The sequence below is a fragment of the Caretta caretta genome, chromosome 4, assembly GCF_965140235.1.
Source record: "Caretta caretta isolate rCarCar2 chromosome 4, rCarCar1.hap1, whole genome shotgun sequence".
NCBI lineage: Eukaryota > Metazoa > Chordata > Testudines > Cheloniidae > Caretta > Caretta caretta.
In genome coordinates this window covers 48,741,454-49,003,472 of record NC_134209.1, presented here as the reverse complement: position 1 = coordinate 49,003,472, position 262,019 = coordinate 48,741,454, and the positions used below count along the sequence as shown (strand labels likewise).

Below are 262,019 nucleotides of genomic sequence, written 5' to 3'. Positions count from 1 at the left end.
GGTCCCTGCAGGCGAAGAGGAAGTCCCTTCCCTCTGCAGCCTGTCCAGACTAGCATCTGGAGACCAGCACATGGTAAGAGCCCCCAGCTCTGTCCCTCCCCTACACCAGCCAGATTTCACAGGGGATATCAGATTTCATGGTCTGTGATGCATTTTTCACAGCCATTAATTTGGTAGGACCCTAGCAATGATATGTCTTACAGTCTCACAAATCAGCACTAATCCCAAGATGCAACAACACAAAAATGCCACAATACGATATCACCACATTGCAATAAAATTTCATATCAAAACACAACTCCTTCACTTCAGAGTGCAACTCAAATGTGGAACAATGCAATATTCTCATATTGCAACACAACATCCACATTAAAAATGCAACATTCTATTGCCAAAATTACTGGAAAATAAATGGACTACCGTGTTCTGCTTTTAGCAACAAAGCCATGAACCAGAATCCAATTGTACATGAATCCAGATAATATGCTAGATGTATATTTCCATAAAAGTTAGTATTTTTTAAAATTAGATTTAAGGATACATGATATGATTACCACCATATGGCTTTCACCATTTGAAATGTGGTACAGTTCCTAACTGTGCTAAGCCTGCCTTCTGCTATCCTCTTTATCAGTTGCTCTATTTTCTCACATCCTAACCTTAACCCCATCCTATCACACGTAATAGCTGAGATTTTTATTCCATATCTGTCTACAAATCTAGGTTCTTATATGGCCCCTATGGCCATAGATTTTAAATGGCTGTAACTGAGCAGCATCTGTTGGAGAGTAAATCACATCAGTATTTAAATATTGTTAGATACTATTAGATACTATTTGTTCGATAGCGAATCACACCAGTATTTTTCAGCCTATTGGGCAAGACTCCAACTAGGTCACAGCCTATGATTTGAAGGGGAAAAAATCAAAATCAAAATCCTGAAGATACTAGGGCCTACCAGAAGCAAATAAAGGGGAAGCAAGAAATACTTACTGCTGTCAGCACCTTTGTACTCCTCGTCTTAACTCTGTTCCAGTGAATCCTTCCCTCCTCTAATCTCAACACAGCTCTATGCTCCCAGGGAAAGTAGCGCTTCAAAATGCTGCAAAGTCAGTTTTATTCGGTTATTCCACATTTTCCAATCCCTGGTTGATCAGAAAAGTGGATTTGGAGAGACAAAAGTTGGGGGCAGGAGGAGAAAACAAACAGGTATCTATACTCAAGCATCTGTGGAAGCTTTGTAGCCTAAGAAATCTTGAGATGAAAGCCATCACCAATAATAGATGGAGCTATTTAAGCATATTTTAGATAAAGAAAACAAAATTGATCAGAGAAAATCATTCATGGAAGGTAAAGGAGACCAGACTGTTGACTAGGCTGTTTTGTAGTTAGACAAAGGAGAAACAATAGGAGAGTAGTGTATGAACTGGATCCTAGTTACCAAACGTTTGATTGGCTGAAACTGCTTAATGACCCTTAAGTATATCATTTTGGGATCGAATTAATGCCATAAAATGAGTGCTTTTCAAGACAACCATGTAAATCTTTGTGAAGAAAAAGGCCACTCATCCATCATCTTTTACTGTATGTGTCCCTGGAGTATTTAAACATATGGCTTTTTCTTGGGTTCATTCCTGATATTAAATTTAAAAGAGAGAGAGAGAGAGAAAGAGAGAGAAATTTAGGTGAAATCCCTTTTAAAACACTCAGTTGTAATCTCCCATTCACAGCTGCTGCCAATACTGACCTTTCAACTGTGTCATTTATATGAAGTGTTTTGTGTAAGGGATAAACATCAGTTCTACAGAAATGCCCAGTTAGCAAGAATTAGGATGATATTTAATGAGGATTTGATTACCATGAAACTGTGAAGTACGTGTGTGCATGTGTATGCAAGGAACAGTTTTCCCATGAATAAGTGCAATTTGCAGTATTTTGCTGGAGAGATAATATGTAGGCTAAAATGTCAATAAAATATTGGGAAATTCTAAATAATAAACTTAACTTAAAATGTGTAAGCATCATTATATCATGGAGTAATTACACATATTACTTTGCAGGTCTATGGTGGCTTTTCTTCAAAAGGATGCTGTGACAGATATGGCAAGTTCCTGCAACATCCTGGCAAACCTTATTAAATTAAGTTTAAGTATTTTACGAGTTCATTGCATTAAAAATCCAAATATTACTGTGGACTGTATGTAACTTCTCTAAGAGCCATGACAAATGTAAATCTTAGGAAATGTTACGAGCTTCAAAGGAGTCTTTGAAACAATGTGCTAGCTAGATAAACAAAGGTAAGTGGGATTCCCAGGAAATACTTGGGAGGAGGAGAACGCCACTTCTCACTTCCAGACCCATCCTTTTGATGCTGCTGCCTGAGGAGAAACTCATTGTCTGCTGATACCCGTTTCTTTAGGACCAGACCAGAGACCCAAAGTGGATAAAAGAGTGACTCATAAATTCATGGGTGTGTTTGTTCTGAGCTAATGGTTGTTATGAACTTTGCAAAAAGAAAAGGTGTACTTGTGGCACCTTAGAGACTAACCAATTTATTTGAGCATGAGCTTTCGTGAGCTACAGCTCACTTCATGGGATGCATACCGTGGAAACTGCAGTAGACATTATATACACACAGAGACCATGAAATAATATCCCCTCCAACCCCACTGTCCTGCTGGTAATAGCTTATCTAAAGTGATCATCAAGTTGGGCCATTTCCAGAACAAATCCAGGTTTTCTCACCCTCCACCCCCCCCCCCCCCACAAACTCACTCTCCTGCTGGTAATAGCCCATCCAAAGTGACCACTCTCTTCACAATGTGTATGATAATCAAGGTGGGCCATTTCCTGCACAAATCCAGGTTCTCTCACCCCCTCACCCCCCTCCAAAAACCACACACACAAACTCAATCTCCTGCTGGTAATAGCTTATCCAAAGTGACCACTCTCCCTACAATGTGTATGATAATCAAGGTGGGCCATTTCCTGCACAAATCCAGGTTCTCTCACCCCCTCACCCCCCTCCAAAAACCACACACACAAACTCAATCTCCTGCTGGTAATAGCTTATCCAAAGTGACCACTCTCCCTACAATGTGCATGATAATCAAGGTGGGCCATTTCCAGCATAAATCCAGGTTTTCTCACCCCATCACCCCCATACACACACAAACTCACTCTCCTGCTGGTAATAGCTCCTCCAAAGTGACCACTCTCCCTACAATGTGCATGGTAATCAAGGTGGGTCATTTCCAGCACAGATCTAGGCTTTCTCCCCCCCCCGGGGGAACACACACACACACACATAAACTCACTCTCCCGCTGGCAATAGCTCATCCAAACTGACCACTCTCCAAGTTTAAATCCAAGTTTAACCAGAACGTCTGGGGGAGGGGGGGTAGGAAAAAGCAAGGGGAAATAGGCTACCTTGCATAATGACGTAGCCACTCCCAGTCTCTATTTAAGCCTAAATTAATAGTATCCAATTTGCAAATGAATTCCAATTCAGCAGTTTCTCGCTGGAGTCTGGATTTGAAGTTTTTTTGTTGTAAGATAGCGACCTTCATGTCGGTGATTGCGTGACCAGAGAGATTGAAGTGTTCTCCGACTGGTTTATGAATGTTATAATTCTTGACATCTGATTTGTGTCCATTTATTCTTTTACGTAGAGACTGTCCAGTTTGACCAATGTAAATGGCAGAGGGGCATTGCTGGCACATGATGGAATATATCACATTGGTGGATGTGCAGAGGCTTCACCTGCTGAATTGGAATTCATTTGCAAATTGGATACTATTAATTTAGGCTTAAATAGAGACTGGGAGTGGCTAAGTCATTATGCAAGGTAGCCTATTTCCCCTTGCTTTTTCCTACCCCCCCTCCCCCGACGTTCTGGTTAAACTTGGATTTAAACTTGGAGAGTGGTCAGTTTGGATGAGCTATTGCCAGCAGGAGAGTGAGTTTATGTGTGTGTGTGTGTGTGCACGCGCGCCCCCCGGGGGGCGGGGGAGAAAGCCTAGATCTGTGCTGGAAATGACCCACCTTGATTACCATGCACATTGTAGGGAGAGTGGTCACTTTGGATGGGCTATTACCAGCAGGAGAGTGAGTTTGTGTGTGTATGAGGGTGACGGGGTGAGAAAACCTGGATTTGTGCTGGAAATGGCCCACCTTGATTATCATGCACATTGTAGGGAGAGGTTTCAGAGGAACAGCCGTGTTAGTCTGTATTCGCAAAAAGAAAAGGAGTTCTTGTGGCACCTTAGAGACTAACCAATTTATTTGAGCATGAGCTTTCGTGAGCTACAGCTCACTTCATCAGATGTATACCGTGGAAACTGCAGCAGACTTTATATACACACAGAGAATATGAAACAATACCTCCTCCCACCCCACTGTCCTGCTGGTAATAGCTTATCTAAAGTGATCAACAGGTGGGCCATTTCCAGCACAAATCCAGGTTTTCTCACCCTCCACCCCCCCACACAAATTCACTCTCCTGCTGGTGCTAGCCCATCCAAAGTGACAACTCTTTACATGATAAGAGTTGTCACTTTGGATGGGCTAGCACCAGCAGGAGAGTGAATTTGTGTGGGGGGGGTGGAGGGTGAGAAAACCTGGATTTGTGCTGGAAATGGCCCACCTGTTGATCACTTTAGATAAGCTATTACCAGCAGGACAGTGGGGTGGGAGGAGGTATTGTTTCATATTCTCTGTGTGTATATAAAGTCTGCTGCAGTTTCCACGGTATACATCTGATGAAGTGAGCTGTAGCTCACGAAAGCTCATGCTCAAATAAATTGGTTAGTCTCTAAGGTGCCACAAGAACTCCTTTTCTTATTGTAGGGAGAGTGGTCACTTTGGATAAGCTATTACCAGCAGGAGATTGAGTTTGTGTGTGCGGTTTTTGGAGGGGGGTGAGGGGGAGAGAGAACCTGGATTTTGCAGGAAATGGCCCACCTTGATTATCATACACATTGTGAAGAGAGTGGTCACTTTGGATGGGCTATTACCAGCAGGAGAGTGAGTTTGTGTGTGTGTGGGGGCGGAGGGTGAGAAAACCTGGATTTGTGCTGGAAATGGCCCAACTTGATGATCACTTTAGATAAGCTATTACCAGCAGGACAGTGGGGTGGGAGGGGGTATTGTTTCATGGTCTCTGTGTGTATATAATGTCTACTGCAGTTTCCACAATATGCAGCCGATGAAGTGAGCTGTAGCTCACGAAAGCTCATGCTCAAATAAATTGGTTAGTCTCTAAGGTGCCACAAGTACTCCTTTTCTTTTTGCAAAGACAGACTAACACGGCTGTTACTCTGAAACCTTTTCTGAACTTGTGACTACAGAAAAATCCCTTTGTGATGGATTTTAATGTTCACTGGCCAGAGCCCTGTTGGAGTCAGTGGGTGAGCTCTAGGAAGCTTATTCATATGCATGTTGATTCTTTCATTGCTTTTAATATTTTTCTGTAATGATTTTGCCTTGAGAATAAATATGCTTGCTTTGAAAGAGCTGTGTGGTAACTTAACTGTATCAATTACACTGTTCATTGCCTCTGAGAAGACAAAGCAGGCGTGCTTAAGCAATCTGTATTGCTGGGGGATTCACAATGTAGTCAGGTTTCAGAGTAGCAGCAGTGTTAGTCTGTATTCAGAATAAGAAAAGGAGTACTTATGGCACCTTAGAGACTAACAAATTTATTTGAGCATAAGCTTTCGTGAGCTACAGCTCACTTCATCGGATGCATTCCTATTTGCAAAAAGAAAAGGAGTACTTGTGGCACCTTAGAGACTAACCAATTTATTTGAGCATAAGCTTTTGTGAGCTACAAATAAATGTACGCTCAAATAAATTGGTTAGTCTCTAAGGTGCCACAAGTACTCCTTTTCTTTTTCCGAATAACCTGTCACAATGTAGTCAGGGAACTGTGCAGCCTGGAAATTCCCTGTCAGAAGGAAGAGAGACACACGTGTTTTTCTTTGCCCTAAGAGAGAAGACAGCAACAGGAAGCCTGAGATTGGATGTCTTTCCTGGATCACAAGGGTGATACACAAGTAGCAGAGGATAGCCACGTTAGTCTGTATCCACAAAAACAACAAGGAGTCCGGTGGCACCTTAAAGACTAACAGATTTATTTGAGCATAAGCTTTTGTGGGTAAAAACCTCACTTCTTCAGATGCATGGAGTGAAAATTACATATGCAGACATAAATATACTGACACATGAAGAGAAGGGAGTTACCTCACAAGTGGAGAACCAGTACTGACAGGGCCAATTCAATCAGGGTGGATGTAGTCCACTCCCAATAACAGATGAAGGGGTGTCAATTCCAGGAGAGGCAAAACTGCTTTTGTAATGAGCCAGCCACTCCCAGTCCCTATTCAAGCCCAAATTAATGATGTTAAATTTGCAAATGAATTTTAGTTCTGATGTTTCTCTTTGAAGTCTATTTCTGAAGTTTTTTTGTTCAAGGATAGCTACTTTCAAATCTGTTATAGAATGTCCAGGAAGATTGAAGTGTTCTACTGGCTTTTGTATGTTACCATTCCTGATGTCTGATTTGAATCCATTTATTCTTTTACATAGGGACTGTCAAGGTTCCTCCCCCACTCTGAACTCTAGGGTACAGATGTGGGGACCTGCATGAAAAACCTCCTAAGCTTATCTTTACCAGCTTAGGTCAAAACTTCCCCAAGGTACAAAATATTCCACCCGTCGTCCTTGGATTGGCCGCTACCACCACCAAACTAATACTGGTTACTGGGGAAGAGCTGTTTGGACGCGTCTTTCCCCCCAAAATACTTCCCAAAACCTTGCACCCCACTTCCTGGACAAGGTTTGGTAAAAAGCCTCACCAATTTGCCTAGGTGACTACAGACCCAGACCCTTGGATCTTAAGAACAATGAACAATCCTCCCAACACTTGCACCCCCCCTTTCCTGGGAAATGTTGGATAAAAAGCCTCACCAATTTGCATAGGTGACCACAGACCCAAACCCTTGGATCTGAGAACAATGAAAAAGCATTCAGTTTCTTACAAGAAGACTTTTAATAAAAATAGAAGTAAATAGAAATAAAGAAATCCCCCCTGTAAAATCAGGATGGTAGATATCTTACAGGGTAATTAGATTCAAAAACATAGAGAACCCCTCTAGGCAAAACCTTAAGTTACAAAAAAGATACACAGACAGAAATAGTTATTCTATTCAGCACAATTCTTTTCTCAGCCATTTAAAGAAATCATAATCTAACACATACCTAGCTAGATTACTTACTAAAAGTTCTAAGACTCCATTCCTGGTCTATCCCTGGCCAAGACCAGCATAAGACAGACACACAGACCTTTTGTTTCTCTCCCTCCTCCCAGCTTTTGAAAGTATCTTGTCTCCTCATTGGTCATTTTGGTCAGGTGCCAGCGAGGTTACCTTTAGCTTCTTAACCCTTTACAGGTGAGAGGAGCTTTCCCCTGGCCAGGAGGGATTTCAAAGGGGTTTACCCTTCCCTTTATATTTATGACAGGGACTGTCCGGTTTGGCCAATGTACATGGCAGAGGGGCATTGCTGGCACATGATGGCATATATAACATTAGTAGACGTGCAGGTGAATGGGCCTCTGATGGTCTGGCAGATGTGGTTGGGTCCTCTGACGGTGTCACTAGAGTAGATATGGGGACAGAGTAGGCAACGAGGTTCGCTACAGGGATTGGTTCCTGGGTTAACGTTTCTGTGGTGTGGTGTGTTGTGTAGTTGCTGGTGAGTATTTGCTTCAGGTTGGGGGGCTGTCTGTAAACGAGGATTGGCCTGCCTCCTAACGTCTGGGAGAGTGAGGGATCGTTTTCCAGGATAGGTTGTAGATCGTTGATAATGTGCTGTAGAGGTTTTAGCTGGGGGCTGTACGTGATGGCCAGTGGTGTTCTGTTATTTCCTTGTTGGGCCTGTCCTGAAGTCAGTGATTTCTGGGTACCTGTCTCGCTCCGTCAATCTGTTTCCTCACTTCCCCAGGTGGGTATTGTAGTTTTAAGAATGCTTGATAAAGATCTTGTAGGTGTTTGTCTCTGCCTGAGGGATTGGAGCAAATTCGGTTGTATCTTAGGGCTTGGCTGTAGACAATGGATCGTGTGATATGTCCTGGATGGAAGCTGGAGGCATGTATAGCGGTCAGTAGGTTTCCGGTATAGGATGGTGTTTATGTGACCATCACTTATTTGCACTGTAGTGTCCAGGAAGTGGATCTCTTGTGTGGACTGGTCCAGGCTGAGGTTGATGGTGGGGTGGAAATTGTTGAAATCCAGGTGAAATTCTTCAAGAGCCACCTTCCCGTGGGTCCATATGATGAAGATGTCATCAATGTAGCACAAGTAGAGGAGGGGCAATAGGGAATGAGAGCTGAGGAAGCGTTGTTCTAAGTCAGTCATAAAAATGTTGGCATATTGTGGGGCCATGCGGATACCCTTAGCAGTGCCTCTGACTTGAAGGGATAAGTTGTCTCCAAATCTGAAATGGTTGTGGGTGAAGACAAAGTCACAAAGCTCAGCCACCAGGTGAGCCGTGGCCTCATCAGGGATACTGTTCTTGACAGCTTGTAGTCCATCCATCCTCATGTGGAATATTGGTATAAAGAGCTTCTACATCCATAGTGGCTAGGATGGTGTTTTCAGGAAGATCACCAATGCATTGTAGTTTCCTCAGAAAGTCGGTGGTGTCTCAAAGATAGCTAGGAGTGCTGGTAGCGTAGGGTCTGAGGAGAGAGTCCAAGTAGCCAGATAATCCTGCTGTAAGAGTGCCGATGCCTGAGATGATGGAGCTTCCAGGGTTTCCAGGTTTATGGATCTTGGGTAGCAGATAGAATACCCCTGGTCGGAGCTCTGGGGGTATGTCCGTGTAGATTTGTTCCCGTGCTGTAGCAGGGAGTTTCTTGAGCAGACGGTGTAGTTTCTTTTGGTACTCAGAGGATAGTGGTCTGTAAAATGTAGTGTTGGAGAGTTGCCTGGCAACCTCCTGCTCATAATCCGACCTGTTTATTATGACTACAGCACATCCTTTGTCAGCCCCTTTGATTATAATGTCAGAGTTGTTTCTGAGGCTGTGGATGGCATTGTGTTCTGTACGGCTGAGGTTATGGGGCAAGTGATGCTGTTTGTTCACAATTTCAGCCTGTGCACATCTGTGGAAGCACTCTGTGTAGAAGTCCAGTCTATCATTTTGACCGTCACGCAGAATTCTTCTTCTTGTAGTGTTGGTAGGAGGGTTCCTGTGGGTCAGTGCACTGTTCAGTGGTGTGTTGAAAATATTCCTTAAGTTGGAGACGACGAAAGTAGGCTTCCAGATCACCACAGAACTGTGTCATGTTCGTGGGGGTGGTGGGGCAAAAAGAGAGTCCCTGAGATAGGACAGACTCTTCCGCCAGGCTAAGTGTGTGGTTGGACAGATTAACAATATTATTAGGTGAGTTGAGGGTACCACTGTTGTAGCCCCCTGTGGCATGTAGGAGTTTAGATAGTTTACTGTCCTTTTTCCTCTGTAGAGAAGTGAAGTGTGCATTGTAAATGGCTTGTCTTGTTTTTGTAAAGTCCAGCTACATGGAAGTTTGTGTGGAAAGTTGGTTTTGTGTGAGAGTCTCCAGTTTTGAGAGCTTATTCTTGATCTTCTCCTGTCTGCTGTACAGGATGCTGAACAGGTGGTTCCTCAGTTTCTTTGAGAGTGTGTGGCACAGTCTCTCACCATAGTCAGTGTAGTATGTCAACTGCAATGGATTTTTTACCTTCAGTCCATTTGGTATGATGCATGATATACAGGTACAATTGCCTTGTGGTATGATAGGTGTGTTACTTGATCCTTGTAAAAGTCCCATGCTCAGAAAGTTCCCACTGTGTGACTGTTAATTTCCCCCTAGATTTTACCTGTTTCAGTGCTGCCTAATTTTATAACCTTTTTTACATATGTATGGCATACTATTGATTGTTAGAAAAAGGATGGGACAAAATACTTTTCCAGTGGTACGTCAGATACCAGATACAGTACATTAAGTTCCAATAAAGCACTTGTTCTCTCAGTGGAATGTCAACAATTCAAACAACATTACCATGCTATACTACCACATGGAGCTTGCAAGTGAGTACAGCCGCAAAAATATTTTAGAAAAAAAGAAATGCAAACACTTCGATTTTTTAAAAATATTTTATGTTACAGTTTGAGAGTAGGACGGTGACTTAGGCAAATCTCCAGACTGTGACACAGATGTGGCAGTAATCCTCCTGCAGAGTCCCAGTACTCTTCACTTTGTGAGAAAACAAACAAGAAGCTTTTTGATGCATTACATATGAATTAAACCCAAATCACTTTTAAACATGAGTGGCCCAATGGGCTTCAGGCCTGCATATCTAAAGGGAAATTTGATTCCTGGTTATTTCGGAAATAATACGTCTTATTCTCAGTTATTTCGTTCTCGCACTTGTGGTAAGGAGGGAGGAGTGTAGGGGGGAAGATGGCTTTAAATCACGTTTATGCTTCCTGCATTCTGGGCTATGCAGGAGCCTGCCTTGCTTGCTATGTAAAGTAGGGCAACTCTAAATTATGCTCTGTCTCCTATGGCCTCCAGTGAACCCTAGGTGCATCTTTGCAACATTCCAAGATACATCTGAGCTGAAGACTGGGAGCTCTCTCTCTCTCTCTCTCAATGCTGGTGTTAAAATTACTTTTATGGCTACTTAGTTTCCTGACTTTTCCTTATCTAGTTTCATTGATTCTAAAGCATTGATCTTTTACACTTTGCTTGCATTTTTGTGATGGTTCAAAGGGTGTTTCTTGCTGAATTTTTATAGTGTTTTTCCTCTGATTTTGGGGATTTTAACCTTTTATTCATCCTTATTGAATTTATTCCAAATGGTTATACCACAAAAACCTATTTTTGGCCAATTAGCAATTGAAACAAATGGAAGAATGAAACAAGGATCACCAGGCTTGATTCAAATGCCTCTGAATAGGCTTCGGTTCCAGGTGCCTTCCTGAGAGAAACTGATGAAACAGTAAGGAAATATCAAAAATTGTCACAGTATTCTAACACATTTTAATCTTTGTTCTCCCCAAATAGATAAATTGTTCCTACACTTGTCAGACCAGAAAATGTGAACAGCAAGAGCTGGAAAATAGGAGTATTTAGTTTTATATTATAACCAAAGACAGTGTTCTTTCACCATGGAGTAGTCTAATGTGGTGCCAAATGTTACTCCGTGTTTCTGTTGTACCAGCTGGGTATTGGATGTCAACAATTTGATGCAGAGCAAATCTAAAACTGAGACAAGGAAATTACAGTAGTATGGATTAATGCAGAAAAATAATATTTTCACTCATTAACTTTTCTCAAGGAGATGGAAATTTCATACTACTATACCTCTGAATTCTATAAGAAGATTTAATACCTCCCTTAGTGACTAGTTACTACTTATACCATCCCATCTATAGAAACTCCATGGAAAAATAAATGCTATTTCAAACTACTGTACACTTTGCTAATACTGTTGGCTGTAATGAATACAGGAGAAGTCCCTGCACAGTAACAAAATCACTTCCTCTTGGATATATGGACTTCCACAAATATATATAGCTATGATGAAGGAGAAGTTTGTATGAGTATGCATGCTATTTTTAGAGCTAGTTGGTAAGACAAGCTAGTTTTAATTCTATTCTAAAGGCTGTGGAAAATAGAAGGTCATGTTATATATCTGTACTGCTTTAAAATAAAAAGCTAATATTATTGCAAAATGCTGTTTGCCCTTTCCTCTTCTTTTGTAGGTGGTGCCATTTGGCTTTCTGAGGTGTCTACATTATATGCACGTTGTAGTCAGTTATTTTCTATTAATAAATATTGGGCCAAAATAGGCCAGTCTGAAGCCAAAGGGAGCTGCATTTATGCAAACCTCACATCACAATTTAGCCTATGGCTTTGGTTTTGACAGCTGACCTTGGAGAATATTGTTTATAGTGTCAGATGCAGAGAATAAGGGCATGACTCTCTGTTTCTCTGCACCTTTTACTACTGAAGGCATTCTGTGCCAAAACATTAAAAATTATGACCCCCAAAAATAAAAATTCTGCACACAATTCTTTAAAATTCTACACAGTTCTGAAAATTTTATTTGTCAAATAAATGTGGAGGCTCCAGAATGGCATGGAGAGGACAGGCCACTGCTGCACAGAGGTGGGAGATCACTGTGCAGTTCCCCTGGGACACGGATTCAGCGGTGAGGCGGCACCCAACCCTGACACGGCACAAGGACCGGGCCTGCCCCAAAAACACCCTAGGGCTTTGCCCCTCTGATCCAGGTGCACCAGGTGTGAGCAGGCGGGCTCAGCAAGGCAGGATCCAAGTGTGGAGGGGCTTAATCAGGGGGTGAGGGGAGGATCCAGGTGTGGGTTGAGAGGGTCCTGTGTGGGGCAGTCTAGGTGTGGGTGGCTCAGTGGGGGATCCGGTGAGGGGGGGAATCTGGATACACTGGGGCTTGTTGGAGGGTTCTGGGTGCAACGGTTATGGGACTCTGCGGGGGGGTTCCATGTGAAGCATCAAGTAAATAGTTGGGACTCAGATGGGGGGGTCTGGGTGTGGGGGAGATAGAGCTCAACAGGCAGATACAGGTGTGGGGGGCTCAGTGGGGGGTCCAGATGCAGCTGATTGGGGCTTGGTGGGGTGGGGATCCCAGTGTGGCTGGCTCATCAGAGTGGTCCAGGTGCAGGGGAAGTGAGGCTCATCAGGTTCTGAGTGTGTGGGAGGGTGAGGTTCGGTGGGAGGGTCTCGGTATGAGGGTGTCTGGATGCACAGGGGCTGGGCGGATGGGGGAGCAGCTCCCTGTTCAGGGATCCCTCCCCCTGCAGCTGAGGAACAATGGGTGCAGGAAGCGGGGGTGGGGGTGGAGTTTGCAGAGCTTCTTTCAGCTGGCAGAGAAATCTGGGGGTGGGTCTGACCCAGCCCCGGATGCTGTGCAAAGGAAGAGGAAGTACCTCCTCCCAGCCCAACTGGGACTAGCAGCTGAGCCTGCCAGAGGGTAGGCGCCACCTGCCGGGTCTTTCCCAGTCCTGCCTCCTGCCCCACAATGATTTACCTCTCTGCCTGATGCCCTGAGCCCCTGAAACATACTGCTGAAGAGGGTCAAATGACCACTCTTGTGGCGTACCTTTGGTTCCTTGTTAGAAAGTCATTTTTCTGCAGGGAAGCAAATAAATCTGCGGCGGGGGACATAATTCTGCACATGCACAGTGGCGCAGAATTGCCCTAGGAGTAATCTTTTGTAATTTACACTGGTACAAAGTGAGTGCCCAGTGGATATAAAACACTACTAAACAATAATGGTACATTTTACACCCAGTTGGCATTCACGTTGCACTGATGTAAATGACTATGCAAGGTGCAGGGCAACACAGAACCAGTTCCAATATATTGGATTAATAAACCACTGCTATTTCACTCTGCACTGTTGTAAATTACTAAACGAGGTGCAGAAAATCGTGCACAAGCTCTTGTCTTAATAAAACACTATCTCAGTTCAATCCTCCTTCCTTTTGCAAAGCTGAAGCCAAATTATGTCCAATTAAATGCTCAATTAAATTGCTAAATTAAGACCACTGAATGATCAAATAGATGCAATGGATGGAATGCCATCTTTCATCTCAAATCAAAGAAAGAGAAAATGGTCTAGTACGATTTGAGCACAAGACTAGCACTCAAAAAGTCTGGGTTTTATTCCTGGCTGTCTCACCTACTTCACATGTGACTTTAGACAATCCACTTAGGCCTATTTATTGAAAAACGCCTACTAATTTTGGTAGCCTCAATTCTTGAACCCACTTGGAGCACCTACAATTCCCATTGATTTCAGTTGTGTGTGCTCTCCAACTCTTTATAGATATGCCCCTTAAATTACATATCACACCCTCTTGTAAATGTGGTACCTATGCTGGTGTACTAATTGGTTGCACTTGCTATGGAGAAATCCTGTTTCTTGTTTGGGAGCAAGGCTCCTTTAAGCCCAAGTTTTCCCGATTTGCACACCACAAATAGGATTTAGCCCTTTGTAACAAAATATTCTATATTTTCTGTTGCTACCTCCTGAAGTAGTAAACCAGTTCAACAGAAAAAGTAAGTATTTTCCTATGTACTACATATGGCCTGAACCATTTAAAGCAGTAGTGTAAGAGTAGAATTTGCTCTCTAGTTCCAGGCAATTTAGGCATTCCAATTTTGGTTAGACCACTACTAGATTGTAATACCCTGACTCACATAAAAGATCTTACTCCATGTGAAGACAATGGGACTATTCACAGAGATACTAACAAATGTGAGTAAGGGTATTACAATCTGACACTGGCCTTATCATCACTGTAGTATATTGCATACACATTATACAACAGTTACATCCAGCTAGCTTGTAAAAAGTCCATCAATGATATGTTGCAAATATTTTAATAAGCAGTTCCCACAAAAATGTTCCCTTATCTGATAAACCCAAAGTATCATGTGAATTAAGTCACAATCCTCCCTCCAAAATAATTGTCAAATTTTAACCAAAAATGTCCTACAAGTCCTCAAGAGTCCACTTCAGCGCATCACTTGGGACATGAACGTTAATGGCTCCATGCTATGCACTGTGAGGATGAGTTCAAAAATGCATCTAGTTTTCTAACTGAAATGGCTGCACGTTTCAACAACTAGCATGCTGGAGTGCTTTGTGTTGAAGCCAGATGGATGTTGTATTGAATCTAGCCCTGCATTTATTTCTTTCACACTTTAAATACATTGGGTCAAATTCAGCTCTCAGTAATGCAGATGCAAATCTGGACTAACTGCAATGATTTTAATGGAGTTACTCCACAGTTTGATGTAACTGAAAGCAGAATTTGGTCCATTTATTTTGGTCCAGAATTTTGGTCCATAATAGAAACTGAAACCATTGTAACTGAAAGCAGAATTTGGTCCATTTTCCTCAAAGGCAGTATAAACATAATTGCATAACATCTGCTGGCTTTATTATTTTAATTTGAGAAGCTCCAAAAAAGTGTAAATTCATTCTGCTCCAAATACCAAAGAGGCATATTTTCATTTGCCTCAGTGTGCACTGACTTACAGATATAAATCCATGAGCAGTGAGATGAGAAAACATTTCATGTATAATTTTTTTCTCTAGCTCTGTTTCACACAAAATATATTTATTTTATACTGCCAATTATATCGAACAGAAATGGTGTCCTGTCATGCTTATGATTTGATGTGATAACATTTTTATTCTTTAACATACTTTACTTGTGCCATTTCATGGGACCATACTAGCACTGCTTTACTTCTCCTTATTGCTTTTATTAAATAATAATAAAGTTAGATATACAAAGCTGCACTACCTACTTTAATATTCTAAAGCCTTTATATACCAGAAAACTCAACTTTTTAGAGGACCCTCATATACTCAATATGTTTCCTTTGTTTAAATTTGCAATCAATATTATTCCAATATTTTCCAGCACACTTCACCAATAGCGATTACATGTTTTTCATTATTTATTATTATTGTTGTTATCATTCTTATTGTTAATAATTATGACCATAGCATCTGGGAGCCCCAGTCATGCACCAGGACCCCATTGTGCCAGGTATTCTACAAACACAGAACAAAAAGACGGTCCCTGTCCCAGACCAATTACACTCGCTGCTCGGCAGCTCTCCAACACGAGTTTCTACAAGCCATTACCCTCTGATCCCACTGAGAGTTACCAAAAGCAACTACAGCATTTGCTCAAGAAACTTCCTGAAAAAGCACAAGATCAAATCCGCACAGACACACCCCTGGAACCCCGACCTGGGATATTCTATCTACTACCCAAGATCCATAAACCTGGAAATCCTGGGTGCCCCATCATCTCAGGCATTGGCACCCTGACAGCAGGATTGTCTGGCTATGTAGACTCCCTCCTCAGGCCCTACGCTACCAGCACTCCCAGCTACCTTCGAGACACCACTGACTTCCTGAGGAAACTTCAATCCATCGGTGATCTTCCTGATAACACCATCCTGGCTACTATGGATGTAGAAGCCCTCTACACCAACATTCCACACAAAGATGGACTACAAGCCGTCAAGAATACTATCCCCGATAATGTCACGGCTAACCTGGTGGCTGAACTTTGCGACTTTGTCCTTACCCATAACTATTTCACATTTGGGGACAATGTATACCTTCAGATCAGCGGCACTGCTATGGGTACCCGCATGGCCCCACAGTATGCCAACATTTTTATGGCTGATATAGAACAACGCTTCCTCAGCTCTCGTCCCCTAAAGCCCCTACTCTACTTGCGCTATATTGATGACATCTTCATCATCTGGACCCATGGAAAAGAAGCCCTTGAGGAATTCCACCATGATTTCAACAACTTCCATCCCACCATCAACCTCAGCCTGGTCCAGTCCACACAAGAGATCCACTTCCTGGACACTACGGTGCTAATAAACAATGGTCACATAAACACCACCCTATACCGGAAACCTACTGACCGCTATTCCTACCTACATGTCTCCAGCTTTCACCCTGACCACACCACACGATCCATCGTCTACAGCCAAGCTCTGCGATACAACCGCATTTGCTCCAACCCCTCAGACAGAGACAAACACCTACAAGATCTCTGTCAAGCTTTCTTACAACTACAATACCCACCTGCGGAAGTGAAGAAACAGATTGATAGAGCCAGAAGAGTTCCCAGAAGTCACCTACTACAGGACAGGCCTAACAAAGAAAATAACAGAACGCCACTAGCCGTCACCTTCAGCCCCCAACTAAAACCCCTCCAACGCATTATTAAGGATCTACAACCTATCCTGAAGGATGACCCAACACTCTCACAAATCTTGGGAGACAGGCCAGTCCTTGCCTACAGACAGCCCCGCAACCTGAAGCAAATACTCACCAACAACCACATACCACACAACAGAACCACTAACCCAGGAACTTATCCTTGCAACAAAGCCCGTTGCCAATTGTGCCCACATATCTATTCAGGGGACACCATCACAGGGCCTAATAACATCAGCCACACTATCAGAGGCTCGTTCACCTGCACATCCACCAATGTGATATATGCCATCATGTGCCAGCAATGCCCCTCTGCCATGTACATTGGTCAAACTGGACAGTCTCTACGTAAAAGAATAAATGGACACAAATCAGATGTCAAGAATTATAACATTCATAAACCAGTCGGAGAACACTTCAATCTCTCTGGTCACGCAATCACAGACATGAAGGTCGCTATCTTAAAACAAAAAAACTTCAAATCCAGACTCCAGCGATAAACTGCTGAATTGGAATTCATTTGCAAATTGGATACTATTAATTTAGGCTTAAATAGAGACTGGGAGTGGCTAAGTCATTATGCAAGGTAGCCTGTTTCCTCTTGTTTTTTCCTAACCCCCCCCCCCCCCCCCCAGATGTTCTGGTTTAACTTGGATTTAAACTTGGAGAGTGGTCAGTTTAGATGAGCTATTACCAGCAGGAGAGTGAGTTTGTGTGTGTATGGGGGTGGGGGGGGATGTGAGAAAACCTGGATTTATGCAGGAAATAGCCCGACTTGATTATGTAAAGAATTGTCACTTTGGATGGGCTAGCACCAGCAGGAGAGTGAATTTGGGGGGGGGGGTGGAGGGTGAGAAAACCTGGATTTGTGCTGGAAATGGCCCACCTGTTGATCACTTTAGATAAGCTATTACCAGCAGGACAGTGGGGTGGGAGGAGGTATTGTTTCATATTCTCTGTGTATATATAAAGTCTGCTGCAGTTTCCACGGTATGCATCTGATGAAGTGAGCTGTAGCTCACGAAAGCTCATGCTCAAATAAATTGGTTAGTCTCTAAGGTGCCACAAGTACTCCTTTTCTTTTTGCGAATACAGACTAACACGGCTGTTCCTCTGAAACTCTGTCACTTGTTCACATTTTAAAATTTGTCATGGAATTTATGGTTTACCTTCTGTCCCTAATGTTTTGTTGTTAACATGTTTCCCAGTAATGTCAACTAACTTCACTTTACTTCTTGACTCTTTCCCCAGTTTACATGGGGTTAGAGGTACTCACAATTGTCCGCCTCTCCTTCCAGCCCATGGCACTGGCTTGTAGGTCTTGAGGTTCCATTTCTTTTCTTTTCAAACTTCACAAGACAAAGTCTTTCCATCATATCCTTGATCTTTCACATTATTTTTTTGATGTCCTCTTCCTCCCATGATTTCTTTGCTGGTTGTTCTTCTCTCACTCTTATTACATACCCAGCCCAACTCAAATGTTCATTCTCCAGCCTGTCTATCACTGATAATCCTAAATTCATCTTCCCCCTAATTTCTTCCATGCACACTCTTTCTACCCTTCATGTGCCTGCCATTCTCCTCAGTATATTATTTTCTATTACCTGTATCTTCTTTTCTTCTATCTTTGAAAAACACATCAGTTCCAAACCATAGAGCAGGCAGAGACAAAATACAAGCAGCATACACTTATCCTTTCAGATGGTTACTTAACGGCCAATCCCACAGTACTCCTGCCACCAACTAGTAACACTGCTAGTAACTAATAATGTTATCCATGAAATGTGGCTTTTTAAACTACTATCATTTTGTAATATCTAAGTCCTAATGTTTTCTAATTTTTATTATTCCATAAAGTGCTTTTTAGACATTCACACAGTTCTTTCATTTTAACATTCATAGAATCTCAGGGTTGGAAGGGACCTCAGGAGGTCATCTAGTCCAACCCCCTGCTCAAAGCAGGACCAATCCCTGATTTTTGCCCCAGATCCCTAAATGGCCCCCTCAAGGATTGAACTCACAACCCTGGGTTTAGTAGGCCAATGCTCAAACCACTGAGCTATCCCTCCCTCCCCCCTATTAATGGGGGATGTGAATTAAAATTTTGACTCGGCACTCATGAGGAAAAATTCCTATTGAAGTCAACAGGAATGTGTAAGTGGTGTATTTTTGGGTCCCATATTAGGTAGGTTTCAATTATATATAAGTATATAATTAGCATATGCTCATGACAGAATGAGGGCCATGTATGCTGATAAACATATAATAAAGGGAGCTTGTGTTGTTGTGGTTATGCTCGGGGTTGGGGAAAATCATATTGAAGCTGAGGTGTGTAATAGGTGCCCTTCATTCAAGATAAATTTAAAAAAAAATTAAGCACCTGTATGGAATAGCTGACATGACAGGAACCACTGCCTAGAACACAGGCCACATGCAAGGCTGGAGTAGGAGCTGAGCCATGAGGGGTTTCTCCTGGAGTGTGAATGCAAACACACAGGGCTGTGTGTTGTTTGAGGGAACTCTGTAGGAGAAGAAGGATCATGAACACCACAGAAACACACAGAGAAGGCAGCAAAGCCCCAGAGATTACCAGAGAAGCACTTGTAGCATGACCCTGAGAAAAGAGCGTGAGCTTTTAGGTAGAGTGCTGGCAGGAAGGGGGCTTGGAACTGTGAACAAAGAAACCATCTCCTTCTGTATACTTCCCATTGTATTCAGGGAAACAGGATTTTGTATATATTCTTTGTAAATAAAGATGATTGCATCAAAGAAATACCTGATTCCATCATCAATTTCTCCTAACAGAAACAACCTCTTACCCTGAATATTGGGTAACCACTTGGGCCAAAAGGGATACCATTATTACAAATATTTTGTCTTTCTGAAGCGTTTATAGTAAGATTGTTCCCAGTCCAGCTTTTTATAATATACTATTTCTGTAGGAGATTGATTCAAGATTTTAAAATGTAGTCCAAAAATGTTTCAGGTTCAGCCCAAAAATCAGTCTAGTTTTGTCAAAATGTTTGCTGAGGATCACTAACCTTCAGGTGAAATTTGGTTAGTGTGAGAAAGCAGTGATGGAATCCTTAACCAGATACAATGTGATTGTTTCAGCTGAGTTTCACTTTGAATTTGGGGGTTATACTTCTGAATCTGAAATTGAAAGCAAAACTCCAGGAGGAAGAACCCATGTAAACTTAAAAAAAGTGCAAACATGAAACCCCTGCAAACAGAAACACCAGTCTCACACAGCTCCAGAAGTCAGAGATAAGAGACACAAATTTAACTGTTATTCTTTATAATCTTCATTTAGGTCCAAGTCCTAGTCCAATATGGCAAAACTCACAAAACTTTCCCCAAAGTGAAGGAAAATCAAAAACAGAGAGGTTTTGTGATGTTTAGGGCCATTAAATTTAACAGTACATTTTAGCTGACATAATATTTGGCCTTATCTACCTTAGGATTTAATGGTATATTGTTAGAACATGTCAACTGACTTGTTCTAATTAATATGGTTTAAAAGTCTAATAAAGACAAAGTAGTATATCCTCTATCATAACATTTTATTTTATTTAAATATAAATAACCTGCTAAGTTGATCAAGTTAAAGCTAAGGCTCCCCACCAGATATTAACTCAATTAGTTTTCCATATGTTGTAGGCAGCGTGACTTGTCTACATTAACCTTTTGAAGCACGTTAGCTGACAAGTTCTAACAGCACAAGTTTTATCCTCATCTATTCAAAGGGTAAAATTTTCAAAAGTGCCAAGTGACTTACAAGCCTAAGACCCATTGACTTTCAATTAAATGTAGGCTCCTAAGTAACTATTGAGATTTTTAGTTAAGGCTTGTGTGCCAAGGTATTGGTAATACTCATCCCCTTTCTTTATCTCTGAATGACAGACTATCATCTCAGCCAAGATGAATAGAAACGTAAAGATGAATTAAACTGGAATGGCAAAGGATTTAGCTTTCTACATTGCCATTAGGTTATTGACACTGTTATCAGAAATATATGGTTTACAAAGAGGAATTAGAGAATAGATAAGGAAAGGCAGTCAGTCAGGAGTCAGGAGAGATTTAGGAACAATTAAGTCAATAGTGAAGATTACAAGTAAGCAATGTGTCATGGTAGTGAGTCTTCCCCCCTTCTGCACCCTCCATTTCCCTGCATATCTCATAGTTTCTGATTAACATTCTCAACATTCTATGACAATGAGGGGGTTCTAAGCGCAAACATCCACTATAGGGCTGCAACAATGACAGAATTGTTCCAGCTACAAGGGGCTGGTTCAATAGTGCAAGGTCACTTCAGATCCCACCCTGTATATACCTTCTTCCCTCTACCCCAGACAATAATCTAGCCTCATTTATTTTAATGCTTATCGAATTGCATTTGAGAATTTCAACCAAAATATAAAAAGGAGGCACCAGCATAGAGGACTGTAACAAAGTGCTTTGTGCTTGTGTGGTTCTAATACTTTAGTCAACATGAAATGTTTTAACAATTTGTTCAACTCTGTGCATTTGTAGAATCAAATTAAGGGAAGCACCAGGGTTATTTATATTTAATGTCAAGTTTTAAAAATACATTATTTTGTGCAGTTTGTGTTAGTTTTTCACACAAAAGATTCAAATAATAAGACAATCAAAAGTAATACATATGGACAAATGGGGTAATTCCCCTTTTTACGGTGGCCAATATACACACATGAGAAGCCCCTCTGATTTTAATGAGAGTACTTATAAGTAAGGCAACGATGATTTGGCTCAGCAACACAGCCAACAATACACTCCATTTTTAAACAGTAACACTTTTTGGCTAACTAAAACCACAAATAAAACAACACAAAGCATAATCCTAACATTTTTTCCCAATAACAGAGACTTGTATATAGCATCATTTATATTGAGCCTGTCCTCAGTTCTTGGGGGAAAGGAGTATTTGAAAATGCAGCAGCCTTGGAAGAAAGGACTAAAAAAAATATATTACTTTTTTTTTTTTAAAAAGATTGAACAGCATTGAATAGTTTCCCAGTGCCTCCTGGGATGAGAATTACCATTGTTAATACTTTTTGGTAACACAGTGTTTAAATCCTTCAACTAGTGATGAAAACAAAGTCAGACACCCTGAAGGCAAGTAGAATCAAACTGTTTGTGTCTCCCCCCACACTTTAAGTCAAAGAAATTGTGTTCCTTAAAAACAATAATAAATTCTGGAAGGGGTGGGTATGCTATTCTTATCCAGTACCACACTAATGATTATAGAATGCAGCTGCTATGACTTTTTGCTCAAACCTATAAATATGCTTTCCATTTACTATATATTTTGATTGCATTCCCTTTCAAATTCAAATTGTCACATGTTTTTAAAAATATAATTGTCTATGAGGGATTTGTGGTGTGAATATTTAGGATTTAATCTCGAGAAGTGATGAGCACCCATCAATTTCAATGGGAGTTGAGAGTGCAGATGCAGAGCACCTTGCAAAAATGGGCCGTTACGCATTAAGAACAATCCATAGTAGTTCAATTTTCTTCTTTTAGCCTTGGCTAGAAAATGAATGATGGTGGAAAGAAGAACTGGCAACAGACTGATTTACTTTCAGTTCTAGCGTGGTCAGACTTTTTATTTTCACAGATTCATATATTACAAGGCCAGAAGGGAAAATCTTATGTATAACACAGGCCTCAGGTATAACATGGGACATAGAACTTCCCTGAAACAATTCTGAGAGCATTTCTTTTACAAAAACATGCAATCTTGATTTAAAAATTGCCAGTAATGGAAAATCCACCATGACCTTTGGCAAACTGTTCCAAGGGTTAATTGCCCTCACTGTTAAAAATGTATGCCTTATTTCCAGTTTGAATTTGTCTAGCTTCAATTTCCAGCCATACTCTCATGTTATACCCATCTCTGCTAGATTTAAGAGACCACTGTCAAGTATTTGTTCCCCATATAGTTTCTTACAGATTGTAATCAAATCACCCCTTAAACTTCTCTTTGTTAAGCTAAATAGATAGATCTCCTTGAGTCTATCACTATAAGGAATGTATTCTAATCCTTAAATCATTTATCAACATCCTTCTTGACTTGTGGACACCAGAACTGGACAGAGTATTCCAGCAGCAGCTGCACCAGTGCCAAATACAGTGGTAAAATGACCTCTCTACTCCTACTTGAGATTCCCCCCATTTATGCGTCTGTAGTAGAGTAGTTGGAGGGCTAGGTGGCCTAGGGTTAGCATACCTGGTTTTCAGTTTCTCACCTCCCAGCAGGAAGGACCTTCCTTCTAGTTCCTAACACTTATATGTGGCTTATCCTCACCTCAGCATTTTCAGTGTTCTTACCCTCTCCTTACTAGAGGGGGCGGTGGAGCGAAAATGAGGTTTTATGCCCCTCTTGCAACAAGGACAGTAGTAGGGGAGCCTGGGCCATCCCACTCCACCGGGCTCTGAACTAGGGCCCTCCGAGGGTCAATAATATTAGGCACTCTAGAGTGCTTCAGAGCTGCCTCTGTGGATCAGTTCTTACCATCTGTCTCCCGCAAAGTCTTTAAGTCCAATATAAGATAGCATAAGAAAAGAGAAGACAACTAAACCTTCAGCCCCAACTATGATCAGCAGTCTTCTTCCTCACAGTGAGGCTTCTTTGGCATCCTTGTTCAAGGGTCCTCAGGATAGGTTTGCCTTTCTGCCCAGCCTTGCCCCTTATGAGCCCTTTTGGCCACAGCATCACACCGATAGCTCTTGTTCAGCTGATTATCCTAAAAAAAAATTCAAAGTTACTTCTACCCAGGATAAAGTCCCCCATCCTGTAAGTGGGACCTACATTCTTTATTCCTAGATATATACATTGACATTTATCTGTATTAAACCACATATTGTTTGCTTGCACCCAGATTATCCGGATGATCCAGATCGCTCTGTATCGGTGACCTGTCCTCTTCATTATTTACCATTCCCCCAATTTTGTGTCATCTGCAAACTTTATCAGTAATGATTTTATGTGTCATTGATAAAAATGTTAAATAGCATAGGGACAAGAATTGTTCCCTGCAGCACCCCACTAGAAACATATCCATTTGATGATGATTCCCCGTTTACAATTAAATTTTGAGACCTATCAGTTAGCTAGCTTTTAATCCATTTAATGTGTGCCATGCTGATTTTATATTTTTCTACTTTTGTAATAAAAAATATCATGTGGTAACAAGTCAAACATTTTACAGAAGTTTATTACATCCACTACAACATTACCTTTCTTCCAGTTTTCTGGAACTTCCCCAGTCTTCTAAAACTTATTGAAAATCAACATTAATGGTACATCAAATCCTCAGGCAGCTCTTTTAAAACTCTTGGATGCAAGTTATCTGGACCTGCTGATTTAAAAAAGTCTAACTTTAGCAGCTGCTGTTTAACATCTTTCTGAGACATGAGTGGAATGGAAAGAGTTTTATCATAAGACTACATCATCAGTTTTTCCCCCCCAAATATAGAACAGAAACATTTATTGAACACTTCTACCTTTTCTGCATTATCACTGATAATTCTACCAGTTCCATCCAGTAATTAATCAATACCATTATTAGGATTCTTTTGTTCATAATATACTTAAAAACTCCTTCTTATTGTCCTTAACTGTGCTGGTCAGAAAAATTCTTCTTGTGTCCCTTTGCTACCCTTATCAATTTTCTACAGTTCTTAGCTTCTGATTTATATTCATACTATCAACTTCCCCTTTCTTCCATTTGTTAAATGTATAAATATTTTTATATAGCTGTCTTCACTTCCCCACTGAACCAAGTCATTTTTTTTTTAGCCAATATGGCCTTCTTCCTTGATTGTGATATTGTAGCTTTTGGGCATCTAGCAAAGTGTTCTTAAACAATTCCCAATTATCATGTACATTTTCCTCATTACATTCTTGCTCCCAGCTGATTTGTCTCATCATTGTTTTCAGCTGTGGGAAATCAGCCCTTTTAAAGGACCAAGTGTGTCTATATATTACTGGTCTGAACTTTGTTCTGTTTGCACATTATAAATGTAATCAATTCATGATCACTTGTACCTGAGCTACCATTAATTTTTAGTTCTGTGATCTGTTCCTAGTCTGTCAAGATGAGGTCTAATATAGAATTCCCCAGTGTTTGATGTAACGTTTTTTGTTAGGAAACCATCATCTATAATATTTAGATGATAACATTCCAAGGATGGTTTAGTACTGGCAGCATGAGACCTCCAGCATATATCACTCAAATTGGAGTCACCCATGATCGTGTAGGTTTTCTTCCTACACATTATAGATAGGTGAATAAGAAGTCCGTCATCCCGCTCCCCTAGTGTGATGTGGTGGTCTGTAGCAGTCACCAACTAATACCCCATCTTGTTCTTTATAGGTTAAAGCCATGGGCAGCACGTGAACCGCCGGCTGTGGGAGGATAGCCCTAGCCCTGCCCCTTCCGCCTAAGGCCCCGCCCCTTCCATGCCCCCCCATCCCTGCTGGAGCCCAGAACTACCCCCTCATAGCCGCCAGCCCCCACCCCAGGCTAGTGACCCCAGCCTTCCTTCCCCCAGCTCCGGAGCGGGCAGCACGGCCACAGCCCTGGAGCACTGGGAGGGCAGGCAGTGCAGCCCCAGTTCCACCCCCAGCCCCGGAACGATGGGAGAGCAGGCGATGCGACCCCAGCCTCCCCAGCCCTGGGAGGGCGGGTGGCGCAGCCCGAGACAGGGCCAACCCACAGGGAGATTGGAGCAGCTGTGCCGAGCAAAAACGGGGTGGCAGGGGGGGCTGGGGGTGGAGCGTTAGCAGGGCCACACCTGGCTGTTTGGGGGAGCACAGCCTCCCCAGCCTATGGTACCCGCTGTCCATGATTAAGGCACTGATCCATAAGCATTCAAGATAATTTTCTTCAGAGTTATCAGTGACTTGGAAACAGGCACCATTTTTTACATAGAGTGCAATATCCCTCGGCTTTTCCCCACTCAATCATTCCTAATAGGTTATAACCATTGATTTAAACACCTCAATTTTCTGATTTATGTACAGTGGTGCCGTTTCCTCAAATCTTTTAAAAAGATTTTCAGCGGTCTGATTAAAAAAAATAGAAGTAAAACTGACTTTTGGCAGGACATGGAAGTTTTTACACTGTCAGTGTCTCCAGCACTTAGAGACAGACAGAATACTAAATTTAAATATCAAAAAGCACCGGGAGAACTAGATATGATTCTTTCCTGCCCCTAAAGTGAGTGATGCATTGAGAAGTGCTTTGGAAAATAAGGCAACATTTTCCACATTAATCAGGACATTTTACATGGTCTCAATAAATTAAATCTACTTTAATATACTTTAAACAGAGAAGTGCAGAGGGATGTGCCCATAGCTATTGGAAAATTGCAGAAACATAAGCCCACTTTGTGGGGATTTCAACAGATATTTCACAGAAAAGACCTGGGATTTTGATTCTTTGTTTTGTTCAATAAATAAAACATATAGGGCATAACAATGCATAAGAATGCAGAAAGGGCAAAAGGAGCCTTCCTTCTTTTGCATTCCTACATGTGGGCCAGCTATAGTCACAGGAAGGTGTTCAAGCACTGTGCTAATCTAGAACTGCTGTCAATTCTTAAGGCTAACAAAATTATCCCAGTTCCAACTAGTATTCAACCTTTTTACATATTCGTGTATGGGTCTATTCTGCATGTTTCAAATATTTTTAATTTTATTGTACATCATGTTGATACTTTTTTCATATATAAATATACATGATTTCTCATAGAGACAGATTCAAATGCATATATGAGTCAGGGTATACTTGCTCATGTTCCATTAATATAGTAACTTGATGAAATGAAGATGAATAGAATACTTGAGAAGTTATTGCATTTATTTAGCTGCAAGTTAGTGCTAAAGTAATTCCTCTATCCATCAGAGATTTTGTAGTTCCTTGGGGAATTTCTCTTATTTACATTTTATATATAAATTGGGTTCAGGTTTCCTAGAGGACATCTGAGAAAGTCCCTGCCGGAAATAGAAATATTAGTAGCCCTAGTATCACTGTTGCTAATCAGAGGCTGACACTTGGACTGGGTGGAAGAAGGAACAAAGAGTGCTCTACTCATCTGTCTGTGCCATGATGTCATTACTGCATATTAATTTACATCTCACAAGAATGAGGTGCCATATTCTGAGTTAGACACTGTTAAGGTACATAGGAAAGATTCATATCCAAAGGCAGACTGAGTGGGGACACTCACCTCCTAGAGGTTCAGAAAGAAAGAGATCAGTGTGGTGTGACTACCTGGACTACTAATAGGTGACTAACTTGTCAAAGCAACTATATTTATAACCCACTGTTTAACTGATAGGGCCTTCTACAGCATTAATGTCAGAAAAATTGTGAAAAATCATCTGTCTTACCTCTATGAACCAGCTGTCCATATCCAGGCACAGTCAGGAGTGCTGGAATTAGAGGCGCTGGGGGAGGCTGCATTGGTTCCCATCATATAAAGGGGTTACAGTTTTGTTCAATGGCTTTCAGCACCCCCACTATAAAAGTTGTTCCAATGCCACTGTGCACAGCTCCCACTGATTTTAGTGGAAGGTTTGAATGAATAAGGACTCTGGCCCTGTAGCAGGCTATGCTAAGCAGGAGAAATGTTGCTGGCTTCTGGAAGCCATTTTCTACATGAAAGAGCATAGACACTTCACACAAAGGAGCTTCTCTCACACTGCTGATCTTTGTGTCTGAATCAACAAATGATTTAACAGAATATCTATGGCCAGTGCACTGATTTTTTTTTTAGTCTGGACAGGGTTGTCTCTCCAATATAAGATTCAAATAAATCACTTGTGGAACCTCTTATGAGGGGTGGGCTCAATATATAGCTACCCCCAAAAATCCACATATTCCAGTCATCCCTGTTGAGAAAGAAAAGTCCATGTTTTTTAACCAAACTATTTAATAGATATTATTTGCCATTCTGCCTCTCCAAAATATCCTCCTTGCCTTGTGTATTTCAATTGAATTAAAAGGTGTTTGTGTCTTTAAATGTCCTTTTCTATACAGTAATCACCACTTTTAAGTTTCACCTTTTACCAACAGCTAACACACACCACCGTATATGTAACAGTATACCTATTTTGTAGTATAAGGAAATAATACATAACTTAGAAACCATCATGTGGTAATTATTGCTACCAGTATAGTCAGTTGTATGTCCAGTTACCATGAGTGTATGTGCAACTGTGGCAATTGCATGTACAAATTACAGCTCCAATCCTCCAAGACAGGTTTCAGACTTATTCATGTACATTTATGCACATACTTTATGCACTGAGAGTCATCCCACTGAAGTCAAAGGGCTATTCAATGTACATAAAGTTAAGCATATGCGTATGTATCTGCAGAATTGGGAACTTAAAGAGTATGTATTTTTGATTGTGAAAATGCTTGCACACACTTCTGGAAATTTGGCTTTATTTTCCAGTAATGTGCAAAATACAGCCAATGAAAGAAAAACTTGTATTTGAAACTGAGGTTTTAACATGCTGTTACAGATATAAAATGGTCTTACTTTTGTGAAAATTTTCTAACTGAAAGTTTTTCTCTGTAGGGCCATTTATCAAGCAGAAATTGCTCCACGTTTCCTATAATAATTCAAATGTTTACTTTTTTTTTCTATGCAAAAATTATAGTTCCTTTGAAATTCATATACAAATACTTTTGAGGGGTCAAAATGATCTGAATCAAAATGGCAAAAGTTTTCACTCACCATTTCACACAACAAGCATTCACTGATTTCACATAGCTCAATATTCTATTTAATTTTCAACGAAATTATTTCACATATGCATATATAAGCCAGCTTTTATTACACCCATGTCACTAAAGAGTTACAGTAAATCAAGTCTTTTATGTTTAAATACAAATCTTGCTTGCCTTGTACAAGATAGTATTTAATAGTTTAAAAAAGTTTCTCCTATGATCTCATTATGACATAGACTGTGTCATGCAGTAATGGAAATCCCATCAATTACCGCCTGCTCAACTATAGCCTGTGTAATGCAGGGTCACCCTGTTGAGTTTATTTATTATCACAGACAAAAGGCCTATTCTCTTCCATACAAGTATAAAACTAAATACATCTATAACTCAGACTTGGCAGGACTCCAAATTTCTACTGTCTATGATAGTTTGGTAGAGATAATGGAATTAAAGAGGATAATTTATTTTGCAGAAGCACTGACTTACAGCCTAAACGTTTTGAATCATATATGGGAGTGGTTCTCAAACTGTTTCATATTGTGGACCATTTCTTAAGGTAGAGATCGTCTTGTACACGATCCCTCCACCGATCCTCCCAATCCTGATTCCTAACCTTCCCTACCGCTATTATAAGGCCTGTGCCAATGCCCATTAAAGTCAATGGGAGTTTTTGCATTGACTTAGTTAGGTGTTCAGTTGGGCCCACCATGCTTGATTACATTAAAAAGCAATAATGCAGGGAAGTATTAGGAAGTTATAAACTCACTTCAATGTGATGTATGTGCCTATTTTGGTTGCATTCTCCCTCCCCATCACATTACTTCCCTGGAAATTTTACATATGATAGAATCATAGAAATTGCAGGGCTGGACATGTTAGTATCAAACTTTCCCATGCAGCCTGATCTAATCTAATTTGCATGACCCCTTGTTCTAATCTTTCATATTTAGGCTGCTTGTTTGAATCTAGACCTGGTCAGTAGGGACCAAAAATTATTTGGCTAACATTAAATGAGTTAGAAGTCTCAATATGGTTCCTAGTAAACGAACTGTCCAGATCACAAAATTCACCCACCACTCCAGCTTCTTATCCCTAGAGCTGGTCAGGTCACAGTCAGGGTTGAAACTCAAAGATGGCGGTTGCTACATTCCTGATTCCAGTGCTATACTTGTTCAGTTGATAAATAGAGGACTTCAGTCTTCATATCTGCCAATCTGACTTTTTCATAACCATTTGCTAAAATAAATAAATAAATAAGATGTGTTATATGTGCTGACTCCCATTTAAGAAGACTGAAAATCTGAAGAACAAATGACGATGAAGTAACCCTGTACATATGAAATGGGTGTGGTACAACCATTTTCCATATCCAGCCTAAGAGGAGTAAATTTGTCTGAGCTCTGTCACCCCCTCTCAACTGCCCAGAGGGCCCTTTTTCTGCTTTGAGCAGGGTGGAAAAGGAGTAAGAAGGTCTTGTAGAACTGAGTAACATGAGGAGTAACTATAGTTACACTGTATAGTTTGAACGCAGGTGGCCAGTTATGTAACATGCACAAGCAGCAATCCTGTCGCTTGCCTTAGAGATTTGAACACCTAAAGTTTTTTTTTTTTTTTAATCATTTTTTGGGCAGGATTTGGGCAAATCCTACTCTTCAGTCCACAGTGTGGAGTTCTTCTGTGTTCTTCTGGATCTGTGTTGCATATTCTGCCCTTGTTCCACTTGCAATCCTCCCATAGGCAACACTGGACATTCTACACACAGAACAAATACAGGATATGCAAGAGAGAAAGCTATAGTGCAGATATAAGACCACTGGAGTGGAGACCAGAAAGAATAATGTTGTCCTTTGATTGTTTTAATAAACACTGGGTGTGGAACAAATGGTTTAATACACAACACTTGTATTTATTTAGCAAACTATGTTGGTCACTTTGTGTTTGGATTTTACTTTTCAGTGTGGGGTGAGAAGAGATTTGAGATGTATATATTTTAAAGGTTATGATTTTATTAACATACATTTGGTCTGATAAACGATTTTAAAAAAATCAAAACTATAAAAGCTGCTATTTTAAGTAAGCTCCGCTGTATGACTCATTAAACAAAACCAAAATAATCACTTCTTGTGACATCATTCAGGGATCTATTAAATAAAATTCACACTTTTTTTGCTTTGGAGTAGGCCAAATGAATCCAAGGAATAAATCAGTAGATGTTTTCCATTTTTCTAATTTTGACAATAAATAAGATTCCTGCTTTTTAACATTCACAATTCATGATTCTATTGACTGCCAGTAACATCAGTGAGAGCAGGATTGGGCTACAAAATGTTTTATTTACCTACGGCCCAAGCCTGCTCCCTTTTGTGTCAGGGCAAATAAATCAGAACAGGATCCGGTCCCTACTTCTGAACATTAACTCTTGAATGTTGACATCAATGGGAGCTGCTGGTGCTCAGCACATTTGACAGTCATGCACAAGATATCTCAGTAATGGAGGCAGTCAAATTTAGTGACTAATGAAAATTTTGACCTGGGAATTGTGCTATTGATTTCAATGGGAGAAGCACAGGGCCCTTACTCCCCAGTCAAATTTTAAATTCTTGCTACTGAACACTCTTTAAATGAATGTGGGCAAACTGATTCTTTCGAGCTGGTCAGATCACACAAGCTAATCATTCTCTTGGTTTTTTGCCTTGTAAATAATTTGATGTTTGGACCATGAAATGCTTAGGCATGGACAAAGCCCAGCCAATCCTGTTGGCATTTCATACATACTAAGGCCCTAGTCCTGCAACTGACTCCATGTAGGTAGACCTGTGCCCCACATAGAGCCCCACGGGCTGTATGCAGGTAATTATATCTATCGTTACAATCATTTGCAGGATCAGGGCTTAAGAGCAAAACCTGCCTTACTCATGCAAGTAGCTCCACTGACTTCAATGGGACTGCTAGTAATAGCACTGCTCCTGTAATAGGACCACTTGCTCACAGTGAGCAAGATTTGGTCCTTAAGTTTATGTTAATTTATCTGGTGATATATGTTTTGCAGAAGAAAGAATGGCTTTTGACTTCAGTGGGAGCTGAATCATTTATTTCAATGTCACTTTAACGGAAATTTTTGATAGTTAAAATTGCTTTGTCTCCCAATTTAAAAAGACAAAGAAAGTCCATTGTCTACGTACATAATTACAGCCCTTGTTAAACACAGATTTATTTATTTTAAAAGGTTATTATTTTCTCACCATTCTGTGATAGCACACACCTTTTCAGAAAGGGTTATCATTCAGGGATTAGAAATGTATTTTAACACACAAATGTATGATACCATGGAAGTTTACGAAGTTATCTGATTTGCTTTTCTTATTTTCATAATTTGGTGATGTTATTGAACAAAACTTTTTCTTTCATCTGTGTACAAGATTGAACCAATTTTCACATAAAACAGCAAAATCATTTTAGGGGAAACCAGATTCACTCAGAACTTTTAATATTTGGTACCTTCATTCAGGAATCCTTGCCAAACAAGTCTAATATGGGAAGCCTGAAAGAATAGTTGATTTCTTGTTTACAATTATGATTTTTTTAAAAAGAATCCTTTAGAGTTCTTGAAGCATATAATATAATTTCATTTTAAACACAATATAACTGTCATAATTATTTTTCATTTTCATTTTTTAGAATGCTCCTGGTAGGGCCATCCAAGCTGCTAGAGAAAAAGCAGTTTAAGTTGGGGGTTGAGCAGTAGGCCAACAACCTATGTAAATGAGCCAAGTTTTAGAAATAAGGTAGCCATTCCACAAACAGTATGGTAGACATGAATGGCAGAATCTTTTTCATGCCCCAAGTGACATTTGATAGCACAGATTCAGATTCAAAAATATTCAACAGATAGGGCCTTCTCCTACTTATTCTGAAATCAATGTAATTGTCTTAAATGGGAGCAAGATTGGGCCCCTAGTTGGTAAATCTCAATATATGGAACATCAAGAGATCTTTCATCTTACTGCGAGCTAATTTATAACCATTGTTTTAAAACTGAAGCCTTTTTTACTAGTAGGATTACAAAGATTATAGCCAACCATGGTAAACATAATAAAAATAGTTTAGGACCAAACCTACACATGTGAGTAATCCCAAACTGAGCCACCTTGTGTTCTGAGGAGGGGATCATTGAGGAGGCAGGGAAAGGAGATGCATTTACTTTTCTGAGGCTTGCCTTCTTGTTTCTTTGGGGAGAAGGGAAGTATTATGTGGGATGCACCAGTGCTGAAGCCCCAATTACATCCCAAACCCACCCCCTGTGGAGATATTTCCACTAGGAGCCACAGGGTAATACCAGGGAGGGGGCTTGGATGCCTCAGATGGAACACTCTTTATTGTACACAGGAAGATCATATAATGCAAGATACCCTGCAGGCTCACACATCTTGGAGAGACAAACTGAACTACAATGCTAAAGTAACCAGGAGACTAAAAGCATTGCCTCAAGTCTGGCAGCATAGGTCCTGCTGGCAAGCTTCACCACACAATTCTACCAATTCCCTTCAGTCTTGACCTGCAGAACCCCTGCTTTCTGGTCATGGGCAAAGAAAAAAAGCCTTCAGGTTAGGAAAACTGTACATTGGTTTTATTATTATGTCCAAAAATGTTCTCTAGGAAATAGGATGACACTGCCCAAGTTGGGTGAGTATGATTTGAAGTATAGGGTAAAATCAAGCATATTAATGCACTAGGCTAACTAGCCATCATTTGAAAGTGGTATACTTACACACAATTTACAAGTGATCATAGTGATTTTGCTCCTAGGCTGAAGTCTTGTATGTCAGATTTCAGTATAGAATTTTTTAAAGTCATCTTATAACCCTTTTCAGTTCTGATAGACTCATAACTACACCAATGCAAATATATATGCTCTAAAAGAGAGAACAATATATGCATTCAAATTCACATTATAGTTCAATGATTACGTGCAAGGGGGTAAAAATAAGGTTGCTGTGGAAAACTTAAATCGGAATTTCTTGATCTTCAATATACCAAACACAGAGCTGCAAAAATGATTTAATCAGAAAGGAGCAAAACTAAAACCCTGGATCCAGATACCACAAGCATTGTCATTCATGTCTGACACCAGGATCCTGATCCAGACTGAAATTTTGTGCCTTGAGCCCCTCTCTATTTATGAATAAAAGCTTAAACCCATAACTGTTTTGCCCCTTTCACTCAGTCAGGGACAACTGTCACAGACGTACTGCTGTGGGATGTGATGATATGTGTTGGGGACTTTGTGGAAAACTGGAAAGTGCAATTGAAGAAGAAAACTAAGTGAGCTGTGGCTCACGAAAGCTCATGCTCAAATAAATTGGTTAGTCTCTAAGGTGCCACAAGTACTCCTTTTCTTTTTGCGAATACAGACTAACACGGCTGTTCCTCTGAAACCTATTCTCTCTCTCTCACTCTCTGTGGACATCTAATACAAGAGCAACCTGAGTGTGGACAGGTTCAACCCAGAATGACACTGCCTACCAGCAACAAACATTGGGGAGTGAGGGAGGAGGAAAACTACAGAGAGGAGAATCCAGAGATTCATACTACAGACAGAGCTGCCAAGTAAAGCACACTTCTTTAACCAAAGAGCCTCAGACTTTGTAAAATATGAATAGTATAGATTTAAAAAAACAATGGCAATGGGTTTGTGTGTGCCTGTTTTAAAAGAACAGTCTGTGACAAAAAGGCAAACTGATGGCCAACCTGATAAAAGGAGCAAATCAAGGATTACTAGATCATGTGGAACCCCAATGCCTGAGGATGGGAGGATTACTATTATGCAAAACACATGGTTCTGGGGGAGGCAGGAAGCACTTGAAGACATTTTCCCCTTCTGCATTTGTTTTCAGTCTCTTTGTGTTTTCCAGACCTGTTTGGGAATCTCTGGCCTCTCTCTCTCCCAGATCCTGGTGCTGGGTGTATTTCTCTGTCTTTCAACCTAGACACTCCCCATCCCCGAAGTTTCATTGTGAATTGGTGTCCAGGCTCCTCCTGCATCTCTTTGTGAAGGTGTCAAAGAGACTGTAAGATTCCCCGGGGAGGTTGGGGTAGGGGGTCCCGTGTGACAGTGAAGATGTGATGAAGGGAGAGAAAGAAAGGTTGAGAGAGGAGGACCAAAGTGAGCGAATTTGCTGGGTGCAGACAAGGTGGGGGAAGAGCAGAGGGGGCTCCAAGGAGGAAGGGTAGTGGGGAGAAAGCAAAGGGGGATTTCGGGGGAAGGGGGCAGCAGAGACTCCAGGAAGAGAGGCAGGAGAGGGTGTGGAAGAGGGAGAGTTGGGGGGGGGCCAAGGCAGGGAGGGTTTGGGGTCGCAGCAGAGACGGGATGAGAGGGAGATGGGGTGGGGATGAGGACCGCATCAGTGGCTTGAGGAGGGAGTGGTGGGGGAGGCAGGAGTCAGGGATGATGGAACAATTTTTATAGTGTGGTACTGAGAGCCATTTAACCAAACTGCAAAACCTGTATTTAATGGAAACCACTTCGATCCAAGGAGTGTCCCAGCACCAGTGCAGGGTCGGGACCCCGGAGAGGCTCCCTGGGATGTTCACACCTACTCTCCGGGCTGCTGTTTATTGTCGTCTATGCCCCCAAAGGGGGGCGCCCAGCGGAGCGGGCGGGAGGAAGCGGAACTGGCCCTCCGTGGGTGCCTGGTGTGGGCTGCCCAGCTGCTGGGGTGGCAGGGGAGTGAGGCCACCCCATGTTCTGCAAGGGAGCGTGCATGTGTGTGTGTGTGTGGGGGGCTAAGGGCCCGCACCCTGGGCTGGCGAGGCGCTGCCAAGGCAGGTAGCAGCAATTCTCGCCCCCCCCGGGGAGCCGAGCGGCTCCGCTCCGGGGGCAAGTACCGCCGCACCGCTGCTCCGGAGCTTGAGCCGGCCAGGGGGGAGGGTGTGTGCGCGCCGGGGGAGGTGGGGGCAGGATTAGAGGGAAGCGGCGGCCCCGCCCTCCCCCTTCACACTGGGATAGAGCCGAGGGGGAGATGGCCCGGGAGAGGCGGCATTGGCACCATGACATTACCCAGCCTGCTGGTGGCTCTGATTTTAGGGACGACCCCCGCAGCGGGCAGCTTTGTCGCGGCCTCTCTTAACCCTCCCCTTGCCCCTGCTCGCGGCCCGCAGCATCCCCGCTCGCGCCACGCCGCGCCGGCCCCCCAGCACCGGCCCGGCTGCCCGGGGGGCGAAGGGCCAGGGGGGCGCTTTGTCAACGTGACCGAGTTCGGCGCCGAGTGCCTGCCCTGGGCGGAGGTGCCCGCTTTCCTGCAGAAGACCCCGCAGGGGAAGGGGCTGCGGGGCCAGCACAACTTCTGCAGGAACCCCGACGGCAGGAGCAGACCCTGGTGCTTCTACCGGAACAGCCGGGGCAGGGTGGACTGGGGCTACTGTGACTGCAAACAAGGTGAGCGAGCGAGCGTGCGCGCGTGAGGGGAGGAGGGGGGGGGGAGAAGCGCTGCACGGGCAGCAGCGGGCACGCGGGCTCCAGCCTGTCCTCAGCCGGATACCTGTGGAGGCGGCTGCATCCATTGCGTGGGTGGTGGGTGTGCGCTGCTTGCAGCTGGGTGTATTGCGTGCCTGTCGAGATGGCTGTGCGCGTGGGTTGATTGCGCGCCGAGGGGTGGGGGTGCGTGTAGCGGCTGCTTGTGTGCTGGCTCCGCCGTGTCCTGTGTGTGTGTCCCTTTTGGTTGATATGCGTGAGTGTGTTGGCTGCTGTGTGTTTTGTCTGGGTTGGTGTGTGGGGTTAATATGGGTATGTTGTGTGCTGAGCTGTTCATGTGCCCGCGCTGGGGTGTGCCGGTGTATTGAACACGTTTCCCTAGGGGAAGGCTGTAACGAGTTGGCTGTGCTGTTACAGAATGTACACATCTTAAGTGTGTGCAAGTGATCATTTCTGTAAAGGGGATTTTGGCAGAGCCATATTTCACTAGCAGGGAATTTTGTACAGATAGATAATGACTTTCCTTCGGTGAGTCTTAGCTGAGCTGAACTTCATTTTCACTTCACTGTAGAAGTGGGTGAGGTTAACACCAATTTCCCTGCTAACAGACCTTTCAGGGAACAGGACATTGAAAAACATATATCTCTTAAAAAAAAAAAACAACAGCATGTTTTTAACCTTTTAAGGTAATAGTACATTTGTTTTGCAGCATAAGGGTCCCCTTTTCTGGTAATATATTTCTTACACTGTTTGAACTGAAAAGTTGTATCAAGTATACCACTAATTCAATTTACAATAATCTCCTTTTTGCACTTTGGTGCACTTCTCTGGAAATTTGCTAAGCAAAATAGGAAGCGATTGTTTTAATCAGGCAGCTTGCAGCTATTCTCTTTCAATTTGTTTTTTAAGTCTTGGGAAAGTTGGGTGTACAAGTTAATGCTTCTGCTTGACAACTTGTATGTGTGTAACCAGCCCAGAGGGCCAGATATTGCATGCACTTATTTACTCACAAAACTCCCATTGGTTTTAATGGGAGTTTTGCCTGAGTGAGGACTGAGGCGGGATTTCAGCAGTAGATCAGCCATAAATGTCACCGCCCTTAGGAGCATTCCAGGGGGTCAAATTTGTACATGGATAATCTGATCTTTAATTATTTCCCTAGCTGTAAACATTTCCTTCTAGATCAGGCAAGTCTGCCTTCTGTTTACATCTATTTTCCCCAAAAATAAGTTTAAACTTTTGTAAAGAAATAAAATAAAAAAGTTAGGAGACCTGTTGTACAAGTTCCCTTTCATGTCTTTTGTAACATCATAGTGTAGGTACAGGAGTATATTTTTTTATTTGATTTTGTTTACTTGGGTTTTCTTATACTTTTCTTTCTTTTTTAAGGATTGATTTCCTTTTCAGATCCTACAACAATAGTAGTTGGGAGTGCTTTTCTCTCTTTTTCAACAATAATTGCAGTGTGTGTGAGAGGTTGGGAATGAGAAAGAGAAGGTGATGTGAATTATGAGATAATTATACCTTTTGCTATGATGCATAATGTGAAATGTATGTGGAGAATAACAGCTACATTGTTTGTTTATACATAAATAAAAGTGATGGACTCCCTTCATTCACCTATTTGAAATTTATGTTCAAAATCAAACACTGTTTTCTGTACCCTTACTAGAAGATAGAAAGTGGTTATGTATTACAGGTGTTTCCTTGGGGAGAGTACCAGGCAGCTCATAAGGGAGTTGGGAGAGAATAAATAACTACTACACCCCTTATAATACAGTCCTAATTTTGATGAAGGGTTTGCATGTTGGCCTTTGTATTTATTTTTTCATTTTAATAGTTCTTTTCCCAATATTTCAGTCTGGTTCCCAATGGTCTTTGTGAGCATCTTAGACCAACAGAGTCAGGAGTTTTTAATGTGTCAGATTCTACAAAAATAACCAATCTGCTTCCATTTAGATCAATGGCAAAACTCCCTTTAAATTCAATGGGAGTTTTATTTCAGCAGAATGCTCTTAAAAGGACTGCAAGATTTGGTCTAAACTTGGCTTCTTCTCTGTTGATTTAAGCTACCACTTTACAAAAAGGAAATTTACGTCTAGTACCAGTCAAGATAGAAGACATAGCTATTCGTTAGTAGCTAACTCTTTTCTGATTCTTTTGAAATTAATAGCAAACTCCCATTAATTCTAATAGGACAAGTGTCTAAAGCCTTCTCAAAGAAATACCAAAAATTCTAGGCAGTGTGTTCAGAATGTGTCTGATGAAACATGGCAACAAGTCAGCCCCACTTTCTATAAAGACTAATATAACACTGACTCAAAATAAATAGTTTTCCCTAAAAAGAAAAAGAAAGCTATCTCAAAGATGTGATTTACATGAATAAAAGGCAGAATGTTCAGAGTTAATCTCACTCAGTCTATCACTCACAGTGCAGATGTGGTATGGAAGCTCATGCGTAGTTTTTTTTTAAATTATTTTTTACAGGACTCAACGTTTATTTAAAAAACCCAAAGTCACAAACAAAACCATGGTGTAATAGTGAGGCTCTTCAACAGCCAGGCAACACCCCAGGTACAGCAAGGACTAAGACTCTGCAGGACTGACTGAGCTAAGGGCCAGGAGTGCAGACAAGCACTTGCAAGTGACCAGTAAGATCTTGCTTTGCTTCTCTAAGTTATACCAGCAACAATGCTTTAGAGGAGCAGACAAGATTGTAAATTACATATTTTAAACTCCTGTCCCTACTCTAGAGCTGCACAAGCAGCCAGGAGGCCTTTGATGGCTGTTGTATTTCTCAGACGTCTGTGCTCTAGAGCAACCTCAGCTGTAATGACAACTGGAGGCAGAAGTCTGAGCTTGACATGCTGCACTTAATCTTAGTGAGAAATCCTGCAGAGTTGGCCACTATTTTCTTGCTGCCCTGTATCAGGACAGAATAGCCATTCCAGCCCAGAAGATATAAGGAATGAACAATTGTTAAACAGCCGATCTCAGGGGGATTGCCTTTTGCTGAAACTTGGCTTCCACTCCACATCCCCATCCAAAGGGCCAGGACAGGACTAACTGCAGAGGGACACAGCCCCTCTGTGTGCTAGGACAGATTAGGCAATTAGTAGATTATAGTCTGGTGATTGGTTTTCTGCATCTGAATGATCTTGCCAAAGCCACCTCTTCCCACATCATAGTCTGTCCGGTACTCGTCTCGCACCTGTCCTCCAGTCTTTCCTCTCCCAAATTGTCATCCCTCCTTAAACCCTGCATCCCAGTCAGTCCTGATGATCCGGTGTCCAGTTGGGTGCCACTGATAAACCTCATTGCATGCTCAGCATCTGCTCTTGTGTAATATTCCACAAAGCAGAAGCCACAAGGTACCTGCAATAGCTAGACACTATGGGATATGTAAAGCCTTACTCTGAGTTTCTGGCTTTAAGTTTGTCTTATCCTTAATGTTAATAGGACAGACCTTTTGTGCATGTGTGTGTGCACTTAACTGCTTTATGTTTTAACATTAGTCAAACAAAAAAAATCTCATTTAAATTGTGCTTTGTCTGATCAGTGTAATCCCAGTTTTTATAATTTAAAATATTTATTTAATTTCCTTCCTTCTGAATTGATAAACATTTGGATGTTACTTACTTTTTTAAAGCAACCTAACAAAAAAAGTGTTCATGATTAGCCAAAGAAACCATAAATTAAAATAAATGACTACAATACTACCCTGTCAAAATACTTAATAAGAAAATGTTAATATAAACAATGTTATGGTTGTACAACATAAAACTGCTCTAATGTCTTTCGTTTGAGAATCTCAGAGAGAGGTGTTCTTTCGCCTCCATTTTTCAAATGGGGAAAACAGGTCAGAGAGGTTAAGTGACTTACTCAAGATTGCATAAATTAGTGGCAGAGTTGGAAATAAATTCCAGGTCTACAGAATTTCAGGGCCTGATTTTCTTCTCATTTATACCAGTTGTGTCAGAGTAACTACATTAAAGCCCGTTGAGTTACCACCACTTTATACATTTGTGAGAGCACGATTAAGCCTCTGGCTGATCAGTGTATACTTCCTCCCTGTAATTTTATAGTCTATAAATTTGAGGAATTTAAATAAAAAAAGCATGGGTTAAAAATTATACCTGAAAGTTACATTTCTCTCTCAGACAGAAGCAACTCCTTTGGAGCCATTCTGATTACAGTTCTACACTATCCCCTGATTATCCAATTAGCTAGATAACTGCAGCTCCATTACATGCCTATCATTTCAATTTATTTTTAAAGGAGTCTTCAGCCATTAATCGTTGACATGATGAACTGTAGTGCTACAAAGAACTATTTCAACTAATACATTCAGTATTTAGAAATCTTCCATCTTAAAGATCCCTGAATGTGCAGTAAGACTGTATACTAAAATCCCTTGCTAGTTCTTGAAAAAGTAGTTCTCATAGATGCACAATATCCATTTTTTCCCCAAGGGTAAACTACTTGGATTAGATCATCATTTTAGACTGAGTTTAATGCTCATGAAAATGGGGTATTAATAGCATTGGCTACAGGGAGACATAGTCTGATCCAGTACCCACTGACATCAATGAGAGTCTTTCCATTGACTTCAGCAGACATTGGATCAGGTCCTCAGCACACCTTGAAGTCAATGAAAAGATTCCCATTGACTCCAGTGGATGTTTGATTGGGCCCATAACATAAGCAGTTCTTGCACTAACATCCCCATACAGACCAGTCAATGCAGTTCAGTCCTTAATTAGGACAGGCCCAGTTTTGCAAGTCCTGGATCATTCTCTAATTTTGCTGAATTACTGAAGGGGGTTAAATGGTGTGGAAAAATGACCATTACGTACAAGGATAAGACCACTAAACTAATTTTCAGTTTGGATCTAACTAGCAATTGATCCCAGGCCTTCAGGGATGAAAGACTAGTGCAATGACTTTCCAGGGCACTACCCGCTCCAACATTTGACTTTAAAACATATGTTTTTAACAGTTCATTAAGTACTAGCCCACAGTGTGTTGTATAGTATATCCCAAAATGTAAATGAAAATACAGATGTTACATGTTTGCATATGATTGCAAACTTAAGATATTTCTTGTGCTTTGCTCTACCATTGTAACTTCAGAACAGCTAGCACCAGAACTAAGGGTATCCAGTATCAGCCTCCATCCTGCTTCTCAAAAATAGATTTACATCCAAGTTACAAACCTTTGAACATAGTAGCAGTCTAGAAAGGAAATGCTGGCACACCTTTAGCTAACACCATAAACACGTCTGCTGTAAAATTTGCACATAAGCAGTTGGAAGTGATCCACATCTCATTTGATTCAAATAGAATCTATCCTGACACTTGTTCTTGGTGAGATGTAGAATACAGACAGCTAGAATCTTTGGATTTAGGAGCAAACTAACAAGAGGGGCAAGTGGGACAATCATACTGTTTATACAAGCTGCAAGAAACATGAAGCCCATCTGTTTTTTAGAGTTAATTAAAAGTTGGTTGAGAGTTTTTTCCCTGTGTCTCATCCTGAGCCTATGTGGCAGGTGTTGCAGAGCAAGTCTCAGCAATAACTGAACAGATACCCTTACTTGCATTTAGAAGCAAACCCAACCTGGTTTAAACGGTAACACCAGCTATGAAACCCATCTGACTTGGGGCAGATCCCAGAGCAACTAAAATTACCAAACTGTATATAAACACAATTGACTGTCAGTAACATTGGATGAAACTGATTGAGAAACACAATACAAATTTCAGAGTAACAGCCATGTTAGTCTGTATTCGCAAAAAGAAAAGGAGTATTTGTGGCACCTTACAGACTAACCAATTTATTTGAGCATAAGCTTTCGTGAGCTACAGCTCACTTCATCGGATGTTTTTCCTCGGTAATATAAAACATGTAGAAGTGAAAGGGAGTTTCTGTTGAGAGTGTAGGTTTATAGTCCTGTATATGTGATTTTTCTGATCCTCTTTCTCCATTCTGAACTAGATTAAGGCAGTCTGAGGTCCTAGAGATACACGAGGACATGCACCCCGACCCCTCTCCTACGCAGTAGCCCTGGCCTTGTGCCTCATCCCCATGCCATGGGGCTTTCTCCCTTCCCAGACAGGCAGAGCCCCATTTCTTCCTCCCAAGATTGGCAACAAAGTCTCCCTTCCCTTGAGAGCATAGGGGGTGGCAGCACAGGTCCACTCTCCCACACACAGAGGCTGGGCGTTAAACTACTTAGGGAAAGAGCAGACTCGCAGTACTCTTCTCCTACCATGCACAGAGTCCTCTACCGGGGTAGTGTTGATGGGGCTCCTTAGAACAGTGTCTTGGTGATAACACTCAATCGAGATGCACCTCTTAGAGCACTGTCTCAGGCAACCTGCAGACTCAGGGAGATTATCACTGTATCAGTTATGTTCAGGCAACATTATCAAGCTTTTCTTTACCAGCAGGAGAGTGAGTTTGTGTGTGTATGGGGGTGGGGGGGATGTGAGAAAACCTGGATCTATGCAGGAAATAGCCCGACTTGATTATGTAAAGAGTTGTCACTTTGGATGGGCTAGCACCAGCAGGAGAGTGAATTTGTGTGGGGGGGGTGGAGGGTGAGAAAACCTGGGTTTGTGCTGGAAATGGCCCACCTGTTGATCACTTTAGATAAGCTATTACCAGCAGGACAGTGGGGTGGGAGGAGGTATTGTTTCATATTCTGTGTGTGTATATAAAGTCTGCTGCAGTTTCCACGGTATACATCTGATGAAGTGAGCTGTAGCTCACGAAAGCTCATGCTCAAATAAATTGGTTAGTCTCTAAGGTGCCACAGGTACTCCTTTTCTTTAAGCTTTTCTTTGCAACCAACAGAGCTAGAAACTTACTTTTAAGTAAATGAAACAGATTCTGATTAGATTACTTCACTCCAGAAGCATGGAGCATTTACATCTTCATCCAGCCCCGTTTCCACTGTTACTTTTGACTTGGTTATTTTTGCATCTGCAGTTGTTAATCCACATAGTTTTGTATGAAGAAAGCTTGTTAAAGATGTGGTAGAGGTGGATTTGAGTCTGCTTCAATGTCTTTCACTTAACACCTTTAGTCAGAAAGGATTATCTGTATCCTTTGAAACTACTGGTTGGAGATGGGGCACGGATAATAGACCGGGAGAAGCAGAAGTTCCAGTGGGTGTTCCTGACTTCTGAGAAGCCACTCTAGGCAATGGTCAGGACTCAGTGGGTTCTGAGAGGGTGTGTATGATGGATACGATGGTAGAAGAAACAAGCAATAGTTCTTTGTGGCATGTTGCTTCCTTTAGTGCTGGTCAACTTTTTTTGTTTTACTTTGTTGAAATTTTCCTGAAAAAATTAAAAAAACAACACCACCATTTTAAAATTGAGTCTACTCTCCCGCTAACCCAGCAGGTTGGGCAGAAATCCACACATGAGTTAATGCTACTTTACCAGAGGTAACTCTAGTCCAGAGCCCGAATCCCCTCCAGAGAGGGGATAGTCACAGCTGCCAGGGATGCAGCCAATGGGCTTGGCTTCTATGGCGGCTTTGCTCTAGAGTCTTGGGGAACCTTGCTGTAGCTCACAAAAGCTTATGCTCAAATAAATTGGTTAGTCTTTAAGGTGCCACAAGTACTCCTTTTCTTTTTGCGAATACAGACTAACACGGTTGCTACTCTGAAACTTTCTTTATAGTGTAGACTAGGGAAGAGGAAGGTTAGACCTGGGCACGTGAACCCTTAGTTAGTGAGCTGTGTCTCTCTCTTTCACTTCTATAAGGTCACAAACTTTCTTCCTTGTGGAAAGAATGAGTAGAAGAATGAGTAGTTTGTGCAGGGTGGGGAATAGTTTCTTCCTATTGGTTCTCCACTTCTGTGCATGCTGAAGAAGCAGGAAAGTTGTAACCCCTTCATACATATCTTGACTAGCACCTCATGACATTCTCATTTCTTCCCATATGTTTTCAGGAGGTAAGGGATGTGACCAGACATGGGAGCTCATGCAGGATTTATGAAATTTATTTCTAAAAAGGCCCAATCCTGCCATTTATTCTCAGGAAAAAAAACAGTGATTTTCACTTGAATTTATGATAGCAAGACTGGATCATAACATTATCTCTTTAACTATTTCCACAAATTTGGGCGAAAGTTTACATTTTGTAAAAACCAAGCTTTTATAAAACCTAAAACCAATGGAAGTGTTTCCACAATTGTTCAAGGTTCCAGTGGAATCTTAGGGCTTTAAGCAAACAAACGTACATTCCCCTGTTGCTTTCAGACCCAAGCACAGCAACACTGTGCAGACAGTGAAACTGTCTGTAAAAGTGAAATTGACTTATTTTCATTTTCAAGATGAAAATTGAAAAAACAGAATAGAGAAAGGTAAATGGGACTTTTAAATTTAAATTTTTCTTTTAAGGTACTATTAGTAACAGTTTTTGGGGGTTTAGGTTTACAATATATGACTCTTAAGGTGATGGTCTTTTAAATTGTTTTCTTGTAACTAAGAGTCTGATCCTGCTCTCATTAAAGTAAACAGATGTTTTCCTGTTGACTTAATAGAACCTGACTATGGCCCTAAATGCATGCACAGAATCACGTACACTCAGGAAAATATATCATGGACCATTTATTCTCTATAAGGGTATAGTAATGAATAGCTAATTAGCAATACGTTATGAACATATACTAGTGTTGATAAATGTAATTCCTTGTTCCACAGTGGTACATCATATATCTCATATTCAGAGACTAGGCCTATTACAAAATCAAGAGTTTTATGTATAGAAAAAAGAGCTGGACCAAAAAAATGTTTAAAAGATTGATGTGTTTATTTAAAGTTAGTTCTATTCCTTCATATAGAAATTACATATCACATTTTGTCATTTGTGTATTTTAAAACTATATGAATCCAGTGAGTCAAATTCAGAGTAGCAGTTGCCAGTGTTCCAGAATACTGCAACATGTTAAGTAAACTTTGGGGGAAGGTGTTTTAGTTCATTTGCAAACTGGTTTTATCCACTACATAATTATGACATGAGTCACATGATATATACTCACACATACTTTAGAGTTCATGAATAACATATGAAGTAAATACGGTACTGTATCACTTTACTTTTGTCAGATATTGTGCAAACAGACATCCTGTAAATAAAACTTTTGTAGAGGACTTGTAAAATGTGGAGAATTTATGAAATAAAATGGTGAATAAAGTGAGGGACCAATCCTCGCTCTTGTTTTATGCAGTGTTAGACAAGCAAAGGACTTCAGGTGTTAGGGCAAAATTCTCCAGAGTGCAGAGTTAATTTTGACTACTTTAGTCTACGCTCTGTTTATGAGTAGTCTCAGTGTTGCCAGTGGGAATTCTGTAGATGCAGAAAGAGCAGAATTGAAGTCAAGATCTGTCTTGTGGCTCTGAAAGGAGAATTTTACTCTTCAAGTGTTTACTTATCCAGATAACAGAAAGGTCTTGCAATATTTATGCACGAAGCACTCTTACTGCTTACCATGGGAGTCCCACAGGATTGTGAAAGGAAAAAGATCATTGTACAAAAATAACCCTTTTATTTTTTAAGAGACAGACAACTATTAAAGCCCCCTTTTTGGTATGTCAGGAATCACTTTGTTCTAAATATTGCTGTCTTGTGATTAAAATAATAGTCTATCCAGAAGGGTTTTGGAAAGAACAGATATAGGAGATAAAATTCCAGTGTGTGTATCTGGCTATGTCTGTGTGTGAAGGGGAAGGCTATAAATGGAGTAAAATATTGATTCATCCAGATATATAGTAGAATCTTCCAAATTCTGTTCTTTCAGTGATTTTATATAGTATTGTTATAATTAAACTTTTACAAAATCATGTATTTTGTATAAAAGGATCACCTTATAAAATTTGATTTAATAAGCGGTACTTGTATATTACTGTATAACATTCTGTGAAAATAAGTCATGGGCAAAAAAATACACACATCGAGTCTGAGGTTAATGGACTTGAATTACTTGGGAATGGTTCACCTTCAGGGTTTTATAACCCTGGAGAACTGAATTAAAAACAGAACAGACTAGCAGTGAAATTTGTGGGGAAGGAACAAAAATTTAACCTAGCCATTATAATAAATAGAATGTCGTTTTTTAAGCAAGGGGAAAAAAAATCTGAGTTGAAGAGGGCCTATGCTTTGCTATTAAATATAACAGAGCATAGGCATGTGGATCACTTGATATTTCATGCAATACCCATCCACGTTTTTTGATAACAACTGCAATATATTACCCTCTTGTCAAATTAGTAACATTTCTATGGACCATTCATTGTTTGCTCACCCTTTGTAGCATAACAAATATGACTGTGACTGTTTCACACTTCTGCTGTTGGTGCTTGAATTGCATGTTGCTATAGGGACTTTTTACGCTGCTGGAAAGAGAATTCTGTGGTATCTCATATAATACTATTCAATTTCTTGATTTTGTGTTCTGCGCTCTCAACCTGTATTTTGATGATATACACACAAGGACTGGAAAAGAATGTGTGTTATGATGATGTTTTTAGGTTGTTTTATTTGGAAATTTGATAGAGGCCTATAATGAATTTGTAAGAACTATATCAAGCGTTTGATGGCAAGTAAGAACAAATGCATTCTTTGGCCTGAAATAAACTGCTGGCATCCATGAAATGTATAATATTATGTGGGTCAGTACAGAAGCTATGCAATCCATGTGATTGTTTTATAATTCCTTTAAATCAGATGGAAGATAAAAATATACCACTTATGTACAATATTTTGTTTCCTTTTTTATAACATTGCCAATTATGTTGACAAAATTCATGTATAGACTATCATATTTATATTGATATGTACATATACTCTCTCTCTCTCTCCCCACATCTTTGATATTTTGGCTGCAATGTTAGAATCAAGATGTTTCCTCATTAAATTGTTGTATGGAATGGGTTACCTCCTTTTGAGTCAACAGAAAGAAATTATTAGTGCTAATTAGAAGCAACCTCTTTAATGAACTTGAAGCAAATACATGAAAATATTTATAGCAAAGTGGAACTGAGACTGCATGTCCTTCAAATGGCACAAGTTAACTCAGTCATGGACAACAAACATCTTATTTAAATAATTTAAAATTCTCTTATCTAGGGTCAGTGCGACTTCGAGGTGGCAAGAATGAGTTTGAAGGCACAGTTGAAGTTTATTTGAATGGAATTTGGGGAACAATCTGCAGCAGTCATTGGGACAATAATGATGCATCAGTCATATGTCGGCAGCTTGAGCTTGGGTAAGTTTTAGTCCCAGATCAAATTTACTAGCTTATTTGAATGTCATCTTTAAGAGCTCTGTGTTTGGTAGATATTTTTAAAATCCATTATGAATGGGATATTATTCTGGGAAAAAAAGTGTTGCTCTTAGGTGATAGCTTCATTCTCAATTGATAGTCTCTAAATGACAGAGAAAGTGGTACTTCCACTTAGCAAAGGTATTAGTAAGAGAGTTGGGAATGTGTACATAAAACCTTTATATGACTTCTTCAAAGAAATGGGTATTGTGTTACAGACTTTGCAGCTGAATCCATAACTATGTGTCCAATGCTATTAACATATTTGTGAAGCAATGCCACAAAATAACATTAGGCCTAAGTCTTAATATCTTTTCTCCCATGACCCAACTTTCAAACACTCACAACTGTTACTCCTCCGATGCGCCAAGCATTTGCTGCCTGAGGCAAGTTTAAAAAGTGCCCTCTACCCAGCAGTCCACAGTTACACAATAACTAGGTAGCAAGCATGTTGCAACGACTAATATTTGCTGCCTGAGGTGTTTACCAGTTCTGTCTTATATATTAAAGCTGGTTCTCCCCAGAATCCTTACCCCCAATTCTTGTACTTATTCAAAGGAGTTGCTATGAGAATCAACACATGGTTTTTAGGCTGCTTCTGGCATCTGAAGAGAATAAGAGGCAAAGATGGTAACCAGGTTTTCACACTGAAAACTGGGAAACTGATCATGAAAGGTTAGGACATGCAAGGACTGTTTCCATGGGAACTGGGGAGCAGTGCATGGGATAGCGAGTGAAGAGTGTCAAGCAACCCCCTTCTCTTCTTCCCTACCATGCTGTAGAGCTGATTCTCACATGCAAAGAAGGGATGTCTTGAGGACTTGTCTGAAGGAGGAAGCTCATTGGAAAGTCTGAGGGATGTTGTTAAGATGTGGGGAGACCCTTGATGCATACATACTAACAACAACCCTGCGAATTTAACATGCTCATCTGGTCAGTAGGTACTTCAGGTCTCTAGGCTCAGGGGAATAAATACGGGGCCTGATTTTGACCTCATTGTACATGAGGTAAATCAGGAGAAGTGCCACTGAAGTCAGTGGAGCTATACCAATGTAAGTGAAGCCAGCATTGGGCAGAGCAATTTTTTGTAAAACCGGCAAGGTTTCCTAAACAGGCTCTAAATCTGGGATATTGCCAGTTTCCAGGGAAACGTGGTCTGTCACCTTAACAGTAATCCCCGACACCCATTCCAACAAAAGCTTTACAGAGAGTCATAATTAGTTTTTGGTGAAACTTGGTATTATTGCTACATAGGGCTTCACGTGACTAGCTGTTCTGTGTGTGTCTGCATCCCCTATCCTAAGGTTAATTTAAATGTTGACACAGCAAATCTTTTGAGAGACTTTCTCTGAACATCAGATTTGTAATGAAAGCTGTAAGCAAGCAAGTTTTGCATGGTTTCAAGTTTTCATGGAGAAAGTTTACAGAATTCTAGTCATGTTGCACAGGTTGAGAAGCCCTGAATTAGGCTAATACTTCAGCACTCCTGTTGTCCCCAGGACTTTCTGGGCCTGGAAAGCAGCAGTTAATTTCTGAATAGACAAATACAGAAATATCTATTCTACCAGATGCCTGCAGGAAATAGAAATAGAAAACAAAATGTTTTGTCAACACTCCAAATTTATTTGCGGGGGAGGGCATGTGTATATTTAACTTTCACTACCTGTAAAGTTATCTCTGACAGAGACAGGAGAATGACTGTCTAAATTACGGGATCTGACAGGCAGGTGTAACTATCAGATCAGACTCAGTAGATTGCCATAAATATTCCCTAGTGGTTTGATTAATTAAATAATAACTTTCAGGATATTTTCTGGGGATAAATTACACAGCTAGGAAGAATTGAACTGAGCGCCACTAACCGTAGCCAGTCATTTATCTCTAGGAAGTGCCTATATAGATGATGTAATTATTATAAGATGAAAATGGAGGAGGGGTGTGGTGGTGAGAAATGCTTATAAGTGTATGGATTTTTTGTCAAGGATAATGCAATTTAAGCTGCTAGAGAATCAATGCCCTGGCATTAGCCAGTCAAATTACTTGAATCATCTCAGCATCCCATTCAGTTTACAGTTTCATAGTAACTCACAAAATATGGTGGCTTTTTGCCTTTCTGACATTGTTTCAGCTATACATCAAATGTCCTTTTGTTTGCTACAGGCTCTAGGTGTTAGTGTGAAATATTTGCACTCTGACGTTTCTGGTGATTATTCCACTCTTAAGAGTGCCAGTCAGAACTGAATCTAAGCTGTTTTGGAATGTCTTAATGTTAATCTGCGTACACCAAGCCAATTTATAAAAATATGCAGATTAGAGGAGATAAAAGTTCAGCCCATCTGGAGGCTGTGATTTTGCTTATGGTTTTAGCTGCCTACGTGCAATATTTCTTTATCCTGTTTTCATTTTAACTTATTCCTACCTTCAGCACTTCAAGTATTTTGGTTGTATAGGATCCTTATCAGCAAGGAAAGTTTAGTGATGGTGTAAATGACAGAACCATTTAAACAAGGATAACTAAAAAGAAGAATCCGTGCAAACAGGAGTGGAAAACAATGTATGCTTATGTTGTCATGGCACAAACTTTGGGCCAAATGCTAAGAGGTAAAATTGTGGGTATTCCTCAAGTGCCCAGCACCTCTACACATTTGGTCCTCTGACCTTACACGGTCTGCTTTTTTCTTGTTTGCAAAGTTCATTTAATTATGGGACAAATCCGGGGCACCCTGTGTAGGCACATAAAGGACAAAAGTGGCTTTGGGTATGTCTACACTGCAGCTGGGAGCGAGCCTGAGCTCAGGAGGCTACCCCAAGCCTCAGTGTCCACCCTGCTAGTTTTAGAATATTAACTCAAGCTGAGCTAGTGCAAGTCTGTCTATCCAGGCTGGAAGGGTTGTTCCCAGCTGCCGTGTAGACATACCCTTAAAAACTGTGTTAGCTGTATAGTGGAACAAGAGCACTGGAGGTCTCATGTAGGGAAGTTGCCCTTTTGTGGCCTGTGGAAGAGATCTCTGTGGTTGGTCTCTGCCACTCAGCATACAGAAGAGGGGAATGTGATTGAGTCCGAGGTTATGCAGACCCAATTGGTCCATGTGCAGGTTTGGCTCCACTATACCAATTCATCTTATACTGGAGTGGGGAAAAAACAGGCTACATTTGGTGTTCCTTTTCAGATCCTGTATTAGTGGTGAGGGCGCAAATGCATGAACATCCTGACTGACTGCAGACAAGGATTCTGCCCTGCAACTTTTTCTTGCTGAGCAAAACCCTTTTCCTGAACCCCAGGATTTGGCCCCCCATGTATTTTTGAGCAGGCATCTCAAATATTTTGCAACTCTTTTCCCTAATATCCAATACTGATCTTTTCTTCTACAGCAAAAGAGGTACAGCAAAGCATACGCCATTTTCTGGACTGGGCCTTATCCCTGTTTATTGGAGTGATGTACGTTGCCATGGTGATGAAGAAAATATACTGCTGTGTGAAAAAGACATCTGGCAGGGTGGAACATGTCCTCAAAAAATGGCAGCTGCTGTCATGTGTAGCTTTTCCCATGGTAAAAGTATATAATTTTTGATTAACTTTTTGCCTTATTTGAAGTGTCATAATGTACACGATTACATTAATAAACAATCCTAGTTTAATTTCCTCTTCCAAGAAAAGATCTAAAATAAAATGTAACATAATATCATTCACTTTTTAAAAGTCCTTCCGCATTGTGAGAGCAGCAAATAGCTAATTTTTGCTTTAAAACACAGGCTGTGAGGAAGGGTCAGTTGTGCAGCAATGAGGATCCCAGAGGGAATTCTGTTTGAACTAGCCAGAATTCCTCCAAAGCAGAGGGGCAGGGGGTCTAGGGCAGCTGCAGATGCTGGAGTGAGTTTGTCACTCTTGGAAAGGGTGCAGTGTGCTCTCTGCTTCCACATGCAGCAGCTCCCCTGGGCTCTTTGATGGGTGTTGGGGGGGCCATGATTCCATCCTCACCTTACTCTCTTTGAGGAATTAACACCACTGGCACTAGATTAGAGCTGTGATTGTAGATGGCTCCTGCACAGGTTTACAAGGAAATGTAAGGCTTTGTACCCTCTCTTCCCCATTTCTACTTTATGGCCCATGCAGGGAAGGACACATTTTTGCCCAAGTTCCTATGGAGGCTATTTTGATATTTTAAAATGTTCAAAGAGTAAGTGATCAAGTTGTTTTGGTCATACTTACCTTCACAGTTGTACAGGAAATGGAGGCAGTATTCCAGTTAATTTAGGAAACAAACTGGACCACTGAAGTAAGGGAAACGATGTTATACTGAAGGCCAAATGGGAATTTTGCCATTGGGTTCAATAGGATCAAGATTTAACTCCTCGTGTACATTCTACATAAACAGAGTTCTTCACTTTTGCTATCAGAGTGTATATGTTTGGGATCTGTAGGTAGTATGTGCCTCTTATTTTAAAAAAAATATTTTAAAATAGATGTATTACTTAAACAATTTAAATTTTTTCGCTTAATCTTAACTCCACCAAGTTAAGTGAACAGTTATATATTTGAGGAGAAATAATTTCCATAAGAGGTAGGTTATATCTGGCATTTAAGCAATTGTCTTCAGCCACACTTAAGGTCAAATTTTCAGCCTTGCTTTCATTAGGCCTTCTTTTTTTTTACCTGTATAACTGTGGCCTCAAATAACTGTAGATATAATTTAGGACTCTTGAATATTTAAGTACTTGACTGTGCCTGCAAGTCAGGTACATGAGTGTCCATGTGACATGAATGCATTAGCAAGAGTTGCTAGCACAAATAGGTCAGCCACAATTCAAACATTTGACCCTTATTATTTGCACAAAACAGAAAAGAAAGACTATACAAGTAGCTACAGTTTAAGTTTTGTAGATTCTTCAGTCTCCCCCCCCACACACACACTATGGAGGTGCATTAAACTACTGATGTTTTATGTATGCATTTAGATTTAGAAAAGTCATTAGAGTGTATTGACAATCCCACTGTTTTTGGCAAATATTCACACTTTGGCCGTCATTCAGCATTCCTGATGCAGATATAATTCCATTGATGTCAGTGTTGCATTGAATCATTTGTTGTGAAGTTTAAAGCTAGTGCAACTGAGAGTGAAGTTTCTTACATATTATTTCTAGGGCAGGTAAGCTTTCAATTTTCTGAGTTCGATAATAAATGAAGAAATTAAAAATACGCATTTTGAAAGTCACACTACCTAGTTCACCAAGTTTCCCCTTCCATTGAAAGGAAGTTGACATTTCAACAGAAAGCCTCTTTGTTTTGCTTAGAGGGCTCATTTAGGCATAGTGGAATAAAATAGCTTTGTCTGTTTTAAGAATGCTAGAAGATTGATTTATCATTCATAGTTTAGGGTAGTGGAAGTTACTTAGGTAAAGTTATTTGAAGTTGCTTGTGTTTTTTTCAGATTCTTGCCACCACTAGCCTTTCTACGTAAGCTTCATCAGAAAAATCATCAGCTTTCATGGCCGGTGAAATGTTCAGAGGCATCTTCAGAAATTCCAAAATGCTCACTTTCAGCAATCAAATAAATGAAAGATAACAGGGTAAAATTAATTTGCTGGAGAGTGTAAACTGAACTGAGTCACACTTTAGTCATCCAGACATTGGATACTGATATAATCTTCTAAAAAGTTACATCAAAATAGTTTAAGTGCATTATATAACTTTGTGTCATTTCCATCACCTTAGTTTCATGCTCAGATATTTAGCTGTTGAAAGGAAAACTGTACAGGAGTCACAGCAGGAGGGAACCTTGTGTCCCCAATTTGAGCAACAAGGAAGACTCACTGCAGAGAATGTTTAGGGGGAAAAACCCTCCTCAGTTAAAGTAATCCAGATAGAGTAACTTTTGATAGACTGACTATGGTAAAGACTGGGATCAGTGCCAGAAGACATTCTGGGTGAAATCCTGGCTTCACTACATATCAGTGGGCATTTTACCATTGACTTTAGGGGAGCGAGGATTTCACCCTATGTGATCAAGACTCTGTGGAGTAAATGCTGCCTTACATACACGCAGTTCCACCGCCCCACCCGCTTCACTGAGGGCAGTATTTGTCGCTATAGCCCTAAAATTCAGCAAGCACTTAGGCACTTGCATAACTTTGTGTGGGTGAGTTCTATGGGGCTACTCATCAGCGTAATATTATTCACCTGCCTAAGCGTATGCAGATGGTGATCTTAAAAGCTTTTCTAACTCGTTCAATTTCAGGATTTTCATCTAGTTAAGAAGTTGCATAATACTTGACCAAAGCCAGGTGAAGCTGAGTGCTCTCCATTTGTGTATAGCTTTGAGTAACATTTTGGGAAATAAATGACCTTTTCCTCTGTTTTGTGTTTAACTGTAGCCTTTATTCCAATCCGTCTGGCTGGCGGGAGCAATGCTCATGAAGGAAGAGTGGAAGTCTACCACACTGGCCAATGGGGAACTGTCTGTGATGACCAGTGGGATGATGCAGATGCTGAAGTTGTCTGTAGGCAGCTTGGCCTTGGGTTAGTTTTTCTAAATACATTTTACTTCTAACAAAGAAGGAAAGCTAACAAACAGTACACAATGCTTTCAAAAGGAGAACATTTTAAAATTGCAATTACACTTTGAAACCACTAAAATTACAGATGGCACATTTATCAATGTCTGTAGTTAAAGAGGCCTGACGCTTTCCATCATAATACCCTGTTTTCAGTTGCTTATAACTTAACCAAACTTTTGCAGTTTGAGCTGAAGTTTTCCACAATGGGGGGCTGTTTCGGGGTGAAGATTTTTTTTCAGAAAATTTCATCAAAAACCCTTCAGTCATTTCCAGTCATGAGGTTAAGAAAAAATGTTTTGCTCATGTTAAAAAAATAAAATAATATTGTACAACCATTTAATTAAAGGCCTAGCACCTCTTTACTTTGGAGCAGGAACTTGAATTTTGGCATGGGTGCTGCCCTGCCTTTTGCTATCCCTGTGAAAATCTGTCCAAATTTGGCCAAGTTATGAGCCTCTGGAATGTGTCCATTTGCACGTTTGCTAGAGATTTGTTAACGTTTGGCAACTAAATTCTCTGAATATGCTGTCTTCATTGAGAATGATCCATCCCATGGATGCAGAGGGTGAGCAGTACTTTTTCTGCAGTTGTTCCTTCTGGCAGTCAGGAATGACTGTGGCTCTGGGCACATGAACTGAGAGCAGTGAGACGGTCTTCTGCCTGCTGATCCAAGCAGTGAGGAAGAGAGGGAGAAAGCTACCTGATTAGAATGCAAAGGGATGAGGAGCTCAACCTGGGGGAAAACAGGGTGGAGGGATTGAGATAAGAAACTGGAGGGATGGTGGTGGTGGACTGGGACAAAACAGAAGGGTGGGGAAAGACTGGGATGTGGAACCATGGGGGAATGGTGATTAGACAGGCTAGAATGAGGAGCTGAGGAGAGCAGTGCTGGAGGGAAGCTGGGACTGGAACACAGATTGCAGGGGCCAGAGGCATAGGTCAGTGGTCACTAGAACACAGTGGCTCCAGAAACCTGGAATAGAACCCAGGATTTCTAAGTCTCCTGTCAGCAAATACCTAAGAAACCTGTAAGTAAAATATGTGTGTCATCTCCCTCTAGTGGCTGGCCCACATAGAGAATGACAACCTACTACTGCTATCAGTTACTTAGCTCAAGAGGCAGAAGTCTGGGTGGTGGATCTAAGAGGTCTAACCCTGCTGATCAGTCATATGAGAATCAATAAGTTCCACATTTTTAAAAAAAAACTGATTTTTTTTAAACTTGGGAAATTACATACTAAAGCTACATTAAAGAAAATTAAGGTGGCAAAGTGAAGCACTGAAAAATTAGGAAATATCAAAATTTAGGTTGCCTGTGTAACTTTGATTTAACCAAATTGTGCATGTGGATTAGGATACAGTCTTCAATTACTCGATCACACTATTTTTTCCCACAGGACCCCTATCTGATTCAATGGACAGAATGGATAGTGCTCATTGAATGGGTATCCTGCTCATTCAGTTTGTGGCCCCAGGCCTTACTTAGAGCATACCATTCAAGTTGTGCTCTGAATAGAGAATTATTCATTTCCTCATGAGCTTTTCTACGATGCTCAAATGTTACTGGGCTATTATCAGTAAGTTGGAAAAGCTAGTGAATTGCATTTAATATAGAGTGTCATTGGAAAGGGCTACTTGCAGTATCATTATTGTGTCTGGCAGGATTACATTAGGATTACAAAACCCAAGCTTTTGGTTAATTTCTATAGATTTTATTTCTGAGATGGACCTGATTTCCTTTTGTTTTCTGAGTAAAAGTGGATTAATAGGCTCACATGTGTTTGGATGGTGCTTAGACTTTTTGAAAAAAAGTCTACAGTTATATGATCTCAAAGGCTACATCTAAGGGAGTGTTCCCCGAGCTTGGGGAGACAGACTGATGCTAGCTCTGCTCAAGCTACTGCACTAAAAATATCAGGATAAGCCAAGGAGAGCATGGGCAGCAGCTCAGACTAGCTGCCTGAGACCAAACCTGCCTGGATCCCCAAGTATGTATTCAGGCAGCTAGCCTGAGCTGCACTGCTATTTTGAGAAGAGCTAACATGTTGACTGTTTACCCAAGCTGGGAAGCACACTCCCAGAGATAGCATAGATATACCCAAAGAAGCAAGATGTCTTGACAGGTGTGCTCATTATCCCTGGACTGAAATTTTACCAACAGGGGCAGGCACAACAGTTACAAAACAGGGCAAACCATCCACATTTGCCTACAGTTAATCCAAATGGAAATGTGCTACAAAGTGTAAAATAACCCTCTCCACAATAGTGTCCTATGCTCTTTCAGTTTTGCTTTAGCATTATTAGAATATAAAACCTCAGAATATTAATCTTCTGGTGATAAGCAGAAACTACTGCTCTTTTATTTCATGATTTGGTTTCCCCATATACTTTTTGATAAACACCAATTTGTTATGTCACTGGGATTTGTGGTCTCTACCACATTGGAAATCTAGAGTCTCATTAGAGTATAATAGACTTTGTTGTCACAGTCAGGAGTTGAAACATTATCTCCCTGATTTCTGAAGGCCTCTTAGCAGATAATAAATTTCTCTCTCTTGCATGCCGTAGTCTCCATCTGCAGTGTAATGAGACCTACAAGAACCAGGAGATACTGGAAAAGGCTTTTTTATTACATGTGTGATTAGCATGCTATGGAAATGTTACCCCATAAACTGAAGTCAGATAATTTATCACAGTTATCCCAGTCCAGCAGTTAGGACCTGTGAGAGTCTGGGGCTGCTCTCCTTCTGGCCTCTATATCTTGCCTACCTTTTACAATTGCAAAGCAAGGACAGTTCATTAAAATTGAAATATCATCTAAAATTTAACTCCTAATTTAATTTTTTAAAAGAAAGGTTGAAGACGTTTTAATATTGGTGAAGTTGACTGGGAGATGAAAGCAAGATGTTAACAAGGCTTCTCGGAAAGTCAAGAGATGAGATTTTATATCATGTTAAAATTGTAAAGGTGGCAGGAGGAGAATTCAAGCACAAATCTAATTTTCTTACCCTGTCATTTTGTGAAGTCTTCTGGATGAGTGTATTTTCAAAGTAAGGAAACTATTTTTTGATTCTTGATAATGGAATTGCAGAGTTTCCTATCTTATTAAATATATGTAATTGTCTATATGGAGTGGTTCCCATGCATACAATCTTATTACATGATTTTGTAATGTATCACACCACTGTCCCCACCCTGCCATGTTAACATTATTCTTGGAAGTACTGTCTCTGGAAGATGCTCTCTAATACTAATAAGAGTTGTACCAAAGATTCACACCTTTCTGGATATACACTAAATAGTGGAATAGGGATAGTTAGCTCAGAGATCGATGTTTACAAATATCTGAGTTTTCAAGGGGGACCCATCATAGCTCTACTACTAGTAAAACATTGTATTTGGATCCTGGAAGAAGATCTGCTTATGCTGTAGTGAGCTTTCAGTTGTGTTAAAATAATGCCCTCTAAAAGTCTACCAGTAGGCCAGTCTTACTGTTATACAAAATAGTGCATTCACACCAGCAGTAAGGATTGTCTGCCAATATGCAGGGAGCACAAGTAATATACCTCATGAAAAAGTACTATATAGAGGCCAAAATTTTCAAAAACGAATGCCCTAAAAGTAGGTTCTTAAGTCCATATTTAGCTATGTATATAAATGTAGCCTGATATCAAGAAGTGCTGAGCACCCACAAAGCCCCTCAAAATCAATGGGAAGTAAAGGCACTCAGCATCTTTGAGATTGGGCAACTATTATTTAATGGTTTAAATATGGATTAGCCACCTAGGCTTGAAAAATTGGTCTTCGTATATTTTTGCACTTTACAGCACACAATAGAACATACTACAGATTCATAATAATATAGTACCTAACCCAAATTTGTATCACTTACTAAAACAGCACTTTATGAAGTCTAACAAACAGAACAGGTCTGGTTACAAGGGATACTTTGGTTGAACTGGCTACTTCTCTACCTAATACAAGTATTGCCAACCCCAAGCATTGAAAAGTCAAGAGTCAGGTCCTACAATCATGAGATTTTTAAGAATAATAGATGTGGTTGTCTTTATTTGGCTTCCAATTTTGAAGACTGTTATAAAAATAAAGGGAGGGGTAACCACCTTTCTGTATACAGTGCTATAAAATCCCTCCTGGGCAGAGGCAGAACCCTTTCACCCGTAAAGGGTTAAGAAGCTAAGATAACCTCGCTGGCACCTGACCCAAAATGACCAATGAGGGTACAAGATACTTTCAAATCTGGAGGGGGCGGGGGGGGGGAACAAAGGGTCTGTCTGTCTGTGTGATGCTTTTGCCGGGAACAGATCAGGAATGCAGTCTCAGAAACTCTGTTAAGTTAGTAAGTAATCTAGCTAGAAATGTGTTAGATTTCCTTTTGTTTAATGACTGGTAAAATAAGCTGTGCTGATGGGATGTATATTCCTGTTTTTGTGTCTTTTTGTAACTTAAGGTTTTGCCTAGAGGGATTCTCTATGTTTGGAATCTGATTACCCTGTAAGGTATTTTCCATCCTGATTTTACAAAGGTGATTCTCTTACCTTTTCTTTAATTAGAAGTCTTCTTTTAAGAACCTGATTGATTTTCCATTTTTCTTAAAATCCAAGGGTTTGGGTCTGTGTTCACCTGTACAAATTGGTGAGGATTTTTATCAAGCCTTCTCCAGGAAAGGGGGTGTAGGGCTTGGGGGGATATTTTGGGGGAAGACGTCTCCAAGTGGGCTCTTTCCCTGTTCTTTGTTTAACATGCTTGGTGGTGGTAGCATAGGGTTCAAGGACAAGGCAAAGTTTGTACCTTGAGGAAGTTTTTAACCTAAGCTGGTAAGAATAAGCTTAGGGGGTCTTTCATGCAGAGTGGGGTTCAGAGTGGGGAAGGAATCTTAACAAAGACTAAAGGCTTAATATTTTCAAGTTACAACCACAACCTATAGGGCTAGAGAATTTCTTAAAAAAAGAAAAAGGAAAAAAGCAGAGAGTCTCATTATTTACATTATTCCGTGAGCTGGAGCTTTAAGAAAAAAACAGAAGATACCATGAGACTTGCAGTAGAGTCATGAGAGTTGGCAATTGTGCTACACTTCATAACATTTCAGTGACATCTTTTTGTGATAACACACAGCACAGGTTCAAATGAGTGCCTTTCCCAAGAAATGTGTGAGAGAAAGAAGTACTAGCTTAGGGAAGCGTGGTCAAGAGCTCTGAGTTGTTGCTTAGGAGCCAGAAATTCCTGAGTTCTTTAATCTGGACTATGATACTGACTCTTTCTGTGACTTTGGGTAGGCCATTGAGCTCTCTGCCCCTTCTGTGGCAAGGGGACATTACTTTAATCCTCACCTCACCCCTCTGAGGTAGGTTATTACTATTTGCAAAGGTCTGGGAAAATGAAACGTGTTAGGTACATGTTTAATTAGTATTTCCCCAACTTGGTTTGAGTACCACTTCCCAGGGGGCAAGATATTAGAGCAAGATAGTGGGTTACAGTTGCCTCTGTGAGCACCCCCCAGTATCCAAGCATGGTGCTGCCACTCTCTTCAGCACCCAGTAAGCCCTGCAGCCTACCTCAGCAGATCTACTGTGGCTGAGCCCTCTAGCTAGGTTACACTATCCAAACCCCTACCAGGGTACAACAACTCAATCAGAAGAAGTTCCTTGCCCTTCCAAGCCAATTATAAATAAATGGTTTGTTACTCTTCTGGGGCTTAATCCCTTCTCTAGAATTGAATCAGCATTGTCACTACTGAACTCCTGCCACCCATTGTGGCAGCAAAGGACCATAGCCCAGCCTGGTTCCTTTGGCTATAGCCGAAAGAACACTCACTCCACCAATTACCGCCAGGAACTGCTTTGCTTGCAGCAAGTAGCTCCTTTTATTTTGGCCTGTTGGACCTTGATTGTCTGTGGCTTATCCTCAGCCCTTCTAGCTGCTGGAGGACCAGATCTCAATGGTTCCTAAAATGCCCTGGGATGCTTCTCTAGGGAGGCCTAATACTCACTTCTCCATTCAAATTAACAGAAATAGTATCTAGAAGGAATTCCATCCAACTTTCAGTCAGAGGGAGGATCATTATGATGCATGGGCTTTAGGATGGGATATTCAAAGGTTTACAGAATGAGGAAAGATAAGGGAGATCCCTCAACACCGAGGGTGGGGGAAAAGAAAATGAAGGTGGAGAAATGTTGAAACGAGGGATGCTGAAAAAAATGGGACAAATGCAAGATGTTGCAGCACTTGCAAGAAACTAGGTGGGGAAGGCCTAGATTTAAAGAGTGGGTACCTAAAAATAGGCTCCTAAATCCTTACTAAGATGCCTAAATAAGTATCCCAATTTTCAAAAGTTCTGAGCACCCCTCAGAGGATGTTGTTGGGAGGAAGAGGCATAAAGCTGTACAATAATTTAGTATGGATAAAAGTTTTGCTACAGTATGGACTGCAAGATTGGTATAAATAAATGTTTATTTATTATTTTTATTTTACAAATTATATGCAGTGTCATGTAATACTTGGCTACAAGAACATTTTTAACAAAGTATTTAGCATCAGATTATTAAAATAAAGTGGACTTCTTAGATCCCCCCATCCATCCTTACTCTAAGCCATCCTTACACATGCAGGTGAAAGGGATTTTTATCCTTACTCTATGTAGAGATCAGGACTACCTGAGTTTTGGCTATTGAAGGCCTGGCCCACACACTGTTTTTGTATCAGCACAACTATTTCAGTTAGGTGTATGATTTTTTTTTTAAATCAGAATAGTTATATCAGTACAACCCCAGATGTGGATACAGTGATAATTGCATAAAGGTGCCTTATTGTTTAGTTTATTTCCCTTCCCATATGGGAATAACTATAATGGTATAAACACTTTTATAACAGTATCTATACTGCTGGGTTGTGTCACTTTAACTCTACCAGTACAACTTTTGCACAGACAAACTCTTAGGGTTGTAAGATACCAAAAATGACGCACGGGGTAGCTGAATCAGTGGAGGTATTCATCGAGGGGAGAGGACAAGAAGATCAACTCCCAGAAGCCTTGGCCCCTCAGCTAACGAGCTGACCACAAACAAATGTTTTCATGTTTTGAAACATTATCTATCCTCTATAAAAGGTGCGAAGTTATGTTTAAAATGGTGCTGGTTATTTACTAACATATTTTAAAGCATGACCATTTTTCCTAGTATAGATATGCCCATTGTCTTTGCTTGCAGTGCCCTCAGTGACATATATGACAGGGTGGATGAGCAAAGCATTAAATGGATTGGAACGCATGCGCACGCCTACAACCACACACACGCCCCTGTCTCTCTTACCTCAATGTGCGGAGGGGGAGAGAAAGGGAGGATAAGGGAGTATGTGACCTCTCAAGGGTCTTTCCAGCTCTCTACTTCTGTGATTCCATAATTAATTAAAATTGATAAATCAAGGAAAAGGAAACCTCTTACCCTGTCAGACTGTCTGAATTTTAAGTGCATAAAGATTGAAAAATCACAGTAAAGCATCTGAGTATTTGTTTTAAAGATATTTAGGGGTTGTAATAATTAAATCTAAGATCAAAATCTTCAAGGCCTGTCCAAGTTAAGAACACACAGAACCTTCCCTGCTTCTAAAAAGATGTTGCTTGTTAGCAAAGTTTTTTTTTACTAACAATGGCTTACTCCCTCAAAGCAAATTAGTTAAGTAGCACACTTCCCCATGCACAAATAAATAAATAGTAAAAATTGTTAAACAACTATTTATTTTAATTTAAACTAATCCTTTAGGTACTTAAACCCAAAAGCCAGCAGTTTCTCTGAAGTATCCACTGGTCCACCCACTCCCCTAATAATAGAATATCGGAAAAGCACTGCTCATTAAAACTAGAAAGGAAGTGTGGACAGAGGTACCATTGTATAGAGAGAAACCAAACTATTAAGATAATTAAAATTAATATATGGATGTATAGGATACTGGCAAGTAGAGATGGAAAAGTGCTAATAGGTCACTGAGTGTTAAAGTACAGAATGTCTTTTATGATACTTAATATAAGAGCACATTTTGAATTCCTGTAGTTTTTTTTTGCATTGAAGAAGCATTATGTAGAAAAAGGAGTTAAATTCTGGTAGTACAGGACTAGAGGTAGGAAAACTGCATTCTCAGTTCTGTCACTGATTTGCTGTGTAAGCTTGTCAAGTCACTTAACCACTCAGTGCCACAGTTTCCTCATCTGTAATATGTGGATAATTAAGCTTACGTACTTCATGTCAGGATTGTTTTTATGGAGGGTGTGGGTTAGGTTTAATTAATGTGCTTTGAGATCAGGTGAAAGTCACTATAGAAGTACATAGCATTATTGTTATATGTGTGCAATAGGGCTGTCAAGCGATTAAAAAAATTAATCGCGATTAATTGTGCGATTAAAAAAACTAATCATGATTAATTGTGCGGTTAAACAATAATAGAATACCATTTTTGGATGTTTTCTATGTTTTCAAATGTATTGATTTCAATTAGAACACAGAATACAAAATGTACAGTGCTCACTTTATATTTATATTTTTTACAAATATTTGCACTGTAAAAAAACAATAGTATTTTCAATCCCTATTACAAGTGCTGTAGTGCAATCTCTTTATCATGACCGTTGAACTTACAAATGTAGAATTATGTACAAAAAAACCTGCATTCAAAAATAAAACAATATAAAACTTTAGAGCCTACAAGTCCACGCAGTCTTACTTCTTGTTCAGCCAATTGCTCAGACAGACAAGTTTGGTTACAATTTGCAGGAGATAATGCTGCCCGCATCTTATTTACAATGTCACCTGAAAGTGAGAACAGGCGCTAAAGATTCGTATGTCCCTTCATACTTCAACCACCATTCCAGAGGACATGTGTCCAATGCATGTTCATTTTCATCATCTGAGTCAGATGCTGCCAGCAGAAGGTTGATTTTCTTTTTTTTGGTGATTTGGGTTCTGTAGTTTCCGCATCAGAGTGTTGCTCTTTTAAGACATCTGGAAGCATGCTCCACACCTCATCCCTCTCAGATTTTGGAAGGCACTTAAGATTCATAAACCTTGGATCGAGTACTGTATCTATCCTTAGAAATCTCACATTGGTACCGTCTTGCGTTTTGTCAGATCTGCAGTGAAAGTGTTCTTAAAATGAACGTGTGCTGAGTCATCATCCAAGACTGCTATAACATGAAATATATGGCAGAATGCGGGTAAAACAGCAGGGGACATACAATTCTCCCCCAATGAGTTCAATCACAAATTTAATTAACGCATTATCAGCATGGAAGCATGTCCTCTGGCATGGTGGCCGAAGCAGAAAGGGGCATACAAATATTGAACATATCTGGCACGTAAATACTTTGCAATGCTGGTTACAAAAGTGCAATGTGAACGCTCATTCTCACTTTCAGGTGACATTGTAAATAAGAAGCAGGCAGCATTATCTCCCGTAAACAAACTTTTTTTTCTTGGCGGTTGGCTGAACAAGAAGTAGGACTGAGTGGACTTGTAGGCTCTGAAGTTTTACATTGTTTTGTTTTTGAGTGCAGTTATGTAACCAAAAAAAATCTACATTTGTAAATTGCACTTTCACGATAAAGAGATTGCATTATGGTACTTGTATGAGGTGAACTGAAAAATACTATTTCTTTTGGTTATCATTTTTACAGTGCAAATATTTGTAATAAAAATAATATCAAGTGAGCACTGTATACTTTGTATTCTGTGTTGTAATTGAAGTCAATATATTTGAAAATGTAGATATACATCCAAAAATATTTAATAAATTTCAATTGGGATTCTATTGTTTAACGGTGCGATTAAAACGGCGATGAATCATGATTAATTTTTTGAGTTAATCACGTGGGTTAACTGCGATTGATTGACAGCCCTAGTGTGTAATAAATGAATATTTGGACAGCATGGCTGATATAAATGGATAGAGATGATATTTCCTAGGAATGTCACTAAGATTCAAAAGGATAGGGAAGAAAAATGTCATGCATAAAACATGATAGAATATAGTGATGATACCTAATATCACAACCTTATACAAAACATTGTGAGGCATGAAAGTAATTGGGGAAGGGAGGGGGGGAGACAATCAACATGCTCTCAGTTGGCTCAGAATCCAGGATTTAGTAATCCCATCTGGCATAATGTGGGATGGATTTTCAGGGACCAGCCAGATAACTATTTTTGTGAATCCCAACTTGCTACTTGAAAATTTGCTGCTGTTAATTATGCTGATCAGAGGGTATTCAACATTTCAGCCACTACCACCAAGTTAAAGACTCTTTTTAATGGCTTGTGATTCTTGAGTCTTTCCTTATTATGTTTGGACAGGGGAGTAGCCAAGGCATGGAGCCAGGCTTACTTTGGAGAAGGCTCAGGACCAGTGCTGCTGGATGAAGTACGTTGTACAGGGAATGAGCTGTCCATAGAACAGTGTCCAAAGAGCTCCTGGCGAGACCACAACTGTGGCCACAAAGAAGATGCAGGAGTTTCCTGCACACCTCTTACAGGTAGTCTACTGAGCAATTAGCATATTGATGATTAATTACAAACCCAGGATTGAGAGATTTGGAAGAGTGATATTTTTAGAATGTTGGTTGCACTGAAGTCAAGCAACAGGCAGAAGTAAAATCTGTCAGCTCTGTCCTGCAGGACCAGCTGTAAGCATGTGCGAAACTTTCAACTACAGAAGGTCTTGCTGTTCAGAAAGATGCCTTTACATCTCAGTAACAAGTTGAGTAACCAATCTCCCTTCTGTGCAGAAGGGGAAAGATCCATGTACAGTGGGTTATCCATACATGCACATCAGGAGCATAATCTGGCTCATATAAATTTACAACCATATGCTGCTCTCATTTTGTAACACTTCTCCCACCAACAACAATAGATATCTCAATATGGAGTGAGGGCTGTTGTTTGGTCACCATCAAAAGGTCTCAGAGGAACAGCCGTGTTAGTCTGTATTCGCAAAAAGAAAAGGAGTACTTGTGGCACCTTAGAGACTAACCAATTTATTTGAGCATGAGCTTTCGTGAGCTACAGCTCACTTCATCAGATGTTTACCGTGGAAACTGCAGCAGACTTTATATACACACAGAAATCATGAAACAATACCTCCTCCCACCCCACTGTCCTGCTGGTAATAGCTTATCTAAAGTGATCAACAGGTGGGCCATTTCCAGCACAAATCCAGGTTTTGGTGGAGGGTGGAGGGTCCAGGTGGAGGGTGAGAAAACCTGGATTTGTGCTGGAAATGGCCCACCTGTTGATCACTTTAGATAAGCTATTACCAGCAGGACAGTGGGGTGGGAGGAGGTATTGTTTCATGATTTCTGTGTGTATATAAAGTCTGCTGCAGTTTCCACGGTAAACATCTGATGAAGTGAGCTGTAGCTCACGAAAGCTCATGCTCAAATAAATTGGTTAGTCTCTAAGGTGCCACAAGTACTCCTTTTCTTTCATCAAAAGGTCAGCATTTATCAACAGTCATTCTCCTGTGGTATATGAGATACTATAGTATTTTTCTATAAGTGACATCTCAGCTCCCACTGTGTGGTGGAAGTAAGTGAATGTTGACTTTTTAATGGCAGTCATTTGGAAATAAATAGAATATACAAAGGAACGTGTAGAGCTACAGGTAAACTGTATGTGTTGACATTGCACAGTTAAAGCCCAGTCCTGCAAACTATTCATGTGAGTAAAGTTGGGAGGATCAATGATTTAAACAATTTTCCATTGCACTTGAACAATTGCTACATATAAAGCATTGCACAGCTGACAGGTACATTATGGGGTTGGTTTTTTTCCACCTTCTGTTCAAACATTATTGCCAGACATGGTAGCCGTGTGGTCTGAACCAATACTGTAAATTTTGTTTTTACTTTTCTTGGGGAATGACAAGATAACTGCATCTTAAGCAGAACTGATTCTTGCTTTTTCTTACTTGCTAATGCCACAGATGGTGCAATAAGACTAGCAGGTGGGAAAGGCAGTCATGAAGGACGTCTGGAGGTACATTACAGCGGGCAGTGGGGCACAGTCTGTGATGACGGGTGGACTGAGATGAATACACAGGTGGTTTGTCGGCAGCTTGGATTTAAGTAAGATCCTTTTATATGAGACAACTAAACACTTGGTTTAGCAGTAGTGATAAACCTTTGCAAAATACTGTCTGTACTCTGCAAACTATTAGATGTGCTGTGTTGCCTTTTTTCCCTAATAATCTCACGAGCATCAGTTTTGTATTGTGAAAAGCTTTGTATACCACACTGCAATAAGAAACAGAACACTGAACAAAAACCACAAAGTAATTTCCTAAATGATTTACGATGCTGGTTGTTCTCAGATTTGGAAGAACATTAACACAGTGCTGCTCTGAGTCAGTTTGATCTGTTTATGCTGTCAAATGAGTAGAGGAAGAAATCAAGGGGAGGACTCTCATTGCCTTCACTGGGCTTTGGTCAGGCCTTTTGGGAGAATTCTTACTGGTCATTTTCAGGATGGGATGTGAGGAAAATTCATCCTTGAGATTAAAAGAACTTCATAGTTCAGCCATAACTTGATATTACTGAAGTTATAAACCTCCACCTACAACTGATGTGTTTCATGGAGACACATTGCACTCATGGACCCCGATTCTTCTCTGCAGGATACCAGTAACTCCCATTCTCAATGTCAGTGAGAATCACTTTTACCTTGGAAGAGGAGAATTGGGCCTCTGAATTTTTGAAATATGTGCTATGTGCAAAAGAACTGAGCTGAAATCCATCAAACTCCATCCTCTCTTCCTCCAGTCTCTTTTAGACATTTGTGGCCTCTTAACAGAAAGATCAGAAACTTTTTGTCTCAGTCTGAGATTTCAGTCTGAGATGGAGAAGTCCCTAGACATGCACCAAGTTCCTTTCTATCATCCTACTTGCTGGCTGAGGCCAAACATGCACATTCTGGAAAGAGAAGCTGCTTCACCATGCTAAACCAAAAGTCTGATTCTGCCAGTCTTTTGCCCATGGAACTCCCATTAAAGTCACTTAGGCTTACCCATGGTATAGGTATTTCTGTATCTAGCTCAAAAAAATTAACAGCCATGCTCTGGAACGCAATTTTTTAAAATACATCTTTTACAAAACTCTCATTCCAATGTCATATATTTCCTCTGCATCACATTTCCTATTGTGTCAGGTTACAAATGGAATTTCTTTTACTATGTACATTGCCTTTCTCTTGTTTCATTTATTCACTGTCTGAAGTCATAATCCATTATTCATGATACAACAGAAAGGAATTCTGCTATCGAACTTCCAGGATTGTGGCATCTCCAAATAAATGTCCAAATGGCAGCTGAACTTTCTTTTGCCAGAGCTAAATTTGCCTATTTATTCTCTTTGTGCTTGAGAGCAGTTGGTTTTATCCACTCACAAAGAATAATTTCCTCTTTGGTGCTGAAGTATCATATCCCCTGTGCAGTATTGCTCATAAATTATGCATACATATTTGTTACACAGGTATGGAAAAAGTGCATCAGAAAGCTACTTAGAAGAGAGGACTAGGCCTATCTGGTTGGATGATGTCAGCTGCTCAGGAAAAGAATCAACCATTCTTCAGTGCTCAAAGAGAGAGTGGGGAAAGCATGATTGCAACCATCAGGAGGATGTCAGAATAACCTGTCACACAGATAATGACAGCCATAGATTCTCACTGGGTAAGGCATTCTTTGTAACTAATAAATGTCAGCATTCCTCTGCCTAAAGATTCAAGCAGAATGCAGCCTCTTTAAAGATGCTACAAATTTGAATCTCCACTTATTCTGCTGCCTGTACGTAGTTAAGCTGTTAATCAGTCAGAGGTAGGCATATGTGTATGTGAAGGGGGAGAGAAAGCTTTCCCTTTGAAGAGCACATGGAGCTGTTAAGGTTGCACATGGGAACATAAATATTCAGGGCATAAAGAAACAACGTTAATCTGTAATGCAGTGAATCCAGAGCCAATGAAACCTAAATCTGTGTCTGGATGGGTTTTTAGTCCTAGTGAGCCCCTCCTGATGGTATACTGAGTTGCACTTAGTACTCTGCAAGTTGTAATGAACTGAAAGAATGATAAATCATTAGTAAACCTCCCTGTGGACTTAGGTTCTTGCACCCCATCTGAAAAACAGAGATTGGAGAAATAGAGGGCATTCAGAGATAGACAGTGAAACTTATTAGAAACATGGAATTACGTCTGTATTATTAATTATCATTATCAGTCACTTGTATTACAGAAGAGCCTAGGAGACACAGTCATGGACCAGGACCCTTTTGTGCAAGGCACTGTACAAACACAGAAGTTGTTTTCTGATGTGAAATATAGTTAAGTTGCATTAAAGAGAAGAAACGTAAAATATTATGGTCAAGATTTTTAAAAATGTATGCCTAAATATAAGTGCCGAAATCCATAAGTAATCTGGCTATCAAAAATGTCACACATTGACTGTCTTGGGAACTACAGTATCATTGCTCAATACTTTTGAAAACGAGGTTACTTATTTAGTTGGCTACATATGGATGTAGGAGCTTATATTTAGATACATATTTTGTAAAATTGTTGCCCATATTTTTAAAAGTTTACCCAAGTATATTGTAGTAGTTGTCGAATCTTGGATTTTCAAAGGACCCTAAGGAAGTTAGGTCTCCAGCTCCCAGTGAATTCTAAAGGGATTTGGGTGCCTAACTCCCTGAGGTTCCTTTGAAAATCCCAGCCTGAAAGTTTGCCTTGTGAAACTAAAACATGGATTTACTGCTTTAAAGTGCTATCTCAGCTTGCAATAATACAGTATTTTACTACACTTTTCCACATCTTCAGTCTTTTTCTTCTCTCTTCCTTCCTCTCTTCCCTTCAAAACCTCCTGCTCCCCAAACTCCACAAATAATTATTATTCTTGTGGTATCATACAACCAATGATTACGTATGGGTGAGACTGCTACAGTGTGTTTGCTAGAAATAAACCCTCTCATCCCCCAGATAACAGGCATTCAAATCACGGCGGCTGTCTGCACAGATACAAACTATTTACGCTGCTGCATTTGAGACACTATACAACATAATCCTAGCTGAACAAGATTCAGTTCAGTTAAATATATCCATAGGGTAACATTCTCGTATCCCCCTCAGTTCACCTGAAAGTCATATTAATTCCACACATCTAGACTCATTTGCATTACCAAGATGAGGTAACAATAAAATACATATATTTTATTGCTAAAATCTTCTATCCCTATCTGGATAATATGAGTATAATTTACACTAAAATCATGTTCTGCCAGAATAGCACACTTTATTACAACAGAAGAATAAAGAGGAGACTGAGATTTGCTGTAATGTTTCTGGTTTGACTGAAGACAAAGGCTATATTGCTACTATTTGTTTCTTAACATTTGAGAAAGTATTAAATATTTCCTCTAAAAAGGAATTCAGTGGAGGAAGAGTATAAGAAAGAGTATTTTTAAATATAAACATTAAAGGGAGACAGACAATTGGTTTAAGACACAAACCAGATTTTTGTTAAAAAAAGAATGCTCTGCAGATATTAATTTGTAATTCATTTTTTATTACACTTAACAAATTTGAGTTATGAATTTAAATGTTTCCCATAGAGTGGTGAGGAACCAATAACAACAACAAAAAGGTTTTAGTATAGAAGACCCAAAAAATGTAACTGACTAGAAATTAAGAGAAACTGAGCAATAAATGTAATTGTGCAGCCTAAGTTAATTGCAAAAAGGAAATATATGGTAAACTGTGTAAATAATAAAAAAAAATTGAAGTGAAAAACATTTTTATGCTAAAAATAATTCAGTTTTAAAGCTTTTTCACTTTTAATAAGATAACTCTGGGTGAATTTAGCCCAATGACTAATGCCAAATTAACACTAGTTTTACTAAGAGCAAAATCTGGCCCATTATTTGCTCTCCCTCTTGGGTAGGCAGTAATTTTCACTGGCTTTCTAGCTAAGTTGTCTTCAATTTGTGGGAGAGTGAGGAGGAACAATAACTTGTCCAATTATTGGAAAGAACTCCAATGGAAAATATTAGGGATATATCAAGTACTACATACAAAAAGATTTAGGAGATGATTCTCATTTACACAGAGTAAAGGGGCCTCAAATTGAATTTATGCCTACTTTAAGGCCCTTGCACTACCCAAGAGTTGAAAAAGAGCATTTGTGTAAATGAGAATTATACCCTTAGGGCTTTTTATGACACAGTTTTTTTGAAACTTGCAGTCTAAATACTCAGCTAGTATAATAATATATACAATTGGCCTTTGGGTAAGAGAACATAATTAGTAAAAATCTCAGTAATTCATATCAATAACTGGGAGACTGATTGATTTTGTATTATCAAATTTTCTGAATGAGAGTAAATGAACAAACATAATTTAAAAAAGGCCAAGGAAAATCTATAACTGAATATACTTTATTCAGTTGGACAAATGTATTAGTTTTCATGATGATAATACTTCAGAGTATACTAGTCAACATGCTGGAGAGTACTTTGTATAAGTAATGCATGTGTAGTAACATGGGCTAGTACATTTGTTGCTGGGCTGTAGGGTGAGCTTGGTGGGGGTGGTTTGTATGAGTGATTGTATTTATCGGTGAGGTTTAGCTAAATCCTCCTGTAAAAGTCCTCTATGAAGAATATGGTCTGCTCAAATGGGTATCATGTGGGTGTAGTCTCGTAACACAAGAATCAATCAGATTGTTCTCTACGGTTGGGGAAAGAACTGGGCTGTGTAAGTTCCAGTCAAGTTATAAGCTGTGTTACATATTTATATGTAATGGAAGAAACCGATGAACCCTACAGTTTAAAGCATAAGGAGTACAGTGGTGCTTCATGATTTGTTGTAATGTGTATAAAATGCTTCATGCTGCCTGCCATGACAAAATACATGAATACTTTAACAGATGATATCATTAAAGTAGAAATCTTGTTGAACATAAGTGTCAGTTGACCCTATCCTTGGAATGTGATGAAATGACCTAAAATAATAGTTTTTGTTTCTACTGTTGTGTAACTTATTCCTAGGTCCTCCCATCAGGCTGATGGATGGTGAGAATAAGAAAGAAGGACGTGTGGAGATTTTTATCAATGGCCAGTGGGGCACAATTTGTGATGATGGATGGTCTGATAAGGATGCAGCTGTGGTCTGTCGACAGCTTGGCTACAAGTAAGAAAAATCCTTCAACTATTCTTCAAGTTATCTGATTACCATATCTGACTGCATAAAGTTTGTGCAACTGAGTATTACCTGACTAGGTAATACTTGTCTGCTTAGTATACTTTTACTCTTCTATCCTTGAAATATACAAAAGTAAAGCCTGCTACAATTTTACTACTTCTTCATAAGGAAGCTAATATGCCTCAGAAAAAGGGCAGTAATGCCAAAGCATAATTGTCTTTACTAAGCTCAGCTAACAACTGAAGTGTAGGTTAAAACCAGTTATTGAAAAATCTGTTTAATGAAACCAAATATTTTAAAATGACTAAGCTGCTGTTTAAATACGATATTTAACTTGTTATTTATGTGGCTATTCATATTATCTACGCACAATAGGCCAAATTCTCATTTACACTCAACTTCTGTGAGTTGCACCGATGTAACTGAGAAGAGAATTAGGCTCAACATATCTGCTCAATATTCTTTCCTGCTCTGAACTATTTTAACCTTACTTCTTTGATTGTAACTGAGCTTGGTTTCCAGTCTTCCTAAAGCACTAACGAAGTTCAAGGAAATGATTTGCCACATCCTTCAGGAATGGAAAGATAATGGAAACAAGAAGAAAATTAATATTTAAAAGAATGCACTGGGGTGTAGCCTAGAGTTGAGTAGTAGAGTTAATGACCATTCATGTTAACAGAAATGATTTTCTGTATCTGTGAACCTTCGAGATTCTTTGGCTTTTTTATTTTATTTTTATTTTAATTATTGTTTCTGGGTTTTGGTGATAAATGACAATTATCTTAATTTATATAACACCTTTAATCTCGAAAGATTTTAAACTGATGCACATGGACATAATTTATCTGTCACCTGAAATGTAGCCATGTTTGGGGTGAAACAAAGGGTAATATTTAACAGATCAGTGTAACGTTACATGTTAGAAAAGGAAAGGCAGTACAGAATGTGTTTCCCAGTGAAACTACAGAAAAGAATTACTTATGGTCAAGACAATAAAACCAGCTTTGAATTTGGCCAGACTATTCGGGATAGGGTGACCAGATGTCCCGATTTTATAGGGACAGTCCCGATTTTGGGGGCTTTTTCTTATATAGGCACCTATTACCCTCCACCCCCTATCCTTATTTTTACACTTGCTATCTGGTCACCCTAATTAGGGACAATGATCTTACTCATGCAAAGAGCTCAATGTAATTGTTTATTGATCACAAGTAGTTTTTATAAACTGTGGTTTTATTAATATCTATGTGTTGTGATCTTGAATGACCTCAAATAGTTGTGAAGTCTTAAGTGGTTTTAATGACTAACTTGGTTATCTATCTAGTTCAAAAGATAGCAACTTCAGCAGCACACTGCCCAGTGCCACCAGACATGGGCATTGCTTTAGTACTGACTCAGAGGTAAGAGTGGTAGCCACTGAATCAACAGCACTGAGAGGTTTTTTGTTCATTTACTGACCTGGCCTGACCCTGCTTAGTTTGTGAGATTTGAAGGGATCATAAAAGGAGCTGGCTGCAGGGTACATGATAATAACTTGAATAAGCCTGCTGAAATAAAATAACAGAGCTAACAGGAAAAATATTTAATTAAAAAAATTGCAACTTTTCTATGCCAGTGGTGAACAAAGCCACTCAAATCAGCCTTCCACTGCTCATTAGACATTTCTTGTTGGGGCACTAGGAATCAAGGTAGGTGTGATGGCCAAGGACAGACTTATAAATAGTAGTGCTAATAAGATCTGAAAATAGTCCAGAAAAGGCTGTTTTGCTTTAAGTGGTTTTTTTTCAAATAACTTCCAAGCTAAAGAACCTTATAGATTTGTATTATTTCCTACTGAGTCATTTAGTCTGCTTCTTCCTCAGCCTCCTCAGACACACAGACTTTTCATATTTCTGTCACAGACGCACCAAACCCACTCACTCATCCCCACATTCCATTTTTAAGCCATTTCAAAGACAGATAGTTGGATTCTCAATTTATATCCTGTCATTACAGGGGTTCAGAATAAAGGAGGATAATATAGTAGGGTACATACCAAGTGAAGGACTTGGGGCAGAGTACAAATCTTGGATATATGGGGATTCTGATAATTGGGGGAGTCAGCCAGCATACTTGGAAGTCTGCGCTGAGGGCTGTTTCCTTATTCCTTGCTTGTTCAGTAAATGGTGACAGGTACACTCCAGGAGCTTGACTTTGCTCTTATGTGCAGCCATGTATGTGAGAACAATCAGGTCTGAGGATTTTACTGCATGTATTTGTTTGCTCTGATTCAGACTTCAGTCTGAGTGCTGATTTGAGTGTCTCATTACAAGGTTAGGATCTTCTATTTACACACCTACGTTTGAAAATTGGGCTCTCTGAGTGCTGCTTTTTAGAGACAAAAACTAGTCTTTTTCTGGAAAATGTTGGCAAAGAGCTAAATACTGAAGCTGACATCAGTTTTCATTAAGAATGACCATGGAACTAAAAGTTCATACTGAGGTATTATTTTCCACTTACATAACTGTGATTTACACTTACAGCACTGCTACTGGGAAACTTAGGGTGTCTGACTTTACTTTTTTTTTTCTGGAAAATGTGAAGCCTGTAAATCATACGTACATATTTTTGACTCAGGCCAGCAGGGGAGTGGAGATTTCCTTAAAATGCAGACTTGTACAACAGAGAGTAAAACAAATGAATTAATAGTTGTACTGTATATATTGCTCCCAGGGTTAACAAGGAACTGTGAACTGTGTATTTTACAAAATACTGCTTTGTAACATTAATAACCTTTTAATTAAGATTTGTTTCTGAAGTTGAATCTGGAAACCCAAGTTGGCAAGATGTCTAGACCCCAATTAATAGTACTCTTAAAGATCTGTTATTAAGCCAGCTTGCATACTTGTAGATTAATGTTAGTAGCAGAAAAACAATCTGAAGAACATTAGAAAGCCATCCTCCTAACAGGAAAAGCAGTTGTGAAATAAAAAAAAAAATTAATGGTGGCTAATCAAAACACACTTAAAACTGAAAGAACATGCACCTTTCGTGAAGCATTACTTAATGTCTGACAAAGACTAGCAAGTAGAGTAATTTTATGGATGGGGGGAAAAGGATAGAAGAGAGATGTTTTAGAAACTCTTATGCTTGTTGAGCAAGTTAATTGGCATGATGAAAATTCTAAGATATTTGGAGCCCTTTTCTGGAAGAACTGGGTTATGAATATACAAACATATACGAAATGAAGATAAGGGTATTTTTTCATTTTTCATTTAATTTTTTATTTTTTTCATTTATGTACTGAAAAACAGTTTTGGTAATGTAGCAGAAACTTCCATTCAACCTTTTCCATGTAGATTTTCTATGTGGGAGGACAGGTTTTTGTCCTTGTAAGGTATTCATTAACTGGAACATCAGTATATACCACTGTGCGCCTATGCGCTTGGTGGGTCTAGTCTACCATATTGGAGTACAGATCCCTGCTTTTTATCTGTTTTTCTTTTACATACCAGCTTGATAATGAATGAGAAACAGTTTAAAATATTTAATTTTAATGTTTATTTCTAATGGTTAAGCCTACCATATATTTGATTAATGTATTGGGATCTTAATAGCAAAATGTATTTTAGCAAAAGCTTTGTAATTCACTTTCAATGCATGGTTATACTCCCAGTCTACACTATGGAACAAATTTTGGTTTCAGTTTCTCTGGATTTACACTAGTGTAATAGAGATCAGATTTTTTTTCCTTTTATATTTCTGTACTGAACCATTTTAGGTTTCTTGGGGGATGGGTGGGCTTGTACTCCTGCTGCTAGCCTGAGCCACTGCCTATACCCCACTATTTTTAGCGCACTAGCTCAAGCGGAACTATCGTGTGTCCATCTACCCATGCCACAAAGCACCTTCCCAGACGCAGTGTAGACATACCCTAAGTGCAACAGCAATCCCGGTGTGGTGTTTTGTTGCTTTTTGTTTTAAATATAAAAGCATTAATTTTTTATCATATTTTGTTTTTTCAGCCTTCAGCTATTGCTCTCTGACTGAAGACAGAGGCTGGAGGTCACTCTACTAATGCTGTCTGGAGCACAGCAGTATGGACAATTGATAGAAAGGACAGTTTTTTAAACACTATATTCAGGTGCAAAAATGTGCGCACACACACACACACATATATATATATATTTAGTATTTACATGTGCATTTTCCACAGGGGTGGGGGTGTGTGTGTAAATAAGGAAAATATATATGCAAATGGCAACTTGTATTTCAGTGTAATTTGGGTGCCTAACCCCCTTAGGCTCCTTTGAAAATCCCTGACTCACTGTCTCCAAAAGAAATCCTTAAGAGGGAGATTGAGGGGGGACAGTGTTTATTAGCTGATTCAGTATCCAAACATGGCTGTTCCTTCCCCTTCTGCTCTGCACCAGACACTATTAACTAGGTGACCTACACACCCTGCTTAAATCTGCGTAAATGATAGCAGGTTTCAGAGTAGCAGCTCTGTTAGTCTGTATCCACAAAAAGAAAAGGAGTACTTGTGGCACCTTAGAGACTAACAAATTTACTTGAGCATAAGCTTTCATGACCTACAGCTCACTTCATCGGATGCATGCAGTGGAAAATACAGTGGGGAGATTTATATACACAGAGAACATGAAACAATGGGTGTTACCATACACCCTGTAACAGGAGTGACCAGGTAAGGTGAGCTATTACCAGCAGGAGAGCGGGGAGGGGTGGGGGTGGAACCTTTTGTAGTGATAATCAAGGTGGGCCATTTCCAGCAGTTGACAAGAACGTGTGAGGAACAGTGGAGGTGGTAGGGGGAATAAACGTGGGGAAATAGTTTTACTTTGTGGAATGACACATCCACTCCCAGTCTTTATTCAAGCCTAAGTTAATTGTATCCAGTTTGCAAATTAATTCCAATTCAGCAGTCTCTCGTTGGAGTCTGTTTCTGAAGATGTTTTGTTGAAGAATTGCCACTTTTAGGTCTGTAATCCAGTGACCAAAGAGATCACTCATGCTTCTCACTGGACATGCAGTTATCCCTTTGGACACATACTAATGTCCTACTTTTCAAAATGTAGCCTTAGGTTATGTCTACACTGCAGTAAAAGACCAGCAGCACTGCCATGGCTGGCCCAGGTCAGCTGACTCGGGCTCACAGGGCTCAGGCTGTGGGGTTAAAAATTGCAGTGTAGACGTTTGGGCTCCAGCAGGAGCCCAGGCTCTGAAATCCCGTGAATGGGGGTAGGCCTCAGGGAAGGGTATGTCTATACTGCAATTGAAAACCTGCAGCTGGCCCATGCCAGCTGATGTGGGCTCCTGGGCTCAGGCTGGGGGGCTGTTTAATTCTGGTGTAGATGTTCTGGCTTAGGCTGTAGCCTGAGCTCTGGGACATTCCCACCTTGCAAGGCCCTAGAGCCAGGGTACCAGCCCAAGCGTCTTGAACTGCAATTAAACAGCCCATTAGCCCAAGCCTGAGTCAGCTGACCCGGGCTCTGAGACTCCGTGCCAAGGATTTTGTATTGCCGTGTAGATTAGTTGAAAATATATGCACATGGTATAATATAACAACACCCTACAGCTCTGTAGCACTCAGTACATTGTTTCAGAGTAACAGCCGTGTTAGTCTGTATTCGCAAAAAGAAAAGGAGTACTTGTGGCACCTTAGAGACTAACCAATTTATTTGAGCATAAGCTTTCGTGAGCTACGAAGTGAGCTGTAGCTCACGAAAGCTTATGCTCAAATAAATTGGTTAGTCTCTAAGGTGCCACAAGTACTCCTTTTCTTTCAGTACATTGTATTTCAACAAAACAACACTAACTTGCATTTTACTAATCTGCAAACCTGTAATTCTCTCACTCACACAGAGTGTTCTTGTGTGCTCACCCACTTCTCAGCAAAGCCAGCAGGGATGTCTTAGATCACTAATACTTCATAGACTTGTACACAATACACTACAGAACATTTACTAATACTGTGAAGCTTTATCATAAGTAATTAAAAATAAACTATATCTGTCACTTAAATGAACAAAGTGGATGCTGAGATGAATTATTCTTGCTTTTTTATTGTTCACTCACTGGCTAATTTGCAAAATTCAGTCATTTACAATGGGCCTTCCATAGTTATTAGTGAAATGCTACTGTATTGCACATAATCTGTAAGGATCAGACTTTCAAACCCTAATAAGATGTCTTAAATCCCACAAATGGATACTTGGCCTGACACCTATCCATATAAATGTCTGTCTCACATACCTAAATGATGTTTTCATCATCCCAAGTTCAGGATTTGGACATCCTATGAAAGAACTCATATTTCAAAATGGGCTTCACACAAGTTTTTTAGTGGTGATTACAGATTTAGGGCCCAATACTTCAAGATTTTGCATGCCCTCAACTGCTACTGAAGCACTTTGTAGAAATGGGCCCTTTATGAAGCTAAATTAATCTTTGGTGTAACTCCATTGATTTCAATGGAGTTACACCCGGGATAAAGTTGACGAACTCCATCTAATCTAAGGATATCTGTAATGCCCATCACTGTAGTCTCTAATATTTTGATTAAAGCTTGGCTAAATTGATAGATAGATAGATAAACTACCTACCTCTGGTGGCACAAAGACAGCATAGCAGCTCCTTACTAGTTATTAGTATGGGACATGGCCTGGTCTGGAAAAGATCCAACTCTGAATTTTACTCTTTGCAAAAGTATTATTACAACAATGAAATTTATCTCTTTCTCTAATTGTATTATTATTTTACATCTAAAACAAAAGTACAAGGGGCTTCAGTTTGAAGGTTATATTCTGTATATACTATTAGTGATTTTCTGTGCCATGCTGCCATGATTTATATTCATAGTTGCCATTAATGTATCGTATACTTGAAGACATAGTTCCCAGTAAACTGTAGGTCTCCTTCCTTATTTAACCGGTTTAGTTTTCGGAAAGGATCGTAACACAAATAAATTATTTTTAGTGTACACAGATGCTGAGTTTAGACAAGGATTAAACAGATTATGGAAAAAAAAATTAGCGTGGGTTTTTGTTTCATGCTATTACAATATAAAAATCCTTTTCCTTTTCATAGAGCTTTTTAGCTAAGGATACAAAAGCATTTTACAAACAAATGAATCCTCCAAAGTTAGTCAGTTATTATTCTAGTGTATAGATAAGTTAATCGAGGCAATGAGAAAGTAAGTGACTTGTTCAAAGTTCTGCAGTGAACTAGAAACAGAACTTGGAATAAAACCTTAAAGTCTTCATCCTTAGTACCCTACTCACATCCTCTTCTATATATTTCAGTTTAGGCAAATGTAGGACAATGCTTACAACATTTTAATTAAACAACGGTGTTCTGCTTGCAGAGGCTCAGCTAGAGCAAGGACTATGGCATATTTTGGGGAAGGGAAAGGACCAATCCATGTGGATAATGTGAAATGTACAGGAAGTGAGAGATCCCTGACAGACTGCATAAAACAGGATATTGGAACACACAACTGCCGTCACAGTGAAGATGCTGGCGTGATTTGCGACTACCTTGGCAAGAAAGCATCCGGGAACAGTAATAAAGGTGAAGTACCTTTGGGAGGTTTATGGCAATAGATTCAAAACTAGGTATATTATGATGATTGCTAGAAAAAGAAAAGAAAGTGAAAAATCTGATCTCACAGGAGAAAAACATACATATTTATATTAAAAAAAAAAAAAAGGCAAGAAATGCACTGTACCTTAAAATCTATGGGTCAGGTGCTTCCTCTTTATGTCATTCTGGCAGTGGAAAGGAACCACAAAGCCAATTTAAATGGCACAGAGGAATCCTCTAGCTTAACCACATGGGGCCCATTGCAGTTAGGTGCAGCCAGGGCTTTAAGTTATGCTGGATGTTAAACCAGGTCCAGGGAAGCATAAAGTTGAGAGAAAACCACCTTTGTTCCCTCCCACCACCTGTGCCAAGCATAGATTGGCTGCAGCTGAGGACTAAGCTCTACACAAATTCTTCTCTCACATCAGTGTAAATTAGGAATTACTTCCTTGTATACAGTTTCAGAGTAGCAGCCAAGTTAGTCTGTATTCGCAAAAAGAAAAGGAGTATTTGTGGCACCTTAGAAACTTACAAATTTATTTGAGCATAAGGTTTCGTGAGCTACAGCTAAGGATGAAGTGAGCTGTAGCTCACAAAAGCTTATGCTCAAATACATTTTTTAGTCTCTAAGGTGCCACAGGTACTCCTTTTCTTCTTGTATACAGTGTGACTGTAGCCATGTCAGTCCCAGGGTACTAGAGAGACAAGGTGGGTGAGGTAATACTGTGTATTGGACATATTTCTGTTGGTGGGTGTGACAAGCTTTTGAGCTTACAGTTTTTGAGCTTGCAAGATGCTGAGTGCCATCACCATCCAGTGAGACCTGGAGAGCTCTGTATAAACAAAAACTTCTCTGACCAAGAGAAGTTGGTCTAATAAAAGAGATTACCTCACCCACCCTGTCTCTCAAATTACTTTGTAGAAGTCAAAGGAGTGACTCCAGATTTACACTGATGTAACTGAGAGCAGAATATTGGTCTTCCATTTAAATCACTTCAGACATGAAAAATAAGGAAAGATTTCCAGCTCTTTGTGTGTATTATTCATATTATAACCTTCATATTTATTAAAAGATTCTTTTTTAGTGGATCACATGCAGAAGGGTAACTCGTTCTTACACTGTGAACTGAAAAAAACTGCAGTTAATGGTTTGAACACCTGTTTAGCTTTCTATTAGGCATGGGGGATAGTGCTCATTGCCTAGTGATCACAATTCAGAAAATATTCTCAGCCAGACAGAACCTGTAAAAGGTGTGGGTCAAAAATCTTTGTGTGGGAGTCCTGTGTATGGAGAGAGAACAGTGTGGGAGTCAAAATCCACCGTGAAGATACCAGAATGAAATTTTGCTGTAGGAATATGTGATTATTGTTTAATTGGATTTCACTGACAAACTTTGAGAATAATATAAGGTGTGATCCTGCAAGGCAGGTCCTGAGCACACAACGCCCCCTGAGTTCATTGGATGGTGATGGTACTCAGCACAGAATCATGTCCTTACCGACTAAACAAACAAAATAAAATACACTTTTTTTTTTAATCTACCAAACCCTATATATTGTTGCTGTGTGGGAGTTTAAGGCCTAAACCTTATTTTCTGTTTAGATTCCCTTGCTTCTGTTTGTGGATTGAGGTTACTGCATCGTCGACAGAAGCGGATAATTGGTGGGAAAAATTCTTTAAGGTAAATGATATTCAGTACAGTGAAAGTCATTTTCAGTGTAAAATTGTGGGATGTGCAGTTGCCATAAGCCCTCAGCCTTGTTTAGCTACTGATTAAATTTTTTGCTTCTCATGAAATAAATGCAGATTAATAATGTGAATTTTGCCATATTGGGCTTAGTTTGGCACAAAGAACATAATTTTGTTCAACAAGTATAGTTTTTTCCAGGCCAGTTAGAACTGGATGAATTATTCACCCATTAATTCAGAGTGAGTGAAGCTTTGTGCAGCCCCATCTAAAGGTTGCTGTTCCAGCCTACATCTCTTCCTCTGTCTCCTCATCTTCAGTCTCTTTGGGACATCATGGTGCATCATGACCTTTCTCTGACTACTTCTACACTACATGCCACTGGCAATACGTGTAGCTATACATCCACATTGTGGTATATAGCAGATGAACCTTTCCCTGCTGCCTCCCCTCTGTCAGAGCCTTTCCCAGCGAGCAGAATCTTTCCTGCAATGGATGAAGAGCTCCAGCAGTGGGGAGCTGCTGGAGTGTTTCTCTGTGGCAGGGAAGAACTCCAGTAGAGGGAACTGCCAGAGCCTCTCTTTCCTGCCAGAGCCTTTCCCGGTAGCCACAGTCTTTTCTTGCCGTGGCAAAAGGTTCGAGCAGCGGGGAAGCACAGCTTGGGACAGCAGAGAGCTATGGAGGGTATGTACTCGGGTACATACCCACATCCAATTATGCAGACATTCCCATGAAGCCACTCTGCCTATAGTCCTTCCTGTATAGCCCACATGTGGGGCATAGGGGATGGTTTTTTATTTCTAGTGTGTTTGTGAGATATTTGATGTGAATATGCAATATTCAAAATTTGAGTAATTGGTTGGACACATAAATCACATTTCATGTTTCAATTTCTTGATCGACTGTGCGGAACTCTTACAGACAGATTTCCAGTGGGAAATCTTAGGATTATGAATTTAAAATTTGCTTTATGTGAATACTTTGTAATATGCACGTCAATTTTGTTTTCTGAGTTAACATTCCTGCTGGTGAATTTGTTCACTAGAATATTCCCAGAAAGCACACACAAAGAGAGCAGGAACACATTCAAAGCAAATCTGAAGACCAGATCAAAAAATAATCATTGATAAATTTTTGCAGTATTTACCAAACTCAGTGTCAGATATTGCATTTCAGTTTTGGGTACATTGGAATTTTATTCTTTAATCAGTTTAAATTACTTTCCTTAGACAAACAGCCATTTCAGTTTCTCCTGAGAAGCAAATCCTGAATAGCTGTGAACCATATAGATGGATCTGTGGGTCTGCTATGCATTTAACAGAACTGTAAAAGGCTAAATAGCATGAAAGGAGGTTGGGTATTATTAACGCTTTAAAAACATCATTTTTCTCAAGTAAATGTACTTCTTTGATGATGAAACAGCTGTAAAATAAGACTTTGCATTAACTGGTAGTTGGTTCTTGGCCATATTGGTATATAACATGCTCCCATATGTTCACCCACCCACACTTGTATAACTGCAAATACAGATAGACTTGTTTTCTTAATATTTGTGAATTATGACAACCACAAAGACTATTCATAATATCTTATGGATACAGGAATAAGGAACAAAGTATATGGAATGTGATGGTGAATGATATAAAGAATATTATAAAGCCTTCATAAAAAAAATGGTGTGTCCTGTTTAGAATACTGTGCACAGTATTGGTCACCCCAACTCCAAAAGGCTATTGCAGATTAGGAGAGGGTTTCAGAAAAGAGCAACAAAAATGATCCAGGGAAAAACTGACATATGCAGAAAGATTGAAAAGCCTGGGATTGTTTACCTTACAAAGGAGACAAATAAGAGGGGATAAGCATATAAAAAATAAAGAATAGTATAGAGAAAGTAGATCAGGAGATTCTGTTCTGCCAGGTTTCAGAGTAACAGCCGTGTTAATCTGTATTCGCAAAAAGAAAAGGAGTACTTGTGGCACCTTAGAGATTAACCAATTTATTTGAGCATGAGCTTTCGTGAGCTACAGCTCACTTCATCGGATGCATACTGTGGAAACTGCAGAAGATCTTTTTATACACAGAGACCATGAAACAATACCTCCTCCCACCCCACTCTCCTGCTGGTAATAGCTTATCTAAAGTGATCATCAAGCAGGAGAGTGAGTTTGTGGGGGGGGGGGGGTGAGAAAACCTGGATTTGTGCTGGAAATGGCCCACCTTGATTATCATGCACATTGTGAGGAGAGTGGTCACTTTGGATGAGCTATTACCAGCAGGAGAGTGAGTTTGTGTGTGTGGTTTTTGGAGGGGGGTGGGGGGGTGAGAAAACCTGGATTTGTGCTGGAAATGGCCCACCTTGATTATATACACATTTTAAAGAGAGTGGTCACTTTGGATGGGCTATTACCAGCAGGAGAGTGAGTTGGGGGGGGGGGTGGAGGGTGAGAAAACCTGGATTTATGCTGGAAATGGCCCAACTTGATGATCACTTTAGATAAGCTATTACCAGCAGGAGAGTGGGGTGGGAGGAGGTATTGTTTCATGGTCTCTGTGTATATAACGTCTTCTGCAGTTTCCACAGTATGCATCCGATGAAGTGAGCTGTAGCTCACGAAAGCTCATGCTCAAATAAATTGGTTAGTCTCTAAGGTGCCACAAGTACTCCTTTTCTTTTTCTTCTGCCAGTATCATACCACAAGAACAAGGGGCTAGATTATGAAAATAAAAGGTGGGAAATTCAAACCAATAAAAGGGAAAATACTTTTTCACACAATGCATTATTAGACTGCGGTACTTAGTGCCACAGGACAATCATTGAGGCAAAGTATTTAACAGATTCAAAAAGGGATTGGGTATTATATGGATCTCAAGAATATCCAGAATTATCATAACTAAGGCTGTGAGTCTTTCATGGAGGTCACAGATTCTGTGACTTTCCAGGACCTTGGTGACAGCTGCAGCAGCTGTTGAGGCTGACTCGGCGGGGCCCCAGGCAACTGGTCCCGGACACTGTCCCGGAGCAGTGGCAGTGGTGGTGGGACCCTGGGCCGCCCCACAGCCCGGAGGAGCAGTGGTGGGGCCACGGGCCATCCCCTGGCCCAGAGGAGCAGCAGTGATGGTGGGGCGGCCCAGAGGCAGGTGGTGGGGCCCAGGCTGCCCCCAGGAGCAGTGGCGGTGGGGCCTGGGCCACCCCCCAGCCTGGAGCGGTGGCAGCAGGGCCCCAGGCCGCCCCCACCTCCAGAGCAGTAGCAGCGACAGGGCCTTGGAACACCCCCACATTCCCCAGGAGCAACAGCATCTCCCCTCAGCAGGTAAGATTTAGTTAGGGGTATTTTTAATAAAAGTCATGGACAGGTCACTGGCCTTGACGTTTTGGTTATTGCCTGTCCGTGATTTTTACTAAAAATACCCATGACTAAATCATAGCCTTAATCATAACTAATAACAAAAATTTTGAAAGGGATATCAAACCTCATGCTTCAGGTTTTAAGTCAATTTTTAACTATTAGAGACCAGGGCAGATTACCCTACTTTCCTCTGAAGCATCTGGTACTTGCTAGTGTCAGACACAGGACGCTGGACTAGATGGAACACTGCTCTGATCCTGTTTGTCAATTCCTGTGTTCCTGTATTCCTATTCAAATGGATAGTTTTCAAAATTAAACTAGCTGCTACTTATATTCTGGCTGCTGTTCTCTCTCTTCCCTTTTTGCTAGTTCCATCTATCTATGGGAAGATGTAAGAACTGAATCTTTTGATCCTACTGTCAATTCCATCTTTATAGGGTTGGGAATATGTATCTTTGATCTGCTAAATTGTTTGGATTTATCTTGAATAGATGAACACATGTGAAGAGATGAGATGGAGCTAATCCGTGTATTTCTTGTTGTTTCTGCTTTTCTCTTAATCCCGTTGATTTTGAAGATTTGCTTTACATCCAGTCAAGGGCAGATGGAGAAGTTAGCATTAATGGGAACAGAAAAGCAGATTGGGAGTTTTTCATGGAACTCTCCCCATCCTCCACTCCCAGATTTTTGGCCTGGTAGCCTTCTCCTCACAGTTGCATATTTTTATATGGTAACTATTAGAACTGCTAATCTCTTCTCTCACTTGGATAATATTTGGTGGAGGACACAGATCGTATGTTTTTGGCACGAAGGATGTATTCTGAGAAGGGATGATTAAACTGATTCATAGTGGGATGAAGTGCTGAGAGAGTTCGATGTCCCAGTAGTCTGTAAACTAACCTTGAGGGTTGTTGAATGGAATTCTGAATGCTATACTAACATGATTAAATGGTCTCCCAATTGTTACTCAGTAAATAATGTGTCTTAAGTTATTTAAACCAATGTAGCAATAGTGGCTCTACACTCAAGACAGCTTGCCAGTTACCTTTACTCTTCCATTTTGCTTAGTACACTAAAAGACATGACTGATTTATTCTCTCTTTAGGGGCGGTTGGCCCTGGCAGGTTGCCCTCCGACTGAAATCATCTCATGGTGATGGAAGACTCTTATGTGGTGCCACACTCATCAGCAGCTGTTGGGTGATCACTGCAGCACACTGTTTTAAGAGGTAGTACTACATGATTAACAATGGGATACATTTCCAGTACCACTGCATTGCTACCATTTTGAGGCCAGTGGGAATGATACAGAGGCAAAACCCCACTCTTGCCCACCAGTATATTGAAAATTGTTCCCAAAGAGACTGACTTCTGTTAAAAAAAAGTTCAGTATTTAACTCGTATGTTAAAACTATTCTTACTCCCACATTCTAGCACAACACAAATTGCATTCATCACTCAACAGATTTATGTTCAGAATTTCACCATTTCCAGAGAAAACCTTTATAGAGAAAACTTCAGACTTCCCTAGCATAATCACCTAAGGGGCCTGGCCCCTCAAAACACCACAGTGTACAGGTATCTGTTAACTTGGCAAGTTGAGGTGAGAACAAACAAGCACTTGGACCCTGTGTTGTATTTTGATGTTCTGTTTGGTAAGGCACAGTCAGCTATGAAATTTAAGTGACAGTTTTCCTGTAATGTTTTACAGACTACCTGAGCTGACCTCTAAGACCCTCTCTTTGATCAAAACATTCTTCTTATTTTGTGGAATCTAAGGGAAAAGTAAATTTGCATCTTGCCCTTGTCTGGATCTAATTAGTTTTTCTTATTCCTTCAGCCAGGCTGACAACAACTGCCTTACTCTCTGGTTTCTTAGTGTACAAAAATTAAGTATTTTGTAGCCATCTTAAGGATTCCGCCAGCACACTCAGGGAAGCTTTAAAACACCTTCAGCCAAATACAGGGGTGAGTCTACGAGGCTCTAAGCTGCTGTAACTTACACCTTCTTCCAGCTATTCAGCCTACTGTACAGTAAGTTACACCACCTTCAGCTCCCTTCCACCCACTTACCACTTGATATGTAACTAAAGCTCCCTTACAAATCATCTCTGAATTGGTCTGTTCTATTTCACCACCTACATTAAACTGTCATCTAACTTTTCTATATTTATTCTCCCATTTTTGCTTTTTGTATACACTTTTTCTTTTTTACGATCTTCCTGCTCAGTTTCTTTTGTGACAGCCCAATCCAATTATTTGTAACATCACAGTTCACTGCCACTGAAGTTACTGCAATGTCACAAATACTGATTTAAATAGCAAGGAGGTGGATATAATAAACAGCTGTGGAGAAAGCTTCATTTTGAGACCAACATCTTGCAGCAATGACTGGGAAAGAAATGTAGAATAACTTCATAATAATTATAAGGAAGTTGGCTAAAATTTGCCTAAGTGTGCTGGGAGCAATTTAATTTCAACCTTTGGCCCCTTCTTTTTCCTCACTTCCCACTACAAAAGAGGCAGGAGATTGCTTTCATTACAATGAATGGAAATTGGTACCTTTTTTTAGAGGCAGCTGCTCAACATCTTTTCATTTTCATGTTTCCAGCAGTCATGTGGGACTCTTCTTGGTAACTGTTCAAGCCTTAATGGCCAGACTTCGTTCATTAAATCGCAGACTCTTTCCACTGAGATTCAAGCTGTTTTTGTTGTAGAAAATGAAAGTGCAAAGTCTTGGGTTTCTGTCATTAAAATGACTATAAACTGACCTCTTCATGCCTGTTCATGAGTCCCATGGTAATAACTAAGGATGAAGTTAGCAGAGCATTTTAGAAAGACTTTTGATAGAGCATTTTATTCAAGGCTTGAAAACAAAGCTCTTTCTCTCTCTTTCTCTCCTGTTATTGAAATCTTGTCTAATAGTAATTTGTGTATTTCACATTTTGGACACATGGGGGCAGATTCTTTACCCCATCAGCACTCCACTAAGGCATAGCAGAGAAAGGGGAAGACAGGAGCAAGCCAATTGTGGCTCCCTGATCCTCAGCCACCGGCCAGGAAGCAGCTCTAGCTTACATCTGTGGAGACCTAGGTGATGCTCTGCCCCCTCCTTTAACTTTCCAGTTTGCACATGTCTTGTCCCTGGAATGCCCAAGGCACACTACCCCATTCCCATTTTGCTGGGGTTGTGGCGGGGACAGAGTGGCAGAGCTGCCACCATGATTTTTCTGACAGCAGAGAGTTCCTGTACCCAGGGCAAATTCTCCAATGACTATCTCTGGCTAAAGATAAAAAAAATTCTAGCCTCATGGTGTCCCCCACAGTCTCTTTACCATTCCTTGCATCACAAGAATAGGCATCCACGAGGTGCATTTTTCAGCTTTTCTAATCTGTTGTAAATAGAAAAATTGATATTTTCCCTATAATATCCTTCTGTCCCCATGTAGCAACTGAATTGGAGCATCTCATCTTGGGTTGAATCTGAGCAAACGCCTCCATCGTGAACTGCTCATTAATATGCAGCTGAGCAAGGAAGCACATAAACCTACACACAGATCTTCAGTGAGGACTGAAACAACTCTATGGCCCAAATTAATCTCTGGTATAATTCCATTGATTTGAATGGTTGCACTAGGGATTGATTTGGCCTTCTGTGTCCGAAATTTCCATTTATACAGTGCTTACTCTCGCTAAAGCCTATCTGGGAAAGCAAGAATGCAGAGCCTTACAGTGAGAATGATAGATGAAGGCACATGTAGCAGTTAGCAGTAGATTTAGTGTGGAGAATGTATTAGCCTCATATTGAGTAGCCAGGTAAGGAAGAATTTTTAAACTAGTAGTGCTGTTTTAGGACTATCTTTTTGAAGTCTCAAGGACCAGACTGGGGCCAGATGCTTCTTGTGCATGTAAGAGGTGGAATATCCAGCTGGTGGGCACAGTTACAGCCTCTGGCTTCTTTGTATCTCAGGTGCTCCCTCATGCACCCCTGTGGCACAAACCACTACAGCAGAAGCAGGGGAGGAGACAGGACCATATACCATCCCCAATGCTCCCCAGTACACATGTTCACAAGTTGGAGGATCTGACCAGCCCTCAAAGGGAATACATCAAATCCCTTTTAAGAATTACAGCAATGGGTTCACTCCCCATGTGCCAGGATGTTCCAACACACAGCAGTGCTTAACTAGCCTAAAGGAATCCAATGCTGTTCGTGAAAATAAATTAACAAAGTTGTAGGCTTGCTTTACTCCACACTTTTCTCCAGTAGTGTTTCCACTTCCATCTTTAATTTTTCTCTAATTCCAAACAGATGCAACTTGATTTTGATTCAGAATTACATCACTGTTTGATATTATTTTTCTTGATATCCTGCCCATTCTATTACAAAGTTTTGCCACAAGCTGTCATAGCAGCTGAGAACTCAGGACAATTTGCAGTTCCGGAAGTAACACATTGCTAGATCCAGGTAATTAAAAAGATGAGTCATTCAGTAAAAATGAAATGATAATGACCACGATGTCACTTTAGGAGTACATTAGGTTACTTGAACACTGTACTTCCTTCATACTAGACCTAAGCCCTTCTCTAGCACATTCTAGCTGAGGATCTCCAAGTGCTTTTTAAACATTAATGAAGTAAATTTCCCCATATCCCTGGGAAGTTAATATTAATCTCATTTTACAAATGGGGATACTGAGGCACTGAGCAGCTCAATGCCCGGTGTCACACTGAAAGTTAATGACAAAGTTGAGAATAGAACCCAGGTCTTCCAGTCCCAGTCCCTTCCACTAGACAACTCCGCCTCTTTTTTGTATTGGCCCATGTGCAATGTTTAAATTTGACAAAATGTGTAATTACGTTCAGAGTTATTGGAAAGAACAAAAGATCATTGTCTACAGATCAAAGTCAATTCTGAGCAGTCTATACAGGACTTGTGTGAATGCCTGTACACTGGAGTAGGGTAAATCAGTATTCAGACAGCTCATTCAGCCCCAGTCTAGAAGCACTGTAGCTAATTCACACTTCTGTGCATTTGTATGAGAAGATGCCTTTCTCACCGTGTTACATTTTATTGGAAATTACAGTTTGTTATTCAATCAGCCTTCTTGAATCTCCTGTTTTTCACCATATTGCTAAAAATTAACAACATCCATAACACAAGCAGCAAGCAGTGCTCAAACTAAGGAGAATGCAGTTCCTCTTGTTATGTGAGGAAGATGAGCTTCAATAGGCAGGGGAAAGAGGACAAAGAGATAAGCAAGTTTCTCTAGCTAAATGTGTACCAGCTGAGCCCCAACTGGCAGTATAGAGTCCAATATCAGAGATCATAAACCACTTTCCTTCTTGCTGTAGTGCTGGTTTAGCAATTAGAAGAAACATCTTTTAAAATAATGAGGTTCTTATTGTTAAACCTATACTGAAGGAAGAAAGAAAGCAGTTTGATGTCTGACTTGACAAAGCCCTGGCTGGGATGATTTAATTAGGGTTTGGTTCTGCTTTCAACAGGGGGTTGGACTAGATGACCTCCTCAGGTCCCTTCCAACCCTGATATTTTATGATTCTATGACATTAAGTCATATCGCTGGTGTCAGATATTTAACACTATTCTGACCTCCAGCAGATTTCAAAATAGTGAATGCAGTGACAAACATTAGGGCACATACTCAAATTTGTGCACTATAATGTTGTGGGAAAATCCATATCTACAAAATGCAACTGTAACCTTTTAATTTAAAAAAATATTCTGATTCTACAACATAAGAGGTGCCTCTCTCCATTTGAATTTAGAAGGTTAAATTTCCATTAGGTCACTGAAAATACACCTGAAGAGTATATGGTTGCATTCATTTGTATGCACAAAACCCTTATTTGAATGTACAAAATGGGTGCATGGGTGGACAAACACCCGTTTCTGGGACAAACACCCGTAATAAATGATTATTTTCCCAAACAATTACCAGTATTACATGGGCAACTATTCAAGGGTTTCATTCAAGCAGACAAAAGTATAGCTATAATTTGTATGCCTCTGACTGATACACCAGGCAAATTGCAGATATTTACTTTTAATGCTCTTGACTCTGCATCTTTCTATCCTAATACAGTAGGGACATTCAGACATATATTAATAAAATCACTAATACAATGTTTTCTAACTTTTATCAAGGATTATCTGTAGCAGTATGTTTCCGTGTATAGGCTTCCATTGGGAATAGAGAGCTATTAATGGCAATGAGATCAGCATTTAAAAATACAGGCCCTGAGGCAAAAATCATTGGACTATCTAGCGTTGTGTAAGTGCCAAAGGAAAGAGCATCTTTTGCTAAACTGAATAGGCTCACATATTGCGTTATTTGGTTTCCCGAGTGAGATTCAACCAAATGTTTATATATAGTCCCAGAGTTATGAAATTTGAGCAGAGAAAACAAGTGAGATGTCAATAAAAAACAATGTATATTCCATTTTTGTAGGTTGTGGTTGCATTTAAGTGAACATATAATCTCTTATATTAGATCACACTTAAAGAGCCACTTACTGTTACAAAGGAGAAATTCTGTATCAGTTTCCTTTGTAGATTCTTAGTTTCTTCAGTGAAAATTAAAAAAGTTGGCTAGTATGTTGGTAACATCAGCCAAACTCTTATCCTGTGAGTATGTAAACTCACTCACTGGGAGATGTGACACTGGAGGAAAAGTATTTGGCTGCCAACTTAATCCATTCCAGTGTCAGGATACCCTTTACATTCCAAGCATTACATTTGTTCTGTAAATAATCTCTGTAAGAGTGAAGGGAGACTGTGCTCAAACTGTGCAGCCTTAACCATTCAGCTACCTTGATCTTGTCCAGCTTGGTGAGCTACACAGGGATAACTGTGGAGTTATTTCTTTGGCAGGGTGTAAAAATGTTTCTGAAGAGGTATGTTTATTCTTCTGTTATGATAATTTCACAGATGAGAAGTAAGAAAGATGAAATGGAGTTTGACTTTGATAGTGTTCCAGATGCAATGTACATCACTGTGGAGTGTGTTCCATCAACTTCAAGTGGGAATAAAATCAAAGCCTTATAAACAGAGTGTGAAAAGCCTCCCAAGCAGTCTCATTACTAGGGGTGTCATATACTAGCACTCAGCCTCAGGCATTTTCATCAAAAATGAACATGGCTCTGATTGACTTAAAGAGCCCTTGATTTGGTAATGTCACAACTCATAGCCTTTTACTGAGTTTACCCTGCAACTGATACAGAAATCCTTAAGTCACTTTCCAGAACGTACCAACATTACTTCTGCAGCTTACTATCCTATGCTCCTTATAGTGATCAGGCAGCAAAGACTGCTCATGTGCTTAATGAATTACTTCTGCACCTTCATGCAGAGATGGGCATACCATGATTGAACAAGGAAACCGATTCATTACGTTGCTAAAATTTTCCATATTTTCAGGCTTACTAGTATTTTTCACTAATAAAGCACATGTCTATACATGAATATGTAGGAGCACTTTGAGCTCTATAGTTTTCAAGAAATATTGCTGAAAAATGTGCATACAACCCATGCTTAGTCCATCTTTGGAGCTCATTTAACATACTTGTATGTAAACTACAGTTTCTAACAAGTTCCCAGGCAGCATTAGCAAACAAAACCCATAACGACTCTCAGGTTCTAGAGCCACAGCCAAGATGTACCAAAAGATGTACCAGAAAGATGTTTAAGTTTCTCATATAAGTCAAGAATTGTGAAATATCAGAAAACAGACAGAATATGAAGCTATGTAAGGCAGGGACTCTGCTATTTAACACAATTAACCTATTGTAGCAGTATATATGTAAAAATTCAAACTATACTGTGATCTCAAAGTGCTTTATGAAAGAGAGTATAACAGATGGGGAAAATAAGGCACAGAAATAGACTTGCCCAGGCTCACACAGGAGGGCCAACAGTGAGAACTCAGGTCTCCTGATTCTCAACCTAGTACCTTATCGCATTGGTAATGGTTGTAGTAAAAAGGAAACATAGGAAAAGACATCTGAGACCAGTGTAGAACTACACATCAGTGATACAATAAAATTAGAATATAGAGGTTTTTAAAAGACCAAATTAGGCCTACTGCTTTAAAACACAACAATTATCACTCTATCTGCTTTTACTTAGTGTGTAATGCATTGAAGTAAAGACCATAATAACCCAGACATCCAAGAACACTGGCTAAATCAGCACACCTGAGACTGACCATTAACTTACATGCTGGATGTAGTGACTCAATGCAGTCAATAGATTTGCCCTGTTTAAAATAAGGTATGTGCTGATCCAGAAATGGAAGAGTGGGATTCTTCGTGGGATTCTCAGAGCAGGAAATGGTTAGCATTACTGACAGGCTGCAGATGTCAGGGATTTTGACAGCTCTGCTTTGATGCAGAATTTTGGACTTTACTGCTGATGTCATAGTTCAGATGATGTATCATGCTCCAGAAACCAGTTGTGGTCTAATGGACTTTGTTATTGTGGAAAATCTCCTTCAAAGCAATACCAGAGTAAATACCATATCTTAGGGCCCAATCCTGTTCCCACTGAAGTCAGTGGGAATTTTGTCATTTATTTGATCAGGCACAGAACAGAACCTTAACGTCAAATAGACACTTTTATTACTGGAGAAACCATGAGGTGTTTAACAGTGAAGATTTAGAAACTTATTAAAATTTTCATTCGCTGGTGAGAGGTGCCTTAGAAATAAGATCAGCAAACACTCAAATATGCTGGCAGGGACCAAAAGCTTCTGAATATACTGAAATAAGACATCAATAAAGGGAGCACTATTTTTTCATCCCTTTATTTGAAGGGACACATTCCTGTTGTTCCTGATGATCTTTGGCATTAGCATTAATGCTCAGAATTCTCCAAGGACACTCCCTAATGAAAATGGATCTACTGCTAAGATATCAACAGATTGATGTTTTGTTGTCTAAACAGTAAATTGGGTATTGCTAAAAAGATACCTGCAAATGTGGAGTTTTGTTTTGTTAAAGACCTTTCAAATAAACCTAATAAATCCAAGCTGAAAAAAAAAAGAGGAAATTTCTTCATTAGTTTATTTTTCAGGGATGAGATTATTAAAACTTCATCAATAGTATGTTCTGATCATACAGACTCACAGGTTAGTTTTTCTGAGAGTATTTTAAGAAAGATCCACGTAAATACAAGATCAGTTTTTACAACTCTGTAATCTTCAGCTATTATGGGCCAGCTGCAATTTTTTGGATTGTAATTTCCAGCCACAAAGGAAGTACAGTGTAGTGGATAAGAGTATTACGACGAAAGAACAATATTAGTATTGTTAAGGAGGCTTTCTGTTAAAGACTTTCTCCAGTACCATAAAGCAACCTTCACATAAAATGTAGAAAATACATCAAATGATGATGTTGCAATTTTAAATAATTCTTCCTGCTTAGAGCAAAACGTAATAAATATATTGGGCCATATCCTGCTGGACTTTCTAAGTTTTTACCCAGGTTAAACTCCCACTGAATTCCACAAGCAATACAAGTTTTTCTTGAGTAAGAACTGAATGAGGCCTGTAGAATTTGACCCTATAACATGTCATTTTATAGGGGAAGGCCAGGAAAGCAGCCTGAATTTAGAATTAGAGCTGGTCAGGAAATTTTTGATTATTTCATCAGAAAATGCTGATCCGTTGCAACTTTTCCTGGGAATGTATCAGTTTTGACTAATTTATCAGGTCCAGGATGGAATTTCTGCTCAAAACCAGAGAAAGAGATCCCAGAATAGCTGACGACCTGGTAATTAGGGCTACACATCTGGGATGTGGAAGTCCTAAATTCAAGTCCCTGCTCTGCCTGACTTGACCCTAGGTTTCTCACATTCTAGCTGAGTCCCTTAACCACCAGCTATCTTGGGTAGATGTTTCTATCAATCAAAACATTTTGAAAAGTCTGATATATCCCACTGAAGAACAGGAAAACATTTGAAATCTCAAAATTTTTTGCAGAACAAGAAAACCTTTTCCTGCCCAGCTCTAATGATAACAGATACTCAGTTCTATGACTATATGCTGCTCAGGACCAGCCTGAGGGACTCAGCCTTTTCCTGCCTACTCTTGAGGAAAGCTAAGTACAACCAGGAAACAGTGAGACCCTGGAGGGCATGAAAATTTCCAAGTGGAATAGAGGGTATGTGGAGAGAGTTTTGAGAAATCTCTGCCTGATATTTTTACACATTTATGTTGAACTATTACATGTCCTAGTTATCTATTTACTATAAAAGGGACTTCTCAGGAAAATAGTCAAAAGGCCGTGTGATTTTAGATTAGGGTTAAAAAAATAATAAAAAAACCCAACACTTCCCCAGCCTAACTAGTTTTCTTTTTCTGGAAATAGCCCTGTGAGCCCTGTAAATCCTAACCCTCAACAGTACTAAACAGATATCAACAATTATGATCAGGTGTGGGATATCCCACACAAGCAGCTGCCTGTGCTTGAACAGCCTTCAGGTATCTGGGGACATGGGTCCTTTCTGCCTTCTATAATTTTTCCTCTGCTCTTTCATTAGTATAACTTTAGTTAAGATGCGTAGAGGCCTTCATGCTCAGGTGTCCCCCAAAAAAGTGTTTAGTATTAATCAACATTTTCTTCATTCAAGGCTGAATTTTACAGTTGTTTTCCTTTCATGAGTTTATTTGGGAGTATTGCAGTACTGTTTAGTCTTTACTGGTGGTTTTATATTGGATGTCATAATTATTTTAGGTTTTATTGGTCCCTGCTTGTTCTTTTAAAATAATTATCTACTCTAAAAATGAATACAGGAAACTTTCATTATCTGTATGGCTCAAAGCAAGGAGAATGCACCCTTTGGAATTTCAAGACACTTCTGAATTTCACATAACCATTGTTGAGATAATTGGGTTTACCACTAATAAAACTATTTTAGCATTGTCATCTATATGATTAGTAAAGAGACACTTTGGTCAGTTGGTTGTCTATTTAGGTTGCAAATTTGTGTGATGTGAGCCCTGGTCTCATCCTCAGGTATGGCAACAATACTCGGAACTATGCCGTGCGAGTTGGGGATTATCACACGCTGGTTCCTGAGGAGTATGAGGAGGAAATTGGAGTCCAACAGATCGTGCTGCACAAAGAATACAGGCCTGACAGCAACGACTATGACATTGCGCTAGTGAGGTTGCGGGGACCAGAAGAACAGTGTGCCAGATTCAGCACCCATGTCTTACCTGCATGTTTGCCACTGAGGCGAGAGCGGCCACAGAAAACTGCCCCCAGCTGTTACATCACTGGGTGGGGTGACACAGGTGAGAGTGATTTATATATTAATATACCCAAATTTTCCTCTGCCTCACCCACAACAAAGATTGACTATTTCTTAACCAGTTGTTCAATTTGCTATTTCTAATATGCAAGGTGGAATGACTGTACCAGGTTCCCTCATTTTAAAATAGGAGAAAAGCTTTTGTTTGCTTGTTCTCTCCCTCAGCCCCTCCATCATTATAGAGGAATAAAAGCACTAGTTTCTTTTAATTTAGTTTGTGCTTAAAAAAATAAAGAAGAGTGGAGCTGTCACTAACCTTGTCTCTTCACTCTCCCAGACTGTACAATGAATGACATTAAATGGTACTGTTAAATCATCCACTCACTCCTACAGCCTCCTATCAAATGGGAGCCCACATATTCACACCCCTTTAAAAACACAATACCAGCTCTGCCATATTTAGTCTTATTAATGAGGACCAGAAATGCTTTTACTGATTTATTTAAATGACACCAGGATGTCAAATGAAAAATGGCCACAGCACGTATGTAATGGAGAATCAAGCGCACTTTCTTTCTCCTCTATTGCTGCCACTGCCATTTTCCAAATCCCAAATTTCAGCAGCTAGATTTGAGTGAAAAAGATCCTACTGAAGATGCAGGGGAGGCAAAGCACATTTACAATCAAACTTGGATAACTAGCAGGTCCTGTTACTTCACTGAGTGCGGATAGGAGTTTCTTCTCCAGAAGGCTCTGTTCCTTTGTAAATTAATAACCATGTTTTACTTTTATGTTTTTATTGGGTTCATGACAGTGCAAAAAGAAGCCAACTTTTTAATCCTTTAATCTTCTGACTCATTAAAATTGGCAAGAAAATGTGGTTAAATATCAGTTCTCTCTTTTTACATTAATTAATCTGTGTGCATGTATGCACACATATCTATGAGAGCATACTGAAAATACGGAGAACTAAAAACTGGGAAGAAAGGTTTTCAGTACTGTGTATGTTTTACAAAAAAACCACACCTCTTAGTGTTTTATGTAATTCACTGTATAAGAGCTCTGAAATAGTACCACTAAGTTTAGAACTTCTATTTAAATGGAAATACTAGCTACTTCAAAACTTACTTTAAATGCAATAAATTACATCATTGCAACATTTACTGAGATTTTAAATGTTCTCTGCAATCAAGTTTGTTGTGCAAGGGTAATTAAGGATTTTTTTAAAAACAAAAAATGCTGCTGTTGTCACTTTTTTCAACTGAGAGAGAATCATGAGGCATGAGATGAGTTTTTATGATGTGTTACAGAAAAAATATTCAAATAACTTAAAATATGGAATCTTACTTGGACCTCTACTTCTAAAGTGAAATAACCATTTGGGCTATTCCAAAAATTCAAACACATATATATTTACATAAAAAAAATCTTTTGAAATTATTGAATTTGAAGATTTGCCGCTACTTACTGCACCAAACATTCAAAAATGTTCAGCCTACACAACAATCTAGTTCCTTCTGAATGAACTTTATTAGAGACCAGTATTTTATTTTGACAAAAGGAGACTGAAAATATGTTGAAACAACACTGAGATTTGAGACAGAACTTTTGTTTAATTAAGTGTGATGTTTATGAAAGGTGCTAGACTGAAGTCTGTTCATGCAGTGGCAGTGCTAACTTCTCTACCTTGTCTCTCAATTGTAACCTTGAGGAATCATTTCTTGGGAGAACAGGGTAGAATGGTCTCATTGACTTTAGTTTCTCAAGGAGACTTATCGCATAGTGATGGTAATTTTTTGTAAGAGCAGATTTATAGTTGGCTAACTGTTTACTAGGAACTAGACTGAAAGCATGAACTCCATTTGATATATTAACACCGAGTAGCTTGCTAGATGATAAAGACTTCTGATCATTACCAAATAAGGTGGCTTTGAACAGTGACCTAGAGATGAAAATCCCTTCTGCCAATAGCCGCATAGCCATTCAAACCATCTAAGAATAGCTTTCCCACTACATTTAAGTATTACATCATATATTTTTGTAGAATCAATTACCTAAAATGTAACAAAAAAATCCTGTCTTGTGAAGTACCTGTGATACAAGTGCTGCTAAACCAAATGTCTTTCTTATAATTTGCAGTCTTTTGAGGGAGTTGAGGTCTGCATCCTTTTCACCTTTTTTAATTAATGCTGTAACACTGTATAGTAATATTTAAGTCACATTAATAAATGCAGTTAAATCATACCTGATTTGGTGATCATAAGTTTCTCAATACCAGTTATTTGGCCTTTCTTTACAGGAAGGGCCTATTCAAGAACATTGCAACAAGCTGCCATCCCCCTACTTCCTAAGAGACTCTGTGAAGAGCGTTATAAGCGAAGGTTCACAGGGAGGATGCTCTGTGCTGGAAACCTCCAAGAACAGAAACATGTGGACAGTTGTCAGGGAGACAGTGGTGGACCACTCATGTGTGAACGTCCAGGGGAAAGCTGGGTTGTGTATGGGGTTACTTCCTGGGGTTATGGCTGTGCAATCAAAGACTCTCCAGGTGTCTATACCAAAGTCTCATCCTTTGTACCCTGGATAAAAAGTGTGACCAAATTGTGATCATCCCGACTCAGAAACAGTAAGCATTAATAAAAGGAAGTTTCTGAGTCAGACGGGGCAGCTTGAATAGCACAGCCAATGCACAGCTGGGGCCCACACTGGGTGGGAAATGGACACATTCTTCTGTTTTGCATGTTTTTATTTTTGTTGAATCAAGGATGCATATTCACACTACTTGTACAGTTACAGATTAATGTGAAATTTCCTTCATGTTGAGCAAAAGTTTATATTTGTATGGAAAAATGCAATATACATAAAGTTGGAGGGGAAAAGGGGCCAACATTTTACTCCAATATTGGATTGGGACAATTTGAGAGTTCAGTAGACTAGTTACTCCCCACGAGAAGACTGCACTGGCATTTATGCTTCAGGTTCCTCCCAGAATTACTTATAATCCTCACTTCCAGAGTAACCTATTTAGGTCGATGGTTGCCCCACTTAGAACTCCTCTAATTTTAAAAAAAGGCATTGTCCTTCTATTCTGTCTCATCTGTGTTTCAGGTATCAGCACAGCACAGGCTTTGCATGCACAGGTCACATTTGTCACTGGATCATTCTTAGTAACTCAGTAGGTCTACACCCTTCACTAGAGCAGTTTGATTGCAAGACCTGCCATTAATTATAACCCAATTCTTCAGAACAAATGTCCACACAAGTTAGTGTCCCCCACTCCCTGAATAATGCACCATGTCCAAGTACAACTGGTCAGTGCAGCAGGGTAGAATAAAATTCCTGCAAATAAAGTGCCCTGTACACCTTCGTGTGCCAGATTAAAAAATAAAAGGGGGTGGGGGAGGTAGGGGCATATTTGAATTTCTGAAACACAGAGTATCTTCATTTAAAGAAATGCCAAAAAACAGGGCACATGCTATTTTTGGTGAGAATTACATTGTCCTATCCTGACATCCACTACTAACTATGGATGCACCAAAAGCACTGGCCTAAAGGATACAGAATAAGCCAAAAATTTTCCTTGAATAAAAATGAAGGTTACTTACCTATAATAGGAGTTCTTTGAGATGGGTCTGCATATTCACACTTATAGGTACTCACTGCCTTGTGGTGCCTTACAGCAAACACCTCTTCCAACAGTGTCAGCTAGAGCAGTAGCACCTTAGAGACTAACCAATTTATTTGAGCATAAGCTTTCGTGAGCTACAGCTCACTGCATCGGATGCATACTGTGGAAACTGCAGAAGACATTATATACACAGAGATCATGAAACAATACCTCCTCCCACCCCACTGTCCTGCTGGTAATAGCTTATCTAAAGTGATCATTCTCCTTACAATGTGTATGATAATCAAGTTGGGCCATTTCCAGCACAAATCCAGGTTTTCTCACACTCCGCCCCCCCCCCCCCCCCCCCACTCACTCTCCTGCTGGTAATAGCCCATCCAAAGTGACCACTCTCCCTACAATATGCATGATAATCAAGGTGGGCCATTTCCAGCACAAATCCTGGTTTTCTCACCCCCCCCCCACACCCCCAAAACACAACACACAAACTCACTCTCCAGCTGGCAATAGCTCATCCAAACTGACCACTCTCCTTACAATGTGTATGATAATCAAGGTGGGCCATTTCCAGCATAAATCCAAGTTTAACCAGAACATCAAGGGGGGGGGGGGAGGGGGAGGAAAAAACAAGGGGAAATAGGCTACCTTGCATAATGACTTAGCCACTCCCAGTCTCTATTTAAGCCTAAATTAATAGTATCCAATTTGCAAATGAATTCCAATTCAGCAGTTTATCGCTGGAGTTTGGATTTGAAGTTTTTTTGTTTTAAGATAGCGACCTTCATGTCTGTAATTGCGTGACCAGAGAGATTGAAGTGTTCTCCGACTGGTTTATGAATGTTATAATTCTTGACATCTGATTTGTGTCCATTTATTCTTTTACGTAGAGACTGTCCAGTTTGACCAATGTACATGGCAGAGGGGCATTGCTGGCACATGATGGCATATATCACATTGGTGGATGTGCAGGTGAACGAGCCTCTGATAGTGTGGCTGATGTTATTAGGCCCTGTGATGGTGTCCCCTGAATAGATATGTGGGCACAGTTGGCAACGGGCTTTGTTGCAAGGATAGGTTCCTGGGTTAGTGGTTCTATTGTGTGGTAAGTGGTTGTTGGTGAGTATTTGCTTCAGGTTGGAGGCAAGGCCTGGCCTGTAGGCAAGGACTGGCCTGTCTCCCAAGATTTGTGAGAGTGTTGGGTCATCCTTCAGGATAGGTTGTAGATCCTTAATAATGCGTTGGAGGGGTTTTAGTTGGGGGCTGAAGGTGACGGCTAGTGGCGTTCTGTTATTTTCTTTGTTAGGCCTGTCCTGTAGTAGGTGATTTCTGGGAACTCTTCTGGCTCTATCAATCTGTTTCTTCACTTCCGCAGGTGGGTATTGTAGTTGTAAGAATGCTTGATAGAGATCTTGTCGGTGTTTGTCTCTGTCTGAGGGGTTGGAGCAGATGCGGTTTTATCGCAGAGCTTGGCTGTAGACGATGGATCGTGTGGTGTGGTCAGGGTGAAAGCTGGAGGCATGTAGGTAGGAATAGCGGTCAGTAGGTTTCCGGTATACAGTGGTGTTTGTGGAAGGTTGTTTTTTTATGAGAGTATACAGTTCTGAGAGCTCATTCTTAATCTTTCCCTGTTTGCTGTAGAGGATGTTGATCAGGTGATTCCGCAGTTTCTTTGAGAGCATGTGGCACAAGCTGTCAGCATAGTCTGACACAAACTTCCTCGTGGCTGGAATTTACTAAAACTAGACAAGCCATTTACAACACACACTTTGCTTCTCTACCAAAGAAAAAGGACACTAAACTTTCTAAACTACTACATGCTACAAGGGGCCACAGCAATGGTTCCCTCAACCCACCCAGCAATATTGTTAACCTATCCAACTATACTCTCAGTCCAGCAGAAGAAGCTGTCCTATCTCGGGGCCTCTCCTTCTGCCCCTCCACCCCCACGAACATGATACAGTTCTGTGGTGACCTAGAATCCTATTTTCGACGTCTCCGACTCAAGGAATATTTCCAAAATACCTCTGAACAACATACTAATCCACGGAGGCCTCCCTACCAACATTACAAAAAGAAGGATTCTAGGTGGACTTCTCTTGAAGGTCGAAACAGCAGACTGGACTTCTACATAGAGTGCTTCCGCCGACGTGCAGGGGATGAAATTGTGGAAAAGCAGCATCACTTGCCCCATAACCTCAGCCGTGCAGAACACAATGCCATCCGCAGCCTCAGAAACAACTCTGACATCATAATCAAAAAGGCTGACAAAGGAGGTGCTGTTGTCATCATGAATAGGTCGGAATATGAACAAGAGGCTGCTCGGCAGCTCTCCAACAACACTTTCTACAAGCTAGCTGTAGCTCACGAAAGCTCATGCTCAAATAAATTGGTTAGTCTCTAAGGTGCCACAAGTACTCCTTTTCTTTTTGCAAAAGCAACTACAGCATTTGCTCAAGAAACTTCCCGAAAAAGCATGAGATCAAATCCGCACAGACACACCCCTAGAACCCCGACCTGGGATATTCTATCTACTACCTAAGATCCATAAACCTGGAAATCCTGGGCGCCCCATCATCTCAGGCATTGGCACCCTGACAGCAGGATTGTCTGGCTATGTAGACTCCCTCCTCAGGCCCTACGCTACCAGCACTCCCAGCTACCTTCGAGACACCACTGACTTCCTGAGGAAACTTCAATCCATCGGTGATCTTCCTGATAAACCATCCTGGCCACTATGAATGTAGAAGCCCTCTACACCAACATTCCACACAAAGATGGACTACAAGCCATCAAGAACACTATCCCCGATAATGTCACGGCTAACCTGGTGGCTGAACTTTGTGACTTTGTCCTTACCCATAACTATTTTACATTTGGGGACAATGTATACCTTCAGATCAGCGGCACTGCTATGGGTACCCGCATGGCTCCACAGTATGCCAACATTTTTATGGCTGATTTAGAACAACGCTTCCTCAGCTCTCGTCCCCTAACGCCCCTACTCTACTTGCACTATATTGATGACATCTTCATCATCTGGACCCATGGAAAAGAAGCCCTTGAGGAATTCCACCATGATTTCAACAATTTCCATCCCACCATCAACCTCAGCCTGGACCAGTCCACACAAGAGATCCACTTCCTGGACACTACAGTGCTAATAAACAATGGTCACATAAACACCACCCTATACCGGAAACCTACTGACCGCTATTCCTACCTACATGCCTCCAGCTTTCACCCTGACCACACCACACGATCCATCGTCTACAGCCAAGCTCTGCGATAAAACCGCATCTGCTCCAACCCCTCAGACAGAGACAAACACCGACAAGATCTCTATCAAGCATTCTTACAACTACAATACCCACCTGCGGAAGTGAAGAAACAGATTGATAGAGCCAGAAGAGTTCCCAGAAATCACCTACTACAGGACAGGCCTAACAAAGAAAATAACAGAACGCCACTAGCCGTCACCTTCAGCCCCCAACTAAAACCCCTCCAACGCATTATTAAGGATCTACAACCTATCCTGAAGGATGACCCAACACTCTCACAAATCTTGGGAGACAGGCCAGTCCTTGCCTACAGGCCAGGCCTTGCCTCCAACCTGAAGCAAATACTCACCAACAACCACTTACCACACAATAGAACCACTAACCCAGGAACCTATCCTTGCAACAAAGCCCGTTGCCAACTGTGCCCACATATCTATTCAGGGGACACCATCACAGGGCCTAATAACATCAGCCACACTATCAGAGGCTCGTTCACCTGCACATCCACCAATGTGATATATGCCATCATGTGCCAGCAATGCCCCTCTGCCATGTACATTGGTCAAACTGGACAGTCTCTACGTAAAAGAATAAATGGACACAAATCAGATGTCAAGAATTATAACATTCATAAACCAGTCGGAGAACACTTCAATCTCTCTGGTCACGCAATTACAGACATGAAGGTCGCTATCTTAAAACAAAAAAACTTCAAATCCAGACTCCAGCGATAAACTGCTGAATTGGAATTCATTTGCAAATTGGATACTATTAATTTAGGCTTAAATAGAGACTGGGAGTGGCTAAGTCATTATGCAAGGTAGCCTATTTTCCCCTTGTTTTTTCCTACCCCTCCTCCTCCCCTTGATGTTCTGGTTAAACTTGGATTTATGCTGGAAATGGCCCACCTTGATTATCATACACATTGTAAGGAGAGTGGTCAGTTTGGATGAGCTATTGCCAGCTGGAGAGTGAGTTTGTGTGTGTGTGTTTTGGGGGGGGGGGGTGAGAAAACCTGGATTTGTGCTGGAAATGGCCCACCTTGATTATCATGCATATTGTAGGGAGAGTGGTCACTTTGGAGGGGCTATTACCAGCAGGAGAGTGAGTTTTTTTTGGGGGGGGGGCGGAGTGTGAGAAAACCTGGATTTGTGCTGGAAATGGCCCAACTTGATTATCATACACATTGTAAGGAGAATGATCACTTTAGATAAGCTATTACCAGCAGGACAGTGGGGTGGGAGGAGGTATTGTTTCATGATCTCTGTGTATATAATGTCTTCTGCAGTTTCCACAGTATGCATCCGATGCAGTGAGCTGTAGCTCACGAAAGCTTATGCTCAAATAAATTGGTTAGTCTCTAAGGTGCCACAAGTACTCCTTTTCTTTTTGTGAATATAGACTAACACGGCTGTTACTCTGAAGCTAGAGCAGTGTTTCCCAACCTGTGAGCCAGAACACACTGATATGCCATCATGCTCAAACAGGTGTGCTGTAGAATTTTTTGAAAAAGTACATGTGAGGACATGGGGGAAAGCCAGCTTCTAGTTGGCTGTCTCCCTCACTGCCCTGCCTCCTCCAGGGACGGAGCAACCAATCAGAGCTCAATCTCCTGCTCCTGTGTGAGCAAGGGGTTCGCTTCTCTGTCCCTCCCCTTCCCTGCTGTAGCCACCAGGTGGGGGGAAGAGCCCGTAGAGCTCGAGGTGTGTCATGGCAAAGAAAATATTGGGAACCACTGAGCCAGAGTGCTCCTGTATCCCCCACCCCTCCCCTCAGCATCACAACACACTGAGAGCGAGGCTATAAGGGGTGGAGTGTCCTCACCACCTCAGTTCCTTCCACTGCAAAGCAAGAGACACGGAATAAAAAGGACTCTGTCAGAGAAGGGAAAGTAGGAAGCATGAATACACAGACCCATCTTGAACTCCAGATACACTTAAGTAACCTTCATTTCTTCTTTGAGTGGTTCTGCATATTCCCACTTACGGGATAGACTGATAAGCAGTGCTGAAACTAACCTGGAGGCAGAAACAAATTGCTAGTTGAATAGATTGAGGCACCCCCTTGCCAAATCTGGCATCCAGGCTAGAAGCCAAGTCCAGACCACAGTGCCAGGTGAAAGTATACACCTAAGTCCAGGTTGCAGCTTTGCAAATTTCAGCATCTGCCACCTGCCTAAGGCAAAGGAAGTAGCCAGAGCCGTAATGAAATGCTGTTGGATTGCAGCAGGTACAGGGACTTTTGCCAATGTGTAGAACTCAGCAGTACATTGTTTAATCCACTGAGAACTACCTTGTCCTTATGAAAAGAAGTTAAAAATGTGAGTCAGCCACAAAAGCATTCAATTCACTTACTCTCCTGGCTGATGCAATGGCAATAATGAAAACCGCACAGGCAAACATGGCTGCTCAAGAGCAGACAGATTCAAAGTCCATTCATGCACACCCATTGTAGGTCCAGTCTGGCAGCTACATAATACCAATACCTGCAACATATTTTCTTGCAGATAGTTCATCCAATTCCTAATCAGCTTGTTCATATTACATTTATGACATGAGAAAAAAAAATTAGAGCCCAAAGCCAAATGACTACAGGTTAGTCCTTTCAAATTCTAAGATTTTTCTTTTCACAATGCATGACTAAAAAATAATATAATAGCCAGTTTTCTTAGACCTCTACCCCCCAAAAAATTCATTCACACCTGTGTTTCCTCAGCTGATTTTCTAATAAATACTACCCTCAAGACTAAAGAAACCTATGATTAAACACTATAAAAAGTATTTCACAGTGAAAAAAGCAACCCTTATTGTTGTGGCAATACAAGTATTAATGATGCAAAATTATAAATTAGTCCATAAGGAATAGTCACTACATTATTACATTGGTATACTAACCTTTCTTTGTTAATGGTCTCAAAATTATTCAAGATAAACAAACACGAAACTTGTGCTATTTCTAGGATGCATGGGATGCCCATTAGGGCATTCTAAATTGTTATACACAAATATTTTCTTTGCTCATGACATCTTTGACAAACTATCACTTTTTAAAAGATGTAATGAAACCTCTGTAGGCCAAGGAACATTCAAGTGTGAAATGTGACCATTCAGTGTCATCAAATTGCCAATGTGTGATTGTACAATATTGTGACAAGTAACTACTATTTAATAGTATGTGGTTCCCTTCCCGTCTCTGGAAATTCCAGTTGTGACAATGTGTTGTGGCCTTTTGTGCACAAAATGCAATGCTTGTACTAATATTTGATAGATGTGTAACTAAGTGTTACACTCATGTCTGTATGTGTCCATGTACACATTCAGTTCTGTTACTATTATCCAATTTCACACCTTAGTTAGCATGCAAAAGAGTTGTGGCAATATTGTAGACTCCCTACATGTGATTTAATTCTTATTCAGACGTGGCCCTCAATTTAATGGCAATGAATGTGTTTTAAAGGGCCATTCCCAATTTAAACATCTTGTTGGAATTGGTGCTATATTAGTATAATCAGGTGCGTTTATACAGTATTTGTACAACTTTCTGTAATTTTGCACTATCTGGAGAATATAAAACACTATGTTAGAAATGCAAATAAATATATTGGGTTCAACATCTGGAGAGCCTATTATGTGAAACAATCACATGATGCAATCTAAAGTTATTAACATTTCATTGCTTATATACACAAATCTTTGTTGTTTAAAATAACTAAAGTGAATCTGCTAAATGAAAGGGAGGAAAATCTAACAAAAAAAAAAATCTGTGTCATAGAACCCTTGCCATACAAGGTGCATTGCTTTGAGAATTTTGTAGTGAAGTAGATTATAAAGCGCAATAAGCTAGGAAAGAAAGGTGTTGGGGTGGGGATGTGGAACTGTCTGATTTTTAGAACCCGGATCACCAAGAATCAGATTTGGAGAATTTAAGAAAAATCATCATGTAGCAGAGTAGTATCCATTTAGATTTCTTAGCAGTCCATTAGTTTTTGCTTACTGGGCTCTTTTCATGAGAAGCTTAACTTCAGTAATTAACTAGATCATCATTTCTCAAACTGGGGTCTGCATACCTGTGGGGCTCTGTGGGCCCTGATCAACTCCTCCCAGCACCTCCTGCACAGCCGTGGGAGGGAGGGGGAGGAGCAGGGATGGGGCACACTTAGGAGAGGGAAGAGGAGGGGCAGGGGTGGGACCTTGGGGAAAGCAGTGGGGGCAGGGCTTGGAGGTGAGCGGTGGGCTTGGGGGTCTGCAAAAAATTTTCAATCAAAATGGGGATCCTCAGGTTGCTAGTCTGAGAACTGCTGAACTAGATTTTAAAAAGTTGCACTAAAACTTTTATCCAGACAACATGCCATTTTTATCTAAAGTAAATGGAGTTGTCTTATGTTTTACTACTTTATATTTTTTTCAGTGAACCTGTACAGTGTCAACTGGTATAATAAAAGCTGCCACATTTATTGGAACCCCTCTTCATAGGTAAAAGTCAATGTATAATCCAGTGAATAATTTATGTACAAACTTCAATATAGGAAGTGTGCCACACTCTATTTAATCAGTTAACAATGGTATGAATTTTAATCGGCAGAAAAGTGTACTTTGAAGAATTTTGTGGATCAGTTTTCGCCAAAGCTTTTCATATCCAGACAAGTTTTCCTTTAGGGAATCATCACTGAGTGGAATTTTCTTCTGGAATCTAAAATGAACCAGCTAAACAAGTCTTGATATATTGATAGAAATTAAGAAACAATACAGACCTGAGATAAATACCTCTGCCAATACAGGATTGCTAACTACAATATACTCTCCAATGTTTTGCACACTTTTGGTCTTACCATTTTCAACTCTGACTTAAAAATATTAGAACCTTGTCGCTATTAGTCCATTTCATAGCCATAATGCATCACTAGTGTAAGCAATGGTGGAAGCCACAGACAAGACTTGGGGCATTTTATCACAGTGGATGAGATTACAGGGACAAGCCTGAGATATGTATCCTACTTTCCATCATTACTTTTACTAGTGAGAATTACAGTGACAAAAGTTAGTTTACTTTGATGTATTCTAGTAAACACCCTTTGAGTCAACATTTCCCAGATTTCTGAAAGCTCACCCCTCCTCAACAAAAACGAAACCATTCACTCTCCCCTTCAACACCCTCATGCATTGTTAAAGGCCAATAACTCAATTTATATATTTTCCACCCTGCCCCCCTGTGGGATGTGCCCCACATTTTCAGAAACATTGCTTTAGGTCCAGCTGCATGTAGTATTTGAATCCCCCCCACCAGCTTCTCCAACCCCTCAATGCTTTTTTTTATTCTATGCATTTTATTCTAATTTGTCAACATCCTTTCAGATATCATCAATTAGACACAGGCTTCTAGATACAGTTTCAGCAGTTCTGTACAGAGACGGACTATGTGCTTGTTGGTCCATGAGAGAATCTTTCAGTATAAAGTTTATTTTAAACGTAACAGTGCTGTCATGAATTAAAACATTTTTCTTCTCAGTGATGAAGTGCAGAACCAGTGGTTGGAAAAATGTATGAGTCCTTGAATTATTTAGACTCACCCATAGGCAAGGTTATTAGTGCTGTCACATTACAAGATAGCAGCCATAAAAATATCATTAGTTACGTTGACATCCAAGTGAAAAAAAAATCTGATCAAGTTCTAGAGTTAGATATAAATATTTGTAAGCTGCTTGGAATCTTAAGACTAAATTTTCAGAGGGTATGAAAGCAGATGTTGGCTCTGAATAGCAGAGTAACCACCACAGAAACTGTTAAAATGAAGACAAAAATGCTAATCAGAAATAAATGACTGTGAAGCCCACAGCTTGCAGAGTATCAGAAAGTTGGGGTTCTCAATTGTGAAATTTTACAAAACATTGAAACTGATATGTCATAAAATGTTGGACAGTAAAGATTTAGTAATAGTACTTGAGCCAGGAGGGCTTTATATAATTTTCAAGGACTGACTACCATAAATTCCAGGCAACAGGTCCATGATGACTGAATGATTACATGTCTTAGCGTAACCAGTTGCAGGCCTAAGTGTCTTTTGGTATGAAAATCCCCAAATGCAAATAGAGTAAGAAAGCAATGTATTTACTTCCCTAAAATATATCAGCATTGTTCACAAATGTTAGAAAAAAAATTATTTCCTCCTCCGATCTGCATATTCTTTCCCCAAGCTCAATTATTTGCAACACCCCCCCCCCATTTATAAACATCTACTCATCTCACCAGATCTTTGATTCAGACCAGACCTAATGGCATCCCATTAGCTTGCTATTACCCTGTAGTTTATACTTGCACTAAACAGAACACCCCTGCACAATACCTTCGCCTGTTAGTTTTTAAATAGAACAGATTTGCTATTTACAAACCCCTAAAGCTTGCCTTTATTGAGCTGCTCAAGATTTCTCAGCCTGTGCTACATCTTAATACTGGTCACTGACAGCCCCTCTTAATAATCTTTACATTTGTACACCTATTTATCAAGGTATTTCTACATGAGAAGTTTGATGTGTTCTTCCTTAGATACATCCCTGTACTGTAGTTCTAGTCCCCCCCAAATGTTTTGCTGTAGCTCAGCAAAAGCTGTCTCAGCCCCATTTCACTTCCACCACACTCCTTGCTTATGTTGCCTAGCTGTCTGGTTCCTGTCATAGGATGTGATACCTAGTCAAGCCGGGGCGGGAGGGATAGCTCAGTGGTTTGAGCATTGGCCTGCTAAACCCAGGGTTGTGAGTTCAATCCCTGAGGAGGCCATTTAGGGATTTGTGGCATAAATTGGGGATTGGCCCTGCTTTGAGCAGGGGGTTGGACTAGATGACCTCCTGAGGTCCCTTCCAATCCTGATATTCTATGATCTGTCCTGCATGTTCTAGTCCTACTCAAGAATTTGTCCCCATAGCACTTTCCAAATTTCTCCCAGAGCAGCTGCAGTTGGTACTTGACAGATCAAGTCCAAGGGCATCTTGCTTTCTCTCCTCTGCAGCGGCAACCCCTAGTGGAAGAAGATTTCCTGGTTTCTTTGGCCACGGCTATACTTGTGAGTTAGAGTGCATTAAAGCAGCCCCTACCTCACAATGCGTCCACACTGGCAAGGCACGTATAGTGCACTGACTCCATGGCTAGAGCGCTCCTGGTAATCCACCTCAGCAAGTGGAATAAGTGGAATAATGTTTGATGCACCCCGCTGGAGCACCGCAGTGCCAGTGTGGATGCCCTGGCCTATTAAGGTGCTCTGATCGGCCTCCAGAAGTGTCCCACAATGCCTGTTCTAGCCACTCTGGTCATCACTGAACTCTACTGCCCTGCCCTCAGGTGACCAACCATCAAACCTGCCCCTTAAATTTTCTGGGTATTTTGAAAATCCCCTTCCTGTTTGTTACAGCTGCTTGTTCAGGTGTTTTTTCCCCTACACATAGAAGCAGCTAAAAGTGAGAACCTACCACCCCATGAATTGCTGCTTCTCTGTAGATGGCCGCTGATCCAGCATCAGAATTGAAGGAGCCAGTATTGTCAGTGACGATGTTTTCTCCTTATATTTGCTTTTTTTTTTTGGCTAACAAATTGATGTTATGCTATCAGACAAAAAGTGATACTGACAGATGTTCAGCTCCCTTTCAATACACAACAGAGGTACACTTAGAACAAGTAGAAGACAGGCATATTCCACAAAATTAGTATAAAATTCTCATAATTATGCATTCACATGGTTCCAATTTACCCAGGACAGCGACATAACACTTTGGTAAACTCCGTGACCTGTTATCACGTGGGTGTAATTACAGTTTGGAAGAAATACCCACGGGAAGTAGTACTTCCCTCAGCACCCCTCCCCCGAAACGGACTAAGGAACAATTATTCAAAGTTTAATTATTGAAGATGAGGCATTCTACTCATTAACCATTTAAAATTTACCAATTTGGGTGTACAGTCCCAGCTCCAAGCTAGATAAACCATTTGTTTTAACACTATCATTTGTTCTGCTTAAGTACCATAGCTGTGCTTTAAGAACATTTATTCTCACATGGAAGAACAAATGCTTTTAAGGGATTTGCTTAGAATACCAGTGTTAGAGAGCATTCTATTTGGCCTAGCTCAGTTACATATTTTAAAAACTGTCTGACTGTGAAAAACTGAGTTCAAAACTCATAATTAGGAATCCAATCAAACTTAACTGCTCTTCTGCTAAATTTAAAATTAAAATAGCAAATTAACAGTGACACCAATGTTTAAAGCTCTTTTCTTTACGAAGTATTCGTGCATTGTTCAAACACAAAGTGATGAGTAGTAACTGAAGGACCACTAGTATTTATATGGCAGATGTGCTACTTTATAGAGCATACTTCGATAGCCTTTGGCAAAACTTTAAAAAACAGAAGTTAAATAACCAATAATTTGGTGTTTTCTGCTTTTCAAAAGGAACTACTGGAAAACATTTCAGTACAGTTGTATCTGTTCAACCAAGCTTTTCACTTATCTGCTGGGAAAATGCAGATATTCAAAAGAATGCCTTTTAGTAAAAAGCACAACAGACATATGAATTAAAGCTATAAACTGTTCTTGCAAAGCCCTCATCCTGTTATGGGAATTTAAAAAAGGAAAATAGCAGCTCATTAAATCTAAAGGCTTGCCAAACAAAGCATGACAAAACCCTGTTTCCTGAATTATTTAGGTGAACCTCCTTGAAATCTGAAAGAGAAATCCTTGACTATTTAAGAGCTTAACATTAGTTATCCTTTGATATGTTTCATATCTACGATAAGTTACAAGCAGCTAAGTATTCCCCTTCAGTTATTCAGTACCTACTAACTATGGACCTGAAATGGTGCTCAACTCTCGTTCAGGACTAGGGCTTTAATTACAATATTCTCACAGAAATCTGTTTAACCACCACACACCATATTCTTCATGACTTACGTCATTCTGTGAAGTTTCAAAATAACCTTGGCAGACATTGGCACATTCAGTTTTCTGGAAGTATCCTCTACAATGAGCTGCATTAGGTCAAGTTTACGCTATAAACTTTTGCTGACATAGCTACATCAGTGCGGTGTGATCTGAGAACATAGTTGTGCTGGCATAAGTCCCCACCAGAGACAGCAGCAAAACTATACTTTTACCAGTATAAACTATACTGACATATCCATACTGGAACAGCAATCCTTGTGTAGACATGGCCCTACTTGGCAGTAATGCTAAAGAAAGAAAGAAAGACACTTGCAATAAGAATATACAAGAAGTTGTGTAATCAGTGTATTTTATTCAAATGGCCTAGTATTTTTGTGAATGTAATACTTTAAATATCTGTAATGGTGCGGTTCTCCCTGTGTAGTTACCAAGGATCATTAATTTCTGAGACAAGAATTGTGGCTGTTCTGAGGAGTGGCAGTTTCCTTTGTTCCTTCTAGTTTCTCCACTTACAAATGCAGCACATGATCTCAAGTTATTTGTCCAATATTTGGATTATAAATAGTTAGTGGAATCAATTCAACAAGAATTTGGGGGTGTTCTAAAAATCTGACTTAATTTTATAATTAGTTTTTTGCAGGAGAAAGAAATAAAACAGTGAAAGTTTTAATTTCTCCCCAAACCTAAGAAGTTACACATTCTATATATACATATTTAAATAGGTGGAAGGGAGATGAGGAAAGATTATTATTTTTGCAGCAGAAGCACGAGCTTTAGAAACTCTTTTTTGCTTTTGTCCTAGCAACCCACTTCGTTGCTTGATTGCCAGCCACACTACTGCATTAAGTCAGCTGGCATGGAAGTCTAAAGGCAGTGCACTGCAGCTTCCAAGAGGCTGTGTGTGGAACTATGAAAAGACAGTCTTCATGAACCAAATGGCATCTCAAGTTTTTAGGACCCATCCAAAAATATCCAATTTTCACTACCCACATATACACCAGATTTTAGCATTTATTGGACAGGTTTTTTAACACTTGCTCATGTTGCTGGCTGGCTGCAGCCTTTCTTGGGTTGGGTTATGATGTTGCACCACTTTCCAAAGCAAATAGTACAATTTTCACTGCTGGCTCTCCTTCCAACCACCAATGAAAAGAGGTATTTTTGTTTTTGTTTTTTAAATGGCCCTTGAGCAAACTTGTTTTACTTCAAGTTTCTACAAGTCTGGCTGTGTTGTTTACCCCACCTTCTTCAGAGTCATCACAACTTAGGAATGTTTGTCCTGCAAAAAACAGAGTTTGAAGTAACTGAAAGTGCTTCCAACAACAAAGATTAAAAAAAAAGAGTACCACTACATCCTATGGTTTACTTAAAGGCAGTTTTGAAGTCTAAAATCAAATTAGATAAATACAGTTATCTTGCTGGATTGACTAGAAAGTTTGTTCACATTACAACTTTCCTAACTGTAAGTAATTTTGCACTACGGATTTTGTTAAGGTGTTGTGTTATGCCAGCCAGTTTCAAGTATTAAAAGTAGTCCTGAAACAACAAAATTTAGGTACGTTTTCTAAAAGCCTCCCAAGTGTGAGGTCACCTTTATTAACCAGTCTGAAACACCACAATAACCTTTTTAATCACAGAAATGTTTATCTGGAACGCATATAGGAAACATCCAATACGTCAAAACACATATAAAAAAAGCAGCATATTTAGCCTCCCACTGAAGGGACAGGAAATGGCTAAAATAAGCTAAAATGTGAACAGGACTACTCCTTTTAGTAGTAAAGCATCGATAGTGATTGATTGTGAGCATTAATAGTCAAATGCACTCTTATCAAACGATCTGTATATAGACACAGCTTTTAATTTCCCCAGTTTTTATTGACTTCTATCCCAAATTACTTATTTTAATCTCGGTTTGGATTTTTTTTCAGCCTGTACTTGACTATGGTACACATTCCAAATCACCACACTGTGGGACAGTTAAGTCTAACCCAGTTGTTTTAATACCAACTTCAACACAGGGCAAATCAGTTTCAGTCTTAACCCCAGACCAAGCAAGTTTTTTTTTATTTTAAATAATTACAAGACTTCATCTCACTTCCCAGCCCAGATTTAAAGCAAAGCACTTACCTGGCAACAGATGGTTGCTCTGGGTCTCAAGTCTGCTAGGACCCTGAAAGAGAGCACAGAGAGGGAAGGGAGTGAGGATTGCTGGGCTCTATCAGCCAGGCACGTGACTGCCGAGCTTGGACATGACACACGTGTTCCTTGCCCCAGTCAGATACTTTCACCAATTAGATAGTGAAAGCTTTGCCAAAAAGCAAGACGCTGCTCTTCCATGGCTAGGAAGGGAAGCTGCCACAGGAGGCAGGTCCCACGGATTCATGGACTAACGCGACCGGCGGCACCGAGACAACCCCACCCCACACGCACATCGGGGCTGGGGCCAGGCCCAGGGCCCGCGGTAGGTGCCAGCCGCCACAGGGACCCGACGCTCCTGCTGCTGGCGGCACGCGGGGGCGGCCGGTACCAGAGCAGCGGCGGCAGGGCCTGACTCGCTCCCGATCCAGGGGCGGTGCGGGCCCCGGAGCTCAACATTTCCCTCCTCCCGGGCGTGACGGCTCCTACCTGCTGCATCCCGCTCCCATCGGCGGCGGCTCCGCTGCGGTCCGGTCCCCACCTGCAGGGACACAATGAGCCACGTTACCGGAAAGGCGGCGGCTCCCTCCGCCGCCGCCTCTGGCCACGCCACCAGCGCCCCCCTCCCCTGGCGCCATGGTCTCCTCTCCGCCTCCCGCGCCCCAGCCCGCGGTCAGCGCCGCGCGCCGGCCAGAAAGGCAGGCCTCGGCCAGGCGGGAGCGCGCGCGCCAAGCAGAGCGCCAGAAGAATTTAGCCCCGCAGCCGGGAGCGAGACGGGGCCGTTCTCCGGCGCGGAGGGAACGTCGCTCCCGCTCCCACCCCCCGAGCGGCTACCGCTGCCCCTCCTCAGCTCGAATAAGCGCCACGCGGCTCTCTCTCGCCAAGGCAGCAACCCCGCCCCTTCCGGCAAGGCGTACTTCCGGCGTGTGTGAGGGGGGCGCGGCTGCGCCCTGGCCCCTCCCCGTGGGCTAGGGGCTGCCGCTGCTGGGGGGCGCGAGTTCCCCCTTCTTCTCCGCGCTGCGACTGCGCAGGTGCGAGCTGCCCTGTTCGGGGCCTACCTACCTCGCGAGCGGCTGGAGGAGGGAGCGCGCGAGAAAGGACCCTGGTGGTTCCGTGTCAACCGCGCGGGGTCGCAGCCGGGGAGGTTGCCGCGTGCTCTGTGCACACTTAGCTGAACGTTGCTGATCCACCGGCTGCACCCGAATTCCATCCTCTGTGTCTGTTTGTTACCTGCATTGGTCCGGAGCAACTTCTGGGGGGAGGGATAGCTCAGTGGTTTGAGCTATTGGCCTGCTAAACCCAGGGTTGTGAGTTCAATCCTTGAGAAGGCCATTTAGGGATCGGGGGCAAAAATTGGGGATTTGAGCAGGGCCCTGAGGTCCCTTCCAACCCTGATATTCTATGGTTCTGTGAAAGCTTGGCTCTTCCATGCAGCTGCCCTATGGTTCCTGGGGGACAACAGGTTCAAGATACAGAAGCTCCTAGGGTGCTTACCTCAGGAGTTGCACACGTTGTCCATAGGCTGAGTGTATTGCACAGACCTGGGGGCACCTTGCATTCCTCCATTGCCAACCCTCCAGAAACTCCCTGTGTGTCACCGTCCCATTACCTGTTTCAGGACCCCCTTTGGTCATGCCATGGATTTTGTGTGTCCCCCATTGACTCCCTTTCCCTCATTTCTCCCTCCCTGTTTCCTTCCATAGCAGGGCCCCCCATTCTCCAGGGGTCCTACTGCCCCATAATTCCCCCTCTCCCCATACCAGGGGAAATGTGTGCATTCTCATTCCGCTTTCTCCCCCATGTCCCCCCATTCCCCCATATCAGGGTTCCACATTTTCCCATAGCAAGGGATTCTTTGTGCCTCCTATTCCTGCATTACCCCAGTGCTTCTCTCCCATACCAAAGGCTATTTGTGCACCCCCTTTCCACCCATTTCCTCTCCCTCCCATACCTGGGTCCCCCATTCTGCCCCCTGCCAGAGGTTCTGTGTGCCTCCCTTCTTCTCATACCAGGGGCTCTGTGTCTCCCTGTCTCCTCCCCTAAGCCAGGAGCTCTTGTGTATGTCCCTATTTCGCTCTCCCCTTGCCTCCCCATTCTCCCTTCTTCCCATCAGATGTATTTTTAATTTCTCCTTTCTTTTCTTTCTCTTTCAGGATGTCAGTATTTTTAAAGTTTATTGGGATGATCAGCAAAACTGAGATTGGGGTGTTGTTATGATGGAATGTGTTAATGGCTGCCAACCAGTTATTTCATTTTTAGACAATTGCAGAAGTGGTTGAAGCTGGTAGCTCTGCAAACCAGGTACCACGAGATCCATGTGTCTTCCATTTCTCCCATTTGTTTTTTCTGATTTTCATCAAAATCAATAGAGTTCTGGCCACTGATCACTAGATCATTCTCTGACATTTTGAAATTGTTCAGATGTGGCATTCAAAAGTTATTGCATTTTATTACAGACAATAAAGAAATGCTGTTGGATTGCATGTTAGGCCTCAGTTTGCTTGGTCAATAATGTGAAGAGGCAAAGGATTGTTGTGACAGAAAGTTGAAAATGTAAAAAGATTAGGGGAATAAAAAATGATCAAAGAGTAAGTCTAACTCACTCGCTGAAAATTTTCTACCTTTGATCTCATTGAAATTCTGTGTTCATATTCAATTTAGAAAAAAGAAAAGGAGTACTAGTAGTCCTTTTCTTTTTGCCACTAGTACTCCTTTTCTTTTTGCGAATACAGACTAACACGGCTGCTACTCTGAAACATATTCAATTTAGAAATATTCCTGATAGTGTTGGTGGTACTTTACTAAGTACGAACAACAGTTTCTGGCCATTGGGTGGCTCTGTTGCCCTATTGTTCAGGTATTTAGATATTTAGCAAAAAAATGTTACTATATGAAAGTTTTTGGGTTCAAGAAGGTTCATCCACCATTGCTCACAAGCATGTGATCAATGGCTCCATATCTAGTTGGCAGCCGGTATCAAGTGGAGTACCCCAAGGGTCGGTCCTGGGGCCGGTTTTGTTCAATATCTTCATAAATGATCTGGAGGATGGTGTGGATTGCACTCTCAGCAAATTTGCGGATGATACTAAACTGGGAGGAGTGGTAGATACGCTGGAGGGGAGGGATAGGATACAGAAAGACCTAGACAAATTGGAGGATTGGGCCAAAAGAAATCTGATGAGGTTCAATAAGGATAAGTGCAGGGTCCTGCACTTAGGACGGAAGAACCCAATGCACAGCTACAGACTAGGGACCGAATGGCTAGGCAGCAGTTCTGCGGAAAAGGACCTAGGGGTGACAGTGGACGAGAAGCTGGATATGAGTCAGCAGTGTGCCCTTGTTGCCAAGAAGGCCAATGGCATTTTGGGATGTATAAGTAGGGGCATAGCGAGCAGATCGAGGGACGTGATCGTTCCCCTCTATTCGACATTGATGAGGCCTCATCTGGAGTACTGTGTCCAGTTTTGGGCCCCACACAACAAGAAGGATGTGGATAAATTGGAGAGAGTCTAGCAAAGGGCAACAAAAATGATTAGGGGACTGGAACACATGAGTTATGAGGAGAGGCTGAGGGAGCTGGGATTGTTTAGCCTGCAGAAGAGAAGAATGAGGGGGGATTTGATAGCTGCTTTCAACTACCTGAAAGGGGGTTCCAAAGAGGATGGCTCTAGACTGTTCTCAATTGTAGCAGATGACAGAACGAGGAGTAATGGTCTCAAGTTGCAGTGCGGGAGGTTTAGATTGGATATTAGGAAAAACTTTTTCACTAAGAGGGTGGTGAAACACTGGAATGCGTTACCTAGGGAGGTGGTAGAATCTCCTTCCTTAGAGGTTTTTAAGGTCAGGCTTGACAAAGCCCTGGCTGGGATGATTTAACTGGGAATTGGTCCTGCTTTGAGCAGGGGGTTGGACTAGATGACCTTCTGGGGTCCCTTCCAACCCTGATATTCTATGATTCTATGTAAATATATAATCCAATGATGAATGGCATGTGATGTTACAGTGTTCTTAATGGATATGCCAAACTACCGAATGCATGAGATCTGCAACCTGTTATACTAAAGTAACATGCTGAACACTTTACATATACAATAGGTTCTACTGATGTGGCAGAACAGTTTAGTCAGATGATGCTTATATTATAACAATTCAGGTTTACATTAGCATTATGTGAAATATGATATTTAAACTTTTGCAAGTCCATCATTTAAGGTATTTTATTTTCAGAGGTATCACTGTGTAATACTGGTAGTCTGCCTATACTATTTCTATACTACGAACTTTGGTCGACGCAAGTTATGTTGGCGTAAAGCTGCCACAGTTAGTATACCTCTTGTGCACGTCCATACTTGGCTCCTTGCGTCAGTGCTGCACATGCTCACCAGGTGCACAATGAGTAGGTAACCCAGTGTGCACCTACCACCGTCAAGTGCATTGCCTTTTGGGAAATGTTGGCAATGCATGGTGGGGCAGAAATGAGTTACACAGGGTGACTGGGCTCAAGGGGTCAATTTCCCAGCATGACACAGTCTCCATCACATAATGTCATTTATATCCCATAATTTTCATGCCTTTTTTCAAAATCCCACACACCCATGCAGCATGGGTGGCATGTGAACCGCCGGCTGGTGGAGGCTAGCTCCCAGCCCTACCCCCTCCTCCCGAGCCAAGCCCTCCTCCACCGGAGCCCAGAGCCGCCCCCCCACCGCTGCCACTGGCCCAGTCCTGCGGCTAGCTCCTTAGCCCCAAAGGAGTGCCAGGAGGGTGGGCAGCATGCGGCCCCAGCCTGGGGAGTGGGGGCATAGAAAGACGGGTGGCGGATGGCCCCAGACTCCCCAGCTCCGGAGTGCAGGCGGTGTGCAGCCCCAGTCTCGGAGCGTGGGAGGGCGGGCAGTGTGTGGCCCCAGTCCCGGAGCATGGAAAGGTGGGCAGCATGCAGAGCACTGAGGGGCTGGACTCAGAGCCGGGAGGATTGGAGCCGCAGTTGCATGCTGGGAGCGTCACGGCAGGGGGCGGGGTCACGCCTGTCTGGGGAGGCAACACCTCCCCCTGCCTATGTGACTTGCCACTCATGCCATGCAGCCTGACAGAAGCATGGAGTCTGCACAGCTCTGCACTATTGTCATAAGCATTGCAAGCTCAGGACACAGTATCCTCTGGTATTTGAAGAGCTGAAAGATGACCTGAACCAGTGAAGAACATGATGATTTCTTGGAGGACAGATTGCAGTGTGACATAGCAAGAACCAGTTCAAGGTGGTTGTTGGCATTCAAGGAGCAGCTGCAGATGATGGAGCACTGCTTCTGGGCCCAAGAAATGAGCCCTGACTGGTGTGATCTCATTGTAATGCAGGCGTGGAATGATGAGCAGTGGCTGCAGGGACACCAAAATGAGAGCCGCACTGAGAGCGGAGAAGTGAGTGGCAATTGCACTGTTAGAACTGCAACACTGGATTGCTACCGGATAGTGGGAAGTCATTTTGGTGTTGGGAAATCCATTGTGGGGGCTGTTGTCATGTAAGTGTTCAGGGCCATTGATCATCTCCTACTACGCAGGTCCGTAACTCTAGGCAATGTGCAGGACATAGTGCATGGATTTGCAGCAATGTGGTTCCTGAATTGCTGTGGTGCAATAGATGCACATCCCTATTTTGGCACCAGACCATCTTGCCAGAGTACATCAACAGAAAGGGCTACTTTTCTGTGGTTATGCAGGTGTTGGTGGATCACTGGGAACATTTCCCTGACATCTGTGTTGGCTGGTCAGGGAAGGTGCATGATGTTTGCATCTTTAAGAACACAGGACTGTTCAGAAAGCTACAAGCAGGGTGTTTCTTTCTCGACTGGTAGCTTATCATTGACAATGTTGAAATGCCATAGTGATCCTGGGGGACTCAGCCAACCCTTTGCTCATGAAGTAATATGTCCACCACCTTGATAGCATCAAGGAAAGATTTAGCTACAGGCTCAGCAGGTGCGGAAAGACAGATGAAAATGAAATGGCCTGATTTTGAACTTTGTTTATACAAATGTAAACCAGGAGTAATTCAATTAAATCAATGGAGTTACACCAGAGAAAAAGTGGTGTGCAGTCAGAACCAGGTCCTAGAAGTCACAGCAATAGAATTACAATTATCAGAGTATATGATGGCCTCCGTATTTGTATGTCAGAGTCAATAGGTATGATTTCCTCCATTCAATCGTGAGGTTGCTCCAATCATACTGATCATTTTGTTTCAATTTGGAGTTCATCAGTCTCCTAAAATATCTTCCCCATTACATGAATGGAAAGTCCAGATTTTTTTTTTTTTTGGTAGGTTCCTTGAACCCATCCAAGAGACAGCTTGTTAGTAACATCAGGGTGCACTGACAAAGGATTTAGAGGGGAAAAAAACCCTCAGGTGATTATGCTGTTTCTCAAATCTGACTGGACCAACTAAACCAAAGGCATTTATAACTGAACTCCTGTTTAACGTAACCAGAGCTCTTGCTTGATCATCAGATAGATTTGGATATGGATTGTTAACATTGGTTATGAATTGGCTTCTCCTTTTTTCTATTAAAACACTTTTCTTTTTAGTTTAAAACTTATGTTACCTGGGCAAGCTAAATCAAGTGTAGCATCGGAGAATGAAGATAGCTAATAAAATCAGGTTAGACAAGGGACCATTAGTATGCATATTCTGCTGTGTTGTTCCTGTCTCATTGATCTTGTCTGGGATTTACTATGCTCTCTGAAAATGAAAGTTGGATGATGGCATTGGGGGTTTAAAGGCCACATCTCTGGCCCAGATAAAGCCCATTTTCACCACTCCGATGACACAAAGGTTTTGTCTAGATTAGGACTTGGAAGGGGTTAGCTAATGCTAATGTTTGAGCAGCTGAGTGTAGATAAGGCAGTGTGCTGTTAACATGGGTTAAATTGATCCTATTTAAACCTAGGTATTTGTCATAGCCCATAATAAGCTCAGACCAATCAAGTGAGCAGCTCAGGAGCTAGGAGAGTGATAATGGAGTTCATGACAGGTTTCAGAGTAGCAGCCGTGTTAGTCTGTTTTTGCAAAAAGAAAAGGAGTACTTGTGGCACCTTAGAGACTAACAAATTTATTTGAGCATAAGCTTTCGTGAGCTACCGCTCACTTCATCGGATGCATTCAGTGGAAAATACAGGGGGGAGATTTATATACATAGAGAACATGAAATAATGGGTGTTACCATACAGACTGTAAGGAGAAAAAAGGAGTGCTTGTGGCACCTTAGAGACTAATCAATGTATTTGAGCATAAGCTTTCGTGAGCTACAGCTCACTTCATCGGATGGATGAACTGTAAGGAGACTGATCACTTAAGGTGAGCTATTACCAGCAGGAGAGCCGGGGGGACCTTTTGTAGTGATAGTCAAGGTGGGCCATTTCCAGCAGTTGACAAGAATGTCTGAGGAACAGTGGGGAGTGGGGGGAATAAACATGGGGAAAGGGTGAAAGGGAATGAATGTACACTGGGCTACATTCTGCTCTCAATTACAGAATAAACCCAGAATAATTCCATTGGGTTTGATTAATCCACTGGGGCACAGAGTGATACATTTTGGAGCTACTGAACCTGTAGAAGGCAGCAGCATTTGAGGGGGGGGATTCACCTCAGGGAGGCAGGGAGTGGTGCTCTTACCACCCTCTTCTGAGTTCTGCCAGCGGAGGGCAGCTTTAAAATTCTGCAATAACTTCCTGGCTAAAGCTGCCCGGAAGAGGAATCAGCACTTCCTTTGGATGCCCCTTCTGGCAGGACATAGCAGACAGGTGGAGCTTCTGCATCCTAGATGCAGATTGTCCCTACCATCGTGTACCTGGAAGAAGCCAGTGGAACCAACACAGCAAATCTGGGCCAATTAACTGTAGTGGTGTTACTCCAAATTTACACCTACATAAAGGAGAAGAGAACTGAATATGTTCTAATGAAACCATTTGTTTTCTCCAATTAATTTAGAGTTTGCGAGTGTTGCTGATAGTGCAGCTCTTAGAGAAGGGCAGGGAGTGATGGCTACAGAGGGAAACTCCATTTTTTATTGTAAGTACTTTTTTTTTTGCTCTCATTTTGCTTTTGGAAAATTAGAGTACAGTGGAAAAGCCTGGAAAAATGAATTCAGAGCCAAATCAATCATGTGAAGTGGATTTCATTTTAAAGGGCCAGCATTTATCTTGTTGCATTGTAATATGACGTCTACTGGCCCTTTATTTTAGAAAAGTAACATTGCTCCCAGTGTAGTACAGAAGGAAATGGGCACATTGGAGATCTGGCCACCTGCTACCTACCTGTAAAATAAACCTGAACGGTTCTGACCTTGCACCATTTGTGTTCCAGACTTTTGTTCTACTGTATGTCATGTGAATAAACTGGTTATTCCTTCCTATGCTTTTGTCTGATGTCTATACATTTGAAATCTCAATGTTTTCCTTCCAGTCAGGGTCTCACAACTAAGATGTGCATACTGTGGTTACATCTAAAATGTTATACAAGAAAGGAATGGTTTTTAAAATTTCTGGACTGTTATAGTTAACAGGACAGCTGAAGAAAGGAGTTATGATGGAAGACTCACTAGAAAGCATTAGATTTTTACAGGCAGCACTGTCCTGTGATTATGCAGTCTGATCTCCTGTATAATTCAGGCCATAGAATTTCATCTAGTAATTTCTTGTGTCAAGTCTAATAAGTTGGGGTTGAGGTAGGCTATATCTTTTAAAAAAAGAGCCAAAAGGTTTCAAGTGATGGAGAATCTGCCACATCCTTGAGCTGTTCCAATTGAAATTATCCTCACTGCTAAAACCGCATGCCTTATTTGCAATTTGAATTTGTCAAGTGGAGCAGAAAGGAATAAAGAAAGAGAAGTGGGAAAGTAAAGAGATAGAAAAGGACAGAGGGAGAAGGAAAGGAGAGGGCCAATGGAAAAAGAAAAAGAAAGCAACAGAAAACTGAAAGGAGGCAAGAAAGAGAAAAAGATAAAAGCAAAGTAAATTGAGGAAATGTGATAGATAGAAAACTTAGACAGAAGGCCTGATTTTCCACGGTGTTGCATTCCATTTTCTTTCTTTCTTTCTTTGTCTGTGATTCCCTAAAAAAAATTTTTTTTTCTTCCTTTGTTTTCCTGAGGGGAAAACCAGACACTTCTTTGCCTTTTTTCCAGACAGAAGCAGCATCTTCTTACCCAGCTGTAGCCGGAACCTGAGCAGCGCGGAGCCACAGTTCTCATCGATGGAAGTGGTAGTTGATGGTGCTTGGCACACTCAGATTCAATCCTTTTATGTTGGATCTTCCCTATATACCCCCTCCATTTCTTGTTAGAAAAAAGTTCTTGCGTTTCTCATTCTGTTTTCTCTAGCCCTTGGCTGCCCTCATTTGTTTTCTTTCTCCTCTTGTGAGTCTTCCTTTCTGATCCTGCTAATTTTACCCTCATCATTCAGGTGGAGCATGGAGCATTAAGAAAGGTGTTTGATGCATTAGAATATTCTGGACTGGCAAAATTGAAAGATCTGTCAAATGGCAGCATTAGCTGAGTTGGTGACTTGAGTCTAAGAATGTAGTATGGCCGGATGCTGCTTGTAAGCAAAATGCTCTGATTGCGCTAACTCAATACATTTGTGTTGTTACTTTACTGTTTTTTTAATTATCCAATTAAAGTAACTGTAGTTAATGTAAAAGAAACCCAAACATTTTATAGTGTACAGATTACATCACTTCCCCATAATGAGCAGAATGTATCATGTTGATATTTTCTGTGTTGCCCCAAGACAACACTGTAAGCTTTTATTTGGCCAGGTACCATCACATCTAGAGTGCTTTTCTGACCTCAAGTAGTTGATAGTACAGAATTTTTCTTTGGTAATATTAATTTTATAGTAATTTTTATGGATTTTTCTAATGCTCCCTGCTGTCTACGAAGGCTGTTGGAATGTGTCAACTTAAGAACAGTGTTCCTCCAAACCTCACCTAAGGGCAAATACTTTTAATAGAGCTCTCTTGCTCTTTGTATATAAAGATCTGAAAATGTTACTGAAGTACACCTGCAGCTTCTGGCACAAGCTATATAAAAAGTAATCAACAAGCAAAGGCAGTAAAAAAGCAGCTTCACCAAGCAGTAATATCCACATACCAGCAGAGTAAGCAATATTTTTCTTTTGGAAAATCTTTCATGCAACTACTGTGCTTCTGGACTGTGTTGTATCTCAAAGTCAAAGTACAATAGCTGCCAAAAAAACTGGAAGGGGAGAACTTTTATGAACATAAAATCACTACTACATGGCAGTACATTTTCTTATCAGAGTTTATTGTTGCACATCAGATATCATGCCACTAGCAGAATAATATTGTTTTTTCAATTTTAAAAAAGTTGAGAAAAATGTTTCCAGAAATTTTCATTCAATGTGAATGACAAGAATATTACATCTATAAACACTGAAATATCTATTTAATTTCTTCCTGAGGAAGTTTCACATTTTTAAGCAAAAGAAAAGGGTATTCTGTACAAGGTAGCCTGCAAATAAGTTAAACTCATTCTTTTCTCAAATGTGGAGCTGGGAAAATACTGTAGCACTTTCATAAATGTTTATTGAAACAGTCAGATGAATTTACATCACCTATATTTATGCCCCTTTATGTTCACTTTCTGCAAACAATCCTGCATTGTATTTTACTGCCACAGATGTTTGTGGAAAGCAAATTTCAAAATCAAATGCATGAGTATTTGCAGAAAACAAGTTAAACTCCACACAGACAAGTTTTTGTGAAGGAATTCCTTGCACACTCATCTAAGCAGGGAACAGGAAAACATACCACATGCCTTATCTGATCAATCACAACTAATTAGCTCAACCTATCAAATAGTTGCAATACATGTTTCACAATCAATCTGTAAATTTTAAAAAACCCATTAAAGTTGGTAGGATATTTATGAAAATGAATTTGAAGACACTGCAGTCTGCTTGTAGATAAGTGATGAGCTTAAAATAAGCTAAACTTGGTCAAATAAATATTTTTTTTTATGAATTACTTGCTCAGCTTTACTCATGTGTATCCCATTATTTTCAGATTCCAGCTATTGTAGATAAAGTCTGGAGTCTGCATGCCTTGCTGAGACTCCTTGTTCATAACTAACCTAGCTGGTCCTGAATAAATGTTATTTTTACTTTTTTTACAGGCTTTTGCTGAATATTTTCATACATATTTTAACATAATACTTCAAAGCAGAAATTATGGGTAGGTGCATTTATTCCCTTTTAGGGCTCATGCAAAAAATTTCAGCCCCAAATATATTTGCAAATCAGAGCAGTAAATACCTTTGTAAACTCAAAGAACACTATCAATTTGCCTTTATTATCCATTGTTTTTAAGTGTCTCAATAATATTAACTTGCACGAGAAGTTAATGCTATCTGGAGATGCTGATGCTAAAGAGCTTGATCCTGCAGACTTCTCTCAGGCATTGTCAAAATAGGAGTTTTGAACAATAAGGATTTCAGGATCAGGCCCTGTGCAATGCACAATTCTGAGGACAAAAGGCCAAATAGTTTTGTTTATAGTATTTACTCAGTCAGAACTCCCACTGAAATCAATGTGGAGATCCTGTGCTCTGTGCCCCTGACAGTCCCCACACTCCCTGATAATATGGATGAAATGGAACTTTACTACCAGCTATTTGCCTGGCCATGGCTGCCAAAGGGTCCCCATTTAAGAGAGGCATTCCTTCCCACATCCCATCAGGAGGCTCTGCAGAATAGGGTCTACAGATCTAGAATATATTACCTTATCTGTATAAAATACCTGGGACTAGAAGAAAGGTAATCTGCATATCCCAGTCCACACCCAAGCCCCATCCAACCTGGGGCTGCCACACATCCTCATGCTGGCCACTTCTTACCCTCTCCCCTCCACCCCCTCCCAGATCTAGACCAGGCAGAGAGCCCTTTGTGGTGTCCTAGAAAGAAAAGTCTGTGCTATTAATGTGTGTGAGCTCCATCCCTATAGCACAGAGGAGGGTTGACATCTGTGCAAAGAGGTTCCCTGCCCTCCATGCATAGCAATCTTGGGGGCATGATCTGGTCCCAAAATGCTTATGTAATTGCTGCTTTAAAGAGAGCAGAGTAATTGTAGCACCAGAGCACAAAATACAAGTTTTGTGCAGTTCCTAAAAATAGTATTTTCTTTTTAATGTTTTGGTGATGGTGTATCTGTTGTACACTAAGGATGAAAGGACTCTATTGAAGTCAGTGGGGCTACTAGAGCATCACCGTAGGTGTCTTCCCCCATGATTCACATTAACATCTTAGTTGTTACAAATCCATATAGACATTTTCAGGTCACATCAACTGTTTACACATGCCAAGGATTTTTCTTTTGTAGTTATTCAGAGTCCAGGGGGTATCTTTTACTAGATTAAAAGAATTTTAAGACAAGTCAAATTTTGGACCTAATGCACATGACAGTAAATGAAATAAGATTTTTTTCATTCTTTCTATAAATAATTATGATGTTCAACTTATAGAATGTCTACTCTACTAGATCCTTGTTGTTAATCATGCACACTCCTTTATGCAATAATGTGCTGAGTAATGTATATATACACAGCAAATTTGCATTGATATTTTTCTTTACAGGCCTATCAAAATCATGTATTACAAAAACAAAGTCCACGAGTAAAAAAAACTTACGTTAGAATTACAATAAGGATCTCAATATCTGTTTTCTATTTCGTGAACAATAAACTGGTTTCCATCCCATTATCATAAAAATTAAATTGTGCAGTTTATGACAAACAAGTATATAGAAAAGCTTTCCACCATTTGATGTACTTTTTAACTGCCCATTTTAAAGCAAATATTGGGAATGCAGTTACAGAACCAAGCATCTAATGTGGAACAATAGTATACAGAGGGAGCATGTCCATTTTTTGACTTTGGATATTTATTCATTAGCTGTCAATGCATTTTTAAAACACACTGAGACATATTTCAGTGGAGTAACATGAGAGCTAAATTTGGCTCATGTTTTTAATGATCCCTTTCCTAATTTTTTGAAGCATTAATAATTATGCCCTGGTCTCACTGTTTAACTGAGAGTACTCACACTGTGAAAACTTAAACATATACTTAAGTGTTTGCAGTACTGGAGCCTAATTCTATATCATGACTGCACACTGTATTAATTTTTATTTAAACTTATTTATTTAATTACAAAACTTTTAAAAAATATATCTCCCTTGGGAAAGCAAGTGCGTTTTTGCAACTTGAATGTATTAAATTGGAAGGCATTGAGAGATGCCAGTCTTTTCAGTCAGTATAAGGAGAGTTTTGGAAAACACACATCAAATAAATACATAAAATTCAACATACCAAAAACCAGGACAAGATAAATTGTAAATTAAGGCAATCTTAATATAGGTCTGTTTCTGTTCTTACACCAGTTTTTCAGATATAAGTCTACTGATTTCACTGGAGTTACTCCTCATTTACAGATCAGAATCTAGGCCCTATAACTTGCAACTCACAGCAGCTAGGTGTGAAAGATCTACTCTGGTCATTTGTTCATTGCATTGCTATGGTTTGGTTCAGATTCATAAGTTTAACACTCAGATTATTACAATGTACATTTCTTTTTTAATGTTGTGTTTCATATATCTAATTAGATTTCTTCTTTAACATAGAGTAGTCTCTATTCAGAATACTCTATATTCCTTTGTGTTGCTGTTTCAGCGGACTGTGTATGGAGGTGCAGTATTTAAAAGCATAGATTCTAAACTTGAAGGGATCCACAGCACACTGTGGTTTCCTCCTCACAGAGCAGGGCCATATTTCTTACATTATTTCTTGCTACAGTGTTTTACCTGTGGCTTCAGGATTTGGCTCACAAAACATATTCTGTCCTGTTGTTTACACCTAAGCAACATGTGTTTGTACTCCTCAACTGTGGTCATTTATTTTAAGTTCAAAATTTGGTAAGCAGATTCCAAAGACAGGAGTACATTTGGCCATTGTGTGTTATACAGGGTTTTCTTAGTTTTGTATAAGACACGTCATAATAATCAAAAAGTATGAAAAACCATGAGCAGGCAAACAATGGGCTACAAAACTTACATGAGACACAACACTCCTAAGTTTGAATATAAAAGTGTAAATATTTACTATGAAATTGGACAATTGTGTAGCTTTGCTTTTAAAGCTTATACCAGTTGCTATTGACTTCTACATGTGCGCACAGTAGTTTACAACAATTCCACAGGCCCAGGAATGGTGAAGAGAAAGCGTGCAGGCCTCCAGAGTTCTAAGAGACACACACATTTTCACAATCCACATGCCAGCATATGGAAAGAACTTCATTCTTTAATTCTCTTTTGAAGAGGTATATTTTACACCTGCCTCCTGGTAGCTATTGAAGGCTTTAGGTAAGATGACTCAAGTGTGGAAGAGAGATTTCAAGAAGCTTTCTTTCTCTCAATGCTATCTCACTTTCTGTAGTTCCTGTCTCAGCCATGATGGCAGGGGTTGTCCCAATTTGTGCAGGAGTTTTGACAGTTCCACATTGTGATCTCTGTAGTAGCTTGACAGAAAAGCCCTGCACTGATGGATAAAAAAAGTAGACATTTTTATTTAGTAAAATATTGTACTGTAGATGCTATGGATTTTGAGTTTTGCAGTTTGTTTTACCTGTATCTAAACTATGCCATGTTTTCTTCTGTGCTGTATACTTTCTCCTATACTATGTATTATTGCACACAGTATCTATACTCTATTTAGCAGCTGAGCTGCAGAGGTAATTTTAGTAGATATACAGTAAATTTCCAAAATGTTCATCAAAACCAAAGAAACTGATCAGAGTCTGATCTCAGATACATCTGTATAGATCCAGAGTAACTCTGGAGTCAATAAGCTACTCTTGAGTTTACATCAGTGTAACTGAGGGCAGACTATAACTCCAAAGTATTTCAGGGTTTGTCATTCAGGTATTTACATTTTTTAGAGTTGTTCAGGATGGACAAACATAATACAAATAATACCCCACAGAGGCTGATTCTCCTCTCACAAGAGTTACTCCTGATTTACACCAGCATGAGAATAAAATCAGGCCTACAGTACAATAAGTAAGTACAATAGTACTTACTACTGACCAAGTCTTGAGCTCTTCACTCAGGTTTCATTCAGACTAAGTTAAGTGGGAGTTCAGTATGAGAAGGCCAGAGTAAAAACAGAGGTTCAAATGCTTGCTGAGAATTCTTCCCCTCCTCTGTGCAGAAGCGGGAGTGTGGACCCCAGCTATCAGGCCTGTGAAAGTAACTTTATCTGAACATTTCTGAAGAAACATTTTCAAAACTGATAGATACCAAAATTAATTGGTCTTAAAAATGAACTGCCATGAGAACATGTGTAACTGTTAATAGCCTGACAAGTCAAGAATGAAACAGACTGGAAGAACAGAGGACAGTCCCACATTTACACATCTGACCATGACTGCAACAAACCATGACTTTTGAGCTTGTTGCTGGTGTGGGTTGCTTAGCTGAGGGGCTGAGATTTTAACTATGTTGCAGCTTTTTGAGAGCTAGTAGGTTTTTCAATATGAAGAAAATGTTTAAAAAACAATTTCAGGGTAAGTTAATTTGGAGACATCTTGGCCTTTATGCTCACCCTCTATACAAAAGGTTGAAAAACGATCATGTGGTTCATAGTATCAGAAAGGCCTCAGCTGTAGGGAGAGTTAATACAAATAAACCACAGGTTGTTAATTTTATCCTCTTGTTCTTGTTATAATTTTGTCAATGGAGTATCCCACATGTGTGAGTGAGGCACTCCTTAAAGCCATTCAAATGCTGTATTGCCTCAGAAAACAATGGTTTACCTCTGAATCCATAGGAGGGTATTTTCTGCCTTTGCTCTTTCCAAGACACTTGGTTTTCCCTTCTTCCAGGAGTTGACACCAGAAACCTTTATGTGAATCGAACCTGAAATGAATATTTTGTACAACTTTCAATTCAGCAAACAAATCAAATATGTTCCGTCTAAGATTTTTTTTTAATCACTTCAGCAACTTAATATTTTGGGTCCACTTTTCCCTTGTTATTCAGGCAGGACACCCCTTTGGAGGAAAGAATAAAAAATAACAGGATAGCTAGCTATCCCTATAGATTTCTAGGACACATATAACTGAACACAGATCCCATTGAATCTAGGCACATATAGACCCTATTTAATTTTATTGATAGTTTATATTGCAGAGGATTATACTGTACAGGATTGGCGCCCCATTTCATTGGGGGCTCTACAAACCACATAAGAAGGCACAATCCTTGTCTTGAAGAGCTCACAGTCTAAACAAACAAGGCAGACACAGGGTGAGAAAAAGGGATACAACATACAAGCTAAGGGTCAACTTCTGCAACCATTACTCATCTTGAATAGTACCTTATTTGTCCATTAGTTCCATGGAAATCTATGTGACTACTTACATAATAAGGTACTCTTCACTGTGAGTAAGGGTGGCAGAGTCAGGCCCAAAGAGAGAAAGTCACAGCAATTCCAAAGTTTGTTTTCTTTGACTATATTATGGTAAACAGAAGTGGGGTAAAAGGGAGGACAGGATGGGGTAAGTTAATAGGAGCAAGGCAGCAGAAAAAGGAAAGGATGGGCGAGACTGTGCATGGACTAGGGAAAAGGGAGATAGGAAGAAGAAAGGAGTGAGGAGGGAGAAAAGGCTGTTGAGGAGCATGGAAGACAGAAAGAATGAAGCTGGCAGTAATGCAGTTGTGTGAGAAAAATGGAGTAAACAACCAAACAGCAGAGAGGATGAATGGCCATTGTTTAATCTGAAGAAAACAGAATCTGATGATGACAAACAACTGGGTTCAGGGGGGTGTGATGATTACTGTTGCGGCGAAGAGGTTCTCCTCCTGAGGCCTGGATCTCCCTTGGGAGCCTTGCTCTTCCTCCCCCAGCCCACAAATAGGGACTTAGAGCCTGGAGCCCAAGAGATGGTTTTTCCCCCTGCTCAGACCTGCAGGTGGGGGACTCTAGCTGGGCTTCTCCCTTACCTACTGGCACCTCAGAGAGATGAACAAAGTCTCTCTATGGTTCTCACCCTCCCCCCCTCCCCGCCACAGTATATTTTCTCAGGCTTTTGAAATTACACCAATGTCAGTCTAGCAATGGATTAAAGGTGTCATGATGTACCTCACAAGTGGTATTCCACAATGACATTATCAGGGGCTTTGTCTGTACAGTAATGTTAACATTAAAGGGCCTTATTTTTAATTCACAAGGTATATGGACCTTATCTTGCTTCCATCAATGTCAGTGTCAAAACTCCCATTGGGAGCAGAACGGGTTTCTTAGACTCCTCTTTACCAGCATCATGAGTGATTCACAGCATAGATAAACACATCTTAAGAGCTCTTTGCATCACCATTATATGCACATGCTTATTTTGACATGACTTCTCTATGCAGCCAGCCGGTATATTCACCAAACCAGAACAAAATATACATGTTTGTATACAGACATGAACTACGTTTGAGCTAGAGATCTGGATAGGTGCTTTCTGTCTTTTATAGATCAAATCAAACAATACTAATAAATAATGTCAATGGAGCTGTATCTGGACAAGTTGAACTGATCATGTATTTTAGAGCACATTTCAAGGGCCATATTATGCCTTCAATCCATTTATTGGATGTCGATGGGAGTTGTACATGACTGATCAAGGGCACTGCTTTGGCAGTAGCATGGACACAGGTAACACCTGTTTTGATTGCATAAGAAACTATATGCAATAAGTATTGACAAAGATTCATGGGAGTCAAATTTCCAGAAGTGCGCAATTATTGTGGATCCCATGTACATCATGACACAAAGTGCCTTTAAATTATCCAAGATATGTGGATTATTGAAGTATTATTCATTTTATGAAATCTTTTTTGTTAAATTTCCATTTGACCATGCAGAAACCAGAGTATATCTGCACAGTTAAAAATCTGCACAGTTAAAACTACAGTCTGCCAACAAAAAAACCCCTCATTTCAAGACTTAGGGACAAATCTTTGGCTCAGTTTATGTATCTGTAAGGGGTACAGTTGCCTTCAATTGCTGCATAAAATGGCTGTGCACCACCTTGACTGTTCCTGGAGATGGTCAGTTCAGTGCATATGGATGGAAGGAACCCACAATCCACTATCCTGGGATGTGGAGCTGCCCGGGGTGGGGAAATCGTAAGTTGGGTCTACCCTAAAGAACAGAGACATTTGTAATTTAATCTGTGGAACAGCATTTGTAGAAGTATCAATGGTGGAGTATGTTCAAACAGAGTTAATTAAAAGCTGTTTTGTGAAAAAAGACAATTCATCCACAGGAACATCCTCTCAAGTGACAACAGAGTGACAGTATAAATTCATGACAAATCATAGTATAAAAGTGATAGCATTAAACAAAGCCCTCAGGTCATAACAAGACTGATATGCTCAAGACATTTAATTGCTTTATAGAAATACCAATATTGCCAGCCAGCTTGTTTTAAGGATAAATTCATCAACCTCAAACTACGGCTAGAAAATATCTGCTAGCGTGATCTAATGGGTGGAGCAGGAGACTGGCAACCGGCGCTCCTGGGTTCTTCTTCTGGCTTTGTCACTGACTGTGTGCCATTAGGCAAGTGTTTGTTTTTAATACAGATTTTTATACAATGTCCATTTCGACAGAGTCTACAATTACTAGTCTACCATTCAATTCTCAGTGCTTCCATCTAACCCTCTGTAAACTGGGCACCATAATATTTACCAACCTCAAATGGATTTGTGAAGATTAATTAAAGAATGTAAAATGCTTTGAGTTCATTGGATAAAGAACCTATATTTTTATTTCACATTACACTGCTGCAATTTTGCAGGTACAAGTAGATGGGAATTTTCTACCGTATTTATCAATTACCAAATGACATACAGGGCCAAATTCATTACTGGTATAACTAAACTGATTTCAATAGAGCTATACCAGGATGAATTGGGGTCAAAGTAATGGAAAAAGTTGTCTGAATCTACGTTATGCTAAATGAACATTATCTGTGTTCAAGGGTAGACAAGAAGGAAAAGCCTGCTGCAGAATTAGATGCAGAATAATAATTCACAGCATCCAGGTCAAGACCTTTGGTGTACAAAGAAACGGAGCTTTCAATAGAGTTACTTCCAGGGATGAATTGGGTCCATTATGTCTTTACAATACACTTGACTTTATCTCATGAAAGATAAAATCTGTTTTGCTACATACTCCACAAAAAGGAATAGAGCACAACTGTCTGAAAGCATTAAATAGAGAAATGTCTAGGAAAGGAAAGGAATTTTTTTCTGAGAGCTTCTTATAAAAACAGACAATGGGCTCACATTCAAAAGAGCAGCCTAAGGTTCTCAATCTTATTTTAAGGGCAAGTAAATCTAAATGTCTGAATCCAAAGGATTTGTGTATATTATACAGAGAGTGGATTTTACATTCCTGACACTGATATTGTTGAGTCTCCTGCAATTGAATGTAAAGGAAAACCAGCCTTCTGTCCATTCTGTTTACGCATGGTGAATCTTTTGCTGCCGAGGAAAAAGATGCAAAGGCATCTCTCTCTTTTATCCATCCAAAATCCAAACACAATTTTCACAAACCAATACTTGTTTTATCTGTCAGGTGTCCATCTCTGTAATATTTAAACACCATATTTAATGTCTGGCTCAATGCAGAATTCACAGAAAATATAATCCTTCTGAGTTGCATTCTTTCCACATGTTGTTAACGATTACTTGGACAGCAGTTTGAAAGCATGCAAGAAAGAAAAAATTACTTTTCATGTCTAATCAGCACATAAGCAAGTCCAGATTTTTCCACGGAAATTAAAGAGGGTAAAGACATTGAAAAATACATACTGTTGCCCATACTAGCATTAGTGATATGGCTTGCATGCAGAATTAGTCAGAGGAGTATTAGTGGCTTTTAATTTGTATCGATTTTGCTTATAGAACCAACCCCATTTTGTTACAGCCAACAAATTTCTCATCAACCTAATCTTACAAGGTGCCAAGGTTTGTCTCAGAAGTTCTGAGCGAGCATTCACACACATATGCATTTAGATGTACAAAAATTCAATGAATAACAGCAAATTATAATTTACAAGGAATATTGCAACCCATTCTTTTCAGACTCTTTATACAAAACTACAGTTGCACAATTATTTCCTTTTTAAATCACTCCATGGCTAATATTCCATGACATTAATTATGAATAACTCACGTTAGGGCTTCAGAGTAATTATAATGAGGCGAGACTCCCAGAAACTTCTGCACTTCATCCATCACGGTAGCTGGGTCAGTTCTCAGCTGCTGTCCATCAATAATTAGCAACTGCAAAAATAAAATAATACTGTATTTAAAATTCATCATATTTCAAGCTTCAAACTAAAACTTTGACCTATGTCACGCTCATTCATTAAGAGGAAAAGAGGTGCCCCAGGGAATGGTAACAGGTCTGGTCTTATTTATCGTTGTCATTAATGATCTGGGAGAAGGGTAAATGGCACACTAATTAATTCTGAAATTCAATGATATTGGAAACTGTTGTGAGCACCACCGAGGACAGCGAAATAATGCTGAAGGACCTAGTGAGATTACAAATATTGGCAGGAAATTAAATGAGATTCATCCTGGCAAAATGCAAGCTCATACGTCTGGAAAAAATAAGCTGCAACACCCCGGCCACCCCCACATATAAAACGAGAGGAAGATATTCTGAGACTTATGTGTGCTCTTTTTCAGAGTATCAATCAATTCCTTGTCACTGCTGAAGAAAGCACTCAGCTCTCTGATCCTTTCCCACACACGAGTTTTTTCTTGTGCCCAAGATCCATCATGACTCAACAGTGGGAGCTGAAGCCGCTATGGTGCACAGTGGATAGGAGATGGCTAATCTTCAGGTCCAGATTGGCTGTTGGACAACCAGTCATTTTTCCCATGGAAAAGCTGCTTTTTGTGACAGCAGAGCTGGTTCACTAACAACTCTTCTAAAACTGTTTTACCCCCATCAGAGGTTGCCATCATATGTGAAGTAGAGCTTGTTGCACATAAAGCAGGTTTCTCCTACCTTCCTGCTGCTCTCTACTTTTGATAATAACTTGCTTTTAGATTTAGTGGAGATTGCTGAATGAACTGGGACTAGGAAGTGGCTTAGGGGAGGATGACTGGTGAGTGAATGGACTGAGTGAGGCAGCAGTTCTGTGGAAAAAATTGCATGTGTTCATATAATTAAAGATTGTATCATAATTCCTAATGCACAGGGTACTAAATTAGTTGCATGGTCAAATTTAATTCTGGCATTTCCTAACTTGTGAGTGCTAGACTTGCAACCCTAAGGTTCTTTTATTGTAGTGTTTTTGTATATAATTTCCTAGATTTTTAAAAAAGCAAACTGAAAAACAGAAATTCCACATTGTAGAACCATACTGACTCCCACAGGCTTCATCAGTATGGTTAGAACCTTAAGATCCACATCACAGACTTCTGCCACTTGAGCTAACACTGATAGTAGTAGTAGGTTGTGCTATATCCTCTACATGGGCGTCTCTAAAAGGATAAGAGGCACGCATTTTGTGAGTGGGTTTGGGTTTCACAGCTATTTGTGGACAGCTGAGGAATGCTAAGCCTTGGGGCTTCTCTAAACAAAAACTTAATTTACTGCAAGCTGGGCTGTAAATCTACCTCGCGCATTAGCCAGCCGCACACTAAATGTCCATGTGGACCTTGCTGCTGGGTACTAGAAGTTGCCTAGTGCAATTTGTTCTACCCTGTTTTGAAACAGGAGATCACAGTGCACTAGGAAACTTTAAGTGAGAGGCAGCAAGGTCCACATGGACACACAGTGCATGGCAGGCTAATGCGGGGGTAAGATTTAAAACCCAGCTTGCTGCACGCTAAGTGTTTGTACAGACAAGCCCCCAGGAGTCCTATATTCTATACCAGATTCTGAGGGAAGTGTACTCTACTAGCAACCTTTTCTGCATGCCTCACCTCTTCTATGGCTTGCACCTCCAGTCTGCCACAGTTTCAGACTCAATCTCCCACTCCAGTTCCTCCATGCCCCATCCTGCTCCCCCATTCAGTTTCTCATCCCTAGTTTCTCCCCTTTTGGCTCCCTGTCCCAGTTTAGCCTTTGCCCCTACCCTTAGGCCTCTCTTAATTTTCCTCTTTGCAGCCCCTGCTGGTCATCAGAAGCAATTCCAGAGAAAGTCCCACTCAGCCTGTTGCAGCCTGGAGATGGACCATGCTCAGTACAGATGGAATGTTCAATCTCTACTGAGCATGAGTGAATGGAAATTTCCAGAGGCTCAAAACTTGACCAAATTTGTGTAGATTTTCACAGGATTGGCAAAAGTTACATCCCTGGCAACAGGGAAACTCCTGTGCCAAATTTCAAGTCCTTGATATGAAGCATGGAGGCACTAACGCTTCTCAACAAACTTGTCAAAAAGAATTTGTTAACACAGGTAAAATGATGTATTTTCCCCTGATCTTGTTCTGATAAATGACTGAATCCTTTTTGCTGAAATTTTCTTCAAAATTCAGTCTGTCACAGATGCCTGGCATGGAAAATTTCATCCCATATGGTTAAATTTTGGCAAAGCTCTAAACAACTGAAAACAGGGTTTGTGAAGTGCCTTGAGATGTACAGATGGAAAGCTCTATATAAGAGGTAGATATTATTATAATGGAAACATCACGGAATCTTAACTATTTGCATTGCTACTTGCATTATCTATAATGTGTTTGACTATAATAATAAATAACAATAATAAATTTAATTTTTATAAGGTGCCTCTCACACTAAAGTGCTCAGGGTGCTGAAAAACAATCAGAAAAACAATTTTATGCATTAATAAAAGACCATGTGACCTCAAAATTAGACAATATGGGTAAATATAACAACAATAAAGATATGAAAGAAGATAACTTACAGATTGGTTCATAGGTGGGTGAGTTCATATGATTCCAACATGTTAAGAAATATACTACTCATGTAGTGTCCCTGTATAAGCTACACATATACATATTTGGTCCAGTTGGGATATGCTGGGTAGATTCCAGTCTTTCTTTGCATCTAAGGCTAAACTTTATGCTAACTTGCTGATTATAGATCTGCATCAGATAACTACTTTAATCATGCTATACTCAATAGCAAATTTGGATATGACTGACTGTTCATTGCTGATGTGTTTACGCAGAAACAATGAGTCAGTCAGTGGTGATGGACAATTATTTGTTTTCACCGAGGGATATGAAATCCTATGTCCCTTCAGGACCTATCCTAGAATGCATACTGTTCAACATACACGAGACCTTTGGAGAGATCAAATCTAAACAGAGTGTAGAGAATATCACATCAGTATGCTGGAATTGCACAACTGTATATCTTATGGACTCTTCAAATTTGGATCCTAAAAGAACATGTAGACAATATCACCAGCCAGATGCATCAGAGCTTCTTTGTTCACACCATGGGAAAAGAGAAGTTGCAGACTCTGGATAAATTCTCTCCTCCAAACAAGCTCTTCGAGGGTGTGCTGGGAATTAGTGCTTCACAGAGTGTCAGCATTCAGAAACATCAACACCAGAAACAAAGCCTATCAACAAGACATGAGTAATGTGATGTATGCCACCCCTATGTTATGCACCAGAAGGAGTATGGGGCTTGTGATGTATTTCTTCTAGGGCATGTGCTTGGAGAGCGTAGATAGGAGATAGATATCTTGTTAAGTATGTGTCTTCAGAGGCTTGTCAGGAGTATGCACTTTTCAGGTTCATTAAGTGATATCTGTTTTGAGATACGCACACTTTGGTCTCATGAATTGCACACACCAGGAAACACAAACCCCTTTGAGGCTCAATGTGTAACACACAGAGATTCAAAGGCACAGGAGTGCCAACTGTAGGTTCCAATGCACCAAATGGTTTCTCAGTTTCAATAGAGCCGTGCACCAATGAGCTGGGAGGGGAGTGGTGGCCCCCAATATACTAGCAGTGATACAATACACTGACAGACCTGGAAGAGGTGTGATGGGTAGAGGACATTTAGGCATCAACAGATTGAAAAAACCAGTGATGACAGAAATCGCAGAGGCACCAGTGTGCACAGAGGTAGTGATATGCTGGCAGTTCTCAGTGGAGTGAGCAGTGAAATGATTAGCTCATGGAAGGACCGCTGAACTCATGAGCAGATGAAGACACTGAAACACTTAATGACTCATGGGCATTATGTCTTTATTTATCTGTGTATCATACCCAGTTCCAGACACTCAAGCCTCTATATCATCAAGTCTTCACAGTGTTCAGTGCACTAAATCTCCTCTGCTCCCATCAGGGGTGGATAATGCATTGATATTTCACAATGCTGGTCAAGGCTTTGATGCTGCACAGTGCAGAAGCATTATATAGCACCATCCCAGCAATTTATCATGATACACTAGATTTCCCATCAATGCTTTTTGCTGGAAGCCCTGATGGGATATCACATGGCTGATGCCTGATGCACTCTGAAGCACTGGGTTTCCTATTGTGCTTTCTGACAGGCTCACCAATACAGCCAGTAGGGTCCCACAAAGTGACAAGATTAAAACAAAAAACAAGAAAACAACTCAGTGTTAAAGGCAGTTCAATGTGCAAGAGGGATGCAAGGAGCAGCAGTGCTGAAGTTTCCTCAGTTGCTGTTCCTGTTGCTTTTTGTTGATGAAGTCCCAGTTGTGCAGTACCAGGAGTTAGTGCATGGCTGTGACATCACCAGAAGGCCCCACCAACCAATCAGAACATGGTTTTGGATAATCAGTGCCCCAAATCACATACTGTGACGTGGCAAGGCCAGATGGCTATAGAAAAGTAGTGGGAGATAGATATATTAGCTCCAGGGTAAACAAATCCCTGGTACCAGGTTAAGTGAAATGGAAGGTGCTCCAGGTCAATTAAGACACCAGGGGCCAATTAAGAACTTTCCAGAAGGCAGAGAGAATGCTAGGTTGATTGGGACACCTGAAGCCAATCGGGGGCTGGCTGAAACTAGTTAAAAGCCTCCCAGTCAGTCAGGTGGGGGTGCATGTCAGGAGCTGTGGGAGGAAGTTGTGCTGTTGGAGAGGCTGAGTAGTATACACCATATCAGGCACAAGGAAGGAGGCCTTGAGGTAAGGGTGAAGTGGAGCTTGAGGAAGTGAGGGCTGCTGTGGGGGAAGTAGCCCAGGGAATTGTACATGTCATGTTTCTAAAAAGTCAGCTACCATAGCTGATACTATTAGGGTCCCTGGGCTGGAGTCTGGAGTAGAGGATGAGCCTGGGCTCCCCCCATCCCACCTTTGCCCCCTGATTAATCACTGAGACTGGGAGACAACAGAGACTATGCAAGGAAGGATAACTTCTCCTCACCTCCCTTGCTGTCTTATGATGAAAATGACTCAGTAGACTGTGACCCTTGTCTCTAGAGAAAGAAGGGTTACGTGGAGGGTCTCAGTGAGCCTCTGAGGCTAGCGAAATCCGCCAGGAAACGCGGGACCCACGGAGGCAAGGACAGAGCTTTGTCACAACACATATATATTCATGAATAGTAATAATCAGTAATGAAGACTTCAGAAAAAGTGAATAATCTAAGATATCAAATATATATGAAATAAGACACAATGTTACACTCTATTCACCTGGTAAGTTGGGAAATAAGTTAGCCATCTTTCTATATGGGTGGCATACCATCCAGGTACTAGACATCTCTTTTGTAGAGCTCTAAGCTCTGATGGGGCTCGAGGTCCAGCTGTGATCACCTGATAGAAGCTAAATTTTAGAGCTGCAGGGTCCTCATGAGATCTCTGATGCTGTAAAAGAAAGGTAAGTTACAAGAACATCATGGACACCGGAGTTCAGAGTCATAGAAATGGGACAGAATATATGTGGGCAATGGTCTAAGGACCTATTTGTGACTGATTAAATTACATTAGAAGCGAATTTCAGTTAAGAAGCCTTGGTCTATATTAGATAAATTGCTAAGAAGGTAAGAATAACACCACTATTAACTATCAAAAGATCTGACTAGTATTAGCAATTGCAAACTAGAACACATTTTCATTTAATGAAATGGCAGCTTATGTACAAACAAACCCAGGATAACAAACTCAAATATGGTGAACCTCTACTTATGTGGCCAAATCTTGAAGTCCTTACATGGTTTATATTCAGACCTTACTCCAGCAAAGCTCTCTTTGATGGTGATCAGATAGATAACTTCTACTTATAGGAACAAAAAAAGAATCCATAAAAGAAAATATTATATATAATATAGATCCTGAGGTCCTTATTCAGTTTCTACTTATTCCTCGTTTTGTCAAATTCCTATTGTAGTCAGAAGACCAGAAGAAAGGGACTTTTGAAATAAGAGCCAGCAATTAAGAAGAGGGTGGACAGATCCCACTGTTTCAAATACCCCGTGAATGTAACTAGATGGCATAGTGATAGGCATTATAGAAATACTTATAGATAAAAGACAGATAAAATAATTGTATTTACTATTTCATGGATCAAAAAATGAGGTACAAACTTGCATGATGGAATAGTATACAGTAGTTACTGAATAACTTACAACGAGATGTTGTGTTTTACTAAGAAAGAAATTTTGTCCATAGGGTGCTGCTGTTATTATTGTTAGTAGAGCAAGCCCATCACTCTGACAGATCTTGGGAGACAGGCCACTCACTGGCAACCACACACCACACAACAGAACCACTAACCCAGGAACCTATCCTTGCAACAAAGCCCGTTGCCAACTGTGTCCACATATCTAGTCAGGGGACACCATCATTGGGCCTAATCACATCAGCCACACTATCAGAGGCTGGTTCACCTGCACATCTACCAATGTGATATATGCCATCATGTGCCAACAACGCCCCTCTGCCATGTACATTGGTCAAACTGGACAGTCTCTACGTAAAAGAATAAATGGACACAAATTAGACGTCAAGAATTATAACATTCAAAAACCAGTCGGAGAACATGTCAATCTCTTTGGTCACTCGATTACAGACCTAAAAGTTGCAATTCTTCAACAAAAAAACTTCAGAAACAGACTCCAACGAGAGACTGCTGAATTGGAATTAATTTTCAAACTGGATACAATTAACTGAGGCTTGAATAAAGACTGTGAGTGGATGTGTCATTCCACAAAGTAAAACTATTTCCCCATGTTTATTTTCCTCCCCACCCCGCACTGTTCCTCAGACGTTCTTGTCAACTGCTGGAAATGGCCCACCTTGATTATCACTACAAAAGGTTTCCCTCCCCCCCCCCCAGCTCTCCTGCTGGTAATAGCTCACCTTAAGTGATCACTCTTGTTACAGTGTGTATGGTAACACCCATTGTTTCATGTTCTCTATGTATATAAATCTCCCCACTGTATTTTCCACTGAATGCATCAGATGAAGTGAGCTGTAGCTCACTAAAGCTTATGCTCAAATAAATTTGTTAGTCTCTAAGGTGCCACAAGTCCTCCTTTTCTTTATTTGAATTTAAGATATTCAAAGTTCCCCTTCAACATTAACCTGGCTTGCTTGTTATGACGCCAAAGAGAATGGCAGCAAGAATGGTACTTCAGTAGTATTGACTGAACTCTGAGGTAAAATACAGTACTAAGCTTTATTGTGTGTAAATAAAAAAAAATATTTGGTACTGATATTGGATTTAAGTTGCAAGTTTTATTTCAACTGCTACTAGAGAAATTTTTTTCTAGTGGATAATGAAATGGTTCTGAGTCTGTTTTGTGTTTTAATTTCTTTATCGGTCTGAGATGTACAACTGTTATGCATTCAAGCCTGATGCGTATATCAATTTGGTTACAATGTACGTCCATTTGTTACCACATGTTTAGGGCCCTACCAAATTCATGGTCATGAAAAATGTATCATGGAGCATGAAATCTGATCGTTTGTGTGCTTTTACCTAATACCAGTGTTTCCCAAACTTGGGATGCCGCATGTTCAGGGAAAGCCCTTGGCGGGCCAGGCCAGTTTGTTTACCTGCCGCGTCCGCAGGTTCGGCCGATTGTGGCTCCCACTGCCCGCGGTTCGCTGTGCCCGGCCAACGGGGGCTGCGGGAAGCGGCGGCCAGTAAGTCCCTCGGCCCGTGCCCAAGTTTGGGAAACACTGTCTTATACTATACAGATTTCATGGGGGAGACCAACATTTATAAAATTGGGGGTCCTGACCCAAAAGTGAGTTGCAGGGGGGTCACAAGGTTTTAGGGGCATCACGGTATTGCCACCCTTACTTCTGCGCTGCCTTCAGAGCTGGGCAGCTGGAGAGTGGTGGCTGTTGGCCAGGTGCCCAGCTTTGAAGGCAGCACCCCACCAGCAGTAGCACAGAAGTAAAGGTGGCAATACCATACCATGCCAGCCTTACTTCTGTTCTGCGGCCTTCAGAGCTGGGCGGCCAGAGAGTAGCGGTTGCTGACTGAGAGCTCAGCTCTGCAGGGGGCAGCACAGAAGTAAGGGTGGCAGCACCATGCCATGCCCTCCTTACTGTCTGCGCTGCTGCTGGCAGCAGTTCTGTCTTCAGAGCTGGGCTCCCGGTCAGCAGTCTCCGCTCTCCAGCTGCCTAGCTCTGAAGGCAGCGCTGCCATCACCAGCAGCGCAGAAATAAGGGTAGCAGTATTGCAACCCCCCATACAATAGCCTTGTGACCTCCCCACAACTCCTTTTTGGGTCAGGATTCTTTCAATTACAACACCATGAAACTTCAGATTTAAATAGCTGAAATCATGAAATTTATGATTTGCAAAATCCTATGACAGTGAAATTAACCAAAATGGATCATGAATTTGGTAGGGCCCAACATATGTTCCTTTACTACGGTCAGTTTAACAAATGTTTAAAAAGTTAACCTTACTCAAAATTCAGGCCTTATTCTGTGTCTGCAAAAAACTGAGACCGTGAGTAATTGCATGTACATACCTCATATTTGGAAGCACAAATTGGGCAACTGTTCACATGCATGGAACTCAGATGCACAATTAATTGCGTAAATGCATGTTCTTTACATGCAGTTATTCATGCAAGCACTTTCTTTGCATCACATATTACAGCCAGAGTTCTGAAAAATATGGCCTTCAGTGTTTATATATTTTAAAAGAGTGGATTATCAAGTTTACATGTACAGGAAGGTTTTTCTGTACTCATAGGTAATTGTTGGGTGATGAACGGGTTTTTAAATAAATGCTTACCTGATCAAACCACTTTGGTTTTCAATATTTGATCACAATATATAGAGAGGATCCCAGATAAAACTGTTTTATACATATTCAACTAGAACCTGCCTGTATTTTTCAAAGTCCCTACCTGATACCAGGAATATGCCCGATCTGATGGGTCGATGAGAATGGTGATGATCTTGGCCTTAGGGATCAGGGAAGCAACTCGTTTGGGAGCTTCCTCAGAATGGAAGTAGTTGGCACTTTTTTCAAAGAGAAAGTCGGTGGTGACATTGGATGGTATAGGGAAGAAATCCATATACCTAGAAAAGGAACACTGTCCTCAGAATTACTCAAAAGTCCTGCATACGCTAAAGCAAGGTGCATATGTTAAATATATTAGAGAATAATCCATAAAAATAACAGACACAGTCATTGACAAGTAAAAACATTCAAAAATAAAAGGCCTTGTTTTTTGTAGTGAGAAGAAAGTGTTATAGGTATAATAAACAATTTATCCTCTTTAAATTAGTGGGCCAGTTTCTGAAGTCACTCATCTCTTACTCAGGCAAAACTCTCAAAGTCAATAGTAAAGACTGAGTAAAAATAAAAACTTCTGAATTTGGCCCTCTGCTATTTATAAAAAAATTGCTTTATTATTCCTATTACAGCACAGGATGGCATTTCAGTTACACCATAGCAGAATATCATAAGAAAATAATATTCAGAATCAGTGTTCCTGTTATCAAATCTGGCAAGAGTTTGTTAACATGAAGATGTTACTTAAAAACCTAGCAAGAAAATCTCACTATCTCTTCAGGCAAGAGTCCTCCAAGGGGTGAAGGCACCTCTGAATTACTATTCTATGTATCACAGTTTTGTGGAAACAAAGCAGGCTGTTTTTTAGTTTGTTTAGTTCTGAGCTCCCCCCCCCTCCAGTTATGTGGTTCTAGTTAGTTGCCAGCAACCTGTCATATTATCATTAGACTAGACTATCCACAACCAACATACCAGTTTTTACTGTTATTTAGGGGGGCAAAGAGAATTTACAAATTTGCGTCTTTGTGTTTTTCTTTTGACCTCTTGTGGTGTTAACAATATAAAATACTATATATAGTAACCTCTTTAGAGTGGATTGACTGTAATGGTTAAAATTTACCCCACTGCACAGATCTTGTGTTGGCCCTCTGCAAGGGGGTGAATTTCACCTGACATAAATATAAAAAAGCCGTTTCATAAAAATAGCTAAGAGTCTGCGCGATTGGTGGATAGTCAGCAGATGTTATCAGTCAGCTGTTAGCTACTTCCCATCCATCAGACTGACTTCTCACAGTCAGTAATGAATGCTGACCCACTGAACTTTGTAATAAGAATCTGCAGCAACAATTATAACTCTATGAAAACCATACACCTTAAAAGATATTGTAAGTGAATTTTCTCCACTTGAAACATGTAACAGCTTTTGCACTACTAATTTTATGGATGAATACAAAGTCTAAGGCAATAACTTTTCCCTGACACCAGAGAGTAAAGAAACAAGACTAAGTATCAAGAATCTTTTATTGGTGCTCCCTGCTTAATGCGCTGTATTACTGGTCTTTGAACATTTTACTCTGAAGCACTTTTTGAAAGCAAGACCAACCAAATGTATCTTTGTCGAGATCTTTGGTAACTTCTTGGGTAAACCATGGGGAATGATGAGCCTTTTCTCTTCACTTATCCCCATTTACTACCTTACTGACTGCTGAACATTTTCCTCATTATCTGATCCTTGAAAATACTTTTAAAAAGCATTTCTCCCCTCCAACTGACTGGCAAATTTCTATTTTCCATTTAAAGCCAAGAACAAACTGCTTGTAGCTGAAATTTTAATTAGATTTCTCTTTTCAGTATTTTAGAAATTAGATATTCAACCTGAAATATTAATCATGCTATCTTATACTCAATTTACAATATTACTTTTGTCATAGCTTCAAAAACATGTGTAAATAGGAAACAGAGTACCTTCCTGAGAAATGTATGAGAATCTCACCCCTAAAGAGATGTATAATTAAGAAACAAACATTGCTTTCCTTTTTCTCTTATTCGCACATTCTAAGTATATTAACATCCTGAGACATACATGTAATTTTCATTAAGATTACTTAGTATTGCCTCAAGTTGAGAACAGATATTTCTTTATATGCTGCATTAGAGGGAGAGTAAACATTTTAGGCATTTACTGTGTTTTTGACTGAGGTTACCATAATTTATGTGCATTTAAATATCATCTTAGAAGGGTAGTAGTAGTAATTTTCAAAATGTGTAGACACACATTACAAAGTGTAATGCCATTTTTGTATTGTGCACAGTACATAAACTTTTATATTTATACTAATAACCCATCTTACCAATCAATCCCCCTGTGGTAGTTATTTCTATTAAAGAACTGTACCTCCTCAAAGGTTTTTGGGCTGGGGGAGTTACTAATGATGGAAGGATGCATAATCAGGAACAAATACAAAGCTGTGGTACCTGAAAATGGGATGAAAGTCCAAAGGTTAACAAAGCATATATATTCTGTAGGCCAGATCCTCACCTGGTGTAAACCAGCCTAGCTCCATTGAATTTAATGATTCTATGCTGATTTACACCAGCTGAAATCCTGGTCCTATAATTCTTAACCAAAAACATTTAAAGAAATGTGTACAATACTGAATACAGGATGCATCACTGTTGATGATATACCTATTAATGTTTTTAAAAATTATTGTATCTGTGCTGATGTTGTCACAAAAAAGATTGACTTAAATTCCAGCCCTCTTGTTAGATATCTTAACAGTAGGTGATTGGTGGCATATGAAAGGGAGTAGATAAAAAATGTGCTATTTTCTGATCACAAAGAGAAGCAACTATAAATTTAATGAATAAACCCTGCAGCCTTACAATTCTACCTGTCCTGTAGGGATTTCCTGACTTGCAGTGTAAATTCCACTGAATAACACTGAGTTGCTGTAAACAAGACACACTTTTCCTGTAGGACAGGTTGAAGCTTGGGGGCCATGGGACTGTATACATGTTTTGAAAAATTACTGTCCTTTCCTCCCTCAGCTCTGATAAAACCATGTCAATCACTCAGTCACCACTTTATCTGTTTATCAGAGTGTTAATCACATCATTTCTCAGTTAAACCCTATGAAAAATCTAACACTCTCCACTACATCTACATTGTTTGTGTAACATCTACTTTTATCATTTACATTATTTTACTAAACTTGGATATGTCAGAAAATAAAAAGTGCTATCAGATAATCAAGGTTTATACAGAGCTCTGAGTGATTAAAACTAATGCTCTATTGTAATAATTTGAATTTGCATATCACCAGACTCATTAAAATGCAGTAAACTCTCACCAGTTTTCTGAGGTCCTATAACCAGGAATTTTGGTAATCGATCACAGGTTTTTTCTTTAGACCAGATATCTCTGTGCCGCTTGTCATCACAGGGATTCTAAGTGGGACAAAAGCAATATCTGAGAATTTTATTTGTAATTATATTTGTTCAATTTTTGCCCTACATACATAAATCTCCAGGAACTATCAGTCCACAAGAAATCGTAGTAGGATATGTTATCTGCTTCTTTATTATGGATACCAATATGCTATGTGACAAATTCTGATCTTGCTTACAGTGGTGTAAATGGATTTACTCCAGATCTACAATGTAACAGAGACCAGTGCTCTGAATTCATCTCTGTGTAAAGAGGAACATTTACACCTCTGTGTAAAGAGGAACGTTCAAGCAACTGTATTCAAAAAATGTTTTCACTGTGATCTCCTTCTATGAATATAACCATCTAAGCTTCAAAACAAACAGACAAATCATTCCTGGTGCTTGAATTCAGTGGAATTATGCCTGGGGTGAATCTGATCCATTGTACTTTAGATGTAAAATGAGCATTCAAAATGAGCAGTTTGATCACTTGCATAAAAATGGAATTGTACTTAAACCACTAATGAGGTTCTCTAATTGCCAAAGCATTCTCTTTTACCCTTATATAACAGCTACGACCCTAAGATAGGCTGCAGTTTTTAAAATGAATGAATGGCTGATTACAGCTTTAAAACTGTTTTGATCCTCTGCATTCACAAGTAGGTATCCAGACTTTTCTGTGCATCTCCAACTGGCATGAAGAGTGCATGCTCCACCTACCACACTCTTCAAAGTAAAAAAATATGCAGGTGTGTAATAGCATGCAAAAAGACTTTCATACCAGTTCATTTTGCTACCAGTTTCATATATGGGCATGAGGTGGCACCTAGTGCTGTCACTAAATAAAGGAGAAGTCCCAATACTGCTTGCATATGTAGATCGGTCTTAGTTCTGTGGCTTAGCAATATATACCAGATAAGAAGGGGAACTCAGACTTCTTTTAGGCTTTAAAAAACAAACAAACAAACAAACAAAAGAATCTTCTTGATTACACCAGCAAAACTAACAAATATGCTGGTAATATAATTTGTGGTAAAATGAATAGGAACACTGTATATATTGGCAGCTACAATTTAGTGCAAATGTTTTAAAGCAGAAGTAAGAAACTTAGTTATATTCATAAGAATTGTATGCAAACAAACTGCAACACTGTCAGTTCTTTTTATTCAAAATTACTTGCAATTTTTTCAATAAATCTAAATCTGCAGGTCACTCAGGTACAGTACATTGCAAATTTTTGAAATTCATGCTCAGTTGTTGCATAAGTCACAAGGCATTGTTTTTCTTCTCTGAGTAAATGTTTTATTTAACTAAATAACAGCAGTGTGAATTTCAAGCTGTGTATTAAAGTATTCAATTTTAAATTTGACACTCACAATTAATGATTAGGCATATAATTCAAAATCTGCTATTGGAAAGCATTTGCGTGTTTAAGTTTAAATTGTGCTTTTTGACGATAATTGCTTTTGTAAAGCTTGTCCTTAGGAATATTTGTGCAAAGCCAACCAAAAAGAGGTAGGATCACACTGAAAGTGAATTTCTTTGTCAGAATGAACATTCAGAGACAATTTTCCACAATATTTGGGCAGTTTAAGATTAGTTCAACACTTAAGAAAAATATTCCACTGGAAGAACTGAACTGTCACTGATTTTGTGCACAAGCAGTGCTGCCATGTTCACTAGTTCCAACAGTTGTTTCTCTGTATCTTCAGTGACCGTGGTGTAATGATTAGGTGATTCACTGAATGTGTGTCCGTTCCAGGGTCAGTGCAGACTGCACCATAAGCTGGTAGTCACATCCTGATATTTTCAGTTTCCTCACTTTTAAGTAAAGAATAATTAAATCAATGGAGTTGATTCCATCAATAAATTAGGCCCAGTATTGGTAAATTTCTTCCTTGGCCAGTTCCCACCCTTTTGGGAATTACTTTTTTAATCTATTTCTAGTATGCCAGTCATAGTTAGTGTCTAGGCACCAGTGAGCCTTAATCCTCTCTCCAGTTAGTAGGATACACTCCTCTGCTACTGCACATGGCAAGAGATACCATTTTCTTAATGGCAAAATATCAATTATTTTTAAACTGTTTAAATTGCTTCATTCCTGTTAGTTACAAAATAATCCAAGATATGGGAGGAATTACACAATAGTCTTTTCTGTATTTGTAAATATCAGGTGCAGTCAGCAATAAAATGAGAAACAAATTCCTAACATATTTAAATTGTCCTCTCTTTTTAGATGCACATTAAGACAATCTGTTAATGACAGGAGAAAACAATTACCCTAATCTTTAAGATAAGGTAATTTATGAAACTATTAAGTATCACCATTTTGTTTGATGGGAAGTTAAAACAAAATTCTTCACAAACAAGTAAGACAAAAATATTCTCTGTTCATCTGTTCTTTTACAATCCTACCTGCCAGAGAGGGTCCTTCTGCTCAGGAAAGAGCTCAAAGTACTTGTGAGCCAGCTGGACTGGAGGCAGAGTTTGCAGTTTCAGGTTGGTCCAGCTCTGAACAAAGTTGGCTAGATTCACAAAGGTATACAACCCCAGGCGGTCATTCCCATAGTTGGACAAATGGGTCATGAAGATGCTGATCTTTAAAAATAAAATAAAATGAAGTACATGTTTGCTATGCATCCGATGAAGTGGGCTGTAGCCCACGAAAGCTGATGCTCTAATAAATTTGTTAATCTCTAAGGTGCCACAAGTACTCCTGTTCTTTTTGCAGATACAGACTAACACGGCTGCTACTCTGAAACATGTTTTTTTTATTGTGTCACTAGATGGCAATGCAGCCAAAGGAAGTTTGTTTTTGAACACTACTTCTATTTAGAACTGCCAGTGGTTTTGTTCACATAGGAAGAGAGTCTACCACCAGTCTCACTAAACAGAATTTTTCTCCTCAAGTGGACTTACTGAAATCAAAGGGACTATTTATGGCACTATTCAGTGTGAGAATGTGGTCCATACTTTTACCAAATTGTATAATATTCACAGCATCTTTATTATAGCAGTGCAGATGGGCACAGGAGCGGCATTGCAAAAATAGCACATGTTCCTCTTAATGTGAAATATACAAGCAGCAGGGGCTAGAAACAAACAAAAAATCTGGATGTTATTTTAAAGGAAGAGGGTGTACTTAGAGAACAACAGGATATCAGACCTCTAGTGTTATAAATACTGTGATCCAAATGTTATTATTTAAGCTGTACATTATTAAGGTAGAGAACTCATCTTCCTATGTGCCTGTAAAGCACTCTACCATACCAATGGTGTTATGTAAAAATAAGAGACTGATAGTTTTGGAAATTGTGAGCTCTTTGAGGGCAGACAGTCTAATTAACTGGCCTAAATTCTCAAAAACAATTATTCGATGTAGTAAATCCTTTGACAATGTCCAACTGCTTATTAAAGATATCCTCAAACAATGAGCACACAGTCAAATTAGAAATGGGGGGGAGGGTGGGAGAATCAGAAAATTTGCAGCAAATCAGAACATTTTCAAATAATTTAGTATGAAATATTTGTAATGAAAAATTGTGCTCGATTTCTTAAGAGCTGAATTTGCTTGTACTTTGCTTTCCTAAGGCTTGATCATGCAGCTGTTACTCAGATGAGTATTCTGAGCTGAGGTCATTAGACTCAGCAGTGTTCTCGGAGCCCAGAAGGAACAGAGGGTGCTCTAGTCCACAAGATTCCACAGGAATTTCTCATAGGAAGCACCCATAATCTTATAGGATCACATCCTTAGGAGACACCCCTGTGGGATTGTCTGAGTAAAGACTACTCATGTGGGTAAAAGGTTACAAGATCAAGCCCATACGTAGATGCAGTCCCTCAACTGTGGCCTACAGGAGTTGCACTCATGAATAGGAGGTGCAATATTGGGTGCCCAAATACCATATTGATGAGCACAGTATAAATATACAGACATACAAAGGCTAGAGCTCACTAGGAGTATTCATGTAAGGGATGCAAAATCAGAACTCAATTTTCAAAATATTTCATTTTCACAATATGAAAAATCGTTTTTCACTGTTTCTGCCTTGTGCTCACAGAATAACTTGCAATTCCCTGCCCCTTAGAAGAGTGAAATTCCCACCCATTATTTTTTGAGAAACCAGGGCAAAGCCACATTCTACTGCCTTGCTTCTATGAGAAATTTAAGTGTTTCAAAAACTCTTCTAATCCTGCTTGTAGATTCATTTCTGTTCTATTGACAATGAAACTTGCAACTAGCCCTCCTTTTAACAAACGACATATCCTGTGAATGACTTAAAAACCACCACAGAAACTAATGTTTTTGCTTTGTGTGAAGGAATTCAAATCTTAAAGAAACAAAAGGGGAGGGGGAGGGAGATAATTTGAGGTCTACAGTGTAAGAAGCTGACCTTGTATTGTTTTGGTCTCAAAGTATTTTAAAGCACTGCAGCTTTGTCAGACACAACATTTTTAAAGCTTAACATTTCTAGTTTTGTAATTCTACCTGAACATTATGCAACATTTGCAATAATTGAATGTATTGTTTCACAGAACATTTGTTTAATAAGTATCATTTGGTGACACCTCTGGCCTTGTGACTCAAGCCTGGGGTTTCATTTTGTGCTACTTCAGAAGGATAAGGAGATAACGCTGAGAGATAATTTATTAGCACACAATTTCCTTTTTAAGCTAGGACAGTAACATTTTGAAATAGATGGCAATATTCCTTTAGGCAAAGCATAATACATAGTTTTGCCAAATGTGTAACCTTTTCAAATGTCCTTTATTATTTTTAGTTCTGAAAGCATGAGCAGACCAAAAACAGGACTGATGTGCTCAACAAAGATATAGTTGGAATGTTTCCACAAAAATACTGCTTGCTTTCTTGGCAGCTTCTCTCTTTCCTACACCTGTACTGACCTCTGACATTTATAATGTCAGTTCATCTCCTGGCAATTCCTTACCTGTCAACAACTTCAGCACTGCACTGGCAGAAAAAAGGAAGAGAACTTGAAAAGGTTATTAGTTCAGGGAAAATATGTATTATTCTTTCCCTGAAGGGAATATCGCTATAATTTTAAGAATGTTATAGAGTGGAGGTTAAAAAAATGGGCTGAATAGATCATAATAAATCATCTTCAATATATGAAGCACTGTCAATGAGGGGGAAAAATGTCAACAGTGATGTCAATTTGAGTTTTGCTGCCATTCTTACACTATAAATACTTTGAGAGTAAATATTTACAACAAAAGAGAGATGATCAAATACCAGTTTAAAACTCAGATAACTAAAACTTTACAGAAAGCCATATTTATTGTTACCAAATCCATGATATATACGACATCTTTATATGACAGAAGGTGTCTTCTTTACTTCTATACTAAAGCTAACATATGACAAATTACCTGATATTTTCTGTCAGGGAAAATTTAAACAGTAGTTTCCTCCACATTTATAGATATTCTTCATGCAAGCAGCTATTAAAGTCATTGCCAGTCCCACTGACTGTTGAATAAGGCCCGTAAGTAGGGCCGTACCAAATTCATAGCCATGAAAAATGTGTCATAGACCACCAAATGTGGTCTTCCCCCCTGTGAAATCTGGTCTTTTGTGTGCTTTTACCTTATACTATACAGATTTCATGGGGGAGACCAGTGTTTCTCAAATTGTGGGTCCTGATATAAAAGGGAGTTGCAGGGGGGTCACAAGGTTATTTTAGGGATGGTTGCAGTATTGCCACCCTTACTTCTGTGCTGCTTTCAGAGCTGGGTGGCTGGAGAGTGGCAGCTGCTGACTGAGGGCCCAGCTCCTCAGGTAGCAGCGCAGAAGTAAGGGAGGCAATACCATACCAGGCCATCCTTACATCTGTGCTGCCTTCAGAGCTGGGCTCCCGGTCAGCCACTGCCACTTTCTGGCTGCCCAGCTTTGAAGGCTCCACCACTGCCAGCAGCATCACAGAAGCAAGCACAGCAGCACCGCGACCCCCCAACTCTTTTTGGGTCAGGACCAGTGATGAGCTGCCAGAAGCTGAAGAACCGGTTCCTTCAGTCGCCCCGAGTCTTTGGCGGCACAGAAGGACCTGCTGCCAAAGTGCTGCCGAAGGCCCGGAGCGAGTGAAGGACCCGCTGCCCAAGTGCGGCCCAAGGCCTGGGGTGCTGCTGGGTGAGTAAAAAGTCTCCGGGGAGCTTCCCCAGCCGAGAGCTTGGAAAGGATGGTCCCGCTGGCTGTATGTGGCCCGTGGGCCACAGTTTGCCCACCCCTTTAACAACCGGTTCTAAACCGGCTTAAAAATTTAACAACCGGTTCACGCGAACCGGTGTGAACCGGCTCCAGCTCACCACTGGTCAGGACCCCTACAGTTACAACGCCGTGAAATTTCAGATTTAAATACCTGAAATCATGAAATTTATGATTTTTAAAATCCTCTGACCATGCAATTGACCAAAATGATTGAATTTGGTAGGGCCCTACCCGTAAGTATTTGTGAAAATGTAAAATAATGGCTCCATCTTGTGCTACATTGAAAAATTAGTGACCTAAGGCTCAAGACCTATCTGACCTGAGTGCTGCACAGAACTGGAAGTAAGGGGTGGCAACTGCCCCTCCCCTACACTGGAGCTTGCTAAGTGTCAGTGCAACCCCCTCACAGGTCAGATCAGCATGTGGGGTTGCCTGAGTCTATGTCCATCTACAAAAGGCCCCTGTAGGCCATTCTGGCAACCATGAATAGCTGGAGTGTAGCAGTTGTTTTGGCAACACTCATTTCCCTGGGAACAAACCTGATCTGCATCATGCACCGGGGGTTCTAGGAGAGGAGAACCAGAGCCAGATATGCCAACTCTGTGCCTGCCAGGGAACTTTCTTCTACATTGGAGTAATTCTCTGAGGGTGATCTTCAGCACCCTTGTGGCCACTTTGAGAGTCACAATCTGGTCCCTGCTCCCCCTGATGTGCACCAGCCCTTTCGGTAGCTTACATTTCCCTTCACACTGGCTCAACTGCACAGGCTGGCGCGTTGCAGAGCAGAGCCAAGACTCTGCCTATTTCCCACTCCTGCCTTCCCACACACCTGTGTAAGGCGCTGGCAATGTAGAGAACCAAGGCAAAGGAGGCTTCTTATGCCCCCTGACTTCTATTCCTGGGCATGCAGTCTCATGCCTGGGCACGGATTATTTTTTGTTTTCTTTCTTGAGTTTTATTCTGTTGAATTATTTTTTCCCATTATCACAATGCCCAAACTCTACTGTAGCTAGTTTTAACAAAAAGAAATGCTTTCTTTTTCCATCCTAGGTAATAATTACTGTGTTAGCAAATATGTTGTTAAATCTATTCTCTCGAAAAGCCACACCACTAACTGGGAGACCTAACTGTAATGCATGTGAGTTTTAGGGAGGCTAAATCCAGCAACTCACATAATTTGTGCTATTATCCTGCCCCAATACTCTTGCACCTCTGAGCAATCCCATGAGATATAAATGAAGCTTCATATATTTCGCCATCCCCTTCTTTAAAGTGAACCAGCTCTGAATGAATTCCTCTTTACTCTAACCTGCCTGCATTTTAGTCTGTGTCCTGCAGTGAAAACATCCTGTTTTAGTCTATTCTATCTTCAAGCCCTCTTATGGCATCTCAGCATTGTCTGTATTTCAATACAAGCAGGTTCACCCTTCTTAGCCTTTCCTCATAAAGAACCTATCATCTTGGTTGCACTTCACTGCACACTCTCCATGGAATTTCATATCCTTCATAAGGGGACTGAAACTGAATAGAGACTATCTTTAAAATGATAGTTTGGGACTAAACATGGCCTCTGGGCAGCAACTCCTTTCTTGTTCCCACCCCTCTCTGAATCACAGTGGCAAAGGTGCCCTCCTCTGTTCTATTTCCTCATAGAGCCCTCTGGGTAGCTGTATAATCAGCTCCTTTCAGCTTCTTGTCAGCATCTTCATTTTCTTTTGTCCACAGAATAAGAGTGGCAAAAGTGCTCTCTCTGTTCTGCTCTCCCTCCAAACCCTCAAGGTACCTGATCAGAAGTTCCTTTTGGCTTCTGGTTGGTGCTGAAGAAATGAAGGGAAACAGGACAAGCATCCCAAAGATAATAGCTTTTATCTTTTTGAATGCAATTCTGCATTGCTTATTGTGATGGAAATGACTTTGTTACAACAGTTCTTCCCAGCTGGGTGCAACAGCTTGTAGGTCAATAATGATCATTTAGCTCGTGATTGGGTCTCAACTATTAAATGACACATGCAAGAAAAAGATGAACTGAAATGATCTGATTTATGTGCCAAGAACAATATATATTTGACAAATAATTTACATAAAATGCGTCCAGAGAAAGAGAAACTTTATTTTAAAGTAGACATTTTAATAAATATCAATAAAAAACAAAATTGTTGTACCTATTAACAATGAGAAAGTGAGGAAATTCTTAGTTGAGATTCCACAACATTCAGACAGGCAGGAATTTTTCTGAGAAAGTAAAGGAGTCCCCTTTCTACATGGCATTCTGCTTTCCATTCAACAAACCTTGGGGACCCCTCACTGTTGTTGTTTTTAGGGATGTATGCATGAGCACGCCCTTATCCTTCTGTGCCTTGTTTCCATTTTCTTGCCTCAATCATCCTCTCCCTTCAGAAAGAAGAGGGGATCACACCAAGGAACACTGGAATAGAGGAGAAGTTTACTATGATAAGTAGGGTGGGTCCTGGGGCTTGTTCAATTATTGTGAATAACTGATAGGGAGAGAAGGAGAGAGAGTCTGGCTGGCTTGGGTAGGGATATTGGAGTGGAGTTTGTGGATTTTCCTACTGTGCAAACATCCTCCTCTCAGGTCTGTAAAACATACCAAACCTCAATCTCAATTTGAGCATATTCAAATTTTGATACAAATATTTTGCATAGGTCTAGTTTAGGCCCCACTATTCTTCCTGCAATATGTATGCACAAATAACTCCCATTGACTTCAGTGGGAGTTAGTTACACACAGGACTGTTGGATGTGGTAATAACACAGGAATAAAGAGCAAGAAAACTGTATAATAAAGTTGTCACTGTTTTTACATTTTGGACATGGGACCAGATTAGCCATAAGAGAAAAGGCTGATAGGTACACATTTCTCCTAGATTAGGCACTGCTGTCATATTAAAACTGACTAAGGCAAACTAACTTTGAGCAATTCAACTTTAATTGACTCATTTTCTTATTGTTAAACCATTCACTTACATATTTTTGTCATGGGCACAATTTTGACCTCAAATTCATGTAATATGTTGTGCACTAATATACCAGGACAGAATTAAGGGTTTATAATTCAATACAGTAAATTCAGCACTTTAAAAAATATGATTGATGATTAATTAGTCTCTCTCTGTTAGGTACTAGAAGCAGATGCATTATAAGTTTAATATATTGCTGTTATTTTAGCTGTTGAACAAATGTTTACAGGCCACAAGTGTATGTCTAACTCTCAGACCACCTATTTTCCAATTAATTTTGCGTTGTGTACACTGTGTTTTCAGTTCTGATATTGTCTCCATATTTCTCAGAAGAGTTCAGTTTCAGGTACTCAGAGACTCTAGCAGCTGTTCTTGCTTTATTAGACTCACAAAATGACAGAATAATGAATTAGGTTGCAGTCTACACTTGAATATATATATTTTTAAATTGGTTAAGAGGCATTCCTTTTTGAGCTGTGTGGCAAAAGTACTACAGTATTGTCTCACAACTGCCATAGACTTGTCTATTTGTAAAGATATAGATCCAATTGGTTTAATTTAACTTACACAGTGGAATGTATTTTCTCCACAAAACCTACTAGAATCCTGGAACATTTATTAAAATAATACAATTACATATCTGGTCTAGTGGATGAAGAACTGGACTCAGAGTCAGGAAATCCGAGTTTTATATTGAGCTTTATCATATATTACTTCTGTGACCTTGGGTAAGTCACTTCACTCCTCTGTTGCAGTTTCCCAGTTTGGGTCCAAGAAGAATTTCTGTTCCTAAACTCATGGGAGCTCAGAAATGCTGCCATAAGCATTATTGGAAGCACAAGGCATTCCAAAATGGGCAGGAAGGGATGGGGAAGAGGTGAGGCTATAGCCCAGTCTTCTTCCACACCACCCTGTGGAGTGGGACTAGCATGTAGAGTAGAATCAACATACAGAGAGCAGACTGTGTTCCATAAAGGGGTGTAGTAGGAAGTGTACTGCCCCATGCACTTCAGAGAGCTCTGGAAGGCACCTGCATCTCAATGCTCCTCCTGGGGCAATGTGGGCAGTGTGTAATAGGTAAAATCTAGCTTACAGGTATTGCACAAAGCAGTTAATGGACTGGAGAATCTGACCCTGAGTGCCTTTACTTTTATATCTGCTTCAGTAGTTCCAAAGTCTAACTATTCACAAGGCCCACATTAAGAAATAGCAGGATCCACTGGCTCTAATACACATTCTCATTTTCTGTGCTAAAGATTGTAATTTCTCCCTTGTTGCAAGTCAATTAGCTTAATAATAGTTCTACTTACTATAACATGGGAAAGGTGGACAATGAAGGAAAATAATAATTAGAGTTCAGTGCACAGCAAATTATAGTTATTTTAGGGTGAATCAGGTGTGGGGCTTAAACCATTGACAATCTCGCTTCTTGCGTCAGTTGTGCTATAACCATAGACAGAACCCATATGTGCAACACATTATTTTCAATGTAGGGATGTTACTACTTCAGTGCTTTCACTGGGGTGTCTTTCCATGGTGCATTTTCCTTCCTCCCTTAGATCCAGAGACATTTAATGTCTTTTGATGAAGTGCATATTAGTGCATGTGTTACACTTTTTTGGGGGTAGGGTAGGGGTGGGATTTAAAAGGATTTCCTGAGCCATGATTTCCTCAGTAAGGGCTGATGGACATCTTGTGGGATGACAAACCTCCTGTGTGGTATCCAGCCACAACAGTTTGAATTACTGTGTAAGTAGTTATTTAAGTGTCAATCCTGCCAGGTGCAGAATGCTTTCTGGATAGCACTGAGAACCCTCAACTATCACTGACTTCAATGAGAAATGAGAACATTCACTGCTTTGCTGGATTTTGTCCTTGTTGAGCTGTATAGTTTTATATTAAGAACTTTTGGGCCTAATAAATGACTTGTATTTTAGAATATTTATTTCCTTTTATCATTTTTTAATTTTCCACCTTTTAATTTAATTGAATAGCCCTTTGTTCTTGTGTCATGAGACAGGGAAAACAGAACCTTCTGATCTACCTTTCTAGACAATTCATTATTTTATATACTTTTATCAGGTTCCCTTTTAGTCATCTCCTTTCTTAAACAGCCCAAACATTCCAATCTCTCTTCAGATTAGATTCTTTCCATGACCATGGTCATTCTTGTCACCATTCTCTTATCTGCTTCTAATTCTGCAACATTCTTTTTTGAGATAGAGTGACATGTACGGCAAACAGTATTCCAGATTAGGCTATACTACTGCTTATATAATGTAATTACAATATTTTCAGTATTATTCTGCAGTCTGTTCCTTAGGCATCCCAATATCTTAAAGCATAATGAATATGCACATATGTTCCAGCTCTACTGAAGACAATGACAAAACTCCCATTGACTTCAATAGGGCAAAACTAGACCCACAGTCAATTTATCTGTTTGGATGAGTATATTCTACTGCACATCCTAATGTATAAACTTACTAATGTGTACTAAATACTTTGAAACATCTCTGTTACCATACCCTCTCATTACTGGGATACAAACAGAAGTCCATAATAGCTACTTTGGAATCAAATTAATCCAAATAAACCATGATTTATTTTACAAATCACTGAACTGATACTCCTGGCCACTATGCATGGGGGAGCTAACACTCAGTTACATCATGAAATCGAGCAGGGAAGCTGATGGCATTGCAGGCCCAGAGACAAATGAGCGCTATGGAACACATTTCTCTGCCACTCTGTAGTCACCATCAGTCCCTTTATACAAGCAAATGCTGTATAGCTCATTGGGGTCCTGCATTAATTTGGGGACTTAACCAGACAACAGTTGCTCTAGGCAGCACAGAAGCCCATATATTTTATTACAGAAAATACAACTCCTCTATAATGTTCTTTATAGGTTCTTATACTATGCTCATCACAAAAGTATCTGAACATCTTCCAGTAGTACATTAAGCAATGTGAATACACATCCTTCCTGTGTTGTTTGTTCTCTTATCTTCTCCCCAAGGGGAGAAGTGGACTATCTTGTTTAGGTTTAGGGATTTTTTTTTTAATATACATGTTGCTATATATTTATGTCAGAGAAGGCAAAGTCAAAGAAATATGCCTTGCAATTGAAACAGAAAGTGGAAAGGTCTGTAATGGTCCTTGGTTCTTGTGGCAGTTCATTCCACAGTCTTGGACTGGCCTCTGAGAAGTTCTCCTGCACAGACTAACTTTATTCTTATTTTAGAGAGTTCCATTGTGCCAGAGAATCGAAGTTATTGACAACTGTTTTCATCCCAGAGCTTTAGGTTGTCTTTCAGCTATCCTAAACCCAGTCCATGGAGTGTCTTGAAGATAATGACTGAGAACTTGAACTTGAATTGATATTCTATGGGAAGCCAGCATAGAGAGTAAAGGACAGGTTTGGTGCGCTCATGGTAGCCTGTTTTACTGAGAGGATGTGCTGCTGAGTTCTGTACCATTTGGAGTTTCCTAAACTCTGAAGGCCCAGATATATCACATTGCTGTAATTCAGATGAGAAGTGACAAAGGCATGAATAACTGAGACCATGTCACCATCCAATAGGATAGGATGGAGTCTCTTTGTCAATGAGAGATGACAGAAAGCTTTATTTGTACAGGCTGTAATGTGAGAGCTTATTATGAGTAAGGAATCCAGAAGTGCTCACAATCTACAGACTGACTTGACAAACTGTGGGTATGTACCCTCAAGGAAACTGCACCATGGCTGCAAACCCTTCAAAAGGCTTTCCTCTGCCTAACCTCTGTCTCGCTTGGGTTCAGCTTCAGCTAGCTTTTCTTCATGCATGAGCTGATCTTGCCCAAGCACTGAGCCATCTTGGTGGTAGTGGTCTGGCCATATGTGGTGAAGGTAGAATTATGTGTCATCTGCACATTGCTGGCATGTGAGTTCATCATCTGACCAATACAGCTAGTGTAGTTGCTTGTAGATGTTGAAAAAGACTGGAGAGAGAATTGATCCTCATGGGACTCTATAAGTGAGGGGTCTAATAGTGGAAATGCAGTTTCCCATTATTACTCGTTAGGCACATCCCTCCAGGAAGGACTCAAACCATTTTAGCTCATTACCTTTAACTCCTGCCACCTCTGTCAGGCAAGACAGAAGTATTGCAGAGTCAACAGTGTCAAATGCTACAGAGAAGTCCAGGAGGAGAAGACTAGCTGTCTGCCCTCCCTCTAGGGACACCAGGAGATCATCCATCAGTGCCACTGAAGTGCTTTCAGTCCCATGTCCTTGCCTGAATCTTGATTGTGCTAGGTGTACATTGTTAGCTTCAGTTACATTTGCTTGTAGTCGGCCTTTGGCTGAGCTTCTGCTCAGCAATGGGAGGTTTGACGCTTGGTGTTAGTTGGCTAGAACCAATATATTCTGGGTTTCTTCACTGTTAGTCAGACTATTGTGTGTTTGAAGGGGGATGGGCAGATTCTTTCTATGAATGAGACCTGGTTTATTTTAATCAGGAGTGGCACCTGTGGTTCATTTCTCTCTTTCACTAGCCAGGACAGGCATGGGTCAGATTCAGTCTTGGGTCAAGACTCCTTTAGGGTTCCAGAATTATTTGATCAGTGGCTGCACTGAACTCTAAGAATGCAGGTGGGCTGTCAGCTGGTGGCTATTAGTGGAGCGGATCCAAGCTGCTTGAGAAGTCTTGCTGAACGTGTCTCATCTCTTCAGCAAAGCAGGATGACAGTTCTTCACAGTGCTTGGTGCTCTGTTCTGATGCAGGTTGTAGGCATTCAGGATTGATGAAGTACATTATCACTCTGAATAGCTCCTCGAGCAGGATTTGGCAGCTTCAATGGAGACTGATAGGAATGTTCTCTTGGCCTGTAATACAGCCTCTGTATAGGCTTTGAGGAATTCATTATGTTTGATCCTGGAAATCTACAGCAGGTGCTCTCTCAATTTAAAATCCTCCACTTACATATACAAACAGTCTTGTCACACGTGCTCCACTTCACTTGGTAATAAAAGCACTGACTATGATGGACATACGTTAGTAGTATTGTCAAGGTTCCTTCCCCACTCTGAACTCTAGGGTACAGATGTGGGGACCTGCATGAAAAACCCCCTAAGCTTATTTTTACCAGTTTAGGTTAAAACTTCCCCAAGGTACAAACTATTTTACCTTTTGCCCCTGGAATTTATTGCTGCTACCACCAAGCGTCTAACAAATATATAACAGGGAAAAAGCCCACTTGGAAACGTCTTTCCACCCAAAATCCTCCCAAACCCTACACCCCCTTTCCTGGGGAAGGCTTGATAAAAATCCTCACCAATTTGCATAGGTGAACACAGACCCAAACCCTTGGATCTTAAGAACAATGAAAAAGCAATCAGGTTCTTAAAAGAAGAATTTCAATTGAAGAAAAAGTAAAAGAATCACCTCTGTAAAATCAGGATGGTAAATACCTTACAGGGTAATCAGATTCAAATCATAGAGAATCCCTCTAGGCAAAACCTTAAGTTACAAAAAGACACAAACAGGAATATACATTCCATTCAGCACAACTTATTTTATTAGCCATTTAAACAAAACAGAATCTAACACATATCTAGCTAGATTGCTTATTAGCCCTTTACAGGAGTTCTGACCTGCATTCCTGCTCTGGTCCCAGCCAAAGCAACACACAGACAGAGAGAACCCTTTGTTTCCCCCCCCCCCCACCAAGCTTTGAAAGTATCTTGTCTCCTCATTGGTCATTTTGGTCAGGTGCCAGCGAGGTTATCTTTAGCTTCTTAACCCTTTACAGGTGAAAGGGTTTTTTCCTCTGGCCAGGAGGGATTTAAAGGTGGTTAGCCTTCCCTTTATATTTATGACAAGTATGGATGTATGTTTTGTATGTGAGCAAGAGAAAAACAGCAGGAGATAGAGAAACGTTCACATAGATTTATATCAAAGGTGTGTTTGTATGTTCAATTCTGCTTGGCCCTTGGATCTAATTACACTCAAACTGGCCCATGGCTAACAATACAGTCGTCTTGTTATGTTTTACTAGTAAATCCTACAAAAAATGATACTGCTGATGGCAGTATACTATATCTACCTGATGGTTATATATAAGTCAAAACCTAAATGCTCACTTTTTTTCATCCTTCACAAGATATCCTTAGGAGATTGGTCTCATTTCATGCTTTGAGACACTGAACAGAAATCTGTTCCTACTAATCCAGAATATTCATTTAATACTGCAGACAAAGATGGATGAATCAGGCTTTCATTGAAGGGTCTAACGATTTTATCAGACACAGATACTTGAGAAATATTTTTGATGCCATTACAGATACAGTATGCCAAGAAATTGCACTAGTTTTTTTTAGTTTTTATGGAATCATTTGGGATTTTAAAAACATTTTTGGTTAAATTAATGCAAATTAATAAATATTTTTTAGAAAGAACAATAACATGTTCTTCCCTAAAATTTTCTTAGGGCCACATTTTGCCACTTTCATGGTGATTATTACCTTACTTTGTGAGGTGCAAATGGTTAAGGATGGACCCTTAAATGTTTGGCCGCTTAAACCGTGGTAGAGGGCAAACAGCACTTTAATTCAGTCCTTCCTTTTGATATGTTCAGTAGGTTCACATTTCCTTATACTAGTGGTTCTCATACTGTGCTTTGTGGACTGATTACTTGCAGGTCATATGGTGCTTGCATCTCCTCCTGCTCCCATGTGTTTCCACAGAATCAAGGTTCTTTTTTGTAAGGAAGGAGTTGTAAACCTATTGAAGCAGCTGAATACAAAGAGAAGGATCCAATCTATGTGGCCCCACTTGGAGCCACTGCTACATAAAAGGAGAAAAAGGAGAGGAAAATAGGAGTAATCCTCAGAAACAAGAGACCAATGACTAAACAGAGTTTCCAGCTGGATAGATGACTAATGACATCTGACACCACATTTGTCTTACATATAAGTAAGAATAAGAGCCATAAGATCTGAGGTCTCTTCCTAATTCTGCCATGTGGCTTTGGGCAAGTCACATAATCCCTGTGTGCCTCAGTTTTCTGATTGGCAAATGAGAAAAATATTTCTATACTAACAATACAGGACTCTTGTGAGGCTTGATTCATTACTCTTTATGAAACACTGTGCTAGATCCTCAGCTGCTGTAACCTGGCCCAAGCCCATTGACATTAATGAAAATCTGGCCCTTTGAGATCTTCAACAGTAGAAATGTAAAGTATTATTAAAAAGTAGGCAATGAGTTATAAAACTATTCAGTCTCCTTTCACAGTTAGCTAGCACTTAAGCACTCAATGCTTTATAAACATAATGGGCATTGCTGCCAAGGTCTTTCTACAGCCACTACCAGATCACAGTTCAACCAGCAGTCTAGATATAAATTCATACAAAATAAATAGAGGTTTGCAGACCACAAGATCAGCTTCTTTGGTCCATTAGCTCTTATGTCCCACATAAAATATAAGTAGCAGAGATCGTTTGCAGAGCAGGATTTCCTGTGTTGACTGATGCTTTTCTTACCTGCAGGGCTAGTGAATTGAGAATGCCCTGGGAAAATGGCACTAACACAGGTTCTCATATGTCAAAAGCTTACAGATTCACAGATGGTACTGTTTTTTGTGGTTCATTCTGTACTTGTGGTTGTTTCCAGACTATTACAGGAAGAAAGCCTCTCTGGTGAAAAGCTACCATTGTATGACCAGACCACAAAGAACATTTTGGGGCTGATTTTTATGGGGATTGACTTGAATGTGAAGTACACATATGCATTTCCTACAGAACCAGGTTAATAACTTAAATCACCAAAAAAACCCTGTATTCACATAACGTTAAGCTAAACCGACAACGTAAGTGAAATCATAGTGAGGGCTTAAATTTAATGTTAAATTCACCTCATCAAAAAATTTCTGTGAACTGTATAAGTTTTTAACTTTTTTTAGAAGAGAATATTATTTACTTGATAGTGTAATGGTTCCTTTGTAATGGCTCCTCTTAATGTTTTTTGTATCTATGACCAAGTGATATAAAGAGAATTCCTCCCAATGGAAGTTTTGTTTCCTGTAATAGGCTGAATATATGATTATTTCCTCAAAAATAAACCCAAACTACTTTATGGTAAGTACACGAAAGTTTGTGAAATAAAACATGTCATGATCACTGAAATATATGAAAATATGTACTTTACCTTTTGAAATGTCTACTATTTGCACAAATAAAACGTTTTTGCTAGACTTGCCATTTATGAATAAATACATTTAACACTTTTAAAAAATGTATTTAAAAATGCCTACTTTTTAAAATTATCTATCCATCAGCCCAAAAGCAAACAGCTTTAGGAACAGTTTTTAAATAAGTAAGACTTATGGTCTATCTTTTCAAAGGCAGCCCCTAAATCTATACCTGCAATTTGTCAGGTCAAAATTTTGGCATGCTATTTGTGTGTATATGCAATTACAAAAAAGAGTGCATTTAACTCCCATTATTTTATATTGTATTGTATGCTCAATAATGTTACACTGCTTAATGTTACACTGTGTGATCATTCAATGAAAGACTATATTGTAACTCATACAAAGACACTATTGTACTTTCAATCAATAACTACTAGGCAGGTATGCTGAAACATCTTTGTATTACACTACTAAACCACTGTTTATCTTGTCTTTCCTCCCCGTTTATCCATTTTATACATCAGCTGTTGTGTTGCAATATATAGAGATTGTAAGCTCTTTGGGGCAAGGACTAACTTTTTATTATATGCGGATACAGTACCTCACACAAGGGGGCCCTGATCTCCAACTGGGGTCTCCACATGCTACAATAATTCAAATAAAAAATAAAAAACAATAAAACACAAAAGGAGGAACTGTTCAGGGTGGAAGGAAATCTTAATTTTGAATTTCTTGAATTCTGTACAATTAAAGTCTCAGCTTTAAAACGTAATCCTCAATATTAATAATTTTTTATATTCAGTAATTTATTTTAGAGACCACTGGAAAAAAGGGAAATAATAATCATAAAGTAACAAAAAGCGGGAGAGAATGCAGCCAGAATTGCAGAAAGAGATTCTATTTACAATGGAATAGCAGCTATAGTGTTACACATATTTTATGGTCTATTTCCTCAAAAGTGTCACATCCAAATACAGCATAGTATCAACCTTGTTTTGTTTAAGAGATCTGATAAGTATACAGCAAATGCTGGCATCGTGTTGCTATATTAATTTAAATCAGAGGGAATGATCTGGCAGGTTTAGGACTAAAAGGTCTCCTACGCAACATTGCAGAGTATTAGTGCTAGGCAAGATGTCAAGTAATGTATACAAAAGCCAGATTTTGTTTTTTAAATCAGATACCCCCCATCTGTGCACATGCAGCTGTGTGCTTACTTAGATGGGAGCAGTGAAGGGCTTATAAATAGCAGACAGTAGAAGTAGAGTGGATACCAACTGCAGATTTTCCAGTAGGTGAGTGCTGATTGCATCAGCCCACTGACAGGCTGGTAGGGAAAGGCCTAGAGAAGCAAAGCAGAAGAATTGGCTAGGTCAAGTAACTCCTCCTAACTGGCTAATGTTAAGACTGCCAAACCTAAGAGTTCGAAAAACAAACCAAAATAATCCATGATATTTTTCCAACCCAAAAATGTGTATAAATTCTTGTTCCAGGGCATGAATTCCTGTGCCAAAGTGAACAACATGGCACCATTGCAACAAGTGTCATGCCCTGTGTCAGGGTTCCTTCCCCACTCTGAACTCTGGGGTACAGATGGGGGGACCCGCATGAAAGACTCCCTACGCTTATTTCTACCAGCTTAGGTTAAAATTTCCACCAAGACAAAAAAATCCTCATACCTGGATTCAGTATGCTGCCACCACCAAGTGATTTAACAAAGAATCAGGGAAAAGACCACTTGGAGACGTCTTCCCCCAAAATATCCCCAAGCCTTACACCCCCTTTCTGGGGAGGCTTGAGAATAAACAAGATGAGTACAGACCAGCCTTGGGTTTTTAGGACTCTAAAAACCCAATCAGATTCTTAAAAAGAACTTTATTAGAAGAACAAAACAAAGATAAAAGAATAACTCTGCAAGATTAGAATGGAAGATAATCTCACAGGCAGTCAGATTCAAAACACAGAGATCCCTCTAGGCAAAACCTTAAGTTACAAAAAGACACAAAAACAGGGATACACATTCCCTCCAGCACAGCGAATTTCACAAGCCAAAAACAAAAGAAAATCTAACGCATTTTCTAGCTAGATTACTTACTAACTCTATAGGAGTTGGATTGCTTGCTTTCTTCATCTGTCCCTGGCAGAGGCATCACACAGACAGACAAAGCCTTCCCCCTCCTCTCCCAGATTTGAAAGTATCTTGTCCCCTTATTGGTCATTTTGGTCAAGTGCCAGGTTACTTGAGCTTCTTAACCCTTTATAGGTAAGAGGATTTTATAGTACTGTATCAGAGTTTCTTAACCCCTTCCCTTTATATTTATGACACCCTGTAAAAATCAGGATGCTCACAGGAAAATATCTCATGGTGGGGAAGATGAATGCTCCGCTCCTTGAGTGCCTGTCAGAAAGTGCTGCTTCAGACTTGGCCATGTCACCCTCTCAAACTCAGAAGTAACAAACCCTGCTCACACACCTCACTTGCTTTTGGCTGGGTTTATGATTCAAGCAACCAGCCCCATGGTAAGCTTTGCTACCACACTGCTGCCACCTGAGTTGTGTTCATACCTCTTTCTAATCCTGGAGTGTAGTTCACCACCTGACTCCAATTTTTTGGTGCTGTATCTTTTTCTTCCAGTTCCATTTCTTGAGCTAGCACACTACCCTTGAGGAGCTTTGCTCAATATTCTGACACAGCAGAGTGGTGCTTGAGCCTCCCTGCACCCCTTAGAAGAGTTGCAGCAACTTCCTAAAGCACCCAGCTTTTGACTGAAGCCTCCCACCCAAAGTGCTGCCCCAATCTCACGCTATTAATGAATCTGACCTGAAAAGGGATAATTTTCTATTTGTACCTGATGCCATTGCCGCACCTGAAGATCAGAGTGACTCCTGCAGGTATCCTGAACTAGGGAGACTGCAGCTTTGTGGAGGATGTGTGTTTTTTCTCTCTCAAATTCACTGCATAACCTCTAAACATTACAAAAAACACAAAAAACCCAACCCCCTAAACAATTAAAACTAAAGTGTAAAAGAATTTAAGCCTTGAAAAAGAATTGCTTGCCAATTGTGAGTCAAATTCTCCAGCGTTGCTTACAGACAGCTTCTTTCCTCTGAAATCTCACTTATGTTGTGTGTATTAAATGAGGGCACAGTAATATTTAGATTGAGCCATTCAAAGGATCTGAAAGGAAATAGATGTCCCGCTCCTTTAAGCACCTTTGAAAATCCCAGTTTAGTGGTTAAGTGTCAGTGTAAACTCATCATACCAAATCTTATTTACAAGCTGCAAATGCAACCTAGCTTTTATCAATACTTTGCCTTTCAACTTAAATTCACCTTGACCTTGGGGGCAAAACTTACCTCAGATTTACAAGATAGGAGTCTCATGTCAATTCTGGATAAATCCTACCTAATCCAAGCCAATTTCAAACATATTGTGCTATATTATGCTAACCTTCAATATTCCACAGTTTAATAGCCTGACTGCTCCATTCTTTCTCCACCAGGGATAAATAAGATGGTAAATAGACTGATTGTGTGGTCCATTTAACTGAATATCAATTCTTATGGACTTCACCTAAGACTTCTTATGGACTTCACCTAAGGTATTTGTTGCAGCTTTAGCAATAAGAATTCTCAATACTTTAATACTTTTAGAAATTAAATCCTAATTATTGCTTAATCTAAAAAATCAAAGAAAAGCAAAACAAAAAAAGACAGAGGCTTGGCTTTAGACGCCACATTAACTATAAAAAGAAAACGAGTACTTGTGACACCTTAGAGACTAACAAACTTAGAGCCTAAGCTTTTGTGAGCTACAGCTCACTTCATCGATGCATACAGTGGAAAATATAGTGGGGAGATTTTATATACACAGAGAACATGAAACAATGGGTGTTACCATACAGACTGTAACAAGAGTGATCAGGAAAGGTAAGCAGGAGAGCGGGGCGGGAAGAACCTTTTGTAGTGATAATCAAGGTGGGCCATTTCCAGCACTTTACAAGAACAGTATGAAGTGAGCTGTAGCTCACGAAAGCTTATGCTCTAATAAATTGTTAGTCTCTAAGGTGCCACAAGTACTCCTTTTCTTTTTACGGATACAGACTAACACGGCTGCTACTCTGAAACCTCACATTAACTATAAGCCAGATAAAACAGAAGCCAGCATCAAATTATTAAATCTTATAGTATATCTGCACAGTATTAGAGCTCAAACATATTAGATAAGGAACAGGAGACTGCTTTGATCTGTGACAAATCAATATTCCTTGGGAGACATAGTTCATCAGCAAATTTCTCTTTAATCATTTTTTGTTAATCATTTCAAAAGCAGGTTGTATTACTTACTGGATTGAGAACAACTGTGAAAAACAACTCCCCACCCTGGATACTCTTGTCTAGTTCTTTTGGACCCCCAGGATACTCCTTATAGAAAATTGTATGAGTGAACAGACCACAGGTTTGCCGAGGAAGGACCTGAGTAAAAACAAGATGATAAAGAAAAATATCTCAAAACAAAATTACTTTCATTCCTTTTGTAAACTAATAAATTGAATACAAATGAACTTTTGTAACTTTACTATTTACTTTCTGTTATTAAACTGTTATGTAGATTTAGCATTGCACTGTTAACTGAAGTCAGTAGTTAGACTGACAATTAATCCAAGCCCTGGATAAGTGAGCTGTAGCTCACAAAAGCTTATGCTCAAATACATTTGTTAGTCTCTAAGGTGCCACAAATCCTCCTTTTCTTTTTGCGGATACAGACTAACACAGCTGCTACTCTGAAACCTGTCATACTGACATATATATACATTTTTTGAATAAACAAACGAACAAACAAAGAATGACCAACCACAAGTCATTTTTTCCCATAAATTCATGAATTTTTTTTTTTTTGAAACACAGTGACTACACAGTCAAAAAGCCAGATGTAATTCAGAGTCTCCAAAAAAACCTCTTTATGTACTTGATATCTAATCTAACTGTATTTTAAGGCTGGTTACCAAAACTTTTTTAGTTCAGAAAGTGAGGTCATAATCTGAAATGTGATTTTATAAAAATAGCTTTGTGTGTTCTGTATTTATTGATTGTTATTCAAATCTGTTCAGTTTCCACTTAAAAGTAGGCTCTCTTTTGTGCCAGTCCTGAAAATTCAGTGCAAAATTTGAAAGTCAAATTGGTTCTTTCTTGCTCATGCATCATTGACAATAATGACTGTGTTCAAATGTAGTTATTTTTGTTGCTGATGCATAAGTTACAGTAGAATCCAGCTCACTCTCTCAGCTGTGCCAGCTCTGCAAGATTAATGGTAGTAAAAAGTAGTACAAACTTATTTTTGTAATGACTAAAATAAGCATGTATGACTTTAAACATACACAGGGAATAGCTCCTTTGAGTAAGGTGCTGCTATTTCATGAATTTGCTTTTTATAATAGAACCACCTTTGAAATGTTTTCTTGTATCCCCAACTTGGAAAATGGATGGGTTTCAATCATATATATATATATATACACATACATTTTCTGGAAAAAACATATTTGTTTTCCAGAAAAATTTTTTCCAGAAAATTTACATTTTAAGGCTGAACATTTTAAATACCTTTAAAAATATAGATCTAAATCTCAGATCACAGTGGTTATCAAACAGCAGTTTGGCAAATTCAGTGTTTGCTAGAATAAAGGCTCAGACTTTTTAAACCTGACACCTCCTATGGAAATTCCTTACTTGGAAGAAATTATGCTAGTATATGAATCATTCTTTTCTGTGGTAATTTTTTCAACATTCTACAGAATTTTACATTCTACAATGACTATAGACCAGGGGTGGGCAAACCGTTTGGCCTGAGAGCCACACCTAGGAATAGAAATTGTATGGCAAGCCATGAATGCTCACAATATTGGAGCTGGGATGTGGGAGGGGGTGAGGGCTCTGGTTAGGGATGCAGGCTCTGGGGTGGGGCCAGAAATGAGGAGTTTCAGGTGCAGGAGGGAGGTCTGACTGGGGATTGGGGTGCAGGGGTGACAGCTCTGGCTGGGGGTGCGGGCTCTGGGATGTAGGAGGGTGCTCAGGGCTGGGATCGAAGGGTTCAGAGGGCAGGAGGGGAATCAGGGCTGGGGCAGGAGGTTGGGCTGCAGGAGGAGGCCAGGGGTGCAGGCTTTGGGCGGCGCTTATCTCAAGCTGCTCCCAGAAGCAATGGCACGTTCCTTCTCTGGCTACTACACAGAGGCGCAGCCAGGCAGCTCTCCGCAGGCACCACCCCTGCAGCTCCCGTTGGCTGCGGTTCCAGAGTGTGCGGAGCAGAGTCCCCTGGCTGCCCCTTCGCATAGGAGCTGGAAGGGGGCCAGGCTGCTGCTTCTGGGAGCAGCATGGAGCAGCCCCCAACCCTACTCCCTGGCTGGAGTGCCAGAGCTGGGCAAGGCCCAGACCCCACTCCCCAGCGGGAACTTGAGGGCTGGATTAAAACTGCCGGTGGGCCGGATCTGGCCCACGGGCAGTAGTTTGCCCACCCCTGCTATAGACCATAAATCACACATAATTATGAAATATATGGAATTAACGCATTTGTTATAATCCTCCAAATGCTTTTTAAATTCTTCTGGTTTCCCTGACGAAATGCCAGTGCAATGGGTACAAAGGTACGGAGATAAGTTGAGCAGGAGGGGAAATGCTTCTGGTAAATCTTATATAATGTCTTTATTATGGCATGTGTTATCACCATCAGCCTGCAGATGCAGAAAATTAATGCATTTGCTCTGAAGAACAGAAAGCCTGAGATTTGTGACCTACAATGTTAACAGAGAATTTTGTGTCAGTAACGAAAAGCCACTGTCAGGCAAGTAGTGCAGTCAGTGTCTGTCAATATGAATTATAGGGAGTACAATGGGGGAATTGGGTGATTTGGACTAGAGTTGTCTCCATGGAACAATTCCACAGCCTGAGAGGAGGCTTTCTTCCCTCCAGCCCCCTCTAGGCTTCTTCCCAGCACCAAAGCCTTGCTACTTGGGCTAAGAGCTTAGCTCTGGGTTTGAGCCATAGTAAGAAGCACACTGGCAGAATGTGTGAGAAGGTTGTAAGGTGAGAGCCATTTCATACAATTGAAGCAGCACTTTATTGTTTAAAGATGCAAGGCCAGATTTTCAATTGGTGTATGTTGGCATAGCTCCTTTGCAGTCAGTGGAGCGATGCCAATTTACAACTAGATGAAAATCTCACCAATAACACTCACCAAAGTATTACTGGTGAGATTTCCAGCTGGTTGTGAATTACTTTGTTACACCGACATTTTCCTTCAGCTTTTTAAGCCATTATCAAAAGCAGTAACAGATAGGCCCCAATGTCAGAATTTATGCTGCTCTCATCAGCAGTACGATGAATGCCAGCAAGAGGCTTAGACATGCTGATTTTAATTAGCAGGTTAATGTCAACTATACCTTACTATTTCTACATAGCAATATGTGCTTCTCACAATGTTAACTTTCAGGATGCTGTGCTTTTACACTTTTTTTGTTTTGTTTGTTAAAATGAATCATGAAAAGCTGAAGCAGTAAGTTTGAATATAAAAATCATAAAAGCAGCTCACCATGATATTTTTGTGGATGAAGCCCCGTCTGTACCGTGCCGGTTTTAGATGTGGATACTCTTCTGTGCTGGTGATTTTGATATTCCAGACCTTTTTCCAGGCCTCATAAAGCTGAACATGTACAGGGTAAACGCCAGAGTGGTGCGGAGCTACCGCATAGCCCATGTCAGTTGGAACGCCATGTTCCTGAAAAATATCAGAAAAGGTGACTGATCTAGAAAATTAATTTAATGCTTGTGTCGCTTGCAAACACCTTTTCTGGGAGACAGCATAGATAGGTCTACAATGCAGTTAGGAATGATTTGAAGACGCATGCTGGTTATAAAAGGGAAGCAGCGAGATATGCAAAGGTTTGAATACACAAACCTATAATGAAGTTTTAGGAATAAGAAAAGAAGAATGACAGAAATGTAAGAAAAATTATTTTGTGTTCTTATACCAATACCTCAAAAAGGAGGACATATCTTTGCAAGTTTTTGAGAAAAAATTTCTCACAGACTGAGAATTCATGAAGCACGCTAATCAGTAAAAGGGCCTGTATTCTGCTGTTAAAAAGTCCCCAAATACAAAATATGTGACCCCACTCACTGTGAGCCTTTAAATAACAAGCTCATACTCAGGCAATACTCTTGCTGACTTCAATAAGTTTTACCTGTGTAGTGCTCAGGGCCAGAGCCTATTGCCACTCTGCTGATAAAATTCACTCTCTGTGCAGAGGACCATTACAAGACCTATATACCACTTAAGTCCCAAGTGCACAGGGGTAAAATTTCCCCTAAGAAAAAGCTGTAAGATCAGATGTTCTCCTAGTATTCTGTCCTTGCTGTGTCAGCTGAGCAGGAGCAGAACAGCTGGTTCCATGAATATATCATTGTTAAACAGTTAACAATACACAAATTCAGGATTTGTCTGGCTACCTCTTTAAAATAACAAACACAAAAGGTGACTGCTTAGTCATAGTGCTTAAACCAGAGTACTGACTTGGCTCTAAACTAGTACTGAGGCACTCCTCTCCTTTCCCAGACTCACTCAGCACTACCCTCATGCTCTGTTGATCAGCACAGTGTAATCTTTGTCTAAGATGTTTTGTGCAGAATCCTCTTACCACATATTTGGGACAAAATGATATCACTTTCCAGCTCCATTTTTTTCAGATTTCCAATTGAAGATTTGATTGTCTTAAAATTTGACTAAATTTCACAGTTACTACCAACTAGAACTCCCTTTTATAGTCATCTTCATATACTGCTACTCAGCTCATTATCTAGATACAGTATGTGTCTGCTGGCATGTAAATGACCCGAAGTGAGTTTCTTGCTGATTTTAATAATCTTGCCTGGTTCACTTTAAAATCTTAAATGGATAGCCACATCCCTAATCATATTTCCTCAAGATTCCTGTTGTTCTTTTTCTATGCCTTAAAATGAGGACTCCACTGTAATTTTAAATCTCTCTCTCTTATTTTACTGAATTCAGTTATGGATCTCACTTGGTTATCTCTACTATAATTTACTAAATTCTGTGTTAAAGCTAAATTCCTAAATTATTCTGGGTGAACCTAGTGATTTCTGAAACTACAACTTGTAGGTAAAGAAAACAATCATAAGCTGATACCCAAGCCAAGAGAATGGAGAATTTTCCCCGATTTACTACTTTTTGGACTTTTACTCAGGTTTACTGGGATCATACCCCCCATATACACATATACTGCACAGGGAGGGAAACTAGATTGATAACATTAAAACATCACACAACCCTATACCAATGGGAGAAAAGCATCTTTTTAACACTTTAGAATTTATATAGAATAGCTTTATCAACTGCATAACAAAAGCATAACCTCACTTTTTCTTCCACGGCACATATCAGTTTATATTGTGATGCTGTCACTCTTCTTGCTTGCGTGTAAAAAAATATCATTTTTTTCTTTTGTGGTTAATTAAGTGATTGTAGAAACTGACATACAGTAGAACCTCAGTTACGAACATGTTGGGAATGGAGGTTGTTCGTAACTCTGAAATGTTCATAACTCTGAACAAAACATTATGGTTGTTTTTTCAAAAGTTTACAACTGAACATTGACTTAAGAAATCTTTGAAACTTTACTATGCCAAAGAAAAATGCTGCTTTTTCTTTTTTTAGTAGTTTACATTTAACACAGTACTGTATTTCCATTTTTTTGTCTTTGCTGTCGCCTGATTGTGTACTTCCTGTTCCAATGAGGTGTGTCGTTGACTGGTCAGTTCGCAACTCTGGTATTCGTAACTCTGAGGTTCTACTGTACAGACATTCCTGAAGAATGAAACCATCTCTTTATCTCCAAAGCAGATGCAGAATGGGCAGAAGCACAGCATACTTCCTTTCACTGCTTTGCCAAGTTGCTGGAACCATGACGAACTCTTAAGGTGAAAGGGTAATTCATTTTCCATAATCATCAAACTCTGGCCTCTCTCCTGAGACTGCCATCAAGGCTGCCAATTGGCATGGAGATTTTTGTGGACGCTTGCCCACTAGGAGTTGGGCCTAGTCCACTAACTCATTCACATTGCCTATGAACAGCCATATAAGAGTAACTACTTTTTGGTCGTGTCGGACTTGGGGTGGATTCTAATTTGGGATCAAGAGATCAACGGCCTACTACTCCCCTGAGGCATCCAGTCTCCAACAATGGGAACCTGCAGTTGACTTTACCCCGCAGAACCTATGGAAGGAATTTGGTATCAGAATTAATGCTTTCTTTTCCTCTAGGTATGAAACCTCCTTGACACAAGTGCCCTCAGAGATGTAGCGGATGCAAATTGCACTCCATGTACCCATTCATATGTATAGATACAAACGTGTGTGTGTGTGTGTGTGACATTGGCCCCAAGTTCAGGACAGTCAAGATTTAGTCCTAGACTACTGACAAGTTTTCTACAAATGAAGTGTCACAGCTACAAAATCTGTTTGATCACGATGCAGAAAGGCTAGAAATGGAGTTTCATCCCATTGGGAAGACAATGTTGTCAGTGTAATACACAGTATTTCCTTCTAGTCCTGGAAGAACCTGAAAAAACAGACATTAAAGTTGTAAAGTTTATAGGTAAAGACAAGCTATTTTCCCTCATTTTAGGGATTTAGGGCCACTTCTGGGCCTGGTACAGTGGGACTTCTAAAAACCATACTTGGTTTATTAGGTAGAGGATTTTTTTCAAATCCCAATAATTAAAAAAAAAAATCTAAAACATCTGTAAAATTTTTTTAAATTCATGGCAAACACAGAATGTATGATGCCATGCTATGGCATATGGTTTTATTACCATGCATTTAAGATAGCCTGAATAGTTCACTTTGAGCTTCCTCACTTGGTAGTAATGCAGCCATCCAAAAGTTATGCTTGATAAGGCCTATATATCACACTGTCAATTATTCCTTATATATATGGTTGGTTCTCTACTGTGGGTGCAGAGTGTGTGATGTACATTCACTTCAATACTAAGTGTGTCTGAGTAAAAAGAGTATAGGACTCGGCCCATTGATTTGACTACAATCAGTTATTTAGCTTTAAACTACTTAATTCCAGTACAGAAGTTTCAATTCCCCTTTCTCTTATCTTAATCTTTTCTACTTCACTTGAGCATGCACAAGCATCAAAAGGAATAATTTTTATAAACCGTGTAAGAGACTGTATTCTCTAATGTCCTGTTTAATCTTCTTCTTTCAACTCTAAACAAAAGTCTGAATTAAGGGGTTTCTTAATCTTACACCAATATTCACTAATAAATATGTAATTTAATTAAAATCTTTCATACTAATTATGAGCATATCTTTTCCCATGTAATAGTATCTTCTTCAGTATTTTTCAAATATTGTTATTCTTATACTATTTCATACAGAAGTAAGAAGTTTTACTGAATTTCATACAGAAGTAAGGGTGGCAATACCATACCACGAGTGGTGGCTGCTGACTGAGCGCCCAGCTCTGCAGGCAGAAGCACAGAAGTAAGGGTGGCAATACCATATCATGTCATCCTTACTTCTGTGCTGCTGCTGGTGGCGGCTCTGCCTCCAGAATTGGGCTCCCGGCCAGCCGCCACCGCTCTCCAGCTACCCAGTGCCGACGCCAGCAGCAGTGCATACGTAAGGGTAGCAGTACTGCAACCCCCCCCTACAATAACCTCACAATCCCCCTCCCCCAACTCCTTTTTGGGTCAGGATCCCTACAATTAAACACCGTGAAATTTCAGATTTAAATAGCTAAAATTGTGAAATATTTGATTTTTAAAATCCTATGACTGTGAAATTGACTAGAGTGGACTGTGAATGGAAATTGACTAGAGTGGACTGTGAATGGAAATTGACTAGAATGGACTGTGAATGGTAAGGTAAGGCCCTAAACATGCTGCATCAATTCCAGGGAGGATAAAAATCAATGATTTTTTTAAAAAAATTCAATTTTTTTGATAAAATTCTTTTTGAGGAAAAAACCTATCTAAAGATAGTTTTAATTAAGATACATTATAGCTCAAAGAGATCTCATCATGGAATAGGGATTATAAATTCTAATTCTATAGTCTGAGACTATATATTCATCTAATGTTTAAGAAAAGTTTTGTAAATGAGTTCCAATAGTTCATGGATTAACATGCTTGTCAACAGCAAAAATATTTTAAAATAAACAAATATATAGAGATGAGAAATAACAGACCTCAACCCTATTGTCCCTCTGCAAATGTGTGTAAACAGAGTCAATCCCGTACCTCTCTCTAAAAGCGCAAAGTTTCAAAGAGCTCAGTGAATAGAGGATTGTTGGGTGCGGAATAGATCTGGACAAAGAGAAGAAGTCTGGAGATCACAGAATATCAGGGTTGGAAGGGACCTCAGGAGGTCATCTAGTCCAACCCCCTGCTCAAAGCAGGACCAATCCCCAACTAAATCATCCCAGCCAGGGCTTTGTCAAGCCTGACCTTAAAAACTTCTAAGGAAGGAGATTCCACCACCTCCCTAGGTAACGCATTCCAGTGTTTCACCACCCTCCTAGTGAAAAAGTTTTTCCTAATATCCAACCTAAACCTCCCCCACTGCAACTTGAGACCATTACTCCTCGTTCTGTCATCAGCTACCACTGAGAACAGTCTAGATCCATCCTCTTTGGAACCCCCTTTCAGGTAGTTGAAAGCAGCTATCAAATCCCCCCTCATTCTTCTCTTCCGCAGACTAAACAATCCCAGTTCCCTCAGCCTCTCCTCATAAGTCATGTGTTCCAGTCCCCTAATAATTTTTTTGCCCTCCGCTGGATGTTTTCCAATTTTTCCACATCCTTCTTGTAGTGTGGGGCCCAAAACTGGACACGAAACTCCAGATGAGGCCTCACCAATGTCGAATAGAGGGGTACGATCACGTCCCTCTATCTGCTGGCAATGCCCCTACTTATACATCCCAAAATGCCATTGGCCTTCTTGGCAACAATGGCACACTGTTCACTCATATCCAGTTTCTCATCCACTGTAACCCCTAGGTCCTTTTCTGCAGAACTGCTGCCTAGCGATTCGGTCCCTAGTCTGTAGCGGTGCATGGGATTCTTCTGTCCTAAGTGCAGGACTCTGCACTTGTCCTTGTTGAACCTCATCAGGTTTCTTTTGGCCCAATCCTCAAATTGTCTAGGGCCCTCTCTGTCCTATCCCTACCCTCCAGCATATCTACCTCTCCTCCCAGTTTAGTGTCATCTGAAAACTTGCTGAGGGTGCAATCCACACCATCCTCCAGATCATTAATGATAAATGTGAGGAGGGAGGAACAGGCAGTAGAAACAAAAGTGAAACTGGTTGAGCAGCATATTCCAGAAGTCTTGAGGTCTTTCTGAGTGTAGCCTTCATTGATTTGAGATCTACCATACCATTCTTTCACTAGAAGGGAAAATCTATAATGGCAGCAGGCCGTAAAAGAGACCCAGTTTGGGAATATTTTAATGAAGTTCCTCTACCTGTGGGTAAGACAGGCATGTGTGCAAAATGCAAACAGTGCAACAAAGAAATGCAAGGCCTGGTTGCCCGAATGAAACAATATCATGAGAAGTGTTCCTTCTCAGGAGGAAGCTGCATTGACGATGATGAAAAGAACATGTGTGAACATGCAGGATCTTCAGGTTGGTAAACTTTTTTATTTCATACTTCTTTCCTAAGGACTGCCTGTCTTCCTTCTGGACTATTCGTGAATTCTCATGTTTGAGCAAAAAATATAGTTGTTACTCTATGGCACTATCATTTTAGATGCAGTTGTGATAAAAAAAATAAATAGCTGAAATAGGCAGATCTTCCTTTTACAATTTCACCTTTAAAGTAGTACTGAGTGTCAGTGAATGCAATGAGTAATACTAAATGAGCAGTATGGTAATAATAATTAAATAACTTATTTTGTTTGGGAGAATCCATCCTCAACATACAGGATTCTGAAGACTATCCACCTTCAAGATCACCATCATTTTCTATAGTTTCAGAGTTATCTGCTAATGATAGTGTTTCAGTCACATCATGTATGTCACATAGCCACAGTATATCACCTATAGCAAAAAGAAAAAAAAATCTCCATCATCCAGAAACAACCGTAGATAACTTTGTGATAAGAAACAGCAGATTACAAAAAGAGGTAATTGATTTAAAAAAATTGCCCCGTTTGTTTATGCAGCAAACTCTCCTTTCCGTATGATTGAGAACCCACACTTCGTTAACATGGTTCAGTCATTAAGACCAGGATACAGTCCACCCAACAGAGCAGACGTCGCAGGCAAATTGCTGGATAAAGTGTATGAAAGAGAAATTGAGCAGTGTGCAAAAGGTCTAGAGGGTGAAATTGTTAACCTGGCTGGAGCAATGTCCACAATGATCCTGTTGTATGTGCTTGTGTGACAACAGAAGAAGGGGGGAATGTCCTTCTTACAGAAACAACTGATACATCAGGAAATGCATACAGCAGAATACTTACAAGAAGTAGCAGTAAAAGCTACAACAAACTGTGGGGAAAAAATTCAAATGTCTAGTACACGGCTTGGTAACAGACAATGCTGCAAATGTATCCAAGATGAGAAAAAATTTAGAAGACAGTGAAGAGAGTCCCAAGCTAATAACATACGGTTGCAGTGCTCATTTGATGCATCTCCTGGCCAAAGATTTCCAGAAATAAGGGCTAATGTGGAAATTGCAAAATACTTCCGTAACAACCACTTTGCAGCAGCTGCTCTGAAAAAAAGTGGGAGGAACCAAGCTAGCTCTCCCACAAGACGTGTGATGGAACTCAGTAGTGGTTTGAGCACTGTACCAAGAACTGGCCTAATCTGATGACAGTCTCTGAAGAAAATCATGAAAAAATAGATGGCACTGTCACAGCCAAAGTTCTCAACATTGGGCTTAAGAGAAATGTTGAACACATGCTGAGTACCCTGAAGCATATTTCTGTAGCCTTGAACAAAATGCAGGGAAATAGCTGTTTTATTGCTGACGCTGTTGAATCTGGAAGGAACTGAGTGTGATCTTGAAAAGAGAAATATGCAATGACAGAGTTAAATTACAAGCATTAAAAAAACGAATGGGACAAGCACGATCTCCAGCTCATTTTCTTGCAAATATTCTCAATACTCGGTATCAGGGTCAAACCTTAACTGCTGAAGAAGAGGAGTTGGCTCTGACATGGACATCCAGCAATCATCCCTCCATAATGCCAACTATAATAAACTTCAGAGCTCAGGGTGAACCATTCAAGAAATATATGTTTGCTGATGAAGTTTTAAAGAAAGTCACACCAGTGAACTGGTGGAAGTCACTTAGGCACTTAGATTCCAAGACTGTTGAAGTGATAATCTCACTTTTAACAGCAGTTGCTTCTTCTGCCACTGTAGAAAGAATATTTTCTTCCTTTGGACTAATTCATTCCAAATTGAGAAATCGTTTGGGACCTGAAAAAGCAGGAAAGCTTGTTTTTCTTTTCCAGATTATGAACAAACAGGAAAATGAAGGTGAAGATGACTGATATTTTAAGTTTCTCACGTTGACCTGGCTGACATAGTCGATTTAATTTTTGTTTATTTAAAAAAATATTTCATTTAATTATTTTCGTTAAACAATTTTAACAAAAACAAACCTGATTTTAAAGAAACTTGAATGTTTAACTAAATTCAAAAATTCATACGCTTATTTGTTAAAGTATTATATGTTTGCTGAAAAAATCCAGAATACATAATGTTGTTATTTTAGTTAAATAAAAGAATTTAAATGTCTGTCTGGTGACGTTCTCCTCCTAATACAGCATGGCAAGAAAATCCTCCAAATATTCATGATTAACCTGTTGAATTGGAGATTGTTCACCTCCCAGTGACTTCATAAATATCTGCTTCAATTACCTTTGGTAGGTGAAATAACCAAACAATCATTCATTTTCTGATATAGCTGTAAAACTAATCTGAAAAGTTTTCAAAATAAATCACTTTAAAAATGTATAGTGAAAAATGAAACCTATGAATGAAATCTCTGAGTTGTGAAGAATATGCATTAAGGTTATAACAACCAACAAGAATGCACTTTTATGTAGAAATCCATAAGTAAATCGAGTCTTCCTAACTAGTGATTTAAATCATGATTTAAATCAATTTGATATAAATCAAATCCACCCTGATTCAATGCTCAGTTTCTGAGCAAACTGCTTTCTAATCAGTAGGGGGGAAACCCCATAACTGCATTTAATTGATGTGTCTGTATAAAAACACAGAGTAAAATCTTTTCTTTTTTCATGTCACATTTTTCTTCATTTTCTGAAAATTTCACAACAGGTTGGATTTAGAACAACCTAAATGAATCTCAATATTTACCATCTGTAAACTACAACTGTCCTTCATATATCTCAATCTGTCTTCCAACTGACTCTGGAAACAAGAATTGCAAAAATGGATCAGAGCAGTGGTCCATCTCGTTCAGTATCCTGTCTCTAATACTGGCCATACCAGCTACTTCTGAGGAAGATGCAAGAAAATCTGCAGGAAGCACTTAAAGGATAACCGGGATATTCTTGTTAACTTTTATCACATCCTCTCTTATTCACTTCTGCTCTAAAGAAAAGTCTCTATCTTTTCAGTCACTTTCCATGTGCTTCTAATAGTTCTTGTCTTGAACCCCTTATATTTCTGCAATATTCTCTTTGAGATGGGGTGACCAGATCTGAAAACAGTATTCCAGGCAAAGTCTACCATTGATTTATATAATGATATTTTTGCTGGAAACTATATTTTGTTAGTTAACTTTTAGTGCAAAGAGTAACTAAAATGGGTCAATAGTTACACCAGGGATAAATTTGACCCAAAATATGGATTAAAGAAAAAATTAAATTTCATCAACAATAAAACCATGCTTTTTTTGTTTGATGAAGAGCTGGACCAGCAAAATCCCACTGTCTTACATAACTGGTAGTTCTCTAAGTTAGCACTTTGGGAAAAATATTCAAAACCTAAATACAATTGATAGAAATCCTATATGCAACAGAACGAATATTTGTACCTATGCAGGACAAAGCAATGGATCAAATTCTATCTGGTGAAGTTAATGGAGTTTCATTAGTGATATATTTGGTCCATTATGTTTATTTAAAAATAATCACTAGAAAACCAATAAACACATTTACTTAACAGAAACTGCATTATCATTATATTAAAGTTGTAATACAAAACAATAAAGCTAAAGTAATCACAGTTAGGGGGTAGTTTTGAATACTTGTGCACCTTCAAATACTTTCTTGATGGACTTTGGCCTAAGTGTTGCAACACAGTTATATATTTGATTTACTTATTTTTATAGTTGTGTGTCAGTCCTTAACATACTTTTAATATAGTTTTTGTTGGGTAAACATACCATATAACCAGAATACAACCTTACTTATACAGCCTTGTTTTGTGAAAATTGGGTGATTTGTACATTCCAGGGGTTGTTTGGTTAGTTCTAATCTCGGCTATGAAATCCTTGTCATCTTTGACTGTTAGTGGCAGAGCTAGTCAGTGTCACCATGACACTTGAAAGTCTACTTGTGGCTCATTTTGTGAAAGAATGGGATGTTCTCTGTTACAAACACAAGTTTAAGGAGCTACTTATTTGTCACTCTTGAGTCTTGAGAACCTTTAATACAGCTTTCAAATACTACTGTGTGATGTAATATTGACTTTTGTGCATAGATAGCAGCAATGCTTAGTTGTAAAACCACATGACATTATGCACTTGAAATCCCAGATTCTACATATAATTATTGAATTAAATTCTAAAATATGCTACCTGGTTCTTCTGCAGTATTAATTATTTTCTTTTTGTGAAATCATAAATTATAAATCCAGTTACACATTTTCAGATGTAAAGGTGAACCCTTTTAAAGGGGAAAAAGAAGGTTTTATTTAAAAGTGTGGTCAAATGAAATGAAAGGAAAAAATAGAAAATGTATTTTTGTTCTGATTCATGCACCCTGTGTGTGTGTGGGGATGTGCACACGCATGAGTGTGTGTAAATATACTTGGTAATTATGTCTCAAATACAAAGCTATAAGATAAAATATTACTATTCCATACCTTTTGGAAGTATTTAGTGTAATATCACCTGCAACTTAGTTATCTCCAAAAAAATTAGAACAATGGTTTATCGCTGGAGTAATTTTTTGTGTGTTTTAGTTACTCTCTGCATTAAAAGTTAATCATAATTAATGAGTTTTCCAACTAGTGTTGCCAACACTCCCGGATTGGCTGGGAATTAATCTCCTGGTGGCTGAAACGAATCTGGGAGATTTTAATAGGCCACTAAAAGTCTGGTCGGTGACACAACGGAGCTAAGGCAGGCTCCCTACCTGCCCAGACTCCAGGCGGATCCTGGAAGCAACTGGCACGTCTCTCTGGCTCCTAGGCGCAGGTACGGCCAGGGGGTCTCTGAGCGCTGTCCTGGCCTTGAGTGCCGACTCCGCAGCTCACATGGGCCGGGAAGTGCAGCCAATGGGAGTTGCAGGGGCGGTGCCTGCAGGCAGGGGAAATGCACAGAGCCCTCTGGCTGCCCCTGAGCCTAGGAGCCAGAGATGCCAGCTGCTTCCGGGAGCTGCCCGAGGTAAGCGCTGCCCAGCTGGAGCCTGCACTCCGAACCCCTTCCTCCATCCCCGAGCCCACTCCCACACTCCACACCCCTTGGCCCCACTCCGAGCCCCCTCCTGCATCCAAACTTCCTCCCAGAGCCCACACCCTGAACCCTCTCCTGCACCCCAACCCCTTGCCCCAGCCCTGAGCCCCCTCCCGCACCCAAACTCCCTCCCAGAGCCCACACCACACACCCGCTCCTGCACCAGGCTCAGCCCCTTCCCACACTCTGAACCCCTTGGCCCCACCCCCCAGCCCAGAACCTGCAACCCCTCCCGTACCCCAACCCCCTGCCCCAGACTGGTGAAAGAGAGTGAGGGTGGGAGAGAGTGAGCAATGGAGGGAGGGGGAATGGAGTGAGCGGGGGTGGGGCCTCTGAGAAGGGGCAGGGCAGGGGACGGGGCAAGGATGTTTGGGTTTCTGCGATTAGACAGTTGGCAACCCTTGTCCCAATTAAAATAATATAATTAAATGCTCAAATTTTCTTTTTGAAGGAGTAAAGATAAATAGTGTCCAAATTGATAATAGCATAATAGACCCAATTCTCCTTTCGCGTTACCAGTGCAATTCCACTGGTTTCAACTGGAGTTACTCCTGGTTTACAGTAGTATAAGCGAAAGGAGAATTAGGCCCAATAGTTCTAGAAACCCAAGGAGAGGTGTAGCCCTTTGCTACACCTATTCAACATGTGTACTGTCATTCCTTAGCCTTGGGCCTATTTTTAGGCCACCAAGGAACAGCCTCTCTGGGGCTACTAGCCCCAGAGCTAATTTCATCTGACTCTCCTTACATCCTCCAGCACTGGGAACCAAATTATGACTAGCTCATGTATGAATGTGCTAGGGGAGAAACACTCCCTATGCTTTCTCTCCGACCCCTCATCCAGTGCTCCCACACAGGGGAAAGCATAGTTTAGCCCACAGTGAATTCTTAAATAGTGAAAATGAATATGATTTTAAACAACAAAATGTATTTTACACCAGAGTACTATAGTTCAAAATTAGCAGCATTCACATCTATAAACAAGTAGTATAGTATAATGCACACATGTGAGACTTCTGGGGGTTTTTTTGTTACATGAAACTGAATGGCAGAATCAAATCAAGTACATTTTTCTTTCCTTAATTTTCTTATATCTGTATGTCTCATTTTCTTTTTCTTTCAGGTTCTCATTGAAATATTTTTTTTCAGTACCTTGCTGTAAAAATATAATTACTTAGCAAAGTCAATGCTTTTCAGAACAGCTATTTTTATACATAAACTGATCAAATGGGTAATTGTAATATACGTTAATAATCTTGAGAGATTTTACTAGATTTCAAAGCAAAGATAAGTCTTTGAAAGTTCTGAATGATAAACTTGGACTGTATTTCATTATGCAAACATTGCAGTTCAGTACTAGAGCTGGCTGAAAATTTTCCACCAGAACATTTTTTCTTTGGAAAATGCCACTTCACCAAATTTAAGACTTTCTGAGGGAATGTGCTGATGTTGACAAAATTCTGTTCAGAAAACTGAATCAAAATGAAGCATTTCAACCTTAATGGAATGGAATGTTTTGATTTTTCATTTAAAAACAACTTTTTGTTTCAAAATGTATTTGATTTTATATTATATTATAAATTATAATGTAAAATAAAAAAGTCAAAATAGGAAAAAAGTTTTAAATTTTATCAAAATTGAAGTTTTTAGTTGACCCAAAATGATTTTTTTGAAAATTTTTGATTTTTGATTTGAAAAATTCTGATTCAGAATAAAAATAAAATTCGCAATTGCAGCATTTCCTGAAAAACCAATCCTGATTCTCATACAGCTCTATTAAGTATACCGTGCAAAGATGTTACTTACTAAGGCAAATTTTTTGTTGAGAATCATCTGCTCCACCAGTGACGACTCATTATGGAAGAGATGAGGCTGCATGTGACTCCACATATGGGGAAACCACCAGAACTCATCCACAGAACCCAACAACAGGTCATCACCTTCATCCTCCTCTTCAGTTCCTGCAAAAATATTCCCCAAAAGCAAACTCTTCAGGTTTGTTATGTTGTTAAAATCATTAGGAAAAACAAGAGGAACATTAACAATGTAATGTTTGACACCAAAAATATTTCACAGAAATTTGATATTACAGCGATGTTAAATAGGGATTTTAAAAGCTCTTGAATACATAATCCCGCCGCCGCCCACATAATTAGTTTGGAAAAGCACACCTTCCTCTCTAGAAGATTGAACAACCCTCAAAATGCATGATACAACACTGTCGTCTCATTTGTGTACTGCACAAGTAACATTAGAAACTAATAAAAACAGACCTATAAAAAGATAGGGTATTGAAGAGGATAAATGACAGGGTTAACAAGTCTTATTCAGTGTAATTTATTCAGACAAAACTACCATTGCAATCAATTCTGCCTTCCCTTTTTCATTACATATGCTTTTCTAAAGTATTCTCCTACCAGCATCTTCAAATTATCCTAAACCACTCTATCCCTTTTTCTTCCCTTCTAATTCTTATCTTGTTCACGATCTCATGACATGTCAATTTCCTGCTTATCCAGTTGTATATTGCTTCTTCCCATAAACCACACACATTTAAAAATCCTGTTTCAGCTTCTCTAAGCATCATGTTGCCATTATCATTTCACATCAAATGTGATTACTCTATTTACTTATTCTTTTACTTCACTAATCTGACTTCTCTCTCAAACAAAAACAAACAAAACATTCAGCTACTCTATTTTTGCACCAATCACATTGTACTATCTATCTCTAACTCCCCTTCATATTTTCCTCTTTGTTCCAGTGAACCATGTATGACTTATTCCTTTGCTTTTTCCATGATTTTATCTCTATCTCCATCTGTGGAAATTGAATTAGAAAGGAAAAATGGGGGCAATCAGATGTAATGATGCAGCAACCTGTCTGGGATCTTTAAACTGGCTTTCTGATTTTAACAATAAGGTCATTTCAGGGATGTTCCAATGTTGAGCCAGTTCCATAGTCATCTACTTATTTACTATTTTGCAATATGGCTCAGCTTGTACCATACATCTGCATGTGGATCTGTGCTATCCCAGAAGTTCTGGGAGGGATTGTGCAGCCTCAGGAAGAGAAAGTATCTGCTCCCTTCTGTGGTGTGGAGAAAGTGGGTGGGGGCCATATCTTCTCAGACTCCCTCTCCTGCCTCCCTCCCCTTGCGGTGGCTAGGACCTCAGGGAATGCTAGAAGGGACCAATGCATTCAAGAAAGAATGAAGACAAGTGTTCTCCTCCCAGCCCTTTCCCTTGTAATCACTACAAGAGTCAGACACAATCTAACTCTGTATGTTCTACTTTAGCTTTGAATCAATCATTTTGCATTTGTCGGTCTCATTCCTACATATAACCTCACTTCCTTGATTTCATACTACTGTCCTTCAACTCTGACATTATATTGTGTTGTCTTTTGTCTCTCTCTGTCCCTGATGTGGTCTTAGTTTGCATGCATGATTGTTTCTTTGTTTTGTTAACATCTGCTTCCCTGTGTAACACATTGCCTTTCTGCCTACTTAATGCCTTATCCCTTCTTTCTTTCTATTTCTACAGCTGCTCTATTATGCTTGCATAAAAGGTTTTTTTGTTTTTGTTTGTTTGTTTTGGTTGTTTACAACCTATCTGATGATTCAAACTTCTGTATTGGTAAGTTATATGAAGGGCTAAAATCTGTGGTCTTTAATCAAACAAAGCTTTCATTGAAGTCAGTGGGAAATTTTGCTTGATTAGGGACCTCAGATTTGGTCGTAAGATATTACTGCTTTTTCCACAGAACTACATGTGCCATGATGACAAATAAACAGAAGACACTGTAAGTTATAATACACTATCTCCTGGAAATCATGGAAATTCAAGATGGAAGAGGCCATATTATCCATCGTCCTGCGTCACTGCAGGTTTGTGCCAGACAGTAAAATATTCTAAGAGTTTTGTCCAACCAAGTTTAAAATATTTCAGGAGGCTTCCAGCACTTTCCTGGAACACTACACAGTCAAACCTGGCAAATTTGAGAGTTCCACCAAAAGCAAGGAGTCCTAGTCATTAACATTTACATTTTTCTTTATTTTTTATATAAAAGAAGGATTAAAAACAAACTGAGATTTTCACAGATGAGTGCCTAAAATTTGGCATGTACGCCCATATTTAGGCACTTAAATAAGTGGCATGATTTTCACAAGTGCTGAATACCCAACAACTGCTGCTGACTCTTTTTGCTGAGTACTCAACAGTTTTGAAAACCAGGCTACTTCTTTAGGTGTCTAAATATGTGTTGAGGTGACTAAATATAGAGACTAATTTTCAATAATCTTAACCATAGAAATTATTTTCAAATTTACTTTATTAGAGCAAGGTTTCAGAAAGTAAGCATCCGAACAGCAGTAATTTAATAACATGAACATTATAAGAGATTAAGTTTTTCTTTGTTTTTCCCCATACATCTTTTTGAAAGACAAACACACTGGAATTTTGTTTACTGTGTTACACACAAGAAACAGAAAGAAAAGGAGGAATTGTGGCACCCTAGAGACTAACAAATTTATTTGAGCATAAGCTTTCGTGAGCTACACAAAAGCTCATGCTCAAATAAATTTGTTAGTCTCTAGGGTGCCACAAGTCCTCCTTTTCTTTTTGCGAATACAGACTAACACGGCTGCTACTCTGAAACAAGAAACAGAAAAGATTAACGGTTGAAACCTGAAGCTCTACACATCAGTTCATGTTGAGTCTACTCCAAGACCAATATTTATATGCTGGTCAAGAAAACAAACAGTCACCATTTACTTTCTTAATAATGATGTAAATCCTCCTGGGAAACTTTTCTGAAATTGAATATGTGTTGGCAATGTTGGATTTTGAAAACTGAGTGATGGTGAATATATACCACTTTACTACCTGTTTTACAAACAGTTTGCCTTTTACAGACTATAGGGCATATCAGCTGATCACAGGAAGAAATTTGAGTCTTCTAGAATCTAGAAATAATTACGAAATATGAATATAGTGAATAAAGTGGCTGATACTAAAAGTCAGAGATTACCACAGTTTTTCCTTATACCTAGAATAGGAAATATATGTGACAACTCTGTGTTAATAGCTCTCAAATGTTTATTTTGTAAATGTTTACTTTTTAATGGCTTCTTCTTTACGCTGCCTTTGGTAACATGCTCTGATTGCAGAAAGATGTCAAAGGGATTGTGGGGGAATAGGGGTCTGCTCTTGCAAATCCCTTTACAGGACTGGGACCTTAGGACTTGATAAGGAGAGGTACTGAATTCCTTGGAGGCAGCCAGCGTTGAAGACACTTGACTTCTCATTCAAGGTGCTTAGTACTTCTCTTGTGGCCCTTATTCTGGAGTAGCCACCAACATGAGCATTCAAAGATTCATAGTTTCTAAGGCCAGGAGGGTCGACTCTGATCATCTCGAACAACCTCCTGCTCAACACAGACCTTATAACTTCTTTCAAAATAATTCCTGTTTGAACCACATCATGTCTTAGTGAAAAACTTCCAAATTTGATTTAAAATTTGCAGTGATGGATAAACATCACAACTCCTGTAAGCTGCTCCAATGGTTAATTACCCTGGCTGCTAAAAATGTATGCTTTACTTCCAGTCTGAATTTGTTTAGCTTCAACTTTCAGGTGTTGGATCCTTGTTATACATTTCTCTGATAAACTGAGGAGTTCATTATCAAATATTTGTTCCCTATGTAGGTTTTTCAAAACTGTGATTAAATCAGCCTAACCTCTTTAAGATAAACAGAATGAGCTCCTTGAGTTTATCACTACAAGGCATGTTTTCCAACCCTTTAATAATTCTTATGGCCCTTCTCTGAATCCGCTCCCATTTACCAACATCCATCTTAAATTGTGGACATCAGAAACTGGATACCGTTTTCCAGCAGAAGACACACCAATGCCAAATACAGGGGTAAAATAACCTTTATGCTCCTTATTTCCCGTTTATACATCCAAACATTGCATTAGGACTTTTGGCCACAGCATCACACTGGGAGTTCACATTCAGCTGATCATCCACCACAACCCACAAATCTTTTTCAGGTGACTGCTTCCAGGATAGAATCCCCCATGCTGTATGTATGTGTTACATTGTTTGTTCCTAGAGGTATAACTTTACCTTTGGCCACATTAAAATGCATATTGTTTGCTTGCATCCAGATTACTGTGCAATCGAGACCATTCTATGTCAGTGACCTGCTGTATTCATTACTTACCAATCCCACAATCTTCTTGTCATCTGCAAACTTTATCCTTGATGAATAGTTCAGAGAACCAGCCCTTACTTTGCCAAACCAGTTTAAATGTAAAGCCATGTTTTGAAGATATTCTTTACTTGGTTGTGAATGGAAATTAACATTTTTAATAGAAGATATGAGTATTTAGGTATAATTTTTTGGATGTATGCACTAGATCTGACCTATATGCATGCCTGAATTTCCTACATGTAAATTGAAGTTAACTGTCTGTTCAGCTTTCACTCATAATAGATTCTTAAGAAGTTTTAAAAAGTATCACTTTGTGTCTAATCTACCAAAACACTGTATAAATATATGCAGAATAATTTATATAGGTGGATCTAGTTGGCTTAATAAAATATAGGAAAACTGGAAAAAAGTATTTATATATCTCGGACACTATTCTCATGGAGAATACTGCTTCACCACAAGGGTTGGTCAATGTAAACCATCCTTCAGGAACACAGTTTGACCCAGCAAGTCACACAATTATGTTATATGCTCTGAGGCAATCTGTTCTATTTGTTATATTCTTGTGAAGGAAGCTTTCCTCTCTACTCAGAAACTGAGTGCAGTTCCCCATCATCCCATTTCATTTAATACCAAAGCTGCATAATCAATGTCATTTCTACTTCCCCTACACTACAAAGATACTTCCAATCAAAATGAAAGTGATTTTAGATTTTCATTCTTACCTGTGTGGTAAAATTTCCCTGAAAATCCCAGGTTGAAAGTAAAATTTGTAATCTGAGCTCTCAAAAGATTCTGCGTATCAAGCAGGGCCTGAAATAAATATACATAAAAAAATTCATCAGGCACATGATCTTTCTTTCCACCCCCATATACAGACCATGACAAAAATATAATTTCTTTACCTCTTAAAAACCAAAGATCAAATTTAACTCTGAAGTGCACTGCATGCATCTTCATGGAGATCAGTGGTGTGTAATTTATAACCAGAATCCTCCTCCTAATAATAATACCTATCTCTTATACAGTGCTTTTCATCTGTAGCTCTCAAAGCACTTTACAAAGGAAGTCATTATCATTAATCCCATTTTAGAGATGGGGAAACTGGGGCACAGGGAGGGGAAGAGATTTGATGATGTTCATTCAGCAGGGCAGTGCCAGAGCCCAGAACTGAACCCAGGTCTCCTGAGTCCCAGTCCAGTGCCCTATTCCCAAGGAAACATTGGCTCCCTTAAGCATTGATTAGAGTACATACACAGAACATTTTACTGTAGCTTAGAAATTATTGGCAAAAAAAGACTAAGAAGAGAAAAAGTGAGATGAACATTGAAGCCTATTCTGCATCAAATAACTGGAATCTAGTCCACAATGTCTGACTCACTTATTCCTCAGACAGTTAGCATACTGGCTGTCACCATAAACGTACTTGCACAAAATTAGTACAAACAAAAGCTATCATGCTGAAAGAAATGGCTTCTTCTTATTCCATCAGAGACAACATCTTCACTCTTCAAATTTCTAGACTAACTTCAGGTGTTGTGATTCCAAGAGTTACACATTATTTTAGGAGACGTCTCCCAAGCAGTGATACTCTAAAAGGGAAATACTGGCATGGTAACTCTTTGTTATATTCAGTTTTAATAAGAAAAGTATGTTAAGGCACATATATTTTAAATCACACAAGAGAATAATTAAAATTATTGGGGGGGGGGAGATTTTCAAGGAGACAGAGGGAGTTAGGCACCCAACTTTCCTTGAAATTCAACACCCTGATTCCCATTTTCGCCTTTGAAAATCTCCCCCAATAATTTCAATTACCACTCTTCTTTGTAATTTTAAATATACATGCCTTTCTTAATATCCATTTCTAGTTATTAATTTCTTAATTGCAAAAACAATTAAGTTATTTAAAAGTAAAACACTCAAGACATCAGAATGTGAGCATCGAAGCATTTGGTAAGGATCTCTTTGTTTATAAAGTAAAAAGAAGTGAGCACTGTTTATAAATATATACATAAAATATAGCAGAAGAAAATAATATTAAAAAACCCCCAAAACAACATCAGTGGAAAGCCAGGGCCATTAGAAGCCTTCTTTCTTCAGTGCAACTGTGCTTGCTTAAACAAGGGATGAATTTGACCCAAAGAACATTTGTTCAGAAGTTTTGATGATCAGTGAATAGAGTCAGACATATCCTGAATTTGCTCCTCAATTGTTGAGACTAATGCTTACGTTACTAATTGCTAATTATGAGACTAATTGCTTATGTTACACAGCTAAGGGCACAGAGATTTTGGTGCAAGACAGACACAAAACTGAAACCATTGAAAAACATCACTTTTTTGTTCCACGCTGTCCAGCTTGACCTGGAGCTGAAAGGGTATCATATTGTTTCCCCCCTGCCTGGCATCCCCTTCTCTGTCACACTAGCGCTAGCAACGCTGCCATCAAAGAGCTGTTGGAAGCTTTTAACAAACAAAATGGCTACAGTAAAGATCACTCTTTCTTCACTGGAAGGGAAAGCTGGAACTGTCCTCTGAATAAAGGAAAAGAGAATGAGAGGAGTGGATCAAAAATTAAACATAGTTGAGAGCAGGTTGAGTTTTCAGGCAGAACACAAAAAGAACAATCTCTTCAGAGACTGTGCAGCATGAACTCGAGTGCAGGCTGACAAGAGGTTAAAGATAATCAATGACCAATAAAGGCAAAGGATATTAAAGTGTGGGGATTCCTACTCTGGTTGAAAGTAGAGACTCCATGGGGTTTGTTATTAAAATCATCTCTGAGCTGGTGAGATTTGACTCAGTGAAAGAACTGATCTTTGCAAACAGATGTTACTGGATACGCAGATGGAAAGACACAGGGGGCAAGCAAACTGGTAGTACCCTTATTATGATAATAATGTATATCTTTGAAAGAGAGAGGTTGCTGAGTTCAGCCTGACAGAAAAAATTTGCATATATGGCCATAAGCTCCTATTATTTCTGGATTACATCCAGCTGCCCAGGCCAGAAGAAAAGATCTTACATAAACTTTAAAAGCCTTCCAGAAAATGTGATATCGAGGTGCTTGAATACCAATGAAATAGGCACATCAGAAATAAGATAGATAGCTGATAGGATACTTGCATTCTTTTTGCAGCATAAAGGAAAGAAACATTTAGGGCAAAACTCACACTCAGTGAGATAAGGATTCTGCCCCAGAAAGCTGGGTTAAAGTAAAGCCTGAATTCTAAATGAACAGCTCAGAATGTTAATGTAACTTTTATACTTCTTATTAAAGATGACTTCAATTTCAAATGTACCTACTACATTTTCTGTGGACAATAGTCTCTGGCCAGGTTATATTCAACTTCTTTAGGTTATGTTCTTTGCTATGGGTCTGTTTCTGAATTGTAAGATTATGATACTGTAGCTAAAGGCTTTACCTTGCATCCTACTGAGCAATTGTCTATCTACCTTCCTATCATTTTCAACATAGTATCCAAACGATGGAAGAACAGAAGGAAAAAACGAAGAAAGAAATTGTGGAAATGCTAGAGAAATATAGCTTTGTAGAAATTCCTCATTGCACATTTCTAACATTACAGAAATGTTACATCATTGATATGACCATTTAAATTATTTGAAAATGGGAAAAGTGGGAGAGATACACACACTCTATGTCATCTCTGTGATAACCTGATTCTGGTTTTTAATTTTTATTGAAGAGTTAAGAGAATCAGTTTTTCAGTTATAGTTATCACCCTCATGCATCAATGATGGCAACAGTCCTTTTAGCTGAAATTCATGTAGGCCAGAAATCATGACAAGATGTGCTTTGCTGTTGAACCTACATGATTGTTTCCTGTCACAAATAACATGCATTAATCTCAAAAAGTAATCTGAAGTTTGTTTTTTAGAGAGTAAACTTTGAAAGATTTTGTGTAGTCACATAGAATCACAGAAATGTAGAGTTGGAAAGGACCTGAAGTGGTCATCTCATTCAGCCCCCGAAGCTATGGCAGTACCAAGGTGTTTGTCTAACCTAGTCTTAAAAACCTCCTGCGATGGGGATTCCACAACCTCCCTTGGAAGCCTATTTCAGAACTTAATTACTCTAATAATTAAAAAGTTTTCCCTAATATTTATCCTAAACCTCTCTTGCTGCTGTTAAATTCTTGTTCCAATTGCAGAGCACACGATGAACAATTGATCATGGTCCTGTTTGTAACAGTCCTTTATAGATTTGAAGACTGTTATTAGGTCAGTCCACCCCCTCAAATCTTCTTTTCCCAAGATTAAACAAACCTTTCCTCATAGGTCAGGTTTACTAAACCTTTTATTATTTTTGTTGCTCTCCTCCTTAATTTATCCACATCTTTCTTAATGTGTGGTGCTCAGAACTGGACACAGTATTCCAGCAGAGGCCTCACCAGTGCTGAATAAAGCGAGACAACTATCTCCCATATGTTACATACAACACTCTTGTTAATACACCTCAGAATATTAACCTTTTTCTCAGCTACATCATATTGTTGGCTCATATTCAATTTGTGATCCACTGTAAACCTCAGATCCTTTTCAGCTGTGTTTCTGCCTAGTCAGTTAATCCTTATTTTGTAGTTGTCCATTTGATTTTTCTTTCCCAAGTGTTGTACTTTGCCACTTGTCTTTATTGAATTTCATCTTGTTGATTTCAGACCAATTCTCCAATTTGTGAGGGTCATTTTGAATTCTAGTCCTGTCCTCCAAAGTTCTAGCAACTCCTCTTAGCCTGGGATCGGCCACAAATTTTATAAGCATACTCTCCACTTCATTATCCAAGTCATTAATGAAAATAATTGATTCTCATTCGAACCAACAGGAGTCATGCTGCTACAATCTTGTATAGCTCTTTGAAGATTTACCAACTAATGCCCACAGTACCTCTGTCCATCTGCACTCTACTTGTGCTGTCTCTAAAACAGGTGAGTGCAGCTCTACTGTGAACTATGTTCGAGACAGACAAGCTGAGCTAACATTTAGTTGTCATGCCTATGATTATTTTCTGGGTGACTTGACATTTTACTCATCGTTTAGGTTCTAAAAACAAAATGCCAAACGTTTGAAAAATATAGCGGTGCAGATGGCAGGGACTATTACTGTGTGTGTGTGTCTGAGAGAAAGAGAGAGAGAATGTGAGGGAGGAGGGAGGACGGTAGCGTCTGAAGTTTAATTTCTAAATGCTGTTTCATGTACTCAAGGTAATCTTGTGGGGCTTTTGTATATTATGATTGCTTTTATGAGCAGTGCTCTGGCTAGCTGCATGAGCTGAGTTACACAAATACACTAGTACTGAATATTGTATTTTATAACCTGTTCATTAAAATCTCTATATATTTACAAATAATTATTATTTTGTCTATTGCTATCATTGCATTTGTTATGAATTATCAGAAACAGTTGGCTGTCCTACTCTTATGCACATGGTTAAAATATAAATAATTTTATTTCTTTGCCACTTCTTCTAGCTAGGACCTTAGGCTGTGGACATTGCTTCCACCTGAGCTCAAGAATCTTTTAGCATTCATCCTATAATGCAAGACTCTCTTCCTTGAGGAGAGAGAAAGGAAGGCTGTTAAACAGCTGACCACATCTCCATCAGCCACCATCCCAAAATAATCCTTGAGAAGGCAACATAACCTAGGAGACGGATGAAAATGGTCCTGATTATAATACACTGCTTCTTTTAATTCTTATATCTGGAATATAGGTACTATATTCTGATACATATTAAAAAATCCATAGATATACAAAAATATATAGGGACAGATTCTCAGCTGGTAAAAATCAGTTTAACTCTACTGAAGTCATTGGAGCTACTCCACTTTCATTTAGGAGTTTAGATCACAGGAAATGTAGGCCTTTAAGGCCATAACTAACAGTTTATGGGGTCTACAACTATATTTTGGTCATAGTCATCTCCTGTCTGATAAACTGCCATGGCCATTTACAAGATGACTCCTAAAATAATAGCCTAAGTAATTTTCAAGCAAACTGAGCTCCCAAGAGCAGTGGTTCCAAAATATGGGAGCACTTGCTGATGGTCCTTGGAGAGCTGGCTGGTCACATGACACTGGGTCCTCCTCCATGTTCAAGCTGCTGAATAGCATTTTAAAAAGATAAATACTTTGAACCCACCTTGAGAGGCGATTAAGCTAAACCAAACTAAGGCCATTTTATTTCTGAATGAGAGCATCCACATAGGGATTTAATACACTTTAATTACCTTTAGTTAATTTGTTTTAACCTTCCTGGGTGACATATAGACAAGTCCTAAGAAAAGTATTTACAGAGATGCTGCAACTGCAGCTAGCATTCTAGCCATGTGCACACAGCCTGCTGTCCTAGTGCTCCTCCAAATTCTTTGCTCCTGCAACCTGTGTTCCTCTCTTCAAGTTCCATGAATGTTGCTACACTACCTGCTCACAAAACCTACAGAGATAGGAACAGGAGGGAGAAGTTGAGAACATTATATACATAAATTATATTACATCTGAGCATGCACCTGTGATGTGCAGCAAATTTGGCAAATCACATTTCTGATGGACCGTTGACAGTACCCCTTTAACAGTCTTAACATTCTGTTATTTGTACCTTTTCATATATGTTTTATGATATACTTTAATATACTTTCATAGATTTTGCTTATGACCAGAGTTGTTTCCCTCGTGATAAATTATGTATTTGTGGAACTTCATTAAAATTCAATGTATATTCTTTCTGGATTTCTAAGATTATCTTTTTGACACTGTGACACGGTGCTAGGCAGAAAACTGCTTAGCCAACCCTTTGTCAATCCAGCTCCAATTAAGGGAGGTGAATTGGAGCTGGGTAGAATCATAGAATCATAGAATATCAGGGTTGGAAGGGACCCCAGAAGGTCATCTAGTCCAACCCCCTGCTCAAAGCAGGACCAATTCCCAGTTAAATCATCCCAGCCAGGGCTTTGTCAAGCCTGACCTTAAAAACCTCTAAGGAAGGAGATTCTACCACCTCCCTAGGTAACGCATTCCAGTGTTTCACCACCCTCTTAGTGAAAAAGTTTTTCCTAATATCCAATCTAAACCTCCCCCACTGCAACTTGAGACCATTACTCCTCGTTCTGTCATCTGCTACCATTGAGAACAGTCTAGAGCCATCCTCTTTGGAACCCCCTTTCAGGTAGTTGAAAGCAGCTATCAGATCCCCCCTCATTCTTCTCTTCTGCAGGCTAAACAATCCCAGCTCTCTCAGCCTCTCCTCATAACTCATGTGTTCCAGTCCCCTAATCATTTTTGTTGCCCTTCGCTGGACTCTCTCCAATTTATCCACATCCTTCTTGAAGTGTGGGGCCCAAAACTGGACACAGTACTCCAGATGAGGCCTCACCAATGTTGAATAGACAGGGTAGATCACCTGGCCCTGACTGGGAAAGCTGGAACAGCTGCTGTCTCATCAGGCTGGGGCTGGATAAAAGCCCCAGGGGGAAGGAGCTGGAAAGAGGGAAGCTGCACTAGAGGGAAGGTAGTGAGGGGAAGCAGAGAGAGCTAGCTTGCCCCCTCTCTCCTGCTGGTGGACTGTAAGAAGGGGACTATGTGTATGGTGGAAAAGTGGTGGGGCACAGCCTGTAAATAAAAGCACTAGGTGAGCACTGCACCAAGGTCTATGTGTGACTTTCTCAGCCCAGTGGGGGCAGGAGCCAGGAGGGCCCTGCAGAGACCCCGTTACAGACACCCATTACCATAAGCACATAGTGTATACAATAAAAGGAATAATTGCTTTGTGTTTATTGGATATATTTTAAAAAACATTCTGAATATTCTTCAGACAAAAGGAGTAGAATACAGTTCCTTAAGATAGAGTAGCTTCAGGAAACAATTAGTTCCAAATCCTGCTTTCAAATAAAAGCAAATATGGGTGTTGATAAGTCTGCAAAGTCACTTTTCATATGTAATAGTTTAAAAGTACTGTATGCTAGCAGAATGTGTAATTACAGTTGGCCAGGTAATGTAGCAGCTAAATTTAAAACAAAAATGCCATGCACAAGCTCCTGGGGAAAAGGAACTGAGTATCTAGTGCCAGCCATTCAAGAACTGGTGTTGCTCTCAGCCAGTGATATTCTTTTTGGAACTGTAGCAAGGGTGCTTTTTAAATCTTTTAATGGCCATACTCAGGGGCCCAATCCTGAAGTTGCAGCATATACAAAACTCCGATTGATTGGGGTTTTGGTATAACCTGGACGAATTGATCAGGTCTATGAATCTGAGGACTTCAAAGCATTTCCTAAGCATCAAGATTCTGATCCAGGGCCCACTGAAGTCAGTGAGAGTCTTTTCATTCATTTCAATAAGTAATGGATCACGTTCTAATTAGGCATCACAACACCCCTGCAGAATGAGAGACAGAGAGGTTAATGCTATAATCTTCATTAAGGCCTGATTTTGTGTGCCTCCGTTTTTCAGTGTCCAACTTGAGATGTGGTGGTTCTGATTTTTCAGAAGGGCTCAGCATCCACAACTTTAATTTAAGACAACAAATGTGGTGACAGGGGTTGTCAGCACCTCTGAAAAATCAAAACCAAGATGCCTCAATTTGAGGTCCCCAAAAAAGGCAGCACCAGAAAAAACAGTAGCCAATTTTGAAAATGTTGAACCAAATGACATACCCAGGATCAAAGAGTGAGGCAGTAGCTACGCAAAAATTCTGATTATTATTAATATGCAAAATTTAGGGAGAAAAGGTTTGCAAATTTGGAGAAGAATAATTCACTAAATTTCAGTGTTACATTTTTAAGATGCTAGTAGTAAAAAAGTTAAAATGATATAAAAATATGATCTGAAGACTGGAAGTGCTCCTCTAATTTTTCAGCAAAATACACTGACATCCTCACTGAGATCTTCAAAATACATTGGCACCCTCATTTATATCAAATGCAGTAAACGATTTTGATGATGAAGTGATTGCACACTATTGGGAGATTGTGCGCTTTCATCTCAGTGAATCATCTGCATAAACCAAAAACAAGAAATATTTCTGACTTTAACCTCTTGCACCACTTCTTTCTTCTTGGGGGCTAACTGGGAAAGCTAGAGGGAGTAAGCCAATTATGGAAAGGTAGGTGGAAGGTTTTAAATACCTGGCACCAATTATATTTAATAAAGTAATGCAATTAGCAGTGCTGTTTTCAGGATTCTATGTGGAATTCTTCATTATTAGTTCTTGATTAAACTGTGACTTGATAGAAGGGATGAGTATTACTAGCCCATCTTAAATGTTTTCATCATTCTGCTGTTAATAGAAAGAAAACCCGTCCATTTCTTTTAATTAAAGATCAAAAACTCAGGCCCATTAAAATATCAGAACTAATAAACTCCCTGCTGGAGCATATCATATTTTTTCCCTGGAGTTTGATTATGCAGCATTTTAAGTTCAATAAAGGGTACACTGATTCTCTTATTTTTTTCTAAACCTTCAATTGCTTATAAAATAGTAGAGAGACATAGGTGAACTCCCAAAGCAGAATAAAACTGTAAGTAAAACCAAGTAACTTCTCATCTTTAACTTGAATTTAAAAAGTTATTGTACATCCATTAGTTTTAGTTCTTGTGAAAGGTGATGAACTGAGAGCTCAAAACTGAAAACGTATTAGCCATGGAACAAGAAAATCTCAGGCAGCTGCACTGCAAAATCCCCTAGCCCCTGCGCTGCCTCAGTCATGAGCCATGTCTTGCAGTGATATAGTTCAGATTCTATGTGAGTTCACTCCTTGGCCACTTTGCTGTGACTGTTTGATCTTGCTTGTGTTGATTATATCCTATATAAGCAACAGATAAACTATAAGTATGTTTTCTGGGGCATGCTGAACAGACCGCAATGTTCATTAGGAACCAGACTGAAACAAATAATTCAGTCTTCATGGGTCATTGAACAACCAATTATAACAAGTTTTGGTCCTTACTAATCCAGACTCAAAGAGATACCTAGGTGTGAAGGATCTATATCTCACTGCTTCCCTCATGTGACATCTGACATTCTAACTGTCCCTCATATATTGTTCACCAAGGTACATACTACTTGCAAAAATAAAAAAATTTAAAAAGTCAGTGCTATTAAGTCCACTGTAACATATGAGCTGTATTGCCACCCAGTTCAGAAACAACACAGAATGCTACCAAAGTTCCTAATATTACTCAGTCTCTAACAGAATGTTTACTTTCTATTTAATGCATCTCTAAATACAACCTCCAGTTTTACCTTGCATCAGAACCAGCTGCAGAGGAATTATTCAAAATTTTCAGGATTTGGGGACAAATGCTGCTTTCTGCACCCCACAGGCATGGAAGGCGCTTGATGCAATGGAGTTGCTATGGGATCCACTGCTTTGGAAGCAGTCTGGAAGTCGATATTCCACACCTGCAGTGCATTGTTGAGCTGTGCTGTGCTGCATGGGGCCTGTTTCCTTAGAAGTGTGTGTGAGCTCTGTGAAGGACTAGAAAATTCAATACTTTTTGGATCCACAGGCCTAAACTCCTGGCACAGGGACATGCAGGGGCCCCAGGTTCTATTAGCTGCTATGGGTTGGGGCAGTTGTGCAGCCACTGTGCAGCAATCTGATAGGTTCATGGGTGGATTTCTTTGCTGACCTCCTAGAGGATCACCTTGTCCAAAGTCTAAGGTTTTAAAAGATTTAATACAAGATTTTCAGACTCACATTTTCTACCATCGTCTGTGGGAAAAAAAGGAAGAAAGAAAGAAATGTGGGTTTAAAAGCATATCCATTGAGTGCACACAGTTCTGGATGCACCTTTTTGAACAGACTTTGGTCTGAAATCTGTGCCTAAGGGTCATTCTTTTTCTCTATGGCTCTTTACTGCCTGAAACCAGATACACTGAGACTTAACTGTCCCCATAACCATAAAAGCTAGTGCTTCCAACTGCAGAGAATTTAAAATAAATCATGTCTTACAGATTCTGTTCGTTTCCATCTTTACACAAGATAAGGCCACAGACAATCAGAGCTTGATAATGGATACTACTTGCACACCTATTTTCTAGGGCATAAAATATTTCAAGCATTTGAATTGTCAATTTTTTTCATAGTTCAGAGATACCATTGAAAAACAACTACGGTCAAAAGCTATTCCATACTCCTAGAGAAATTCAAGTCTATATTCTAAGGTATAACAAGTTTCAATTTAGACAGCTTAAAAGGAATAGCAGTCACTAAACATTGTGGCTTTACTAAACATTGGCCATGGTCCAGGAAAACCAGTTTTGGGTTGTTCTTTTTTATTTTTCTCAGCGACACAAAGGCTAATAAACAAACACAGTATGCCAGCATTAATGCTTGGTTTTAGTTATTAGGGAGCTCAGTGTACAAACAAAAGAAAACACGGTCCCTTGTGTTTAGACAAAATCTCAGTGGCAAAATCTTGAACCTGGTTCACATAAGTTTAAGGGGCATAATTATCACTGTATGGTTGAATAAACTGGTCAAGCCAAGGGCAAGCTGGCCCAGGGCAGGGTTGGCCCAGAGCACAAAGGGATGGAGATGGTATGACCCACTCATACTCCATGGGTATAAATGTACTCCTCATCTTGACCACTAATAAACTCTATGCAACTCATGATCCTGTCTTATGGCTTGAGTTAGTGAAACCAGAAAAGAAGAGATGAGTATTGTGCCCTTTATCTTGGAGAACTGGGAACAGCACTGAGGGAAGTTCTCTTTCACCCTCCCTCTTAATTGCCAAAGTGAATCTTTGGTCAAGGGGCAGATGGGCCCATAGACTTTTAAAGCCAGAAGGAACCATCATAATCACCTAATCTGACCTCCTGCACATCACAGGCCACAGAAACTCACCCACACCCATCTTTTCTCCCTGACTGCTCTATATCAGAATTGACAGCTGGGAATCTTTGTTTATGACAGTCAGCTGGGGTGTAAAGGGCTCCACTCACCATAGGTGCATCTTCTTATGGCCAGGCATGGCATAGTGCAGAGGTGGGCAAACTACGGCCCGCGGGACCGTCCTGCCTGGCCCTTAAGCTCCTGGCCAGGGAGGCTATCCTGTGGGCCCTCCCCTGCTGTCCCCCGTCCCCCACAGCAACACCGCCACGCGAGCAGTGCAGCTGGCTCCGGCCAGGCTGCAAGCTCCTACTGCTCTGAGCTGCATGGATGGCGGGGGGGTTTGAATAAGGGGCAGAGGGTCCTGGGAGGGCAGTTAGGGGACAGGGAGCGGTTGGATAGGCGTGGGAGTCCTGAGTGGCCTGTCAGGGGATGGGGGTGTGGATAGGGGTTGGGGCACTCAAGGGCCGGGGGGGGGGTTGATGGGGGTGGGGTCCTGGGGGTTGGTTAGGGCCAGGGGGTTCCGGAAGGGTGTGGTCAGGGGACAAGGAGCAGATGGGGTTGGATGGGGATTTTGAGGGGGGTCAGTCAGGGGGCAGGAAGTGGTATCAAGTGGAGTGCCCCAAGGGTCGGTCCTGGGGCCGGTTTTGTTCAATATCTTCATAAATGATCTGGAGGATGGTGTGGATTGCACTCTCAGCAAATTTGTGGATGATACTAAACTGGGAGGAGTGGTAGATACGCTGGAGGGGAGGGATAGGATACAGAAGGACCTAGACAAATTGGAGGATTGGGCCAAAAGAAATCTGATGAGGTTCAATAAGGATAAGTGCAGGGTCCTGCACTTAGGACGGAAGAACCCAATGCACAGCTACAGACTAGGGACCGAATGGCTAGGCAGCAGTTCTGCGGAAAAGGACCTAGGGGTGACAGTGGACGAGAAGCTGGATATGAGTCAGCAGTGTGCCCTTGTTGCCAAGAAGGCCAATGGCATTTTGGGATGTATAAGTAGGGGCATAGCGAGCAGATCGAGGGACGTGATCGTTCCCCTCTATTCGACATTGGTGAGGCCTCATCTGGAGTACTGTGTCCAGTTTTGGGCCCCACACTTCAAGAAGGATGTGGATAAATTGGAGAGAGTCCAGCGAAGGGCAACAAAAATGATTAGGGGTCTGGAACACATGACTTATGAGGAGAGGCTGAGAGAGCTGGGATTGTTTAGCCTGCAGAAGAGAAGAATGAGGGGGGATTTGATAGCTGCTTTCAACTACCTGAAAGGGGGTTCCAAAGAGGATGGCTCTAGACTGTTCTCAATGGTAGCAGATGACAGAACGAGGAGTAATGGTCTCAAGTTGCAGTGGGGGAGGTTTAGATTGGATATTAGGAAAAACTTTTTCACTAAGAGGGTGGTGAAACACTGGAATGCGTTACCTAGGGAGGTGGTAGAATCTCCTTCCTTAGAGGTTTTTAAGGTCAGGCTTGACAAAGCCCTGGCTGGGATGATTTAACTGGGAATTGGTCCTGCTTCGAGCAGGGGGTTGGACTAGATGACCTTCTGGGGTCCCTTCCAACCCTGATATTCTATGATTCTATGATTCTAAGTGGGAGAGGGCAGATGGGGGCGGGGCCAGGCTGTTTGGAGAGGCACAGCCTTCTCTACCCTGCCCTCCATACGGTTTTGCAACCCCAATGTGGCCCTCAGACCAAAATGTTTGCCCACTCCTGGCATAGTGGCTGTCTCCCTGTATGGTTCCCCCAGCTGATGGTCACTCTGTCAATACAGTGATCTCTCTTCTGGCAACTTGGCTTTCCTGGCCAGGTCACACTTTAGTCCACCCCTTCCAGGGTAACAAACAGTCCAACCAAGCTATAGTCCAATGACCTTACAGCAGGTCTTCTGTCGCTCTCTAGGCTCTGTGGTCCTTAAACCCCTTACCTCAGGGGGTTTTACCTAACCTTCTTCAGTGGCTGGTAGGGGAACCTAGGTCCTCACTCTACTCTGGGTTCCAGCCTAGGGACCCTAGAGCCAGCAGCCAAAGTCTAATGCCTCAGACTCCTTGCTCTCTCCCTGGACTGTTTCCTACTTCTTCTCTACCCCAGAAAATGATTGCAGACTCCCTTCCTGCAGCTTCTTTCTGCCACACTCTTCATGACTTCATAATCACCATCAACCCCTCCCCAGTTTGGCTTCATCATCAATTAAGCTTAGCTTTCCCTCTTGCAGGGGCTGTCTGGTATGTTAATTGCCCCTTCAAGCCCACAGTAACCTTGTGTGGGGTATACACAAGGGAATAACAAGCGAATAGGTGTTCTCCCTTTTTCAGCTGGTCTGAATTCCCTTAACTGAGTATCCACTGCTAACTCAGCATAGGCCTCATAGATGGAGGTATATGAACAGTGGTATATGGGATTCAGGAAGAGAGAGAAAAAAGAGCAGGTATGACGCCTTTATGGCATGATCTAACAGCAACCATGGTCAAGAAGAGTCCTAGACCCTGATCCTCAGCTAGTCAAAATTCATATAGTACCGCTGATTTCTATAGATTTACATGAGCAAGGGATCTGGTTACTAGCCTGTAAGGAAGTTATTGTATTAGCAGAGGTAGAATAAGAAGTTTGTGCATTTGGGAAGGGTGCTAAGAAGAGAGAAAAAAATAAGTGTAAATGTGTTAAAATATCAACAGTATCAATTTTTTAGTTTAAACAACTAGTGATCATGCATTTCTGAAGGATTTAAGAAACATCTAAGACCAAACATATATAGACCAATTTCCAAACCTGCACATATAAGTTCATGGACTGAATTCTATGTTAGAGGGCTCAAATTAACATACATGCACCTAAGTGGGGATACTAACCTACAGGATAATACATTTCATTCTAAGGAACTTCTACCGGACATGCAGCCTAAATTTTTGCTTTCCTGTTATACTTCAGTATACCACACTAAATAATTCCTTTCCATTCTTGGTGTTTACACCCTGTAGACATTTGTAGACTTATATTCTGCCTAAAGATTTGTCTACATGGACTTTTAGCAAGCCTGGGAATGAATGTACAGTGCTTTAGCTTGCCATGCACTAACTGGCTGTGCGGACCTTGCTACCACACACTACAAGTTCCAGCTGTAACAACACATTTCACTACAGAACTTTTAATGCACACTAGCAGGGACCACACAGCCAGTTAATATGTGGCAGGCTAGAGCACTATTGTCATAAATATAAAGGGAAGGGTAACCACCTTTCTGTATACAGAACTATAAAATCCCTCCAGGCCGGAGGCAAAACCCTTTCACCTGTAAAGGGTTAAGAAGCTAAGATAACCTCGCTGGCACCTGACCAAAATGACCAATGAGGAGACAAGATACTTTCAAAGCTGGAGCGGGGGGAAACAAAGGGTCTATCTGTCTGTGTGATGCTTTTGCTGGGAACAGATCAGGAATGCAGCTCAGAACTCCTGTAAAAAGTTAGCAAGTAATCTAGCTAGAAATGCACTAGATTTCTTTTGTTTAATGGCTGCTAAAATAGCTATGCTGAATGGAATGTATATTCCTGTTTTTGTGTTTTTTTGTAACTTGAGGTTTTGCCTAGAGGGATTCTCTATGTTTTCAATCGGATTACCCTGTAAGGTATTTACCATCCTGATTTTACAGAGGTGATTCTTTTACCTTTTCTTTCATTAAAAGTCTTCTTTTAAGAACTTGATTGCTTTTTCATTGTTCTTAAGATCCAAGGGTTTGGGTCTGTGTTCACCTGTACAAATTGGTGAGGATTTTTATCAAGCCTTCCCCAGGAAAGAGGGTGTAGGGCTTGGGGGGATATTTTGGGGGGAAGACGTCTCCAAGTGGGCTCTTTCCCTGTTCTTTGTTTAACATGCTTGGTGGTGGTGGCAGCATAGGCTTCAAGGAGAAGGCAAAGTTTGTACCTTGAGGAAGTTTTTAACCTAAGCTAGTAAGAAAAAGCTTAGGGGGTCTTTCATGCAGGTCCCCACATCTGTACCCTAGAGTTCAGAGTGGGGAAGGAACCTTGACAACTATAAATTTACACCCCAGCTTGCTGTGTACGAAGAGTATGTCTACGCTGCAGCTGGGAAGTCTGATGCCCAGCAAGGGTAGACAGATTTGTGCTAACTCAGCTCAAGCTAGCACGCTAAAAACAACAACATGGATACTGTTGTTACATGAGTGGCAGCTCAGGCAAGCTACGTGAACTCAGACTCAGGAGGTTAGGTGGGCTTGGACTCAGGTGGCAGTATGATTGCCATGCAGCAACATCCACACTAGAGTCTTGCAACCCATCCCAAACCCAATGGGACCTGACTACAAGTATCAGGTTTGGGTCAAGTTGGGTCTGAAAAAACCTCAACCTTCTGGGGGGTCATGTCACATCACCTCTGATCACCTCCATCTGTCTGCGGGGTCAGCACAGTGGTGGCTGCATGCCCTGCTCCTGCCAGTCGCTGCTACCACATTGCACTCTGTGGGTGCTGTGGAGTGAATGTGCTGATGAATTCCTGATCTATATCTGATGTTTTAGGGTTACCATATTTCAGATTCCCAAAAAGAGGACACTATGGGGGGGCACAGAAGGGGAGCTGCAGAGGGTTTGGAGGGGTGCCAGAGGGTATGTTTACTGGGAAGGAGTATTTGGGGGGCACTGGAGAGGGGTGTGTGTACTGGGAGGGGGTTTTGGGGCAAAGACCCATTAGTACAAACGATAACTGTTGATGGCCTCCAAATTGAGGTGACTAGCATCATCATTATGCAGGGGATATTCCCTGGGGGCCAAATCTATCTGGAACAATCAGACCCAAATATTTGACCTTGAGCCATTTTTACCTAATAGACCCTTAAAGAGCTCAGTTTCTGCTTCTCACTACTGATAAACATTTTAATAAATCAATCTTGTATTTTCTTAATAGTAATTTAATAAAAGTGAATGTGTCATAACACTGATGGGGGAGGGCGGCTAAGTGTCACTCATACAACACCTCCAGTTCACCTCTACTCAAGGCCTACTGCATTATTTAAGTTTTCACCTATTTATTCTTTTTATTCCCACGTTTTTACAAAGGTTCTTAACTTGCAAATGTGGATTTAAAACCCAGGACTGCAATGCATATAGATTAGGCTGTGGAATATCGGATACATAGATCAAGTTATGGAATAGAGTCAAGGATGAAAATTTTTAAAATTATGTGCCCAAAATTCTTAAATGTGTATAAATCCTAAAGCAGCAGACTGATTTTTAGAGGAGCTGAATATGTGAAGCTCCCATTGACTACAGCAGGAGCTGCTCATATTCAGCATCTCTAAAATTCAGGCCACTTCCTTTGGTGCCTAAATATGGATTTAAGTGCACAACTTTACACAAGGAAGTGAAAGGATGCACAAAATCAGAGGAATTTAAATGTGTATGTGGTTATTTAATTCTTTCCTTAGCACTGGTGCCCACTTTTGGGGTGGAGGGAGCGGAGGCGTTGAGGCTTATTTTTACTGTAGAAAATGTCAAAAGAGAAAAAGTTATTTTTCAAATTCCTTTCCTTGCAGGTAACAGAGGTCATGCTCTCTGTATCTGTAAGATGCATATATGACATAGGGACTGGCATGAAAAATACAGCATCAATGCACCAGAACATAACCTCAGCAACCTTATTAAAGATAAGATGTTTTCTTGAAGCATTAATGAGATGAAGATTAAAGATTAAAAACTGCAATATAATTGGAGTCCTAGGGAGAACCAAGGTAAATCACCTAATAAAATTCTTAATTCAGAAGCTTTCTAGTTTGCAGAAATTATAGAGGTCCTGATCCTCAACTGCCAAAACAGCTACCTAAGATCAGTGACACCCCTCCTCACTTAAAGCATTTGAATCACTTCCCTTGAGTTGGAATGGCAAAAGTATGAGGGACATCACTTCTGTCATTACTACTTGAAAACACTGAAGGTAAGACACAGAAGGTGACTACTCTTTTGCAACAATTTGCTATACAAAATTTTACTAATTTAAGATTCTCTTCCATAGGATTGCTAAACTTGCATGTGAATTAGTGTTGAAGTATCAGAAGGACACTGCTGATGACTAAATGGTATTTTAGGAAAATGGCTCATAAGTCTATTAGACTGTGTGCCGAACATTGGGTTTTGGAATGGGTGATAATACTTTTATCTTTACAAGAAAAAAGTAAAATAAAAAAATAGAGATCACTTTGAAGTCCGCAGAGAACAAGAGGCTGGAACTGGCAAAAGACTGTGTATTGGAATCCTCAGAGGCATTGGTTATGCTCTCTTTCCTGTGGCTTTGTTTTGTAAGGGTAATCTTCGAAAATCAGTCATGTTGTTACAGAGACTTTTCCCAGGCCAAACTGTTAAAATGAAAGAACATTTTCAAAAGCAGTCTACTGAGGAAGGGCTAATAAGACAGACTTTTTTTTTTTTTCCTTTTCTGATTTGCTCTGTCATTTTGTCATGCTGTGATCCTGATTCTTGAGGTAGGCTTAAGAGTGGGAAGGAGATAGTCACTATGTTGGCTTTATTTGCCTTTATGTTTTCCTGTTAGTTGTTTTCATTTTTAAGTGTGTTTGGAGTTTAATTGTATTTGCTTTTTGTGGAGCATTTTTATTCCACTGTACTACAGCAACAGGAATTTGGCAGTAGACTTGTCGTTTTGAAGGAGTCCAGAGCTTGTAGCATAGACTTGTGGAGGGATGAAGCATTCAGTTCTGTGGACTACTGCAGTTCTATGTGTAGAATATATTGCTTTATTAGTGTATATCTCTGAGCTATGAAGCAATGAATACAACACATAGAAAGAAGGTTAGACTCATGCTTTAGATCTATTGTATTGCCTAGGTACATCAAACTGAGTTGCACCGTAACTCTTAATTTCCTTTCTTTTGCTGGCTGAACATAAATTTTTATTCACAGTATGAGAATCAGTGGTTTTTAAAATACTATTCCTGAAACTTTGAAAGAGATTCTTAAGGATTCCTCTGAACATATGCAACTGCAATGTAGAAGAGTAGGGTTTCAGTTTATTTTGGCCTACATCTAATTATTTTTTTTTTTAAATAAATTTTCTTCATAAATTTTGGAGTGACATGTTGCAATCTCATGACCACATGGGTACACCAAACCAGGGCAGGACACAGATTTTGTGGGAAGATACACAAAGAAACATATGCAGGGCCACACCAGTCTTCACCTTACCTATGAACAGATCCTTATACCTATATATATTCACTGCAATCCCTAAAGCAGAACTTTCTGAGAAGGGAAGGGCAATTAAGGGATTCAGTCTCCAACATAGCTATCTGGCATTGGACCACGGATGGTGAATTGAGAATTGCATTCTGGCTGGTAGGTGGATGTGTGCATGTGTGTAGGTTCCCTCCATAAGTGGGGCCTGTGATGTTCTACATAGGCATAAGGCCACCTCCACATAAACAAACTAATACCAATGAAAAGCAGAGGTTGTGTTGAGAGTTTGCCCAGCCTATCCTGGAGGAAACATATGATTACTGAAGTTTGGAAGAGCATAGCCCTTAAATCATAAAATTCCATCAGAAACTGGGGTGAGGATGCGACTTGCAAAAACACAGCAGTGAAAGAGTTCTTCCAGCTTAAAGATACGAAGCTACAGAATGGTACTGGGAGAAATGATGGAAATTAAAAAATAAAAAAGAAATCTATTGCTGTAATTTAGTAGAAACTAATAAATATACAGGACTGTAAAAAAAAAAAAAGCTTTCACTGCACAGGTTTACTGTGCTGAACATGATTTATATGTTTTGTTAGAGCCTGAAAAATTAGAACTGGCAAGAGATTCACAAAAGCTGTATCTTTCTACACGGGTTCCATCAGTAACTGTGTGCTCAGGAAGCCAGTCTTGTAACTTTATGCAACTTTTATCATTCATAACAGGCAAGAAGGGCAGTAAATTGCTCTGCTGAATAATCTACAGTTAAAATGTAACACTCAGAACATAGATAAGCAAAGCAGCAGTCACTTAATGAGGACACAGATAAGGAGGGCATTATTTCCCCCCCTTAAATTTAATTAGAGTGGTTTGGCCTGTGGGGGGAGAAAATAACGAGACTATAACAATTTTCTCCTCTGAATATGAATATATCTCCTGGATGGCAACAAATTACTATGCATGTAACAAATCCCTCGTGTTACATGTAATACGTGGTGATCCTCTCAGAGTTCATTTTCATATAGATATAAAAAGGGAATCCTATTTCTTTTCTATAATACTTCTGTATGTCAGCTCTTAGTCACAATATATTACTTACATTTTAATAGTAGTGTGCATGTGTTTGTGAAGGTGATGTTGCACATAATCAGCAACTTCCTTTCTCTCCATCTCTCTAACCTTATTAAGTAAAGGCTTCTATTCAAAATAAATGACATGGTGTACAAGCCCAGAAGGCAGAATATACTGATCCATGCTGGACCAGTCCATCTAGGAAAAAAGGTCCACTGAACGAGCCAGAAGGGAAAAATAATGTTTGGTGGCAGATAAATGAGGCACTGTTTAAGGTAATTTATGTAAATGACCGTTCCTTGCTCCATTACTTTCTGTCTGGTGTTGGTCATCTCTCTCCCCGGCCACAAGCCTGCAGAAGTTATTCCAGCACTTAACAGATCATCTTTATTTGAAAGCAGATTTTCCTTCCATTCACCTTTATTAATACTTCTGTTCACAGGACATATAAACAATTTATATAAAAACTGTATTGGTGTTCAGTTAAAACACTGGCTGCATATCGCTGCTCCATATTCAGTAGTACAATTTCCACTGGTTCAAGGAAAAAAGGGGTAGGGACCATGGCACTACCCTCATCCCAATCCTCCCCCTTTTAGACAGCTGTCACCCCAGGCATACGAGCATAAAGCAAGGACGATGCACCCCAGTGGGATTCTAGCCATTGTTGGAGCAGGTCTGTCATAGAAAACTGTGGTCTCCTTTTCTTTGTATGTCCATCCATACAGGGTCAACCTAGAAGGGCTACTATGCTCATCATCTAGTTTACCAATGCAACTCTGTTGATTCTATGGTACAGTGCATAATCTGCATAAACAACACCTTTTAAATATTAAATATTTCATGACATAGATACAACAGTCTTGCTTGTTACTAGCACTACACAGGTGCACAAGAGGAAGAGAGGATACGAAAAGCATCCCCACCTTACAGCTCTCCACAGGTGCTAATCACAAACCCAACTCTTGTATTTTCTGAGAACAAGGACCACACAAGGCAATTGCCTTACCAAGTGGGCGGGGAAGGGACCAAGCTGGGGTCAAGGTTCATACAACCATTTCCATATTTAGTGAGAGGGTTGTTCATAGTGTACCCTTTTACAAAGCCCACTGTGTTTCATATTCCCTGGCAAAGCTAGCCATCCTTGCCATTATGGATGTCACCTCCCTATACACATCCCTCACAATGACAGCACCACTGCCTGCCTCAAATATCTACATACTCAGATATCCACCCTAAGCACATCACCATACTCAACCATTTCATCCTCACCCGTAACAACTTTATATTCAACAACAAACATTTTGTCCCAACTATGAGAACAGTCCTGGGTACTAGGATGGTTCCCCGATATGCCAACCACTTCATGGGCCAACTCGAAGAATTATTTCTGGACAAATGTACCATGAAACCAACGATGTACCTGAGATACGTTGATATTTTCATCCTATGGACAGAAGACAAATTCCCACATACATTTCCACAACAACTTCAACAATTACGAGCCCGTCCATTAAACACTCTGGAACACGCCCACACCAGCATCAACTTCCTGGGCACCACAGTCAGCTTCAACAATGGAACCGTACAAATACCTATATACAAGAAACCCACAGATCACTGCACTTAACTTCACAGATCCAGTAATCACCAAACACACCAAGAAATCCGTTATCTACCGCCAGGCACTCAGATACCATGGAATATTCTCCAAGGACAAAGCTTGGGATATACATCTTAACACACTTAAAACTGCTTTCCCCAAACAAGGACACTCCACCAGAGAAGTAGATTGCATCATAGAACAGGCTACCCAAATACCCCAAGAGAACCTGCTTCAATATTGGGGAAAAAAACTTTCTGACTGCACCGCCCCCCTCCCTCAAGTTGTCACCTATCTCCCCATACTGGAAGGGTATAATTAAACAATTACAACCCAGACTTGATAGGGACCACAGCCTGAAATAAATTTTTCTTCAACCCCCACTTCTGGACTTCAAACAATCCCCCATCCTCACCAAACTTAGTATCAGAAACAAACTCCCCACAGATCAGGACTCAGTTCAACTCAAAGCAGCACCAGACCCTACCATAACAACAGATGTGAAACCTGTTGATAATCATGGTAGTGGAGATATGTCAATACCCCCAGAATACACCTTTCAAGATCCAAAGGTTCTACTCATGCCTATCACAACACGTGTTGTTCCTCAGGCAGTGCACTAAATGCCACAACAACAGCAACTATGTGGGTGAAACCAGACAATCACTATGTCTTGAATGAACTCACACAGAAAAACGATAAAAGACAAAAGCATCATATCACCTGTGTGTGAACACTTTTCACAAAACAATCACTCCACATCTGACCTCTCAGTCTTCATCCTCAAAGGAAACCTGTACAACACCTTCCAAAGCCCAGGAGTTAAAATTCATAGCTTTGTTAGACACTAAAAATCATGGTCTTAGTAAAGACTATGGCCTATTACAACAATCTGTAACCCAGTAAATCCTCTATTATTGTCCTAAGACTGCAAAGGTGTTAACAGTCCACTTCACTTTAAATGATCTCTTACAATGTGTTAACTACTTATGCTAATACTTATGTATTTAGCTGTGACACGGGGTATGGGGTATGTCTACATTTAAAACACCAGAGCAGCACAGATAGCTTAGTGCTTCAGTGTAGACATTACCTACTGCGCAAGAAGGGGTTCCCCTGTCAGCGTAGTTAATTCACCTCCTGGAGAGGCATTACTTAGGTTGACAGAAGAATTCTAGCACTGTCTACATCAGGTATTAGGTCGGCTTAGTTAAGCTCACTAAATTTTTTAGTATAGGCCTGGCCTATGAGTACCTTTTCCAGACCTGAAGAAGAGCTTTCTGTAGCTCAAAAGCTTGTCTCTTTCAACAACAGAAGTTTCTCTAGTAAAAGATATTACCTGCCCATCCTGTCTCTCTGGCAATCCTAGAGGCACAATGCCTGAGGCAGATACAATGGACCCCCCCATTTGGCAGCGTTCCTGAAGTCCCACTCCTGTGGGTAGTGGTTTTCACACCACATTCTTGCTCTAGTACCACTATACTGCTTCTAAGGCAAAATCTGTTTTTGTGTTAAAAGGCAGAAATATTAAACAATCCCCCTACACTGAAATTCACAGTAGTATTGTGTGTGAGCCAACTTGCCAACATCTTCTGCTTTGACATATTAAATGTTAATAAAACGGATTGGCACAATGTTCTTTACAACAGTAGCAGGGCGTAAAAATCTACTGAATAGTTTTCATAAATTAGTTTAAAGTTATAATTTTAAGATCTAATTAATATAAATATGTCTACTGCTTCATGATGCATAACTTTCCATAATTGTTGTATATGAAATACTATGCTCCAACACTTAAATCACTCTTCCTACCACATAAGATACAATGGAACCTACACAGTTAATAACATTTCCTTTCTTTTTTTTTTCCTTTCTCTTGTACCTTTTACTTATTATTCCACACAAGTCACTGTAAAACACCATGAAAGCCCTGCATGAACTGTAAAGATGGAACATATATACATTTATAATAAATGCAATAAAAAAAGCTGTAAAGATAACCTGGCTAATAAATTAGGAAGATAAAAAGAACCTTAAAAACAAGAGGAAGTTGCAAATAGTTAATTAATCACGCAGCTGTATTTATAAGGAACTTAAAAAGAAATGTCTGAATATTTTGCATTCACAAGACACATTTCTTATAGAAGAGATCTGAAGCTCAATACGATGTAAGAAATATAATTCAGCCTCTCATATCTAATTCTCTTTCATTGTAACTGTGTAACAGATTCTTTCGATGAGGTATCACTTATTTGCAAATAATCTTTTTATTTAAAAACTAAATCAAAATAGTAACATAAATAAGGAAAGAATTCCCCTTTAAAATCCAAAAGGTGTTTGAAGATATTTTTAGAGCTTTCTCTCTGGAAGGTGTTGGTAAACAGTCTGGTTTATTCTCTCAGTAGTTCAAGGTTTCTGACACCTTTTCCTCCTCTAAGACACACAAGGTTGCTGACACCATCCTCCTCAAAGACTCACAAAAAGCATTCAAACCTCCCCCTGATGTAAATATTTAGGCCCCTCGAATTTACAAATAATTGAAAAGGACTGTTCAAGAAAGTCCTTTCACAATTTTTTTAAAAAAATCATTTCAGTGGTATATATTAAACATTTTTCTTTCATGTAAAAATTTACCATATTGGATGGAACTATACTTCAAAAAACTTAACAGGGCAGCATAAAATATACCCTGAAAAGTCCCACCAAATCTAGGCACATTTGTAATATAAAGAAAAAGAGCAAGAATTTCATTCTGTTTCTGTGAGCAGGAAAGTTTCAAATAAGGAATAGAGCTTGTTCACCTAAACTCAATAAAAGCATCTGCACATTTATAGCTTCTGCATATCCAAAACATGGCAGATTGCACGTAATCATAACAGTTGGCTCTGGTGTGAGAAATCTGTAAGAGTAAGCAAAGAGATATTGAACTCAACAGGCAATATCAGCTCAGGAATGCATGCAGTAAATAGAAGCAGGAAGCCCGCCAAACAATCAGTGGGGCCACTGGACAATCCAGGTGCACTCAAGGAAGATAAAGTCATTGTGGAGAAGCTGAATTCGTTGGATCAATCTTGACTGCAAAGAATGAGAGAGAGATTCCCACACCTGAGCCATTCTTTTTAGGTGACAAATCTGAGGAACTGTTCCAGATTGAGGTGTCAATAGAGGTGGTTTTGGAAAAAAATTGATAAATTAAACAATAATAAATCATCAGGACCAGATGGTATTTATCCAAGAGTTCTGAAGGAACTAAAATATGAAATTGCAGGACTACTAACTGTGGTATGAAACCTATCATTTAAATCAGCTTCTGTGCCGGATGCTGGAGGATAACTAATATAACATCAATTTTTAAAAATGGCTCTAGAGATGACCCTGTCAATTATAGGCCAGTAAGCCTAACCATTACCAGGCAAATTGGTAGACACTATCGTAAAGAACAGAATGACCAGACACACAGATGAACATGATTTTATTGGGGACGAGGCAACTGGGCTATTGCAAAGGGAAATCGTATTTCACCAATCTATTAGAATTCTTGGAAGGGATCATCAAAGATGTGGAAAAGGGTGATCCAGTGGATATAGTGTAGTTGGACATTCAGAAAGCCTTTGAAGGCTTCACCAAAGGCTCTTAAGCAAAGTAAGCAGTCATAGGATAAGAGAGAAGGGTCCTCTCGTGATCAGTAACTGGTTAAAATGGTGTCCCCTAGCAGTCTGTACTGGGATCACTGCTGTTCAACATATTCATAAATTATCAGAAAAAATGGGCAAAAAGGGAAGTGGCAAAATTTGCAGATGATACAAAATTACTCAAGATAATTAAGTCTAAAGCAGACTGCAAAGAGTTACAAATGGATCTCATAAAACTGGGTGACCAGGCGACAATATGGCAGATGAAATTCAATGTTGATAAATACAAAGTAATGCACATTGGAAAACATAATCCCAACTATACTTAAAAATGATGGGGTCTAAATTAGCTGCTACTATTTAAGAAAGAGATGGAGTTATTGTGGATAGTTATCTGAAAACATTTGCTCAGTTTGCAGTGGCAGTCAAAAAAACTAACAATATTAGGAGCTATTTGGAAAGCGATAGATAATAAAAGACAGAAAATATCATAATGCCACTATATAAATCCATGGTCCGCCCACACCTTGAATACTGCATGCAGTTCTGGTCACCCCATCTCAAAAAAAGATATATTAGAATTGGAAAACAGAGAAGCATGACAAAAAATGATTAAGGGTATGGAACAGCTTCCGTATGAAGAGAGATTAAAAAGACTGGAACTTTTCAGCATGGAAAAGAGACGACTAACAGGGCATATGATAGAGGTGTATAAAATTGTGACTGGTGTGGAGAAAGTGAATAAAGAAGTGTTATTACTCCTTGACATAGCACAAGAACAAGGGGTCACCCAATGAAATTAATAGGTAGCTGGTTTAAAACAATCAAAAGCAAGTACTTCATCACACAACACACAGTCAACCTGTGGAATTCATTGCCAGGGGATGCTGTGAAGGCCAAAACTATAACAAAGGTTCAAATGAAAAAAAAAAACTTTATAAATTCATGAAGGATAGGTCCATCATTGGCTATTAGCTAAGATGGTCAGGGATGCAACCCCATGCTCTGGGTGTCCCCAATCTCTGATTACCAGAAACTGGGAATAGATGATAGGATGGATCAATTGCTGATTGCCTGTTCTGTTCATTCCATCTGAAGCACCTGGCATTGGTCACTATCAGAAGACAAGATACTGGGTTAGATGGACCATTGATCTGACCCTGTACAGTCGTTCTTATGAAGACTATGGGACACTAGAAATTAATCCTCATGGGCTAAATTCTCCCCTTTGCAAGAGCACTGCTCATTGCAGATGATAGGATGAAGGTACTGGTTATAGCTCCCTGATATTTATCAATGGCCCTAATCCTTACATGACTTAGAGCAGCTGCCACTGGACTCTACTTCAATGCAGAATTGGCAAAGTGTTTGTAACTCTAAACAAAGCATTATGGTTGTTCTTTCAAAAGTTTACAACTGAACATTGACTTAGTACAGCTTTTGAAAGAACAACCATAATGCTTTGTTTAAATCTTAATTTAAACAAAACAAGCACAGGAACAGTTTCCTTACCTTGTCAATTTTTTAAAATGTTCCTTTTTTTTTTGTAGTTTACATGTAACACATTATTATACTGTATTTGCTTTTTTCTTTTTTTTGTCTCTGCTGCCTGATTGCATACTTCCAGTTGCAAATAAGGGGTATGGTTGACTGGTCAATTTGTAAGTCTAGTGTTCGTAACTCTGAGGTTCTATTATATATAGAAGCAATACAAACATCACCAAAAACAAAAGGGAGAAAGACACATAACTGACTTTGGGTCTGAGCCTGCAACCCTTACTCACCTGAGTAATCCTTACTCCTGTGAGTAGTTCCATTGAAGAAGAACTACTTATATGAATAAATACTGCTTGGATGCATAAGGCTTGAAGGATCAGGTTTATATTTCCCCTTTTGATAAAAGTCTATTGTAGACACAGTGCCCCAACACTCACGAAATAAAATAGGACCCAGAATGACATATGTCACAAGCAAACAAGTTTGGATATGGTCACTATGAAACTGGTCTTTCTGGCAACTGTACATTGTTCTCCATGAAAAAGTGACTGCCCAACAGCTACATTTTCATGTATGGGAATAGCATAAAATTGCTTAATCTTTACTCACTCCACTTCTAGAAAGCACCATATGATAGATGAGCTTGACCTTGATGACCATCTCTTCTTTCCAAAACCTGCACACCTTACCACATAAAAGACATGACAAACACGCAGATACCGCTTTATTTTATTCCCTTTTGCCTTGCTCGTGACAGCAGCATAAGGAGGCATTCATTATCTTTCTCTCTTTGCTACCAGTAGGTGTGTAACTACTTTCTTTTCCACACACATACACAGGATCAACCAAGCTCATAGACAGGAATATCACATTAATCTTTTACTATTCCTCCATCAAGAGGAGATGTGTTGCCTATAGAATGTTCAATATGAAAAATACCAGATAGTTCTACTTGAGCTGAGTCTAATGTGAAAATCAACATGCAAAAAAGCCGGGGTGCATGGTCACTAGGGGCTATGGTAAGGTAGGAATTAGATTTGCGAGAGGGAGATTGGGACAACCAAAAAACAGTGAAGGGTGACAGAGGGATAAATACAGTTTTCTACCATCCTGCCTCACCTTTTTTGTAAAGTGCCTTAATTTATAATTCTGAAAGGAAAAGGAGATGAGAGAAGACAGAGGAAAGAATGCAACTTTTTTTTCCCCACCACCCTGCCACCACTTCACAATGTCCTAGTTTTCATTTTGAAAATGTGACCAAACTTCAGGACAGAGGGTATGTGTGCAGGGGTGGAACCAGGGACAGCAGCTTGCTACTTGCAGTCCCATAACCATTTTTGGGCATCAGCTGCCACTGCAAAAAAATATGTCTCCCCAACTCTTGCTTGCACCTCCCCTAGAAAAGCTCAGTGTTTCACGTTTGATAAACATTACAATAGAGTGATTATAATGAAAATGTTTTAATATAATAAATGAATAGACTGCCTACTGAGATAACCATGGGCTACCAAGATAAACTTACTCTGGGAACATCCAGATGGATTTTCTTTATATGTCTATTTAAATGAATTATTTGCACTGCACGGGCTTTTAGGCTACTAAAAGAAACAGATAAAGTAAATGGAATATAACATTGTCACTGGGTAATAGCCTCTTCCTGCTAGATAAATACTGAGAGAGAAAGAGAAACAATTTATTGAAAATGGTAACATCACCTCAGTGTTCAAGTTTATTTTCAGTGGAAGGCAATTAGGCTGCAATAACATTTTCTTCCACTGACATTATTTCTATTATATCAGATATGACAAAATAAATAAACTAAGATGGATGGACATTGCTGATGCAGAGTGACAGCTACTCACTCTACCATACTGAAAAAACAATATTGTTATTGGCTTAAATTTCATACAGTGACAGCCACATCAGTACTGATCAGATAATCCTAATTAAACACAATTTGGGGGGTTTTTTACAGCTAAAATTACAGTGGGGTGGCCTCCCCATTATGGTTACAGTTGAACCTACCTTATTGTTTAATAAGTTAGTAGTTAGAATGTGGATAAACAAAAACAGCAAGGCCTGATTGCCCATCATTAGTTTTTGTATTGATGAACTTCAGGCAAAAACAATCCCATACCATCAGATTTTTTCAGACGTGTCCACTAATTTTGTGTGCCTAAAGCCTGGGTGCTGAAGCTGAGATGTCTTCTGACTGATTTTCAGATGCTGAGGACACTCAGCTCCCCCTAAATTCAAAGGAGTAACTATAGATTTGTGAGCAGTGAGCTGATAACTCTTGAAAATAGTTATATTGATTATCAGCTCCCATTTCGACACCCCAATGAAGTGCCCACTTATAAAAGTGCTTAGTATGCCGTAGTACCTGTTGTTCTGGTGACTTATATAGATGCCTAAATGGAGTGATTGAACTTTGAGTTCTTCTGAAAGTCTGAGTCTATATGTACCTCTACTGTAACTCATCCTGCCTCAACTCTGCTGCATTGCCTTTGTATCTATCACTCTCTCTTTTATTATTTGTGAAAGAACGTTAATTTGCCCTGTCAACCATTCTGTTTATTCTTAACAAGTTAGTAACTAGAATTAGGCTATAATGTCTTTTGAACCCACAAAACCTCTGAGGAGCGTTCAGGACAGTGATAATCATTACACTATGGAAAAAGTATAGTTTAAGCTCTCCCAAACCCACTCAGAATACTTTCTTTCAAGGTCTCCTGGTGGCAGCAATAGATGTTTTACCCATCTTACGTTCCTCAGCATAATGAAATGAATTATTAACTTCACACTGTGTGGGATCTCTGGGGTGGGGTAGAGCTGTCTGTACTCTCAGCTTCTCCAAAGCACTTGTGTAGGTTCAACCACAAATTGAACTAAAACGTTCAGTTCTACAGACCAACAATAAAGTTAGTCCATTAGTGTTTCAGGGACCCACTGTGTGACTTCAATGGAGTTATATTAGGAATGAATAGGGCTAGAAATTTCTAATATTAAATTTAATAAGAAAGAAGTTATAATTATGTCAAACAGCTCTGTAATTTTGAGATGAAACTGAAGTACGTAGAAAAGCATCAGTTCCAATACTACATTGCTAGAATTTAAATGTTGTTAGCTTAGCTAAAATGAGTTAATCATGGATGCTGAATATAAACAACATCCCTATTAGGCAGTCTATTTTCATACTTGAGGCACACAGTTCTCTGTGTTATAGTCAGTGCAGCAGAACTCAGTAAAACACTATCCCTCATACCTAATGTGATGGCATTTATACACAAATATGGTTTTCAATAACAGATATTCAGCTGCTTCAAATTAATTCTCTCTCATTCATTCAGTATGTCGTGTTGCAGAGGATAACTCCTTTGATATTGATAGTAATGGAGATACATTACATCTGACAGTGCTAACAACATGTTTAGCAGAATACATTAGCTTTAAGTAGATTAAGGATCTGAATACTTTTTTCAGATGCCACTGTTTCAAAAAACTATTTTAATGGTTGCATCTGTTGTACTGATTCAGAAATTATCTCTGCTTTGATATTATTTTCCATTAGGACTGTGAAACAAATAAAAATATTGTGATTAATCGCACTGTTAAACAATAGAATCCCATTTATTTAAATATTTTTGGATGTTTTCTACATTTTCAAATATACTGATTTCAATTACAACAGAGAATACAAAGTGTACGGTGCTCACTTTATATTTAATTACAATTATTTGCACTGTAAAAAAAAGAAATAGTATTAGGTGAATTGAAAAATACAAGTATTGTAGTGCAATCTGTTTGTCATGAAGTTGAACTTACAAATGTAGAATTATGTACAAAAAATAACTGCATTCAAAAACAACACTGTAAAACTTTAGAGCCTACAAGTCCATTCAGTCCTATTTCTTGTTCAACCAATCGCTCAAACAAATTTGTTTACATTTGAAGGAGATAATGCTGACTGCTTCTTGTTCATAATGTCACCTGAAAGTGAGAAGGCGGCATTCACATGGCACTGTTGCAGCCAGCGTCACAAGATATTTACATGCCAGATGCGCTAAAGATTCATGTCTCGTCATGCTTCATCCACCATTCCAGAGGACATGCATCCAGGCAAATGACAGGTTCTGCTTGATAACCATCCAAAACAGTGCAGACCAACACGTTCATTGTCATAATCTGAGTCAGAGGCCACCAGCAGAAGGCTGATTTTCTTTTTTGGTGGTTTGGGTTAAGTAGCTTTTGCATCGGAGTGTTGCTCTTTTAAGACTTCTGAAAGCATGCTCCACATCTCATCCCTCTCAGATTTTGGAAGGCACTTCAGATACTTAAACCTTGGATCGAGTGCTGTAACTATTTTTAGAAATCTCACATTGGTACCTTCTTTGCGTTTTGTTAAATTTGCAGTGAAAGTGTTCTTAAAAATGAACATGTGCTGAGTCATCATTGAGACTACTATAACATGAAATATATGGCAGAATGTGGGTAAAACAGAGCAGGTGACATACAATTCTCCCCCCAGGAGTTCAGTCACAAAAAAATATTGCATTAATTAAATTTAACAAGCATCATCAAAAGAAGCATGTCTTCTGGAATGGCACCTGAAGCATGAAGGGGCATATGAATGTTTAGCATATATGGCACATAATACCTTGTAATGCTGGCTACAAAAGTGCCGTCCGAACGCCTGTTCTGACTTTCTGGTGAAATTGTAAAGAAGTGGGCAGCATTATCTCCTGTAAATGTAAACTTGTTTGTCTTAGCGATTGGCTGAACAAGAAATAGGACTGAGTGGACTTTTAGGTGCTAAGGTTTTACATTGTTTTGTTTTTGAGTGCAGTTATGTAACAAAAAAAAATCTACATTTGTAAGTTGCATTTTCATGATAAAGAGATTGCACTACAGTACTTGTAAGAGGTGAACTGAAAATACTATCTATCATTTTTACAGTGCAAATATTTGTAATTAAAAATAATATAAAGTGAGCAGTGAACACTTTGTATTCTGTTGTAATTAAAATCAATATATTTGAAAAATGTAGAAAAACATCCAAAAATATTTAATAAATTTCAATTGATAGTCTATTGTTTAATTGCAGTTTTAATTGCACTGTTAATTGCAAGTAATTTTTTTAAATCGCGATTAATTTTTGAGTTAAGCACGTGAGTTCACTGCAATTGACAGTCCTATTTTCCATATAATTTTTTTTTCATGTGGCAGTAAGTGCTTTATAAATACTATAAACTAGCCTCACAAAATAGTAACAAAGCTCACAGCTTTTGCATTTTCTTTAAGAATTAAAGATGTTTTATTCTCAATGTCTTTTAAATTTGTCTGTATAGTTTATTGCTTTTTGATAACTAACTTCAGTGAATTATTCTTCTAACAGAACCCAAAATGCCATTTTGAGGTTCACTTCACAGGGGAAAAAAAACAAACAAAAAACCTAATGGGAAAGATATTATGAGGATCAGAAATAGTTTATTATAGTGGAGAACCTGTACTATTTCTTAATTCAGATTTTATTTATGCATTTCATTAGTCCAGTCCTTCAAAGCAGCTTTGTCACAATGACTGGAATGGGAGCAGCAGCAGGCTCTAAATCTTCCCTGTAATTCAACTTCGCATGTAAGAAGTTCTCAAACACCAAAATGAAATGCTGCAACCACACATCACATACAAACAGAGGTTATTGTGCCTTTTTTTCTTGTGTACCTATATTTGTATGAAACTGCTTAGGCATCCAAAAAGCGTAGATCCTTACAGAATATATGTGTTGAAAGCATTTTTGGGTAGCCTCCAACAGTTTTATATCAGAAATATAAAAATTTTAATACACTTTAAGGTTATTGTTTTACATTTCTGGAAAAATTGAGAGAAAGTGTCAATTATAATTTTGAAGAGAAACTGTGTGTGGAATTGTCAATCCAAAAACACTTGTTGAATGAGCCAATACATTTAGAGGGTTTTGTAGCTCAATAAATTTAGTGGTAATTTAATGAGATCCTCTTAATCAATTAAGTACAGTTGCAAAAAAAAAAAAAAAAAAACCCCACAAAACTGAAATTTGCAAAAATGTTTCCCAATTACCCTTTTTCCCCCCCTCCCAGTTGTCTTACAGCTCTTAACCTAGCTAGAAGTGTTGGCAGTGTAACAAATATCTTCATCGTTTGTCCAATTTTTAGCTTCTAGAACAAAGACCTCAGTTTTTTCAAGGTGTTTTCTGGTCATCTGTTTTCCTACTAGATTCTTCTGAAAAAAGAATAGGTGTAAAGCATAAAGATAATGTGCTTCAAAGGTCATCCTCATGGACCCATAACCCACCACTGTACTTGAATGGCAAAGCAACACAGAGTGAAAAAGGACCCTGCAGGTGTTTATAACTAAAAATAGTGGAAAACTCACAAGCACTGGAAAGTCAACGAGTAACTATTTCAGACATGTATAAACACTAGCTTTGTTGCATGTAAGAGCCACAAAATATGGAAATAAGAAGGGTGAAATGCTGTGACTAACTCCTGACACTTCAAAATGATTAATAATCCAATATGGTCTTCTTTAAAATTTATGTTGACATTCATGATCAGATCAACTCATTCACCTACTGCTTGTAAGACTGCCTGATGCACGTATTATATACGAATGATCTAGCTCCTATGATCATGCATGTATTACGTATTAAGGATCTAGCTCCAATCCTGAGAGGTGCTGGAGACTTCCTGGAAAGTGAGAGTATCCTCAATTCCCAGTGAAGTATCTCCCATTAAGTGCTTAGCACTTTGCAGGATCAGATCCTTTGCAATTTCTTAACTTTTTATAAGTTTGGCTGCTATTAGTGGGAAACCCTATCCTCTTTATTCCCTTTCATAGATGCAGAGGGCTCTGGATACAGCAGAACCAGTTTTCATGTGGGCAGGAAAGCAGAATCCCAAGATTTCAAACAGGAGCACACACCTTCAGCACAAAGTTCAGCAGCTGCTCCTTCTCTGTCACTCCAGTGACTACCTGAATTGGCCAGAGGATCTGTCATTATGATCCACCAGCCTCTCCCAGCACCTTTGCGAGAGGCAAGTTAATAGGCTATAGACTCTATTCCAGCTCTGAGGTTGCAGCAGGTGCCACAAAGGAACTTTGTAGCCTGCAAAGGAGAAGGATTCTGTCTCTCCAAAGCCCAAGGGATTTTTCCCATGCCAAACACATATACGTGGGATTGGTGCAGCAAGGTAGAGTTGCATCTTTGGTAAATTTCAAATATTAATTTCAGTTTAAAAAATAAGAATTCATGCGGAAGCTTTTGCAGTAGCAGAATAGTGGTTTTTGCACATACTGTACCTGCACATCATTGACATTCATCCTTGTTCCTTCTTTCCCAACAAAGATGTCATCTATGTCAACAAGAATGTACCTATCCAAGGACAATGTGAGCTTTTTCCCAGACAGGAAAGAGACGGCATCTATAAAGATCAGCTTGTGCAGCCAAAAGTTCAAGTTGCTGCTGAAGAGAACTCTCTGAATCCCATCATGAAGCCCCAGGTCATGAACTACTGTGGCATGGAGAGCATTTTTAGTGATGGGTAGTGGGAGGTTTTCTGTAGTCTTTATTTTTGCAAATATCACTGGCTGATAGGCTGAATGATTAATCTGGAAAACTGTCCAGTCATTTCCAGGCAAGGGACCTTTATCAAGCTTAGAGGACTTAGTTACATGAAGCAATGGGGAATGAGGGTTTACACAACAGTCCTTAACACCCAGATTGCCATGAACATGGAAAGGAAAGTCCTTAAACTGAATGCTCTGCAAGCTGTTCTCGCTGCCCTTATGGAATCCAATGACACCCACACCATATTCAATACAGTATTTATCTAGAAGGCCTTTGTTCCATGAGTCCATATTCACATACTTTAAAATATTTTCATATACAATGAGAACATATTTGCCTTTATTTTTGTCTATAAGCACTGGAAGATCACCTTTCGCAGGAGCAATCTCTATGTGATACTGAAATCTGCTGGATTCTAGAATTGTTATTATATCTTGACCGAGTGTTGAGTATTGGCTTTCCACAAACACCAGCACTACGGGATCAGTCCTCATGGGATCAATGGGCTTCACTGTCTTGAGCTCCATTAACTTGTATGGCAACAGCTGAAGATCACCACATTCCACTTCTGAAGAGATCTCAGAAAGTTCATTTTCCTGTTTGTAGCCATTATACAAATAGTAAGCAGAAATAACAATGCTCACCATACAAAAAGTGGCAAGCACGATAACTGTTCTTTGAAAATGTCTGTGAAGTTTCATGATAAAACTCATGTTGTATACTTGCCTTAGACTGCTTCCAACAGCAGCAGCATTAAAAAAAACCACAACTTTTCAACAACTTGTTCCAGTCCTGCTTAATAATTTATGTCACCATTGCAGCACATATGTCTATCTTCAGCAAGCTTTAGAGAAGGTATAGTCTAAAACAAAAAGAAAAGTGTAAGTTTAATGCATCCATAAAAATATTATTGCATTTCAATTAGCTGGTAGCAGGCAAACCATTGCTAAGATAGGCTCAGAAATTAATTCAGAACTTAGGTAGTTTCTTTTGTAACTTTTGAACCAGTTCTGTTAATTCCCCTCCTCCATTATTTATTATATTCATATTCTATAACTCACAATTTTCACCTTTGCACTTCCTAATTCTACAGGACGGGAGTCAGAGAGATCCTCCACCCTACCTGTAGTCTAGCCCGAGTACTTCCAGCGTGCTTGTGTAACAAGCACCACTTTGGTCATCATCGGGAACTGAGCACAAGAGCTAAGAGACTCTACATCTTGAGTAAAAAGATCAAGGCCCAGATTTTTAAAGGGAGTTTTAATTGGAGTTAGACAGTTAGGCACCTAGTGGGATTTTCAAAAGTGCCGATCTGCATCTTTAGGCACCTAAACACCTTTTAAAATCTGGCCCTAGATCGCATAGCTGGCAGCTTTAAGAGATCACCTCTTCTGTGGATCAAGCAGAGAGAGGGACATGTTACATTATATTGAAGAGAGAGTCACACTGGCAGAGAGCTTCTGCAGACGGAGGTCCATTCCACAGAAGTATGCATATCCCCTGCCCAATTCCCACATACTGCCCCCACTTTCACAGGAAACTGTATCAATTCTGCTGCCAGTACACAAAGGAAGACAGGGATTTTGCCCACACTAAACACTTGTAAGATACAAAGCAGCACACCTAAAATTGGCAAGAGAGGAACTCCTCCCATGGAACTCAAAGTGTAGGACACAGGGCATTCCAGTGGCGTCCAGCCAAATATTTTCACGTTATATATTTCTTTTCCTGTCATTTTCCTAAAAACAAAGCAAGCAAGCAAACCCTGCCTCTCCCAACCTTCCACACATTGGAGATTTCATAACCAGATTAAAAAAAAATAAGTTAAGAGAGGTTAAGATTGTCTGCTTAAATGCACTCACTCTTGTGTGAAGATTTCTCTTGAGAAGTTAAAGTTGCATGCATACCCTTAACTCTGCCCTGTTGTGTGTGATTCCTTCATTATATGGTCACACACGATTTCTCAGATAATACAGTATAAATTACAATCTTTTCTTCTATGTTAAAGGCATATGTGTTCTACAGTGTACTATTCTGTATACATTAAGTATTTTATACTAAAAGTATACAATAAACCATGCTTATGTACGCCATATTAAATATAACACACGCCAGATTAAGTATAACACGGGGTAATAATAGAAACGTACTGGCACATGAGCCACCTAAGTTTGCAACTTATGCTCTGAGCTGTACCTAAAGAAAACTGTGGTGCTGACTAAAAAGATAATAGCTACTGATAAAATTATAGACCTATTTAAAAAAATAAACTGGAAAAATATGACAATCAAATTAAATATGAAAGAATAAAGCAAGTATTGCAAGACAGCTAACTAAGGTTGCAACAAAAATTGCATATTATATAGCATTATTTAGGAAACAGAACACATCAATGTAATTGCAGAATGTATCATATATAATACACACAGGGGTCAATATTAAGTTTGTGTTTGCAACATTTAGCTTGGTCTTTTCCTGACTTTTGAGTGCTTAACCACACATCCTCTTAATGTATTTTTAATGCAACAGAAAGAGGTATATGGTTTCTTTTTAAAAAAATCTAACACTGAAGGAGCCACAAAATTTAAAGCCAAAAGCCATTGCTTATATATGTAAAATCTACAGGGTTAAATTGTAATGGATCTCACTCACAATAGTGGGTAAATCCATTTGTAACCACAAAACCCTGCGATTTGTGTACAAACTGGCAGACGATGCCTGCCATATACCCATTATGCAAAATATACAACTGTGCATGTTTTTAGAGGTCTTTGGCCCACAACACTTTGCGCTCTGCTTCTGCCAAGTTACCAAGCTATTTTGCTAGAAATTCCTATTCCTGGCATTTTGATAATATTTATTTGAGAAAATAACTGAACAAGACCGAATAAGTTTGTGCACCACAAGAAATGCAAGAAAACAAACTAATATTTACAAATGGCTGAAGGAGAAGATTAGTAGTGAAAGAAATTTGGGCTCTTTCCTGCATCTAATACAGTCATTAGCAAAACTCCAAACTTAATTCCCAATTTAAATCAGGATTGGAGCAGGCCTTTTATTTTCAAATTTCTGATTGGGAGAGTTACTGATTGTTACTAAAAACTCAATGTCCTTTTAACTTTCTCAGCTTTAACTACATTCCAGGGGGTTGATCCTGCAAAGTGAAAGTAAGGAGTATAAACACAAGGTAAAAAGTAATGAGTAAGAAAGTGAGCTGAGGGGAACCCAATCTTGCTTTAACAGTAGCTTTAGAATATGTCACCCAAGTTTTTCCTGCTTAACAGGACTAGGGAAAAGTTGTGAAAGCATAGCTATATTTCTCATATGATGGGGATTACATTTAAGCCCATGTCTTGCCAGAAAAATTCATTCTCTGCCCATATCTTTCCCCTTTTTACCCTGTTCTTGAGAGTAAAGAAACGGTGCACAGATGTATTAAGACTTAGCACACGCAGTGGAAAGGCTTACACCTAGCTCTTATCTTTACTCACAACTGGACATAACAGTCACTCACATTTGCACTGAAGCACAACAAATTGCCCTCCCTGTTGCACACTGTGTTCAAAGCCCCAAAGCATAAAGGTGAATTGTTCAGGATTGGGGGGGGGGGGGGGGGGGGAATCCTGGCTCTAGAAAGTAGAGACAGCTGCCTGAAAAGAGAATTTGCAAATTTTATTAAAAATAAAGACTAAATGACAACCTGCATGTGTTACAAGGATCAACAGAATACTTTTGAATAGTGAGCACTGTTAGATGCTTAGGCTGTTATTATCAGAGGGACTATCAGCCTACCGAGCAATAAAGAGAAGATTCATCTGATTGGAAGTAAGGTAACAAAGAGAAAGCTCAATCTTGAATGATTGAGGCAAGATTAAGAGGTTGTTTTCAGACAGGCTTCTCATTTGTGGATACAATTTGTAGAATGTTTGTGGATTTTTTTGTTTGGTTTCTAAGAACACTTATTATTATGTTGGACTTCCTGAAACCAATTTATTTTATGAAGTGATCTGAATGAAGAATTGTGGTTATCTGATTAATAAAACAAAAGAATTCCAAGCATAAGGAGCAGCACATAAGAAATCAAAAAGATATCTGAAACATCTGAGATTTGAGAAGAGTTATGAGTTTGTTGATATTGTTTTGGTTTGGTACCTTCAAAAACTTGGGACCGCTCCTCAACTAGTATAACCAACATAGCTCATTCACTTCAATTGAACCATGATGATTTACACCAGATGAGGATCTTGCCTCATATGTAAAATACCACCACAGAATCCAAAAAGAGCCCCAAACATTACACTCCCACTATTATAGGGCCTTGTACCATTATTGTACAATACTATACAATGACCTTTGAAGGAGAATGTGCCACTCAGTCTGCAGCAGTGCAAGCTACCGCTGCACTTCTTCAACACTGCACCTCAGTCCCTGTCTGAGAATCCCTAAATTGATCTTTAAGACTTTTGCATTCATTAAGTATCCACCTGCAGATTGAGACCAGAATCTATTAATCTAGGTACTACACTAGCAGGGGTAGGCAACCTTTGGCATGCAAGCTGATTTTCAGTGGCACTCACACTGCCCGGGTCCTGGCCACCAGTCCGGGGGCTCTGCATTTTAGTTTAATTTTAAATGAAGCTTCTTAAAAATTTTAAAAGCCTTATTTACTTTACATACAACAATAGTTTAATTATATATTATAGACTTATAGAAAAAGACCTTCCAAAAACATTAAAATGTATTACTGGCACACGAAACCTTAAATTAGAGTGAATAAATGAAGACTTGGCACACCACTTCTGAAAGGCTGCCGACCCCTGTACTACAACATTGCTCCTAACATGTTATCTCACAGGGCCTCCCAAAGAGGAAAAGAAATAATCTCTTTTTGTCTTCCCCATATGTAAATTTGAATAGGTAGAAATGTTTTGATATATAGACAAATAGGTTCTTCTCACATACAACAAACCTACTAAAGGAAATTTAAGTAAAGTAAATGAGCTTTGCATTAAGTTCTGAATGCAAGGGGTACCATGGTCATTCCTCCCTCTTATGGGAGCAACTTCCATAGTCCAGCTCCTGGGAAAATTCTGTCTCATATAGCCACTAGTTCTCATCCAATTAGTTGACAGTTTCATCGTTTCAACAGAACATAGCTGCAGTGGGAGGTCATACGTATAGAAGTGGTAACTGCCCAGGTAACTAGGGCCAATTCCCATAAATGGCTTTGAATATTAGGCCAGCAATCTTCAATTGGCCTCTGTGTTCAATGGTAAGCGAATGCTGAGAACAGCACCCTGCATGATGTGCTCAAAGAACCAGTGTTACTTTGCAAACAAACTGCTGTGCTTTGTGTCACTTGCACCTTTTTCTGGGTGTGTGGTTTTATTCCTGGATATAATGAACAAATCCTCAGTGTAAACCAGTGTAGCTAAATTGACTTTAATGGACCTATGCTGATTTACCAGCTGAGGATCAGGCACACTAATGGGTTGTAGTAATTGAGGCTGGAGGTCACATGTGTGTAGATCATGCATATGCCATTATTGGTTTCTAAAGCTTACACATATCAAAGCATTAAAAATGTGTATATTACCTTTGCAAAAAGATCTCTCTACTTAAGCCTATGGATCAGGACATTCAAATTCATGTAGCTGGCTTGTAGCCTCCTTTTGGTACGCATCCCTTCTAGAGTTGGGCTGTCTGTGAACATAGTGGTCACATCCCTAGCATGACAATTTGCCTCCCTCTGTATGGTAGAGCAAAAATCTGCCACAGAGAGTCCCATGGTGCAGAGGGAAGCATGTAGTCCCTTTGCATGGGTTCTCCACTAGCAGGCAATGGTCCTTTATACAATGGAAATACATTTTTTCTGTGTGCAGGATGTAAAAGATAATTGGAGAAAGTTATACTCTTGGCCATTCAGTGACATAATTAGTATTTGTGTTTTTTTAGAAATGACATCAATTCTAGGTTAATCCATCCCTGTATAGTTGGGGTCAATTTCTCAAGAAACGTACATCCAAATGGAATCCTACCCCTAGGGTGACCACACAGCAAGTGTGAAAAATTGGGACAGGGGGTTGGGGGTAATGGGAACCTATATAAGAAAAAGACTCAAAAATCGGGACTGTCCCTATAAAACCGGGACATCTGGTCACCCTACCCACCCCTCATACAAACTGAAGTCTGTTAAAATTGTGTTAGTGTTTGTCAGCAAACCTTTTAACCCACCAGAAGCGGTTTTCTTTAACTCAGCTATGTTACAAGTCTATTTTCATCTGCATAATCAATGAAAAAATTGAAAATATCCAAAACCAAAAGAGAAAATAAAGCCTATAAAAATAGTTTCCAATTTGAAGCAAGATCATTTAGTTCAACTTAAGGTTTACCTCAGCCACATATTGTATACCCTGATCCCTGTGTAGGAACAGTACAATTATGCTACACTCAGCTCCTTCTATCTTCTGGTATACATAAATTCTTCTTGACATTGCATTCTGAAGACACCTCTGATTTACAAAGAGCAAACAAAAATGATATGAAGTCAGGCCTCCCTAGTTACCCATCAAATATTATTTACTGTAAAAGATATTTCTGCAGTTACATATAGCTGCACAGATCCTTATGTCTCTCTCTCCTAACCTAACAACACATTAAAACAACATTCTAGCTCGGTTCCTTTGTACACTGACCACTGCCTCCACAGCTAAAATATGTTCAAGTTCAATATGAAAAACTGGTTTTAAATGAAAACCAGAAACAATACAAATATTTTCCATATTGTGTAGCATTAAAATTATGATTGGTACATTTTTTAACTAGACTGAACAAAAATGCCATTTTTAGACAAACAATCATGAAATATCCCAGAGAAAATAAAGCGTTGACTTGATTAGGAAGTTCTGTTGAAATTATTACATTAATGTTGCTAAACAGGCAAACCTTTGTGAATTAATGAATGACGAGGCACAAAGGAACAATGTCTATTGGCAAGCAATGGTGGTACATATGATAGTATGCATATTTTGGATCCACAATAAAAATACATACTGCTTCCAAGTACTTGGTACCAATCTCTGTCTGCCATAAAAGTCAAGCACTGAATACTCAGGAAAATACCAAATAAGAAAGCTGATATTTAGTCTATATGTTTGGAAGAGATTTTTAAATGAAAAGGATATTGATATGTGACATGTCAAGGAAAGTAATTGAAAGCTATAAGTTTCACAATTTCAGGGCTGGAACAGATGACTATCTGGGGACTTAACATTTCTAAGTGTACCAACTGACAGGTGGGATGGATTAGATGGACTAAAGATTCTTTAAAAGCATAGAAATCAGGAGGTAAACACTCTGTCCAAATCTTTCTGGCAAGTATTATTCATTTTGTTATTAAATCTCTGTACCTTCAGCTTTTTGATGTGTTGTTTTACACAGAGTGACACCAGTAGGAAATATTGCCCTATATGGAGGGGATGACTGCATAATGATCTGTTAGTAAAGGAGTTTTTAAAATTAATGAAATAGTGTTTAGAAAACTGTTGGTTTATTTAAGAAAGAAAGGTTTGAAAAAGTTTAATTTGCTAAAAAATATTTTTTTGTTTTCAACATTACTATGTGACCTCCCTTCAGTACTTTCTAGCCAAGCATCTCAAACAGCTTTACAAATATCACTAAATTTACTTATACAATATTTCTGTGAAATAAGCATTACTATCTCCATTTTTTACTGAGGCAGAAACTCAATCATACAGAAGTTAAGTGATTTGCCCCAGGTCACATAAAGTCTGTGGGTGACTCAGTTCTTCTGTCTCCCAGGTACTTTCATCATAAAACTATGCTATTTCCAACATATTCCTAACTGATGCTTGTCAAAAAGATTAAATGCAGGTATTTCATTAATGCTGAAAAACTTAGGTGAAAAACTGGATGAAAAAAACTACTTCTATTGTTTGGTCAAAAGGCCTCATATTTCCAAAACAATTATCTGGCAGGCCTGAAGAGTCAACTAATTGTTAGTAATTTACCTAGATAAAATTTCAAAAGGCTGATAGAACTTCTCAGTTATATACATAACATCTGAAATAAACATTAGCACATGCCAAATTCTGCATGGGTTTGGGATGATTTCAGACGCTAACAGCTAATGGGTTATGACTGTATTGTTAAGATATTTTATTTTTACTAACACAGCAATCAAGCAGCTCTAAGTGCCCTAAAACACTAGAGGGCAACAGTGTCACACAGAAAAACCTATTAACTGCAGGGCTGGTTTGGGTACCAGATCAGGAAGACAGATGCTAACTGAGCTAATAAATAGGAACTCTCCCGAATGCGATATACTAAACTTGGGATGAGTCGTTAAAGGCTATTTTTAGAAACGAAGCCATATCTTGCCAGTTGAAGGGTTAATAAACTACGCTGATAAATATACATCCCCGCAAATAATCGCTGCATGCATAAGTCTCCAGACCATTCACACCAGCAGAACCGCCCAGGAGCTGTAGGTCTGAACAGACCTGATTAAAATGCGAGAGGGAAAAGGTCCGTACGCACTGAAAGTTGCACCGTCACCAATAAGTACGCCCCGCAGAAGTTTGTTGGGGGGAGGGGGGACGGCCGGGAGTGAGGAGCTTAGGAGATAATAGAGTTTGGAGACTTTTCTATCTAGGCTTAAAGCACAAAATGCGAGCCCAGCCCTGCCCCAATTATTACCTCCAGGTGCACTCCAGGAACATGCCGGTGCAGCTTCCACTTCCCCTAGACCTGCTGCATGCAGCTCCTCCTGGGACGGGACGAGTGGCCGGTGCCAGTCTTTCCCTCTCTCTCTCCGCTGCCCTCCCAATCCGGTCTGCAAAGCCCCGACCGAAGCACCAGGAGGAGGCAGGCGGTACAGCCCCTGGAGCCTCCCTCACCCCAAAGGCAGAGCTTCCCTCCTTCCTCCCCCAAGCAGGGGGAGCTGGAGGTGACTCTAGGCAGCAGCCGGCGCGACCCAAGCGCCCAGGAGAAGAATGAGCCAAGCAAAGCTCTGAGCAGCCGCCGCGAAGGGCGAGGGGCTGCGCTGCAGGCGGCGGGGCGCAGCGGCGGAGCGTGGGCCAGCCAGAGCCCGCCGCCTCTAGCTCTAGCGAGCGGGACGCTGCGCGTCTTCGTGCCTCTCGCACTCGCAGAGGCGGCGGGAGGAGCGAGCGGGGGACTCCGGCTTCCCCGCCATTGGCCGGCGGAGGCTCCTCCCTTCCCCAGTCGCCTCCTACGCGGGGAGGCTTGCGCAAGGGGCTGGGTGCGTGGCTGCGGAGCTGGCCGCGGCGGCTTCTAGTCCACGCTCTGCCGCCACGCGGGGGATGGGGGCGCCTCGGCCGCCGGGGGAGCAGAGCTCCTGCACTCAGCGGCAGCCGCTCTCCGCGGCCGGCTCGCTGCTGCGCTAGGCGCCCAGCGGCACGGAGCAGCAGGGAGGCGTCGCAGGGCAGGGCGTACCGCGGACAGGGTGGGTGGGTAGTGCCTGCTGTCTCTCGCACTGTACTTTCCTGCCTCCTCCTTATTGTACCAAACGGTGTATTATTAAACGATATTTCCACCCCAAGATGCCCTCCAGGCCCCTCACGCCTACGTGTTTCATCCAGTCGCCTCTCCCCACTCTGGCTAGCTAGCTACTTACACGGCCTTCCTCTCTAGTTGTGTAGCTATTCCACCTTAGCCCCCTGGAGGTTTGTGATTGCACAGATGCATTCATGCACTGGAGGAGACCCCTGGTGTCGATGCACTGGATCTGTGTAAAGAGTGACCTGCTCCAGTTTATTTCAGGTGCCAACCCACTCCTTCACCCAATATCTTAAACTTGTCATTTCCGTAAAGAATTAGGATTGTATTTTTTGCCTCTGTCCACTCTTAGTCTGACATAGTAACTACGTCCCAGAACATGACAAACTAATCTCGAGGGTGTGTCTGTACACAGCATGTAGTGGGGAAATCTATTGCCGACCGGAATGTAGAGTGGGGACTCGCAGCCAGAATACCTACATTCAATTCCTAACTCATTATCTGATAGTGAGCAACTCACATAAGCCCTCAGTTTACACGTTTTAAACTAAGTGCGATAGTACTTACCGCCTCAGTAATTAGTATTTATAAAGCAGCCTGAAATTTGGGGATAAAAAGCACTATAGAAATACAGATAATGTTTGTGTATATACACACACCCCTACTTCATGTGTTTTGGGCATACCAAAGCCAAATATGGGGGCATAGATGACATGAGTGCTCTGGTTACAATACAAATAAGTATGAGAAATCATACATTTTGTAAAAAGAAAAGGAGTACTTGTGGCACCTTAGAGACTAACCAATTTATTTGAGCATAAGCTTTCGTGAGCTACAGCTCACTTCATCGCATACAACAGCTTATGCTCAAATAAATTGGTTAGTCTCTAAGGTGCCACAAGTACTCCTTTTCTTTTTGCAAATACAGACTAACATGACTGTTACAAATAATAATGCAAATGAAGTGTATTATCATAGCAGCTAGGAGCCCTAGCTATGGACACCGCTGATACTGTACAAACACAAAGCAAATAGATGGGTAGGGACTGTAATTTTGTTCAGTTTGTAGAGTATCTAGCACAGTGTGTCCATAGTGTTAATACTGGGAAGTACTTTGGGCCAAACCTTGTTCACTTTTCTCATGCCAGCAGTCCCATTGATTTCAGTAGGACTGGTAGCATGAATGAGAGGAGCAAGATTTGGTTCTTTATTCACTCACACATGAATAAGACTTGAAATGCAATGATAAGTGTCAGGGGCAAGGTTGATGCAGCAGCACTGCACTGAGTGGTGCTTATGAATCATCCCCCACCCCGTGTCCAATTCTGCTATTCTTACTCAAGGAAAATTCTCAGTGAAGAACATGAAAATTATTCTTTCCAGAAGAATATATTTATCATATAGTTAAGTTATAAAAGTCTCAAATTGTAACCTCAGAATCCTGTTCCTTCTTCCCCCATTATCATAAATTTAATGGGGGCAAAGGGAAGTCTAATTAAAATCCTCCAATAAAAACATACCCTTTGTAGTACAGCCTGTGTCAAATCTAAACACAGGAGACTTCTGTTTTGGACCAGATCCAGAAAACAGTGGAAATCCCAGAAAAATCAGTTCTATATGAGAGATTTGGGGATGAAATCTTTCAAGAACAGCTCACAAGTTTTCAGCACCACTGATCTGAAGTGTACCTTTGCTGTCCTTTCACTCTGTACCTAAACTTCAAACCCCATTTTAAGACCATTTTGGATTATAATCTGTACAATGCTTCCTTGGCCCATCTCTAGTTATAAGCATGACAAATTTCTATGTGTTACAAGAAATCTTTGTTATAACGTTAACCCTTCCACGTTGTTCTAACTGGTCTTTTAAATGATTTGTTTCTCAGTTAGATGTCATTCAATAAACCACACAACTTTTTTGTAGCTTTGCCAGGCTAAGTAAAGTCAGATACCTTGTTGTTTTATTACATCTTTTTATCAAATAATCTCATTTGTGTAAATTTTACTGGGGAGGACTGTGACAGTCATTTAGGTTATTGAAAACATGGAACATCTGGGAAGTAATCAGTTGCCTAGTCTTATTCTTTTGTTTTTTTAAAAAACTACTGCCTGATTTACCAGGCATAATACAAAGTTACTATAGCTAATCAGAATCCAGATTTTATTTTAAAAAAACCTTAAAAATACAAAAATGTTAACAGTGCTTAGTATATTCATTTTCTAATATTAACTAATGAATCCTTAAAATACCCTTGTGACATGGGTATTATTGTCCTTATTTTATATGGGGGGGGGGGGAGAGAAGAAGAGAAGAGGAGGAGAGAAGTGAGACAAAGATTAACCCATGATTTGCCAGAAGTCACAGAGGGACTCATTGTCTGGGTTCCAGTTAGAACTTGCCTTCCAGTGGTGAGCTCAGATCAGAACTCATCACTTCCTATTGTAATAGATGCAGTTGCACAGGAGACTAAGGGCCAGATTCTCTTCTTCGGTACACTAGCAACCTCATTGATTTCAATTGAGTTAAATGCAAGTAACTAAGATGATGAAGTGAGCTGTAGCTCACGAAAGCTTATGCTCAAATAAATTGGTTAGTCTCTAAGGTGCCACAAGTACTCCTTTTCTTTTTGTGAATACAGACTAACACGGCTGTTACTCTGAAACCTAAGAAAAGAATGTGATTTTAGGCATTCATACAGACACTCAGGCAGTTAAAAAATAATCAGTTAAGAAGCTGGCAGGGAAGAAAACAGGTCAAGCCCTATAATCTTTTTACATTAAAAATGTTCTCTATTTTACTACCCTGTACTTCATTTTTGAAGATGTAAGGATTATTTTGTAGCAAATAGTGTTGGAAAGCAGCCATGCTTAGGAGGAGACCACAATTATAGTTTCTCTTCAGTAATGTGTTTCATTTTCAATACCTTATCCTGAAAAGTCCTACCATTTGCATGTATTGTAGTAGTATCTTTCAAGCCAGTTGAAGGCAAGTTGCTGATTACATGCCTTTGGTGATGACTTCTTGGTAGTAAAAATGTTTTATCATCTGTGGGCTTAGTATAAACTGTTGTAATAACTATGTTTTGTTCCGTTTTAATCAGGGGATCCAAACAATTACCATCTTTGTAAAACAAGTCACATGAGCCTTCATATGGCGAGCTCTTGAATTTATAAAGCTCCAAAAATTCATTAAGGTATTTCTCAGTTCTGAGCTGCTACATTAAAACATCATTTACTGCTCAAGTCACATGCCAAGTAAGATAGATTCATTAGCAAAGAGGACTGAACATTTTCTGTCACTCTATAGGACAATTTACCAGAAAATTTACTTTTGGAAGGAGAGAAAAAGATTTTCCTTCCCATTATATCAGGTCGCTAGGTTTCAAGGGGTTGTGTTAGTTAATATTCAAATCACAGGATAAATTCAGAATGTATTAATTTTAGTTAGCTGTTTTGAATATATGTCAGTTTAATTGAAAGGTCCTTGGTAATACTGAAACTGGTAAGAGAAAAGTAGAAGTGGGGGTGGGGGAGGATTAAAGAGAAAGATGCTGTGAGCACAGTTAGACTAATGCAGCCTTATTCTTTTGAAGAAAGTAGTATTTAATTAAAACTTCTGTCAAACAATTTGGAAAATAAAAAAGGATTCCAGGAAATATAACAAAATAGGACATACCCCCCCCCCCAATCTTTTCAACTGTATAGAAAGAAAAGTTCTGAAAATAATCTGATAATTTGCAAAACAAAAATAAATACTGTACCCCCATCACTAATCCTCAGCATATTATAGGGCTTTCCTCTTCAGTAACATTTTTTTGGTGATTTCCACCCAGCATTCAAAATTTTATATCTAAAAATCAAGACATTGGACATAGAAGGAAAAAAAAAAGGAACCAGTGTAGGGTCTGACAACAAAATTTAACCAGGGCTGATTAAAAATTAAATGGTGATATTCTCTCAAATGTTGCACTAACCATGTTATTAAAATTTTCATTGTTAGGATTCAGAGACAACATACATTGAGATAAAGAAAACAATTTACACTTCAGAACTGCTGCTTTAGGCTGTATGCAGACTCAGGCAAACATTATTTCTTCAATTCTATTCACATGAATGTGAACATAATCCTAAAAGTATTTTTTAAATGAAAGTTTAGATTCTGGAACATAAGACATTATCCTCCAGGGAAACATACTGGTTGCCAACGTGTCCTAGCAGTCAAGAAGGAGAAAGAAGGCAAAATAATTTCTTCTAGCATTAATCTGCATGCTTGATATTTCTGCTTATTAATTTTTCAATTCTGGTGCAATACACAGTAGATTAAAAATCAGGCACTCTGGTAGAGTCATTACCATATATTGTTTTAATTTCATCTTAAAACAGATTCCATTGATATCTTGCCCATCTGCAATCATATATTATGCATAGGGGTCTTAGTTCTCCTGTTGTTCGGGGCGAGAATTTCATGATGGCACATATTCTCCAGGACATCACATACTATAATAATTCTATATTTACAGCAGAGGGATTAAAAAAAGATTAGAGGCCAATAGAACTATTTTTATTCCAATCTGAAAACTCAAGAGAAAACCGTTCAAGGTCTTCTGAAGGATCTAGAGATTGTGATTAAATATAGAAAGTTACAGGTATATGGCAATCCAAAAAAGATTAAAATTAAAGTCTGAAATGTATTATTTCTATTGCAGGAGCATCTAGAGGTCCCAGCCTCATTGTGCTAAGTACTGCACAAACATAACAAAAAGATGGTGCCCGCCTAAACAGTTTAATTCTTAGATCATGTTGTTGTGTAGAAGTAGTAGTAGTGGGCCTGATTTAGCGTCTGGTGCCATTTCATTCAACTGGCATTTATATGAAACGTCCTGTGGAAGTTACCAGGAGTCTTGTTTACACAATTATGGCTCAATTGAGCCCAGAATGTCAGACAACTTTTAGTTGTCTCTTGTCAGTATTTGTCCATATTGCTTATGGATCATGTTCCATCTCAGATCCTAACCTGATCAGGGGAGGAACATTGAGACAGATCTTCAGGTGGTATAAATCAGCATGAGTGTTGTGCATCTAGGCTGACTTACACCAGCTAATGATCTGATTGGTGTTTTATTTGCCTGCAAAGTGCCATGCACATTTAGCACAATACAGATAATGATATTATACTGCCATAGTCCTGACAGTCCTAGAGTTCAGGGGGAGGGGCATAATTCAGCATCTGTATTAAAGTGTAACATGGGTGGGATTCTGCAGTACTATGTCCTCCCCCTTTTTTAAGAATTTGGATGTTCATGCTGGAGGGTGCTGAGCCCTTTCTATCAAACAGGAATAATCCTCAACAGAAAAGGGGAGAGGAAGAAAATCTGTAGAGAATGACAGCCCAATTTAAGGAGCCTGATTTGTGGCTACCGAAATTGCAGTCTCTAAGGTCCCAATCCAACAAAACAATTATATATTTAAGAATTTGAATAGTCCCACTGAAGTTACGCTTGTGTTCTGCTGGACTGGGGCCTAATTTCCTACACGCTTCTTTGCATTTAGAGGATTGAACTTTTGGCTGAACTTAGTAATGAAGGGGAAAAACTCTAAACATGTAGGGAAACTATGAAATGAAGAAAGTCACAAGAAAATGTTAAGCAATTTACAAATGTCATTTCATAAGCTATTATTACTTTCCAATCAATGTGAAAGTCTTGATTAACTCTCACAGGCTCTTCTAGTCAAGAGGTGCTTTAGAAAGAATAGATCACATTGCTGTGTGAAGCTCTCCTGGGAAATGCACATAATAATTTGTGAGTCAAATTGTGGTATTTACCCCTGAGTAGGGGGCTGTTCAAAGGCCCTAATGAAGAGCTCAGCAGTGAATTGCGTGTGCAGGAAGCACAATCTCTCCCCTAGCAGCCTGGGCTGTAGGGGGAGTGGACTGGAGCAACAAGGAAGCAAGACTATGGCCCCACCACCACCTCTTTAGGGACCCTTCACCCTCCCCAGACTGCACAGAGTGCAATGCTTACACTTCCTTGAGCAAAGGGACTACAAGTGTGACAGGCTCTTCCATAGAATGTGTAAGGAGGCAGCTCTTTGCATTCTTCCCCCCTCCTCAGCTGCATGAAGACCTGCCAAAAATCTATCCTTATTTTAAATCAAAGTGATGTATACAACCTCCATCAGTTATACTTATGCACTGCTGTTGAAATCAGCAGGGCTATAGTGGCAAAACTGAGGATAGAATTTGGTCCTTAATATGTATGTGTTGAAAAGTAGGCAGTACATTCTCCGTTAGAACCATTGTCAGCCTTTGCATGGCAATTTGTAAAAGCATAAATCCAGCTGTTGCTAGGCTCTGTTGAAAGATCCAAACTGTCTGACTAGAAAATGCTCCATTTTGGGTGTTATCAGGGAGATTGCATTTGGATGAATCTGAATGTAATGAGGTGTGTGTGTTTTAAAAAAAAAAAAAGCATATTGTCTTTATAAATCAACCATAGAAGTATTGCAATTTCTTTAAATCAGAGAGACCTAATATCTCCCTACCCATTGCCTTTAGTTTGCAAATGCATATATAATTTGAAAATAAAATAACGAGTAAATAACTGGATGCTGTGTACATCCTGAAATCTCTCACACTACATTAAGAATGTTTCTTATTCCTATATTGTTCAGATTTGAAGTATTTTATGTATCTTATATTAGTAACAATATATGGAGGATGTTTTGTGCTATTTTCTACATCGTGAGTGCTTTAATGTGTTCTGGGTTTCAAAATCTGGAAATAGCAGTTTGATGTCTTCCATGCGTTACAGTGTAAAGACAGTCAAGTTTGGAATCTTCCAGCTAAAAAAAAAAAAAAAAAAAACCAAACCTAAAACTTTCACTTGGTTATTAACAGCAGCACACCGTTAGAGCCAGATCTTCGTTTTCAGTTTAAACACTACTCTAGCAGTGTAAGGAAGCCTTAAAGTAGGTGTAGATTACAGCAGGAAAGTGGCAGGGCCAGAATGACTTTCTGCTGCAACTACCACCACCTATTGTAATGGCCACTGAGCATTGTGGGAAACCAGGTTTAAGTGAGAACAACGTTAAGGCTGCTCTAGTTTGTGCTGAGAAACAGATGTGGGGCTGCCCAGCCCCACATTATGAGATCAGGGAATTTGGTTCAAAACTGAAGCTTTTGCAGATTGCAGCTGCCTGCTTGTTTAGTGGAATATCTTGCTGTGTAGCCCATACTGGCTTCCTTTTTATCTAGGTGAAATTCAAGGTGTTGATTTTTAGTTATAAAACCCTTAATTGTATATCTCAGACCCCTCTCTCATGTGAAATTGTGGCAACTGAAACCAGTTGAGGAGCTTATATGGGAGCTGCAGGCAGACCAGTCTCAATGAAAGGCCCGTCAAACAGTCAATGGGTCCTTGCCCTGATGGTGCCAGAATTTGTTGGCTTTCAGGGCATGTTGCAAGGCCTGTTTTGCCCAGGCTCTTTTTGAGCAATCAATTTGAATAACTGGGTGGTTTGAGAGGTAAATATTGGTCTGGTGGGAAAGGTTTGTTAATGTGACCATTGGGCTGATGGGCAATTTGTACGTATACATAAAGTGTTTTTTTCCCCTTGAGTTTTGGAGAAGCACTTTAAAAAATAAAAAACTGTGTGGCATAAACTGATATTTTGCTCTGTTAACAGTCCTAAACCAAACTTATTTGTGAGTTAGTAGCACAAAAGCAACCTGAAATCTATGAAATTGTATTTTCTGCACTTAACCAAAACCATTTTATTTGCAAGTTCCAAACAATAAATTTACTGCTTTGCTAAGATTTTATGCAAAGTTTCAGCCCACAATGAACTTCTAGAGCCAAGTTATAAAACCTCTAAAGAAAAAAAAAGTTTTATAATGGAGATGACACAATCTAAACTGTAGCACTGCAAACAGAAAACCTATAATAATCTTACCATCCCTAGCAGCCAGCTTTTATTCCACAAAGGGCATGATTCTGAAGATAGAGCACCAAAAAAACTGAAATGATTGAAGAGCACTTTTAAGAGAATTTTACATCTGAAGAGATTAATTGAGTGGAATTACTGAATAAGGTATTACAAGCACTGATGGTTCCGAATCCTCACCCCTACCTTTAAGTATGGAATACTCCTTGCTCGCAAAGGGCAGACAGGATAAGTGTGAAGTAAAAAAAAGTTGGGGGACTACCGGCCTACAGTGTGGAGGGAAAGATACCACCAAGAGCAGCAGCACCATCTTATAGCCCCTACCTCTAAATACAGGGTCTTAATCCCATGAACTTCAATTAGACAGGAATACAGAACTAGCTCTCCTTCTCTTCTATGTCCCTCGCCATATTCCAACAGTTATGGCTCCCCATTGCTCATGGAAGGCAAACAATGAATATTGTCCTCAGTGAGCAAAAATGCAAAGCAACAAGAACTGTGGGGGGAGGGGGAGAAGGGGGAAAAAACAGATTTAGTAAAAACTACATAACATTTGAGAGAGATGTGTTCATTCTTTCAATGCCCTCTTTAAAATAGCAGCATATTGGGACCAAACCTTCAAGGTTCTGAGCACCGCCTGAGAGATGCTCAGAACCAACAATTCCAGGTTAACCTCATGGAAATACAGGGTACTTAGCACCTAGTAGGAGGCAATCTAATTGCAGATTAGATCATTGGTGATCTGTAGTGCCCCAACTCCAGGCATTTTTATATTATTTTCAGGTTGTGTGTCAAGGCCCTGAAAGGAGAGAAAATTGTCAAATGAAGAAACCACCACCAAAGTAAAAGCCAGCCAAGTAAAACAAAGAGCAGGTTTGTAATTATTATTTATTAATAGAATAATTATTTATAATTAGCACTATTATTGTTGTTGGATTATGATGTGATCATGGATTTCTAAACTACTTTAGTACAACAGGTCAACATCTTTCAAGAGAAAGATTTTATCATCCAAATATGGCCTTTTGAAAAAAAACAACAAGGTTTGCAAAAAATTGACATTAAAAATCATAATTTTTGTTGAAAACAATTTCATTGAATTTTGAGAAAAAAATTCAACATTCATAGAATCATAGAATATCAGGGTTGGAAGGGACCTCAGGAGGTCATCTAGTCCAACCCCCTGCTCAAAAGCAGGACCCATCCCCAATTAAATCATCCCAGCCAGGGCTTTGTCAAGCCTGACCTTAAAAACTTCTAAGGAAGGAGATTCCACCACCTCCCTAGGCAACGCATTCCAGTGTTTCACCACCCTCCTAGTGAAAAAGTTTTTCCTAATATCCAACCTAAACCTCCCCCACTGCAACTTGAGACCATTACTCCTTGTCCTGTCCTCTTCCACCACTGAGAATAGTCTAGAACCATCCTCTCTGGAACTACCTCTCAGGTAGTTGAAAGCAGCTATCAAATCCCCCCTCATTCTTCTCTTCTGCAGACTAAACAATCCCAGTTCCCTCAGCCTCTCCTCATAAGTCATGTGTTCCAGACCCCTAATCATTTTTGTTGCCCTTCGCTGGACTCTCTCCAATTTATCCACATCCTTCTTGTTGTGTGGGGCCCAAAACTGGACACAGTACTCCAGATGAGGCCTCACCAATGTTGAATAGAGGGGGACGATCACGTCCCTCGATTTGCTCACTATGCCCCATTCTTGAAATTGTTCTTAAATTCTCATTTTCCAAAACCCTTTTTCTGTAAATTATTTTTTTCTTGTTTATCAAACTAGATTTTTGATAAATTAAAAATGTGAATAACCTTTAAAAATGATAGTGGTTTCATTTTGAACCCTTTGAAGAGAACATTTTGAAATTATGTGTAACATGTTCATTTTTCAAATAGTTCTATAAATTCACCACCTCTAATATTTCATATGTATTCCAGGGTTTCAAAGTGCTCTCAGTATTAACATGGTTAGTCTAGTAACATTACTTTGAATTAGTTAACTATTAACGATCTCAGATGGCAGATATCTGCTGGCCAGTAGAGAACACTTCCACTTCAATTCACTTAGGTCAGGATAATTCATCTGAATAAAAATAATCTGTTTGGCAATATTGTTTGGTATGTTTTTTGAAGCCAGTGTTTGAAAATTTATTTCACTGTGGTGAGCTGAATTTTAGCACATGGCATTTCCTTTGCCTGAGTTTGCTAAATGTAGTATCTGATCTTCGAGACCCCATTAGCCATTTGGAGCTTGTTTCTGATTGTAGATTGGTGGACATGAACATTGTGCCTGTAGCACAAGACTATTCTCTTTCTTTATCTTAACACTGTAATACTTCTTCTCTTTGACATAAACAGTGTTCAAAGTACTCCAATCCCAGCCACATATAGTACAAATGGAACACACACAAAATGATTTATGCACACTTGACTGTGTTCTATATCTTATTAGATGAAGGATTACTGTACTAGACAGGGACACATTATTCCAAAAAATCCATCTTCATAGATATCTAGTGCTCAGTCTCATGTCCTCCGCCAATGTGTTCTAGCGTACTATTGCTATTTTTCCACTCTGTGATCTTTGCCATGTGATGCACAGTATATGTGGCCCTGGAGGAGTTCTGGGATGAGTTCCATTGCTAGCAGAATGCAATAGCTGCAAGATACAGCTCGCTTTATATTACTTATTTACAAGCAATTTCTGCTGGAATGTCCTATGATAAATGTCATTTTCTAATTTCTGCTAGATGTGGCTGATGATGTTTAAGAACACATTTTTCCTGAAATACATGCTCTCCCTCCCCCAATTCTCTCTTCATTTCCGTATATTTATTACATTCTACACCTTTGGAGTAAGTTTCCACTAAATAAGTCAATAGATTTAATACAGAGAACAACAGATTTAGCTCTATAGATATTTTACATAAGGCTGGAGTTTTGATCTTGTAAGAAGTCATAAATAGAGCTATAATACAAAAAATTGGTGCTTTTTTCAGTATACAAAGTACTGAAATATAATTATTGCTGATATTTAATCACAAAGGGTCCAATCTAGTCCCTACTCAAGTCAATGGAAACGCTCCCACAGATATCAGCGATAACTGGATCAGACTGAAAAAAGCCACTAGGCTTTTCTTTATGGGGTGATGCTGAAGGGAGTGGAATAGTTATGGGGAGGGTGAAAGTGGTTGCACAGTTATATCCAATATACCATATAGCCACTAACAGGTTCTCTATAATTCCATGTTTTGAGCACCATTAAGTTATGCTCCGAGTTCTATAAATCCCACCAGAGGGCTATTCTAAGGGAATCTAGGGGGTCCCTGTAGCATTTGTTGTTACATACACAGCTGAGATCCAAAGGGTTCAGGGAATTCATATCTTCAGATCTTGTCTTTATGACTAAAATTACCTGGAAGTTGCACCACCTGACCATTCTAAACAATTACTGGCCACACCTCCAGGAATGATCTAAAGGAACTCACAAAATGTAGATATTTAAAGGAAAGTCCATCCTTTCTGTACCTTTTTACATATAAAGCTGGGATATACCAAATACAGCTCAAACCCACAAAGCAATGGATTAGCAGAACAGAAGCTAAGTTATTATTTTTTCTTGTAGGGAGCTTTCATTATTAAGTGGTCAAGCTTACAGTACACAATTTCATCTGTCTGTTTATACTGTACATGTGTGATGAGATTGCTCTACTCACCGCTGGACAGCACTGCCTCCTGGCAGTGTTGAGGACTAGCTCAGTCAGGCTGACACCTCTTCTAGCAGTTTCTCTCTGTAGCCCTTCTCTTGCTCCAGGAAGGACAGCATCCTCTTCCTGATCAGCACTATTGTGGGTGGTTTCTCCTTCCAGGGGAGGGGAGAGGCATATCAAGCCATCTTCCACTTCACTACCTCATAGTAGCAGATAGGGGAACACAGGCCCACCCTCTACTCCAGGTTCCAGGGACTCTACACAGCATTCAAGGTCCATTCCCTACACCTTGCTGCCTTTCCCTGAGCTGCTTCCATACCTTCTAACCCTCCCCATTCCTCTAGATTTGCCAGTCTCTTCACTCCCTCAGCCAAAGGAGTAACTTTAAGCAACTCATCTCTGCAGCCCCTTTCTCCCAGGGGTAACTACAGACTTCTTCCTACTACCCCCTCTGCTTCCAATTTCTTGTCTTTTGTAGAAGCCTTACTTGTCCATTGCAGGTGAGCTTCTCCTTAATTAACTGACTTCAATCTGAAGCTCCCCCTACTCCTTGTTTGCAGCCTAATTAGCTGATTGGGCACACCTGGTTCAGCTCTTGCAGGCTCATGCCCCAAGACAGTATGTCTAATGCAAATACAGTACAGAAGTGAGAGGCCTCAGGTTTTCAAGTTTCCTTTTCCAACAGTAATATTTTTCAGAGTTTCATCCTAGACCAGCTGAACATCAGTTTCTGATCAAATCAATCAGGTATAGACATTTCTATAACACTGTCCACTAGAACCAACAAACAGTGGGAAAATGTTCTCTAAATCCTAGCTGTGATTCACACTTTTCATATTTCCATTGCTAATTTTTCTATGCACATTAGTGTGACTGGTTTTTGTTCTCATGACGACTTGGGTAGAAGCAAATAGACCTATTAGTGTGTGAACAAGCACATTCATAATGAAAGTGCTCAGCCTGCCACTCTAGATACATACTAGCCTTGTGTGCTTCAGAGTAAGGGTATTAGGAGGTCAGAGAAGAATAGCAGAGTGGGATATCCAGTGATTTCCCAAGAAACAAGACTGTCATCAGTTATCCTGAGCAACAAGTACTAAGTATTTGGTGTTTTTACCAAACAGTTTTAAAGAGATGTATCTTGCAGTGGTGGTGAGATTTTGGGCTCAGTCTAGTATCTTGCACTAGGAGGAAATTTCATCAGGAGGGGTATTAAACCATGATCTCTCTGTTTTAATATTTCAGTCTTCTGGGTTATCCTTTGCAATTCACTTCAAAGTCCCAAGCTGGGTGGCATGAAAGTATTATCTCTATTATGATGGATAATGGATGGATAAACTAAGGCACTGCAAGGGTAAGTCACTTGCTGCAGGCACATAGCAAGTCAGCAGCAGGGTCAGGAACTGGACCCGGATCTTCTGGCTGCCTCTTATTCCATAACCACAAAACTATCCATCCTTGAAGAAAAACTAAAATAGAATAGTGTTTTGTTTTATATAATGCCTTCTCTTTGTAAGCTATCTTATGGATATTTAAAGAACCATAACAAGATGATTGGGTGTAGTGCCGTGTTTTCTAGGTAAATAACTTACAGACAGATCCTGGGCTGGTGTAGATTGGTGTGTCTCCATTGACTTCAGTGGAGATAATCAGGAGATGTAAATCAGCTTATCTGGCCCTCTGATGTACCTTTCACTGATTTCACTGGGGGATGCACCCACATATCCAAAGGTAGAATTTAGCCCTTTGTCACAATATGTTAGAATTTAGCTCTCACAGCCTCGGACAAAAGAACCTGTTTTATTAAAGAGATAAGGGACCCTCATTTATCATAGCTTCCAAAGCACAGCTCCTCTAACAGTGCAGCAACACTCCAAATAGTGTACAGCTGCTCTCTTAGTATTGCACTATAATGGCATCAGTGTGTATGAAATCAAATGAGAACAGTGAAGACATTTTAAAAACTGATAGAGCTGGACTGGATAGGAGTCTCATGGCCACACTGTGCCCTGAGGGTTAGGACCCAGTGTGATTAGTTAAGATCTTTGGTTCCTGTCTAGCTTTGATATTTTTTTAATGATGGAAGTTCCTGAAAAATCTCATGATTTTTCCATGCCCCATATACATATTTTGGACTGAAATACACCTTTTAAAAAGTTTTAATAGGAGGGTCTTTTGTTCTAATTTCATTTAGTTCAGTAGTTTCAATCTAGTATTAATAAAAGATGCCAGAATTGACATCACACAAACACTTCAGTTACTCCACAGAGCAGATACAGGAACAGACAATGGAAGGGTAAGCTTCCTCATGTCACCTTGCCAACATGTACTCCCCTGATGTGAAGAGATGAGTAGTAGGTGCCCATTCACTGGTTGCCTCTCCGCTGAGACACCAAACAAACGTCCAGTAGTAGCTATGATGCTGTTTCTGTTTATTTTGCCCCCACAACCATAGGAATTGAACCAAGAACTTTCACTTCACAAAAGCCACTGAATAGTAATTAGGAGGCTTATTGTGACTTCTCAGTGCACCCAAAACTACTATTGACTTCAGTAGGTGTTTTGTGCACCAAGGAATGTAGGCCTGGGTTTCACACAGTAATGACTTTCAGTCACTATGGATATAGGCCAGATCGAAAAATCTGATCTGAAAGTTAAAAGTTCTGTGCCCAATTACTAATCTCTTGAGGCATCCAGTTACCTCAGTCCTTTAAATGTGAACCAAATTTTTTTGGGAAGGGGGTCGCAGGGGTGTTGGTTTTGCTGGTCATTGAAAGAAAAAAACTTCCCTACAAAATCAAGAGGGTACATTTTCAATGTGTTCTAAAGAGAGTGATGGCAACTCTGGCATCCTTAATGGAAGTTGCATCATGTCTCACGCACCATACATTGTCCTGAAAATTTTCCCCATCTGTTGTCCTAGAGGCCCCCTTGTGCAACATTTTTTCTTTTGGCCTTACTTGAATTTTGAAACATGTGCCTAGTCACATTGTTGTCTGTATAAGCTTTTCTTTTTCCTTCTTTATGGAATTAGATTTATAATTTACAGTACATCTTGTACGAGAAAAAAAATCCAACTTTGCATAACATCTACCAATGCAAATTTTTTATATCCTTAGCCATTAACAAATACACTACATTGATCTTATGTTTTGGAATCAGGCAGTTACCTAGAGATTTGTCTTTAAAACTATTTTATGGGACCAAAAAATAAAATACTTCTGCATTAAATTGGGTGCTTCAGTAGGAATCTTATAGGAGAGTTGGGTGAAGTTCGAACACATTAACCCTCTTGACACACCATATTCAACTGTTCTTGGGCAAAAAGTGCAGCCGTGTTGGTCCCAGACTGTTAGAGAGATAAGGCAGGGGAGGTAGTATCTTTTACTGGACCACCTTCTGTTGGAGAGAGGAGCTTTTTAGCTTTTTTTTAAACTTAAAAATAAATAATAATAAAAAAAAGCAGCGATACTCTCAGTACCTTTCCCAAACCTGAAAAAGGTCTCTGTATAGCTCAAAAGCTGATCTCTCTTTGGCATAATAGTCATCAATTATACTGCCTATTCTGTTTGACTCATTCCTTCAACGTTGACCAAAAGCAGTAAAGTTTCAGAAGTAAGCACTTGTCTTCTGATGTTCACAGTCATAAATGATCTGAAATGTCACATGTACTTTTATTTTGAAAAAGTACGTAAAAAAGGAAGCAGTGCACCGGCTTTTGTCAGGAGTGCTGGGTTTACTGGATCTTCATGTGGCTCTCCAGGAGGAGAGATCGAACAAGAGTTTTAGAACGTGCAGCTTTATGAGACAACACTGATTCCCTTACAGGGTTTCCCCAAGCGGTGGAAATGGGAGCTTATTCTCTTTCCCACTCAGAAATGGTGGCAGGAGGATGTGGAGGGGCACAGAGTTAAAAGCAGGGCGGTGGGTCTCAGCTGTAACAAGGGAGGGGAGATTTCATAGCAGCAGGGTGTCTTATGGTTTCTGGTGTAAACCCGAGACTGCTCTATGGGATGGGCCAAATTGTTAGGGGAAGTTGTGAATGCTGCAGTGGGGAGAGGCCTTGCTGACATTTTATCTAATTAAAAAAGTAAAAGCCATTCTTTCTAATCCGATACTTTAATTTAGACTGGTGCTCTGAAAGCACTTATACAGCCTCTCAGGTGCGACTGGATGGCTCCTATTGTGCTGAGTTGCAATACTAGCCAACCTTGGCAATTTTTGAATTTCACAATTTGGTTTGCTTTATGAGAAGTATGTGGCACTGAGCCCTGAATCAGTATGAAATGTGTTACAATCTGATATACAAACAAATTCTCTGGGGCACAGTAGATGTTCTTATGGGAATGTTCTGCTCTACTTGGTTCAGTTTTCTTGGTCTGAGACGCTGAGACCACATTGGAACTGGAAATAATCCAAAAGTTAGAAAAAAAAAATCTAATCTCAGAAGCTTGCAGTCATTTTCAAAGAAAACTCAATTAGTCTTCTATCCTTGTGAAGAAGAGCACGTCATTTTCTTCTGCCAGACCAGAGAGTTATGGAACTTAAGCACAAGTAGATGTTCTGATGCTAATGAAACTTTTTTTCAGTTTCAAATCACCATATACCGAAGCAGTCACATTGAATTATTTCCAGGAAAGAAAAAAACCTAACACCTACTTTCAAAGCAATTAAGGATAGGATTTGAGATCTAGCATCAATTTTTATTTCTATTTAAGATTAATATTTTTGGCTCAGTTCTCTGAAAACAAACGCAGATGTATTGTTATGCACTCACCCTTTTCTATTTATACAGTTTGAAATAGATAATTTTTCCCCCCTCTTGTTGATATTTGACCTATATTCGAGAAAAATAGCCCCGGTTGAAAAAAAAAGTGAAAAAGTACCATGGCATTATTTGCAAAAAGAAAAGGAGTACTTGTGGCACCTTAGAGACTAACAAATTTATTTGAGCATAAGTTTTCTTGAGCTACAGCTCACTTCATCGGATGCATTCAGTGGAAAATACAGTGGGGAGATTTATATACATAGAGAACATGAAACAATGGGTGTTACCATACACACTGTAAGGAGAGTGATCACTTTAAGGTGAGCTATTACCAGCGGGGGGGGGAGGGCGGGGGCACAACCTTTTGTAGTGATAAGCAAGGTGGGCCATTTCCAGCAGTTGACAAGAACGTCTGAGGAACGGGGGATGGGGGGGCATTATTTATAACTCACTGTTGTAAAGAGTAAAAGAACCAAAAATCATTGCTTGTATTCATGCATACATTAATTCTCCTTAAAATTATTTCTGTTCATTCCATTTTGGGGAAAATATGCACTGAAGTAACTTATATTTACAGAACTAGCACTGCAGTACCTCTGAAATAGCTTTGGTTCTGTCAATCTACTTTTTCCAACAAAAGAGTGCAGATGTAATGATCAACTTATTGGCAGGATGGAAAGCTGTTCAGGCTGATGTTTTTTGTGATTTACATGCAGATATGTTTGCAGGATTAGGTAGATACTGCAGTAATGGACACTATAGAAACCCAGGACAGATAAATATGCACAAACTTTTATACATAAAGATAATTAATTGTGAGTTAAAGTCAACAATTTAAATATGAAAAGTGCCAGGAAATTCTGAATTACCAACTTTAATTCTGCTCATTGTTCCCATGCCCACACTCCATGTATGGAGATGGAGAAACTTCTGCATTGCCACAATATATGTGACTCTGCCCCTTATGTATTAGGCATTACAATATTATTTCTTTGTTCTGTAGTATAAGATCATCCTGCCCTCCCTGACTTGTTTAGAATGTTGGGATGGGGTTACATGAGTATAGGTGTAGTGAAAATCTCTCACTTGCATTGGAAGTATACAGAAGAAGGATGGTTTAGGATAAGATGGGAGTGTCTAACAAACCTGTGAAAAATTGGAAGAAAGTTGTAGCCTTTACTCACTGGGTAGATGTGGGGGTTTGGTGACAGTTGGAAATAGTCACTTTTATCCGGAGGGGAGATAGCTAGAAAAAGTCTCTATCTTGGGGAGGGTGGGGGGGTGTTGGGAGAACAAGGAGAAGAGTGTTAAGGATATTGTAACAAAAGGGAGAGATGTCCATCAGATTGAAGGCTTGTGTGTGGACATTTTAAGGGGGCTGACCCTAATCTCATTGAAGTCAATGGCAAATTGCCCCTAAATAACGATTTGCTGCAAACCCTGTGTTTAAACTCACAACTTCAAATAAGCATTAACAAAGCTTTTTGGTGTGGAAAGGTTTTAAACACCCAAAACTTTGTTTTGATAATTAATAGTATTAACATAATGCCCAGGTCCCGCAGTCATGAACCAGGATCCTATTGTGCAAGGTGCTGTACAAATAAAATAAAAATATGGTACATGCCCTAAAAAGCTTTACAAAAAGACAGATGGATAGAAGATGGGGTGGGGGGCAGAAGGAGTACCCAGAAACAATGAGGTAATATTAGCCAGCATGATAGGCAGTGGTGGATATTAAATCTTATTGTATTCATATTTCTGCTATTCTGATAATACAACTAGGTTTTGACCAGCCACTGTGCAGGTGCATAGTATGGGAGGAGGGTAGGAAAGAGCACAGGGAACCTTCTCTTCACTAGCATGTTTTGTACAGGTCCGGTCTCATCAGCCGAGTACCAGGAATGCAACTTTTAGTCTTCAGAGCTGTCAGCATAACATAGTGCTTGTGCATTGCATTAACACCCAACATAAGAAACATCCACTCCAAAGCATCCGGGTAAATAGGATATTTTATAACTTCAAATACTTTTTATGTGTTAAAAGAAGTGCTTATTCATTTGTAGTTATTTCAGATATCCAGCTCATGTAACTGTTACTTTTGTAAGAACTTTCATTTGCATGAGGCTGTACATCTTATTGGACCTAATATAAATAATTTGAATAACTAATTCACACAGAATGAAACTAAAAATCAGATGGAAGAAATGACTTTATCAAAGGAATCCTAACACTGACATGCAGTGACATTCATATATTGCTTTCCTACAATTGTTCCCCTTGAAAATAGGATTAGTGCTAGTTGTACCCTTGTAGTGTTAAAATGTAAGTATAATATTTATGGGAGCAGTTAATTTGGAATTAAATTAGCTTTTCCACAGATCAGAAAAAAATGTACACAAGAGGCTTATTGAATTAGATCTAGGAAAGAGAAAAGAACAATGACATTATTTCTCACAGAATTGCAGAGCTACCCCCAGTCAAGTCAGATCAAGAAGAAAAAAAAAATTAAATATAAAACCATTTCTGTTATGCAGGATTTTTTTTTAAAAAAAAGTCCTCAGGCAAATAAAGAATTATTTAAAGCAATATGTTGCCTCACCACAAAATGACTATGGAGTCCAATACTGTACGATTCAAGTCAGTGGCAGTTTTCCCACTGTCTTCAATGGAAGGCACACAGGTTTGTGCATGCTCTACATATTATTACTATATTACTATTTTAGATGCTTTAAAGATGCAGTCCCTGCCCCAAACAGTTTGTCATATATCCCTTTAAGTAGCTAAGGATCAAACCTGCAAAGCATCTAAGTTTTAAAATAAGAAACAACAAGGGGCTGATTATTATTACTATTTATTTGTATTGTGGTAGTGCTTAAGAGCCTGAGTCACAGACCAGGATATCATTGGTCATGAGAGGAAAGAACCAGAGAAGAAAGGATAAGAAGGGTAAGGGAGGTGATGGGAGTGGGGCAGCAATTAGAAATAGAATGCTATCTACTTTCTTTTTTTTTTTTTAAATTCAATCTACATAAATGACAAGTTATGGCATGTAGGAAATTGATAAGGGGAGCTAAAAACATCAAAGAAAAAAAAAACATGGTTGGCAGGGCTAAGTACACTACAATGTTTTTAAAAGTATCTTAGGAACAAAAAATCCCAGCAATGATATAGGTCCACAACTAGATGGAAATAGTAAAATTGTTAATGACACAAAATTTCAATAAATATTTCTATTCTGTACTCGGAAAGAAGCAGGGTGATGTACTCTTATTACATATGGATGATGAAGTACTTTTCAATCCATTATTGACTGAAAGAATGTTAAATAGTAGGGGTACATATTTTTAAATCAGGAGGCATGGATAACTTGTACCCCCATGAGCCACAAAAAAGTTGGATGAGATCTTTAGTCAGCTAATGGTAATTTTTAATAAATCTTGAAATACCAGGAAAATTCCAGAAGACTGGAAGTGTGCTAATGTGCCAGTATTTAAAAAAAGTCAAGTGGAATGACTCAGGTAATTATAGGAGATTAGCCTAACATCAATCCCAGGCAAAATAACTATAAACCTTGTACTGGATACAATTAATAAAGTAGTTAAGGATGGGAATATAATTAATGCCAGTCCAACATAGTTTTATGGAAAATAGGTCTTGTCAAACAAACTGGATTTCATTATTTGATGAGATTACTAGTTTCATTGAAAAAGGTAACTGTGTACATGTCATGTCCTTAGTATTATGTAAGGCTTTTGACTTAGTACCATATAACATTCTTATTAAAAAGTTCTCTCATTACAATACCAATAAAGCTCATGTTAAATGGATTAAGAACTGGCCAACTGTGACAGACCTCAAAAAATTGCTGTCAATGGGGAATTGGCATCAATGAGGGTGTTTCTGCTGGATTCTGCAAGTACTAGGGACTAGGAACAATGCTATTCAATATTTTTATCAATAATCTGAAATTACATATAAAGTCACAGCAGATAACATTTGCAGATGTTGGCAGAGTGGTAAATAACGATGAGGACAGGGCAGGCATACAGAACTGTTTGGACTACTTGTGAAAAGGGCCCATTAAAACAAAATATATTTTAATACAGCCAAATGCAAGTTCATATGTCTATGAACATAAAGTTCAGGCCATACCTACAGCAGGGGGGGCTACATCTGGAAAGTATTGACTTTGAAAATAATTTAGAGAACATAGTGGACCAAACAACCCTCAACATTAGTTCTCAGCACAATGCTGTGGCAAAAAGAGCTAATGCAAACGGATGTATAAACAGGAGAATAGTGAGTATGAGTAGAGGGGCAATTTACTTCTGTATTGAGTACTGGTGAGATTGGTTCTGCACATAGTTAAAAAATGATGTTCAGAAATTGGAGACCGTGCAGCTAAGAGTCACAAAAATGATTCAAGGACCGGAGAAACTGCCTTAGAGGGAGAGATTTAAAGATCTCTATCCACTTAGTTTAATAAAAAAAGAAAAGTTTGAGAAGTGACTTGATTACAGTGTATAAGTACCTTCATGGGGAGAAAATACCAGATAGTAAAGGGCTCTTCAGTCTAGCACTGAAAAGCATAACAAGAATCAGCAGATGGAAGTTGGAGCCAGACACTTTCAAATTAGAATTAAGACTCAACTTTTTAATAGTGACGATGATTAACCACTGAAACAATCTACTAAAGGTAGTGATGGATTCACTATAGCTTGAGGTCTTCAAGCTGAGACTGGATGTCTTTCTGGAAGATATGCAGTCAACACACAAGTTACTGGGCCCAATACAAAGGTAACTTGATAAAAATTTATTGGCTTGCATAAAACAGGAGGTCACACTAGATAATCTAGTGGCCTCTTCTGTCCTTAAAAATCTATGACTATAAATGGATGAAAAGGCCTGGAGGAGAGGATTGACAGCAGAAGAGACATCAGCATTGAGGGACTGGAAGTCATGGAAGGGTTTGGTGGCACGTGAGAGGGAGGGGGACAGATGGGCGATATCAAAAGAGAATAGGTGATGGTTATAGAGAGGGAACCGAGCAATAGAGAGATCAGTGAGAATTGCTTGGTGAAAACCAAGTCAAGTGAACAGCCCTGTAGGTGATTTGAACCAGGATTGCAGGTCAAATGAGATAGGGAGTGTGAGGAGATGTGCTGCTAAAGGATCAGGTGGGTCAAGCTGAAGTCATCGTGGAAAATTAGGAGAATGAATCAGGAGCTGAAATTGGAGAGGAAGGGTGATGGGAGGAGCTGGATGGGTGGGAGATGACAGCAACATGGAAGTGGAGGGGAGTGTTAGATGTAGTGCTGTTCAAAAGGGGAGAAAGAGTGGGAAGGAGAAGGAGGAAGGGAATGGAAGAGGCAGGAACAGGATCTGTAGAAATTATATTAAAATAGGCCTGGGGAAACTTGAGGGTGATTTTAATTTAACAAAACAATAGGTCATTGTTTTACAAAGCCAAAAACACGGGTACATTGACTCCAAGTCCGATATTGCATAAGGCTACAAAGATTTGTTAAAATCTGGATTCATTCATCCAGTTTGGGCCTCTATATTTCAAAGAGAGAATGATGTTTTAGCACAACTATATCAATTGCAGGTGTTGCTTTGCAAAACTAAAACAAATATCAGAACTGGTTCAGAGCTGGGAACCACCTTGTCTAAACACTCAAAGAAAAGCATGTGTGGGGGATGGATGTTAGATAAATGGTTTTGGTCCATCTCTGTATTAAAGTGTTCTAAAGGAAAATGAGACTAAAGTATAAGTGATATATGAAACTAAGAATATCCAGTATTTATAGAATATCAAGGGCATCACCTCAGATGTTTTTTGAATTACCATTCATTTTGCAAAACCCTACTGTAATAAGTTTAACCTTGATTTTAACAGTCAAGAAATCCTAACATACACACATACTAGTATATATAAAATATAAAGGGAAGACTGGGGAAAGTATTTACAAAACAATAAAATCATATCAAAACTGTGATGCAATAAAAATACATTGTAGTAGGCTGTGGGAAAATACTCACAAACCAATAATCTTATTAATTCTAATGTGCAATAAAAACACAGTGTAGCAATATCTGTAACAGTTATGAGTTTAGAGCACAGAAAATGTGTTTCTCACCTCTTCCAATATTGCTTGCTTTAAATCTGTAATTCAGGTAATGTTTAGTAAGCACTCAGGAGGCAGGTTGGTAGAAGAAAAGGCTTTGCTCACTTATTAACTGAACATTCAAGTCTCGCTAAGGGCCCAGTCCTGCAAACGCTTATTCATGTGAGTAACTTGACTCACATGAGTAGTCCCACTGAATCCACTTAAACCACTTATGTGAGTAAAATTACTCATGTGTAAGCATTTGCAGGATCAGGGCATAAATTTGCTCAGGCTTCTGAGAACATAGGGCCTGATTTTCAAGAGTGTTGACCAGCCACAATTCCAGCTGAAGTCTCTGGGAGCTGTGAGTGCTCAGCACCTCTGAAAATCAGGCCCCTAGAGCTAAATCCAAAACCCTCTGAAGTTAATGGGGGTTTTTCCATTGACCTCAATGGACTTTTATCAGACTAATCACACGGGATAAGTTCAGAGGCAGAACACAAGTATTAGCATGATCACTCTCATACTAACAACTTGATACAGTAAGGTATGTGGTGCATAAGGGATGGTAAGTGCTGCTGTTGAGGTCTGTTTGTTAGCATTGCACTTGTTTAATCTCTGAGGCTATGCATTTGAGGAAAGTTGTAAATCTAGGCACATGAAACTATGAGGTGTGACAAAATGGCTGATGTTAGTATGGTAGGTCCTGTGCTCTTCTTGGTAGGGTGCTAAGATGCCATCCCTTACCCCTGCTCTTGAGGCATCAAGGGCCCTGCTAGTGGCCCAGGAAGGTGGTAAAGGAGGGAAGTGGGGAAGGAGGTCTAGGTTTGCTCCTTACTCTGAGCCCCAGCCTCTCTCAACCCCTGCAGATTCTTACCCTCTTCCCCCTTGGGTGGGGTACCTTTGGGTCATTAGACACTAGGGCAAGGTCTCCCTTACTTCAGTTTTCTGAAGTTTCAGGTCTCACAGCACATCTCCAAGCCCCAGTCCTCTCTCCTTCCCTTTATCTGCCTGAAGCAGGGGAGGTTTATTAGGTTCCTGACAGGGCCTTAATTGACTGCAGGTGCTCCAATTAACCTGTAGCCACTCTCCCTAGTCTACAGGGAACCACACCTTAATTAGCCTTGGGCTTCTATATTTCCCTTCTAACACTACTCCCTGGCCCTCGTGTATCACAGAGAATACTAAACAGTGGCAGATAAGACATGTGATAAGACACTATGTACTGTTTTCCATAGCCCAAATGTAGGGCTTTGTGGAATTTGTCCAGAATCCTGGGTTACAGTTAAATTAGGCTCCCCTGTTAGTACTGAAGAGAATTTTTACATCACAGAATCTGCAACCAAGTTTATTACACTTGGAACAGACCTTAACAGCTCTTCCCCATATTCATCAAGCTGCTGTTACTGCTGTACCTTGCTATTTAGTGCTCAGAAATGACAGTGATGGGGCAGATATAAAAAGAACAGAGTATCAGGGTGGAATTCACCCTCCTGTGCAGAGGGTCAGCACAAAGCATATATGTGACCCTCAAAATGTCGTTTAAACTTGACTTTAATAGTGAGTATGCTTTGTACTGGCCTTCTGTACAGGGCATAAAAATACACCCTGTAGTGGTCTGAATTTCATCCAAACTATATCTTACTGCCTGCCGCAATCAAGGCCTTAAGTCACACATTTATTATACCTTTATAAAATCCTGCATTTAGTCCTGCAGGATTTTATAAAGGTGTAATATATATGCAGAATGACTTCATTCATAACACAGACATTTATGGTTGCTCTGGTCTACAGACTACAGGGGCCATTGTCCACAGATGGCATCTTATGCCTTTCGGTCATGTCACCAGAATGCCACAAGATGTTCTGGCGAACGTCATTTTCTGAGTGGCTTGTAATACCAAGGATAAAATTCCACCAATAGGGGGGTGGAGATAGCCTTGAGGCAAGACCCCTCAATTATCTGAGTGCATCAAGTCTGTTCTGACATTGGACTCGTGGCCTGTCAAGCTCTTGCAGTTGCACAGGAACAGACCAAATGCGAACAATCGTTTGCTAAGCATTGAAGAAGATGATTTAGTCCTGAACCCAAAGTTGGGTCTTGTGCACATGAACTACCACTTGAACATGTAAGCTTTATGGTTTAAACATCTGAGAAAGCCAATTAAACTGGTCTCTAATCCCACATTTTCTTATGCGCTAAAGCTTCTGTATAGTTACGATGACGACAGAGGATATGCTTGCCGAAAAAGTAACATAAAAACAAGGAACTATATTTTATTGCAATTACATAATGTACACACTGTACAGCACTTGCAAAGACTATGGCCTTATGCAAAGCAATCAAAACTCATTTCAAGAGCAAAGGCTGTATTTTGCCTTTTACTTATGCTCCAAGGCTCATGGTTTTTCCAAGTACTGAATCACCTCATTTAAATTAGCATTAAGCAGCATGTCTCTCATCCAGATTATGTAAAGTTGACACTCTTATTCCGAGCATCCTAAGCATAAAGAAATTAGTTGTGCATGTGTATGTGAGAGAGGAAAATGTTGGGGAAGTATAAATCCAAATTGATGCACGAGACAAAGAAACATATTGGTCTAAATTCTGCTTTGTTAAATAAATGTAAATCCAAAGTAACTTCATTAATTTGAGTGGTGTTACTCTAGATTTACACTGGTGTAACTGGGGCCAAAATTTGGTCCAGTTTTTAAAAGAATATCAGAGAAAAAATAGGTGGATAAGTTAAAGATGGACAGAGGCTCTTATGAAACACAGACCATTAACTGGGTCAAATTTAGTGATAGGCAAATATCTAAAACTTCAGCCTTTCAGTCTTGTGCAGATAAGCACCGAAAGAATGCATATCTACCCTTTATCTGAATTTCTTGACTCTGCTAAAGGGCTTGGTTTGGGCAAAGTTTGGGTTACTTATTTTGTCTGCACCAGTTTGCCAATCTCGAGTCATATTTTCATATGAATGAACTGTCTTTGGACATATTTTCCAAAGTATGGGACAGCTTTTTATTTGAGGCTGGATTGTGAACTCTTTATTAGAGATTAATCGCACTACTAAAAAATAGAATACCAATGGAAATTTATTAAATATTTTCAGATGTTTTTCTACATTTTCAAATATATTGATTTCTATTACAACACAGAATACAAAGTGTACAGTGCTCACTTTATATTTTGCATGCTCAATAATTTTTTTAATTGTGCGCTAGCCCTTCTCTTTATACATTGGAACTACTCCGTGTGAACAAGTACTTACCACTGACCATAATGGGGAAACTTGTGTGAATAAGGCCCCAATTCAGAGATCATCGTAATTCAAAAAAGTACTTAAGGATGTTCAATGCGACTTAAGCTTGTGTTTAAAGCATGTGCTCAAGTGCTTTTTTGAACTGGGCCTTGGGGCCTGATCCAAAGCCCATTAAAGGCACTGGAAAGACTCCCATTTACTTCAGTGGGCTTTGGATCAAGCACTGAGTGCTCACCAGTAAGTGTAAGGATTTCACAATCTGTCCCTTAATTTTTCACAACTACAGTAAAGACAACAAATTGTAGAGATCACATTGTGTTCTCCTTTAACTCAAATTGTGTTTTTTTTAAAACTAGGAATCAGAGAATAAATTAGTATTAGGGGACCAATCCTGCATTCATTGCACATCCAAGTCTTCCCATTGAAATCAGGGACGTCTGCCCCAATGTGGTTTCTACTATGGGTTTACATCTGTGATTTCATTACTCTAATGCTGAGATGACATCCAGATTAGCATGCTAAAATTTCTTTTCTAAAGATTGCAAGAGGTGGGGTGAGGGTGGGGAAAAAGGAGCTTTCTCAGAGTACAAAGAGAAATGATTGCTCTTGTCTCAGAATAAAGTATGAAATGAATACATTTAAAAACAGCACGGTGCTTTAGGCCACTATTTTTCTTAATTATTTCTCTACTCCTAGAAAAACCACAATGGGAGAATTGAATGCAATAATTAGGAAAGTTGCTGCTGTCTGCCACAACATAGGATATTAATGTCTTTTCTCATCAATCACTCAATGAGATTCATCCCCTCTGCAGGGAGCTAGCACAGGGTTTATGCACTACATAAGTCCCAGATAAACTTTGTTTTGAAGTGTTAAGTCACACTGATGTAGTCATAGGCCTTCTGCTAGCTCTCTGAACAGGGGATTAATTTTACTGTCGAATCTCCCTGTTCTGCGTGGCTATTTTTGTATCTATATCCTGTTGCTAATTCATATTTAAATTTGCTGTCCAGCATCAACTCAGGGTTTCTTTAATCATTACCATGTCTCAGTTTTCTGTCTCTCATTGACTGTGTATGTCCAGTCAAATTATTTTCCCCAAGAGGTGTGGTTAATTCTCATTTTTCATTTCTCATCCATGTTTCTAACTTCTTTAGATATTATCTCCTCTTATTTCTCTGTTATCCTGGTGTTTACAGCACTTCCCAATTCAATATCATTTGAAAATGTTATTAACAAGATCTCCCCTACACCCCAAATGAAGCATTTTTTAGAAACAAATGAAGATTCTTTTTCCTCCATCCTTTCACACAAAATGATTGATATCCTAGTAACAAGTTAAAGAAGTCATTCTAATTGGAAAAACACCTCATTTATCTCTTTTACAGATTGGATCACAAATCTGAAGAGGTTACCACTGAAAAAATGGCAGTGTACTGCAATCCTCTAAAGCCTTGAAAACATTGACTGGGCCAGAGCTACAGCTTGTGTCAATGGGCCCAATTCCACTTAAGTATTGAATGCCCATTGATGCCAGCCAAGGATCCAGTCCAGATGATTTTATGGAAACCACAGGTATAAAACAGAAGTTTCCTTTGGTCCTCTCTTGACAAAAATACAAGGAGGAACCCCTTTGGTTCTGGCTTGGGGGAGGACTTCCTGCCCTGTGGAAAAGGGTCCGAAGCCTTTCAGCTATGAAGCAAAGTTGATCATCCGGTGTGCTTTTTCTGATGGTTTCAAGGAGAAAGGTAGCAAATATTTTATAATTGAACTAATTTTTCTCTGCCATGCTGATTCAGATACTAAATTACATGCTTTATACCATCATGTTATCCTGCCATTTATCCTGTTGTTCCTGACATAGCATGACCCATCTTCAACACTTTTTCTTTGTGAGACATATGTAAGCACTATCTAACGTATCATCTTTTTATTGAACATACTCATCTAAAAATAATTTCAAATATTGCAGTAAGATGAAATTTCTAATAAAAGGGGGAAAAATGAAGATTGACAAATGCTTTACTCTGTATAAATGCTTTCTTTGCTCAGAGAGGCTGGAACTAAGGATGTGGGGAGTGCTAGAGCGCCCCCTGGCTTGAAGTGGTTTCTATTATATACAGGATTTACAATTTGGTTCAATGGCTCTCAGCACCCCCACTATAAAAATGGTTCCCCCACCCCTGCTTGCTCATTAGCAGTAGACTGTACTAGTTATTTAAAGGTTTACTGAGGTGCCATGAAAAAATAGTTCATCTGCACTCCAGAGACTGAAATAATTTATTTCTAAATTTATACACAATGCAATGAAGTTACTGCAAAATACATATTAAAAGTACATAGAGGGCTAAACTGTGCATTTAAAAAGATATAGGTGGTAAAATGGGGAGATGTGAAGATGTTCCAGTAGGAGCTGCTGAAGGCATTGTACATAACACAGGTACAATTCTGCCTGGAGCACCTCCCTCTCTAGGTAGAGTTCGATTTAAATCTCGTGGACGGTGGAGGTAAAGGGATGGGGCTGTAGGCCTGTTGCCTTTCTAGTTCTTCTGGAAAACTGAATGCTGCAGTAACAGCAACATTAGATTTTCATGTTTCTTGCTTTCCATGCGTGCAAGGACTGCAATTATGCTTGGTCCCTGTACAGAAAAAGTATGATGGGGGAAGGCTGATTGTGTCATCTTGACTCCCTTGCACAGCCCTCAGAAAAGGCACAACTGAATTCAAAGATCTCTACTTTTAGCATCAGATAGCCAGGCACTCCATTGCTAAGATGAGACCTCCTGCAGAAGGGTTTTATTGAATCTGTAGCAGTAGGCACAAGGAAGAGGGAGAAACATTATTCTCCTTAACCTCTGGAGGATAGGACAAGAAGCAATGGGCTTAAATTGCAGCAAGGGCAGTGTAGGTTGGACATTAGGAAAAACTTCTTAACTGTCAGGGTGGTTAAGTACTGGAATACATTTCCTGGGGAGGTTGTGGAATCTCCATCACTGGAGATTTTTAAGAGCAGGTTAGACAAACACCTGTTAGATGGGGTAGGATCTGAGTTACCCAGGAAAGAATTTTCTGTAGTATCTGGCTGGTGAATCTTGCCCATATGCTCAGGGTTTAGCTGATCGCCATATTTGGGGTCGGAAAGGAATTTTCCTCCAGGGCAGATTGGAAAAGGCCCTAGAGGTTTTTTGCCATCCTCTGTAGCGTGGGGCACAGGTCACTTCTCTGCTCCTTGAAGTCTTTAAACCACGATTTGAGGACTACAATAGCTCAGACATAGGTGAGAGGTTTTTTGCAGGAGTGGGTGGGTGAGATTCTGTGGCCTAAATTGTGCAGGAGGTCGGACTAGATGATCATAATGGTCCCATCTGACCTTAGTATCTATGAATCTAGAGAATAGTAAGCCATGCCCTGAGTGCAGGGGACTGGACTATATGACTTCTCAAGGTCCCTTCCAGTCCTACGATTCTAGTTTCATTTGCTCACTAGCACTGTGTGTGTGACCCACAGGCCATGTACTGTGAATTCACTATTGGCTGCAGAATTTTTGAGGCCCTGATTATATGCCATCTTATGTCAATTAATGTGAATTTATAATAAATACATGCTATTTACAACTAAGTCCTCTGGACGAGTACTTCATATCCATGGTACTATTCAGGTAAAATGGATAGACTGAAATTATTTATAATGGAGAAAACATTCCCCCTCTCCTCCCCAGTTATTTACAAGTGGGGAAGATGAACTGAGCTGAATGTCCAGAAAGAGTTTGTTTTCCCAGATCTTAGAAGCCAATATAGAACCATCACTACAATGGCCAAATGACCCCGATCAGAGCCAACAGTAGGACAAACTACTGAAACCACAGCCTCAAAAGAAGCTTCTACATTGGACTGGAACTTAACCAGCATGCTGTTGGCATTGTTGTGAATCTAAATACATGGTCACTTCCTTAGCCGAGGATGAGGAGGCTCAAAGTAAGGATAACTATCAGGTATACCCATGCAGCAGGGAAGGGTTTTGAGAATGGCTGGCACTTCTCTTTCATTACAGCATTGCATTTATAAATTATAGCAAAGG

General features: G+C 39.9%; 2 protein-coding genes, 2 long non-coding RNA genes and 1 other non-coding gene across 6 annotated transcripts; 2 read left to right on the top strand and 3 right to left on the bottom strand.

The window, feature by feature from the left end:
* Positions 1–21,388: 21,388 nt before the first annotated feature.
* Positions 21,389–25,204, bottom strand: LOC125635360 (uncharacterized). The gene is made up of 2 exons (XR_007356240.2): positions 24,099–25,204; positions 21,389–23,605 (listed from the first exon to the last, which is right to left on the bottom strand). It is a non-coding gene; the product is annotated as an uncharacterized LOC125635360 (long non-coding RNA).
* A 10,217-nt stretch (positions 25,205–35,421) lies between these two features.
* On the top strand, positions 35,422–98,876 carry PRSS12 (serine protease 12). Its single transcript, XM_048847428.2, has 13 exons — positions 35,422–36,041; positions 47,224–47,362; positions 50,792–50,970; positions 53,792–53,936; positions 64,330–64,508; positions 65,957–66,098; positions 67,500–67,696; positions 71,061–71,202; positions 78,578–78,783; positions 80,399–80,477; positions 84,936–85,058; positions 94,867–95,147; positions 97,404–98,876. The coding sequence occupies exons 1-13, from the start codon at positions 35,654–35,656 to the stop codon at positions 97,709–97,711; spliced, it is 2,508 nt and encodes an 835-aa protein (XP_048703385.2). The 5' UTR covers positions 35,422–35,653; the 3' UTR covers positions 97,712–98,876.
* Positions 98,877–111,263: 12,387 nt separating this feature from the next.
* LOC125635426 (bifunctional heparan sulfate N-deacetylase/N-sulfotransferase 3) lies at positions 111,264–231,810 on the bottom strand. 2 transcript variants are annotated; one of them, XM_048847122.2, is made up of 16 exons: positions 231,324–231,809; positions 222,338–223,467; positions 188,872–188,959; positions 183,733–183,887; positions 170,766–170,951; positions 167,531–167,659; positions 148,217–148,399; positions 145,723–145,819; positions 144,721–144,844; positions 142,479–142,653; positions 138,799–138,969; positions 133,365–133,474; positions 128,947–129,049; positions 113,560–113,611; positions 113,062–113,104; positions 111,264–112,210 (listed from the first exon to the last, which is right to left on the bottom strand). In XM_048847122.2, exons 2-15 carry the CDS (start codon positions 223,316–223,318, stop codon positions 113,097–113,099), a joined length of 2,562 nt encoding a protein of 853 aa, XP_048703079.1. In that variant the 5' UTR covers positions 223,319–223,467; positions 231,324–231,809; the 3' UTR covers positions 111,264–112,210; positions 113,062–113,096. The 2 variants fall into 2 exon arrangements, with proteins under 2 accessions (XP_048703079.1, XP_048703078.1); XM_048847121.2 differs by lacking the exons at positions 111,264–112,210; positions 113,062–113,104; positions 113,560–113,611 and adding an exon at positions 124,310–127,670 and having other exon boundaries at positions 231,324–231,810.
* On the bottom strand, positions 113,191–113,321 carry LOC125636314 (small nucleolar RNA SNORA24). Its single transcript, XR_007356550.1, has one exon. It is a non-coding gene; the product is annotated as a small nucleolar RNA SNORA24 (small nucleolar RNA).
* LOC125635427 (uncharacterized) lies at positions 113,765–124,105 on the top strand. The gene is made up of 3 exons (XR_007356265.2): positions 113,765–115,371; positions 121,052–121,132; positions 122,247–124,105. It is a non-coding gene; the product is annotated as an uncharacterized LOC125635427 (long non-coding RNA).
* Positions 231,811–262,019: the final 30,209 nt, after the last annotated feature.

Coding starts and splice junctions, on each gene's coding strand:
- PRSS12 (XM_048847428.2), top strand. CDS start 35,654: ATGACATTACCCAGCCTGCTGGTGGCTCTGATTTTAGGGACGACCCCC. Junction 47,363..50,791: donor TGTCGGCAGCTTGAGCTTGG/GTAAGTTTTAGT, acceptor TTTCTTCTACAG/CAAAAGAGGTACAGCAAAGC. Junction 78,784..80,398: donor ATCCGGGAACAGTAATAAAG/GTGAAGTACCTT, acceptor TTTTCTGTTTAG/ATTCCCTTGCTTCTGTTTGT.
- LOC125635426 (XM_048847121.2), bottom strand. CDS start 223,318: ATGAGTTTTATCATGAAACTTCACAGACATTTTCAAAGAACAGTTATC. Junction 142,654..144,720: donor TACCACAGGGGGATTGATTG/GTAAGATGGGTT, acceptor TTCCTTTTCTAG/GTATATGGATTTCTTCCCTA. Junction 127,671..128,946: donor ACCCTCCTATGGATTCAGAG/GTAAACCATTGT, acceptor TTTATCCATCAG/TGCAGGGCTTTTCTGTCAAG.